The sequence below is a fragment of the Lethenteron reissneri genome, chromosome 19, assembly GCF_015708825.2.
Source record: "Lethenteron reissneri isolate LAM-NWPU_2019-01 chromosome 19, ASM1570882v1, whole genome shotgun sequence".
Taxonomy (NCBI): domain Eukaryota; kingdom Metazoa; phylum Chordata; class Hyperoartia; order Petromyzontiformes; family Petromyzontidae; genus Lethenteron; species Lethenteron reissneri.
In genome coordinates, this window is record NC_083797.1 from 4102183 (window position 1) to 4390540 (window position 288358).

Consider the following 288358-nt stretch of genomic DNA (forward strand, 5'->3'; position numbering starts at 1 on the left):
GTGTGACTAACCCGTGTTGTAGTAATATATAGAGACGCGGAACGGAGTTCTGCTTATATACGCTTTTAATCGAATGACAACCGCGTCTACTTTAATATCGTATGCTTGTTGAACTTCTTTCGCACCGTACGTAGCCAACCATGCTCATCGGAGGTGTGGGGGGAAGGACAAAAAACTGAACACAAAAAACTGTTTATGTAACAATTATATAATATAACAATGATAAATAATAAAAATAAAACATAAGCCTACGTGACTTTACCGAAAGAACCAAGAAGATGAATCCCTGCAGTCACGAAAGCTTTAAATCGAAATATAACAATTATACTTTACATACAGGGCGATCAACGTATTTTAAAATAAGAGACAGATATTATAGAGAGAACGACATAAAGCCTCTCCGCGTCTCCCACCAATCACATTGCGCATATTAAATCGTGAACACTCTTCTCTGTTAGGATACGGATATAGCACTGTGCCTACATGCAATCACCTGCCGTTAGCTGATTGCATATATTATATCCAAAAACAACACTTAACACGATCGTCAATAACCCTGCCTTGAAATGAAAGCATTAGGCGACATTGCGTGTGATGTCCCCACTCCCCATAGAACGTAAAGGCAGTGTGTTACGGACCAATGTGTTGTTTATTTGTGGCTGTACACCATTGCCATCGCAACAAATAATTCGTTGTATATGTGTACACAGCGTTATAGCTTCGTACGTGACTCACAAACGACACGTTTAATGCGCATTGCCCGTAATGCGCTCAACTCGCTGCGCATATTTGACCCGTAACTCGTTCGCCCGCTTAATATCGGCTTTAGGGTCATGCGCTTTCAACGAGCACCAGGAATACCGAGTTTTTAGAACTAACGATTTTCTGTTTGTATTCAGCGAACTTAAACCTCTTTAAATACGAACGTCAGTAGGGCTTAGGTTGAAAAGCTCTAAAAAGTAAAAAAAAACGTAACTTCCCCCCCCAACCACAGTTTTCGGGATGACGAAAACCTAACATTTTAATTTTAACATTGATCTAATAATTGTCAACGACTCGATTATATACGTGCCAAATTTCAGCTTTCTATTCCTTCCAGAACATCTTTCAAAATGTACAATAGTCGCTCAGTCCGACACGATGGGTATCACAACTCCGCAAGGAGAGTGGGAGTGGAGTTGTGGCACAGTTGTTAGCGCACTGCACAGCAAACCCCGATCCACCTGCTGATTCAGACTCACAAGCAATGTCAGTGGCCCAATGATACCTGAACGGGTTCGAGGCAAGGCCGTAGCCATGGAGTCAACATTGGGGAGGACTAAATCTTCCAGGGGGTCTGGGGGGTCCGTGTGTCCCCCCCCCCCCCCCCCCCCCAGAAAAAAAAATCTAAATTTGAAAACTCATTTCCTGCCATTTCCTGCCGAAATATTTAAAAATTCACTAACACATGGGATGGACTTTTTTTTCACAATAATGTCTAATAGTGTATTGTATTACATTGCTCTATTTTTTTTATTTTGTACCTTTTCTTGTTTCATCGTATGTAATGGCAAAGATTAGGGATTAATAAAGTACACCCATAACCACAATCATATAAACATAAATCTATTTTATAGCAATATATTTGGGGGGGGGGGGGCATTTTGAGTATATTTATACGGCCTTGGTTCGAGGACACCACGCCGTCCTTTCACGAACCCGCACCCACCCATCAGTGTGGCTATGAAGTATGGTCAATCAACCCCCGTGACCGACCCGACCTGTGGAGGCATTTATCCTTCAAATAGATCGACTAAGGGCTGTAACAAATACAGCTGCTTTGCCTCGCCTGGTCCCCGGTTCGGTTCGTGCGATTTCGCGTACATGCGGCTACCCTCTTTCCACGCAAAATTCGCTACACCGTGCGGGTTTGAATTCACTAGTGTGCGGCTACGCGATCGGACGTTGGACAGCGTTGTGTGTGCACTGTGTGTGTGTACTGTGTGTGTACTGTGTGTGTGTGTACTTTGTGTGTGTACTGTGTGTGTATTTTGTGTGTGTACTGTGTGTGTATTGTGGGTGTACTGTGTGTGTGTACTGTGTGTGTGTACTGTGTGTGTGCTCCCCCCCCCCTTTTTTCTTTTATAACGCATCTACCGCACAAAAGCGAGGGAACACTGTATGCAGAGAGATATGCAGCGTGCGTTACGTAGGAATTTTTACAAATATATATTTTACTATTTTTCTTTTTTCTTTTAATATTTTCAATTTATTATTTTAATTTTATTATTTTTGTTTTCTATCTACGTGATTTACCGAAAGAACCAAGAATACGTCGTAAATCTCTGTGCTTCTCATACCTGTCTGATCCGCAGGCTGCTTTTAATGATAATAAAATGAAAATGTCAGAAATGACCGGCGCTTCCTCGAGTCATCCGAGAAATCAAGCGCAGTGGGACATCAATGACTCCAAACTGCCCCAGGTATCGCTACACAAACAAGATTAACATGCACTTTGAATGACGTCTTCAAATACGTGGCGTGTAATGAGCGCGCGGTGTCTGGATAAGGCTCGGAGCCAATGGAGAGCGGGTAATATGCAATAATTGTTATTGTTGCAACGTTCAAACAAATATATACATGTATGTAAATACCGCATTGTCCGGATTAGAGGTGTGTTCCTGAAAGTAAGATGCATCCCAAAAACGTATGCCCGGGTGTAAAATAAAAGGTGTATACAAAACTGCAGATATGGGATTAGTCATTTCTAATCCCATATCTGAATTTGTCATCAATATGCGAAATTCCTCTTTTGATATGTAAACTCATTTGTCAAGGCGCTCTCCTCCTCCCACCCAGCTTAAAATACGCTGCCAAGCTTAGCAGTCTTCATTAGGACGCTGTCTTTCCGACAGCTCTGTTTCTTCACCTGAGGACGGCTGCTTGCGTTGTGGCCGAAACGTCGTGAGAATTTTATTTAATTATGTTTGATTTTTATTATTTTATTATTTCCCTTCTACGTAACTTTACCGAAAGAACCAATAATATGAATCCCTGCAGTCACGAAAGCGTTAAATCGAAATTTATACAAAACTGGTTACACGAACGCACACAAACCGGATTATAAGACGCACATCCAACTTGTGCTCATGGGCAATAATTGCGTCTTAAAATCCGGGGATTGCGGTATCGATTTATGATCATCGATTGATCTTGCTTTATTCGTGTGCAGTATAGTATGTACACTATCGTACATTGCGCCTGTCGCTCGGAATGCGCCAGACATCGTCAGATCACGGAGCTCTGAGCAGGTGACGAGTCGCCATAGCTGATCGGATTGACGACCTACACGCACGGAGCAGCCGATATTGCCGTGCAGAATTTAATCCTCTGATTACATACGGACATGTAGAGAGAGAGAGCCCTCTTTTTTGCTAACCTACTGTTAGATGAATGCCTCCACGCGCCGGGCTGGTCCGTGGAACTAATTTTGAGCATACTTCACCACGCCGGTCACTGTGGATTTGTGGAGCTGGGCAGCATGGACGTGGGATCAGGGAAGCACCGTTGAGCAATGAATATTTTTTTCTGGATTGCCCTCTGCTGCCCACAACAATAGCCCAGCAATGCATAGTGATCACCCATCCAAGCAGTGCCCAGGCTAAAGGAGATCGTACAATATTGATTTACAAGATCGATTTCGTCATAGGTGTAACATATGAGGGGCGTATACATCTTTATTCTGTTTGCGAGGCCCAGGACCGGTTCAGATGATCGTCACTGGGCGTTGTTGGCCGTGAGCAGGAATCGAACTCGTGCTCACCGGGTTCGTAGCGCAGCGGCTCCGAGCACCACGTTGACCTCCAACCCCACCCACACAGGTGGAGGTGCTGGACTCATTCCAGGAGTGGCCTGACGGATACGCCCGCCTCGTGTACAGCGCGACGGAGCGCAGCGCGCAGAAGCATCAGAGCGGTTGGGCCATGCGCAACACCAACAACCACAACTGCGCCATCCTCAAGAAGTCCTGCCTCGGGGTGGTGCTGTGCGGCCGCTCCTGCACTCTTCCCGACGGCCGCAAGCTCTACCAGCGGCCGGCCATCTGCGAGAAGGCGCGCCAGAAGCAGCAAGGTGGGTGGCGCTTTGCGACGGCGGACGCGTTTGTGAACAAGGCAGCCAGCCAGCAAGCACCGCGTGGGCTAAGACTCATAGACGGAGTTTGAATTCTAGATTTTTTTTTGGTGGTGCGGGCAGGGGTCCGCTTTGTCCCTCACGTTAGGAATCGCTGTTAGATGTCATTTATTTATTTGTGATCTTAATTGTAAAGTATAATTTAAATAAGTTAATTGAGGTGTTCAATTTGTGGGGGCATTGCCCCCCCCGTGCCCCCCCCCCAAACTCTGCCCATGGCTCAGACGTTTCACCCACTACTTAAAAAAAAATATTTCTCCAAAGCAATATAGTATTAAACATAAAAATGGCACTGCATACTAAAACTAAACGATTTTTTCTTATTTATTTTACCAGGTAAGGCCCATTGAGCTATATAGCTCTTTTTCACAAGCGAACTGGTAACAAATAATAGCTCAACAAAGTGACAGCCGAATATTCTAAAAGCGTGTTTCTAAATACGGAGGGGAACCCCCGGAGTACCTGGAGAAACATTCACGCGACTACGGGGAGAGAGAGAAAAAAAACATAAATAAAATTAACAAAAAAAGAGACACGCAAACTCCCAATATGCAGGCATCGGGGTCGGGATCGAACTCACGACTTCCTGTATACCAGGCGAGGTAGTTAACATCTCGCAACCGTATTTAAAACGCACCGCGCCTACAGCGTTAAAATGTTCGAGACCGTGAGCATAACGATGATGTGATTAGGCAAGAAGAGCCTCGATATAGAATAGCCTGGGTGCGACCGTGCGAGACAAATCAAATATTGGGGCCCCATCTGACCGATTGCCGCACCCACCTGAGCTGACAATGTCGTCACTACACCGCTGGAGAGTCACGTGTGGCGAGGCATTGGCGTCCACTTCCCGCTGACTATTGCCGTGCAGGTGCGTACGGCTGGCTCATGCTGGTCAATTTACTCGATTGAAACTGTATAACCCACCCCACCCCCAAACAAACAAAAAACACAGGTATTTACTGCTATAATGAGCCAAGAATGTCTGTGTGTCCCGCGCGTGACGTCACTCCACGTCGACCAGCCCTCATCATTAATAATCATGAACAGGTGACGTCCTCCACATGGACCTCCCCCCTAATTAATAATCATGAGCGGCTGACGTCACTCCACATGGAGAACGCCCCCCCCCCCTCATTAATAATCATGAACAGGTGACGTCCTCCAAATGGACACCCCCCCCCCTCATTCATAATAATTAGCGGCTGACGTCACTCCACATGGGGGGGGCGAGGCGCCTCCTCCCCCCTCCTCGGCGTCAACTCACAACCCTCACTACAAAGGCAGAACCCTCACGTCACGCGATCTCCGTAATGCTGTTGAGACATCAAAGTAAAAAGGACGTCATGATGAACAAAGGATTATAACCTTCACATTAAATAACTCTGTGTCACCGCGGCCTTACAAACTGCACACGAATTGATGCAATGAATATCACGTCGCGGTCTGCTTTTCGCTTGCAAGTTTCAGATTTACTGCAACACACCCGTTTTGGCTGGGCAAAAGGCGAGTAGATAAATGAACCTCCATTCCATACCCCATATACATTTCAACATCCGTTTAGTTTCTCGGCTTTGTTGGTCACGTATTGTGGGCCAGTTTTTTTTGCATCCGTGTCAATGACAAGAGTCTGGGTCGCTCATTGATGTTTGTTTAATGGACGCTGTTGACGAGAGCTGTCCCTTTAAATGACGGAGGCCCTGGCAGCATTACATACATCCAATTGCGCACGTTATAACGCAGCAATGTAGAAAATGCGGCATTGTGTTTGTATTTTTTTAAAAACACCGAGAGCTCTTTATTACACTTACCCAGCTGGGTCCAGGTTTGTCCAATACGAAGATGATTTGTCCATGCCTCACCATGCCGGTCAGTTGCCGGTTGGTGAAGGCAGCAGGAGCATAGAACTACAGCACAATGGTGAATTCTGCTCGCAGTGTAGTCCAGTGCCACCCCCATAGCACCTGGTATACATCAAAGCATAGTCTCGGCTCAATCCTGCTCTAGCCTAGGTCCGTGAGCACGCGCCTGCTGTTGGGGAGACGTTCGACCCATCGCATTGTCACCTTGCCGCCGAAAGGTTCTGCCCGAAGCGGTCTCAGCCAACGAGCAGCGGGTTCAGCTGATGAGAGGCAGCGGCAATGGGGGCAGAGGCTGTGCAATGTGTGTGTCTGTGTTGCCTTCATAGGCGCTCGCTAACAGCGCTCGCCCCAACAGTCTGGAGAGAGGCTTTAAGGGGAATCGTCCGTCTCTGTGCGCAGGCAAAGCGTGCCCCAACTGCGGAGCGGGACTGGAGTTAGTCGCGTGCCGGGGTCACAGTGGATACCCGGTCACCAACTTCTGGCGGCAGGAGGACCAGATGATCTTCTTCCAGGCAAGAGAACTACCCACAGTCTCCGCCGTATGGACGTGATATTTCAGGGCTAGAGTGTTTATTTACACTGAAGGAATCCGATGAGCTATGAAGCTCTTTTTGCACAGATGTCCGGTATATATTTAATCCACACTTGAGATGTTACGCGTGCCTGCACAATGACTACACATACTTTGCATCCCTCAATGAGGAATTGCAAATAACACAATCGCCAAACACCAATGAGCTTACATGGCTATATTGAAATAATTTAAATTACAACTTAGAGCCCTGTGTCAACCAATGCTGGATTAGCAACACTTCCCTACTCCATGATTGAAAATGTTATTTTTTTAGAACTGCTTTCTGTGCTCGGTTTGTTGACCTTCCACCTGCACCTCCGATTAGCACGGTTGGCTACGTATGCTGCAAAAGGTAGCTTAACATACACACACATACAATCATACGTAACAAAGACAAAGATCCCTCATATAGCCTTAACAGACTGTAGGGGCAAGTGCTGTTAGCGAGCACCTATGAAGGCCAGAACGGTACACGAGGGGGTGGGTGACCAGCACCACGCCCGACCGCCTTTGTCTCCCCAGTGGCGATGTTTACACACCGCACCAGGTACTTAGTCGACCTAGGGGAGGCCCAGGACCGGTTCAGATAATCGTCGCTGGTGTTGGCCGTGAGCGAGAATCGAACCCGTGTCGCCGGGTTCATAGCGCAGCACGCTAACCGCTACGCTACCGCTCCCCACAATCACACATACAAAAACAAAGATCCCCCGTATAGCCTTAACAGACTATAGGGGCAAGTGCTGTTAGCGGGTACCTATGAAGGCCGGAACGGTACACGAGAGGGTGGATGGCCAGCACCACGCCCGATCGCCTTTGTCTCCCCACACATACACAACAACAACAACCGCCATTCGCCACTAAGTGGCGGTGACGTCACCACGACGCTTGTGCCAGGCCATGTGCACCTTGAGGCCACGTGAAGTGTCGAACGCCCGCTGGCAGGAGGTCACGGGGCAGACCCAGGTGCCACGGGTCGACTGACCGAGATGACCGAGATGACTGGCTGATGCACCACCTGTGCCCCCTACTGTACCAACTTGCTGTGCCTTAGCCACCCGGTGCTCCGCCCGAGATGGCACATACACACACATACACACATATACAATCCACTGCTCGTCTGGCTTCCGGAGAAAGCTGGGGGCCACCAGAGGCGTCCACAAACAAGCCCCCCGCCCCCCCTCTCGTGTGTGCGTGCAGGCCAAGGGCTTGCACGACCACGCGCGGCCCGAGAGCAAGAGCGAGGCGGACTCTCGTCGCAGCACGGCCAAGAGGCAGGGTCAGCACGTGGAGGGGGGTCCCGTGCGCAAGAAACGCACGGCGGAGGTGAGAGAGGGGGCCGACGCCCTCGACTCCTCCTCCTCACTCCTCACTCACCCAGGGCCGGGTTGAGATTGTGTAGGCCCCCCTGGGTGGAAGGCCCCCCCCCCCTCCAGTAATATTTTCAAAAGGAAAACAAAGTTAAAGAAAATGAAAAAAAATACAAGGCTAACAACAAATAAAATTCAGCATGCACAATTTAAATCACTTTTCACTTCATCTCTGCGGCCCCTAAAGCCCCGTGCCTTAATCCGGCCCTGCACTCACCCAGCGATTGACTCGCTCGCTCACTCACTCACTCGTCAAGGCGCTCGCGACTTTAATTCGCAAACTCACCCACTCACCCTTTCACTCCCTGCCCCACTCACCCTCGGTGCCTTGTCACTTTCCTGCCCCACCCATCATTTAACTCCCTGCCCCACTCAGCCTTTCACTCCCAGCCCCACTCACCCCTGGTACCTTCTCACTCCCTGCCCCACCCATCATTTAACTCCCTGCCCCACTCACCCGTGGCGCCCCCTCTAACAGGACGACAAGGACTCCCTCGCGAGCTTGAGCTCCACCTGCGCCCCGGAGCTCCCCTTCAAGCTGGAGCCGCACGCCTCCCAGCTCGAGCGCAAGGACGAGCGAGCCCACGAGCTGCCCACGAGCGCCGCGTTGGGGGCCGTCTACAGCCTCCCGGGCCTCCCCATCTACCGGCAGCCCTCCTCCTACCCGGGCCCGATGCGAACCCCTCCCGGCGGCGACTACTCCCTGCACGACAAGGGCTGCGCGCTGCCCTACAACCCGGCCGAACACAGCAGGGGCGCTGGGAAGGAACGCGCGGGATTTCCATACCTTGACCACGGGGCTCACCACGGCTCCCAGGACGAGGCTGGGGCCGGAGAGAATTCGGGACATGCGGCCACCCTGGGTGGCGGCAGCGGCGGCGGCGGCGTCGTCCCGTGCCGGATCGTCGGCTCCGCGGGGCCTCCTGGCTCGCCGGCGTCCGTGCAGGCCGTGATCACGACGACCACCAAGGTGGCGTACCACGCGCACTTGCCCTACGGCGACGGCGTGTTCAACGTGCAGCACCCGTGCGCCGACTACTACCCCAAGGTGTACCCCGAGTTCATGTTCTCCAAGGAGCAACCGGCGCCCTTCCTGCACGGATACCCGGCACCCTACGCGGCTGCGGCTGCGGCGGCGGTGCCTGGCGGCGTCGGTACCACCGGGCCGGGCCGGTGCGAGGCTCAGTACGGGAAGGAGCCGTCTCCCTACAAGCCCGTGGAGCCGTTTCGCGCACTCGCACTCGGCCAGCGAGTACCTCTACCCCAATGGGCACTTCTGCCACTTCTGAGCTGCGCGTCCGTTCGCCCGGTCCAATTTGCTCCTCGTTGCCATCTCGGAAATTTACGCTGCGAGATTTGAGACGCGGCGAGGCGTAGAGACGAGATTAGTAGAACGTACGAGAGTTTATTAAAGGCGTAAATGTTGACTGTTTAGAGAGAGAGAGATCAGACAAATGTAGTGGGTTTTTGAGAAGGGCACACCACTGGTGGGGCGGCTGATGGCCGAGTGGGCGAAAATAAAGACGGAAGTGGCAGCCAAGGATTGGAACGGAACGTGTCGGAAAGGACGACCAAGGGGAGAAGATGGAGCGATGGAAGGAGCTCGTGTGCGGGGTGGATCGTTATTGCATCGTGGGTATTGCTGAAGATGGCGTCGGGCTTGGAGAGGTCTTCGTCCAGCAGTGGATTGAGCACGGCTGATTATGACGTCGTCGATGATGATGATGATGATAAAGCGGTGGCGCAGGTGTAGGAGGGGAACGAGTGAACGAGTGGATGCCGCTGGACGTCTTTGGACTGCTTCGCGCGTCATCAAGAATAAACTCTTGCCCGGATATCAAAGGGCTTAACATCTATCCAGCGAAATGTCGCCATTTTCCCGTACGAATTCATCATCAAGATTATCATCACGAAGGATAATTTCTTATGCAAGTCACGTAAAGTCTGCCTCTGATTGACTTATATTTTTCTAATGAGTAATATCTCGTGTAAGAACTGTCGCCGCTGCTGTCTCTACTGAACGACAATAAGCACTGCTTCGGCATTGTCGTCGACACTTTTATAGTTTTCCCTTTGATTTACTTTGATTTTTTTTTAAACTTGACCTCCTACGTGTACGCTGTGTTTCTGTAGCATTCCATTGGATGAGAAGGAACAGTGGAGTGCCTTTCTCTACACGGTATACTATTTTCAGAATCAGAATCTTTATTTATGCCGGAGGAACCAGTTGAGCTATAAAGCTCGCGGATGTCCAGTAGGGGCGGGTCAAAAAGTTACAAAAACAAATTTTAAAAAACGATAGAATCGCAAAGTATAGGAAAGGTAAGCAAATCATCAAAAAAATAGATAAACTGAAACTTTTTTTTCACCAGGTAAAGACCACTGAGCTATTCGTCATTTTTCAGAAGCGACCTTGCCACAAATGAAAGCTCAGCGAAGTGGCTTATCGCGTGAAAATGTACAGCAGCCAAATACCCTAAAAGCGTGTTTGTGCGATCAAATCGCCTGGCATGCCACCCCCATCTCTCTGCCCAGCCAAGCAGGGCTCGGAACCAGTCATCCGGATAGAGCTTCGGATGCGCAACGCTTTCTTTGCACAGCGAGGCGTGTGACATGCGGCTGCTGGGTTACGTGTCGATCAGCTACGGGCATCACAGCAGAGTCCGTTGTTGTACTGCAGTTCTATGCTTCCACGTCTATGCCTTCCCCGCCAACCTCCCACCCGCCTTCGGTGTGGGGCAGAGGTCGCAAGCGGGTTTTGATTCCTTACCCGTACCCTTACTCGGCCGCACCAGGGTCGCAAACGGCTACCCGTACCCAGCCGGGTACGGGTAGCCGGGTATCGGGTAGGGTACGGGTATCGGGTACCCGGTTGCGACCTCTGCCTCCCACCCGCCTTCGGTGTGGGGTCAAATAACCCCAACGACCCGCATGGGCGCCTGTTTTGTATTTATTTCAGGTCACAAACGAAAATGCAAGCGCACTGATTAATTTCCCTCTCTCCTCTTGTTCTTCGCCTTTCGTATAAATGTATTCCTGCTGGCCATGCTGACAAAAGGCACCGCAGCGTTGATAATTATCGATGACGGAAGTACGCGATTAGGGTTATGCACTCTGAATGCATGTACAAATGGATTAAAATAATTGACAGGGTTGTCGCTGTACAGGTACTTGAATATATATAGCCATTATAGACGTGAAGGTTTCTTTAAAAAAATTGGACGCAAACGTAACACGTAGCACTATTTGTAAAAAAAGAATACAACTTAGCATCGAGATAAACTGCCAAATGATTGTAAATGTGCACGAAATATCTAATCTTTAGATAAACGATTGTCCCTTATAAATGATTGCTGGTGATGTCCCCACGTGCGCTGTACGTTTAATAGCCATAAAACTATAAACTGCCGCAGGGCAAAACGTTGCGTACGGCTTGTGAAATGTGTGATTAGTTAGTACTATACTCGGCAGAGCTCCAGGGTGTACGTATCTGGGCGTGTGTGGCGTAATGGTTAGCGCACTACGTTACGAAACCGGCTGTCCGAGTTAGATTCCCGTTCACCGCCACCAACACCAGTGATTATTATCTGAACCGGTCCTGGGCATCCCCTAGGTTGAATCAGCCTCCAATGAGTACCTGGTGCGGTGTGTAAATATCGCCAGGAGGGAGACAAAGGCGGCCGGGCGTGGTGCTGGCCACCCACCCCCTCGTGTACCGTTGCGGCCTTTATAGGTGCTCGCTAACAGCACTTGCCCCTACAGTCTGCTAAGGCTATACGGGGAGTCTTTGTCTTTGTGTGAGTAGCAGCGTTGCGGGTAGCGCAGTATGCGCCACGGCTGGAGAATATCCCAACCTGTACTGTGCCTCTTGTAAGTAGACTCAGCCTTTAAGCGAGTGCCTGGTGCAATGTGTAGACATCAGCTCTGGGGAGACAACGTGAGCTGGTCAAGGTTCTGTGCCACACGACCCAAACAAATCTCTGTTCATCTACAAAAAGGGGGATCTTTGTCTTTTGTACGACGCAGAGAGAACACAGCGCATTCTACGCATATTCCCGCACGGTTGACCGCAAAGTCGGCAGTCGCTCTCCATTCCTTGACTCTGTCCTGACTGATGCAGTTGGGGACTTGTGCCATGTGGTTGAAGTCGCTTTACCAGTCCGTACCGTGAGTTATAATAGCAGTAATAATGTATGTTGAATTTCTTTCGCACCGTACGTAGCCAATCGTGCTAGTCGGAGGCGCACGGGATGGACAACAAACTCAAACACAAAAAGCAGTTCTTAAGAAATTAGTTATAAATTCAGATTTTGAAGTGCATAGCTCCAGTGGCTTCCGAAAATCGTAAGGAAGAGCGTTCCAGACGGCCGCAGAAGCACATCTGAACCCGCTCGATGCGGTGACCGTCTTTGTTCGATGGCCAGTCAAGAACCGCTGCGAGGAGGACTGGAGTTCTCGTGATTGTTGATGCTCCTTAACGAGATCAGCAAGGTATGACCTGCATTTACCCAGGAAAGCCTCACTGAGACTCTAGAATATCTTTAAGGAAGGTCCTGCAAGTGGGATGTTCGGCATATGGGATGAAACTGGAGTGCCAGGAGAGAGAAAAAAACACTCAAAGCTCCGCACGGATTGATTTAAAAAGCCATTGGTCTACTGCCAGCATTTGGCCAACCTGAAGCCTTCAACATTGGTGAGCACCAGCAAATCTCTCATCCAAATAACTAACCAGACACATGCTTGCTTAGCTTCTGAGATATGATATGGTTCAGGGCATCCAATGTGATTTAGTCTTAGATGATAATTAGGGTCTTAACCGCAGTCGAAAACCGCACAAACCACGCGTATCATGACCTACAATCTTCATCGTTGCAGACACTTCCCTCCCTGCCATGAAAACGAGGAATTTCCACCGCTGGTTCAAGGTCGCCTGCGCTGGTTTTTGTTCCCGCGCCACGAAAGTTGTTTGAGCAGGGGAGGAGAGAGACCATTTTTGAAATAAAAATGCTACTGTGACTCTGTGATAAAAAAAAACCATGACCAGATGGCCATCATCCAGCAGTGGATGTATAGAGGGCTGTACATCGTTCTTGGTTGTATTGACGCTCTACGGCACTGTTGTTTTGTGATTCATCGCTGGATACCGCGAAATGAAATATCCCAATAAATCTATATGACACAACACGTAGGCTATAATCATTGGGGCTCTCCGGGCGCCGTCTTTCCACCAACCCCGTGTCGTCGTGGCTTTCAAAGGTTTGCGAGTGAGAGTCGCAGAAGGAATCCGGGGGGGACAGACAAACTTGAGCACAATCGCGCTGCTGTGAGCGCCTTCGTGACGGATGATAACATCGGGGCACCGGCAATGAATCACACGCGCGCGCACACACGCACATCAGTGGAATCTTTCACGCGCGCGTCTACATGTTGATGAGTCGTCAATTGCCAACATCAAGTTTATATTGGGCAACAGTCGTACGAATACGCTGGCGCGTGTAGGGTCCTGTCCGTTGGCACTGACGTGTATTTAAAAAATCGTCTTTTTATTTATCTCCCCCCGTCGGCTTAGACATTGATTTCAGACAAGATAGGCAGCGTCCGTCGAACACGGGCAGATAAGGGGTCTCGATATACGTGACTGGCGCATGATGCAACACCCCTCCCCCCAGTACAAGATCTCCTTGTACACGCTCGCTACTGGGCATGTCCTACTGGCTGTCACGCGCACGCGCGTGCAGGTGCAGACGCAGCGATGATTGATCGCTGATTTTTGTTGATTTCTCGAGATACGTGTTGTTGGCGTTCTGCGTATAGCTCGTGAACTAACTAAACAAGTGCAAGGGATGGGAAGTGCACTATGTAAGTGTGCCGGACTTCTTTCGCACCGTACGTAGCCAACCGTGCTAATCGGAGGTGCGTGTGGAAGGACAACACACTCAACACAAACAGCGGTTCTAAAGAAATTAGTTTTCAATCTAAATTATTTTAAAACGCACAACTCCAGTGGCGTCCTAATATCGTGAGGAAGAGCGTTCCAGACGGCCGCAGAAGCGCATTTGACAGCGCGCGATGCGGTGACCGCCGCCTTAGTCCGATGGCTGAGCCAAAAGCCGCTGCTGTTTGCGAAGATGACCGTAAATACACCAACGTGTTGATAAACACATTCCCCTTTCTTAATGTAGGGTGGGGGGGGGGGGGTGTTGTTGTTGACAGGGCCACAATCCAGAATCAGAATCAGACCGAGCATAAATCCGACCCCGGGAGCCCGGGTATAAACGTTTCGTGTGAAAGAGCTCGGAGCTCACCGCCTCACTGCCATCTGCGAGACGAGAAGCCATATTGAGGGAGTACCAAACTGCCCTGCAGCAGTTGCTTGTGTGGACAAAGCGAAGCGAGGAATCGTGGTGATTGCACGCCATCCAAAGTCCACCCGTCCATCGTAAACAAACGACTGCGGGTACAGGCGATCTGAGTTTGATTGCGGGCTGCAGCTAAAATCAGTGGCGATGTGTATCTGAACAGATCATGTCTCCTCATCCCCACCCTCTCTGTCTCACAAAAAACAGACAAATATCCCCCTAATAGCCTGTTGGGGCAAACGCCGTAAGCGAGTAGCACCCCCCGTGAAGGCCAGCAACGGCACGCGAGTGGCGACGATGTTTACACACCGCACCAGCTACTCATTTGAGGCTGACACGACCTAGGGGAGGCCCAGGAGCAGTTCAGCCGTGAACGGTGAACCGAACTCTGTGGTGCCGGGTTCGTAGCGAGTCTTCACACGCACCACTCACTCCCCCCAAGGCTTCCAGGGGACAAAATTAACTACCACGAGGTGAGATGTTAACTGCCTCGCCTGGTTTGCAGGAGGACGTGGGTTCGATCCCGACCCTGACGCCTGTCTTTTTTGTAGTTTGCGTGTCTCTCTCCCCGTGGTCGCGTGGATTTTTCTCCGGGTCCTCCGGGTTTTCCCCTCCACATTTAGAATCAACATGCGTTCAGGGTGTTTGGCTGCTATATATGTGTGCTCGTGATAAGCCACTTTGTTGAGCTATTATTGGTGGCCACATCAACTTTTGGAAAATAGCTCTATAGCTCAGTGGGCCTTAACTGGTAAAAATAGAAAAAAAAATCTTATATATTACATCTTGAGCGGTGCTGTTTGTTGCTGGTCGCTTGGCATCATTGGGGATTTTGGGCCTGTGCTCATTTAAGCAACGGTGATTTTTTTGTTTGTTTGTTTAAACACTGTTCAGGCTAAAACCTTTTTCACTTGCGACATCCGACGAAATCGGACACATTACGGGTGATTTGATCACAGGCTATGCTAGACATTGATGATATGCAAATGTCGGTGTGTGCGTGTGTCTGTGTATATGTGGTGAGCGGTAGCGCGGCTGCGCTACGAACCTGACGACCCGGGTTCGATTCCCGCTCACGGCCAGCACCCAGTGACGAATATCTTAAGTGGTCCTAGGCCTCCCCTAGGTCGACTCAGCGTCAAATGAGTATCTGGGCGAGGTAATGGCCACACCACCCCCTCGTGTGCCGTGCCGGCCTTCATAGGTGCTTGGTAAACAGCACTTGCCCCAACAGTCTGTTCAGACTATACGGGGGGGGGGGGGGGGATCTTCGTCTGGGCATATAAATGTTGACCGAGCAGCGCACGTGAATTTACATAGGTATAGAGGGTTACCAGCTTGAAGGGCCCGTATACACTGGTCTTATGTTTCAGACATGTACCTGTGCCCATAGGTAAGGGGCCGTCCATAAATGACGTCACGCACCTAGGGGGGGGGGGGGTCAGACATTTGTGACGATGTGTGACGAGGGAGGGGGGTTTGAGAAATGTGACGTCGCATCAAAATGCGCAACTTTAAATAAATATAGAATTGTTATAACAACACTAATCGTTATAACAACACTCCTACAACATCAGAGTGCAGCGCCACATTAAATACGCACTACAATGGCAATAGTTCAAGCGATTTGAAGCATGTTTTATTTTCAAAATGGAAATATGGTTTTGGGGGGGGGGGGCAGAGCTTTGTGACGTCATATTTGAGGGGGGTCTGACTTTTTGTGACGCCGTGTGACGAGGGCGGGGGGGGAGGGTCAAAAATCGTCCAAAATCGCGTGACGTCATTTATGGACGGCCCCTTACGTGTTGAGGTTGCCCGACACGAGGAGTGTAGCGGTTGGCACGAACCCGGCGACCCGAGTTCGAATTCGGTTTAAAAAAATAAAAAAAACCCGCTTCGATATTTCAAGGGCCGCAATGCGATGCGATCAACGCCACGAACCCGTCCTTAGAGAGGGAGGCACGTGACTGATCCGGCGTGGGGAGGAGACCTTCGCCCATTAGCGGACTGCTCAACGAGGAATGCGCGCTAATTTTATTCGCATTGAAACCTCGCTCACATTGTGACTTTTGTTGTGCATGCGCATGATTCGTTGAGAGCAATGTTTATCCGACGCGAGTCGTCACGTGAGTTCCGACATCGGTACAAAAAAAAAGACAAAAAACGACCCGTCTGCTCCCCGTGTCATGTGCCGAATTATCCGGATTACAAAACGTCCCCCCCCCCGCCCCGACTTGATTTTCAAAATAAAAGTTGGAGTGCGCGTCTTACAATTCGTGGACGCACGCGCGCGCGTGACCACTTCTTTTCCGTGACCCGATTGACACTTGGCACGCACGTCTGGCGTGGCGTCTGACTTGCCGGAGCGTCTCGCGATGCAGAGGACGCGGTGAACGCGTCGCCAATCTCATCTCGAACCCCGCGGTGCCACTCTCATCTCCCGCGGGACACGGACGCACGTGGGTGGGGAGTGTGGGGTGGGGGGGAAGGTGGGGGGGGTAAAGGTGGGTGGGGGGGACGGTGGGTGGGGGGAGGGATGGTGGGTGTGGGGGGAAAGGTAGGTGTGGGGGGAAATGTGGGTGGGTGGGGGGAGAAGGGGGGGAGGGGAAGGTGGGTGGGAAAGGAGGGTGGGGAGGAAGGTGGGGGGGGGAAAGGTGAGTGGAAGGAGGAAAGTGGTTGCGGGGAAAAGGTGGGTGGGGGGGGGAAAGGTGGGTGGGGAAAGTGGGTGGGGGGTAAAGGTGGGGGGGGAACGGTGGGTGGGGGGAGGGAAGGTGGGTGGGGGAGGAAAGGTCGGTGTGGGGGAAAATGTGGGTGGGTGGGGGGGAAAGGTGGGTGGGGGGGAAAGGTGGGTGGGGGGGAAAGGTGGGTGGGGGGGAAAGGTGGGTGGGGGGGAAAGGTGGGTGGGGGGGGAAAGGTGGGTGGGGGGGAAAGGTGGGTGGGGGGGAAAGGTGGGCTGGGGGGGGAAGGTGGGGGGTGGGGGGAAGGTGGGTGGGGGGGGAAGGGGGTGGGGGGAAAGGTGGGTGGGGGGGGGGACATGGGGTGGGGTTGGGAAAGTGGGCTGGGGGGGTAAAGGTGGGTGGGGGTGGAAAGGGGTGGGGGGGGAAAGGTGGGTGGGGGGTGGGGAAAGGTGGGTGGGGGGGGGGAAAGGTGGGGTTGGGGGGGGGAAAGGTGGGTGGGGGGGGGGAAAGGTGGTGGGGGGGGGAAGGTGGTTGGGGGGGAAAGCTTGGGTGGGGTGGGAAAGGTGGGTGGTGGCGGGAAAGGTGGGTGGGGGGGGGGAAGGTGGGTGGGGGGGGAAAGGTTGGGGGGGGGGGAACGGGGGGTGGGGGGGAACGGTGGGTGGGGGGGAAAGGTGGGTGGGGGGGAAAGGTGGCGTGGGGGGGAAAGGTGGTGGGGGGAAAGGGTGGGTGGGGGGAAAGGTGGGTGGGTGGGAATTGAAAGTGGCGTGTGGGGGGGAAAGTTGGGGTGGGGGGGGAAAGGTGGGTGTGGGGGGGGAAGGTGGGTGGGGGGGAAAGGTGGGTGGGTGGAGCTTAAACCCTGCAGCCGTGTGTAGCGAAACGGAAGTCGTGGCATCGGTTGTTGTTGCTGGCTGTTGGCCGGCAGCGTCCTTGAGCTTGACTTTGAAATCTGATCGCTCGTTTATCTTCACGACTCGCTCGCTGTGTCCCGTGGTGTACGAGCGCGTCTCGTGCCTCCTTCATCCGGTTCCGACAATGGCACCAAATGACCCCCATGCCGCACCGGGGGTTGAGTCTCCCGCCGCTCTCCGCGGTACAATCGCGGCGCGATTGATTTATTGAAAGGTGTTTTGATTGATTCTGGTTTAATTATCATTCGTATCGCCCGTTCCGCGAATAACTCGACAAACCAAATATAGCAAACAATGTTAAACGAAAGAACCAAGAAGAAGAATGTTAAGCGATTTACCCCAACCAAAACAATAAATTGGGCAAGATTTATTTTCTCTAAATTGCAAGTTTTGTTTGTTTGGTTGTTGTTGGAGAGCGTGGCCTGATCTCGAGAGCGAGCAAAACGAAATTTTGACTGGAGTCGTAGCTCGGTTGTGAGTTCACGCGAGATGCTGCTCACTGCGAACCGGCTGGGTCGGACCCTGAAGCCGTTCGGATATAACTCGTCGACTGACATTAGCCGCGACCGGGAATAAAACTCAAATCCAGCCGCGCGTGCGTTACGGCAGCCAGAACGCTAACCGTGTGTGTGTCTATTGACATATCGGTGCTTGTTACAGGCGCGATGTTAACGATTCCATGAAACGCAATCAAACCGAGATATACATTCATAGGGAATGGAACTTGGCGACAAAGAAATTCTCGTTCATCGCGCGACTTAATCGCCAGCAACTCGCTTTGTCCACATCTGAGTGAATGGTTGCGCAACAGGGAATTTAAACCGGATTCCAACGATCGCGATGAATGCAGCACGCCACTACAAACAGCTTAGAAGCAGACGTCTGCGCGAGCACACCGGCTTGCTGAGAAATCCACGTGTGAGACATTCAGTTGCATGCAACCGAGTTGCTCGCGACTGATTGCTCAGGCGTGGACGCAACCTGACCAACTGCGCCACCGCTGCACAACCCCGACAGACCCAGTCGGCTAAGTTTTACCCAATCCTGGCCAAGCTGGATAAAAAAAACACTGAATGTTAACTACCTCGCCTGGTATACAGGAGGTTGTGGGTTCGATCCCGACCCTGACGATGCCTGCTGCTGTATAGTTGGAGTTTGCGTGTCTCTCTCATCATCATCATCATCACGGTGGATAGATGTTAACTACATCGCCTGGTATACAGGAGGTCGTGGGTTCCATCCCGACCCTGACGATGCCTGCTGCTGTATATATTTGGAGTTTGCGTGTCTCTCTCTCTCCCCATGGTCTCCGAGTGCTTCGGGTTTTTTCCCCCCACATTTATCAACACACGTTTAGAGTATTTGACTGCTATACATGTCCACACGATAAGCCCACTTCGTTGAGCTTATCATCTGTGGCCAGGTCGCTTCTGACAAAAAAAAGAGTTACATAGCTCAGTGGGCCTTACATGGTACAGTATAAATAGTTAGGTCATATTTAAATAGTTAATAAACAAACAAACTCAGCCCACACGCACATGCACTCGCGATTGGCTACGTACGGCGTGAAAGACGTTCAACATGCAGCACGTACTAGCGGCCTCCCAACTCGTGTCCATGGTTCCTCGACGATTGTGAGATGCAATTTGTATGAACCATGCGATCTAACACGAAAAAATGAACATCACATTGATCTTTTTTGGAAGCTAACAATTGGCACCAACGTGTTCATACTTTTCGGATTCTATATCGCAATACTAAACAAAAAACACAAAATCATCGCGCAATCTATGTTTCTCTTTATGCTCAGACCTATTTAAAATAAATTTGCTAATTTGTCTACGATATATTTTAGTACAGGAATAACGCTGCCCGTTATATAAAAAAACGCGTCCAAAAAGCACAGAGCACCTGAGCATTATGCACAAAGCATCAGAGCAGTTCCTGCAGACGTGCACTGTAGGCCTCTAGTCTTAGGTCACCATAAAAACATACATTTATATATACAGGTGTGTGTGTGTGTGAGCGAATGTGACCGGCTCACTGACACCAGGAGTTCTAACAATCACCGCAAATGAACCGCCAACTCCCGCAAATCTATCACAAAAACTACCACATGTTTAACCCCATAGTACCGCCAATTTCCGCAAATTGACCCGGCCGACGAATTATGGAAAATTTGTGAAAATTTACTATAAAGGCTCCCCCCCCCCATCACACTCCCCACCCCAAGCAGCCCCCTCCGTCGTGCCCACACCCGTGCCCCCCACCCGTGCCCCCCCCCCCACCCGTGCCCCCCCTCGCCCCCCCACATGCCCCCACCCCGTCGTGCCGAGACCCCGAGCACCCCCCGGTCCCCTCCCCACCAGTCCCCCCCCCCGACCCGTGACACCCCCTCCCCCCACGTACCCCCACCCCCACGTGCCGAGCGCGGAGGGGGGAGGGGGGAGCACGAGAGGTTTTGCGACGGGGGGGCACGGGTGGGGTGGGAGGCGGAGAGGCCGGCCCTACCGGTGGGGGCATGCGGGGTGCTTCGGGCGGGGTTGGGGGGTGGAGGGATTCTGTAAGATCGAGACTTTGTGGTGATGAGTAGGAAGCGGGCAGAGGTTGTGATACACAAAGTCAATTTTTGTCCTCATTGGGACTCATCAGCACGGGTTGGTCGCTAATGCTCACTCTTGCTGTCCCTGATCAGCTTGCAGGTGCCCCTCTTAGCGTATTGGTTTCAACGATCTCTTAATAATAATAATCATCATCATCATACGCAATTCATTGCTGGATGAAGGCATCCACATGCTGCGTCGACCACGTGGGTTGCTTGACCATGCTTCTTTCTTCACGGAGCTGGCGAGTGTGCGCGGATGGTGAATTGGGGAGACTCGGGGCAGTTCTAGAAATGCGTATGTCCACCCACCGCGAGAACGTATTTGCTCAACACAGATGCGTGCCACGCAGCATATTGTATACGAAGAACAATCAGCTACAGATGCTGTGGGTTTGATCGGTGGCGCGCAAGTGCACAGCGCGCTTTGTTATGAGCTCGACTCCCTGATTCAGTGGCGTGGCGACTACATTGTCAGCGTTGGGTCAGGCGGAGCCCCAATATTTGATTTGTCTCGCACGGTCCAACCTCGAGGCGGTTCAATATCTACGGCTCTTCTATGCCTGAACGCAATCGTCGTTACGCTCACGGTCTCCAACGTTTAACGCTGCATGGGGCGCTCCGTCTTAGCAAAATGCAATGCAGACACTCCAGCTCCCTACTGCATCTTAGCGACATTACGTTACTGCTCAAATGGAATTAAAACAAAACGTGGAACGTAAATGAAAACATTTTGCATTTAACAAAAATAAATCTAAACGGCGTTTTAAATACGTTTTTTGTTCTTTTACACTGTTGTTGAAAAACATATCTTCTGGTTGTTGCCAAGAGGGGCCCAAACTCGTAGCTCTGGCCGCTGGGGGCTGGGGGAAAGGTGGCAAAGGCAGTGGCAGATTATTATCCTAGTATCACAAGTAGCTTCATATGTAGTAGCTACTACACATGTAGTATGCCTAAACGCAACCGGCACTTGGCAAAGGCACATACATATGTAGCTGCTACATATGTAGTAGCTACGGGCCCCGCACTTTCAAGGGCTCCGCGCTAAATGCTTTCAAGCTATCAACTCCGGTTCATTTATTCTGCACTTGCTCTATTACTATAGTACTATACCGCCTTCAACTTGCATGAACGACTGGATGTTTAAGGTTAGCGATGTGTCGTATTATCTGGCTGTATAGCAAATGAAAAAATGCAATTACTTTACTTTGCAAGTTAAAAAAAGTATATTTTAATATTTATATATATTTTAGGGCCCCTTTATAACAAATGCTACAGGCCCCGCACTAGCTTAATCCGGCACTTGGCAAAGGCACCCCCTGCCCCCACGCTCGTTACGCTCCTGCCCCCAGGTATCATACCCGGCCATGGGCACCATCATTGGCGTGTGAGTTCTGAACCGCTCTTGGGCCCTGTCCGTCACCAAACTCCGCGCTGAATGCCCAGCGTGCTGAGAGCGTGGACGTCAACCAACAGCCTTCATCAACTCACTCCTGGCCTTCGGCCTTGGTCCAGGAATGGGCTGATAAATGACCGACATGCGAGTTGCTTTACTTATTTATTACTTAACAGATCGTGACCGACGTGAAAACGACTGTGTCGCGAAACTGACACCGTCCGTCCATTCCGTCGGTTTGTAAAATGGACTTTAAACGCCCCCCAAATATGCATCGTCTCGGATTAAATAACGCCACTACTTTGTTTCGTGTCATACAACACCACGCGGTCAGGCCCATCCTTTCAGCGTCAAAGTGAGATGTTTTAAAAACAACACAAAAAGTGCTGAGACGGGGGGGCGGGGGGGGGGCGTGAGAGGCGGGGAACGGAGGCAATTCGTGTGGAACGACGGCAATCGAACGTGTTCGCGAGCATCGGTTGCCTTCTCAGTTGTGCTCTATCACTTGACCCGAACCCAAGCGGCCGAATGGAAACCTCTAGAACGTCGTCCGTAAGGGCACGTCACTCGTGGTCCCGTCTCCCTCCGTCGTGCAACTTGAAGATAGATCCCCGTTGACACCCCCCCCCCCCCCGCCTTTGTCGTTGTGTGCTGTTTGCTTCGGGAGCTTGTAAGCGAGTGCAAGTTTCCCCCCGCTCCCTCTAACTCTCTCCCTCTCTCTCTCTCTCCTTGGTTGGTGTCTTGTGTGCAAGTTATAAGCAGACACGAACGGTCACTTGATACAGCAAATCTGGCTGTGACGGTCCCACCTGATGACGGAGACTTGCGTTGCCTCCGAAACGTCGTGATTTTTATTATTTTATTTGTATTAATTTTAATTTCATTTTTTTTACCTACGTGACTTCACCGAAAAAACTGAGAGTATGAATCCTTGCAGTCACGAAAGCTTCAAATCTATAACGAACGGTCAGGTTTATGAAGTTTTAAGTAAAATAACGTTCACCAGCCGTGTCCCACCGGCAGATATCTTCAATTCGAGAACACAGGCGAGCTAGACTGAGTGACAGGACAACCACGTGGCTTAGGACAGGGGTCGGTAACCAAAATAAACAGCTTTTCGTGTTAAGTTTGTTGTCCTTCCCCCGCACATCCGATTAGCGCGGTTGGCTTAAGTACGCCGCGAAAGAAGTTCAACAAACATGCAGCGAGAAGAGCCATTTTTGGTTTCAAAAACTCAAAAAAATGTCAAGAGCCGCGATGCATACGAGACGGCGAGTCCTAATTAGAGAACGCCACGAAGCAGTTCCTGAAAGAGCCGCTGGCTACCAATCGTTTGGTTGCGGGAAACGGCTTTAAATAATACTCTTAGGTTTTTTCGGTAAAGTCACGTAGGTAAAAATAATAAATAATAAAAATAATAGAAGAAATAATAGAAATAAAATAATAAATCACGACGTTTCGGAGGCAACACAAGCTTCCGTCTTCAGGTGGAACCATCACAGAACGATTGCTGTATCAAGCAAAGAGAGGCTTCAAATTAGACACACCGCATTAAATGTGTACGAAGCCAGTGGCCTTGAGCAGAACGGCTCACTGGAAGGCATAAGGGCCGGTGGTTGAGATTAGGGATGGAGTGGCTGCCAAAGGAGGGAAGAGGTCAGAAAGGCCACCGTGGACATGGGGCAATGAAATAGTTCGTGTGCAGGAGCCTGGGCAATTGCTACATCGCAAGATAGCGAGAGGGTATGATGCGCTGGAGAGGACTTCATGCAGCAGTGGAAAGATCACGGCTGCTATTATTGATAATAATTGTATTAGAAAAAATAATAGCATTCTTTGTCGATCTACTGCTGGATGGAGGCCTACCCATGCCGTATGGGGGGGTGACTATTGAAAGCAATCGGGGAGATTTGAAGAAAAAAAAGTTGATTTAAGAAATTTAATTATGAATAACTAAAATCTCCCAGAAAAGCTTCAGTCAGAATTGGCAACCCTGATTGTGCATCGGAGAGAGAGAGCGACAAAAATGACCCTATCCTCAAGACGACCTGGTCTACACGCTTATTGACAAATTAACTATAAAATAAAATTTTATTTTAGATTTGAAGCTTTCGTGACTGCAATGATTCATACTCTTAGGTTTGTTCGGTAAAGTCACGTAGGTAAAAAAAAAATTACTCAAAGTAATAATACAAATAAAATACTAAATCGTGAGCTGTGACGGTCCCACCTGATGCCGGAGACTTGTGTTGCCTCCGAAACGTCGTGATTTATTGTTTTATTTCTATTATTACTTTTGAGTAATTTCTTATTTATTTTTTTTAGTTTTTTACCTACGTGACTTTACCCAAAAAACCTAAGAATAATAAAATAAAATATGACTCGCGCGTTTCAGACGACGCCTGAAACCCGACAAACGGCGCCGAGTAAGCCGTCACCTCGTGCTTTAACCGCGGACGTGGGTTTGTGTGCAAGGGTCCTCACGACCTCACCCTCGTCCCTGTTGCCCTCAGTGACCGCGCTTGCTCGGGTCACTTACCCTTGACCTCCCCCCCCCCCCCCCCCCGTCACCTGGCACGAGAATGGAGCCGTGACCTCCCCGGCGCGTCTCGAGGCACGGGGTCAACTCTTCACCCTCTCAAGGCTGCGGCTTTGTTGAGATGATTCATTTCTCTTGGAGTATTTGGCCGCTCTGCGCGTCCGCGTGATGAGCCACTTCGTTGAAGCATCATTTGTGGCCAGATGGCTTCTGAGAAAGCTAATAGCCTAGCGGGCCTAACATGGTTGAGATCAAAAAATAAATGTGTTTGGTTTTAATTGTAGATTTTTGTTGAGTGATTTGCTTACGTTTCCAATACGCTGCACTCTAAGCGTGTTTTTATATTGCTTGTTGTTGTAACGTTCTGAGCTGGACATATGTAACAAACAAAAAAAGCTCTGATGCGTGCATTGCCTTTGTACTGTCGCCTTTTGACGTTCTCTGGTCTAACGAGAGGGTGGGTTGTCAACACCACGCACGGCCGCCTTTGTCTCACCCCCCCCCCCCAGTGCTTATAGTCACGCACCGCACTGTGTACTCTTTTTAAGGCTGAGTCGACCTAGGTGAGGTTTTGAGGTGTACAAGACTGGCTCAAATATTCGCCACTCGTCCTGGTCGTGAGAAGGGGTTCGTTCGCTGCTTTCGTAACGCAGTGCGCTCACCACTACACTACCGCTGCCTTCAATAACAAAGTCAAAGATAAAGATCCCCCGTATAGCCTTACCACACTGGAGGGGCAAGTGCTGTTAGCGAGCACCTATAAAGGCCGGCACGGCACACGAGGGGGTGGGTGGCCAGCAACACCCCTGACCGCCTTTGTCTCCCTAGTGGCGATATTTACACATCGCACCAGGTGCTCGTTTGAGGCTGAGTCGACCTAGGGGAGGCCCAGGACCGGTTCAGATGATCATCACTTGGTGTTGGCCGTGAGCGGGAATCGAACTCGGGTCGCCACGTTCGTCGTTCAGCGTAGCGCTAACCACTACACTACCGCTGCCTTCGACAAGAGACCACACATCCTCACCAACACGACAGCACATTCACGATATCATCCACGGCGTGTGAACTCTGACTCAGTTGTACTTCGCCGGTAGCCACAGAGAGACGCGGAACGACTTCTTTAGGGCAGCGTCACGCATGCGGACATTGAAACCCCCCCAAGGTGACCCCGAGGCAGATCGTGTTCTGGTGGTTCTCTGTCTTGAGCCGGCACGGGTGGTGATGATGATAATAGCGACGATGATTGTGAGGATGATGACGACGACGATGATGATGATGACGACAAAAACAACGATGATGAGGATGACGATGATGACGATAACAACGATGATTATGGGGATAATGACGATGATGATGATGATAACAACGACGATGATTATGATGATGATAACAACGACGATAATGGTGATGGCGGCGGCGGCGGTGGCGAGGAGGATGACGCTGAGTGTGAATAATGAACTAGCACACCGGGACACGGACCTGTACGCGCTGTTATTTTAAATATAGTCTGGGTCGCGACCTCGGGGAAGTGAGCCCGAACGCACGTATACAGCGCTCTTATCTGTCAACCACCCTGGCTCGCATCAAAGCTGGGAATGTGAGCAGGACTTGCCAACAACACAGTTTAGATCCCTATCACGTTGTACATGGGCTGGTTTTGGGTTTTTTTTGTGTCTCTCACAGATGTAAGACTGAACAGGAACGTGGTAGTCGAGAGTAAAACATGAAAGGGATAAAGGTGCAGCCCTGCAATTGCTTGCCCACGCTATTAGCTGACCCGTCTCTACTGGATATCTATGAAGAAGAGCTTCATAGCTCATGGGATTCCTCCGGTATAAATACACATTCTGATCTTGATTCTGAGAGCCATCTTTCGTGAAGGGTATTTTGCCTACTCTTCCGCTATGGCTTGGTACATCGTGGGACAAATTGTTGCACCCACACTTTACCCTACCACACGTGAACTGCCGATCGCACGCAACGTACGTATGTTGAACTTCTTTCGCACCGTACGTAGCCAACCGCGCCGATCGACGACTGCGATACGGACAGAAGCGAAGTCCGACGCGCTACACCACCAACACCACCACCACCAACACCACCACTCATGGCAGCGGCATCAGTCAGAAGAGTGTGCGCGCAGTGGGGGAGCGGTGGCGCAGTGGTTAGCGCTACGCTGCGCTACGAACACGACCCACCCAAGTTCGATTCTCGCTCACGGCCACCAACGCCCAGTGACGTTGGTTATCTGAACCGATCCTGGGCCTCCCCCTAGGTCGACTCAGCCTCAAATGAGCACCCGGTGCGGTGTGTAAACATTGCCAATAGGGAGACAAAGGCGGCCGGGCGTGGTGCTGACCCACACACTCCCCTCGTGTTCAGAGGTGCTCGCTTACAGCACTTTCCCAAACAGCCTTTTTTTATTTTGTATAACCAATATTGATAGGACGACAGGAAATGTCCATATCTTGAATAAGATTCGTAGCACATCGTGAAAAACGTAACAAATAACAAGTCTGTATTATAAATAACAAGTCTCTTAAATACATTTTAAAGAAATACATCATTTAGTCAATCAACTCTCATAATGACCCTCAAACCCAGCAGCATTTTATTTTTATTTCAGCAGCAGCAGCAGCCAAACCTGTCAAGAACATTGGGCCCTATTTTGTTTGAACGTGGCCAGACAGACTCCTGTCTGGCCACGTGATTACCAATGACCCGCGACGTTTTGTGTAAGGATAATGACGCTGATTGGGTGGGGGGGGGCCGTCATTCATAGGCGTACGGGTCGCGCGATTACATTGGGGGGGGGGGCAATTATGTTCACGACAATTGTCACTCGGCGCCGCGGTTGTGATCGAATCGCGGCAAAACGCCACAACCGGTCGGGCGAGTCGCTGTTATTATGAAGTCGCGTTTTAAACAGTCAAATATTCAGTGGCACACAGATGACGGCGGGGCAGGAAATGTAAATATCTCAAAACCTCGCCTACTATTGCGTAAATCAACGACGGACATTTCTGATTTCTCAGAATGTCTACAGCGTGCATTAGCAGTGGCGTGTGGTGGTAGCGGCTATGGGGTGCGCAGGCGGTGCAACTGCATCGGGGTCCACGGGCCGGAGGGGTGGGGGTAGGTAAGGGGGGTGGGAGGAATTGGCACGGGGCCACTCATTTCATTCTTGGACCAGGTCACATGCCAACCACGTTAAGCTACTGTAAGTATCTTCTTGGTTCTTTCGGTAAAGTCACGTAGAAGGGAAATAATAAAATAATAAAAATTAACGTAATAAAATACAATTCTCACGACGTTTCGGCCACAACGCAAGCAGCCGTCCTCAGGTGAAGAACAGGTGTGTCGGAAAGATGAAACGTCGTGAGAATTGTATTTCATTATGTTTTATTTTATTATTTTATTTATTTCCCTTCTACGTGACTTTACCGAAAGAACCAAGATGATGAATCCCTGCAGTCACGAAAGCTTTAAATCGAAATTTACTGTAAGTTCACGGTGGTCCAGATGTCTCGTGACCCCCCCCCCCCCCCCCACTATTCAATTCTGTAAAACGTAATATATATTTTAAAGTAATGTTTATTTAAAACAGACGTGAAGATTTGAATTAAAATAGGGGTCAATTAATTGTGGGTCCATATTCTTGGGTCTTTCGGTAAAGTCACGTAGATAGGTTCAAATAAAATAACAAAAAATAACAAAACAACTTTACCGAAAAACCCAAGAATATGAATCCCTGCAGTCACGAAAGCTTTAAGTCAAGATTTAATTATGGGTCACACGACATCTGTACCACCTTGGACGTGAACAAACGAATTAAATACCTTTAAACCCCGAGGCAAATTATATCGGAAGTCGTTGAGTGGTATTATCGTAAAAGTACAATATTTGAGGCTAGTAGCAACAAGAATAACAATAACTCTGACTTGCAGTGGGGGATTGCCCACTTTATGCTAACTTGAGTTGACACGCTGGTCCAAAAAAAGTACCCACGAAAACTGAGGTACCGAAAAAAATCTGGTATCAGATTTGGACTGAGTAGACGAAACTTCCAGATGCATATCTTGGTAGTCATGGATTTAATATCAACAAAAACATTGGTGAGAAAATTAGATGTTTGTGTGCGTTTTGGATTTTTTCAAATCTGGTTTTGAATTCGCATACTCAAAAATCTAACTCGATTACATTTTTTTTTTAAGATCAAAATGTTCCTCATTTGTGTGCATCCCAAATTATACTAATAATTCCACAGTCATAACAATTAAAAATCATTAAGAACGTGGCGCAAGGCGATCGCGAAGGCCCTCGTTCTACAGAGAGGCTCGCAGTGGCCTCACCACTGAGGGTGCCACGGTGGCAAGGAGATGCGACCGCTCCACCGCTCGACACTGTCACCATCCAAAGCAAATTGTTGATCGGATGTAAAACTGCAAACAGTTAAATTTCGATTTAAAGCTTTCGTGACTGCAGGGATTCATCTTCTTGGTTCTTTCGGTAAAGTCACGGAGAGGGGAAATAATAAAATAATAAAAATAAAACATAATAATTCTCACGACGTTTTGACCACAACGCAAGCAGCCGTCCTCAGGTAGAGAGCAGGTCTGTCTTCTCGCTGCTTGCGTTGTGGCCGAAACGTCGTGAGAATGATTTAATAATGTTTTATTTTTATTATTTTATTATTTCCATTCTACGTGACTTTACCGAAAGAACCAAGAAGCTGCAAACAGTGTTTTGTTAACTGCTCACCCCGACCAATAAATGCTCTGACAGTGTGCATTGTCTTTGTACTGTCGCCTTTTGACGTTCTCTGGTCTGACACCGCTGGTGAGACTAAGCCGTAAAGAAGGCTGTCTTTGGTGTAGGCCAATCAGTTTCAAAGACATTGCCATATATTCTAGATTTGAAGCTTTCGTGACTGCAAGGATTCATATTCTTAGGTTTTTTTCGTTAAAGTCACGTAGAGTAAAAAAAATGAAAATTATTATTACTTTTATTAATTTAACTTTTATTTAAAAAAAATTATCTACGTGACTTTACCGAAAAAACCTAAGAATAATAATGCCATATATTGTCAGAGCGTGTTTGTATGCATGTTCACCACAAGTAAGTGTGGTTAATGCAGACTTGATTCCTTGCAAAAGGTTTTTATGTGGTGTTTGAACATCTGAACACCTGTTTATAGCCAGAACGTGTAAAACCTCTTCTTATTTTTTCATCTTTTTTACTTTTACCAGGTAAGGCCCACTGAGCTATGTAGCTCTTTTTTCAGAAGCGACTTGGCAACAATTGATAGCCCAACGAAGTGGCTTATCACTGTGGAAATGTACAGCAGCCAAATATTCTAAATCCATGTCTCTAAATGTGGAGGGAAAAACCAGAGGACCCGGAGAAAAATACTCACGACCGCCGGGAGAACAATCAAACTCTAAATATACTGCAGCAGGCGTCGTCAGGGTCGGAATCGAACCCACGACCTCCTGTACACCAGGCGAGGTAGTCAACATCGAGACAGCGTGGCACCCTGATGTATTCTCGTTTATCCGGCTTTTTCTCTCGACTCGATTTGTGCCAAATGTTCAGACTGTTGGCCGTTCTAGAACACCCTTAGAATTCCACGTACACATTGATAACGATTGCCTTTGCGTATGTACCCTACTGGATGTGTATGCGGCGCACTTGAGTGACTTCGCAGGGCCACATCAAGCCGACCAATTGTGTCTTGCGCCCCCTCGTGGCTCCAAGTGAAACTGTGCGCGGGTCCACAGCAAAGTCGCAACAATAGCCAATCGCCGAACCGGCATTGGTCACGATCTATCCACTGCTGAAGGTAGAATCTCTCAAACGTCGCCACGAGTTGATCCCCAATGGCTCCGACTCAGCAGTGGAACGTCCATCTCCTTTGGCTGCAACTTCATCGCGCGTCTCGAACGACCGACTGGTCCATCATCCCTGCGAGCGACGCGTCGCCGACTTCCCTTGGCAGTCAATGGGACGTCTTTGATTTGCATTCGTGACCTGGTCTTTGTTTTCCTCTCTTCCTTGTCTGGGCTAAACGCGCACCCTTTGCGCGTTTCGCTGCGTTCTGTTTACGTTTTCGTTATTCAGGCTGCTCGTTCCCCAAAAACCGCGTCGTGGCTTGAGCAGCAATGTTGCAGTGTTTTAACAATGATGGTGGCATTAAGAATAAACTCAGTTTCATGAAGCGCCTTTCACATTGGTAATCTCATCAAAGCGCTGTACATCAGAGGTATAAACATAGTTTATTTAATTATTTCCGTAATAATAAAACACTGACACACCAGTGAAGATACAATCAGAATAACACGAAAGATAAGACCAAAAATAGAAACGTAAGCAACTATCGGTGAAACCCGTGGAAGCGACAAAATACATTTTAAATGTGGTTTAAAATATAACTTTAAACCTTGATTCTTCTGACATGTTGCGACGTTCCTTTTTTCATCGTCACATTTTTATTTTATTTTTCCCAAACAGCGCTCCACCCCTGCACTCGGGTCGACTCAACATTCCCACCGTTGACATCCCAAGTTGCCCCCCTTTGACAATTGGTCAATCCGCACAGTCGGAGTGGGGAGGGAGCGGGTAACTGGCACCCTGTTCGCTGTCTTCCTGCCCTTGTCATCCCTCCAGTGATCATTTCGCTATCCTCAGCGACGGCTCGTTTTCCCCCCAAGATTGATCTCTAGCCCCCCACCCCCTCCCCCCCCCTACATAGCAGCCTTCTCTCTGTTCAGTCCTTCAGACGTTTCCTAGAGCTCATTTTACCCATGCCCGTTACAATGAGCAACTCGGCGTTGAGCCAACATTGGCATGTGGTTTGAACCGTTGACTCAACGTTGCATATTTATTTGGATATTCATGAAATAAGAAATCGTGCTTTGTACAGCAGTGGGAATCGTTGCTTGGAATTCAATCGGGCTCTGGCACGGAAGATTAAAAAAAAAACAAGCTTCTTGATGCCTCCTTTGCGAAAATAGTAACACAGCCATTTCCATGACAAATTAGATATTTGTGCCAAGCAAATTAATCGGTTTGCTATGGATATGAATATCTCTGTTAAAAATGATGAAAGGGAACTGTAGAATTGCCTGTCTTACATGATATAACCATTGCCTGGGGTTTTATTCAGTTGAGCTTGATCATGATTTTGTCACACCTGATCAAGATTCACACTCAAGTCAGTCGCGATTGATATTGAAGTATCCAAGCGTTGAGCGGCTAAACTTGTTTCTTTCTGCCGTGATTTATATAATGCATGCATCGTGCGGTCGTTTGCAGATGAGTGGATCATAGTGTGAGAAGAACACAGAAAGTCATTAAATAGAGAAAATAAACGCAGGAGTTAATAGTGAAGGCTACCGACCTCAAGGCAGATTAAGGTAGAGCCATGGAATTAGCTCGTGTGCTGGAACTAGTTCAATGATTGATTGAGATCTTCGACCAGCGGTGTATAGGGTATCTGTGAAACAAAAGCTTCATAGCTCATCAGATTCTTCCAGTATAAATCTTCCAAGAGCATGGCTGCTGGCGAGGAATCGATGCCTCGTTACGATGCCTATATATGCTCTTGGAGCCACACCTCAGCTTGAGTCTGGACTCCACGCAATGCCAAACCGAGTACGTTCAGCCTCGCTCGAGTCACCCTTTTGCGATTTGGAACGCGCGCACAGCAGTGCCGGATTAAGCTAGTGCGGGGCCTGTAGCATTAGTTATAAAAGAGCCCTAAATAAAAAAAACACCAATATTAAAACACCGATTTTTTTTTTACCTGCATAGTAAAGTAATTGCATTTTTTCATTTGCTATACAGCCATATAATACGACACATCGCTAACCTTAAACATCCAGTCGTTCATACAAGTTGAAGGCGGTATAGTACTATAGTAATAGAGCAAGTGCAGAATAACTGAACCGGAATTGATAGCTTGAAAGCATTTAGCGCGGGGCCCTTGAAAGTGCGGGGCCCGTAGCTACTACATATGTAGCTACTTGTGCTGCTAGGATAACAATCCACAGGTTTGTGTGCGCGCGCCGCTGACGGACGTAGGGGAACGGCCACAGCACGGCGACTCTGAACGCGACTTTTCACGGATACATCGCCATGCTCGGCTTGACAAGATACGTTCCCCGCTCTCGCTCCTAAAACCCAGATTTTGGGGGTTTGGTGGCACGCGGTGGCGTGGTTACGCCTCCCAAGATTGTGTTCGGCTGACGGCAGGGGCCGTGTTCTCCAATAGGGCTATAGTAGGCAATGTGCGTAGATCCTACGAAAACTAAAAGGGCCTACGAGAAAAAAATGTTTGACCGTTTTTTTGTTTGTATGCTAAAATTGTTTTAACCAAGATATCGTCTTGAATATATTTATATAGCAAGGATAGGCACGGTGTATATACCGAGGCAGTCGTGTCAATCGTTTTTTTCCCCAAAAGGTGAGAGAAATGAACACCGGAAATGAACTTTTCGACATTTCTTCATTGCAAATTAGCAATATCTTCAAATTGTGCTTTTTTTCGCACAATCTCATTCTCAAGAGAGAGAGTAGCAGTGCAAGAAAAGACAAGCGCTGTTGTTGTCGTCGTTGTTGTTGTTATTGTCCCACGCGTGAAACAAGCGCACGGACAGCTGCAGTAGTAGCGACATGGAGCAAAAGCAGTACCATCTGTAGAAAGTTATCACATAAGTGTTTAAGGCCGACAAGAACTTTAAATCCGGCCCTTGCTGACAGGTGGCGAGAACGAGTTCCCCATTCGTGTTGGCACGTGGTAAAAACTAAATGTCCCTGCTGCTGCTGCTGTGGAATGCGGCGCCTGCTGTCTCCTCGCCGGATCGGAGCACGAGGTATGATGTGGTGCCCTTCACTGTGTGCACCAGAGGTCACTTGAAGGGATACCGTAGAGGTTAGCTCTGTGATATCCACTTCCACGAGCCGTTCTCTAACTCGAAGGGTCGTGCATTTGCCTTGCGAGAGATCTGCATGGATTTTTCATCTCGTGATGAGAGGCTGATAACACACGATAGAGATAACGTGGACTATTAAAACATATTTAAGCCATCCATCTGAAAATATAACAGGTGAGAAAAATGGATGCTCAGCAAACAAAGACTCAACGCATGATTACATTTACAAAGCGCGCGAGTGAGGATTACGTCTCGCCAGTTCTAACTGCACCTCGAACTATTTGCAGCGTTGCCAGTTCGCGGTGGCGTAAAGAGGGACTCGGAGGGAGGTTACACTCAGGAAGCACCGCTCACTGCACCATCAGCATAACCATCAAAACCATCTCTGGCATGTGCACGCACACCCCCCCCCCATACCCCCACACCGTATCGGGGAAAACATTCCTCCACTGAACTTTTTTGTTCGTTCAAAAATTATTATGAAACTCAACTTTTTTGAGTTGTTTAAAGTCGCACGAGCACGTTTGTTAAGATTCAAATCTAAGCTTAAATGTTTTTTTAAACCTCCCCCCCCCCCAATTTTACGAACTTGTGTATGCTCTCGAATCAACGTTTTTGTCTCTACAAAACAAAGCGTGGATCACCTCTCACCCACCACGCGCCTTTGATCACAATTCAACTCGTTCACAATTCAACTCGTTCTACCTCAAGTGGCCATCTCAGAGCTCCTGCAAACATCGCGGCGTTCGACTTCGCAGTGAAATGTGTTAGAAGCACAACAGCCGTAATCACGGTGAGCTTTATTTGGAGAAAAAAACAAAACACGATGAAAAGCAAAACTGCAAGAAAACACATCACGAACTTTGTTCACAAGCATAAAGTCGACGGTGAAAAATACAACACTTCATAAGGGCAGTGACATCTATTTATATCTGAATCGGTTCAAGCCTCCCGGAAAATCACGTGACTTCTGTGGCCACCCCCACACTCCGAGTCCCTCCCTTTCCCCCGCCCCCTGTGAAAACAGACGCCGCTCCGTGCAGCTCACTCCTCCCCTTCTCTCTCCCCCGTTGTCCTCTCAGCATCACCCTCTCATCCCAGACGACTTGGCCCGGTCATTCCTTCCCAACCCCTCTCCCCCTCCCTGCCCATTACTCCTCTCTTCCTACTGCTCACCTTGAGCCATGCCCTCCCTCTTGGTTCGACTCGGGGAACTTCGGTCCCGGCATCCCTTCCCTTCGCCGTTCAATCTTTCTTTATCCATTCATGTAATCCTCGACTCTACAATCCCCCCCATCCCCGCTTCCAGTTACGTGCTATAACACCATGCAGGCAGACAGGTTGACATTTAAAAAAGCTACCGCATCATCAAGCACTTGTCGTATATATTCTTAGTTTTGTGCCCAGTTGCGGTCCCCCATCCGGGCACTAGCCCAGCTCAACCCTGCCTTAGCTTCCAAGATCTGATGAGATGGGGAACATTTTGGTTGAGGGGGGGGGTGTTTCAACACTGGCGAGAAAGGTAAACCCCCTCTTTAAACTGAACGACCCATGGTTATATCTGCCGTGTAGAGAGGGGGGGGGGGGTGCATAGCGAACAAAAAAAAGATGCAAACGAAGCGTGCAATGGTACAGAAATTGGGTGTCGAAGAGCCCAAAAACATCCAACAAGCGCGGCTTCACACTCGCGTTATTCGTTTGTGGGTACAAAAAACACAATCAAGACAATTTAATTCATGTAGACACACTGCCACGGACTGTGCTCTCATATATATATATATATTTTTAGGGGGGCTCACCTTCTTTATACTAACCTGCATATAAACAAGACATCATTCTCACACTTCCCTCCCGCCCATAATCTGTAATACAGACTGCATATCGTATTACTATTAGTAGCTTCTCCCACCCCCTTCACTCCCGAACTGCAGCGGGTGAGCACATCATCAACAACTATGGCGATGACATTTCACGCAAACACTCCATCGACCGCCTCCTATCCCGATACCTCTCCATCCCTTTCACGAACGTCTGAAGTCCAATTGACGCACACACACAAACCCCTCTTTTCGACTCGCACGAGCCGAGCCAGCGCAAGACCCCTCACCGTATCACCGTACCCCGTGGTATGCTGCTGCCTGCTTTGCTGTGGCCTCACAATACACCTGGGGGGGGGGGGGGGGGGACGGGGACCCCCTTAAGCAGGGCCAGCAACAAGTGGCGGTGACCGCACGACCGTCGGGTCGGCACACGCTGCGAGCGAAGGGCGAGGCATCCGCGCGTCGCCCGGGCACGCGAGCACGCGCGTTACGTTGAAACTTCTATGCCGCCGTACACCGCCAACCGCGCCAATTGGAGGAGTCTCGACAAGTTCATCGCGTGACGACGAAGTCGGCACACGGCACGGCTTTCGCAGGGGGGAGGGAACAAAAGCACGAGTCGTTTGCGAGCCGCGTAGGGGGCTTGGCTCGGTTGCGCAGTGGAAAAAGAGACAATGGGGGGAGGGGGCGGGGCAAGGTGGGATGGGGATGTGAATGGCGAGGAGCGCTCCTCCTCAACGCTCAGATGAGGAAGACGATGTCGTCCGACAGCATGACCTGGTTGTCGTCCTCCATGCGGGCGACCGCCGCTCGCACCTCGGCGAGCGAGAAGGCGGTGTCGCCGCTGCCCAGAGCCTCCATGATGGCGGGGATGGCCACGGACTGCGAGTGCGACTTGCGGAAGACGTCCAGCAGAGCCGCCTTGAACTCCTTGAGCCTGTGGGTGGGCGGGAGGGGGGGAGAAGCGGCGTGAAATTCAAACGCAAATCGCGATGACGCTCGCGTGGAACCAAAAGAACGCGCGTGCGCACGGGGTAAACGCTTCACGGCAAGTGTTCCTCGCTAATATTTAGAGGGGGATCCACTTTCGCCGTTAACGCATCATTCAGCGCGAGGGCCGCCACACGTTTGAAACCATTGGGGTTTGACAGCAGCAGCACGATGAGGTGTTGTCACGTGTTGATTATTGTCAGGGGCTGCACGTCAGGGGCCGCACTAAAGGCTACTAGAGGGGCCACCAGTGCTATTCATTGCTTTACAACATCCGATTGCCTTCACAAGTATTTCATTGGGAGTGTGAAAGTTGACAGGTTACCCGTCAGCAAAATGCATTTGCGTATCAGAAAATGGTCCGTTTTGCTGTGGTTCGGCACCGCACGCCTGGAGTCCAGCACCGTGCGAGGAGGCAGCCAGGGTTGGTGGATCGGACTAATGACGAAACGTTGCAAGACTCCCTTCCCGTGGGCACCGAGGCTGCCGTACCCTGGCTCGCCGGCAGAATATCACCGATCTCTTCCGTGTGGGATAAGAGTGTCGCACCCTCGCATTCTTGGGTTTTTCTCCAGGTGCTCTGGTTCCCTCCCGCATGTACGAATATTCATTGGCCGAAAGCTTCTTTAATATGCAGAGAACTGCAGAGCAATTGTTGGTGCCGGCTCACCGCCTGGCAGCAGCCTTCCGGCTCGGTCTGCGGTTCCCCGGCGATTGCCAGAGCTGCGACTTTGCACGAACGGCGGTGGCATCAAATTAAACCGAATTTCATTAACGATTACATCGACAATCAACGATAGATTAAAAAAACACACAACCGATAACAATGGTCAACAAAAAAAAAACATTTTTTTCTGGCCTGGACTTTTGCAGCTGTTTTAGACTCATTTCAGGGTGCTGATTCCAAATCTGATCTCAGATTTTCTCTATCACATCTCATTTTTATGCTATCGGCATACCCCATTTTCATTGATTTTACCCGAAATTAACTCTTGTCACTTATGATTGCAAGTTGTTGCAAGTCAGTGACTGCTTTAGTGTTAAAATATGGTGCTGTATTTTTAGGATAGTGTGTTTATAATATAATTTTATGTAGATATTTTTTTTCTGCAGTTTTTATTGAAAATGCAATATTTGATATCTCAAAAACCTGATGTGATAGACAAAAACCGATGCCAGATTTGGAATCTGCATTCCAAAATTACCTTACGACCGTTGGAATACCTTACGCCAGACAAAGTGTGTTGACCAGTGTAATAGATTAACGAGCCCAAACTCCACCGCCGCGCGAGCGGCTTCGGGACGGGCAAAGCTCGCGTGCGCACGGAACGGCACCTGTCGTCCGTCAGCGAGAGCTTCTTCGCCGGTTCCGGTGCCGGTGCCTCGCTCGTGTCCATCGCCTCCTCGTCGCCCGCGGCCTGCGGCGTCTTGGGCGTCCGCGGGACTGCGACGATCGAGCGAAACGACAATATCGACGGTTTAGAGCCCGGGTGGCGATGTACGGTGTGCGAAAGGAGACCAGCATGCATGCGTACATCGAGTCACCGCAACGCCAGACGAAGATGGATGGGAGGCGGGGTGAGGGGGTGGAGGAGGTGGGGGGAGGGATGGAGGTGGGGGGAGGGATGGAGGTGGTGGGGATGACCCGTGAACGTAGGGGACAGATGCCGATTATCGCGAGCCACGTGGATTTAAGTGCACTGGTGGCACGTTGCGCAGCGCGACAACGCATCGATTAGAATGAATTCTCACGATAAACGCGTGAAATACTGCGCGCAAAAATTTACTATTTTTAACGTCATCATTATCTTCTTGGTTCTTTTGGTAAAGTCACGTAGAAGGGAAATAATAAAAATAAAACATAATAAAATACAATTCTCATGACGTTTCGGCCACAACGCAAGCAGCCGTCCTCAGGTGAAGAACAGGTCTGTCGGCAAGACAGCATCTGAATGAACACCACCAAGCTTGGCAGCGTATATTTAAGCTGGGTTAGGGGAGGAAGGGCGCCTTGACAAAAGAAAGAACCAAGAAGATGAATCCTTGCAGTCACGAAAGCTTTAAATTGAAAGTCATCATTATCATTTATGAAACGAAAACTTAACAAGACGCGCGCTTTCCCAATATCGATGAGACAGTAAAAACAAGAGGGTAAAACAGATGCGGTTCTAGCGAGATGTTAACTACCTCGCCTGGTATGCAGGTGGTCGTGGGTTCGATCCTGACGCCTGCTGTATATTTGGAGTTGGCATGTTCTCACCGTGTTTGCGTGGATCTTTCCTCGGGTCCTCCAGTTTTTCCCTCCATATTTAGAATCAACATGCATTTAGAATATTCGGCTGCTTTAAATTTAAACATAAGTCACTTAGTAATAGGTTTTTACCCTTTCAACTGGTACAAAAACTGACACCTTTATACAAGGGATCATTTTTGCAATAACCACAACACAAGCAGTCAAAATGCAAACAACAAGAATCAACTCGTTGTTTCTTGTTGTTTCTTTTTGTTTGCATTTTGACTGCTTGTGTTGTGGTTATTGCAAACATGATCCCTTGTATAAAGGTGTCACTTTTTGTACCATTTAAAAGGGTAAAAACCTATTACTATATTTTGCCACTGGTAAAGGAGGTCTCATAGTATAAGTCACTTAGTTGAGAAAGAGATAAAGTAGCTCAGTGGGCCTTACCTCGTCAAATAAACATAGTATAGCTTAGTTTTCCATTTTCCAAGACGCCCGATAGCGAGCGAATAGCGACGGGGCAGAAGGTGTACACAGAGGCGGAGCGGAGCGGACGGCCTCTCACTTTCTGGGATCGCCTCCTCCCCGTCGCTGAAGTCGTAGGGGTCTTCTCCGCCCGTTTGTTCCTTCCTGCTCGCGCGACTCGTTCCATCCGGGTGCCTCCTGGAGACACACCACCATGGGTACGGGCAGCAAGCGCCGTCTCGTATTCAATCGGAATCGGACTCTCTATTTATCCCGGGGAAATCTGACGAGCTACAAAGCTCTATTTCACAGATGTCCCAGTAGACACGACGACGGCCCGTCAGCCGCGCTCGATTCGTCCAATGCGCTCGATGTGGAAGCAATTACCAAAACGTGGGGGGTCAAGTGCGGCCGCCTACGCTGAATGTGCAATGACGAAGCATCAGCGGTCACGGTAAGAAATACGCTCGTGACAAATCACCCAAAATTGCGCACAAACTCGTCGGATCTCCGTAAATTAAGGGTTGGGACCTTCTATACCTTTTCCTGTTTCCTGTTTCGAGACGTCTGCAAGTTGCAGGGTGGGTCTCATTCACCGCTGAATCTCGGAATGGACAAGCAGTTCAGCGTTAAATGTATTGAGAGAGGCGAAAGCGCCGTTGTACTTAAAGACATCGTACTCACCGCGGATAGGACCGCACTCTACGATAGCTGCCACCAAACTGTGCCACATGCCCTCTCGCATGGCCTTGTGGGGAGCCTCGGTATCGATTACATTCGTTTCCTTAAATTGTTTTGTTCCAGTTCCATTTCAATGACGTACATGTTCGCCAGAGCTTCTCGCAGGCGGTAGGACGTGGGAGCTACGAGGTCTGGCCAGGAGATACTGTGGAAGTGCCGCGTGTCACCACTGGTATGTGTGGTGGCTTTTCTCTGGCTGCCGATTTCATCCCACACGAAGCCAAAACATACGTCCAATCGAATATGGCCAAACAATCCCAATGCAGAGGACGCGATATTACATTTTTCCAAGGTAAATAACTGCCTCGGGATTACATTAAAACGCCTAGCATGAAAAATGGGGCAAAAACTAATAATAACTTTTCAAAGTAAATTTTTGTGTGAACATTTTAACACACCGAGGTCGCCGTTGATTTGGCCGTCGCTTGCCCACAAACCAACCCTCCCCCCCCCCCAAGCTGCTATTGCGCCGTACCGTTTCCTGCGGGCACTCTGCTTCTGGCTCGTCCCGTTGAGCCCCTCGCCATCGCTCGCGTCGCCACCTTCCTCGTCGTCAATCTCCTCCTCCTCGTGCCGCTTCTTCTTCCGCTGCTTCTCCAGCACCTTACAGGGGAGAGAGGGGAGGGGGGTGGGAGCGCAGCGACGCGTCAGCACCCTCGATGACGAGTTCACATCCATCACGGTTGTTGTGCGCAAGGCCCAAAAAAGCCCGAAACGCCAAGGGGCCAGCAAAAGAGATTGCACCGTGTACGTGTGTATACGTACAAAGTGGGCACCACGGTGACTAAGAGATGTTAACTACCTCGCCTGGTACACAGGAGGTCGTGGGTTCGATCACGACCCTGTTTTGAGTTTGTGTGTTCTGCCCGTGGTCGCGTGGATTTTTCTCCGGGTCCTCCGGTTTTTCCCTCCAACATTTATGAACGTGCGTTTAGAGTATTTGGCTGCAATACATTTGCAGGTGATGAGCCACTTCGTTGAGGTTTCCATTTGTGGCCAGGTCGCTTATGAAAAAGAGCTACATAGCTCAGTGGAGTCTTACATGGTAAAAAAAAAAAAATCTAGATTTGAAGCTTTCGTGACTGCAGGAATCCATACTCTTTGGTTCTTTTGGCAAAGTCACGTAAGTAGAAAAATAATAGATCACGACGTTTTGATCGCGGTGGTTCTCTGCAGTCGGTGCACGTGCGAGCGCATGCGCACCGACTGCAGAGAACGCGTGCGAGCGACCGCGTGTGAGCTCATGTCCGCAAGTGGCACCTTCTTGAAGTAGGCGTACTGGATGAGCTCCACGGCCGCCTCCGCGTCCTGCAGGGTGATGGTCTTGCTCATGCGCGCCTTTGCGTGCGCCGTCGACAGCCGGATCATCGTCTCCAACGTGCGAGCCGTCACCGGCATCGTCTGCGCATGGCAGCAAAAGCGGCAACGTCAGCCTTTACAAACCGGGTCCTCCGGTTTTACCCCTCCACATTTTATAAACGTGCGTTTACAGTATTTGGCTGCTATACATTTACACGTGATGAAGCCACTTCATTGTAGGCAGATCACTTCTGATCATTTGTGGCCAGATTGCTCAGTGGGCCTTACCTGAAACAATAAAAGTGCTTTAGTTGTTAGCTACGTTAGGGTAAGAGGCAAACGTAGGAGAGAGAGACAGGGTGGCCACGGCACAACCAACAGTGCTTGGGCACCCGGAGAGTAATGCAATGCAGTGGGCGATATTTGGCCCCAAGAGCTAATGACTCACACTATGCACGTGTGTATGTTGAACTTCTTTAGCACCGTACGTAGCCAACCATGCTAATCGGAAGTGCGGGGGTAAGGACAACAAACTAAAGTCAAAAATCTGTTCTAGATTTGAAGCTTTCGTGACTGCAAGGATTCATATTCTTAGGTTTTTTTTTTGGTAAAGTCACGTAGGTAAAAAATTAAAATTAATAAAAGTAAAATAAAAATAAAATCACGACGTTTCGGAGGCAACACAAGCCTCCGTCTTCAGGTGGAACCGTCACAGCACGATAGCTGTATCAAGTACATTTCATTTTAATTTTTTACCTACGTGACTTTACCGAAAAAAAACCTAAGAATATCAAAAATCTGTTCTAAAAGAATTGAGTTATGAATCTAATTAAAAAGTGCACAGCTTCAGTTGCATTCCTAATACGAGCGTTCCAGACGGCCGCAGAAGCGCATCTGAAAGCGAAATCCACAAAGCATCGCCACCACCGCTTCAACATTCACACCGCAGCGCCCAGGCCAACGCGGCCAGCAGCCGCACGGGCGGGCTGCTGGCGGGGCCCGCGGCACCGGCGGTGGCACCCACCCTGGCCACGTCGGCGCTCATCTGGTCGAGGCTGCGCAGCTTGGAGTACTCTTCGGCGATGAAGTCGGCCGATTCTCGCGTGAGCACGGGCTTGATGATCTTGGCCAGGTGGATGTACTTGCGCATGAACTGCATGCTCACGATCTTCTCCCTGCGCACGGGTGACACGCGTTGGGGGGGGTGCCGACGCGGCCGTCGCTCGTCATTTGGCATCGGCAACACCGCCGCAGTTTAACCGCTTGTCCTGCTGGAGTCAAACTAGGATGAACTGCACCACAGTACAGGCGACCCCCGACTTACGATGGCTTGACTTGCGACCCCCTCGCACCCCCTGCAACGACCTTTCTCATAGTCGGTAAGACACCCAAAGTAACGACCAAAACTCGTATCTACGACTCCCTAACGACTGCTACCGACGCAGAGTCTGCGCATATCGTTACGGGTAATCCAGTCCATCTTCTTGTTTCTTTCGGTAAAGTCACGTAGAAGGGAAGTAATAAAATAATAAAAATAAAACATAATAAAACAATTCTCACGACGTTTCGGCTACAACGCAAGCAGCCGTCTTCAGGTGAAGAATGGTAGTGTCTCATTCTTCACCTGAAGACGGCTGCTTGCGTTGTAGCCGAAACGTCGTGAGAATTGTTTTATTATGTTTTATTTTTATTATTTTATTACTTCCCTTCTACGTGACTTTACCGAAAGAAACAAGAAGATGAATCCCTGCAGTCACGAAAGCTTTAAATCGAGGGTAATCCAGTATTAATACAGAGTTTTTGTCAGAAGGATAATTGGATTACTAGTTTTTAGCACACGCCGGTCGATTGCTCGGCCATACAACGCTCGCATTGAAGCTGTATTTGTCACACGGATGATGGTCCCCAAGTCTCCCGTGAGGCACGAGCAAAGCAGCAGCAACCGCAACAACGCGACAACGTCGATATTGCAGAGAACGAGTACAGGGTCCCGTGAGGAATATCGCACGGCTGACGAACCACGCGTGGGGGGGGGGGGGGATAAAAGGGGAAGGAAAAGAACAGCGCAAATAAATATAATGAGAGCAAGAGGCGTCAAGGGGGACAAAAAAGGTACATTATGAGGCCTCCTTTGCAGGATCAAAATATACTAAGAGGGTTTTTCTCCTTTTTTCTGGCAACAAAACTGACACTTTTTGCAAGGAATCATGTTAACATTAAGCACAATACTTGCAGTCAAATGCAAACAAAAAACAATACTCTGAAACTGATTGATCCACATCAGAGACAGCTTTTCTTAGAGCCTAGTCTCATATGACTGCAAGTATTGTGGTTAATGTTAACATGGTTCCTTGCAAAAGGTGTCAGTTTTGTTGACAGAAAAAAAGGGGAAAAACCCTATTAGTAAAAAGTTACAGTTTCAATTAAAAAGTTAGGGACAGGCGCAAGTAAGCTGTGTGTTGTAATTTAACAGGGAAATAAAGAGAGAGGGAGTGAAGGAGGGAACCAAGCTACAGATGAGCGGCAAGGGAAGTCGGGAAGCGTGGAGCGGCAACGCGGAGAACACTTTTGACCCAAGGAAGGCTCGGCCCAAAAAAATTAACCCGTAAAAACAAAATTTTTCACTATAAATCCTTTATATGCGTGGCGGCTAGAGTCCTCTCGTCCTCTGGCTTGAGATGGCTGCCACCTATGGGTCAGATGATTGCCTGCCACCATTAAGCAATTGGTAATTAAATATAATTTTTTTTTTCCTAAAAGTGGAAAATTTTGGAAAATTTTTTCACGAAAATAGATTGTCACGCACAATGAGTCTGTGTGCAAAATGTCAGCTCGATTGGATCACGGGAAGTGGGTTAAAAAACGGACCGAAAGATTTGCACGGTCGTAAGCGCGCAAGCAAGGAAGCAAGCGAACTTAATATAAAAGATTTAAAATTTGACGCAAAGGTGCAACGCACTTGCGGCGGCTGGGCCCGTGCAGCAGGTTGTCGTGCTTCTCGTAGACCTGCATGCTCCGCTCCTCCTCCTCCACCGCGTCCGGGTCCTCCGTCGCCAGGATGTCCACCGTGCTCCCCAGCGGCATCGCTGCGCACAATGTGAGCACGCGTCAACGTGCGTTGTTGTATGTGCGTTGTGTGTGTGCGTTGTGTATGTGCGTTGTGTATGTGCGTTGTGTATGTGCGCGTGCGTATGCAAATGTCATATGTAGCCCATGTTTTACGCGTATATGGCCCATTCGTCTCGAAGCGATAAATAGATTAATTCGATTTTAATGTTAAGCTCAGTCTGGGCGCATTGCAGCATTATTATTGGATAAACACGCAGCTGTGTGCGTGTTAACGATTAGCATGGTTGGCTACGTACGATGCGAAAGAAATTCAACATACGTAGAAGATAAATGTTCATATAGCGGTTAGCTGGCTGCTCTACGAACCCGGCGACCAGAGTTCGAATCCTGCTCATGCCCAACACCATTGACGATGATCTGAACCGGTCCAGGGCCTCACCTAGGTCGACTCAGCCTCAAGCGAGTAACTGGTGTGATGTTTAAACATCGGCAGTCGGGGAAAAAAAAGGCTCGCCACCCACCCCCTCGTGCGCAGTGCCGGCCTTCGGAGGTGCTACACGGGGGTTCTTTGTCACGTGTGGCCAACACTTGGTACGCATAGCCGGAGCGCGCGCGTGCTCTCACCGTCGCCGTCCTGCTCCCCGACCGCGCGGTAGCGGTGCATGCGCAGCACGTGGTCGCTGATCTCGCGGTCGTACTCGGGGTCGGTCTGGTCGAGCACGATGAAGAGGAGGTCAAAGCGAGAGAGCAGCGAGTCCTGCAGCCCGATGTTCTCCATGGGCGTCTTGTACTGGTCGTACTGCACGCGCCGACAATGACGAGCACACACCACGCGCTCAGCGCGACGGGACGGCGCGGCGCCACGCGGCTTGGGTGTGCTGCGGTGCCGGGGGTTGTGCGGTGCGGGACTGGGACGCGCGTCTCACCCGCCCGTAGATGGGGTTGGCCGCGGCGAGCACGCTGCAGCGCGCGTTGAGGCGAGCGTGGATGCCGGCCTTGGCGATGGTGACGCGGCCTTGCTCCATCACCTCGTGGATCGCCGTGCGGTCCATGTCCGTCATCTTGTCGAACTCGTCGATGCAAACGACGCCGCGGTCGGCCAGCACCATGGCGCCCGCCTCCAGGCGGCGCTCGCCTGGTGCACGGCAAGTACAAGCGTCAGTACAAGCGCGAGTACAAGCGTGCGTACACACACGAGTACTAGTGCGTACACACAAGTACTAGTGTGATTACAAGCGCGAGTACACACACACCCATTGCCCATTCCCTTCTTCCCTCCACTCGCCCCTCCACTTCGTCTCGTCCCTCCCCTACCCTTTCGTGATCCCCACGTCACCTCCATCGCGGGTCACTCAGTCCTCAGACCTTGCTCGACAAGCTCAAGTGGGGAGTGGTGGTGGTGGGGGGAGCAGTGGTGGTGGGGGGAGCGGCGGTGGTGGTGGGGGGAGCGGCGGTGGTGGTGGTGGGGAGCAGTGGTGGTGGTGGGGGGAGCGGCGGTGGTGGTGGTGGGGAGCAGTGGTGGCGGTGGGGGGAGCGGCGGTGGTGGTGGTGGGGAGCAGTGGTGGTGGTGTGGGGAGCGTGATGGTGGGGGGGAGCAGTGGTGGTGGTGGGGGGAGCGGTGGTGGTGGTGGGGGGAGCGGTGGTGGGAGCTGTGGTGGTGGGGAGAGCGGTGGTGGTGGTGGTGGGAGCTGTGGTGGTGGGGAGAGCGGTGGTGGTGGTGGGGGGAGCGGTGGTGGTGGTGGGGGGAGCGGTGGTGGGAGCTGTGGTGGTGGGGAGAGCGGTGGTGGTGGTGGTGGGAGCTGTGGTGGTGGGGAGAGCGGTGGTGGTGGTGGGGGGAGCGGTGGTGGTGGTGGGAGCTGTGGTGGTGGGGAGAGCGGTGGTGGTGGTGGGGAGAGCGGTGGTGGTGGGGGGAGTGGTGGTGGTGGTGGTGGGGGGAGCGAGCGTCGCCTACCGGTCTCCTGGTCGGTGGTGACGGCGGCGGTGAGGCCGACGCCGGAGGAGCCGCGGCCCGTGGTGGGGATGGCGCGCGGCGCCGTGTGCAGCACGTAGCGCAGCATCTGGGACTTGGCCACCGACGGGTCGCCTGGGGTCGCATAGGGCGACAAAGTGACCACTCCGAGACAAAGACAAGACCCCCCCCTGCCTCCCCCCGCATTGGGGCCAGCGCCGTTAGCGAGCACCGATGAAGGCCAACACGGCACACGGGAACACAAGGTTGAGAGCTATTTATTTCGACCTTTAATTAAGGCGTGACCTGCAATTAAGGTGCGATTGTCATACTTGCCAGGAAATAAAATACCCAACGTAATATGCCGCTGCGGTATTCGCGATAAGTTTTGCAAAAATGAAGATGCGACCTCGTATTGCACAACATTTAAACCAAAGTAAAACTGGCCACAAATGAAAGCTCAGCGAAGTGGCTTATCACGTGGAAATTTACAGCAGCCAAACACTCGAAATGCATGCCGATTCTAAATGTGGAGGGAAAAACCGGAGTCCCCGGAGAAAAATCCACGCGACCACGGGGATAACATGCAAACTCCAAATATAGAGGCGTTGGGATATAACCTACGACCTCCTGCATACCAGGCGAGGTAGTTAACATGTCGTCACCGTAACGCCCATATCGGAGTATCGCAGCAGCTCTGATTAACGCAGAGCCTCGAGCATCCACCGGGCTCATTACCGATGAGCAGCACGTTGATGTCCCCTCGGATTCGAGAGCCGTTGTCCAGGATCTTCTCCGTGCCTCCCAGGAGCAGACAGAGCACGGCCTTCTTGATGTACTCGTGGCCGTGGATGCTCGGAGCGAGGGACTTGGACAGCTGGTCAAAGATGTTCTGTAACGGTACGAGAGCAAACGTCGCATTGGTGTGCGCAGGGGAGCGCAACAAAGACATAAATCCACTCCCACCCCCCCTCTCCCCGTGTAGCCTTTAACAGACTGTATGGGCCAAGTGCTGATTAAATGCTATAGGCATTGTCTTTGGGCATTCAACGTATACATCTCAATAAAAGCTTTGATTCTGATATTCTGTCACCAATCCTACGCCGGGGGCCTGACCTTTGAGTGAGTCTTGCTGAACGTTTTGATCTTGTTGACATCTTCCCCGGAGAAGGTAGGGACCACCTCCTTGTTCATCTGCTTCACGTTGTTACCGATCAAAATGGTCCTGGGTGGAACGAAAGCGGAGCGGAGCGGGCGGGAAACGACAGAAAAACCGTTATGCGTCAAGGGAAATAAATAAATAAATAACAAGCCACAAGTAAAAGACACGCGGCGCATCGCAGCGAGCATCATGACGAACATCATGGGCAGTGTAGATGCAGAGCTACAACTACGATTTCACATTGAAGTGGGTCAAGCCAAACAACCTCATCAGGAGAGGCAGAGTGGATCGCCGCGATGTCTCCTTCGTATTTGTGGATCGGGGCATTGCGGCGATATAAATTTTCAATTTGTGCATCAAGTATCCACATCTGCAATAGTTCGTGCAGTGGATGCGGTTTAGGGTGGACCATGAGCTTCGTGGAACATCAAACCCAGGGTTCGTCTGCGTTGGGGTCTTTCACAAAGTGCATGTCATCAGGGAGGTATTTTGAACTCCATTCAACCTCTCCAAGCTTCATCGGGGTTTAACTTTGCACCGCTGAAAGTTAAACGCAAACCACCGCGAGTTGAACCCCGAAAGACCTCACAAATCGGACGGCTATTGCGGCGGCATCAGCAACGCGAATCGTCAGATCACCAATCTCCCCCTGGACCGGGGGGTCACTCACCGGAAAGTGCCCGACGTGTATCCGGCCTTCTTGCCGGGCAGGCAGCGGAAGGTGCCGATGACCTGCACGCGGTCGCCGGGCTTGCAGCGGTCCACCAGGTCGTCGTCCAGCACCACGTCGGCCGAGCGGGGCAGCTGTCCCGCGGGGGCCTTCTCGGGCATCTCCTGCAGGCTGATGGTCTGGTGGTCGCGGTAGACGGAGAGGCCGTACTCCGTCTCCAGCGGGTTGCTCTCCTCGTCCTGCCGGTGAGGTGGGGGGGGAGGAGTGGGGTTGGCGGGGATCAGATGGAGAGGTGAAGGTGGAGGAAATCGTTCGACAACACTCGGGTTTAACCACGCACAGGTATTCATTTGCTCTCAAGAGAGTATGATTCAGAGGTGCGGGAAACCATAGAAAAGCAAAAAGGCACTAGATTCGGTGGCAAACCATTGCCCGAAATCCGTGGCCCTATATGTTTGGCCAAATAAGCTCAGAAAAGTCATGCATATTCTTGGTGATGCACATGCGTTTGTCCATGAAAGAATTCAATGAGCAGTACGGCAGATGACCTGTAATGGTCAGGGCAAATGCGTTTGTGTATGTCCGACGGGTAGTTTTGCGTTGGCATTTTGCGAAGGGTCCTTTTTGCTGTGGATTTTTGTCTGAAGAACACTTTGATCAATTTGTTGCGCTTTCAACAGGGCGAGTCTCTGACAGCCGCACAACTTTATGCCGAAGCTTTGTTCACGTTGAACGATCTTCACAAGAGTTGCAGAGACGGCCGTCAATGGTAATGAAACGGCCGTTGTTTTGGTAGGACGGCAAGCTGGCGATGAGTGAGAGACTAAGACACCGATTGATTTATGACCAGAACAGATGGGCGCTCACCTTGGTGGGGTAGGCGGCGCTGCTGGGGAAGGCATCGAGAGAGGTGAGGTCGCTGTACTTCCTCTCGATGGTTTTCTGGGTGGCGGGGCAGTAGTGAACACTGCGCACCACCTTGGGACGCACCAAGGAGCCTGGCCCACAACAAAACGTACAGCCAAGTGAGCAACAACGAAGACAAATCGTGCACATACATGGACTCCGTAACAACAATCCCACGAGTTTGTTGTCGGAAGTTCCAGTAGACTCACGATTATCCACGTGCGGTTTATCCGATTTTCGGATTAACCGCGCACCTGAGATTTTGACATAAATAACTCATGGATTTTCCCTTAAGCCCAAAATAATAATCTAAACACAGTTATACAATGTTACTCTTGGAAATGTTCATTACAAGTGACGTGTTTAAACCGGATGAATATGTGCACCGGTTAATCTGAAATCCACATAATCGCCTCTACAGTACAATACTGTAGTTGCATATCTTTACAACAGTGGGTGGATTTTGATTGATGTTGATTGGCGTGGTTCCGCTATCCCGCTTGGTGGGCTGAGTCTTCTGTGCGGGAGCAGGAAAGTGTTATCAACGAGCACGTGCAACACTACGTGTTAGTATTCATTACCAATCGAAAGAGTAACAATCACAATCGTAAGTTGTGCTTCAAAAACCACTCATTTATACGTAAATTAGTGGTTTTTTGGATAGAGATCCACAGAAAATTAATACTTTTTAATTATTTTAATTATCCGCGTACATTCTCCCCGTCATTAGAGTGGACAATCGAGTCTACTGTATTAAATGTGCAGTAGGAAAGCCGACGGGTATCGTTTTATAGCAATATGAACATCTTTCTTTACCTGTTAAGATTTCAAGCAAAACGTTCAAAATGAACCACGGGCACATTTGGGATTGTGAAATGTTTCACAAATAAAAAAAGATAATTTGTGATTTCCGTTTCCTTGCTTAATCAGGTTTGTGGAGCGTAGCAATAGCGCTGTGGGTGAGCGCACTGCGGTCCAAACGCCGGCGACCCAAGTTCAATTCCAGGCCACTGACCGGCATGTTATTGCAAGTCTGGTCAAAGAAACACCCATTCCTGTGGAAGCCTTCACCCGGCACTGAAACGACCACTTTCCGATAACGACGACGACTCGTTGCGGGCGGGCGGTCGCGGACTCACACTTGGTGACGATGCCCTCCACGCACACCATGTTGCCGAGGAAGCGCGAGGTGAGGGTGCGCGGCGACAGGTGTCGGGCGCCGAAGCTGCCCTCGAGCCCCACGTAGAACGTTTCGAACTGCTTGGCGTACGTCCCGTCCACGTGCCCCACGAGCTCCTTGAGCGCCTGCTGGAAGGCCAGCAGCTCCTCGAACGAGCTGTTCAGCAGCCTGAGGCACGGGGGGACACGGGACAGCGTCGCAAGCGGCGTTCAGAAGAGGCAGAAAATACAATTTCGATTTAAAGCTTTCGTGACTGCAGGGATTCATCTTCTTGGTTCTTTCGGTAAAGTCACGTAGAAGGAAAATAATAAAATAATAATGAAGTCACGTAGAAGGGAAATAATAAAATAATCATTTTTTTCAAGTACTTTCATTACTTTATTATTTCCCTTTTACGTGACTTTACCGAAAGAACCAAGAAGAGGCAGGAAATTATCGGCAACCACTAGCCCCCCCGCCACCCCCACCCCCCCCCCCCCGTTTCCATCGCTGTGGGGGGGGTCGTGGAGGGTTATTTGACCATATTTCACCAAGTGCCGAGTTGAGTTTGCTCACTGAAGTAATTTACTTGTTTATCCAGGAAGCCACACAATGAGTCCGAGGACTCTTTTGCAGGAGGGTCCTGCGTCGGGATTTCACTTTGAAGAAGTGCGCTCAGTCAATTGACGACGAGCACGTGGGAGAAAACCCACGCGTACGAAAGTAGGAAACGCTCCGTACAGACGGAAGCAGGTGGCGATTAGTCCACTTCTCCCGACGAACCAGGGTATGGACTCCTCAACACCCACGGGAAGGGAGTTTCACAACATTTGTGCGATACGCCAACCCTCGCTGCCTCCACGGAGCCGGATGAGAGGCGTGTGTCACCGCTGCTCAGAGGTCGCAACCGGGTACCCGATACCCGTACCCTACCCGATACCCGGCTACCCGTACCCGGCCGGGTACGACCCTGGTGTGGCCGGGTACGGGTAGGCCGTGAGTCACTGGTGAGTCACCGTTTGTCACTCATTTCGAGTAGGGTACGGGTAGGGAACATCTTTCTTTACCTGTACCCGTACCTTGGTCCGGCCGGGTACGGGTACGGGTAAGGAATCAAAACCCGTTTGCGACCTCTGCCGCTGCTTGGCTGAGGAGGCATAGACACAGTACAATACAACAGTGGATTTTCTATACTGCCCTCTGCTGTCCATTGCACAGGCCTGCAGTCTATAGCCTTTACAGCCCGTCAGGCACGGTGGTTGCCCATCCAATAACTGTCCAATCTCAACCCTTGCTTAGCAACGTCTGAGGCCTGATGATATCGGTCATCGGCTTCACTTAAGTAGGGAGCCATTTATTTTTACTTTTGAACCATGCAATAAGCAGAACTCGTTTTTATTTTTTATTTTACCACGTAAGGACCACAAAGCCATATAGCTCTTTTCAGACGCGACTTGGCCACAATTGATATCCCAACGAAGAGGCTTATCACGTGGGAATTTAAAGCAGCCAAATACTCAAACGCATTTTCATTCTAAACGTGGAGGGGTTAAAAAACCAGGGGACCTGGAGAGAGAGACACGCAAACTCCAAATATACGGGCGTCAAGGTCGGGATCGAACCCAAGTCCTCCCACATAACAGGCGAGGTAGTTCACATCATTCTCGTTTTTACGACGCAATATCTTTCCCATCGTTATTCAATAACTCATAAGTGTCCAGCGAACTGGACTGGTGGTCTCTGCTGGCAGGCAAAGCCCCGGTGTAGGAGGTGTGCACAGGAGCAGGCGGGGGGGGGTGTGAGATCTCACAGACTGGCCCTCTTCTCATTCTTGCGCCGCAGATCGTTGATGTTGACGACGAGGCGACACTGGTTGTCGTTAACCATGTCGCGCACTTTGCCATAGTACACCCCCTGGTCTTCCTGCGAACGCGGACAAAGGGGGAGGAGGTTACACGCGCCAGTCAAATGCAGCCTCGCCCGCACCGCACCGCGGCGCTGTTTAAAATAACGCGCTCGCAAATCGGGCAAGACCATGCAATGTCCACAGCCTGCAAACAACAGCGCGTTTAGTTAACTCCACCACCCACCTCCTTCCTGCCTTTGCTCAGTGTCGATCATATTGACGTAAACAAATCGACCACATCGATAACGTGTTGACATTTTTCGCACGTCTCTGCCTTTCTTGAGTGCCAATCATTGCTTGGTTCATCACTAGATGAACTCCACTATAAGCAATCTAACACTTCCCTCCACGGCTGAGCAATAACAACACACAGCACTGGTTCAAATGATATGTGCACTACAGTACATTATTACGTCTCGCTTTCACAGCGTCGCATATGCACCCGCCCCAACTGGCCATCCGTGTAAAAAAAAGAGCTTTATAGATCATCGGATTCCTCCACTATAAATATTCTGATTGTGAACTACCCACACCCAGTGGAACATTTTGTTGATTGTGTAACCCGTATCGGATCTAACCACGTGTGAAGACACAACACAGCTGGACGCTAAATTTAAACATCGAGTTAAATACGCGCACCGTTTAAGAGTACCTATTAAAGTCGCATGCACGGTACACGAGGGGGGGGGGTGGCCAGCACCACGCCCGGCCGCCTTTGTCTCCCTAAGTGGCGATGTGTAGACATCGCCACTTAGGGAGACAGGTGCTCATTTGAGGCCGAGTCGACCTAGGGGAGGCCCAGGACCGGTTCTGATAATCGCCACTGATGGTGTTGGTGGCCGTGAGCGGGAATCGAACTCAAATGGTCGGATTCGTCGCACAGAGCACTAACCACTGCACCACCGCTCCCCACCAACAAAGACAAAGGTCCCCCATATAGCCTTAACACACACACACACACACAGGCCCGTACACCTGACTTAATACAAAACCAGCTCATTCGTTGCGTTGTGTCCTACTTGAGTAAACGTATCCGCCACGGCCGAACATTAGCACACGGTATCAAATAACTTCACAGCTGGCTATCAAACAAGCGGTTGTTTCGTAAGATGAACGTCGAAAACGCAACTTCAGCGCAGCAGCAACTACAACAATACAAACAATGGAGTGTCAGCCCATGGTCATCATCACGATCCAGGGGCAGATAGCCATGTAGGTGTGCACTGCACGTTGTGTCGTTTGTTTCAACTTGCCACTCTCTCTCGTGTCAATATGCTCAAGTAGCGCCACATCTTCGTAAAGCCATTCTCTCCGTTAGCTCGTCCTCTCTTTCCGAACAACAACACTTTTACTTGTACAAGTCCATCCTACTACTACAACACGTGTCCAAATGGTGGCCAGTTGACTTCTCATCGCCACCGTCTGCATCTTGGTCATCATCGTCAAGTCGTCTTCCTCGATGTGGTCACTCTTTTGGGTCCAGTTTAGACGCAGCAGCGCTAATCCGTCTGCAGCAGCGATACATTTCCAGTGCCAATATCTCATCTCTGTCAGTCAGTCGGTTTTTTTTTAACATGTCCAAGTCTCGCAGGCATGCAACGCTGTACCGATCACGCATTGTTCTTAAGATGTCGTTTAATCCGCCAATTTACACTAACGCGTTGTTGTCCACCCCCTACCCGCACCTCCCATCATCACGGTTGGCTACGTACGGTGCAAAAGAAGTTCAACATACATTTAGTCAGAGACGAATATTGGGCCTCTCCAATGGACGCAAGTGCACACGAGGCAAGGCAACTTGCACTGCGCGTATTACTCAACACACACGAGGATGCACACTCCCCTACACCATGTCGCTGCTGTTCTCTGTCTGAAGCCGTCTGTGGGAGTTCGTTAATAAGACAAAGCACACGCGCTCGTATTGAATGAAGTACGGGTTTCTTTGCATAAAACGGCAGACTGACAGAGAGCGAGAGAGTAAAAAAAATGAACCCGGGGCGCGATCCTACATCATCGTCCAGAAAGTCCAGGTAGGCTCGCTTGGCTTCCCTCAGCTCCTGGTTCTCCACGTCTTCCATCTTCGCGAGAGGAAGGGTTGAGACTTTAAAGCACCGCGGAGCTCAAGAAACAACAACAGAGGAACGGGGCCGAGATGACTTGCAGCGGCAATGGACGCGGCGCGGGCCAGTGGCGGGAAAGGAAAAAAAGACGTTTCCCGCCAAATCTAGAACACGTGGACAATGACGCGCGAGGCGAGTTGCTTCTGTCTGCGTACAAGTACACAAGTGTTTGTTTCTATCTCGGCCCGGAACCGCCGTCCACCTTAGTGGAGGGAGGGGTGGGGCTGTTTAAGCCTGGGTCGAGTAAGACCACGTCAGTGGCCAAGGGCCACGTTTAAAGTACTGTACCTACAGATGACGTGCAACGCGTCACGTGTGATGTGCGGTGCTGAACAAGGAGCTGTCCGAGGCTGATCTCCGGAAAATATTTCCCTGCACATGCCCCGCCCCGGGGGGAGGAGAGTGACGTAGTGGTGGGCAGGTGGGGGATGGGGCTTTAAATATTCTGGGTGAAATTAACCCCAGCAGAGTGAGTATTGCACATGGAGGTCCAGATGTCTTGTGACCCCTCCCAAATAATTGACTCCGAACATATTTTGTGTTTCCTTTGTAAATTACATGTTTTTTTTATAAACCTTACTTTTTTTTAAACTGTTAAGTTTTAGATCATTAAATGGGAGGGGGGGGGGGTCACGTCACAGTTGGACCACTCTGTAGAACGTGTAATAAATAGTACTTTGCAAGATGCCCTGGATGTAATGGGTGATGTTTATCCTAACATTGAATCATGTTCAACCCTTCACCAGCCCATTTCTGAATCGAAGGCCTCCGAATACTGAGTCGGGCATGCTCGTTGTTTGACCATACTTCACCCTAAATCATAAGCGTCGCGGAGAACAATAAATTACAATAATATATCTTATATCTTCCCCCTCCACATAAAAACATTCTTATTTACACAACCCCATCCATCGGTCCCACGGCTTCCTGGGAATGCATCATTTTAGCAGCATTTGTTCAATACAAGCAAACGTGGGACCGGTTTTCACACCGTGTCTCATCAGCAGTCAGACTTGCTTGAAAACAATGCTGGTGACCTCGTCACGTTATATGTAAAGGTATTTTTATTTTTGAACGTGTGGGGTTCCTGGTTGCACGCAAGCATAAATCATGCAGAATAAAGTACAACACAATCAGCCCGCTAATCAGGGCGGGTTTGTGAAGTTGGCAACGTCTGGACTGGTTCCGATAACGCCACAGACGTTTGTCACGATCGGAAACCGTCACACAAGGCACCAATGCTTGATTACAATTCACTGAAAGGACACGAGCTCAACAATGATGTGTGTAACGAGCGCTGTATTTGACATTAAAACGCCAAATAGAGATCAGAGGACAGGGGCCGTCCATAAATGACGTCACGCACCTAAGGGGGGGGTGGGGGTCAGACATTTGTGACGATGTGTGACGAGGGGGCGGGGGGGTTGAGAAATGTGACGTTACATAAAAATGCGCAAATTTAAATAAATATAGACAACACGTTCTACTTAATGAAATAGACTTTTTAATAAATGTTTTCTCCTACAACATCAGAGTGCAGCGCCACATTAAATACGCACTACAATGACAATAGTTTAAAGTGATTTGAAGCATGTTTTACATTTTTTTGGGGGGGGGGGGGGGCAAATCTTTGTGACGTCATATTTGAGGGGGGGGTCTGACTTTTTGTGATGTCGTGTGACGAAGGGGGAGGGGGGGTCAAAAATCGTCCAAAATCGCGTGACGTCATTTATGGACGGCCCCACAGTCGCCGGCACCGTTGAGCTGTTGACTTTGAACCTGGGGTTTCAATTTTAGGTGATGATCTACACCGGGTGGATGGTTTGAGCATTGTCATCAGTAACTGCACAAGCATTCTGTGATGCAAAATGTAGCTTTTTCATAATAATATTGTCGTGTTGCTTCTTGCGGCGTGGTCAGACATGATGCCAACCATCACCCATCCAGAAATGCAGATATGCACAAAATATAAAAGATGTGGTCTTTAAAGTTATCATATTGTGATAGCACCACCATCTGTTAACCATAAATAATAATAAAAAAAAAGTCAAATATATTTTTAGCAAACTTTCTGATTGAGAGAAAACAAAACTTACGTGCCAGTAAAAGTCTCATTTGTCAAAAACGTAGTTTGGGATGATGACATGTTCAACACATTCTGCATTGTTGCATTGTGAGAGGTGGGTGCCTTCATCCAACAGTGGTTAGAACATGGCTGCTGATGACGACGGCGATGACACATTGTGTAAGATTATTATTTTTTTGGGAAGAACAAAAAAAAATTCTCGGAAAAATTAGGCTTTTTTTTGGAGGACTTTGCAATGCATTGTGGAACTTTAACCACACGGGCGCGCAGGACACACAGCGGTGCCAGTCACAACCGTCAGGAGCAAAGTGACACCGGGCAGCAGGTGACCACCGCCACTACTACAGGGGCGGACAGATCAAGGTATCGTGGTAATCTTAATTTGCTCTCGGTGATCGTCAAATGTTGGTGAGTCTCTTTCTCTACGGGCAATGTGTCACTTGATTTTGTGCGGATGTTCAACTGAGGGGCCATTCAACAACATGGGCTCAGACCTGTTGTTTCTGTCTTGTGCCACAACTTTGTTCTGCTAGGGGAGAGGTCTTTAACTACTTATTCTGACAACGTGTTGTTTATGAGAATTGGTTTTACCCTTTCTGGCAACAAAACAGGCGTTTAGATGTAAAAACACCAAACAGAAACCTTTTTTGCGAGGAATCATGTCTGCATTAAGCAATCAGTTTCAAAGACAAAGCATATATTACCAGAACATACTCTTTGGTTCTTTCGGTAAAGTCACGTAGGTAGAAAATAATAGATCACGACGTTTCGATCGCAACACAAGCACTCGTCATCAGGTGGGACAACCACAGCAAGAAAAAACTGCTGAATACCAGAGCATGTTTTTGTGTGCATGTTCACCACACGTATGTGTGGTTAATGCAGACATGATTCCGGCGTTTTAACATCTTAACACCTGTTTTGTTGCCAGACAGGGTAAAATAAATTATTATATTTTGATACTGGCCAGAAATGTCCCATAGCGTGCTGCTTCAGCGAGAGGATGATTTTGGCCAGTGTATCAGTAATAGACCTTCCCTTTGTGGAAACTCCAACCGTGATGCACATCAGCTGATAAGACAATGATAACAATAAAACAGTTGGTTGAACTGATAATTGTTAGATTTAATACTTTAACACGTACTTGCATTCATAGCGAGCCATGAATTATAATTATCAGTCGTTGTGGGTGGTGGGGCGGCGGGGGAGTGGGAGGATGGTCAAAACATGGGAAATGCATACCATGTAAATTAGCCGATAGAAAGATATGTATTGTTTACCTATGAAGGCGGAGAGTGTGTCCGACTGCGGCCACATGGGTTACTGATCAGCGACGAGTGAGGGAGGAGCGGTTACTAATTAAAGTAGCGCACTGTTAATGAATGCAGCGCACGGCGGCATGGTGGAAGGGCCACCCCCTTTGAACTCGTTTTCAGCTGGTGGTCTAAACGAATTATACGGCTACACGTTCAAGCTCTGCTTTGAGCTGGTGGTCTAGACAAGGCTGAGAGCACTTGCACGCTCAATGTGGTGTGGTCACATGACATACAAGCGAGGCGTGTTTGAGAGTCGTGCCTTCCTGCTGTTTGTGAGCAGCAGTGCACCTTTGGGTCCCGTTATTATCCATACGTTTCCAGCTTGCGCACATTTCCCTCTGTTGATGGGTTTTCTCATAAATTGCAGAAATGTGTGGGATTGGAACACGTGCACTTAATACTCCCACGGGATACCGAGAAAACTCTAATCCGGAAAGCGGACTTGTTGTGCAAGATGGTCCTGGCTTCTTATTGAGCGTTCCATCTGAAGAATTGTCCCTTTTCCAACACTGATTAAACACATTTTCCCCATCATCTCTTTTGGAAGTTTGGCTCGTGATATTTAGCCGTCAGCCCCGTTGCGCGTGTGTGTGTGTGTGTGTGTTGCCAACAGTGTATGATGAACCACGTTGGTTAACCTGACCTTGATTTAAATGTTTGTGACAAGCTTTTTACACACACCACGCAATTCGTGCCTGCTTGCGCAATAGCGTTTAGAGAGTGGAATGCTGGCTCCCACAGTGTGTGCTGCAACATAGGCACTGCTGCAAACTATACAGCTTTCCGGAAATCATGACAGTACGGTGAAGCATTTGCAAATGATGTTCATAATTGTCGGACACATGCTAACAAATAGTACAGTACTAATAATAATTATGTCGAGGAAAGTCTCACTTAAGTCTAAACACTTTTCAGGCCGAAACTGCATTGCGATGTCTGAGGCTTGCGTACATTTTCTCAACGGTTTCGCATGTTTACGTAATTTCTCTTTGTTTAGTTTCACTTGTCAAGTGTGTTTACATCCGGTTGCAATCGAGAATTCGCTTTGACCACTGCGGAACTCTGCAACGCAAACTCTCTGTGCGCATAAGCCCGAGGCGCGTGCAAGCACGTGTCTTGCGCAGCTCAGCCTGGGAGAGCTCGTGACTTGAAGAGAAGACGCTCGTTTTGGTCAGACGCAGGTAAGCGCGCAGTCGTGTTGTGTTTCGGTCCCGCGGTCAGGCAGGGATGCTGCTGCTGCTGCTGCTGTGGTTGTATCGTTTGGCACACTGGACTAGCTATCCAGAGGAGGTCGCCGGTTCAATCTCCTGGCGCGGAGCGGTTGACTGTGAAGCGGTGTTTTGAGCCTCGTCTCAAATGGTGTCCTCTGGTCTAACACCGTTTTGAGACGAGGCTCAAGTCTCTGGTGTGGACCAATCAGTTTCAAGGATAATGCATATATTATCATTGTATGTTTTTTGTTTGCATTCTGACCACAAGTATTGTGGTTCATGCAGACATCATTCCTCGTAAAAAGGTTTCAGTTTTGTTGCCAGAAAAAAGTGGGAAAACCTATTCTTATATTTTGTACTGGCAAAGGAGGTCCCATGATGTTAAGCGGTGGTTTCTTCTTCACGTGGGGTTGCATGCTGTACCCCCTGGGGGTGAGAGATGCCCTTTCTGGGGGTGCGAGACATGGCCAGGTTTTTTTTTAGAAGCACTAGCATGTAAGTACAACTTACTTTTTCACTTAAAACTTTCGTGACTGCAGGAATTCATCTTCTTGGTTCTTTCGGTAAAGTCACGTAGATATAAAATAATAAAATAAAATATATAACGTCGTGGGCTTTTTTGCTTAAATTTATATTTTATTATTTTTATTTTATTTTCTATCTACGTGATTTACCGAAAAAAACAAGAATACAACTACTTTGTTTCATCAAACCTACGTATTTATTAACATTATATAAACACGTTTACGACTGAGAATCAAAGGGTTGCAAGGCTGCAGTAAAGGTCAAGAACGTGGCGCGTTTCTTCAATGCACCCTCCTGTCACCCAGCGATATCAATGGGCAAACCACAGGTGATCGGTAGGAAACGTGTGGTGGGGATACTTCCAAGACGTCTGGCCAGCGTGGAAGAGTAGGCCAAATACCCACGAGAGAGAGAGGCTCTCTTTGAATTCCCTCTGGTGGAGGCCCTTCTGCCAGCAGTGGCGTGAACAAGCGATTGCAAGGCTGCGCCTTCACCTTTTCTTCAATAAGACATACAGTCTTCTAGGTTCTTTTGGTAAAGTCACGTAGAAGGGAAGTAATAAAATAATAAAAATAAAACATAATAAAATAATTTTATTATATTATTATATTATTTTATTCTTATATTATTTTATTATGTTTCATTTTTATTATTTTATTACTTCCCTTCTACGTGACTTTACCGAAAGAACCAAGAAGATGAATCCCTGCAGTCACGAAAGCTTTAAATCGAGACATACAACACCACGAATGGGCCGTTTAATGGTTTAAAGGTCTGCACATGTGGGAGGTGTTTAAAAAATACATTCAACTAAATATTTGACTGTGCACTCGTGCGATTAATCGGGACGGGGTTTATGTTACAATCCTTTTAGAGAGTTTATTCCAAGATTGTTTACTCTGTGCCTGTGAATGGATATCACTAAAGGCCTCTTTAAGCATGTGTTCTGGGCCCTATGTTTCAAGCTTCTTGTCAGCATGCATTGTGTTTGGCGTATGCGGTTCCAGTTCTTAAGACAGAACACTAAAACAAGAATCAAACCAACTCAACATTGTGAAGCTAGTACTATAAGTATGGCTGGCATTTTTAACATATCGATGCTGAAATGTATTTATTTTTATAACTAAGGCGTTTTCCCTGCAAAGCCTCGTTGAGTCTCAGTGCACTTTCAGGAGGGTCCTGTGTTGGGATTTTTTCCCCCAATTCCATCAGTGAGTGTTGTGCTTGTGGGATGAAACCGGAATACCGAGATTTAAAAAAAACCCTTGCAATACGAGGATATAACTCAAACAGTTCACTGCTGTACCCCCATCTGTCAACCTCGCAGCCCTAACCGAGCACGTCTGCGATTCCCTGGCAGTCTCCCATCCAAGTGCTAGCCAGCCTTAAAGCGGCAGAGCTTCTGAGATCTCAAGGAGATCGGACGCATTCAGGGTGACTTCGTTGTCGGCTTACTGTCATTTAATGTATGTACGGATGTTGAACTTATTTCGCGACCGTACGTAGCCGACCTTGCTGATCGGAGAAGGTACAACAGACTGGACACAAAACAAGTTTTAAAGAAATCAGTTCTCAATCGAGACGAGTTTAGTATAGACACTACACGTGTTTACCGTTCAACATTAAATATTTTATAATAGAGGTTTTTTTGGGTGAGATCGCGTAAATATATAAATGTGTCGTTAAACCCGTCACCACCCGGCACAGCGAATTAGTAAGGTTTGTCACGTAAACAGAACGTGCTAATTCGTCACTAGTATAGCACACCGGTGTGTTGGAGAGCCAAGCCACAACATTTACAATCCGAGTTCGACGTTTCGCCAATAATTACAACTAGCTTCATCAGGCGACAGCCATATTTGTGGAGAGATGATATTGGTCGCGAAAGCGTACGTATTAAATCTTCATTCTCTTCATGTTTTATGAGCATTTTGAACGCTGTTTTTTGTGTTTACTTAAGGCTGCAATTAATTGAACCTCAAATACAAAGTATCTCTCTCTCTCTGCTGCTAAGTGAATACAGTCACGTTCAGGTCTCGCCGTTTTGACCTGCGCCTTTGGCATTCTCTCTTCGCTTCCGCAGCTGCGTTCGTAGTCGCCGTCCGTTCTGCTCACTGGCTGGATGATGAATGGTGTGCAATCCCCCAGTCGCTCTCTCACTCTCACTCTCTCTTCTTCACCTTGTCCAAAAGCATTCGCTGTTGTGCACTCTTCGGCAATCACTCGAGATCGATGGGTTCGCGACCGGCACGTGGCGTTGTAGGAGTTCCTGCCGAGGTCGTGGTGTGGTTCGATGCGTTAAATGGTTTGGCCCGATCTCCGGGGTTAGGTGACACCCTGTCGTACAAAATAACCGTGTCAACGTGGTAAAGGAAATAATTGCAGATGTTTTGTGTGTGTGTGTGCGTGTCAATTGTTGCATCCTCGTACGACTACTACTACCACTGTTGGTTCTTGAGTTGTAGATAGAATGACGAATACATGTCTCATTACATTGAGAGTTGTAAGATAATTGGGAGTGCCAAGAGCGATACAATACAACGTAGATTTATGCTACGTCTGAATGTGATCACATCTCAAAATTCTGTACAAAAACACTTGGAATATGAAACTATGAAAACATGTTTTTTGTAAACTATCTTTCTTATACCAGGTAAGGTCCATTGAGATATGTAGTTGTTTTTGCAGCAGCGACTTGGCCACAAATGATAGTTCAACGAAGTAGCTTATCATGTTTAAATTGAAAGCAGCCACATACTATAAACGCATGTTTCTAAATGTGGAGAGGAAAAACTGGTGGACCCGGATAAAAATCCACGCGACCACGGAGAGAGAGAGAAATGCAAACTCCAAATATCAAGGCATCAGGGTTAGGATCGAACCCACGACCTCCTGTATACCAGGCGAAGTAGTTAACATCTTACCACTGCGGAGCCCATACTTATTTTGTGGAGAGAGGTAGTCAGTCATAAGCACATGATATAAAGGAAGACCATGAGTCTGGACTTGAACAGGGGCAGTTAGTCAAGAGCATGGCTTGAGGAATAGGCGTTCCAGACTATGGGGGACAGTGGAGCAATACAAGTTGACAAAGGGCTTCAACTGAAAGCCGTCATATCAATTCTAAAGCTCCCAATATGTACATAGAAGAACGTGTACTGTTTGGCATAGTATGTTGTTTGTAATTGGCTCGTGCGACCTCCTCTGGCCACTAGTGACTGCTACAGAATATTGTCTCGTGTTACGACATGTTTAACATTTTGCGGTGTGCGCAGACAAATAATGTATTTTACAGACCACTTTGAAGGAATATTTAGCAGTTTCATATGTTTTATTCCAAACGTGAACACATGTAATGTTCACATTCCCATACATTCTTCACCCACAGAAAAATACAGTTGACCCATCGTGGGTGGCACTGCCATTCTGAATTTTTGCCCTTGAATTAATTTTAAACGAATGTTGTAGTTGTTTGTTTTAATCTCCACATGTTAACAGCGAGAGTGAAGTACTTTCACACACGTTATTGTACACACGCCGAAAGGATTCTGAAACGTGCAAATTAACATTTATCTCTGTACACGAGCAACACATTACACACTTGTTTTTTTTTGGACCGCTGTTGCAGGAAGTGGGTTTTGAGGGTGACTTATCACGCTGATGAACATGGCAGAGAACTGCCACGCTGCTGGTGGCACGTACGGAGAATTAGAATTCGTCATCAACAAAAAATGAAATCATTTTTTTTTATCAAACAACCACCCCGGCCACTGACTGGGCCTCGGTTCTGATAAAGCACGCAGGGCGCTCTGCCACAGCATCAGTCGCTAAAGAAAACAGCAACAGCGGGGATCTGAGGTAGGTGGCACCGTTTTGCTATTTCTCGATTGAGTGGCACAGTTGGCGAGCCAAGGCAGTGTTGCTGCTGAGGGGCAATGGACGCATTGCACCATGCTCGTGTTCTATAAAACTTTTCGTCAGAATATGTGTTCGTACTGCAGGAGGAATCCGATGAGCTGTAAAGCTCTTGTTCGCAGATGTCCAGGCGGGGCGGGTCAGAACGTTACAACAACAAACAAGAAAATGTACGATAGGAGTGCACAGTGTAGGATCGGTAAGCACATCACTAAAAAATAAACACAAGTAAAACGAAACGATTTTTTTTATTTTACCAGGAAAAGCACACTGAGCTATTAGCTTCCATTTTCAGAAACGACCTGGCCACAAATGATAGCTCAACGAAGTGGCTTATCATCTCGTAGAAATGTATTGTAGCCAAACTAAATAATCTAACCTTCTTGGTTCTTTTGGTAAAGTCAAGTAGAAGGGAAGTAATAAAATAATAAAATAAAACATAATAAAATAATTCTCACGACGTTTCGGCCACAACGCAAGCAGCCGTCCTCAGGTGAAGACCAGGTCTGTCGGGGAGACAGCGTCTGAGAATTATTTTATTATGTTTTATTTTTATTATTTCATTACTTCCCTTCTACGTGACTTTACCGAAAGAACCAAGAAGATAAATCCCTGCAGTCACGAAAGCTTTAAATCGAAATTTTAATAATCTAAACTTTGCGACGCTCAAAACTGGCATGCTGTGATGATCGTTCCAATTGTGGCTCCATGATGTGACTGCGTGTGCCGTGCCACATGCAGCCCCTTGTCAGCATCCACTGCTGGATGAGAGCTTCTCCATACCGTAGTTGGTGGTCGTGAGGGTGATATGACCGCGTTTGGTCAGTGCTCATTGGTTAAGGCGAAGGAGCATAGAAGTATAATACAACTCTGGATTATACTCCACTGCCCGGCTGCTGCGCACAATGTAACCTCGAAATCTGGCATTTGTAGTATCTAATAACTATCCAGGCTCCAGCCTGCTTAGCTGCATGAGGCTCCATGTATTTACGAATACTTATCAGTACTGTACTGCGGTGTAATGCATATGGGCACCATTTGTTTAAAAAGTGTGGAAGTTATGTGCGGCATATTTACACAAACTGGCGTGCATAAACTGTTACTGCACTGAAATTGACAGTCACTTCTTAAAGTATTCATTACATTAGTTTCCTGAAGTTTGTGACATTTTTATTGGAGTCTCGTAATATTAAAAACATGATCCAGACACTCAACAATTACTTAATTCATATATTTGCCCCTCCGATTAGCAAAAGAAGTTCAACATACATACTATACTTACTCTGCATTACACTGCACAAGAGTAATGTAGTAGTAATAGAGAACATTTGTATTGTGATTGAACATATTAACGTACTTGGAATCTTACATAATTACGAAAACTTCCAGTCCATTCTCAATCCACTGTTGGACGAAGGCCTGGCCACGCTGGATCGGTCACGCGGGGGTCGTTTAGCCATACTTCACCGCACCGGTCGTTAGGGGTTCATGAAGGCAGGAGGATCATGACGACCGGATCAGATATTTTCACGAACGCGGGCCGCAGCCAGGAATTGAAGACAGGCAGACGACTTTGCGGGGTTCATGGCGCAATGCGCTAACCACTGTGCCAACACTTCACTCACTTTCCAATCTTTAAATGTACACGTAAAGTTCATTATTTTTCAACAAACAAATGGTATTAATGCGCAATAGACGAGGTACAGAGATGCCAAATGTAGTTATTACACCCCCCAAAACAGACAGTTAAGAATACTTAGCCTCATTCGAAATACGTTCCTTTCGAAATGTAGGGAAAATGAAACGCATGACCCAACAGCGAATGTGACGAATCTTTCCTGTGAAGAACAAAAAAATATATATGTCAGCATGGGAAAAAAAACACGCCTTGCACGGGGGAAGTGGTTTCTCGACGAAAGCCCTTCCTTTCTTGTTTCATCCGTTTGGAAATGAGGCTGCCTTTAACACTCAGCACTGTATTTATTAAAACGCCGTTGATATTTTTTTCTTCACCCTTCACATGTTGAGAGTTGATGTGGCTGATGTAAAGTGGATTCTAGGCAGTGTGCCTGGACACTTTTGACTTCAGTTATAATCATCATTATTATTATTACGACCATGTCTGAATCGAACTCGCCGGCACAGTGCAGCGGTAATTGTTAATGCTACGGCTCGAGTGAAATGAAAAACGTGAGTTTTTGAGTTGTTTTCATCTCTCTTTAGCCTGCTCATTTCCCCGTGTTCACTGAAATGGCCACGACCATCGCTTCTCTGTCGCAGCAGCTCGCAGCAATCCGAAAGCTTCGCCCTCTCCTCTCGTTTCAGTACTTTGGCGTCGGTGTGGAACTTTGTTTTTGTCAGACTCTGAAGACTTTTCTGTCTGCCAATTCATTCTCCCTCGCCTCCGAATGTCCTATTGGAGACCAATGCGTGTGCGTAACAAATTGCAATTCATAAAGTGACGAATTCACCTTTCTCAGACAGCAACGTCGGTAATACAATGAGAAACGTGTGCACGTTACCTCTGTACGTATTACGCAGTCAATGAACCCTTCTTGGGCTCTGTTAGCCACCACGCGTTTAAACTGTTTCGCGAAGAGACGTGTGACTAAACACATCCTCGTACCTTACGGGGTATGCGCGTTGTCACATTTGTTTTAAGTGTTAACAGCACAGTTTTCAAGATGCAAAGTGCGTGTCGCTAAGTAGCCTCCGACTGATCTCAGCCAGAAATGAGACGCAGATCCCTGCAGGTGAAAGTCCGCATCGAACCGAACCCCCAGCAAGGCCATCTACTTAACGACGAGAGAAAATTCACACGAAATGTCGTTTTCAATGAAGTCTTCCAGACGTAAAATGATATAAGCTTTTAATGAAGAAATACAATTTTCTAATTCAAAACATAATACCATTCAAAGATGTTTCATTTTAAAGCTTCAAAACGGAGCATCGGGTGCTTGCGTGAATGCGTCGTTCGTGTGCAATTTTTTTCGTGATTTTCCTGACTTGTGAGGTGCGTCTGCGAACAACCTCTAGTAATTGGCATAGTCTACCTAAAAGAAAATAAAGCATTCTCCAGAATTCATAAATGCAAATTTAAATAAGTTCAGTTCATTTAGTAAATCTGCTAGAAAATTAAGTTGACGTAACAAATTGTCTTTTGGATCTGCCAGTGTCCATGACCGTTCATGATTGAGCTACCTGGGACTATCTGGGACTGCGTTCTGGACAGCAGGGGCAGCAAGAGATGTACTGTTGTCCTCTACTATACAATGCTTTCTATGCTCCCACGTATATGCACCCCGTCTTCACCAATCCACACTAAAACCGGCATTGTGAAGTACGCTCAAATAAACCTCCAAAATCCCACACAACCTGGGCAGGCCCTCGTCCAACAGTGTTTTGACAACTGAGCTGGATGCAATAATTAACAGGGACTCGCCCTTATATTTCATGTATATATTATGTTTTTTTCTATTTTTACAGGTAAGGTCCACTGAACTATATAGCTCTTTTTTAGAAGCGACCTGGCCACAAATCATAGCTCAACGAAGTGGCTTATCACTCGGAAATGTACAGCAGTCGCCAAATACTCTAAACGCGTGATGTTGATTCTAAACGTGGAGGGAAAAACCGGAGGACCCGGAGAAAAATCTGCGCGAGGGAGAGTATGTAAACTCCAAATATACACCAAGCGTCAGCGTGGGGATCGAACCTATGACATCCTGTATACCAGGCGAGGTAGTTAACATCTCCTAGCCACCGTGATGATGATGAGAGAGACACGCAAACTCCAAATACACAGCAGGCATCATCAGGGTCGGGATCGAATCCACGCACTCCTGTATACCAGGCGAGGTAGTTAACATCTCCTAGCTACCGTGATGATGATGAGAGAGAGAGAGACACGCAAACTCCAAATACACAGCAGGCATCATCAGGGTCGGGATCGAACCCACGCACTCCTGTATACCAGGCGAGGTAGTTAACATCTCCTAGCCACCGTGATGATGATGAGAGAGAGAGAGAGAGACACAAACTCCAAATACACAGCAGGCATCATCAGGGTCGGGATCGAACCCACGACCTCCTGTATACCAGGCGAGGTAGTTAACATCTCCTAGCCACCGTGACGCCCATTCCACAGTCACATGCCAGGCTAGGCCACAGTCCCGTTCTGCTAAATCACAGGCTCTCCAAAATACGCACTTCCCCATCGCCCTGCAGCGATCTGCACCCAGGTATGGCCTCACTCACTTACCAGGTGGTGTCTGTTGGGGCCGTACACACCAATTCACACCCCCGCCCCCCTCATCACTCTGAAGCCTTCTATGAAATCAATGAATAGCCATCCGCGCCGTTTAACACCTGTGGCCATTTTACGACCGCCTTTGAAATTAACATTTCAGTTTGTTGATGGGCCCAGCGCGATTGAAATCTCGACAGCCGCACGGAGAGCGCGATTTCTCGTCGGCTCACGGTCGCGGGCTGGGTTGTTACTGGGCGATACAAAGCAATGCAATGCACCCCTAAGTCGTGACTTGCTTTGTCATGTCCTGGTGTTGATTGTCTTGCGGTGAGACCCCGGTGAGTCATTTTATATATTTTTTTCTCCAAAAAAAGGGTTACATATTTGAAATCTCCATTCTGTCTCCTGGATTTTGTCCCCCCACAAAATGTACTACGGTAATTCGCTTGACAGCATTTGTAGGTCCCAAACCAGGCGTTTTTTGTAGTTATTGTTGGGAACATCACCTTTGGGAAGTAAATTAAGGGCAGCTGCAGCCACACACGCGGTCGGTGAAGTTGTTCGCTTGGGGTTGGCAGCGATGCAATAAACCCACCCCAAGCATCGTCGTCAGCCACTCAACTTATTGACCAATTCCTCTCGCGATGGCTTCCCATGCTGAGTCCGGTTCACTACTCCAAGTCATGCCACCAACACTTCCCTATTTGTCTTCCTCTTGACCTTTAACCTTCGATCTCCACCCGCAGAGGAAGTAGGGCCGGCCCGGACTGCATGTCCACCACGTCTTCTTTCTGTCACTTCATCTTTCAACGAAAATAGCAGTTGCAAAAAAAATTACTCGTCAAATTACTCAATCTTAATTTTGGAGCTTTCGTGACTGCAGGAATTATTTTTTGGTTCTTTCGGTTAAGAACACATGTGCCGATATGTGTTCTCTCTCTGTGTGTCCTTGTGATGTCTGTCTGCTTGTATGTCTGTCTATAGTTTTCTAGTTAGATTTTTGTTGCTATTTCTTTTATGCCTGATGATGATTGCTTGTGTTGCAATCGAAACGTCGTAATATGCTATTATTTAATTTATTATTTTATCTTTAGACGTGACTTAACCGAAAGAACCAAAGTCAAATTACTCGTCAAGCACTGTACTGTTTCAAGTTCAAGTTCATGTATTAGGTATAGCCCTGTGAGCCATTCGGCTCTTGAATCGGGTGCAACCGCAACAAACAAAAAACAATAACATGAACAAGAAAACATCTTAAAGTGAATATGTGACTAAGTGCAAACAGAAAATCCAAGAAAAGACAGCAAAATATTCCAGAAAAAGCACTGTACACCAACGCTGTGTGCAAAAATCCCAGTGGGATGCAAGTCAAAAACAACAACAACAACCACAAGACAACTTAGATTAAGGCCATCAGTCTTACTTCGTACTACAACAAACAAACATGGCCAAACCAAAAAACGTTTCGAAATCACCAAAATAAAGCAATGAAAGCAATGAAACAGTGATGGTTAATGCGCCGAGTGATAAATACCTGTACTCTTTGGTTCTTTCGGTTAAAAACCAAAGAGTATGGATTCCTGCAGTCACGAAAGCTTCAAATCAAGATAAATACCAGGTTCAAATGTTATTGGCAGTGTTTGACGTTTACTGGTGGACGCAGACTGCCTTTCTCAACCCCACTAAACGGCCGTCTTTAATACTTACCCATTGCAAAAATAGGGGTTTGGGCATGTGGAAACACTGTACGTCTGCCAGGGCTGATGTTCAGCATTTTCAGTGTTTGTCTTAATCCGCCATGTGGTTGAGTTTAGAGACATCTGCTGAGCAGAAGGCTGGCCCTCTGTTTTGGGGCTGTGGTGTTTACAAAAGCACGCAAGCACACGGCCAAATCACCTTAAATGCACCCAGTCCCGTGAGATGTGAAAAACGAAGCGTGGTTATGCTCGAATGGATGCCCACTGGGGGATTTCCAGGTGCTGTAGGCGTGGGGCTGTGATATGGCCAGGAGATGGCCACGTCATTGCTTCAGATATCTCTCGCTTTCCCTCCACATGGAGCCAAACATTATAGTATAGAAATCAACCAAACATCCCAAATGCCGGACTCCCGTAGAACATACCCTTGAGATCCAGCCAGGCTTTCTTGGGTAAATGTATGCACAGTATGGATGTTGAACTTCCTTTCGCACCGTACGTAGCCAACCGTGCTAGTCGGAGGTCCGGGGGAAGGACAACAAAACCATGAATGGCGTTGCCATTGTAACAGAGGTCGCAAACAGGTTTTGGTTCCTTACCCGTACCCATACCCGGCCTGCACCAGGGTCGCAAACGGGTACCCGTACCCGATACCCGGCCGGGTACGGGTAGCCGGGTATCGGGTAGGCTACGGGTATTGGGTACCCAATTGCAACCTCTGGGATGAAGCCATGTTGCAGGCGCGGGTGGGTTGATTCTAGGAACTTGAATTGTGAGAAGAGACAAGACGTTGGGAAATGAGTGACAAACGGTGACTCACCAGTGACTCACGGTCCTACCCGTACCCGTACCCGGCCGCACCAGGGTCGCAAACGGGTACCTGTACCCATACCCGGCCGGGTACGGGTAGCCGAGTATCGGGTAGGGTACGGGTATCGGGTACCCGGTTGCGACCTCTGCATTGTAAGCGAAGAGGATAGCAGTCAATCGCAGTCTGGTGCATTGAGACACAAAACTTGACTTATTGTTGCTTCCCATAAATGTGTGGCCACCAAACTTCCCGCTCTGGCCAGGACAGTCTTGGTTTTAGAGAAAAACGTGTTTGTGCGTTCTTGCGTTCGGCGTTTTGTCCCCGGTTTAACATTTCCTAACCTGACGCCCAACTCATGGTATGGGCGAAGATCGAGCATGGATGGGTCGGCGTAGGTTGTAGGTAGGGCTTATGGGGCAGTGGGTAAGGGCCATCAGCAGGAAGAGCAAAGTCGCTCACCCTGTAGGCGTGGCTATGCGAGTTATTTGTTATAGCCCTGTGAGCCATTCGGCTCTTGAATCGGGTGCAACCGCAACAAACAAAAAACAAAAACATGAACAAAAAACATCTTAAAGTGACTATGTGACTAAGTGCAAACAGAAAATCCAAGAAAAGACAGCAAAATATTGCAGAAAAAACACCGTACACCAACGCTGTGTGCAAAAATCCCAGTGGGATGCAAGTCAAACAACAACAACCACAAGACAACTTAAATTAAGGCCATCAGTCTAACTCTGTACTACAACAAACAAACATGTCTAAACCAATACACTGGGGCGTGACTGACATTGAGAGGGGGCTTCCAACGATCATTTGTGTCCCGGTTGAGGCCGCTAGAAACCTGGTGGCCTTAGCCCAAGTGCCCAATTGTTAATTTGACATTCAGGCTTTAGCGACTAATATTATCCATAATAGAGGGGTTTTTTTGGTAAGATCGCGTAAATATAGATGTGGGGGTTTAACAACGCATTTGTATTTACGCAATCGAACCCAAAAAAGTATTTTATGCCGAATTGTTTCTTGTTTTCCAGTTAGCTTGGAGCACTGCTCCACATGGCCATCTATCTGACAGTGGCCGTACTTACCGCATGTGTGGAAATTGCCTCTAGAATGTTAAGGCCAAGCCCTTTGAGAACGTGTGATTGTCGTCAAACCTGTGGGACAATGTCCCACGTGCATAATTGTTGGAATTCAGAGACTGTGTCAAAATATTTAGGGCTGGAACAATGCATTGATTAATTGATTAAAACCAAAATAAAATTAAGCTCACAATACACACGCATCAAAGCGCCTGGTCAGCGTGTTGCGTTCCTCATGTAATCTACGCAGTGAGTTCATGCCACCCCCTGCAGCCACTGACATTCATTGCAACGTAAAACACACGCAAATAATTCTTCAGAATCAGAATCTGTAATTATCCTGTAGAAATACGATGAGCTATGAAGCTCTTTCTTTTTTTTACTGATCTGCAGTTAAAGTGAATAGAATCGCGAACATGATTCGTTACAATTCATCAAATCACCGGAGAGAGAGAGGGGGGGGAGCAAGACAGTGGGCGGCGGGCGTTGGGGGTGAAATTCTTCGACCCCATACAGACTCAGGAATGCTGGCAGGAAAGTGAATGAATTGGCAACGCTTAATCGCTATCCCAGGGGGGTGGTTAGAGAGCTGCGATCCGAGCCCAGCGACCTGCCTTCAAATCCTGACCACGGCGAAAATGTATTTTTAAATACATTTTACGAGGTAAGGCCCACTGAACTAAATAGCTATTTTTCAGAAGCGACCTGGCCACAAATGATGGCTCAACGAAGTTGCTTATGAGAATAGGTGTTCCCCTTTTATCTGGCAACAAAACAGTTGTGCTGAGATGTTTAAACACCAAACTGAAACCTTTTACAAGGAATCATGTCTGCGTTAACCACGATGCTTGTGGTCAGAATGCAAACAAAAAACATACTCTGATAATAGATGCATTGTCTTTGAAACTGATTGGTCCACACCAAAGACAGCTTTCTTTTGAGCCTCGTCTCAAAACGATGTAAAGAAAATGCATTTATTATCAAAGTATTGTGGTTAATGCAGACATGAATCCTTGTTAAAGGTTTCAGTTTGGTGTTTTAACATCTCATCACCTGTTTTGTTGCCAGAAAAAGGGGAAAACCTATTCTTAGATTTTGGTACTGGCAAAGGAGGTCCCATGATGAAGTTGCTCATCATATGGGAATTTATAGCAGCCAAATACTCTAAACGCATCCTGGTTCTACATGTGGAGGGAAAAACCGGAGGACCTGGAGAAAAATCCACACGGCCACGGTGAGACCACGGGGAGAACACGCAAACTCCAAATATAGAGGAATCATGGTCGGTATCAAACTCACGACCTCCCTGCATACCAGGCGAGGGAGTCAACATCTCACCACCGTTGTGACCCATCAGTGGTGAGTGACCTCTGAACCGATCCTGGGCCCCCCCCACCCCCGTTTCCCCACGACTTATTTTATCAAACCACATTGACGCTATATGGAAAAAAAGTGCATTATCATAAACAGTTAAAGAACCCCCAGTGTATAAATAGATTTAAGATATGGAAGGCAATATAAATGTTAACTTCCACTAAAATGGAGGGGGGGATGCACATTCTTGTTTACACAGCCACAAGACAAAGATCCCCCGTATAGCCTTTAACATACTGTTGGGGCAAGTGCTGTTTGCGAGTATGGACTCCATTGGAATTGTGACCCTTTGCTCGCGGTCACCTCAATTAAAGAACCCTCGCTCCTTCCTCTGGGGGTCTCGTGGGACCGGGCATCAGGGCCAGTTGTAAAAGCTTACAGGGCGGCGGTGGGGTGGAGTACAAAACTAAAATAAAGTAATCTCAATCTTGGGCCCAAATCAACAACGTCAATGAATGAGATTTGTTGAGTGTGTTGTGTGTGTGTGTGCGTATGATGTTTGCAGCTGTGATGTTAACATTGCAATACGTTTTCATGAAATCATTACTGTTTATTTTAAAAGTGTGCACCATGCAAACGGGTAATAAAACGAAGTAATTTAGAAGTAAAAGTACGTGTATATAGTTTGTAGTATTGTTCCTCAACGTTTAGGTACTTAAATCAAAAGTCAATCATAATAATCATTTATAGCCCCTTCTATATCCACTGCTGGATGAATGCCTCACCATATCGTATAAGCTATAGGGGGGGTGGTCTTACTATAAAGTGTTTTACCGTGGTTGTCAGTGCAGGTTTAATATATGCGAAGAGCATAAACGTTGGAGCATAGGGGTACAAGAAAACATTTAAAGAGATGAAATAAAACTTCCACCATATTAAAAAAAAATCCTGCGGAATACCAGGGTTAAATGTTTACACTTCATCAATAATTGTATTGCAATAATTGATATAAGACGCGTAATTTGAGCGAAAGTAATTTTGACTGTTTTCTAATAAAGGTTGAAACCGTTAATGCAGGGGTCGGCAACCTACGGCTCCGGAGCCGCATGCGGCTCTTTACGGGCTGCTTCTTGACGATGAGTACGTATGTACTCAGATGCATTGCGGCTCTTGAAATACTGAATTTTGTACCGAATTGGAAAGAAATGGCTCTTCTTGTTATTTTGGTTGCCGACCCCTGCGTTAATGCAAAGTTTACCCCCCCAAACTGCCCACGTTTAGCAATTTACTCTTTCCCCTTCAAATACTGAACAAATTAACTCCGTTCCACGCTGCACCAGCCCGATGATTGTTAACCACGTTGACCACATCCCACGTGACGCACTAAGCAATCAACGGCGGTCCCCACCACCCGGATCACGTGTGCACGCGCGCACGCACGCACGCGCAAACACGAACACCGAGATCTCAATCTTGCATTTAAATCGAGCGGAGTTTGGTAAACCCCTGCGGGAACACATTCCTGCGGAGGGAGCTGGTAGGAACGTTGGGTTGCTCGGTCAATGGCCAGGGTCAACGGCGGCGTGGTGTATTCCGCAAATATGGCCGACTGTGAGGGTGGGCACAAGCCGGCGTGAGTAGGTTAAACGTTGAGTTTTATAAGGGCACCACGGGGTGACCAGCCCCTCCCCACCCATCCCCACCCACCCAGCCCCTCCCCACCCTCACCACCCAGCCCCTCCCCACCCAGCCCCTCCCTCCCCACCCAGCCCCTCCCTGCACGACGGACGGACACAATAATCCCTGTGGGCTGGTGTAACCAGGAGGTTCCAACCAGTATAACGATGCATTAGGTCTGCTCGTCTGCCAGTCTGTAGCAGGGCGTGAGTCCACACTTAACTAAAACTATCTTTTATTTTAGCAGGTAAGGCCCACTAAGCTAGATAGCTACTTTTCAGAAGCGACCTGGCCACAAATGATAGCTCAACGAAGTGGCTTATCACGTAGAAATGTTTACCAGCCAAATACTCTAAACCCATTATGGGACCTTTCTTAGCAGTGTTAAAATTGGTGTTATCCTTTCTGGCAATTAAAGAGGTGTTACGATGTTAAAACACCAAACAGAAAGATTTTTTAAGGAGGCATGTTACTGCATTAGCCACAACAAAAACCAACATGCTCTGGTAATATAGGGGCCGTCCATAAATGACGTCACGCACCTGGGGAGGGGGGGTCAGACATTTGTGACGATGTGTGACGAGGGGGGGGGGGGTGTGAGGAATGTGACGTCACATCAAAATGCGCAACTTTAAATAAATATAGACAACACGTTCTACTTAATTAAATAGACTTTTTAATAAATGTTTTCTCCTACAACATCAGAGTGCAGCGCCACATTAAATAGGCACTTCAATGACAATAGTTTAAAGCGATTTGAAGCAAGTTTTATTTGGAGGGGGGGGGGCAGAGCTTTGGGACGTCAGATTTGAGGGGGAGTCTGACTTTTTGTGACGCCGTGTGACGATGGGGCGGGGGGGTCAAAAATCGTCCAAAATCGCGTAACGTCATTTATGGACGGCCCCATATGCATTCTCTTTGAAACGGATCACACCGGCTGAGACAGCCCGAAAACCCGGAGAGAGAAATCAAAGTCCACGCGACCACGACGAGAGAGACCAAATATACAGCAGCAGCAGCAGGCATCATCGTCAGGGTCGGGATCGAACCCACGACCTCCTGTATACCAGACGAAGTAGTTATATATATTATTTTGTTGTGTTAAACATCTCGCCACGGAGTCGCGCACTCCGTGTAACAGTAGTCACTTTAAGCGGCAGACAGATGATGTCTTGAGACGTTCCGCTTCGCGTTCGAGAACCGGGCAAACACAATCGACGCGTGGACACCCCCAGGCAAGCCACGCCAGGTGGCGGCACACTCTCACCGACCCAGCAGTTGTTTTTGTCCCCCGACCAGAGCCGCGCAATCGCTGCTGGATGTATTTGCCCATTGCAATATACCGCATTGCTCCTGGTGAGTATAGTGTTGGTCGAAAGGGGCATTCAGAAAGCCGCGAGTTTCGCTGCCTCCATTGCCGACGTTGTTCCCACTGCTGCCAAAATCAGCACCACGTGCGGGGAACTCAACGCGGAGTTTCATGCGCGGCGATTCGTCGTCTCGGGCATTTGTGGAGGTGTTTGTTGTTGTTTCTTTTTAGGTTTGTACGTAGCTTGAACACCGTAAGTAGCAGACCGTGGTCATCGGAGGTGCGTGGGAAGGACAACCAAACTGAACGCAAGAAGCGGTTCTTAAAGAAGTGCGTTTCCAAATCGTGATTTAAAAGTCCGTGGCTCTCGGTGGCTTCTTAATATCGGAAGAGCGTTCCAGACGGCCACAGAAGCGCATATGATCGAACGTGGAAGTACGGGGGGGGGGGGGAATCACACCATCAGTGCGAATGCACGAAGACCAAATTAACATAAATAAGCTTGCAAATTCCAGAAGAATAAGAAGCAGAAAATTGCACGTAAAGTCACCTACCAGTTGTTTAAACATTCTCTTTGGGTTTTTTCGGTAAAGTCACGTAGGTAAAACAATCAATAAAATAAAATAAATGAAAACAACTAAATTAAATCACGACGTTTCAGGGGCAACACAAGCTTCCTTCATCAGGTGTAAAAAAGGCACAGCGAAATACCTGATGAAGGAAGCTTGTGTTGCCTCCGAAACGTCGTGATTTAATTTATTTGTTTTCATTTATTTGATTTTATTGATTGTTTTACCTACGTGACTTTACCGAAAAAAACCAAGAAGTATGAATCATTGCAGTCACGAAAGCTTAAAATCTAGAACAGTTGTTTAAACTTAATTTGGAGCTTTCGTGACTGCAGGAATTACTCTTTGGCTCTTTCATTCTCAGGAAGAACGTAATCAACCAGGTAGGGTGTTGACTGTTATGTTATCCGACTCCCTGTTGTATTACATTACATTTCTAAGTATACTAGATTTGTGTTTCTATTTCATTTATACCTGATGATGATTGCTTGTGTTGCAATCGAAACGTCGTATGCTAGTATTTAATTTATTATTTTCTCTTTATACGTCACTTTACCAGTTGTTTAAACTTTGACTATTTCGGTTTGATCGATCGCTGCTGTGACCTGTGCCCGTGGTTCGAAGGCTTCCGCAGCCAATGAGACTCCGCTTTGTATTGGTCACATTCAACATCGATACAAGCTGCATCCCCCACTCACAGCTTCACTTTACCCCTTTGATGAGACCTCTGCGATGCTGAATGGTGTCTCTCGGGGCGAGTTCACGATCGGTCGGTTCGTCGACTAAGGAAGCCGTCGCTTTGCTCAGAGCGTCTGACGTGGCAACCGGTTCACATTGGACGCTTGTGCAACAACAACATGGACTGGAACCTTCTGTCGTCACTCCAGACCCACCTCTCTCTCTTCATGACCTGGTGCATGCACCCCTCTGGCCCGTGAGCCCCCCTAACCATCCACCGGCGCGCATAAATTTCGATTTAAACCTTTCGTGACTGCAGGGATTCATCTTCTTGGTTCTTTCGGTAAAGTCACGTAGAAGGGAAATAATACAATAATAAAAATAAAACATAATTAAAATAATTCTCACGACGTTTCGGCCACAACGCAAGCAGCCGTCCTCAGGTGAAGAACAGGTCTGTCGGAAAGACAGCGTCTGAATGAAACACCCCAGGCTTGGAGCGTATATTTAAGCTGGGTTGGAGGGGGAAGAGAGCCGCGCAGTTGCACCGCCTGCACACTCGACAAACCCCAACGGCGGCTGAGTGTTGCAGAGCGCACGTGCTGTCGAGCTAAAGCAAACGGGAAACCTCCAATTGCCGATGTTGCTGACACACAACCGCATTGGCACATGCCTGCATCGCTCGGGGCGGGACGGGTCCGAGGTGATTATTATTATTTGTTTGATTTACTAATTCCCAGCAGCGTTTACGTTGCTTTGGCAGGTCGTTGGCTTGACCTCGGGCAACCTCTCCCCCCCCGTGCCACGTGGTGAGAACACACGGGTGCCATTATGCCACAGTGCTCAGCGTTCGTAAGGGAATTCGTGCCGGGCCATTTTTATGTTTCATTTCATTTCAGTATTTCATTTATTTGGTATGGCCCTGTGAGCTATTCGGCTCTTGAATCGGGTGCAACCGCAACGAACAAAAAACTAAAGCATGAACAAGAAAACATCTTAAAGTGACTATGTGACTAAGTGCAAACAGAAAATCCAGGAAAAGACAGCAAAATATTGCAAAAAAAGCACCGTGCACCAACGCTGTGTGCAAAAATCCCAGTGGGATGCAAGTCAAACAACAACAATCACAAGACAACTTAGATTAAGGCCATCAGTCTAAGTCCGTACTACAACAAACTAACTTTTTTTCGAAATCACCAAAATAAAGACATAAAAGCAATGTAACAGTGATCACAGGAACTGTGACCGAATTTTCACAATAAACGACATTAACAACATGTACCACCAAACCCTGCAGCCATAGCTGGCTGCATGTAGAGCTTCTTTCGCGCCGTACGTAGTCGACCGAGCTAATCGGAGGTGCGGGGTAAGGACAATAAACTTAACACGAAAAGCAGTTCTAAAGAATTGAGTTTTCCCATTTAGATTTAAAAGTGCATCGCTCCCAGTGGCGTTCTAGTATCGGAAGGAAGAGCGTTCCAGACGGCCGCAGAAGCGCACCTGAAAGCGCGCGATGCGGTAACCGTCCTTGTTCGATTGCGAATATGTTTTTGTCATTTGCATATTAATTTCTGTCTTAAATAAGCTTAACTTTAAAATGTTACGTTTTAGAGAATTTAATGTAGGGTCACAAGACATCTGAACCACCCAGTACAATAACAACAAAGTTACAGAAGCATTAAACAGATAGAAGGTGACCTGTAATTAATATGTAACCAGAAAAGAAAAAATGTCAAATGGAAGCAGCAGAGCAGGCCCTGGAGAGATGTCGATTGAAGTGGTGAGCTCTGGTGTCTAGCCAAATGTGGAGTGGCCAATGAGAGATGGGCATGGATGAGATGTCTATTTTCTCGACTGGCTTATATGGTTTTTTTTCTAAGCTAAAGCCATACAATGAATACAGCAGAGTTGCGTTAAACTGATGCCACTGTACGGTGACGCGTGATATTTATGACGACAGATCTGGTGCATTGCCACATTTAGTCTGGAAATCGTCAGGCTTTTTTTTATTAATTCCACCATGTTGACTTGGCTCACTGGATGTGCTCTAAAAGTAGCCGTCTGGCTTCAGACACGTCTGCTAATTCTAAATTTGTACCGATGATTGATGATCCGTTCCCAGCAAGTGTGTACACATTCTGATAGTGTAAAAAAAAATTTCTTAAGCCTCGGCAGTTGTGCTTGATTATGAACCGCAACTGTTTTGCAGAAAAAAATAGTAAAATATGGAAATCAAAAAGACAATGATAGGGTGCAACAACAACAACAAAAAACCATGTCTGCAATGTCTAAATTGCGTCTTGCCTTTTTTCATTGTTGGGGCGTACTGAGGCTAATCTGAGAAGCTAAGAACGGCTAAGCCGGGATGGGTGACCATCGTGGGCCAAACGGGTCCCGTAGGCTGCTCACGGCTATGATGTGAACCGGTCCTGGGCCTCCCCTAGGTTGACTCGGCCTCAAATGAGAACGTGGTGCGGTGTGTAAAAACATCGCCACTCGGGAGACAAAGGCGGCCTGGCATGGTGCTGGCCACCCACCCCCTCGTGTGCCGTTCCGGCCTTCATAAGTGCTCGCTAACAGCACTTGCCCCAACAGTCGGTTAAGGCTATATGGGGGATCTTTGTCTTTGGGGAGCGGTGTCGCAGCCGTCAGTGGTGCACTGCGCTATGAACCCGGCGACCCGGGTTGGATTCCCGCTCACGGTCGACACCAATGACGATGATCTGAATCGGTTCTGGGCCTCCCCTAGGTCTACTCGGCCTCAAATGAGTACCTGGTGCGGTGCGTAAAAACATCGCCACTCGGGAGACAAAGGCGGCCGGGGGTGGTGCTCGTGAGCAGTCTTTTATACAAGGCGAACAAAATCACTCGTTGACGCTTTACCAACTCAAGTTGAACGGGTGTATGCATTGATTGTCCGGTTATCTCTCCCTCCTTCCTAGGGGGATGGTGGTCACGATGATCGTAAAGATGTTCCAATTAGCATGCTCGATTAGCACGGTTGGCTACACACGGTGCGAAAGAAGTTTAAAGTACGTGGTCGTCAAGCGCCGTCTCCAATCTTATTGTCCACTGCATCTCTCAGTTTATGCGCTACGATGAAGGGCCACTGCCTGTAACGTCGCCGATTATATATATTCCCCCCCCCCTCCCTTCGGCCACAATATTTGCTGACGAGTGTGTCGAGTCGAGATGTGCATCTGTAATCAAACCACAAACCATTTGCGAGCAGAACGTTGTGCCCCTGCTCCCAAAGAGTGTGTGACTGCGCACCGGATTTCATAGAATTTTTTTTTAGATTTGTATTTTTCCACCCGCTCATGAAATGTAAAATTAGAAACGGTTACATTTTGACTTAAAACTTTCGTGACTGCAGGAATTCATATTCTTGGTTCTTTCGGTAAAGTAACGTAGGTAGAAAATAAAATATAAAAATTAAGTAAAATTGAAAATAATACATTGAAAATAATAAAAGCAAAGAACCCACGACGCTTCGATCGCAACACGCCGTTGGTCATCAGAAGACCGCTCGTGTTGCGATCGAAACGTCGTGGGTTTTTTACTTTTATTATTTTCAATTAATTATTTATAATTTTTATTTTACTTAATTTTATTATTTTTTATTTTATTTTCAATCGACGTGACTTTACCGAAAGAACCAAGGATTAGAAACAGTTGTTAATGTCGACGCGTGTATCACATTGCGGATACAGCTCGTATATGATCTCTGGTTGTGGCTTCATCGGTGCTGCTCGCTAACAGCACTTGCCCTAAGAGTGTAGCTCCTTCGTGTTGTTTGGCACGGCGTGTTGACGTTTCGCTCCACGTGTTGGGATGGGTGGGGGCAGTTTGTTCGGGAATTGAACCGAACTGGGTTTAATGTTGACTCAGAGCTTTCGTGACGGCAGGAATTCATACTCTTTGGGTCTTTGGGTAAAGTCACGTGGATAGAAAAAAATATAAAATAATAATAAAAATCACGACGTTTCGAGCAATCGTCTTCAGGTGAAAAAATACAGCAGGCGGACTGCTTGAGGCAGGAAGAAATGTAGCGAGAGAGCTACTGCAGCCAAATGTTGTATCGGTTTGAGAGGGTACAACCCAAGGGTAAGTGGGCGGGGCTAGAGATGTAATTCGCAAGTAAATGTAAGATCGCAGAGTCTGGTATATCTCGGCTAATCATGTCTGCATTAACCACGAAACTTGTGGTCGGAATGCAAACAAAAATACAGGCGATCGGCATTACCTTGGTGTCGCGGCAAAGTGATTGGTGTGGTGGCCTTTGTGCATTTCATCCGGGCATACTGCCAGGCGAGCCACACCCTGCCTACGCATCGTGTCACTGGAGCACAGACAGCGAACCGCAAGCGAATATACAGCACCGCAACTCCTATCTTGATTTTTATTTTATACCTCCGTGACTTTATCGAAAGAACCAAAGAGTACCGTAACTCCATTCGTTAAACACCGCGCACATTTATTTTTGGCGAATTAATGCGGTGTTCTACCCATACATTGGCAGTGATCATATTTATGAGACTTCGTCAAATTTTTTTATTGTATATGTTGTGGCTTTGCTCTCCAACATACCGTTGTGCTGCACTAGTAACGAATTGGCATGTTCTGTTTATGTGCCATACCTTACTAATTGGCTGTGTCGGATGGTGGCGGGTTTAACGACACATTTATATATTTACGCGCTCTAACCCAAAAAGCCTGTATTATGGATAATGTGAATCATCTCCATCAGATTAACAGAGATTCACGGTTATACATGTACATTCAAATGTCGGCTTACAATATTTACTATATATACTGAATGATACATATGTATGTATGCATTGGATGATCTAATATCAACGTTTTAAGTTTATTTGTTTAGCCGGGATGAGTCTCATTTGCAAGAGTGCATGATGTGGGATGTAAAAATTACATAAGCGAGTCAAAAACAAAAGTACACGGCAGCGAAGCAAATCAGAATCAGGGTGAAAACAACCATGTTACATGAGACATCGAAAATGCCGCAAACATCTACATAATTAATAACGCTTAGACAGTTTTCTGTATTGTAAGCGATTGTAAAATGGCACAGACGAATGACTTTGATCGTGCCCTATTTGCATATTCGTACACAGAGGGGGGGGGGACCCCTGCGAGTCACAAGACACCTTTCCAGGAGGGTGTTCTCTTGGCTTGTTTGGCCAATCGCACGACCGAGTGTTTGACTTCGTGCGAAAGGCGACTGGAGCACCTGGATGAATCCCCCACGCGATGCGAGGGGATGACACCGAAAGCTCGGCACGTGGTGGGTTCCGTCGACTTTGCTGTGTTGCCGCCGTCTGCCGGTCACCTCGCAGCTCGGCCAGGGGTCTGTGAGAGCTTCAGTTTCGATTTAAAGCTTCTTTCGTGACTGCAGGGATTCATCTTCTTGGTTCTTTCGGTAAAGTCACGTAGAAGGGAAGTAATAAAATAATAAAAATAGAACATAATAAAACAATTCTCACAAAAAAAACATAATAAAACAATTCTCACAAATTGAGACTTGTTCTATTATGTTTTATTTTTATTATTTTATTACTTCCCTTCTACGTGACTTTACCGAAAGAACCAAGAAGAAGAGCTTCAGTTGTTTGTGCGATCCACGTGTCCTTACCTCCGGAGCGCTGCATCAAGGGAGTCGCGTCACGACTCCCATTCTTGAGCCTGACCAGTAGATTTTTTTTGTTCGATCGGGGCCAGGAATTCCAGCGCCCCAATTTGTCGATGCCTCAACAAGCTCAACGTTCATAACGTCTCGTTCGCGTCTCTGCGCGTGCATTCAAGAGCTTGCCGCACACACCTCTCCGCTGTGTTTCCCGTTTCGTACCGCGTGTTTTTGGTTCGGCGTGATATCCGACGTTTCGCTGCTCGTGCTGGAAGTTATTTCAGGAACTGAATCGCACCACCCACATCATTCGTTACACGTTGGCCGTATTGGCTGCTCGCTACCGGCTATTGCCGCAGCAGTCCACAAAGCTAAGCGGGGGATTAATCTTAATTTTGGAGCTTTCGTGACTGCAGGAATTATTCTTTGGTTCTTTCGGTAAAGTCACGTATAAAGATAAAATACAAATTAAATAATAGCATACTACGACGTTTAATAGCATACTACGACGTTTACGTGTCCTCTCTCTGTGTATCTTTATGATGTCTGTCTGCTTATATGTCTGTCTATAGTTTTCTGGTTAGATTTTTGTTGCTATTTCTTTTATATCTGATGATGATTGCTTGTGTTGCAATCGAAACGTCGTAGTATGCTATTATTTAATTTATTATTTTATCTTTATACGTGACTTTACCGAAAGAACCAAAGAATAAGCGGGGGATCTTTATCCGTGTCTTTTCTTTCTTTGCGACAAGAGACGCATTGGGTATAAACCGTTCAGTCGAGGCATTTGTAGCAGCTCTGATTGTTCCACATTTGTCACGCACTTGCTCCTTCTCAAACCCCTCCTCTCGAAGGTCTGGTGGCATTCCCTGGGTCCCGTCGAGTGAGTCAAGAGGGAGCCGGGTGTTAAACTCGACACTTCGCAGAGGCGAGCAAAGCCGTGTCAGTGAACTCACTGGATTGACCGCTGGCATTCGCTGGATATAATTAAGCCAGGTGTCTGATTTCGTTGCTGTGTTGTAGATGCCGCTCCCCCTTTCACTGGCCCTCTTTTTTTTTGTTCGGTTAACCTCTTCGTATCTGCTTTGCATTTCCCGCGTGTCGTTGTGCTACTGCACCACGACGTGAGCCCAGCCACCCGGGTTCGATGCCTAAATGGCATCAGGATCGGGATCGAACCCACGACCTCCTGTGTACTAGACGAGGTAGTTAACATCTCAACCTCCGTGAAATAATGGAGCAAGTTTTTTGTTTATCAAATTGCCCCCCGCATCTGTCCACCCAGTAGCATAAACGAGTACCAGTTAGTTGTTCGGCAGATTGTATGTGGTGGGGTAAAGTGTGAGTACCGCCCCACACCCCCACCTCTTCCAAGACGTCTGGCCAGCGAGGAAGATTAGGCCAAATACACTCTCTTATGGGAGCTCTCTAGAGCTCCCTTTCGTGGTGGCCCTTACGGCAGCAGTGGCTGGGGCTTGGAATTGCAGGCCTCTATCTGTGGCCACTCTAGACACGATGAAGAAGGGTCATCGCCTGAAACGTCACCTAAACATTTTTTTCTTCCTTTTTTCGGCAGGACATCACAAACAAATTCACTTGATACAGTAAATTTAGCTGTGACGGTCCCACCTGAAGACGGAGACTTGTGTTGCCTCCGAAACGTCGTGATTTAATTGATGTATTTTCATTTATTATTATTTAATTTTAATATCTTTTTACCTATGTGACTTTACCGAAAAAAACCTATGAGTATGAAACAAATTCACATCACCGACATCAGGACGACCGCTTGTGTTGCGATCGAAACGTCGTGGTTATTTTTTATTTTATTTGTATGATAATTCTTTTTATTCTACGTGACTTTACCGAAAAAACCAAAGAATATGTTTTTATACCGTACTAGGTTACCATATGGATTTACATTGTATCGTGGTTATTTCATATTTGCATATTCATATACGATTATTCACCAACGACTCTTCGCGTACGATATAATTTCACACGTTTATAAATCACATCACGTACCCCCCCTGGGACATTGCCACGTACCCCCGGTTAAGAACCGCTGCCCGAGACCTTCTTGTCTTGACATCAGTGGCGGAGTGCTTCACGCACTCAACCTGATTACCCCATTTCCAGACACGACTGACGAGTGGCATCTGAATGGAACCTGGGCTCCACCCCCCCCCCCATCTCTCCCCTCAACTCCTTCACTAGCCCGCACACATCACCGACATGGCACGGGAAGGCACTCACCTAGCAGTGGATTGGCAAAGGGCTGTAAATTCGGACTCCTTATTTATTTAATGCCAATGTACTGCCATCTCCTTGCCATCTCTGCGGGCCAAAAAAAAACACCTTCCCAGGCATTTTTGTTGTTTAGTTTTAACCATCCCGTGTATCGTACTCTTCTCCGGGCCTGCTTAGCCGATATATTGACGAGATGTGCGTTGATAATTGTTTTTTTTACCCTTCTATCTGGCAACAAAACTGACACCTTTTTTACAAGGAGTCATGTTTACATAGACCACAATACCTGCAGTCATAATGCAAACAAAAAACATAACTCTGATAATGTATGCACCGTCCCTGAGGTTGATTGGTCCACACCCGAGACAGCTTTCCTTAGAGCCTAGTCTCACATGGGTTGGACCAGATGACGCCAAAAGGCGCACAACTCAAAGACAATGCACCATCAGAGTATGAGAGCTCGGGGTAAGCATTTACACCATTAGAACCTCATTTGCCAGTAAAAATTATAATTGTTTTTTTTACCCTTCTATCTGGCAACTAAACTGGCACCTTTTTTTACAAGGAGTCATGTTTACATAGACCACAATACCTGCAACCATAATGCATTCTCGGAGTTGGGGTTGCTTTTGTTTTGGAGGCCCTCGTCAGCTGTTGCGCTCCGTTTTCGTCCGCAGGTCCCGCCATGGCTCCGTTGCTTCTGGACTCTGCGAGCGCCGTGACCCTCCCCGTGTGGCCGCTCGTCCTGATTGTGGCCGCTGCCTCCTTGTCGTTGGTGCTGCTGATCGCGCTGTGTGCCCGCTGCAATCGGTAAGGCCGCGACGTTGCCGTCGACTTCACCCGTTGCATTCGCCAGGGCCCTCGTTGTGGACTCGGTCGACCGGACCGACCGATTTGTCTCGCCTGTGCTGCCCTCAGCCACCGCCAGGCAGGTCGACATTCTTCCTCGCAACTGTTTAACTTTGGAATTCCCTCCCGTCGTATTTCTTTCCAAATTCCTATAACCTATAAATTCCTATAATTTCCTATTCCTATATAAAAAAAAGTGTTAACTCTCACCTTAAACACCTTTAATAGTGCTGGATGTTGCTGACCGCTTAGGGTTTTGGGCCTGCGCTCAGCAAACGTGATGGAGAAAAAAAGCTCCACTTTGTGCCACAAACGTCAATTCTTATTTGCAAAGCCATCAGCTCTTTCACGAACTCGATATGTGCCAGAGTGGCCAAGTTGTTACTTCTGGTTGTTGACAATTGTATGGGCCACCTGCATATCTTGCACAAATGCACACAAAAGACAAAAATCCCCCGTAAAGTATTAACAGACTGTTGGGGCAAGTGCTGTTCGTGAGCACCTATGAAGGCCAGTACGGCGCTACCAGGTGGTGGGTGGCCAGCACCACTACCCGGCCGCCTTTGTCTCCCTAGTCGCAATTATTTTACACATCGCACCAGGTACTCAATTGAGGCACACACACACACCCACTCTCTCCCAGACGCGCTCGCACAACACGTTGGGCAAATCTGCGTGGCGAATGAATTCTCAAGCGAACTTCGCCGAGATTAAAATCCATCAGAGGCAGCGCAGTGTGGTTTTGTGGTGCAGTTATTTATACAAAACACGATCAAAGCAGATGGCCGGGTGCTCAATCCCACGCTACCGAGTCACCGATAGAATTATCCGTCAGCCAGACGTTTGTGTGCGTGGCAGGGCAAGCCACGACAGGCTCGGAAGCCGACCAAATGCCCACTAATGTTCGGCTGATAGAAGCAGCAGCACCGGTGCTGTGTCGAATTGTCACGGTCGCATCTGCACAGCTCCCCCCATCTGTGTCCCCGCGTGCTCTGATCGTAGTCACGTCGAGCTATCATCTGTGGCCACGTCGCTTCTGAAAAACACCTCGGCGGGCTTTGCCTGGTAGGGTGGGGATGATCTTCTTGGTTCTTTCGGTAAAGTCACGTAGAAGGGAAGTAATAAAATAATAATAAAACATAATAAAATAATATAATGAGAATTATTTTATTATGTTTTATTTTTATTATTTTATTACTTCCCTTCTACGTGACTTTACCGAAAGAACCAAGAAGATGAATCCCTGCAGTCACGAAAGCTTTAAATCGAAAGGGTGGGGATGGTTTAGCTTCATTTGTACGCGTATGGGTGATGTGGTCACCTTTCTCGTACTTTTCACGACCATCGTGTTTTTTTTTTGTGTCGTTTGTTGTTGCAACGTCCTTACCCGCCCCGAGCTTGACGTCTGTGAAAACGTGCTTTATAGCTCATCGGATTTCTCCGGAATAAATACGTCTTCTGATTCTGACGTCCAATGTTTCACTCCGCGTGTTGGGAGCGCCTTGGAATGAATTTTCTGGAACAAAACGTCGGACATCGGTTCCCGAAAAAAAATAAAACACGTACAGCAGTACGACCCGAAAACGCTTCGGAGAGCTGCAAAAGCAACCCCACATTGGGCGAAGCGAAATGGGCAAAATTAAAACACGTACAAAAGTATACATATGTGTGCGTGTGTTTTTGCTGCCCCGGGGCGAGATGTATATGCGGGTGGTTGTGACAGCGGGTTGACGCCTGGCGTGTTTGGGCATTGTCCCTAAGAGGAGGTCGCTTAACCGGGTCCATAATTTGTGGCGTTTATATGAAATGTACGCAATGCGTGACTTAATTTCACACCGCGTGCAATCATTTCTTTCTTTTTTAAATCGTTCTATTGTGTGTGCTCATACATCATGTGGTCGGAATGGCCCCGCTGATGGGTTTTCATTTTTCGACCGCTTCCTTGGAGTTCTTACAAAAGTTATTTTGTTGTGCAGGAGGTGAGGGAAAGGTCGATCCTGTTTTTTTAGATCACCGCAAGAGAGAGAGCGAGCATGCTGCACATGTGCCCGCTGTAACCCGACGCTCCTGCACACACTAGGTTTCACTGAGCACGAGTTCAGGAGCCACTGCAACACGTAGGCTTTCGCGACCGGTATCATCCATAATTTTGTTGTTGTTGTTGTGTTAGATCGCGTAAATATACCACTACAGGAGGACTTGTTCACGATTCTGGCTAATCGCCTGGCTAAGCTGCTCGTTGTCTCTTTCTGCTATGCACACATTGCCCATCATTCTGTCTGCACAGAGATTGTCTCCCCCCCCCCCCCCCCACATTTCTACTGCTGTCTCAGTGCTTGACGGTGAGAGGTTTCGGGATGTCCTGCGTCAAACAGGACTGCTGCCCTGTCACTGTTGCAAGCCTACGAACGTGAAATCACAACGTTCTCTTTTTCAGGGGTTCTGCCAAAAAATTGAACGCGAGATGCAAAAGCACTAAAAAACTACGCAGAAATTTGGTCGACATTGTCCGCAAATGCATCGGTGCATTTCGTGGGGTGGTAATTTAAAAAAAGGTAACGTTTTCTTGGTTCTTTCGGTAAAATCACGTAGAAGGGAAACGCTGTCTTCCCGACAGACCTGTTCTTCACCTGAGGACGGCTGCTTGCGTTGTGGCCGAAACGTCGTGCGAATTATTTTATTGCGTTTTATTTTATTATTTTATTATTTCCCTTCTACGTGACTTTACCGAAAGAACCAAGAAGATGAATCCCTGCAGTCACGAAAGCTTTAAATCGAAATGTAAAGTTAACGTTATTTACGGAATCTGCACCGTGAAGTGACGGTGTGGTGCTATGCTCAACTGGCATTGACTTGGCAACAAAAATGTTTGTGCCTGTAGTGATGCACAGGGATACCCGACACAGTGGGAACACTGTGACGAGGTTTCAGTGCAGCCGCTGACACACAGGTGGGCCAAACTTAATCGTGACGCAATCATGAAACAAAACGTGAATTGCAATCGTTCATTGACAATGCAACGCTATCTTCTCTGTCAGATGTTTACAAAACCGCAGGTGTACAGCAGCTCAAACGAAAACACATTCCTGCGGAGGGAGCTGGTAGGAACGTTAGGTTGCTCGGTCAATGGCCAGGGTCAACGGCGACGTGGTGTATTCCGCAAATATACCCGACTGTGAGGGCGGGCACAAGCCGGCGTGAGTAGGTTTAACGTTGAGTTTTATAAGGGCACCACGGGGTGACCAGCCCCTCCCCACCCAGCCCCTCCCCACCCAGTCCCTCCCCACCCAGCCCCTCCCTCCCCACCCAGTCCCTCCCCACCCAGCCCCTCCCCACCCTCCCCTCCCTCCTCACCCAGCCCCTCCCTGCACGACGGACACAATAATCCCCTGTGGGCTGGTGTAACCAGGAGGTTCCTACCAGTAAAACACTTGCAATAATTCCTTCACCGAAAGCGTCTCAACCAATGTGCCTTGCTTTTGTTCTGTTGTCTTCCAGGGCAGAGGATTGTAAAGAAAATGGCGTGAACGTGGTACTCACCAACGCGGTGAGTCCCGTCCCAAATATAATGCAAGTCCCTTGGTACTCCAAAAATAACGTGGACAGTGCGCCCTCGTTATTCGCGAGGGTTACGTTCCGGATTTGCTCGTGGATAGCACATGTTGGGGGTGATCCTGGCCTGCGAATATCGCACGCGCAACATCTGCAGATGCTTCCAGAGCTTCAAGAAGTCGTCTCTATCTCGCGTCTCGCATCTCTTTATCTCATCACTTTATTTATATCTCTCTCTCTCTCTTCGTCTCGAGATGGACGCAGTCGTGCAGAATTCCAGATGCGATTCACAGATAACCAACATCGCGGACGGCGCGTTCGTGAACGAGGGAATGCTGCGCGTTGTTTCGTTTGTTACCGAGCGAGAGCTCGTTGAGAGAAGAACACGTCCCCCTTTTGCAAGAGAAAAGCCTCAGGGGGGAGGGGAAGGGGAATTTACAGTCCGCGCGCCGCTGCTATGAACCCAGTGAACCGAGTTTCATTTTCGAAGCCTTCGCTCTCATCGGTGGCGAGTGATATCGGGACAGATCCTGGACTTCCCCCTCCACCAACCCGCACTGACCGGCGTGCGGTGAAGTATGGGTGAAACTAAAAAATAATCCCTCCCCCCCCATAAATGACGTGGCCAACGGCAGACCTACATCCAACGGTGGATTGGCAAGGGCTGGAATTCGTTGTTATTCCGTATGATTTGTAAAAAAAACAACAGCACTCGAAGTGGTGCAAAAATATAATCGCAGGCAGTGTGTGCAAAAGCAAGGCGTGAAAAACACAAACCTCAGCCGCGCCATGTAAACAAACGCATTGATATTGAGAAGTGAAATATCACGCGTACATTATTTACGAATGTGAGTTCGCACATATATACACAAGGGCATAGAAATGCACACTTCGTCACAAAACGCCGTGCAGGCATTTTGAAGCTCATCACAGGGGCCACACCGAGTGGTACATGCATTTTGTTTGAAATCAAGGTGCAGTTGGTATATAACGTATGATGCGATTAGATTTTTTTTAATTGATAAAAAATAAAAGGCAGTTCTTGAGCCTGGACTGGAAGAAGCGGTAAATTCGCGTGCGGCACTTCCTTGACCCAACGCAGGAACCAACACCTTAATTGCTCTTCGACTTCGGTTCTGGGTCCCTGGCTGGCAGTGCATGGAATAATTGATGGGCCGTTTGTGTTGTCACTCTCCCGACTTGAGAATTCGTCCATTTTCCCAGCCGTCTCCCATGACCGGTTTAATGATAATGGGATCGTTGGGGGCACCGTTTTGGCAGCTCTGGATGTGATCTCCCTTCACCTCGGCCGCTTTCACAATCTCATAGATCGGCTGCTTGTGGTCTAAGCGCATCCAGTTTGCGATATTTCGACTCCCCAAGTCTTCCTTGTGAACCCTTAGTTTTCTAGTCAACTCAATGGATTTAATTTTCGATTTAAAGCTTTCGTGACTGCAGGGATTCGTCTTCTTCTCAATGGATGTTTTGTTTGATGATAGTTTGCCAAATCTATTATTCATGTGCCTAAACAGCTGCAAATTCTGTAATCCCATTAACAGTGGCAAAGAACCCATCCTTTCCACCCGTATTGGGTGGCGTCCGTGCTTCTCGCTTATTCGTTAATTCAGTGCGGTAGGCACCGAAATAAACCATGGTTGCACGCATTCTCCGCGTGCGCCCAAAACACACGCGCCGTTAAAAGACAACCGCGAAGATTTAAGAAATTAGGACGTCACGAGAAGAGGTACGTCTTTCTTTTTTCTTGATCCAAAGCCTCACTGAAATCCACCCCCCCGGTGTAACTTTGCGTTCATGAGCACAGAAACATCGCCTCTCATTGCAGGGTGGGTCACGCTGCCAGCCATCCGTGCAACGGATCGACGCTCCATGTACTGGACGCCTGTGAGCTTCATAGCTCATCGGATTTATCCAGTCTCAATACTGAATGTTGTTATCGTTGTTGTGTTAGCACTGGTTGTGATTCTGCATTTCAATCGCATGGATAATTCTTGCTTCGTAAAATTTCGCTCGAGCCTACCGTTGTTTGCGAGACTCCCATATTCACACGCTTTTCGTTCAACGTAAATATTGAAATGTAACAAAAAAAGCGAAGCAAAGCCTTGGTCTAACATGCACCGCCCAGCGGTATTGAAGTATGGTCGTGTGTGACAGTAGCGGATCCAAACAAACGGGCCGTACGTGTACACGTGCAACATTTAAAAATTATAAATATTCCCCAGCGCGAGTGGAACGGCACAACGCCCCCCCCCCCACGCCCTCGTTCACAAAACGGAATAACAGTTTCAGTTTCATTTATTAGGTATAGCCCTGTAAGCCATTCGGCTCTTGAATCTGGTGCAAAAATGGAAGTCCAGTTCACCATGGAAGTCCAGTTCACCATGGAAGTCCAGTTCACCATGGAAGTCCAGTTCAACATTTTTTTCAGTTTTTTTTCAATTTCATTTATTTGGTATAGCCCTGTGAGCCATTCGGCTCTTGAATCGGGTGCAACCGCAACAAACAAAAAACAAAAACATGAACAAGAAAACATCCTAAACTGACTATGCGCAAACAGAAAAATCCAGGAAAAAACTGCAAAGTCTTCCGGAAAAAAAAGCATCGTACACCAACACTGTGTGCAAAAATCCCAGTGGGATGCAAGTCAAACAACAACAACAATAACCAGAAGACAACTTAGATTAAAGCCATCAACTCCGTACTACAACAAACAAACATGGCCAAACAAAGAAACGTTTTCGACATCACCAAAATAAAGCCATGAAAGCAATGTAAGAGACGCAAATAATTAAATAAATGCGCCCCCCCTCCCCCACAGCAAAGGTGGCGGCACGAGGGTCACGGCGACCCTCAGAGGGTGCCACGCGGGTTGAGCCCCCACACCCCTTCCCCGCATTGAGCCGTGGAGCGTTCCATCAAGCCGCTGGCCCAGCAGCAGCTCTTTCTCTCATCGCGTCCCTCTTGACACTCGCCCAGGGGGGGGGGGGGTGTTGTTACGGGGGGGGGGGCTGTTTCGTGGCGTGATGGTGCGTGTGCGTATTCAAGTGCATTGCGGCTCTTGATATATTGAGCGAGGGGTTTGTTTGTGTGCGTGTGTTGGTACCGAATTCGGAACAAACACAATAAATGTCTCTTCTTGATATTTTCTTTTGGTTGCCGACCCCCCCCCCCCCCCCCGATGTAGCTCCTTTGGTCCAAGGCGCTTTACAACAATTATAAAGGTTTTTTTTGGAGGTGGGGTTTAGATCGCGTAAATATAATGTGTCGTTAAACCCGCCACCACCCGACACAGCCAATTATTAAAGTTTGTCACGTAAACAGAACGTGCCAATTCGTTACTAGCACAGCACTAACCGGTGTGTTGGGAGATAATTGCAAATGTTGTGGATTTACAACATTTGCAATGGAGGAAGGGAAGCAGGTGAGTGACGGTGATTGTTTGTCTGCGCAGTGTGAGTTTGCTCCCACTGCCCAAGAGCGTGGAGGGGAGTAGAGTGAGATGAGTCCTGGGAGAGTGCGTGGAAGGGAGTAGAGTGAGATGATAGGGGAGAGGTAGGAGAGAGCGTGGAGGGGAGTAGAGTGAGATGAGAGGGGAGAGGTGGGAGAACGCGTGGAGGGGAGTAGAGTGAGATGAGTGGGGAGAGGTAGGAGAGCGCGTGGAGGGGAGTAGAGTGAGATGATAGGGGAGAGGTAGGAGAGAGCGTGGAGGGGAGTAGAGTGAGATGAGAGGGGAGAGGCAGGAGAGTGCGTGGAGGGGAGTAGAGTGAGATGAGAGGGGAGAGGTAGGAGAGCACATGGAGGGGAGTAGAGTGAGATGAGAGGGGAGATGTAGGAGAGTGCGTGAAGGGGAGTAGAGTGAGATGAGAGGGGAGAGGCAGGAGAGTGCGTGGAGGGGAGTAGAGTGAGATGAGAGGGGAGAGGTGGGAGAACGCGTGGAGGGGAGTAGAGTGAGATGAGTGGGGAGAGGTAGGAGAGCGCGTGGAGGGGAGTAGAGTGAGATGATAGGGGAGAGGTAGGAGAGAGCGTGGAGGGGAGTAGAGTGAGATGAGAGGGGAGAGGCAGGAGAGTGCGTGGAAGGGAGTAGAGTGAGATGAGAGGGGAGAGGTAGGAGAGTGCGTGGAGGGGAGTAGAGTGAGATGAGAGGAGAGAGGTAGGAGAGAGCGTGAAGGGGAGTAGAGTGAGATGAGAGGGGAGAGGTAGGAGAGCGTGTGGAGGGGAGTGGAGTGAGATGAGAGGGGAGAGGTAGGAGAGTGCGTGAAGGGGAGTCGAGTGAGATGAGAGGAGAGAGGTAGGAGAGTGCGTGGAGGGGAGTGGAGTGAGATGAGAGGAGAGAGGTAGGAGAGAGCGTGAAGGGGAGTAGAGTGAGATGAGAGGGGAGAGGTAGGAGAGTGCGTGGAGGGGAGGAGAGTGAGATGAGAGGGGAGAGGTGGGAGAGCGTGTGGAGGGGAGTGGAGTGAGATGAGAGGGGAGAGGTAGGAGAGTGCGTGGAGGGGAGTAGAGTGAGATGAGAGGGGAGAGGTAGGAGATTGCTTGGAGGGGAGTAGAGTGAGATGAGAGGGGAGAGCTAGGAGAGCGCGTGGAGGGGAGTGGAGTGAGATGAGAGGGGAGAGGTAGGAGAGTGCGTGGAGGGGAGTAGAGTGAGATGAGTGGGGAGAGGTAGGAGATTGCGTGGAGGGGAGTGGAGTGAGATGAGAGGGGAGAGGTAGGAGAGCGCGTGGAGGGGAGTGGAGTGAGATGAGAGGGGAGAGGTAGGAGAGTGCGTGGAGGGGAGTAGAGTGAGATGAGAGGGGAGAGGTAGGAGAGAGCGTGGAGGGGAGAAGAGTGAGATAAGAGGGGAGAGGTAGGAGAGCACATGGAGGGGGGTAGAGTGAGATGAGAGGGGAGATGTAGGAGAGTGTGTGGAGGCGAGTAGAGTGAGATGAGCGGGGAGAGGTAGGAGAGCGCGTGGAGGAGAGTAGAGTGAGATGAGAGGGGAGAGGTAGGAGAGTGCGTGGAGGGGAGGGGAGTGAGATGAGAGGGGAGAGGTAGGAGAGCGCGTGGAGGGGAGGGGAGTGAGATGAGAGGGGAGAGGTAGGAGAGTGCGTGGAGGGGAGTGAGATGAGAGGGGAGAGGTGGGAGAGTGCGTGGAGGGGAGTAGAGTGAGATGAGAGGGGAGAGGTAGGAGATGTGCGTGGAGGGAGGGGAGTGAGATGAGAGGGGAGAGGTAGGAGAGCGCGTGGAGGAGAGTAGAGTGAGATGAAAGGGGAGAGGTAGGAGAGTGCGTGGAGGGAGGGGAGTGAGATGAGAGGGGAGAGGTGGGAGAGTGCGTGGAGGGGAGTAAAGTGAGATGAGAGGGGAGAGGTAGGAGAGTGCGTGGAGGGGAGGGGAGTGAGATGAGAGGGAGAGGTAGGAGACTGCGTGGAGGGGAGTAAAGTGAGATGAGAGGGGAGAGGTAGGAGAGTGCGTGGAGGGGAGGGGAGTGAGATGAGAGGGGAGAGGTGGGAGAGTGCGTGGAGGGGAGGGGAGTGAGATGAGAGGTAGGAGAGTGCGTGGAGGGGAGTAGAGTGAGATGAGAGGGGAGAGGTAGGAGAGTGCGTGGAGGGGAGTAGAGTGAGATGAGAGGGGAGAGGTAGGTGAGCGCGTGGAGGGGAGTAGAGTGATATGAGTGGGGAGAGGCAGGAGAGTGCGTGGAGGGGAGTAGTGTGAGATGAGAGGTAGGCAGGGACAAGTGCATGGAGAATTGTGAAGATGTCGAGTGCGCCACTGACGTTGATGCAGCCTTGCATTGGGAGGACGTGGGGAGATGTGGTCCCGTGTACGGTTGACCAGTCTGACAATCACACGTTTGATCACCTGGAGATTAAAAGTGAGGAACATGGAGAGGGCACAAATGGGAGAGTTGCAGTGGTCGGTTTGGGGGGTGATGAAGGCCACGATGGGCGTCTCATCGCCAGCCGGGGTAAGGAAGTGACACACGAGGGAGACGTCGCGCGCGTGTAGCTTTGGTGTCCTGCAGAATTGCGATAAAGTGGGACGAGAACGAGGCCTCTTTGCTCAGCGCGATGTCGGAATTTAAACGGCGGACGCTCAAACTGGAGCCTCTGCTGAGAGCGGACTTTGCTTTGTCAGTGAGCTTCGGTGTTGTTGCTGCTGCTGCTGTTGCTGCAACGTTTATCTGGGGCACGGCGCGAGTGGCCTCAACGATTCGTAATTTGATTTGCAGGTCCACGGTGAAAGAGTCCAGCAAGGGCACCTGCTTGGCGCAGACGAGGAGACCAACGGAGAAGTGACGAATGGCACCGGTGAGTTTTCGTCGGTTTTCATCGCGGCGATGAGGCCACCGCACTTATTGCATCTACTGGCGCGGCCGTCATCGCTTTCACGCGCTATTCAACGTGTGAAGGTACGGGCTGATTCCATTCGTAGACAACCCCCCCCCCCCACCACCGATGTCTAATGACCCTCCTGGTGGCTTCTCAGCGGGCGAGGGCAAACGGTGGCTCCGCATCTTGCAACGGGAGAGGGCCTCAAGGGAGATTTGATACGCGCGTTGAGATTGGTGGGAGCCATGTGGAGGGTTGGACATTATACATTTCGTTTACTCTCTAGAATTTCATAATATAATTTCTCGCTATTATTTGAACGAGGTGGGGTGGGGGGTAGTGGGTGTATCTAGAGCACGCATACAAAGACAAAGATCCCCCGTATAGTATTAACAGACTGTTGGGGCAAGTGCTGTTATCGAGCACCTATGAAGGCCGGAACGGTACACGAGAGTGTGGGTGGCCAGCACCACACCCGACCGCCTTTGTCTCCCCAGTGGCGATGTTAACACACCGCACCAGGAACTCATTTCAGGCTGAGTAGACCTAGGTGATGCCCAGGACTGCTTCAGATAATCGTCACCGGTGTTGGCCGTGAGCAGGAATCGAACTCGGGTCGCCAGGTTCGTAGCGCAGAGTAGCGCTAACCGCTACACTACCGCTGTTCCAAGTGAGGGTGGGGGGGTGAGCACCCATTGCAGTGCAGCATTCACGGTGCCACACGATTGGATCGCGTCGCATTTGCCCCCTTACCTACTTGGAATCCGGTCCAAACGTCAAATCGTGTGCGGCAATGCGAGAGGCCAACATGGGCCACGATGGATCGCGGCCCGCGCCTGAAAAAAAAGACACGCGCACGAAAAAAACCGTCCGGGAGCAGCTCACCACGGTGGCTAGGAGATGTGAACTCCCTTGCCCGATATGCACGAGTTCGTGGGTTCGATCCCGACTGAGACGCCTGTTGTATATTTGTAGTTTGCTTGTTTCACTCCCCCGTGGCCACGTGGATTTTTCTCCGGGTCCTCCCGATTTTTTTTCCCCCTCCACATTTAGAATCAACAACATCCATGCGTTTAGGCTATATTGGCTGCGATAAATTTCCACGCGATAAGCCACTTCCGTTGAGCCTTTCATTTGTGATAGCCAGGTCGCTCCTGAAAAAGAGCTGTAGAGGTCGGTGGGCCTTACCTGGTAAAATAAAAAATTAAAGTTTATAGTAATAGGTGCAACAACGTGTCTGATGGAACGGGGTCGTGTTGACGCGTGTCTCCGAATGTGTGTCACACCGCCCCCCATCACTGGCTGCCCGTGTCCCTTCCCCCAGGGCTTGGCCGAGGGCGTTTGCCAAAGAATATTCTCTGTTTATTTTTAGAGCACGCGCGCGAGAGACAGAAGCGGTGGCGGAGGGGGGGATGCAATTTGCCTCGCGCTAAGAAAGTCTCCGACGCTTGCAAGCCATCGCACGGAGTCGATTTTTCTTTGCAGCAAATTAAACTTTTGGCGTCGACTTTCGCCGACTCTCTCCTACGAGCCGCTCTGCCAGGGGCACCGGGCCAAGTTCTTTTGCTGTGTAAAGTTGTGCACGCTCGGCAGGGCCCCACGCTACAACGAGCTGGACTTTTCTTTTTTACGGGACCTCCGTGTTGTATTAACCACGGTGTACAATTATTTTAATAAGGAGGATGAACCTCCGGAAAGGATCTCGTACTTGGTGATGAGACGAAGCACCGGTGGATAAAATGCCTGGAAAAGAAGCGATTGAGGTGGTGTGAAGCTGTAATTATTGGCTAAAAATAAAGCGAACCACGGTGGAAATGCGTCCAGTCACATCGTAGCTAATGGGCTGACGGATACAATGCATTGTACGAATCGTAAATTAGAGCCCTCTTGTTATTTCACTGCTGGGTAATAACAATAATTTACACTTCGAAAGCGCCCTTTACCCAGGGGTCACACACACACACGCAGGCTCACACCAATAAAATGGAACCCCCAAAACAAAGGATGAAAGCTTCACCGTGCTATGTTAGTTACAGGGGGTTTGTTTGTCACATTTCACCTCGCTGGTCAGTGCGGGAGGGGGAGGGAGGGATGGGTAAAAGGCCGAGCCCAGGGACTAGTTCAGGCATCACTCGCCACTGATGGGTGCCCCACAAATGTGTTGATCATTAAGGCCGCGTGTGGTAGGATAAAGTGCGGCTGCGTCCCACGTCTTCCGAGACGTCTCTGGCCAGCGTCAAAGTGTAGACCAAAATACAATTTTGGCTCATCGCCTGATGAAGCTGGTAGTTTTTTAATCATCGGCGAAACGCCGTAGTCGAATTGTAAATGTCGCGGGTTTACTCTCCAACACGCAACCGGTGTGCTGAAGTGGTAACTAATCGGCACGTCTTGTTTACGCGACAAACCTTGCCAATTCGCTGTGTTGGGCACATTTATATTACGGACACATTAATATTTACGCGATCTGACCCCAAAAAACCCCCTTTATTATAAAAAAAATTCCAGATTCAAGCCCACTAGAGCCCTCTCGAGTGGAGACCCTTTGGCCAGCAGTGGCATGGGCAAGCACGGGATTCATCTTGATCTTATTACCCTTACGCATTCATCACGATTATGACAAAACACACTTAGCCAAAGAACCTCAATAAAGAAACACTCAACGCATTCGTTAATAACGTTGCGTGGCCTTAAAAAAAAGAGGAAAAATATCATAGGCAACGACCCTTCTTCATGGCACACAAATGTAAACACAAATGACCGCCGCACCTACGATCAGCACGGTTGGTCACGTGCGGTGCAAAAGGTCAACGTTCATGCAATACATACGAGTGGATGCGAATATATACGCCAACCAAAGGGCAATTGAAGGGAGAATATAACTCATCGCGTAATTCAGCCAAGACCGCTGCAGTCATCGCGCGCGGTGTTTGGAGGGGGGGCGGTGGGCGCTGATTGTGTCGCGCGGTTGGGTGATGTTGGGTCCGATGAAGACAAAAAAAGTCACGTCGTCAAAAAAACCCCGCCCAACCAGTTACACGGGGTTGCTGCTGCTGCCGCCGCCGCCGCTGCTGCTTCTAAAGAAATGAAGTGTTCAATCTAGATGCGTACGTGCATGGCTCCGGCGGCTACCCAATATCGGAAGAGTGTTTCCAGACGACCAGCACAAGCGCATCCGAAAGCGTGCGCCGGCTGCGGTGACCGTCTTTGTTCGACGGCCGAGCCGAAAGTCGCCGTTGCGAGGATGATCGGAGTCCGCGTGATGGTTTATGCCAACAACGGATCGAGCACACGGTCAAAGTCATTCGTTTGGTGCAGTGGTTGAGTCATTCGTCGTTTGGATCGGGGCACATCAGAATCAACGCGCGTGAGAAACGTATTTTTATTTTTGTCGTGCGCTGGTGGCTACTATGCACGCCTGTAATCCAGCACTGTGGGGGCGAGGGACACACAATGTTGTGAAACTCCCTTCCCGTGGCCGTCAAGGTGCCCTTACCTGGCTTGCCGGGAGAATGCAGTACAGCAAATGTGGACTCCACCTGTTCCATCTGTACGGAAAAATGTTTCCCCCCCCCCCCCCTTGCATGGCTGGGTTTTGCTGGGTGCTCCGGTTTCTTCACCACGTGCGAACGCTCACGAATTGCCCGACAACGCCTTAAAATCCAGGGTGCTTCACAACAATGTGAACACTTCTGAGAATTTGCAACACCACAAGCAATGTGCCTCCGGGCTCTGGAGACCACCTGGAAAAAGATTCCAGGCACGCGTTGGCAATGATGGTGAACAAGTTGGAGACTTCTAGATTTGAAGTTTTCGTGACTGCAAGGATCCATACTCTGGGTTCTTTCAGTAAAGTCACGTAAGTAAAAAAAAGAATAAATAAAATAAAAATAAAAGATAAATTAAATTAAATCACGACGTTTCGATTGCAACACAAGCAATCATCATCAGGTGTGAACACCACAGCAAGAACATTTTTACTAAGTATAATTTATTTTTATTCTATTTATTAGTTTCTTTACCTGCGTGACTTTACCGAAAGAACCAAGAGTATAAGTGGAAGAATCTTTGACTTTTTGAAGCTATTTAAACATACATTTATTATCATGTTACAGTGTAGTATTACACTGGTCAACACACTTTTTCTGGCATAAGGTATTCCAACGATTTTAAGGCAATTTTTGGGTGCTGATTCCAAATCTGGCATCAGTTTTTGTCTATCACATCAGGTTTTTGAGATATCAAATATAGCATTTTCAATAAAAACTGCAGAAGAAAAATATTAAATAAATGTGGATATCTACATAAAATGATATTATAAACACACTATCCTAAAAATACAGCACCATATTTTAACACTAAAGCAGTCACTGACTCGCAACAACTTGCAATCATAAGTGACAGAGTTAATTTCGGGTAAAATCAATGAAAATGGGATATGCCGATAACATAAAAATGAGATGTGATAGAGCAAATCTGAGATCAGATTAGGAATCAGCACCCTGAAATTAATCTAAAACAGCTGCAAAAGTCCAGGCCAGAAAAAAAAAAAAAATTTTGTTGACCAGTTTTATCCGTTCATTTTTCCATTAAAAACGATAGCCCCATCCATATAAGTGTTAACATTTTTTTGACGCACCCTGTATAGAGGACCGCAGAGTCTGGGTAGTATTTGTTGGCGCCAGGTAACCGCGTGGTTACCTGTCCGCGGTTCCTCGTACCTCTGAGCCGCCCCCCCCCCCCTCTCTCTCTCTTGAAGCGTGAGTGGATACTGTGCGTGTTACAAGTTGAAGATAACTTTGACTTAAAACTTTCGTGACCGCAGGAATTCATATTCTTGGTTTTCACCGAAGGAAGATGAATGTGAAGATAATTATTTTCCTTTGCTTTGGCACCAGGGGCTCAAAGCCAACTGTTTGAAGGCAGGGGCGGGTGACTTGAACGGGGGCCCGTCCATAAATGACGTCACGCACCTAGGGGGGGGGGGTCAGACATTTGTGACGATGTGTGACGAGGGGGGGGGGGGGGTGAGACATGTGAGGTCACATCAAAATGCGCAACTTTAAATAAATATAGACAACACGTTCTACTTAATGAAATAGACTTTTTAATAAATGTTTACTCCTACAACATCAGAGTGCAGCGCCACATTAAATACGCACTACAATGACAATAGTTTAAAGCGATTTGAAGCATGTTTTATTTTGGGGGGGGGGGCAAACATTTGTGACGTCATATTTTAGGGGGGGGGTCTGACTTTCTGTGACGCCGTGTGACGAGGGGGGGGGTCAAAAATCGTACAAAATCGCGTGACGTCATTTATGGACGGCCCCTTAACACAAACCTCAGGCCACTGTTGCCACCAACAAGAGGGGCTTTGTTGTGACAAAAGTGACAATAGCGAGCAGGTGATGAAATTAGAAACAGTGTCGCCATGTCCAACATATGCGGGCAGTGTTGTCCTCTTGTGTGGCCGTGCGCCGCATGAAGTCAAAAATCAAGTCGCCGCCGCCGCCTGTATCTGCGTCCATAAGCTCTCCGCCGCCTTGTTGTGAGGGATTCCACTCCGTACTTTTGACACTGCACTCGTTATCCTTGCCCAGAACCGCCCAATTCACTCAGCCGACACCACCACATGCTGCAAAATGTCGAATGTCCATGTGCTGTTTTTTGGCATTTATGCATTTGGCTCAGGGTGTGTGTACTTGTGAAGACACTGCTGCTGCTGCTGTTGAGTCGAGCGATCGTATGGTGTGTGTGTGTGTAGGGGGGGGGGGGCTTCACGTTAACACGGTGGCGAGATGTTAACTACCTTGCCTGATATGCAAGAGGTCGTGGGTTCGATCCCGACACCTGTATATTTGGAGTTTGCGTGTCTCCCTCGCCGTGGTCGTGTGGATTTTGCTCCGGCTCCTCCGGGTTTTCCCCTCCACATTTAGAAACAACAACACGCGTTTAGAGTATTGGGCTGCTATAAATTGCCACGCGATAAGCCACTTCGTTGAGCTATCATGTGCGGCCAGGTCGCTTAGACAAAAAGGAGCGATTTAGCTCAGTGAGCCTGCTATAAATTTCCACGTGAATAAGCCGACTTCGTTGCGCTATCGTTTGTGATCGCCAGGTCGCTTCTGAAAAAGAGCTGTCTAGCTTAGTGGGCGTTACCTGGTAAAATCGAAATTGTTTAGTTTAAATATTGTTTTGAATAGACGTCTTAAACCGCCCAATTGCACAAACATTGTATGTTTTTTTTGCACGTTCACCACAAGTATGTGTGCTTAATGCAAACATGATTCCTTGAACAAGCTCTCTGTTTGGTGTTTTAGCATTTTAACACCTCTTTTATTGCCAGAAAGGATAACACCAATTTTAACACTGCTAAGATGGGTTTAGAATATTTGGCTACAATACATTTCTCCGTGATAAGCTCGCTTCGTTGAGCTATCATTTGTGGCCAGATCGCTTCTAATAAAACCGAGCTATCTATAGCTCAGTGGGCCTTACCTGGTAAAATAAAATAAAAAACGTAATAGTTTACAGTTGCTACGTTCGCTTCGCCAGAACGTACAAACTGGGTGCCTTTCTCAATTCAACCGGAGACGTCTCCCCCGGCTCACGCCTTGCGAGTTTCCGTGCGACGACGATAATTCACAATGTAACACAATTTTTGTCCCTGGGTAGGAAGTGTTATTTTCTAAATGCGTATGCCCCAAAAGTATAGAACATGGCTATTATTCCCGACAAACTTTGCGTTTGTGACCAGGACTTTACGTGAAAGGAATGACACAAATGCACACATTTTCTCATTGACAATAGTTACATTTCAAAATATCACTGTCCTGGTCACAAAAGCAAAGTTTGTGGGGAATAATAGCCATGTTCATTACTTTTGAGCCATAAGCAATTGTAAAATAACACTTACTACCCAGGACCAAAAAATGTTTTGTTACAGTGTTATTAATGGAGTGGATAATTAACTTTGCGTTTGTGACCAGGACTTTACGTGAAAGGAATGACACAAATGCACACCACGTTTTCTCATTGAAAATAGGTACATTTCAAAATATCACTGCCCTGGTCACAAAAGCAAAGTTTGTGGGGAATAATAGCCATGTTCTTTACTTTTGAGCCATAAGCAATTGTAAAATAACACTTACTACCCAGGACCAAAACAAAAATTGTTACAGTGTTATTAATGGAGTGGATTATTAACTTTGCATTTGTGTCCTGGTGATGTTTGTGGCGGGGGTGGTGGGTTGCGATTGGCCGGTGTCGGTGCGGTCTCGTGTCGAGCGAAAAGCTTCGAGGCCGTTCGCCAATGGCGCTTGCCAAGGTGGGGGGGAGGGTGCTGGGTGGGGTTGTGACGGGGAACGAAAAGTAGGTCACAGAAGCCATCAATCCTGGGCTCTGTATAAAACAAAACAGAAATGACAGTCTGGCCCACCCCGAGGGGAAAACAGCTGATCAAAAGCAGGTTGTTGGCGGAGTTTTTTTCTCTCTCTCTCTTCCGGGGCGGTGTGAGGCTCGGTTTTTGTTGTTTGGCCAACATCAGTAGCGAGTTTTTTTCGCTCAGCTATTACCACCACCACCATCACCACCCCCCGAGAGACCTGTTGGAAAAATCCCACAGGGAACTGGCCGTGTGCTCCATCAGACCAATAAAGCTCTCCCACACGTCCTCTCGGCAGAGAGACGAAACGTTGCAACGTCGGTGTGTGTGTGTGGTGGCGCTTGTGTGGCCTCTGCCGATTCCGTTTCACTCAAAGCAGCCCCCTGTTCAAGTTATCGCAAGGGTTACGGATGACCCTGTGTGTTACGCGAGAATACAGGTGCCCGCATCGTCCTGCACATTTTGCGGGCTGGTGATATCTGCCACGACATCGGAAAGTTCAGGGGCAAGTTTATTTCACTTTCCTAATTCGTCTCCTTCCTACGAATACGATGATGCTCTCCGGCACAGCGCCATGTTTCGATCATTTCTGTAGCAACATGGAATGCGTCCTTGCAATCGTTCCTCCATGCAGGCACTCCTGTTCTTCTCCCTGGCATTTACCCCCCCCCCCCTCCTTCATAGCCCTGGTTTCACCACTTGAAGCAGCTCTTTCTTTATAGCAAGGACGTAATTATAATATATATTAAAACATGCTCAAAATGTCCCCCCCAAAATATTACTATAAAATAGATTTCTGTTTTTGAATGTGGTTATGGTTGTACTTTATTAATCCCTAATCTCTGCCATTACAATGAAACAAGAAAAGGTAAAAAAAACAGAGCAATGTAATACAATACACTATTAGACATTATTGTAAAAAAAAGTTCATCCTATGTGTTTGTGAATTTTTTTCTATTTTAGGCAGGAAATTATTTTCAAATTTAGATTATTATTTTTTTTACTGGGTTGGGACCCCCAGACCCCCTGGAAGATTTGACCTCCCCCAATGTTGACTCCATGGCTACGGCCTTGCTTTATAGGCCTGCCTCTGTGTTTCCACATTCAACAACCGTTCATCCAAGTTTGTGTTCATCTCTCTCGTTGCGAACATGTCCTCTCCACGCAGGCACTAGAGCTATTGCCACGTATTCCCAGGCTGTTCTCTCACATAATCCATTGCAATATGGTGCGAGTCTAAACTAAAACGAAAAACAATTTTTTTTATTTTACCAGGTAAAGACCCACTGAACAATGTAGCTCTTTTTCAGAAGCGATCTGGCCACAAATGATAGCTCAACAAAGTGGCTTGTCACGTGAAAATTTATATGGAGGGGAAAACCGGAGGACCAAAATCTACTCGACCACGAGGAGAGAGACACGCAAACTCAAAATATACAGGCGTCAGGGTTTGGGATCGAACCCATACCCTCCTGTATACCAGGCGAGGCAGGGCACATCGGTACAATGCCCTGATGCAAGGAATGAAACGGGGAGGCCCTGTCCAATTCTGTCCATTTTTGTAGCCCAGTGCCTGAGGCCCTCTCTGGCCTGTGGGCCCCGATGGAGTTGCAGCAACATGCACACTCAATATCTCTTGGCACCGGTGCCGGTCTTGTCCTGCTGTAAATATCTTAAACCCCCACTCACTTTCCACGCCCGGTGCCATGACTTCCGGCACACGCCCTGGCATTGCTGCTCCTCTCGAAAGCTCGACCGGTGGAGCAACGCCGTGCAAACCTGCGGAGCGCCCGCCTCACTTTCCCATCCACCGAAATCCGTGCGAATGCGAGTCGTCCGAGGCCAGGCACGGACCTTTTCCAATCCGCCCCACGGTATGAAGGTCTCCCCACACCCGGTGTGCTTCGTGGGAGTTATTTTCTTCTCCAAGTTGGGCGGTGCGTCTTGGTGGAGGCGAGGAGCCATTTCCATAACGTAGGACACGTGTTCACACGAGGGTTGCCACGTCTGAGGTCTGAGGGACAACAAAAAACCTGGACATATCATGGGGAAAAACAATGTCTCGCAATAGTGGAAGAGCGGAGAACTACTGTACGTGTACACGCATTGCCTTGAGCGGTGTGTTGTTATTACAGTTCTATTAGCGGCTACTGACAAAACAACTTAACTTTTAACGTCCCAGGGAAAAAAGATGACATATTCTAGGACAGCTACAACAAAAAGAGAACGATCCTGGGAAAACCAGGACAGGTGGCAGCCGCATTTCACACTGCGGCAAATGAGCAATGTCAGCATGGGGCAGTCAAACGGCTTGGCTGCTCTGAGTTTTTGAGAACTGGAAAATAAAAAGTGAAATAAAACAGTGGTTTTATCTGTAGGAAATAATCTGGCAGCAGCTACATAAGTTGTGTTATTGTGAATAAGCCCCCCCCCCCTCTACCCCCCCCCCCTCATGATCTGCCAAATCCCAGCTGCTTCCATTGGAATAACTAGCCTGATGGCTTTGGCACTCGTGTAATGCAAACATACAATAACATCGGTTTGTCTTTAAGGTAGGACAGCAGCTGCCTGGGTTCCCGTCCTGCCAACAACGGTTGCACTGCGAAAAAAAAACTAAAAATGTATAAATCTCGCTCGTTCCGGACAGGCGCAGCACAGGAGCAGGAGGACCCGAGCCCGGGCAGCGCCACGGAACGGCAGGACGACGAGAGTGCGGATCCGGTCGCTGGCGACGACAATCCGGACAAGGCGGCGGACGAACCCCCGTCGCCCAAGGCCACCTTGTGTTGCCCGAGACGACAGCGGCGGTGGGGCCGGAAGGGAGAGGGCCGCGACGCCGCGACGGTGGCGCGGAGAGACTCGGGGGCGGACGAAAATCTCTACGAGGACGTGGAAGACTCCGTCAGGGGATTGGTTCAGGAGGAGGGGACCCAGCCGACCCCGGCGCCGCAACTCCCCGAGTCGCGGGGTCAGGTGGCCCCGCAGGCCGAGCCCTGCTACGCGGAGGTCCGGAAGAAGACCAAGGAGGGCGGCGCCGTGAAATCGACCGTGGGTGCCGCTTGCGGAGAACCGCGAATCGCGACGCGTGTGACTGAGCTGTGCGACGAATGCGTCGCCCTGTATGCGCACGCACAGCCGCCTTTGTTAGTGCACCGCAGGGCGAAGGCCTCCTCCAAGCCGTGTGTGCCGGCCATGGCGGTTGTTTGACTGTACCTCGCGACGGTTACAATAACCTCACCACCGTTACGATGATAATGATGATGCTAATTACGGACGAACTACCCCCATGACTGACACAGGCACGGGGAGGCTTTCATCCAGCAGTGGATTGACATGCGGGAGGTAAATCATTTTGTAATGTAACTAGCAGCCCGCATGTGACCGTCCGTCCATCCGGCCCTCCCTCCGGACGTGAAAGCCAACCAGCCAGCAAACCTTTTTCTGATATAGTGTAATAATATGATGAACAGCTCCGTAATTACATAGATTGCATTTTTTCTAATAGAACTTGGCCGTGCATTTGCTCGGGATGCACAGCTGGGCGGGATGAAGGGTGGGGGGCGGGACGTCACGTGCACACCACTTGCCTGCCCGTGCGACATTTAGCCAGGCAGCTAGCTAGCCAGCCAGCCAGCAAAACGTATTTCTAATACGAGTATGAAGACATTGCCTATGACCAAAATCACGCAGAATGCGCCCGATCTCTTCACAGCACGAGTCTGGATAGTATTTGGATGGGTGACTACCAGCATGCCCAAATAGGTCATCATAGCAGGGGCAGTGCAGCTAAAATGCATTGTTGTCTTGCACTTCTATGCTCCCAAGTCAATGCTCCCATGCCTTTGCCACCAACCCGCAGTGTGGTCAAATAAACCCAATGATCTGCACGGGGGAGTGGGGAGGCCCTCGTCCAGCAGTAGATTGACACAACCGCCGTATGTGTACAACAACAAGGGCTTGCTATTAACATTGCCATCAACGGGTTGCGTGTGACATACAAAGACAGCACGAGCCAACCGGCTGCACTGCCATCGGTCTTTCGGACCGCTCTTCCATGTGCCCATCGCACCCCACGTGTTCATGCACGTACGTGTGTTGAACTTCATCCACACCGTGCGTAGCCAATCGGCCATAACCCAGTGTGTTGTTTTCTTTTCGCTCTGGTGCAACAGCCGAGGGAAAACAAAAAGATGGTGGCGTTCAAGGACGGCGAGTGCCACGGGGATGGTGAAGAGCTGGCGCCTCCGCCGCCGGAGAAGACCTGGGCGCAGGGGGAGAAGAATCAGCAGCGGGCACAGGAGGGGGGGAACGCCCCTGCCAGCGCCAGCAATCCGACTGCAAGCGGCAGCGGTGGACAGGTGAAAAGTAGTCATTTGGTTTTGCCGTTTGCGCTTTTGTGGACCAACGAGGGCTGCTCTCGACGGACCCTTATAAACAGTTATAATACTGGTTCCTACCAGGTTCCTACCAGTATTATTATTTAAGATCGAGTCTCTTACATTTCTGGTGGTGTTGATGCAATTGGGCTTCGCCCATCCCCAAACCCTTATAAACAGTTTGCGATCTAACTCACAAAAAAGAAACCCTTCATTATTGATCATTAATGGAATTGGTCAAACGTCTCAACATAGCTGGGACCCTCCTGAAACATGGACTTGAGACTCGGTGAGGCATTCCTAGGCAAATAATTTGGCATTTTACAACATAAAACAATTGACATTATTTAAAATGGCTGCGATGTCTTCACCGTGTTTGTGCCAGGCTAGGTGCACCCACCGTGAGGTCGCAGGGAGGGTTGAAAGTTTTCTAACAGATTATAGGACGAACCCAAGTATTTTGGGTTAACCAGGCTGACTACCACGAGATGCATCTATCGCATAGTTGGAATTTGAAAAAAGTAAACAGTACATATTAATACAATTGTGTTCTTCTTTAAAAAAAAGTCAGACGTTGCCAGAGACACGTAGTGCTGAAGAAAAAAAAACTATGGTTGTTGTTGTTGAACTTTGTAGGTAAATTTACCACACCATAATATGTTGGCTCTATGCCAACAGCTCACTTTATGCTCGTGAATATGTGTGTGCTTGCGAAGTTGGAGAGAATCTGTCTCTTCATACAGCCTTCTTATCCGTGTAAACAAGCCAGATTATAAGTATCTGATCGTGGCTGACACTGGCGTTGTTTACACACGCAGCCTTCTGTGGCCTTGACATTTCATGTGGGCCCTCGTGTTTTGAGTCCTTTAGTTTTTACATCGCAGCGCATGATTTGGGTCAAATAAAGGTGATTGGTGAAATACAAAGAGGCATTGTGCCGCGCTATGCCCCAGCGTATATGCTCCCTGCCTTGCACCAACCCGCATGACAAGCGTGGCTACGTTATGATCAATAACCCCTACAACCTGCGTGGCCTGGGTAGGCCCTCATCCAAGCAGTTGATTGACAGAAGCGCTGGTCACGTGCGCGTGGTAAACATCGTACCTATACGAGGAATTATAAATGTTCCCAATTAAGAGTTACGTGTGAACGCGGCTTCCTGTGTGCCTACACATCGGACCTGCAGCACACATCCACCGCTCCACAGTGACAGCAGAGTGGCAGTCACCCACAAGTGGACTCCACCAAAAGCCAATTTACAAGGCAGTTGGATTTTGGAACGGGCACCTGTAACTGGTAACAGAGTGGCTGCCAGGACACGAGCTCATAAACCGTGAACGTGACAAACAAGACCATAATATGGGTCATCTAGCTCACTTCCAGCACAACAAAAAAAACCGGTGTGGCTTTTGGTAAATCTATTGGCGATGGTTGGCAGCAACGTGTTTTCCCGAGCACCTTTTTTTGACCGAGCGGACAGACGTACCGTGTTGAATTATTTACCGAGGACGTCGGGCGAAGGGTATTGCATTTGAGATTAGGCCACAGCTCAATTACCGTGAATCAGGAGGCACGGGTGTGCAATCCAGAGATGTCACCTGAAATATTTATGGATTTATTTTTCAAACTCCGCACGGTAATTTTTTGCTCAGCGTTCGGAATACGCGGAAACAAAATCGAGGGAGGATTTTTTTCCCTCCCTTCCCCTGAGAAACAATGCTATTATATACGATAGCAAAAATGCTCAAACAAAAAAACAATCCAGGGGTTCATTTGGTATGTTTATGCATGACGAATGGCCGCACACAGCTAAATATTTGTGAAGTCGTAAATTGTTTTACAAAGTCAGAAATATGTTTTCCAAACTTTTTTTTCATCTCAGAATTAACAACCGTGACCGCATTAACGTTCAGTGTACAACTCGCATGAGCTCTGGGTTGGACGGCACAATGCTCTGTCTGACCTTAAACCAGCTTCAACAAATCATTTGGCGATGCTGCGTTGGCATTGCTGCACAAACACAAAACACTCTTTAACACACGCTCAAACACCACTTTAAACGACAAAAACCCTATCTGGCGACGTTTCAGGCAATGCTCCTTCATCATTGCGCATTTGACCTAGTTAACGCAACACATTCAACTCAGCTCGGTTCAATTGCCGACAAAACTGCCCCCACCCACCCCGTCACGCACGAGCGAAATGTCAACACGCGCAGCAAAGACAAAGGTCCCCCGTGTAGCCTGTGAACGCACTGTTGGGGCAAGTGCTGTTAGCGAGTTAGCACCTATGAAGGCCGGCACGGTACACAAGTTGGGGGGGTGGGGGTGGTGGCCAGCACCACGCCCGACCGCCTTTGTCTCCCCAGTGGCGATGTTTACTACGCACCGCACCGGGTATTCGATTGAGTCTGGTGGTCGTGATCGGGAATCGAACCCGTGCATGGGATAGGGGGTGTACCCCCCCCACCACCACCACCCCACCACCACCACCCCACCACGTGCGTGAATTGGAGACACGGAGGGCAGCTGTTTGTACAACGCGCTTGTCGAGTGTCAATGCGAGTTGACTGTGTGTTGACTGACCGTGTGTGTGTGTTGTTGACTGTGTGTGTGTGTTGTTGACTGTGTGTGTGTTGTTGACTGTGTGTGTGCTATGTGAATGCGTGTTGACCGTGTGTGTTGTTGACTGTGTGTGCGCTATGTGAGTGTTGTTGACTGTGTGTTGTTGTGTGTGTGTTGTTGACTGTGTGTGTGTTGACTGTGTGTGTGTTGTTGACTGTGTGTTGTTGACTATGTATTGTTGTGTGTGTGTGTGTTGTTGACTGTGTGTGTGTGTTGACTGTGTGTGTGTTGTTGACTGTGTGTTGTTGACTGTGTGTTGTTGACTGTGTGTGTTGTTGACCGTGTGTGTTGTTGACCGTGTGTGTTGTTGACGGTGTGTTGTTGACTCTGTGTTGTTGACCGTGTGTGTGTGTTGACCGTGCGTGTGTTGACCGTGCGTGTGTTGACCGTGTGTGTGTTGACCGTGTGTGTTGACTGTGTGTGTGTTGACTGTGTGTGTTGACTGTGTGTGTTGACCGTGTGTGTGTTGACCGTGTGTGTGTTGACTGTGTGTGTTGACTGTGTGTGTGTTGACTGTGTGTGTGTTGACTGTGTGTGTTGACTGTGCGTGTGTTGACTGTGTGTGTTGACTGTGCGTGTGTTGACTGTCCGTGTGTGTTGACTGTGTGTGTTGACTGTGTGTGTGTTGACTGTGTGTGTGTTGACTGCCCGTGTGTGTAAGTGCTATGTGAACTTGCGAGCAAAGACTCCATGCAACCGACTTACAAACGCAATGCAATGCAGATAAACACACCGCTTGGTTTGCGCGGTGTGTGCACAACCACCACCACCACCCTCCTCCCCCCAAAAAAACCTCACGAGCCATTTCCTGTCGATACGCATTGTACCTCGAACCCGAGCGGTGGCTGGATCTAGCCGGTTCTGGCCACCCACTCACCCACCACCACCACCATCTAACTACAACCCTGCATGCACCCAGACGCCATGTGTGGCTGTTTGCAGGACCAAATCATATTTCATGTCGAGCTTATTTCATTATTTATCACTCCTACTCAACCACCACAACCACCCCCCCCGCCTGCTGGCTATCACGTTTGCTAATAAATGCTAAGTTTTTTTTGCTCTCTCTTCCTCCGCCTACTCGCCCCTGTTCTGAAATCCACGCTTGTGTCCGTGCCAATGTGCGCTGGAAGTGCCCCTGTATTTGAAGCTATTATAAATAACTGACTCCGCAAATAAATAACTCCCAAACATGTCCTGGGTTTTTTTTACTCTCCAAAACATTGTTTTTTTAGCTTCACTGCCAAAGTATCCCGAGCCTGCGTCGTCGTTTAATATGATGTTGTCAATACAGTGCCGGCAGTATTGTATTTAAGAACTTGCATCCTGGAATCCCTGCCTCACTTGATACAGCAAATCTGGCTGTGACGGTCCCACCTGATGACGGAGACTTGTGTTGCCTCCGAAACGTCGTGATTTTTTTATTAATTTTAATTTCATTTTTTTACCTACGTGACTTTACTGAAAAAACTAAGTGTATGAATCCTTGCAGTCACGAAAGCTTCAAATCTAGAAGTATTGCTGGATTCTATGCGAAGCACGCGCTCGACTTTGGAATTCCCTGCCGTCATTTGTCATCCCAAGTTCTTATGTACAGGGTGTCCCATAAGTCTGTAATCGTAGGTGAAAATAATACCAAAAAGGCAATGGTAACCTCTTTATTCACAGAAAGTGATCAATGTGTCAGTTTCAGTTTCATTTATTTGGTATAGCCCTGTGAGCCATTCGGCTCTTGAGTCGGGTGCAACCGCAACAAACAAAAACATGAACAAGAAACATCTTAAAGTGTCCACCGTTGCTCCTGATACACAACTCCAGACGAGATACCCTGGCCAGCAAGCACACGGTAAATGGTATCAGGGGCGATAGTGTTACACGCGTCAATAATGCGAAGACGCAAATGTTCAACACTCTGAAATTTCTCCACGTTGACCAGCACTTTCAAATGACCCCAGAGATTTTTTAAAAAAATCCAGCGGTGTGAGATGATCGGTGCTTCTTGAGGGCCATTCCACAGGCACCGCAGAAACAAAAAAAATACGAATTCGGTGTTTTTCCCTATGATTCCAGACTTATGGGACACTGTATATAACGTTGCTGAATTCGAGTGTGTTAACTCAAAACTGTTGCACCTTCAATGGCGCTGTTTGTCGCTGGAAATTTGTTTTATGGGCCCGCAAAATATGGATAAAAAAAACATTTTAAACTCAATTTGAATACGTTACGGTACTGTATACGCAGACTCACCACTGCTCTCAAAGGAGCTGGGGGGGGGGGGTTAGGGAGTATTTGATGAAACATCACCTGAAATGTTTTTTTTGCTGCTTTTATAGTTGTGTTATGAACTAATGTGTTGAGTTTTTTTCTTAGTTCTACTTAGGCACCACTGTCATTGCACTTATGCACCATAAATCATGTACAGTATTGCATGTCTGGCTTGCCACTTAATTCAGTTAAAAACACGTGTTTCAATACCCACACACTTTTATTTGCACTCAAAGGTAGAAAATAAATTAGTTTGACCCCAGAATGAATCATATAAAAGGGGATGGCTTCCTTTCGATATGTTTCATTTTCTCTATGCAAGCCACCCACTTTCATTCGGCACATCAAATTTGATTAATTCAAAATAATGTATCTTCAACTTTTGAGTGCAAATGAAAGTGTGTGCATTGAAAAACTTGTTTTTAACCTCATGTATTCGTATTTGTACTGTCTTTGTACTTATGCGACAAAAGAACATGGACTGCATGTCTGGTTTTCCACTTAATTCAGCTGAGCCCAAACAATGCTCTCCGTTACAAATGCCGCGTATCACGCTATTGACAAGCAGCGAACAAGTGCCTTCTGGTGTTTGGCTTAAGAGGCCTTTTGAAGTCTCTTCAATAGAGGAGATGTTACGACACTGGACTAATTTAACGCACAAATAAGCACGCACCCAGTCGCTGTATGTAAACAATGGCTTGTGATTATTTTAACTTTTTCTCACCATACGTAGGCAACGCTGCTAATCGGAGGTGCGGGGGGGGGGATACGAAACTAAACACAATAAGCAATGCTCAAGAAATACGTTGTCAATTGAGATTTAAAAGTGCATAGCTCCCATAGGTTAGACGACTTGGGTCACATTTAAAACTGGTCGTGTGTTTTTTGTTTGCATTCCGACTGCAGGTATTGTGGTCTATGTAAACACGACTCCTTGTAAAATAAGGTGTCAGTTTTGTTGCCAGATAAAAGGGTAAAAAACAATTATCATATTTTTCTACTGGCAAATGAGGTTCCAATGGTGGTCGTGTGTAATTTATCCTGGGTGACAAATGTCAGAAAAAGTACTGGCTGCTTGGCGATATTGTACAAAAAAAAAGTTAATGAATAGTTTAAAAATATTCATTTTAATGTAATGACTCGGTTTTTTTTGTGTTTGTTTAAAACTGTTTGGCAGTTCCAGCACTGCCACACGAGTTTTGCCCACTGCGCCTAATCAGCCTTGGACAATGGCCTTCACCTGAAGGCCTCAGCGGCAGATCGAGGAGTGGGTGGGGGGCATGTGGACATGTGCCCCCCCCCACCCCTGACGACCCAACATATCATTGCTATTTTATTGATATTTACCAGTGACAATACATTGATCGTATGATTAGGATTGATTTATGGTCATTTTTAAAACAGCTTTACATTATGGGACCACCCCCCTTTCCACACAACATTTAAGCCTCGATGATGGTCTAAACTATTCAAAACTATAAACTCAACTATAGATTTTATTTTACCAGGTAAGGCCCACTGAGTTGTGTAGCTTTTTTTTCGGAAGCGGCCTGGCCACACATGATAGCGTAACGAAGTGGCTTATCACGTGGAATTGTACAGCAGCCAAACACTATAAACGCATGATGTTGATTATAAATGTGGAGAGAAAAACTGGAGGACCCGGAGATAAATCCACGCGAACCACAGGGAGAACACGCAGACTCCGAATATACTGGCTTCAGGGTCAGGATCGAACCCACATACTCCTGTATGGCAATCAAAGTAGTTAACATCTCACCACCGTGGCCTCGTGGGTCATTGGCCTTGAATTCAACACTGCCCCATTCCACCCATTTTGGGCACCATGGCCCTTGGGCTTCCATCATCTCCTGGTGTGCCACTAATCCATCTGGCTGTTGCTAGAAATAGGGCTTAAGTGAAATTAGCTCCACTGACAAACAAACGTATCCCACTACAGCTTTGGTCATGCCCTTCTCTTTTTTTAACTGGTTTTAAGCGAGACGTAAAACGCCTAGATCTTTCATGAGCAATACTATTGAAAATGAGCCTGGCTAATCATTAAAAAAAGGAATGAAAAAATACGTAAAACAACTCCACGTCACACCAGTGTACCTCTTGTTCTAGCTGTGGTGGCTACTATTCACTTGACTCTTCCCAGTCTATGAGCGACCTGGCAAACATTCAGTGAGAAATGAAGCCCTGGCCACGGTTGTAGTTTCGGATTTTTACAAAAGTGACGATTCTAGGCCCAAACAAAGTCAACAAACCTTCGTGCCCCGAGTAAAAAAAAATAGTGCACCACATATCAGCTTGAATTATAACCCTAATAAATATAAAAGCTCATTAATCTCTCTCATCTCAACGTTGTCTGCATCTCTCATCTCACTTACATCTCTGTCTCTTGTGAACATTTCTCCCTTTAACCTCACTCAAGAGTTCATGAAAATCCACAGAGTTAGGGGCGAGGAGGGCCCCAAACATAATTTCCGCTTATTGATCCCCAGGTGGTCCGGCACCAGCGCCGCATGTGTCGGTGTCAACCCGTGGGCGAGCGAGCGAGCGAGCGGGGTAGACGAACGGTGCGACGTTCCGTCGGCCGGCGAGGGCTGACGTGTGTTTCCGGCAGGCGCCGCCGAGGGAAGCCGAGGTCCTGTACGCCACGTTGGAGGAGGTGGGAGCTGGAGGAGAGGTGGCGGTGGCGAACGCGAGCGATCGGGCGCCGCCACCCCAGAGGCCACCGTCTGTGCAGCGGCCCATGTCCCTGCCGCGGAACAACGAGACGGTACCAGCTCTCATGCGGACCCCTGCGCGCACAGCACACCATGTACAGGAGCACCGGGTACTGGGTCGTACGTTTGTGTGCACGTTGAACTTCTTTCGCACCCACCGCAGGTAGCCGACCGTGCTGATCAGAGGTGCGAGGGGAAGGACAACAAACTAAACACAAAAAAGCAGTTCTGAAGAAATTAGGTTTAAAAGTTCATAGCTATAGTGGTCTTCCTAATGTTGAAATGAAGAGCGTTCCAGACGACCGCAGAAGCGCATCTGAAAGTGCGGTGACCGTCTTTGTTCGATGGCCAGCCAAAAGCCACTGTGAGGATGACCGGAGTTCGCGTGATGATGCTTTATGCTCCTCGACGAAATCAGCAAGGTATTGTGGTTCACTTGTGGCAAGCACTTTGTGTGTAATGTGTGCGACCTTATAATGTATTCGTTCGGCAACCGGAAGCCAATGCAGCTCAGCGAGAGTCAGTGAGGCTGAGGCGATCTGGGGGAGGCCCAGGACCAGTTCATCACTGCCAAATGGTTGTCTCACCTGATGACGGTTGCTTGTGTTGCGATCAAAACGTCGTGATCTCTTAATTTTCTATCTACGTGACTTTACCGAAAGAGCCAAAGAGTATCCTATGATACGTTTTACGCTAGAAGGTCCGCGATAATCATATCGTCTGCTCTGCAAAATTTTGTCATCAATAGGGAGCACAGACATAGCATAGAACTACGGTACAACAAAGGTGTATGCCTACAAGATAAGTGCCGTTTGGGTTTTTTGTTGGCTGCCTCTCCCTTTAAGAACGCTCACAGAGGGATTTTCTCAATCAGCTGACTGCAGTGTTGCTAATTATAGAACACAATATCAAACCCATTGACACATCTAACTGCCAAACTCATAATTTTCATTGCAGAACGTGTGCGTCACCGTGAACGGATCACCTTATACACGAGGGGGAGGGGCCTGTGGCCCATGACTTAATTTCACTCGGCCCAAGGCCACATGAGGCCTCCCCCTTTCCAAACAGGCTGCAAACGATAGTTAACCCTTCACTGCAAGCATCTTAGCCGTCCCTACTGGTCAGGTACTCGAGGCAAACATTGTCGATCTGGATACACCGCGTTTCTAATTTTAGCGCACTCGGTTAACTGTACAAATCAGACACAATTATTAACATCATCTGGTCATCTGGTCGTCATCTGGTCGAACACCAAATGAGACTAGGCTCTAAAGAAAGCTGTCTCTGGTGTGGACCAATCAGTTTCAAAGACAATGCATAAATTATCAGAGTATTGTTTTTTGTTTACATTTGACTGCAAGTATTGTGGTTAATATAAGCATGATTCCTTGCAAAAGGTGTCAGTTTTGTTGCCAGAAAAAAGGGGAAACCCCTATTAGTATATTTTGGTACTGGCAAAGGAGGTCCCATGATGATAAAGACGCAATTATTGTTTGCGTTATTACTGGATAAATACCGAGGTGTGTTCGTGTGTGGTCCTATTAGGCTCTCAGTGATGATGACTGCTCTCAGGAGGTTCCTCACCCCCTGATATACAGAATATATATAGTGCGTATGACTGTGTGAGCAGCAACATCGTTAAAGTGTCGAGTGTGAACAGGAAACACGCCTTCAACCTGTGTGCGCCCCTTTAATCCCTGTGTGTCTCCGTCTGTGCCTCAACACAATTCCAAGCGTTGTGCCGCCTCTCGTTTTGTTTCATCGCTCACGTCAATATTTGTGATCCGCGTGCCATGCCCACAGGTACACCATTAGCGCATTATGCATCCATTCAACGCGTCATTCCACGGGCACATGAATACGTTACTATTCAATCTTGATTTGAAGCTTTCGTGACTGCAGGAATCCATACTCTTTGGTTTTTCGGTAAAGTCACGTGACTTTGCCGAAAGAACAAAAGAGTACGTTACTATTCATTGTCATTAACTTCAACTTTAGGAGGTATAACGGTAGAGTATGAAACACATTCCTGCGGAGGGAGCTGGTAGGAACGTTGGGTTGCTCGGTCAATGGCCTGCAGGGTCAACGGCGGCGTGGTGTATTCCGCAAATATGGCCGACTGTGAGGGCGGGCACAAGCCGGCGTGAGTAGGTCAAACGTTGAGTTTTATAAGGGCACCACGGGGTGACCAGCCCCTCTCCACCCAGCCCCACCCCTCCCACCCCCCACCCAGCCCCGCCCTCCCCACCCAGCCCCTCCCCACCATCCCCTCCCCACCCAGCCCCTCCCCACCCTCCCCACCCAGCCCCTCCCCACCCTCTCCTCTCCACCCAGCCCCACCCCTCCCATTTTGGATGCACAACGGACGGACGGACACAATAATCACCTGTGGGCTGGTGGAACCAGGAGGCTCCTTCCAGTATAATACAAATAGTGAGATAGCAGCGGCTTGAGGAGGCCCTCATCCAGCAGTAGATCGATCATGGCTGCTGCTGCAGATGATGCTCTATTGTACTGCATCGTCTCTGTGCTTTATTTATCATTTTGACACTCCGACGAAAGAACGCTGAACAATGGCGCCGGACAAATTTTGGAAACATTTTTACAATTGGGACATCAATTAGTCACCCGCGCCGAGGCAGGTGCATGAAGGCCAACAAAGAAAAGTGGACACATTGTATGGCTCTCAAGTTAAACAGACGTGGCGCTGTTTACCCAATGTGACTGCGGACGTGGTAAGAGAGAGGGGATCTTTAAGACATTTTCTGATTTACGACTCATGGATAATCAACAGGCTCGCAACATTGTGGGAAAGGACAGATGCTTACACTTTGTGCATGGCTGGGTGAATAGCAACTGATATACAAGTCTGTGTCCAGATAAGTTCGCCATGAAATGCCTCCGTTGAATCTGTAGAGCTGGAGATGAGCAGTTTGGTTATTTGTGAATTTCTGGCTCACGAAAAGCCCGTAACTGGCTCTCAACGCAATTGCACACAATTATCAGCCATTGCGGTGGCGTTTCGTCGGCTCTCATGTCTGCCCATGATGCACTCAGTAGCCACCTCTTCTGTGAACGATGAATAATCCTACGTGTGTAACCATTAGTGTACTTGACCGCATGGTGCGATTTAACACGAAGGCTTTGGCGACGAGTGTTATCCATCACCCTACTCCGTTTGAGACCGGATACCAGAAAGCTTCACAATTCAGGAAAATCGCCTGAGGAAGCTGGTTTTTTTTTTTGTTACACACTTTCTATTAACTCACTCTGTCTATTGTTGTTGTTGTATCCTCAAATCTCGTAACTAAATTTTAACCCACTTCCCAATGTGGTATCGACTGCAAACTTGGTATACTTATGTCATACTGATGACAATACTATATTCTATCATAGCAAAATTATTTTTTTAAACATAATTTTTTATATGTTATGTTTCGGCTTGGGTCTAATTGTCCATGGTCAACTTACGTTGGCTGTAATTGGCCACGGTCCCTTACGTTATGGAAAGCTTCGGGGCCACTTACTGGAGTCTTAGAGTTTTGCCATTACTAGTATGGTACATTTCATAAAAGCGTGTTTTTTTTAAAGTTTTTTTTTTTCATTTTACTTATTTGTAATCGCCAGCGAAACGTCGCAGTACTCAAATTGTAAACGTTGTGGGTTTACTGTCCAACACACAAGCGGTGTGCTGAAGTAGTCACTAATTGGCAAGTTTTGTTCACGTGACAAACCTTACTAATTGGCTATGTAAGATTGAAGTGGGTTTACCACACGTTTATATTGACGCGATCTAACCCAAACAACTTCATTATGCAGAAGAGTGCACCGTACATGAAACCATTTCCGAGTTTGATTTTAAACAAAGTTGAAAATGGGCCGATAAATTAAAACCTATTCAACGTGAATATGTATGCGTGTGTATGTTGAACTTCTTTCACACCGTACATAGCCAACCACTCTCATCGGAGGTGCGGTGATCCAGATCACAATTATCGCCTTTATGAACCCCATAATTCAGCAATCATATAATTATACGTAGCAAAGTGCATTGTAGTGATACATAAGCACGAATCACACATTTACAACAACAAAAATAACATAATTTGTATGAAAATGAACACGACCCTTAGGGGCCGTCCATAAATGACGTCACGCACCTAGGGGGGTAAGGGGGTCAGACATTTGTGACGATGTGTGACGAGGGGAGGGGGGATTTGAGAAATGTGACGTCACATCAAAATGCGCAAATTTAAATAAATATAGACAACACGTTCTACTTAATTAAATAGACTTTTTAATAAATGTTTTCTCCTACAACATCAGAGTGCAGCGCCACATTAAATACGCACTACAATGACAATAGTTTAAAGCGATTTGAAGCATGTTTTATTTTAAAAATGGAAATATGGTTTTTTGGGGGGGGGGGGCAGAGCTTTGTGACGTCATATTTGAGGGGGGGTCTGACTTTTTGTGACGAGGGGGGGGGGGGGTAAAAAATCGTCCAAAATCGCGTGACGTCATTTATGGACGGCCCCATTCTCACACAGCGTGTGCTCTGATCGGGCGCCGTTCGTTGCCTGTAACCTCGACCTGCTGTGTCACTTTCATGGCGGGTGCGTTCGAATGTTTTTTGGGTCGGTGGAGAAAGTCCATCATCCCTTTGCAGTTGTTGAAGTGCCACCAAGTTGGAGTGGCCCAGCGGGCGACCACGTCTGCCGAGCGTTTTTATTTTTGTTTCGTGGAAAAAAAAATTTAGTGGACGCAACCGATTGTCATAACTTTGCTGTTTTTTTGCACGGGGCAACAGCAGAGTATCCCAGGCATTCTTGAGCGTGTGCAATCGTTGCAATGCAAACATAATATTTAGCAGATGTGCATACTGTGTGTGTATATATTCACGCAGAGCGTAAAATGCAACAATGAGAAATTGCCATTGGTCTACAAGTCTGTGAAATATACAGGGTGAGCTCTGCATTATAAGGTCCACGAAAACCATTTTGTCTGTTTGGCAAATTAAAGTTATAAGGGGCTGTCCATAAATGACGTCACGCACCTAGGGGGGGGTCAGATATTTGTGACGATGTGTGACGAGGTGGGAGGATTTCATAAATGTGACGTCACATCAAAATGCGAAACTTTAAATAAATATAGACAACACGTTCTACTTAATTAAATAGACTTTTAAAGCATGTTTTATTTTTGGGGGGGGGGGGGGGCACAGCTTTGTGACGTCATATTTGAGGGGGGGGGGTCTGACTTTTTGTGACGCCGTGTGACGAAGGGGGGGGGGGGGTGTCAAAAATCGTCCAAAATCGCGTGACGTTATTTATGGACGGCCCCATACCGTGACATACAATGGCTCGGACCACACGAGCTACAATGCACGTGGGTACCTCTTAGCCCAGCTACGCACTGCACAGACATCCCGACTCACTCTCTCTGCGGGCTGTTGATGCACCTGAGCCCCCCCCCCCCCAATGCCATATTTGTGTCGACGTGGAAGGCAGAAGCAGACGGCGCATCACCACCATCACCACCACCATCACCACCACCATCACCACCATCATCACCACCACCATCACCACCACCACCATCATCATCTATCGCAGCGCCCTGTGACATCGCTTCTGCGATGCCGCGCTCTTTCACGACGCGTGCGAACGAGCAGGGAGTCTAGGTTCAAAGTTCATTCATTAGGTGTAGCCCTGTGAGCCATTCGGCTCTTGAATCGAGTGCAACCGCAACAAACAAAAAACAAAAACATGAACAAGAAAACATCTTAAAGTGACTATGTGCAAACAGAAAATCCAAGAAAAGACAGGTGGCAGTGGTGAGCCGTCTCTGCAACAGCTGTCACCGTTTCGGCCAGCTCAGCAATGTTTGCCTGCATGTCCGCTGACTCGGCTGGTTTGCCGGAGTTGTCCCGGGGGGCATCATCAATGCGAATCCGACATCCCCGATGCGTACCCTTTGGTTCTATCGGTAAAGTCACGGAGGTATAATTTTTTTTTTTATAAAATAACAATCGTTTTATTTTATACCAACGTGAGAATTTAATTGTTTTATTTTTCTTATTTTATTGTTATTTTTTCCCTTCTACGTGACTTTACCAAAAGATATGATAATTGGTTTTTTACCCTTTTATCTGGCAACAAAACTGACACCTTTTTTTACGAGGAGTCATGTTTGGCGTCATCTGGTCCAACACCATGTGAGACTAGGCTCTAAGGAAAGCTGCCTCGGGAGTGGACCAATCAACTTCAAGGACAGTGCATACATTATCAGAGTTATGTTTTTTGTTTGCATTATGACTGCAGGTATTGTGGTCTATGCAAACATGACTCCTCGTAAAAAAAGGTGTCAGTTTTGTTGCCAGATAAAATGGTAAAAAACCAATTATCATATTTTTTACTGGCAAATGAGGTTCCAATGGTTTACCAAAAGAATCAAGAATATGAACCCCTGCAGTCACGAAAGCCTCAAATCCCTTGATGGCCACTTTTCTCGTCGTACGCCAGAGGCGATCGGAAATCATTGTATAAGAAGAGGTTTTAGCCTTTCTGGCAACATCTTAACAGGTGTTAAGATTTCGATTTAAAGCTTTCGTGACTGCAGGGATTCATATTCTTGCTTCTTTCGGTAAAGTCACGTAGAAGGGAAAAAAACACGATAAAATAATAAAAATAAAACAATAAAATTTTCACGACGTTTCGATAGCAACACAAGCAATCACAATCAGGTGTGAAAACCACATCAATATTTTTTTCCCCTTCTACGTGACTTTACCGAAAGAACCAAAAATAGGTGTTAAGATGTTCAGACCCAAACAGAAACCTTTTTGCAAGGAACCGTGTCTGCAATTAACCACACATGTGGTGAAGATGCAAACAAAAAAACATGTTCTGGTAATATATGCTTTGTCTTTGAAACTGTTTGGTCTAGACCAGAGACAGCCTTCTTTGTAACAAAGTACAGAGGATCACAGAGGATTATACTTTGCCTAGTCTCAAGCAGTGTTAGACCACAAGGCGAACAGCACAATGATAATGCACATAGAATTCGCACAGAGAGCCATATACTCACACGGAGACCCATAGACTCACATAGAGACCCATATGATGAGAATCTGTATTCATACTGGAGAAATCCGATGAGATATGAAGCTCTTTTTCACAGATGTCTGGGAAGGGTGGGTCAGAAAGTGACCACACCAATACAAAAAAAAACACACAGAGACCCATAGACTCACACATAGACGCATACTCTTACGGAGACCGACAGATTCACAGAGACCCACAGATGCACACAGAGACATAGACACGCAGAGGCCCATGAACATAGACAAAACATATTTATTCTGCCCGTATTGAAAACGGCTGTATGCCGTATGGACCTGAAAACTAAATTTCCCTGCACAAGAATACGGGGTAAACCGTATGGGTTGACAGGTATATATAGGGTGTTTAAAAAAGATCGACCCAATTTCAAAGCAGTATATTTCACGATGGCAACATGTTACAATTACACAAAAAGTCACAAACGGTATAATGAGTTATCAAGTTTTACTAACCATTTTATAAATGCTCTATGTGCCCTCCACCTGCTGTACAGACAACATCGAGACGATAGTTGAATTCGTCCTAAACGCCTCTCAAAGTGTCTTCCACTGAAGTCACCACTGCCGTGATTCTGTTTTTGAGGTCATCCAGATTAGTCGCAAATGGTGGCACAAAAACACGGTCTTTGACGTATCCCCACAAGAAAAAGTCGCAGGGTGTGATGTCTGGGGATCTTGGGGGCCAAGAGTGTAGCGCCAAGTCTTGGGGTCCCGTGCGACCTATCCAATGTGTCTTGCAAATGATTGAGGCTAGGGGCTGTTTGTGCGTTGGGAGAGGCATCGAGTGGTAATAATTTGAAACTCTATGCCCCGCCCCCTCTATGCCCCGCCCCTTCTATGCCCCGCCCTTTCAAGTGGTAAGAGTTTCATTCATGGGCGGTTCGTGGTTGCAGAGATATAGCGATTTCAAATCGGGTCCATCTTTCTAAAACACCATCCCTTTGTGAATTGGCCTTCTGCACTGCAATCGACAACGAGCTATACAGTATTTCCTCCCTAGTTGTGCACAGCAATAACACGTGTGCGCAGGCCTCTTTTTCTCACCGGATATTTTCCCGGTCACCGCTAGATTGAGCAACGCGGTGCGTGACTTGGAGCCGCAGCCAAAGATCTGTTGTTTTTGTTGTTTGACTTGCATCCCACTAGGATGTTTGCACACAGCGTTGGTGTACGGTGTTTTTTCTGCAATATTTTGCTGTCTTTTCTTGGATTTTCTGTTTGCACTTAGTCACATATTCACTTTAAGATGTTTTTTGTTCATGTTTTTGTTTTTTGTTTGTTGCGGTTGCACCCGATTCAAGAGCCGAATGGCTCACAGGGCTCTACCTAATAAATGAACTTGAACTTGGCTGACATTAAGCCCCTAAATGTAAGTCGATGAACCGGCTACATCGTTACGATGGTTAAACTGTACTGCCAAGAGTATCATTGATAATGTTCACTCAATATAGTGTGCACCCCCCCCCCCCTCCGCGCGTAATACATTTACCATCGTAGTTTACAACACTTTGTTAATCTATTGCTATAAAATGAAGATCTTTCCACGCTGTGTGAGTAATGGGTTTTGTTTCTACCATATATTTCACGACAATGTTCAGTGTGGGCTGGTGAAGGGAGCGAGTTGGTTGTGTGGTTCAAATATTTCTCGCCACTAATTTTAGCCGTGGCCGGAAATCGAATGTGGGTCGCGAGGTTTGTAACGCTAACCCCAGGGTCGCCACCACTGCGCCATTATTAGCTTGCACTGTTGTAGAATAATAATAGTATTAATAACGGTGTAATGTATAACATGTGCAGCATGTGCTTTTAATCACTGCTGGGTAAATAGGCGTGTAATGATTCACTGCCACCCGTTGCCACTTGATTTGATGCATTGTTCAAATTCGGGTCCAGGAATTCGATGTAAGTACCTGTATTGACTTTTACTTTGTCCCGTAGCAGACGGTCTCATTTGTATTGTTTCATTTTTTGTTCGGTAAAGTTTGCACAATGTCGTTCACTCCATTAGCCTGTACGTGACATTAACTCAGAATGTGCACACACTTGCAATGAATCGTGTGTGCACAATTTACTGGTGAGTTTATGATAAGAATATATTTTAATCAAATAATGAACCGTCGTATCCCTTGTACATTTCAGTACGATGTTCAAAACATTGTTGGCTTTGTATATAGCGTCTAAATACAACCGTCTCAAGACCGAGCACACGATAGTCACAGTCAGAGAAAGGCATTGCTATATTTGTGAGTAATACATTCACACACCAGGTAGCTCAGCAGTAGAGCGAGTGGATCACAATTCGAAGATTGCGAGTTGAAATCCTGGTTGGGGGTTGACTCAGAACCATCATCTCCTGGGGGTCGATACACGTAGTAGCAGTTTTTTTTTGGGAAAGTCAACATATGCTGTCGTTTGAATATACTGGACCCTGTCATAGGAATGTGGCATTTCTAACACTGGCTCATCAGGGGTGTAAATAGGAGATGTGAGAACCAATATTTTCTTTGACATTGTTACAGAACGAAATAATAAAAAAACACCTTACTAGTTGGCTGTGTCGGGTGGTGGCAGGTTTTAACGACGCATATTTATTTTTCGATTTAAAACTTTCGTGACTGCAGGAATTCATACTGTTTGGTTCTTTCGGTAAAGTCACGTAGGAAGAAAAAATTACATTATTTTTATAGTAAGTCATGCACCGTACGTAATTGCAGTGCTGCACCGACATCACCTCTTGAATTTTGTACGATATTTCGTGGGATATATCGCACAAAATGGTCATATCGCGGCGACCCCAGTTGACACCTCTGTGTAGATATGGGTGGGCGGGGTGGGTCCGCCAGCTGTCCCAGAGATAGAGCTCGGCAAGCCCACGCCACACAATGGACCTCGGCAGGAGAATTCAGCGGAGGCATTGTTGTGCCCTGAGTGAGAACGTCTGCCCGTGGGCCCCTCCTGTCGATGGTGCTCTGGGGGTGTTTGCCCAGCGGGCGGTGGCGCAGTGGTCAGCCCGCCGCGCGTGGGAAAACCCGGCGAACCGAGTTCAATTTCGAACCCCGCTCGCGGCCCACCAACGCCAGCGTCGATTAGTCTCTAAACCGGTAACCGTGGCCCTCCCCTAAGGTCGACTCGGCCTCGAGCGAGTACTACGGCGTCGGCGGGTAAACAACGCCACCACCGTGGGGCGTTGAGACGAAGGCGATCGATCGATCGATCAGGCGTGGTGGTGGCTCACCGCTCGTGTGGACCAAGCGGTCCCTCGCAATGCTCTTCTTGTTGTCGTACGCTTGCCGATGTCGACGCAGAGAGCAGCAACTTCAATTATTTCACATTTCAGGTGGTTCAAGCCCAGATAACCGAGTCAGCAGCAGCGGAGTGTGTGTATCATCCATAATAGAGCTGGTTTTTTGGGGGGGTTAGATCGCGTAAATATAGAAATGTGTCGTTAAAACCCGCCACCACCCGACACAGCCAACTAGTCAGGGTTGTCACGTAAACAGAACGTGGCAATTCGTCACTAGCACAGCACTAACCGGTGTGTTGGAGGGCCAAGCCACAACATTTACAATCCGAGTACTGTGCGTACCATCGCTGCATTCGTAGGGTCGCTCGCTGACGTCCCTTGCCCCAACAGTCTATTCGGGCTATATGGGGGCGCGGAGGGGGACCTTTGTCTTTGTGTGTGTGTTTTGCCCTGACCCTCCGGGTCATGCGCACTGCATGGCCAGGCCATGGCCGAGGTGCGGTCCAGGCTGGGTAGACCACGCCAGGCTGGGTAGGACACGCCGGGCTGGGTAGGAGACGCCAGGCTGGGTAGGACACGCCGGGTTGTGTAGACCACGCCAGGCTGGGTAGAACACGCCGGGCTGGGTAGGACACGCCAGGCCGGGTAGGACACGCCAGGTTGTGTAGACCACGCCAGGCTGGGTAGGACACGCCGGGCTGGGTAGGACACGCCGGGCCGGGTAGGACACGCCGGGCTGGGTAGGACACGCCAGGTTGTGTAGACCACGCCAGGTTGTGTAGACCACGCCAGGCTGGGTAGGACACGCCGGGCTGGGTAGGACATGCCGGGCCGGGTAGGACACGCCGGGCTGGGTAGGACACGCCAGGTTGTGTAGACCACGCCAGGCTGGGTAGGACACGCCGGGCTGGGTAGGACACGCCGGGCCGGGTAGGACACGCCGGGCTGGGTAGGACACGCCAGGTTGTGTAGACCACGCCAGGCTGGGTAGGACACGCCGGGCCGGGTAGGACACGCCGGGCCGGGTAGGACACGCCGGGCTGGGTAGGACACGCCGGGCCGGGTAGGACACGCCGGGCTGGGTAGGACACGCCAGGTTGTGTAGACCACGCCAGGCTGGGTAGGACACGCCGGGCCGGGTAGGACACGCCGGGCCGGGTAGGACACGCCGGGCTGGGTAGGACACGCCGGGCCGGGTAGGACACGCCGGGCTGGGTAGGACACGCCAGGTTGGCTGGCTGCTGCTGCTGCTGCTCGTGGCCGCCCTGCCAAATTGGACGCGAGAAACCCAAACATCCTCGTACCCCCCCCCCCCCCCCCCCCGGCGATATTCCCGGGGTTCCCACAACAGGTAATGTCTGCCGCACGCATGGCAAGCATGGCAAGCAGTGTAAACGTTGAGGTAGGCCGCGGTTTGTGACTTTAGAGAGAAAATAACTATAAATATGTGTTTCAGTCAATTTGCTGATACAGTACTGCTGCTGGCGGGTGGTGCACAATAGAAACAGACTTAATGCACTCGTCTTAAACAACACTTCCTTTTTGTAAAGTAACAAATATATACACAAGAGGCGACGTTTTGGGCAATGACCCTCCTTCATAGCACGTACAATGGCCTATGAAAAAGGTCGATGGGCCGAAGTGTCGCCTATTGTGTTTAGAAATTTGTTTTACTTTTTAAGGCCACGGTGTTGTACGCTGAACTTCTTTCACGCCGTACGTAGCCAAGCGTGCTCATCAGAGGTGCCGACGACTGCGTTGAGTTTGTTTTATATGAGCACGGGGGTGTTCTGTAACTTGCGCCCGTGGCATCGCCAGGCGGCGGTGGTGGCTACGCACGTGGCCTGTGATGCAGCAGGTAGCAGCGAGGAGTGGTGGATCACAAACTCCCTGGTCGTGGGCGTAGAGGAGCTGGCGTACCATAGCTCGCCAGCAGAAAGCAGTACAGCAAGTGGACTAATCGCCATGTTTCTCTAATGACAATAGACCCTGCATGCGGTGCGAGGGGACTAGTGGCCACGGGATGTAATGTCAGGGGAGTCAGCCTACAGTACGAATGCACTAGTGGCCACGGGAAGTAATGGCAGGGGAGTCAGTTGTGAGTGCGAAGGGACTGGTGGCTACGGGAATGTTCTATAAAGGAGCGCGTTCAGTCGACGGAAGAGGACGGTGGAGTCTGCCGGTAGAGCGAGCGTCCAGAGTCAGCGAGAATTATCGAGAAGGGGGGCGTGGCCTCGTAGTGATATAAAAGGGGGAGATGCGCGGGAGACTCGGGGCTGTTGCAGTGGGGGTCTCCGCCTGATTTCAAGTGAACGTGCCTTCAATAAAATGCCATCTCAAGAGAAGTGTGTCAAGGCGTTATTACGTTGCCATGGGGATAGAGTGTTGCCCCCTCGCATGCGTGGAGTTTCTCCGGCTGCTCTGGTTTCCTCCCACACGTAAAATAAACACTTGTCATAAATTGGCCGCAAACACTTTAAAACAAAAACCCAATGCAGAACCCTCCTTAGAGTCATGTGACTCCGTGTGGCTTTCCTGGATAAAAGAAGTCATGAATTATAATGATGCATTTTTTAAAATACAATTATTTCAATTAATTGACGCTGTTGAGTGTGCACGTGGCACAACTGTACCAGGGCCAACACCACAGGGACCGATTCAATAGGGAAGGGGGGGGAGGGCATTTAATTATTTGCACTCAGGCCCATGTGAGCCACCCTACACACCACTGACATTCACAGCAGTTGCATTTAGATGCCGTGTACATTGAAATTGTTGTTTATTCCGTTGATAAAGTGATATGGAATTGTTATTACCCCCCCAACATTTCAGTTGTGCACCAGAATTTTAATATAAGATGCCCTCGGTGGCGTAGCCTGCCTGGCATGTACCCTGCTGCAAGAAATACAATCGCTAAGCCCGCCGTGTCTCCCCTTGTCTTGAATGATAAGATCCGCATCACCGTGTCGCAGTTTTAAATGTGCCCCAAAACTCGACAGGTGCGTTACACGTGCATGCATTGTGTCGAATGTATGTTGGAACCTCTTTCGCACCGTAAGTGGCCAACCGTGGTTTGTGAAGTACATAAGAGTCGTCACGACTAGCGAGAGAGAATAAACAGCTACTAGTCAGCTCAGCTATTTAGAAAAATAAAAACCCACAATACGGCTTACCCATCACCGGCTTCAGCAAGTCTCTTATTTAACTTCACTGCAGTTTCAATATTTACTTAGTGGTCAATGATCAATCTTAAGCCGCCATTCATAAAGCATGTCGATACAGTATAGCCTTGAGCCAAGCTCCCCCGTGTCTATATATAGCCCCGTGTAAAAAAAATAGGGTCCTTTGAATACAGAAAATGTGCTCAGTGCCAGGTCTCTTGATTTATCTCCGCAGGCCAAATGGCCGACGGAGGAATGCTGCCGATAACTTTATGGGTCACTGCAGCATTTTCTTGCCTGTCGGCTGCCACGTAAACAAGACCCAGAGGATGTATTTCCAACTGCTGCCTTACACGTGGGGAAGTGGGCAGAGAAATGTGAAGAGGTATGGCAAAACAAACCCCACCCACGGCCGACTTGGCACGGGGGGAGGGGAGGTCTTCATCCATCCAGTAGTGGATTGGCACATGTTTAGCAATTGCGAATGTTGGCTGTGGCCACTATTCCAGCAGTAACTGGTTTGCTCTGTGTGGTTTGTAAAACGGTGCTGCAGCTGCTGCTGCCGCTGCTTAGAATGCCAACGTGGACTTGTGATGGGTTAGCAGATCGATAGAAACTCGTGTTACATTTTTGGAATAATTTATTTTGCTGATAAAAGGTATAAATTGGCATCGGTGGGATTCTGGGTGGTTGTTACTGGCGAGCCAGCCTGGCTGTAAGCGCGGGCGAGGACTTTTATTCTGTAGAGTTCGGAGAGGGGTGGAGGGCACGAATCCATGAACCCAGTGATCTGTGAGGCGTGTCAGCGTGTGAGCAGGGCACGGAAAAAACAGCACTCTCCCCGTACGGTCGTTTCTCCCTTCATGAGAACGACTAATTTTGATTCCTGGGCATCGTCACCTTCACAAACTCCTTCACCGACCGCGCTCTGAGCAGCGTGGTGAAGCGTGGTGGAACGACTCTCTAAACTAACTCACTATTTTTTACACCACTGGAACCCCCTTTGCCCAGTAGCAAAATATGATCGTTGTTTTTTTTACCCTTTTATCTGGCAACAAAACTGACACCTTTTTTTACAAGGAGTCGTGTTTGCATTGACCACAATACCTGCGGTCGGAATGCAAACACAACTCTGATAATGTATGATAATGTATGCACTGTCCTTGAAATTGATTGGTCCACACCCGAGACAGCTTTTCTTAGAGCCTAGTCTCACATGGTGTTGGACCAGATGACGTCAAAAGGTGCCAATTATCACTATTGTTTGTTATATATTTTTTATTTTACCAGGTAAGGCCCACTGAGCCGTACAGTTCTTTTGCGGAAGCCACAAATGATATGCTCAACGAAGTGGCTTATCAAAGTGGAAATTTATAGCAGCCGAATACTCTACACTATTAAAACTCAACGATTAAACTTTTTACACGATTTTATTTAACTCACTCTGTCTGTTATTGTTGTTGTCGTATCCTCAAATCTTGTAACTCAATTTTAACCCACTTCCCAATGTGGTATCGACTGCAAACTTGGTATACTTATGTCATACTGATGACAATACTATATTCTTTAAAAAAAGTATTTTTAAGCATTAATTTTTACATGTTATGTTTCGCCTTGGGTCTAATTGTCCACGCTCAACTCACGTTGGCTGTATATCACCACGGCCCCTTACGTTGTGGCAAGCTTCGGGGCCACTTCCTGGAGTCGTGGAGTTCTGCCATTACGAGTAGGGTACATTTCATTAAAGCGTGTTTTTTTTTAAGTATTTTTAAATATTACTTATTTTATTTTAGCAGGTAAGGCCCACTGAGCTATGCAGTTCTTTTTCAGAAGCGACTTGGCCACAAATGGGCCACAAATGACAGCTCAACGAAGTGGCTTATCACTGTGGAAATGTATCGCAGCCAAAGACTCTAAACGCGCGATGTTGATTCTAAATGTGGAGGGAAAAACTGGAGGACCCGGAGAAAAATCCACGCAACTGCAGGGAGAGAGAGACACGCAAACTCCCAAATATACAGCAGGCGTGAGCGTCGGGGTTGTATACCAGGCGAGGTAGTTAACATCTCGCCACCGTGACGCAGGCCTTCATTATGTTTTGTATTGGTTAATGGCTGTGATTTATTGAATAATATAAATATCATTGTTATTGTTGTACAGTGAGGCATTGCCATCGATGAGTAAAATACACAAAGGAGAAGTGACCTGGACATATTTGACATGCTTTCTTCAGCAGGTCACAGAATGCAGCAAAACGTGCGAATACCACGCCGGGGTGTTTGAAAAAAATGCAAAGACCAATTTTGGAAAGAATAACATCTGAAACTATGCCAAGCAGTTTTAGTGGCGTAAAAGTATGCTTCCCTTATTTAAAAAAAAGAGAGAAACATTCACAAGCTCCCACAGATTTGTTGTTCCTTTCTTTCTGCCACGTGTGTGCTCAAGCCACAATTTACTGCTGCCCGTTTCCAGTGTTTGGTGCTGGCACATCGAAAGGGCTCTTCTGTGCGTTCTCCTAAAGCCGACATGCTCTCTGCCTTCCGTTAACCCCCCGCGGTGAAGTATGGTCAATTAATCCCCGCACAACCCTGAACGGTGGATTGACAAAAGGGGCTGCAGCATGTACGGTACTTAAACGGAGTAAAGAACCGTTAAATAGCAAACAAAATACCGGGGTATAAAGACTTTAGCTCCACAACCTGTTGTACGTGGTGGTCGCCCATCCAAGCAGTGCCAGATTAAGCTAGTTGCGGGCCTGTAGCATATGTTATAAAGGGGCCCTAAATTAAAAAAACACGCAAATATTAAAACACCTAAATGTTTAACTTGCATGGTAAAGTAACTGTATTTTTTCATTTGCTATACAGCCAGATAATACGACAAATCGCTAACCTTAAACACCCAGTCGTTCTTAAAAGTTGAAGGCAGTCTAGTACTATAGTAATAGAGCAAGTGCAGAAGCACTGAACCGGAATTGATAGCCAGAAAGCATTTAGTGCGGGGCCCTTGTAGTGCGGGGCCCGTAGCATATGTAGCTACTTTTGCTACTAGGATCATCCGGCACTGCATCCAAGCTTCTGAGATCTGACAAGATTGGGCGACTTCTGGATGACTTGGCGTGGGCAAGCATTGCACATTGCTCCCATCAATGCTGCCGCCCTCATCCGCTACCTCCAGCACAGACAGACCTGGACCCCCCTTGACCCATCTATATTAGCTCACTGCATCGCAAGCACGAATTCGGACTTGCAGTAATCCATCCGTCCGATCTGCAGGTCAGCAAAAAACAGCAGCAGCAGCAACATCAACGGCGGAAGTCTACGACAATAACAACAACAATCCAGAGACCTTAAATCACAACCGGAAAGGAATTGGTTAAAGCTCTCTCCCCCCCTCCCACTCTCTTCCACTACAGCACTTAACTGAGCAGCAAGAAAACTTGTACACAAACACACGTCGTGTCATTAAGAAACATTATGGGTAACCCGCCCAATAAATAAACATACATTCGTTCTGCGTCTCCAAGTACACATAAAATGTGTTTTAGTCAAAGGCCTATTGGCTCATATTGCTTTGGAAAGGCGATAGGCCGATGAATGAAAACCCGAGCCCTTGAGTGCTTTGACACTGCAGGGGACACGGCGCAACAGGTGATAAGCCACTAAATCCAGACACTTGTTGATATGAGCAAGAGGCTTGGTGATGCAAGTGATCGAGTCATGGTGTTATGTTGTTGACTGCACACACACACGCACAGGCCATGCTGCTTGTGTGAGTATAACGTTTGGGAAGCGGTAGTTTATAGCGGTGAGCACACCGCGCTACGAACCCGGCGACCGGAGTTCGACTCTCACTCACGACCAACACCGGTGACAATTATTTGAACCAGTCCTGGGCTTCCCCTAGGTCGACTGAGCCTCAAAATTTGTACTTGGTGCGGTGTGTAAACATCGCCACTAAGGAGACAAAGGTGGCCGGGGCGTGGTGCTGGCCACCCACCCCCTCGGGTGCCGTGCCGACCTTCATAGGTGCTCGCTAACCCCACTTGCCCCAACAGCATGTTAAGACTATACGGGGGATCTTTGTCTTTGTAGCACGTGTCACTATGCATGGTGTTTATATTTGTGTTGTGTTTTTCAGAAAGCCTTAATTAGTTTCGTGTGAATTTGTGCATGGGTTGCAATACCGGTACAGGGAGATTATCTGTGAATGAAACAGATTTATCGTCATCATCATTAGGGCTGCCAATAGGGGGCACCAGGGCCCGGAGAAAACGCCACTGTGTGGGCCCCCCAAAGCACGGGGACCAGGGCAGTCGCGCCAATTCGCCATAACCTGGGGACGGTTCTGGTCAAAATCGTCAGCGATGCTCAATCCACTGCTCGCTCAATCTCTCGCATTCCTGCGACATGGAATGCCATAGAGTACCCGCACGTGAGTTGACTTAACCCCTCCATCTGCCGCGGTGGATGTGCTCTCGGCCGCGGTCTCTCCTCGGCGAGTCGCCGGTTTTAACCGTAGATGAAGCGCGAAATCAGCTCGTGCGCAAAGGCGCTGGGTGGATGGTTCCATTACAGGATCACGATCTTGCTTTGTTCCAGCAGCGGATCGCTTATCATGACCAACTGACGACGATGTTGATAATGACAAACGAATGTCACGATGAATCAAACACTGAATTCATAAACACAAACACATTCCTGCGGAGGGAACTGGTAGGAACGTTGGGTTGCTCGGTCAATGGCCAGGGTCAACGGCGGCGTGGTGTATTCCGCAAATATGGCCGACTGTGAGGGCGGGCACGACGGACACAATAATCCCCTGTGGGCTGGTGTAACCAGGAGGTTCCTACCAGTATTAGTTACTACTTCAGCACACTGGTCTGTTGGAGAGTCAACCCGCAACATTTACAAGTCGAGTACTGTGACGTTTCGCTGGTGATTACAACCAGCTTCATCAGGCGATCAACCGGAATTAAAATGGACGCGATCTAACGCCCCCCCCCCCCTCAAAAAAACCCTTTATTATGGATAACATTGGTCGCGAAGGCCAACGCGTTCAACAAATGCTGAGTTGCCCAATTGTCGCCTTTCGCAGACGCACATCACGTACGCCGAGGTGAGGCTGCAGCCGGCGAAGAGCGAGGATCCGCAGCGGAGGAGCAGCTCGGAGGTTCACTACGCCACCATCATCGGCACCGTCAGCGGTGACAGCGAGTGCTTGTACTCCACCGTGCAGCAGGCCATGCCTGCCTCGAGGAAATAAGTGGCATAGCCCCCCGCCCCCGCCCCCCCACGCCTGACTGCCGATTGTTATTTTTTTTATATATATAAATTTTCGTTAAAAAACCACGTGCCGATTATGACCCCAACACTTCATAATCAAACACGGTCTTAACCCTTTCACGTTCCGAAAGACGGTCTGCAAGCTGCAGGGTGGGTGTCCCGTTCACCGCCGAATCTCGGAACACGCGAGCGGTTTGCGTGAATTTTATTTAGAGAGGCTTTGCGCCGTTGTTCTTAAAGTCTCGTCGCAGAGAACCGTAGCGACACGACCCGCGCTCTACGATAGCTGGCGACAAACTGTGCCCCCACGCATGGCCTTGTGGGAGCCGTGGTACGTCTTCCGTGCCGAAGACGTACCGCCTAAAGGTATTTTGTTTTCGAACGGCAAAGGGGTTAACTCGCCAGGCAATGCAATCGACCTGCCCACCCCGTTTCGCACAAGGCATAATTTCTTACGATATATTTAGAAAACAAATCGATAATCCAGCATGCTGACACAAGCACGTGCAACCCTGTCACAATAGACGATCGATTGAACTCTGAGTCCATAGGGCGATAAGCACGGACAATTACGTACGTCCGAAATCATCACCACGATGCAGCAAAGCGCGTTGATGAATTCAGGTGCGCCTCCTAGGTCAGGTCGTGATACGAGCAGACAAGGTGGGCCGTCGTGCAGCGGCTATGCTTCGCGTGCGCACAATCAACGATAAGCACTTCGTCTTTTCACATCGGGCTCGGAGTCAAGCCGACTAAACTTTCAGGGGTTCCTTGTTGTTGTTGTTGTCGTTTTCTATTCCATGACGACTTTATTTATGAGACTACGGCATGGGCGATGAGAAACAAAACTGCATGGCCGCAATGAGTTTGGCACACGGGAGGCATTCGACATAACACGTCTGTGTATTTGTACGATGTATATTTGTACGATGTATATTTGTACGATGTATATTTGTACGATGTATGTTTCGTCCAGACATCTCCCCATAGACCGCTCCACCAGTTTCCAGGAACGAGAAGTACAATTTTAAGTTGATATCATATGCAGTTTAATGTGAACAATGTCAATAATTGTGAACGATTCGACCCCTTTACCGAGTCAATTGGATGATAATTGGCCCTGGAGCTGCTAATTCAGTCTATCATTTCCGATGATCTCGGTGCAAAACTGGAGCTGCATCTCAATATCATACAATGGATAGGCATGCACGCAGTTTCATGTCCTCCCCCCCACCACATCTCCAATTTGTACGGCGCGAAAGAGGTTCTACATATGTACACGCACCCTGCCGAGCAATGTGTGCCAGAGCCGGTGAATCTTATCGGACTTTCCGCTCGACTGATATATCCAGATCTGGGTCAGTTTGGGGCCAAAATAGAGTGCAAAACTGCACGCGTAAGGCATTGTGATTCGAATCTCATTATTCACGGCATGCGTGTAACGGTTTTTCAAGTCATCAAGTAAATTCTAGTCATATTCTCACGGTACAAGCATCGATTCATACCATCCCACAGTCGGCGAATGATTTCTGCGTTATACGTGAATGATACGCTCGCATTGTTCCACGTAAACGCCACAGCGACAAACAGAAAACTGGAGGAACAAGACGGCGACGATCGGAGAACGATACAAAAGTGAAGACGCAACACACAACTGTTGTGTCAAGTCGAGAGCCGGAATCGTGACAATCCATAGAATTGCTGTGGTTGGTGACTCTCTGCGTGCCCACTGCCAATGTTTGGATATCGCTCATCAATGGATGTTAGCCGTGGCTGATAATGGAGCTCGGTTCACAGAGTTCAGAGGGAACTCTGCCAACAACTGCACCACTGCAAAGACAAAGATCCCCCGTATAGCCTGTAGTAGACTGTCTGTGCAAGTGCCGTTAGCGAGCAGCACCTATGAAGGCCGGCACGGCACACGTGGAGGTGCGGGGGTCAGCTCTACTCCCGGCCGCCTTTGTCTCCCCAAGTGGCGATGTTTACACATCACAAAACCAGGTACTCGCTTTTGAGGCCGAGTCGACCTTAGGGGAGGCCAGGGACCGATTCAGATGATCGCTACTGCTGTTGGCCGGGAGCGGGAATCAAACTCGGTTGGCCGGGTTCGTTAGTGCACCCCAACCAATTGCTCCGCCACGCATACAAGATGCATGATGAGTACATGGTACTGAGGATACAAACCTCTATCGTTTTTTTTTTACCGCTCAGTGTTTCTGGATGTCAGACGTTTCGCTGACACGTCGTTCACGAACCGAGTCGGAACAGCTCACGTTGAAGTTGGAGCAATCCAGGACGCGCAGCGAAACGTCGAAAGTCCGGCGGAAAGCGTAAAAAGAACACGCGCGCTGTACAACTCGCACACCGATATCGGGAGAGCTTTTAAAATGCATGCGTTTGAACAAAGGCACGTCACGTGTTTTCGGGTAGAGAGGAGAGAGTGGAAGGAGAGAACGCAGCGATTCCTGAAGAGATAACACCCGCAATTATGACGGCACCCTCCGGATCAAATGTCTTTGCTGGTTGGCTTCTTCATAGAGTGGAAGAGTTTGGGGGTCCAAACCACCCCCCACTCTGCCCCGCTAAGTAATCAGACCAGGTGTGTAGAGCCGTCACACGGGCATTCCCGTTTTGGATAGCGTACCGTCTGGATGGTGCGGTATATGTACTACGTTCTCCAGATTCGAGACCTCCGGAAAGTGAAAGTGAAGCTCTAGAACAGACGAACGTAGCTTCGTTTGCAAGAGTGATTTTGGGGTGGGGTGGTGACGATGGGTATATGTGTAATCCCAATCGAGTAATTTTCGAATTTGGAAAAATTTGGACCGTGTAAGACAGGGGTCGGCAACCAAAATAACAAGAAGAGCCATTTCTTTCCAATTCGGTACAAAATTCAGTATTTCAAGAGCCGCAATGCATCTGAGTACATACTGTACATACGTACATATCGTCAAGAAGCAGCCCGTAAAGAGCCGCATGCGGCTCCGGAGCCGTAGGTTGCCGACCCCTGGTGTAAGACGAACCCCAAAACGATCTCCCGGTGTCAATACGCCTACAGTTATACAAATATGGACACACACTCTGAATCGGATTATAAGACGCACCACCCCATGATCATTTCATATGCAGAGGGATTAAGTGCATCTTGTAATGTACGGTGAGAAGAATCTTAGAACACGGTGGTGATGTGAAGCATGGGGTGACATCATTACCCGTCAACGCTCGCTCATGTTGAACGTTTGTGCCATGACGTCTTTTATTTTAAATTTCAGTGTGTACGCTTTGGTGTCATCTGTTACGCTTGCTATATTTTTTATATCTTTTTAATTTCAATAAGTTTATTGTAATGTTTATTTGTCGATGTTCTAGGTACGTCATCAATTTATTATGACATGGTTTATAGAGTATATGCAGTTGTGTTGTGCCAGAATGTATTTTCAGTTAGAATATTTTAAATATAAAGTTTTAATTTGTGTATTTCTTTGTTAAGTGTAATCTTTTCACATATGTATGCACACACACGCGCGCAACGTACATACACTTTTTAAAAATATATAAGCAAAACTCCATTCTGTCTCCCACTTTCAACAACACCTTGCAGATCAATGTCATCCAGCAGCGTTAGATTCACCAAGAAAATGTCGTAATCGGTTTCAACCTTCTGGGTCTCATCGTCAGAGTCACTTAAACAGCAGCTGCTGGGTTTCCAGATTTTATGAGTCAGAGCACAAACTATGGGCCCCCTGTGAAACGCAATAACGAAATACTTTATTGTGCCCGATAAATGCATTATAAGCAGAGCATTATACACAGCTCACCAAAATACTAACTATTCTCTTTGGGTTTTTCGGTAAAGTCACGTAGGTAAAAAATAAAATAAAAATAAATTAAATCACGAAGTTTGGGAGGCAACACAAGCTTCCGTCTTCAGGTGGCACCGTCACAGCAAAATTACTGTATCAAACGTCGTGACTTAATTTATTTAATTTTTTACCTACGTGACTTTTCCGAAAAAACCAAAGAGTATGGACCCTTGCAGTCACGAAAACTTCAAGTCTAGAAATACTAACTATTTTTGGAATTTCACCAGGTAAATATTACTTATTTTATTTTACCAGGAAAGTCCCACTGAGCTATGTAATTCTTTTTCGGAAGCAACCTGGCCACAAATGATAGCTCAACGAAGTAGCCTATCAATGTGGATATTTATAGCAGACAAATACTCTACACGCGTGCCGATTCTAAATGTGGAGGGGAAAACCGGAGCACCCGGACAAAAATCCACGCGACCACGGGGAGAAAGATACAAACTCCAAATATACAGGCACCAGGGTTGGGATCGAACCCACGTCCTTCTGTATCCCAGTTATTTGGGTATCAACATCAACACTCACCCGGTAACATTAGAGCCTCCCCCGAGGATTTGAATGTCAGTGGAATTTAATGAGGTGCTTGGTTACTTTACAATGATAATTACTATTGGAAAAACTGCGCGGTCATGCCGAATACCCCTAATTACAACTCGACTTTACACATTGTGATATTTCAATGAAACCCACGTGTCTATGTTATGCATAATAAGCGAGGTCGTCGTAAACACTGCAGCAGGATACGATAATTTGGAGACTAAACATGAAATAAAGTAACAATAAATTAATTGCACATCATAACAACCTGGGTTTTTTTTTAGGTTTAACACGCGCCAAGGGAATGTTTTGTTATTTTAATGCTGCCGTGGTGTAATTGTGAGCGCACTGGACTTCAAATCCTGACGGAGGTGCTCTTGGTGCGATCTCCTGGCCCGGCATCTCAAACATTTTGGGCAAGTTTTGTTTGTTTGTTTGTTTTTTTTTGAGCTGCTCGCCTCTGTCCACCACCAGTGTAAATGGGTACACCCATTAAACATGCAAAGTACTATTGTCATGGTGGGGAAATAGCCACACAGTACGTATATATTATCTTTATGATTTCATGTATATTTTATCCAGAAAGTATAAAATGCATTATCTTTGACGTTACGATAGAACGATATCATCTTCTTGGTTCTTTCGGTAAAGTCACGTAGAAGGAAATAATAAAATAAAACAATAAAATAATTCTCACGACGTTTCGGCCACAACGCAAGCAGCCGTCCTCAGGTGAAGAACAGGTCTGTCGGAAAGACAGACAACGCAAGCAGCCGTCCTCATGTGAAGAACAGGTCTGTCTTTCCGACAGACCTGTTCTTCACCTGAGGACGGCTGCTTGCGTTGTGGCCGAAACGTCGTGAGAATTACTTTATTATGTTTTATTTTTATTATTTCTTTATTTCCCTTCTACGTGACTTTGCCGAAAGAACCAAGAAGATGAATCCCTGCAGTCACGAAAGCTTTAAATCGAAAGATAGAACGATATTTTACAAAACACGCCACGAAAGTAATCATCTCATTCGCATGCTGCCGGCGTTGTTAATGGTTCACACAGTGGCCTCAATGCGGATCTCCCGGTGGGCGATTCGATCTCCTGGCCCAGCAGTTGAAACAAACGAGGACGTTTATTTAAAAAAAGCACACACACAAATCTCCCCACACCCCTCCACCCAGCAGTACACGGTACAGTATACAGCACTGTCGATCGGCAGGAGGGGGTAAAGAGTGGGTAACTCCCTCCAGCATGGTAGAGGGGAATTCTTCCTTCCGTCGGCAGTGGCATGAGCAAACAATTGCAGTGTTGCGCCTTTACCGTTTAAGCAATGCACGTTGGGTGGGGCGGGTCCCATTCCGCGCCAAGGTTAACATTGCTGGCGATTGATATCTGAACCGGTCCTGGTCAACACTAACCCGTACCGACCGGCGTGGTGAAGTATGGTCAAAAGCCGCACCCCATAACCAACACAGCGCGCGGGGTAGCTGTCATCCAGCAATGGATTGACATTCCATTAAAATTCGTAAAATAACTGTAAGATACACGAGGCAATGAGAGCTTAAACATTACATTACTTAATGAAAAATACATTACGCATCGGTAACAATTTAGCTTTTTTTTCTTTCGTACTCAAGAAGAGCCTTGCATGTTGTTGCCAGCCATTACTTTCGAATGTATAAACATCTCTGAATGAATCGGCTCCTGAAAACAAATTAGCCTCCACTCAAGGAACGCTATAACAAGAACAACAACAACAACAACATTGATTGCGCAATGACCCAATAACAAACGGATCTCGGTGCCGCCCGCCGTGGTAACCGCAGGGGTTAAGTCGGAAGGGCGCCCGCAGCTTGAACTCTGCATGCCCCAGCGAGGCAATTAGAATGGGAATGAGTGACCTCTTACTGCTCCCAGTGGGAATGCTGCCGTGGTGCAATGGTTATAGCACTACTGGACTAGCAATGATGAAGGCTGAACGATTAATCGATTTCAAATCGAAATCGTAATTTTGAAAACAATGCGATTAGCGAATCGCAAAGGCTGCGATTTTACTTTCTTATTGGAATTGTTTTATTATTTATTATTATAACTTTATTTAACTTAACAATGGTTCTATGTTTGATCGTTCTATTTCAATATTTTTTTATAAATACATGGTGGAAGCAATTCATATATTTTAACTTATCATCCTTGCATGAGAATATATAGAGCAGTTCATATTTTGATGGTATCGTGTGGTAATGCTCCATCATGTTTTAAACCTATTACGCAGTGAATATTGAACTGGAGCTTGACTTTAACAAATTTCATCGCAAATCGCAATCAATCAGAAAAATCGCAATTAGATATTTTCCCCAAATTCGTTCAGCCCTATGTATGATGCCCCCCCCCCGCTCTTTCCACCCAGCAAAATAAATAGGCACATGACAGTTGATGGGCGCGCCTCGGTGGCGAGATGTTAACTACCTCGCCTGGTATACAGGAGGTCGTGGGTTCGTAACCGAACCTCACGACGCCTGTTGTGTATTTGGAGTTTGCGTGTCTCTCTCCTCGTGGTCGCGTGGATTTTTCTCCGAGTCAACCGATTTTTACCTCCACATTTAGAATCAACGCGCATTTTGGAGTATTTGGCTGCTATACATTTCCACACGAGACGCCACTTGATAATAGGGTTGTTTTCCCCTTTCTGCCAACAAAACAGGTGTTAAGATGTTAAAACACCAAACTGAAACCTTTTCAAGGAATCATGTCTGCTTTAACCACAATACTTGTTTTGCAAACCGCACGAGGTTATGTTACTGCACTACAGGCATCCACGCTTGGCCAGTGCGTGTTGGTGAACGCGGCACGCACAGACGAAGGAAAACTCACAAGTGTGGGACAACAGTCGGTTTTTTTTTTCTTCTTCTTCTGCGCTGCCCTGCCCTCTGCTGCCCACCAAGGAGCGCCGCAGCCTATAACACCTGTTTTTTTTTGTTTAACACTTTTTTCTTTGTTTAACACTTTATTTTTGGTTTAACACATTTTCTTTTTTAACACTTTTTTTGTTTAACACGTTTTTTTGTTTAACACGTTAGCTTTCGCAACCAATATCATCTATAAGTGTTTTTTTTTCGGGGGGGGGGGGGGTTGTTAGATCGCGTAAATATAAAATGTTTCGTTAAAACCCGCCACCACCCGACACAGCCAAATCGTAAGGGTTGTCACGTAAACAGAACGTGCCCAATTCGTCACGAGTACAGCACCAGCGGTGTGTTGGAGAGCCAAGCCACAACATTTACAATCCGAGTACAACGATGCGCCAGTAATTACAACTAGCTGCATCAGGCGACAGCCAGATTTGTGGAGAAGTCCACCTGTTTCGTTCCTTACATAGAGGCGTAGATGTGGTGACCACGCTTCTGCGCTCTTGCGCAAAGTTAATCTATGTACATCACGGGTGCCCATCCAAGCACTCTCTAGTGCTGAAGCTCGCGATAAGCCTGCCGAGATGGGGCGCACGGCGGATGATTCGGTCACCTGATTTGAATGAACAAATTGATGCCGTCACTCGCCGCTTTGACGATTTGTTAAACAGGTCGTGCGCGCAACGCGGATTGCAGCCTCATTATATCCCACACGACCACATCAAAGGTTCCCCATGTAGCCTTTAAACAGACTGTTGGGGTAAGTGCTGTTTGAAGGCCTTGCACGGTACGGCACACGAGGGGAGATGGGTTGGCCAAAACCACGCCCAGCCGCCTTTGTCTCCCCAGTGGCGATGTTCACGCACCGCACCGGGGTACTCAGTTGGTGCTGAGTTGAAACTACGGGAGACCCCGTGTAACAGGCTAAAATAACCCCTGTCCCGATTAAACCCGGGTATAGTTTGGCCCAGGCCAGAGTATAACCGGGGGGATAAAGTGTCCTATGGTAAACTACACCCTCGGGGGTTTAAACTCGAACTGGGCCAGACCATACCACCCCTCTAGGCCAGAATATGCCCCTTGTGAAAGTTTAAACGAACTTCAATCGATATCTAAAAAGCGTATTAATGGAAGTAAGAATCTCAATTTGATCAATTGAGGAATTTTTAGGGTTATAGATAGGGTTAGGGTTATTATTAAAAAAATTCTGTTTGAAGCAAAGTCTATGTGTTTACAGTTTTAAATAAAATGTTGGAAAAATTTAGTAATTCATGTCTATATCGCTCAACACTATTACTATCATGGGGGTATGATTTGGCCTAGAGGGGTATAATTTGACCTAGGCCATAATATACCCCAGAGTATAATCGAGCCTAGACCGTTTTAACCCCGGATATACGACGGCCTGGGGGTATACCTACGGCCTGTTACACCGGGACAGGTTCAGACAATCGTCACTGGTGTTGGCCCGCACGCGCGCACACACACGCGCACGTACACAAAAACACCCCCGTCCGTTTGCTTCCCACTGAGATTCTAATGACTCATGCCAAAGCGCACGTCGACCACGTGCCAAACGCGTGCGCACACGCACACAACTCTCATGCCGTCACACTTCTGGGGTTGGGGTGTGCGCTCTTGTCACAGCAGAGGAGGCGGGCGGTGGGGGGGTTGGTGGGCTGCTGTGTAAAGTTTCATGTTGATGTGCTGGGGATGTGATCATGCTGGGGGTGTGTGCAGTGCGTGCGTGCGCGCGTGTGCCTATGGGCAGGTAGTATAGCAGGTAGCGCTGCTGTGCTACGAACCTCTGGCGACCCATGTTCGATTCCCGCTCACGGCCGACACCAGTGACGATTATATGAACCGGTTCTGGGCCTCCCCTAGGTCGACTCAGCCTCAAATGAATACCTGTTGTGTAAATATCACCACTGGGGAGACAAAGGCGGCCGGGTGTGGTGTTGGCCACCCACCCCCTCGTGTGCCGTGCCGGCCTTCATAGGTGCCCGCTAATAGAACTTGCTCCTGCAGTCTGTTAAGGCTATACGGGGGATCTTTGTCTTTGGGGAGCGGTGTCGCAGTGGTCAGTGGTGCACTGCGCTATGAACCCGGCGACCCGGGTTGGATTCCCGCTCACGGTCGACACCAATGACGATGATCTGAACCGGTCCTGGACCTCCCCTAGGTCGACTCAGCCTCAAACGAGTACCTGGTGCGGTGCGTAAAAACATCGCTACTCGGGAGACAAAGGCGGCTGGCCAACCCGCCCCCTTACGGTCTTCATAGGTGCTCGCTCACAGCACTTGCCCCAACAGTCCGTGCAGGCTGTACGGGGGGGGGGGGGAATCTTTGTCTGTGGGCTCGTACGCGTTTCGTTAAAACACTTTCACTGGAGCCAAAGAGGGAATTCGAAATTTTAAAATAAAAGTTCGCTTTCGAGTTGATGGCTTCTAACGCGTGGTGGGCCGCGTTGCTGATTTTGTGCGCAAAGAATGGTGATGTCACCTTGGCATGCAAGGCATGCTGCGATTCCTGTTGCGTTTGCAGTTGAATACCTATTCTTCTTTGCAGATACAGTACTCGTGTATTATAATTACCGGACTTGGTGTGCATTGTACTATGAATCTGGCCGTCTTAGATCGATTCTAGGCCACGGCTAACATCAGTAGGGCGAGTTTTACATGAACCGGTCCAATCGCTCTTCACAGACCCACACTCACCAGAGTGGGGAAGTATGGTCACGGGGGGGGGGGCTTCATCCAGCAGTGTATTCACAGAGGGAGGGCTGCAATTGATGTGATTTAAACGATGAGTTTTTGGAGACTGTTCAATTGAGTTAGTTGCGTAATGTGTACATGGGAAGTGATCACTTGGTGGATTGGTTATTCGCGTGCAGTATGATCAAGTGCCTGCAATGCGTTGTTGTTGTTACTGTAGCAATGCGATCATAGCTGCACGCTGTTTGGTATTATATGGCGTCCGATGATTTGTCCAAATCATTTTCACAGTGGCAATTGTATGCGCGACAAAGCCTCGAGACTACTGCATCGATGAGCGTTGTTTGGCTTAGCGTCGGTGGAAAACCTGGAGAAAACCCCACCAGGCACACGAGGGTTTTGTAGAACGACTCAGCACCGCACGGGTAGACTGGATAACACATTCCTGCAGAGGGAGCTGGTAGAAACGTTGGGTTGCTCGGTCAATGGCCAGGGTCAACGGCGGCGTGGTGTATTCCGCAAATATGGCCGACTGTGAGGGCGGGCACAAGCCGGCGTGAGTAGGTTAAGCGTTGAGTTTTATAAGGGCACCACGGGGTGACCAGCCCCTCCCCACCCAGCCCCACCCCTCCCACCCTCCCCACCCAGCCCCTCCCTCCCCACCCAGCCCCTCCCTGCACGAGGGACGAACACAATCATCCCCTTGTGAACTGGTGTAACCAGGAGGTTCCTACCAGTATACATCGTTGTTTTGGCATCACCTGGCCGCCTCGCAGATCCACACCTAACAACGTCTGGCGTGCAAGCTCCGGTGGGTACCACTACCTCGCCTGGTATACAAGGAGGTCGTGGGTTCCATCACGACCCTGACGCCTGCTGTGTATATTTGGAGTTTGCACGTGGATTTTTCCTCCAGGTCCTCGTGTTTTTTGTCCCCGTCCACATTTAGAATCAACATGCGTTTAGAGTGATTGGTTGCTATTAAAGTTTCACGTTGATATGCCACTACGATTAGCTATCAGCTATATATAGCTGAGTGGGCCTTACCTGGTAAAATTATTGTTTTATAAATAGTATCATCCCCTGGCCTCTTCACAGCTTCACGCCTACAACGTCTGGCATGCCACCTCTTGTGGTCATCCAACTACGAACTCTGCTCAACAACTCCTCCTGCTATAAGGTCTACCGCTGTGTTGTTACGCGTCGGGGCTGAGCACATCGGCTGCCGTCAAGTGAGGCCTCTGGGGTGTTACGGTTTTGGCGGTGTGGGTTCATGCGTTCTGCACTTGGGTGTTGGGGGCCGTCCATAAATGACGTCACGCGATTTTTCACCCCCCTTCGTCACACGGCGTCACAAAAAGTCAGACCCCCCCTCCTCAAATATGACGTCACAAAGCTCTGCCCCCCACCCCAAAACCATATTTCCATTTTGAAAATAAAACATGCTTCAAATCGCTTTAAACTACTGTCATTGTAGTGCGTATTTAATGTGGCGCTGCACTCTGATGTTGTAGGAGAAAACATTTATTAAAAAGTATATTTAATTAAGTAGAACGTGTTGTCTATATTTATTTAAAGTTGCGCATTGTGATGTGACGTCACATTTCTCACCCCACCCCCTCGTCACACATCGTCACAAATGTCTGACCCCCCCCCCCCTCTAGGTGCGTGACGTCATTTATGGACGACCCCTTGTACATTGTGGTGAGCGGCTAACAACTGCGCCCTCCGAACCACCAGAGTTCGTTCCATGCCAAGCTCACGGCCAACGTCAGTGACGAATATCTGAATCGATACCCTGGGCCTCCAGATTATTTTACATGAAATTTGGCTGCTGTACATTTTTTTGTCACGTGATAAGCCACTTCGCTGAGCTGTCATTTGTGGCCAGGTCAAGTTTTCAAGTTTTCAAGTTCATTTATTAGGTATAGCCCTGTGAGCCAATCGGCTCTTGAATCGGGTGCAACCGCAACAAACAAAAAAACTAAAACATGAACAAGAAAACATCTTAAAGTGACTATGTGCAAACAGAAAATCCAAGAAAAGACAGCAAAATATTGCAGAAAAAGCACCGTACACCAACACTCGCTTCTGAATAAGAAGTTAATAGCGAAGTGGGCCTCTACCTGATGAAATAAAACAAAAGTTGTTTTAGTGATTTTCTTACATTTCCTATACTATTGTCTTTTTGTATTGTTTGTTACTGTAACATTCTGACAAAGATTTGTGAAAAAGAGCTTCATAGCTCATCTGATTACATCAGTATAAATAAATATTCTGATTCTGACTCGGTCTCAAATGAGTATTCTCCCTGGTACGGTGTGTAAACATCGCCACTGGGGAGACAAAGGCGGCCGGCCGTGATGCTGGCCACCAACCCACTTGCCCCAAAAGTACGTTAAGGCTATACAGGGGGGGGGGGGTCTTTGTAAATGAATATGAAGCTGAGAGTTTTGGATGGATTGTGGCGAGTCGGTGCAGAAGTGCAGCGTGGGTGGCGGAAAGTCCACCCCGTTCCGCCAACCCCGTCCCACAATTATCCCCCCGTCCCTGAGCTCATCCGGCCCATGGGCCCCAAATGCAGCAGTTGCACCGCCTGCACACTCGATAGCTACGCCATTGGTGGGTGGTGGTGGTGGTGGGTGGGTGGTGGTAGGTGGTGGGTGGGTGGTGGTAGGTGGTGGTGGGTGGGTGGGTGGGTGGTGGTGGGTGGGTGGATGGTGGTGGGTTGGTGGTGGGTGGGTTTCGGTGGTGGTGGTGGGTGGGTGGTGGTGGTGGGTGAGTGGGTGGTGGTGGTGGGTGGGTGGGTGATGGTGGTGGTGGTGGTGGGTGGGTGATGGTGGTGGTAGGTGGGTGGGTGGTGGTGGGTGGGTGGATGGTGGTGGTGGGTGGTGGGTGGTGGTGGATGGTGGTGGGTGGGTGGTGGGTGGACGCACGCTATTCTTGCACTCGTGTGCTGTACTGTCCTGTATCACGTTCAAGTTCAAATTCATTTATTAGGTATAGCCATGTGAGCCATTTGGCTCTTGAATCGGGTGCAACCGCAACAAACAAAAAACAAAAACATGAACAAAAAACATCTTAAAGTGAATATGTGACTAATTGCAAACAGAAAATCCAAGAAAAGACAGTGGGTGCACGCTGTTGCACTTGCATAAAAATTTCAAGGCAAAGGCAAGCTGGGTGAGTGGCTGTGATAGGGATTTGGGGTGGGGATGGGGGTATGTGTGTGTAGTGGTAGGGAGTGGGAGGGTTGGTTTGTGGTTGTATAGCGCGCGGTGGTGACGGCTGGATGCACGCTGTTGCAATTGTGTGTTATGGTGGTAAAGTGATTGTGGCCCGGCCTATGCGTGTGTGTACATAGTGGTAGGGGTAAGACTGTGTGTGTGTAGTGGTAGGGGTAAGACTGTGTGTGTGTAGTGGTAAGACTGTGTGTGTGGTGGTGGTAGGGGTAAGACTGTGTGTGAGTAGTGGTAGGGGTAAGACTGTGTGTGTAGTGGTAGGGGTAAGACTGTGTGTGTGTGGTGGTAGGGGTAAGACTGTGTGTGTGTGGTGGTAGGGGTAAGACTGTGTTTGTGTGTGTAGTGGTAGGGGTAAGACTGTGTGTGTGTAGTGACAGGGGTAAGACTGTGTCTTTGTGTGTGTAGTGGTAGGGGTAAGTCTGTGTGTGTGTAGTGGTAGGGGTAAGACTGTGTGTGTAGTGGCAGGAGTAAGACTGTGTGTGTGTAGTGGTAGGGGTAAGACAGTGTGTGTGTAGTGGCAGGGGTAAGACTGTGTGTGTGTAGTGGTAGGGGTAATACTGTGTGTGTGTAGTGGTAGGGGTAAGACTGTGTGTGTGTAGTGGTAGGGGTAATACTGTGTGTGTGTAGTGGTAAGTCTGTGTGTGTGGTGGTAGGGGTAAGACTGTGTGTGTGTGTGGTGGTAGGGGTAAGACTGTGTGTGTGTGGTGGTAGGGGTAAGACTGTGTGTGTGTAGTGGTAGGGGTAAGTCTGTGTGTGTGTGGTGGTAGGGGTAAGACTGTGTGTGTGTGTGGTGGTAGGGGTAAGACTGTGTGTGTGTAGTGGTAGGGGTAAGACTGTGTGTGTGTGGTGGTAGGGGTAAGACTGTGTGTGTGTGGTGGTAGGGGTAAGACTGTGTTTGTGTGTGTAGTGGTAGGGGTAAGACTGTGTGTGTGTGTGTAGTGACATGGGTAAGACTGTGTCTGTGTGTGTGTAGTGGTAGGGGTAAGTCTGTGTGTGTGTAGTGGCAGGGGTAAGACTGTGTGTGTGTAGTGGCAGGGGTAAGACTGTGTGTGTGTAGTGGTAGGGGTAAGACTGTGTGTGTGTAGTGGTAGGGGTAAGACTGTGTGTGTGTAGTGGTAGGGGTAAGACTGTGTGTGTGTAGTGACAGGGGTAAGACTGTGTGTGTGTAGTGGTAGGCGTAAGACTGTGTGTGTGTGGTGGTAGGGGTAAGACTGTCTGTGTGTAGTGGTAGGGGTAAGACTGTGTGTGTGTAGTGGTAGGGGTAAGACTGTGTGTGTGTGTGGTGGTAGGGGTAAGACTGTGTGTGTGTAGTGGTAGGGGTAAGACTGTGTGTGTGTAGTGGCAGGGGTAAGTCTGTGTGTGTGTAGTGGTAGGGGTAAGACTGTGTGTGTGTAGTGGTATGGGTAATACTGTGTGTGTGTAGTGGTAAGTCTGTGTGTGTGGTGGTAGGGGTAAGACTGTGTGTGTGTGTGGTGGTAGGGGTAAGACTGTGTGTGTGTAGTGGTAGGGGTAAGACTGTGTGTGTGTAGTGGTAGGGGTAAGACTGTGTGTGTGTAGTGGTAGGGGTAAGTCTGTGTGTGTGTGGTGGTAGGGGTAAGACTGTGTGTGTGTGTGGTGGTAGGGGTAAGACTGTGTGTGTGTAGTGGTAGGGGTAAGATTGTGTGTGTGTAGTGGTAGGGGTAAGTCTGTGTGTGTGTGGTGGTAGGGGTAAGACTGTGTGTGTGTGGTGGTAGGGGTAAGACTGTGTGTGTGGTGGTAGGGGTAAGACTGTGTTTGTGTGTGTAGTGGTAGGGGTAAGACTGTGTGTGTGTGTAGTGACATGGGTAAGACTGTGTCTGTGTGTGTGTAGTGGTAGGGGTAAGTCTGTGTGTGTGTAGTGGCAGGGGTAAGACTGTGTGTGTGTAGTGGCAGGGGTAAGACTGTGTGTGTGTAGTGGTAGGGGTAAGACTGTGTGTGTGTAGTGGTAGGGGTAAGACTGTGTGTGTGTAGTGGTAGGGGTAAGACTGTGTGTGTGTAGTGACAGGGGTAAGACTGTGTGTGTGTAGTGGTAGGCGTAAGACTGTGTGTGTGTGGTGGTAGGGGTAAGACTGTCTGTGTGTAGTGGTAGGGGTAAGACTGTGTGTGTGTAGTGGTAGGGGTAAGACTGTGTGTGTGTGGTGGTAGGGGTAAGACTGTGTGTGTGTAGTGGTAGGGGTAAGACTGTGTGTGTGTAGTGGTAGGGGTAAGACTGTGTGTGTGTGGTGGTAGGGGTAAGACTGTGTTTGTGTGTGTAGTGGTAGGGGTAAGACTGTGTGTGTGTGTAGTGACAGGGGTAAGACTGTGTCTGTATGTGTGTAGTGGTAGGGGTAAGTCTGTGTGTGTGTGGTGGTAGGGGTAAGACTGTCTGTGTGTGGTGGTAGGGGTAAGACTGTGTGTGTAGTGGTAGGGGTAAGACTGTGTGTGTAGTGGTAGGGGTGAGACTGTGTGTGTGTAGTGGTAGGGGTAAGTCTGTGTGTGTGTAGTGGTAGGGGTAAGTCTGTGTGTGTGTAGTGGCAGGGGTAAGACTGTGTGTGTAGTGGTAGGGGTGAGACTGTGTGTGTGTAGTGGTAGGGGTAAGACTGTGTGTATGTAGTGGTAGGGGTAAGTCTGTGTGTGTGTAGTGGTAGGGATAGACTGTGTGTGTGTAGTGGTAGGGGTAAGACTGTGTGTATGTAGTGGTAGGGGTAAGTCTGTGTGTGTGTAGTGGTAGGGGTGAGACTGTGTGTGTGTAGTAGTAGGGGTAAGACTGTGTGTGTGTAGTGGTAGGGGTAGACTGTGTGTGTGGTGGTAGGGGTAAGACTGTGTGTGTGTGGTGGTAGGGGTAAGACTGTGTGTGTGTAGTGGTAGGGGTAAGTCTGTGTGTGTGTAGTGGTAGGGGTAAGACTGTGTGTGTGTAGTGGTAGGGGTAAGACTGTGTGTGTAGTGGTAGGGGTAAGACTGTGTGTGTGTGGTGGTAGGGGTAAGACTGTGTGTGTAGTAGTAGGGGTAAGACTGTGTGTGTGTGGTGGTAGGGGTAAGACTGTGTGTGTGGTGGTAGGGGTAAGACTGTGTGTGTGTAGTGGTAGGGGTGAGACTGTGTGTGTGTAGTGGTAGGGGTAAGACTGTGTGTGTGTAGTGGTAGGGGTAAGACTGTGTGTGTGTAGTGGTAGGGGTAAGACTGTGTGTGTGTAGTGGTAGGGGTAAGTCTGTGTGTGTGTAGTGGTAAGTCTGTGTGTGTAGTGGTAGGGGTAAGACTGTGTGTGTGTAGTGGTAGGGGTAAGACTGTGTGTGTGTAGTGGTAGGGGTAAGACTGTGTGTGTGTAGTGGTAGGGGTAAGACTGTGTATGTGTAGTGGTAGGGGTAAGACTGTGTGTGTGTAGTGGTAGTGGTAAGTCTGTGTGTGTAGTGGTAGGGGTAATACTGTGTGTGTGTAGTGGTAGGGGTAAGACTGTGTGTGTGTGTGTGGTGGTAGGGGTAAGACTGTGTGTGTGTAGTGGTAGGGGTAAGACTGTGTGTGTGTAGTGGTAGGGGTAAGTATGTGTGTGTGTAGTGGTAAGACTGTGTGTGTGTAGTGGTAGGGGTAAGACTGTCTGTGTGTAGTGGTAGGGGTAAGACTGTGTGTGTGTGTGTGGTGGTAGGGGTAAGTCTGTGTGTGTGTAGTGGTAGGGGTAAGACTGTGTGTGTGTAGTGGTAGGGGTAAGTATGTGTGTGTAGTGGTAGGGGTAAGACTGTGTGTGTGGTGGTAGGGGTAAGACTGTGTGTGTGTAGTGGTAGGGGTAAGACTGTCTGTGTGTAGTGGTAGGGGTAAGACTGTGTGTGTAGAGTGGTAGGGGTAAGACTGTGTGTGTAGTGGTAGGGGTAAGACTGTCTGTGTGTAGGGTAGGGTAAGACTGTGTGTGTGTATGGTAGGGGTAAGACTGTCTGTGTGTAGTGGTAGGGGTAAGACGTGTGTGTAGTGGTAGGGGTAGTCTGTGTGTGTAGTGGTAGGGGTAAGACTGTGTGTGTGGTGGTAGGGGTAAGACTGTGTGTGTGTAGTGGTAGGGGTAAGACTGTGTGTGTGTAGTGGTAGGGGTAAGACTGTGTGTGTGTATTCTAGATTTGAAGCTTTCGTGACTGTAAGGATTCATACTTTTAGGTTTTTTCGGTAAAGTCACGTAGGGAAAAAAAAATAAAAGATAATTTTTTTCAATAATATAATTTCAATTATTTATTATTTATTTTTACCTACGTGACTTTACCGAAACAACCTAAGAGTATGTGTGTGTAGTGGCAGGGGTAAGACTGTGTGTGTCCTGCTCGATGTGTTTGGTGGTGGGGGTGGTGGTGGGGGTCGTGTGGGTGGTGGTGGTGGGTGGTAGTGGGTGGTGGTGGTGGGTGGTGGTGGGGGTGGTGGTAGTGGTGGGGGCTGGCAGGGCGCGAAGCGGCGATTGGCTCGCGTGACAACAACTCGCGGGGGCCAATGGCGAGGCGCGTTCGGGACACTACGCCCTATTTCTGCACGACACGCCGGGCCTTTAATACAACAACAACACCACCACCACCACGAAAACCTCCCCCACCCATCCACCCCCCAGACCACCACCTCCACCACTACCGGCGAGCTCAAGGCGGGATCCAATGGCAAGCCGCCTTGCTGCTGCCCTCACCGGCACATTGCCAGGGCGAATGGGGAGAGGCGTTCTTTGACAAAACAACAAAAAAGGTGGTGGTGGTGGTGGCGGGAGAGGAGGAGGAGGGTGAGTGCCGAACGCCTCCCCGCGTGTTTACATCGCGGGCAAAACGCCGGCTCGCGGCTTGGCGCGGCGCAAAGCGCGGAGCGGATCGACGGAAGCGTGAAAGTGGAACTGGACTACTTCCCAGTAGCGGCGTCTTTCCACTTCTTACACCACCGGCGTGTTCCACCTCCTCTACCTCCCTCGTTCCACCTCCACACGTTTCTCGTCGTCGCGTAGAACGGTACGTGCACTGGCTCGGGGGGGGAGACGCTTCGTGCGGGTTTAGACGAGGAATGCGTTCGGGAGAGATGAGAGAGATGGGAGAGAGATGAGAGATGGGGCGGTGCGGCGTGGAAGGCCGCCGGGTTTTTGCGGATCCGCGGATTGCCGCGCCGGGTTTCGCGATCCGCATTTTCGGTGAAGGAGTGGTGATGGTTGTGGGTTGTTGTTGATGGTTGTGGATTGTTGTTGATGGTGGTGGTTGTTGTGGGTGGTGGTTGTTGTGGGTGGTGTGTGTGGGGGGGGTTTGCTTCGGGTTCGCGATGAAAACAACGCGGCTTTGCAGTTTTAGCGGCAGCGATAACAAACAGGGCCCCCTCCTCCCCAACCCGAACACTTTAAACGGAGATACTCGCGACGACGACGACTCGAGAGAGAGATAAAAGTACTTGTGCGTGCGTATCGATAACTCATCTAATAGGGACACTTTGCAAGGGGGTAGTGGTGGTGGTTTTGGGGGTGGTGGTAGTGGTGGGTTAGGGGGTTGGTGACGCCGGTTGTGTTTTTTTTGTATCAATCTGCGGCACAAGCGACGACTTTTTAAGTTGTGTTCGTGTGTGTGGTGTACACCGGCGGTGCACGCCGCGTGGACTGTAAGGAAGCCGGGTTCTTAGTCTTCGTTTTTAGCGGGAGGAGGAGGGGGGTGGTGTTGTTGTGTGGGGAAGAGCCCCCCCCCACCTCATTTAGTATAAAATATATTTTATTTTATTTGCCTTCGGGCAACAATTTTTTTTAAAAATACCAGCAAAAAGGTACGAGATCAACAACAACAACAACCTATAGGAACACCAGCTACAAGTAAGCTAAATAGATAACAAATTCCTCGCCCGCAATCAAAATTTGTTTTAAATTTTAGTCCGCCCACGACCACCACCACCACCACGACCACCACCACCACGACCATCACCACAACCATCACCACCACCATCACCACGACCACAACCACCACGACCACCACCATGAGCTCGGCACGACACGGCAGGGCCCCGTCTCACCCGGGCGCAGTCGGCATCGCCGGGCCCGGCGGTGGCCGCCCTCCTCCCTGTGGCCCCGTCGGGGTCAAGGTCGAGGTCAAGGTCGAGGTCAGGTCACGAGGAGTCGACGATCCGGGCTGGGAGCCTCCGGGCCGTGGTGACGGCTGCCGCAACGGAGATTCCGGCTTCCCAGGCCGGCACAAGGTATGGGAACGAGGTTATGTTGGTTTGGGGGGGGTCCTTGGTTGCATTGAATGCTGCCTGGGGGGTTTTCCATGTCCACAGAGTGCGGTGGTTACAACCAAACCACGAGAAGCTAAGCGGGTGTTGAGCCTGGCTAGTAGGGGGATGTGTGCGAACACCGGCGCAGTTATCGCTGCTGTTGTTGTTGTTGCTGCTGTTGTTGTTGTTGTAGGTTGCTTCCGTGGCTTGTATTGTGAGCGAGGGTGGTATGGCAAACACCCCACGTGTCGTTCCCCCTACGCAGTTGCAGGAGGCTTGACCCGCCCTTACCGACCCGGCACTGACCAGCGAGGTGAAGTATGGTCAAACGAGCCACGCCGTTGGTGGGGGGAGGCCTTTAATGTGTACGGGCAGCGAGTTGATGGTGTCCATGAACGCATGCGCTGCGTTTACCCGATTGCTAAGTGATGATTACGCGTTTATACACGGTACTTACTGTATGGCATATTGCATGCATCTTGGTGCGAGTGCAGTAGTTTGTTTTGAAATGTGTGCGTGTGTATGCAATTGTATGTAATGCAGGTTGGTTTAAGTGTTCCGTGGGGGTAATACGTAAGTGATTTAGACGTGCACGCATAGGCGGTCCAACGCACATCGCGATGCCGCTCTGCAATGTACGTGCCGACACTTTCACGTGGCCTCGAAGTGCACCTAGCCTGGCACGAGCGCTGCTCGGTGGCAAATGGCGAGTTTTGTTGTTCGAACTGAATGTTAGACCGAGCATCGCAATACGAGAGAGTAGCCAAGCATGGGCTGTTGTTCATCCTCGTGCATTCTCAATCCACCGTTGGATGAATCCCGCGAGAGCAGTGGCTACAATGTCCGCGATCTTGCGACGATGCAACCACCTGCACCCGAGCAGATTCCATCGGACGCGTTAGGTGCCTCCTTCCCTTGGCTGTCGCCTCTACCGTCATTATACTTCACCACCGGCCATCAACCATCAAGAGCCCTTCCGGCCATGACGTGCCCGGTTCCCAATATTCGCTTCCTTTCCTTTTCCACCGGTCAGATTGACGCTTCTGAATCTCTCGTCCGGGTGTGCCTCGTTCTCCGTCTCGGTTTGGAATTCCGTTGGGTGTTTTGTTGTTTTGTAGTGGAGGAGCCATTGGTTTGAGTAGTGCCGCATTTGCAAAACATAACAAACCAAAGCATTTGCAAACCATAATATGGGGAAGGGGGAGGGACACGTGTAAAACTGGGTTAGGAGATTAGCCAAGGACTGTGTTGTTGGAAGTGTTGGTTGTTGGTTGTTGAGATGCAGTTATTGTCGAGGTTCCGAAGCTCATACCATTAAGCAGTTATTTATTTCCCAACTCTTGTTTGCCAAGAGGCCAGCCTCCTAGACCTTTGCCTGTGTTAGCATTTACGTGCGTGTGTGCTATGGCACACACGTGCCCACCTGCGTTGTTACAACACGTAGGCTGTTATGAGCTTTTATTTTTTGTGACCCTTAAGTGCTTTCTATCGGCTGTGTGGCGACACACTCCACGGGAGGCGAAATGCTTGGTTGGCTGATGACGAAGATCGTGTAATTTGTACTTAGCACCAGAGTTAATTTGCGTAACTTTAGGATGACCCTACCTAGGGTGCAAATTTGAAAATTTGGATCGTGGAGGTTTTTAGGGTTATGGATAATATTGGTCGTGAAAGCTCGAAAATTTCGGTCTACCCAGTTTTGTGAGCGTAGGCTCTGCTATGTGCCAAATGTCAGCTTCCGAGCACATCTAGAAATTCTTAAGAATTTACATTTATAAGGATGGTATACTGTATGTATGCTATGTGATTGATGCCAATTATTTACTCACGGAGTATTTTTTTACCGGTAAAAGCCTCACCGAGTCTCAAGACTTATTTCAGGAGGGTCCTGCTCCATCGGAATGTTTGGCCAATTTAGTGCATGTGGGAAGGTAACTCAATTACCTGGAGAGAACCAACCACACATGACCTTGTCAGCTCATTCACGATGATGGGACCGAATTAATCTCTGCTATAGTTATCCTTGGACAGCAATTACCGCTTTCTGCAATCTCAAATCCTTTTCCATATATTTTACCATTGTGTCTGTCCACCCAGTTTTTTTCTTCTAATTTCTGTACTTAGCCACATACTCGGGGCAAACATTAAAAGTTACACACGGGTGGTGGGTGGGTTCTCCAGCTCAGTTGCTCCACATGCTACCTCTTGGACATGTCGCCGCCCAGTTGGTTTTGGGATTTCGCAAATCGCGAAATGATCTCACTATTCCTTGCTGCCAAAACTTGGCTGGAACGCAGGCGTGCACCACAAGCCAAGTGAAACTGCGTGAAAGTTCACTTGGGTTTTTGCGTTGCTACGCAGACCAGTGTGCACTCGTGCAAGACAGTGAGATATTACTCGAGGTGTTTGTTGCAAGTGACTCCAGGACCCGTATTGAGAGAACGTGCCTGAGAGTTCGTTCACTGTGGAGAGATGGAACTAGGAATCGGTTCGTGTGCAGGAACTGGTGACGGTTTGAAGGAGGCCTTCATCCAGCAGTGGCTTGATCATGGCCCAGCACCTCCGATGAGCATGGTTGGCTACGTTATGGTGCAAAAGAAGTTCAAAACAAATACGTACATTTTCTCTTTTTGATTCTTTCGGTAAAGTCACGTAGAAGAGAAATAATAAAAATAAAACATAATAAAATACAATTCTCACTACGTTTCGGCCACAACGCAAGCAGCCATCCTTAGGTGAAGAACAGGGCTGTTGGAAAGACAGCGTCTGAATGAACACCACCAAGCTTGGCAGCGTATATTTAAGCTAGGTTAGAAGAGGAGGGAGCCTTGACAAATGATGATGACGCCTATCAAACCACAGTGGAGAAGGGACAGTTTTATTTTAAGCATCTACATTTATATTTATACCTGTCCTCAATTGTGATAAAGATATCTGCGTAGATCAGGAATATGTCCTTTTTAAGAGCTCCATTGCAACGTGATATTTGCACAGCACATGGTTGATACCACACCGGAGGATTCTCTCACACGAGACATTTAATAGTCATGATGATAACAATATTTAAATTCGCCCTTGTAAGCAAACTCTGTGAAGATGATAATTAGGGCTTATGAAGTGAGTGAGTTAAACATGAAATAAAAGAAAGCAAGGCATATATTTGGCAGATGTCTTTGGCAATGACACACAAGCAATAAACTAATCTCCACGTTTGTCACTTGCACTGCCAGATAACGGCAAAACGCGTTATCAACTTTCGCTTGTCCAGGTGCAATACATATGTACACGAGGCAATACAAACATGTGTTCACCTATATGTATGAGGGGGGTAAAGCCTTAAAATATGACGTCTGTTTTAATTGCTTCTCAACGAAATCGGTTTGGATGCCGACATGTTTACGGTCACATTGCCACCGAGTTTCTGACCCTCGTGAGTGAGACGCAGTCATAATTATATGGGTGCATAGATGTTGGAGATCACGCTACATATACATGAATGTCTTAACCTTTAAAGAAAGCTATCATGTACACAGTTTTATCAAATCAATACCAAAAAAACGTAAAATTTTGCGTACAGAGGATTTTGCCAACATCAGTTTAAAACTGTTTTGAAGTGTACTACTATACGGCAGCCACACTGTAGAGTGCAATGTCCAACTGTAAGTGGGTCAAACCATGCTCTGAAGAATGGCCATTGCTTATAATGTTCACTCATTTATTTTCGAAGGCAACTCAAAGACGCACGTGGTGACGTTTTTTTTAATAAACAGGGTTCGTCTAAACCAGGGGTCGGCAACCAAAACAACAACAACAACAAAGTTGTATTTTTTTCTAATTAATTAATTTAAAAAAAAATATTTCAAGAGCCACCAATGCATGTGAATACAAGACGGGTGGTCCTGAACAAATAACGTCACGAAGCTACCATTAAAGAGCCGCAGTGTAGTCATCGAAAAGAAGCCGCAGGTTGCAGACCCCTGGTCTAAACCCATTGATTAACATTCACCAAAACATTGCCATTGCTGCAAGTGAAGGCAGCGCGATTGTGCAATTCCGCATGTTTTAAAGTGGGCACACCGCCAAGCGATGCCAGCCGCTAGATGAGAAAATGGAACGCAGCACGAGGAAGCGTCACATGGTGATTGGATGGGCTCGGGGAAGTAATGTTTCTACTTCCAGAAGCCACTTACAATGCATTTAGATCCGTATAGTATGTAAACGGAACCACTGTACAGATACAGTGGGCGTATTTTATAGAGGCAGCCTGTTACAGAGAGGAAAACATGGTCTTGTGTCTAGACTCGAGTCAACAGTGTGGATGGCTGGGATATGGAGCTCCAAATTATGAAGACATCAGAAGAGAATGTGACATCCTACTGAGAGCAGGTTGACTGGGGACAAAGACTTGGTTGCAAATTGCTGGCCTTATGATAGCTGGGTTGTAGAAATTCAGATGAGTTTTTAGTTGGCCCATCCCCTCCCCCCAATCATAGGATTGTGGAATTGCCATTGCACTTCTGTCAACACAAAAACACCGTTCGGTATTTGAGGGTTAGGTGTGTAATGGTGAATCGGTTGGTCGATTTTTAAAAAATAGATGTTTAAGGCCGCTGATGCATGCATCTAATCCGGCACATGAGAATTGATTTGTTTAACGTAAACGCATATTATTTAGTCGCGTTACATTTGGCCCAGCAGGGCAAATAACACCGTAAAAAATTATACACAAAACTTGGAAATGACTCAAAAGAGATGGTCAAAATGAGAATTCTCTAATAGAATCGTGACTTTTAATTATTTTGCTGGTGGGAGGCGTGGGAGGGGGTGTACTGCTATACTCCTTGGCATTTCTTTCACCGTGAGTGCGCCAAGTGTAATAATGGTAAAGTTTGTGAAGCTTCCTTTGTTCCATGTTTATATTTAAACGTGACATTTCAATCGCAATACACGTACTACACTCACATTGACACCCTTATGCCGTGTATATGTAACATCACAGGGGTGTAACAATGCATCGATAAGTCCGTTGTGAAGTTCATGATGCATGTGTTGAATTGGCATGCATGGCATTGGGCATGTTGCAGTTCCTACGATGTGTGCAATGGGTTCTCGACTATTCTTGAGTAGAATCGTGGCCAATCGCAACAAGTCATTGAGTCGTGAAATGTTAACTACCTCGCCGGGTATGCAGGAGGTCGTGGATTCGATTCCGACCCTGACGCCTGTATATGCGTTTACAGTATTTGGCTGCGAGACATTTCCACGTGATAAGCCGCTTCATTGAGCTGTCATGTATCACCAGGTCGCTTCTGAAAAAGAGCAATATAGCTAAGTGGGCCTTACCTGGTAAAGTAAAAAAAGTTTGAATAATAGTCTATTGTAGTTTAAACGAGTCAACACGTTGTGTGCATTACCGACTTGCAACACGAATACCAGTTGTGTGGGCACCACCACCGCCCATATCTGTCTCTGGCTTCGCAAACGTTATCCTTTTTTTATGTTTCACACCCGCTGATCCAGGCGCTGGCGAGGGTCGTCTTTATGTGAAGCGTCACTTCGAGAATCACGCGGGGGCACAGGCTGTTATGTAGATGTATGTCGAATTTCTTTCGCATTTTACGTAGCAAACCGTGCTAATCGAAGGTGCCAACCGTACGTAGATAGGATAACCTCCATCGTTTGGCGTAAATTATTTTGGCAAGGTTTGTGCAATTGTGCGGTTTAAGACGTGTATTAAAACAATATTTAAACTAAACAATTTCGATTTTACCAGGTAAGGCCCACTCGGCTATATAGCTCTTTTGCAGAAGCGACCTGGCCACAAATGATAGCTCAACGAAGTGGCGCATCACGTGTAAATGTATAGCAGTATTGCCGAGTGGCAGCAGATTTTATTTTTAAGTCTCGGAGGCTCGGGTTTGTTTCTCCACACTATAAAGCATCGTGTAACAGTTGTTCACTTTGCTTAACCCTCACGACTCTACGTCGGAGCACATTCGACTCTGCAGGGCTGTGACGCAGACCTGATTTTTCAACGCGGCCATTGCCGCTCGTCTTTTCAGGCAGAGTGCCATGTGTACATTGCACTCGATCTATAAATTTGCATTGCGATGCCCACAGTATTGCCTCGACACAAAACAATACTTTTTTTGATTAAGTTGAAGTCTGTTGGTCGTCTCGTCCCTGACGAAATTGGGAAACGCAGCAGGCTCCTCTGCGGCGTTCGTAAGCCGTTGCACAGAAACAACAATTTCTGAACTGCACAAGTTTGTCTGAGATGCGTCATTTGCTGCTCGTGTATTATATTCTTTTTTGCGCCGGCAAAAATCGCATGGCCATTTGCGCAGATGCACTCCCCTGGCGTGCGAATAAACCGAGCACTTGTCGTGCCCCGTCCAGATCTCCCTGCTGAACGGCTTCGATTCGCCCGAGCTCATGGAGACGAGGGAGAGCCCTCGTGGCAAGGACGACGCAAGCAGCGTGGACGCCGCCGAACCGATCGCCGACGGCCAGCCGCCCACGAAGCCAAGCCTGGGAGCGGACGGATGGGGGAGAGCCGTGTCCTCCAGCATCGATGTCCCCAAGTCCAGGTAGAGAGCTTGTGCTGGTGCGCGGCACCGTGCGTTTTTTTTTTTTGTTAAAGCTGAAACGGGAGGATTGAAATGTTACGCCGCAGCACGCAAACGTTTCGCGTGTCGGTCAAAATGGTTTGTGCCACCCCTCCTCCCCCCTGCTACCGCGGTGTGGGTTAAATGCTTGGTTCGTCACGTTATGTCAGCTGCTAGTTCTAGTGATGGCAAGACCCCCCCCCCCCCCGCTCGGGCACGTTGAATGTGTTGTATTGCTTTGTGCGGTATCAGAGTCATTTGCGTCGTGCGGTGTGGCAGTTGTTATATTTTTTTTCAAGAGTTATTTTTACGCTTAGTGGTTTGCTGCTATGTCTTGTGCGGCGCTGCGAGATCCTCGATGAATGTCACGATAGACTTTAAATTGGGCAGCCTTCGTACAAAAAGCAACTTGCGCGGACGTCACAAAGTTGTTAGCGGTATTCTTGCAGAAGCGAGCAGGTGTGGATGCTGCACTCAGAGATGCGATGTTGTACCACGTCGGAGCGTGTTGGGACATGCGGGTGCACACAGTTTGGCCAGCAATGGATTTATTTTTTGTTATCTCACCCACAATCGCATTTGACAAAATATATTTATCCAATGAAATGCACGCGGTAAGAATGCATTTTCGAACAATAAAATATGCAGCCAGGCTGGACTTGATGCTCAATCGGAGTAATGTTTCAATGTGTGCTGATGAAAAATTCAGTGTTTATCCGAAAAACTGACAACTCCTACCGAGCATAAACTAAATTAATCTATCGTAACGGGGCAGCACAGAAGGCATCCGTTTTTGCTGGCATTCTGGATTCTTGAATAAACATCTACCCTGCCAAGGTTGCTGTAAGAAATGGGGGCCCAGTGTTCAAAGAGTGATTGGTTTACAAAGTCTGTATGTGATTAGTTTGATCTTGACACATTTTGTTTGGACCAGTCTTTGCAATTCATATTGGATCTATAAAATAACGCAATTCAAAAACACCTTGAGGATAAAGATTGTTTAAGTCGATAGCTATGTTTTACAGTGTACGCTTGCCATTTTTATCAAATGTGCAGCATACTAATTACACTAATTGTGCATGCTCAAGTTTTAACTGAACAGGCTATGGCTCCCGTAATTTTGATTTGGAATAATTTGAAGTCGTTAGCTCAATGCACTGAGTGACAACTGGACTAGTTGTGAGTCCCCCAACCTAATGAGCAACACTGCTTCGGGAGGTCTCCATCCAGTAGTGGATTAAAAAATCATCTGCAGCCATGATTATTCGACTGCTGGATGAACGCCTCCCCAAACTGTTACCATCTCATCATTTTTATTTCCTAATTATTGGCTTCATGGAGCGATGCATTCCTCAACGTAATTGGCTAAATGCTCTGGAATAACAAAAACAGAAGTCGTGCAACAGTTTTGTTTTTTGGGGAGAAATTGATTTTCAACCGCAGGAAATCTGTCGCTGCGTAGACAGCCTTGTTCGATGCCGTGCTTGTCCCACTAAAACGATGACTGCCAGTCAAAAGTTATTGAGCAGAGAGTGATTGGGTTTGCATGGGCTTGCCGAGGCCAGTCCGAGCTGTACAGCATTTTCCACACTTTGGATAGAACTCTGGAGAGAGAGAGAGATAGTGTGCGTGTGTATATTTCTAAATTATTAAATGCAGACATCAACTCTGTCAGGGTGCATATCTCTGCGATTAGTTCTTTGGACACGAGTCTTACGTTGCTTCTTCAGTCGGGTGTTTTTGCCGCGGTCTCTTGTCATTAGTTTCATTCGTGTTGTGTGTTTGGATTCAACAAGTCGCTACACAATCCTGTATCGATACACGCCATGTACCGCCTGCGGTCTTTCGTCACCCAATATTTAATTATATATGTTTTATATAGTGACATCATAATATGCAACTGCGTCGAACAGCAGTGCTCAATCTGCAAACACAGAGGCGCATAGACATATATATACACACACATACATGTAAAGATGGTTTCAGCCTATGAATGAGTATACACGTACGAAGAAACGGGAGCATGCGTAGAAAACTTGCAATTTTAAATGAAAAGGCCCACAACTTGTAACTGTTAATGCTCGTTTGTGATCACAAGCGGTGGTTCCCCCCCCCCCCCGCCACATCATGCTAAATACCATGCCATTTTCAACTTCCGTATTCAAAGTTTGGTGTAGCGAAGCAGTCGAGCACAATGTAGGTGTGACCGTGCCAGGATTTGAACTGCGTGACCTCTCGCATTAAAGCCGCCCTCCATTCCATGTGGTTGGCTTCTGCTGGAATGACCTCGCTTCTGTCGTGGCAGATAATCACTTGAGCGTTTTGCCTCGCGCTCACAGGAAACACTTTTAAGAGGAAACTTTACCGCGTCAACTTGTATCGCAAGGCAGCTCGATTTGCGAGGGTAACATGCAATTATGACCTTGGCCGTTTTAAACGAATGCAGGCGTGCGATATGCTTGCGTGCCGATTTCCCCAGCAGTGTGTGAAACAGTAGCAGGGATAATTGAAAAAGACAGAAATTAAAAACTGTAAAACTAATTAACCCAGTATGCAATTTCATAATGTGCGTGTTTTTTACCCTTTTACTTTCAGAAGCTCACACAATTGATAGTTATTTCAATAAAACAAACTTAAGGAGAGGGTTCATACTCTTAGGTTTTTTCGGTAAAGTCACGTAAGTAATAAAATGATAAAATAAAATAATAATAAATCACGACGTTTCGGAGGCAACACAAGTCTCCGTCTTCAGGTGGGACCGTCACAGCTAGATTTACTTGATACAGTAACGAAACGTCGTGATTTATTATTATTTATTTATTATTATTTTTTACCTACGTGACTTTACCGAAAAAACCTAAGAGTATGAATCCTTGCAGTCACGAAAGCTTTGAATCTAGAATTAGGAAGAGGGTATCTTTATTTTCCTTTTGGCTGTCCGATTTGGCCATTTTTACATTTCCCACGAGTGCTTGAGCCCTATTAGAGATTACCGCCGTGTGACATCGGTTGAGCTCGATTTTTAAAATGCAGTTGTGTCCATCACATAAATGATTAAGCCTGGCTCTCTGGCTGTGTGTTTGGTGTGGGAATCCGTGAAGACAGGGTAAATGAACCCAGTGACCTGGATTCGATCCCCGGCTCTCAGTGGCTACAAAAATAGTAAATGCAACCTGGCCTGTGCCCTCCTCTAGGTCGAGTTGACTTTAAACGAGACTATGGTGGCCTTGCGTGGTGGTGACCACACCAACATCGAGTTTGCTATGGTGGCCTTGGGTGGTGCTGAGCACACCAACATCGAGTTTGCTGTACCAGCCTCGGAGTTTGAGCCTTATTCTGTGTAAAACATTGACTGTGAAAACACATGCTTGACCTCGTGCAGGATATTATTTTGTGGTATATTCTGGTGGTAGTTTGTACAAGAGCACGAGCGCTAACTTTGCCGACTTCTGCTCAAAGTAATTAATTTTCACAACTAATATTTGGCTCGCCAAAAATGCCCAAAGTCGTCCGTGAAACTTTCCAATTTTATTGCGCTGTAATAATTCTCTCCGTTGCATTTGGCCTCTGCAATTAATGAGCCCTTGTACTATGCTTCGCGACATAATGCCGCCACACCAAAATAATCTCCATGCAGAGTTCAATTCAGCGCTTGCAGTAATCCTTGGTGTCACTTTCTGGCCAAAAATATCTTTATATGCCCTATGAAATGTAACCATAGCAGTTTTGAAATATTGGCAGCTAATTTTACATGTTTATCCTAAGGCCATTGAATTTGTTTAAATAGTAATTACCTACTATAATCACCCAGAAATGTCTGTCTGTCCCGTGCGTGACGTCACTCCATGAGGCCCACCCCCCCGCATGACGTCACTGCAAAAGAGGCCCACCCCCTCATTAATATTCATGCCCGCATGGAAATTTACACTAACGCACAAGAAGGTCGCTCACTCCACATGCCGCACCCCTCCACAATCACCATGAGGGAGTGACGTCACTCCACATGCCGCACCCCTCCCCAATAACCATTCGCTGGTGACGTCACTCCACATGGGGAAACCCCCCCCTCATTAATAATCATGAGCTGAACAATTTTTCTCTTGAATATTTCAGATTTACTGCAATATACACCCGTCCTTGGACGGGCAAAAGAGCTAGTAAGTACTGTATATATTTATCCACGGTAACCTCAAAAAACCAGAGAGGGAGGGAGGATGGGGGTCATCCCAGGGATGTGTGGCCAATTCTGTTTGAGTGCTGCTGTTGTGCCGTTTTTGGCATTGGCACAGACAGGCGCGTGTGACGCATGCCAACGTGCACTTGATTTATTCGCGTGAAGCTCTCCGAAGCCTGCTATTGCCTGCGAGCGATGTCGGGATTGTCGCGATATGGCGATACCGCATTGTAACGTACAATGCAAGGTCCACTGTAATTGTTTTGTCCATTTAGCAAAATATCACGTTGCGATTATCGTTACCCGCGTTGATAAAAATGCGGATTTCATTTCCTGCAAAAATATGAAACGGCACCCGATTTCTTTTGAAGTTTAAAGTTATTATCCCTTAAATGCCTACGAGCTAAATGAGTGTTTTTGGAGTGATTTGATGGCATAGCAATTAAGACGTAATAATTTTTGTCATTTCCTCTCATTGTATCTTGTATAACTTGACAGCGTGTGCATTAGACGGTAAAAGTACAGTGATTAGAAGACTTACTGCAGGCTTTTTTTTTAGCGAATTGCAGTTTAAAACTCTTTGTGTACAGTCATCCTGTACATCAAATGAAAAAAACAATGAAATAAGTGCTAAATACAATTTCTAAGTTTCGGATAAAGTAATATCTGTTCAGCGGGTGGGTTATTCTGATTTCCGAGATTGTATCTGTGACTTCCTGGATCTTGTCCTGATATTTAACGTAGTTCCAAATGAAACGTCTATCTTATCGCTAAAATGCGGTTGCCGGAATCGTTATTCAACTTTAACGGTGAGCCGAAACTAATAATTAATTTGGCGGAGTTAAATTCATCAATACGAGAAAACTTGTTTTGACCATGTCGGGTGGCGGAGGGTCTTAACGACACGATTTTTTTTTTCATATCACTGGCGGGTGACAGCCAGAACCACAAGCCATTCCCGTGTCACTCTGACCCTGTGGAGGGGGTTGTGTGTGTGTGTGTGACTGGGCGGCACGTGGCGCGTCTGGGGGTGGGCCCTGTCAGTCCATCACGTTGGCAGCCCACTGTTGTTGTTTGTCTGCTTCCCGTTAAAAAAAAGAAAAGCGGCACCATTTGGCTCGGTTAAATATTCACGCTCGTAGCTTTGCGTGCGATTTTTAAATACAGCCATGAAGTTAAATCATTGGCCTACTTGTACAGAGTTAGCCGTACGCACGGTCGCGTTGTATGCAGTTCGCTGTTCGTAAACACTTGCGCATAATGGAACAGGGCTCAACTCGTGCTGTATTAGACCATATTTCAACGTATGCATAATCGGTCTTGGGGACAAATAGAGACATGTGAGTTAATTAATACGATAATGACCTATATAATCTAGCCTATCATGGGACTTTTTTGCCAGTATCAAAGTATGATCTCAGCAGTGAAGCACAGCCTCGAGTCTGATTAGCATGTGGATGGAGATTGCCTTTAAATACCAGGTGGTGCATGCTTGGGCCGCGCGGTGGAAAGGAGAAGGCAGTGCAGCAGTAGATTCTTGACTTTGTGTGTGGGAGTTTTGTCCAACCTTCGTGTGCGTCCGTTTTCTCCAGGTATTCTGTTTCCTCCTGCAAGCCAAAATGGTCATTCATAGAATTGACCAAAAATAAAATTGCAAGCCCCACCCCACCCCAAAAAAAAGTCTCAATCGATCAGGTCTACCCATTGATACTTCACTTCTCTTGACACTTCATTTCGCTCGTTGGAGCCAGTGCGGTGCGATAAAGGCCTGGCGTGAGAAACTGACACCAAATGACTGTAAAGGCAATTGCACAACAACATTTAAACGTGTCCGAGCTCATCGGAACAATTGACACGGGCACTATCAAAATACAATCTAAAAATGGCGTTTTACGGAGTGACGCGCGCATCGGAGCAATGACGATGATGCTCAACTCGGCGAGGCTCTTCCCATGTGGGGTAAGTAGTAGTCGTGGTAAATAAGCAGAATAAGAAGGGGCATTGTGGATTGCACGCTGCCCTATGAACTCGGCAACTTGCGTTCAATTGCTGGTCAGTAGTGAGTAGTCTCTAAACTAGCCCTGACCCTCCACTCACCCCCTCCCCCACCCACTCACCCCCTGCTCCCTTGACATTCCTCCAACCTGCTCCAACCACCGAGGTTGAATGAAGTTTTGTCTTATAACCGCCACGCTCAGGAAGAAATTAATCTAGTAGCAGATGCTGAATATGATTACACTCATGTGGAGTAAGTCCAGCCGTGTTTATATCAAAAGAAGTGTGCTAAAATTAGCAGTTGTCCTTTTGCCTTTCCTTCATCCCTTTGAGTGACCTCTTATCCACACAAGAGGGTGCTACGATCTCCTGGTTTAAAGCAGTCAAGTGATATTCGTAGGGATAACCATCACGTGGCAGTCAAACAAAGGATGTAATTTGCAGAGCTGGAAAGTTTACTATTATTCCTGACAGAATTAAGTAAATTGTATGCAGTAATTGGTGAACTGGGTGAGAACATCAACTCTTTGGACCTCCGTGTCTAGTTTATTAATGGGTGCCTGAGACGCAGTTTTGAATCCATGGTCTTGGTGGTGCCAGTTCAATGACTCCGACTCTCAGCTGCCCACCTTTGACTCGTTTTATATCAAGCGGAAGGCAATGTGTCTCTATGCTCAAATGATCAATTGCGTGGCCCAGAGCCACACTAGATATGATGAAACTATTAACTTTTTATTTTTTTCAGGTAAGGCTCATTGAGCTATGTAGCTCTTTTTCAGAAGTGACCTGGGCAAAAATGATAGCTCAACGAAGTGGCTTATCACGTGGAAATGTTTAGCAGCCAAATACTGTAAACACATTTTGATTCTAAATGTGGAGGGGAAAAACCGGAGGACCCAAGAAAAAAATCCATGCGACTACAGAGAGAGCATGCAACCTCCAAATATACAGGAGTCGGGGTCGGGATCGAACCCGCTACCTCCTGTATGGCAGGCGAAGGAGTTAACATCTCGTCACAGTGGCAGTGGTGTGCTGTCGTAATCGTCTCACTGCGCTTTTAATTCGGTACGCTGCGCATAGCTAACATTTACCAGTGGCAAGTGATATCTGAACCGGTTGCAAAGCACTTCACATTCACCTTCCTGCACCGACCAGCCTGGTGAAGCAAAAAACCCTCGTTATTGACGAGGCACAAGGAAGGCCTTCATCGGCGAAGATGTGTGGAGCTGCTACGTGCGAGACGGCTCCTCGTAAATTTGCAGAAGTTGTAACCAGCGACAACGTGGCATGTTGGGTAATTTTATAATACGGTTACGTTCATGTTGTCCCCAAATGACGTTTGTTTTTATCGGTGCTCTGGTCTTTGTCAGGCAGTGTACTTGAGAAACACATCCTCTTATCAAAAAAAAACCCGATGGGAGTTGTGTGGGAAATTGTGGCTTTGGCAAGTAAACTGATTTTCCTGGGCCAGGCCAACAAAAGCACCCTTATTATCGACCATTTTTAACTATTGTGCTTTGTGTAATTACCCGATGACCATCTAATTTTAGGACCTTATAAGGAAGTACGGTTGATAGATGTAAATCTGTAAATATTCTTTCTTTTAGAAACACTTCTCCAAATGTCTGTGCGTGTTTTGTTTTTTCACCCAATCTGACCATGCACATGAGAGCGTGTGCTGGAGACTGGAGTATTGGAATGATGCTGACTTGTGCCGGCTGCTGTTCCCGACCTGCATTTGGCCTATTGCGTGACCCGTGCATGGTACGGCAACTCGGGCGACGGTAAGTTTTTTTTTTTTTGGGGGGGGGGAGGTCGCGCGCGGCTCGTCGCTTCCCCTTGGCTGACCTTGCCCGCTGGGAATTCTGCGCTAGAAAACCTTGCGGCTGGACGGGGGGGGGGGGGGGGGGGGGCAGAGGGGGGGGTCGTAGCTCTCCCTCCTGGTTGCGTTGGATCGACTGTCACTGTCGAGACTCGGGGATAGGCAGGGCGCTCGCTTTGGGGGGGGTGGGGGGTGGCTTTGCCAGGAGGAAATCTTAGGAAGTTGGGGGGGGGGGGCTTGCTCAGAGACACTAACAGCAGAAGGGGGGGGGGCCCAGGGGTTGGATTCTGCTGCACACTCCTCTCCCTGTATAAGGCTTTTCCGAGGATCGTGCAGCGCCGATGTTGTTTGCTTTGGGTCGTCTTGAAGGGATTGTGTCCAGGATAATTGTGTGTGGAATGGATGAATCCTTGTCGATGTCTGCGTGTGCTATGCAAGTGTTGGCACCCTTTGGGCCAAGTGGCATGTCTGACCTGGCCCAGTGGTTTGTGTGTAGTAGCTACATCTAAGCTCTACATCTAAACTAAACTATTTTGTATTTTACCAGGTAAGGCCCACTGAAATGATAGCTCTTTTTCATAAGCTTCCTGGTCACAAATGATCGCTCAACGAAGTGGCCTGTCAACGTGGAACTTTATAGCAGCCAAATACTCTGAATGCGTGTCGATTGGAAATGTGGGGGGGGGAAAACCGGAGGACCTGGAGAAAAATCCCCGGGGAAGACATCCAGGTGTTAGGGTTGGAATCACACCCCTACGACCTCCTGTATACCAGGCGAGGCAGTTAACACCTCGCCACTGTTGTGTTCTCATCCGATCTCAATCGTAACCCTGCTCCATTGCCGCAGAGTTCAGCTTCTGCATTTCTGAGCCAAGAGCCAAATCTGCACGCGCCTGTCTGTTCGGCTGTGCCCGATGGTTGGGAGCGGTTTGTGTGAGTGCGGAGAGCAGCAGTGTAGTAGTTCGCACAATGCGCTTACAACTCGGTGACCCGAGTTCGATTCTCACTCAAGGATAACATTGCTGAGGAATATTTGAAACTGGGTTCGGGTCCTTAGGTTGACTTGGCCTTCAATGACTACTGTAAATGTTGGCACGAAGAAGACAAAGGCAGTCGGGCATGGTCCTAGCCACATGACCACCCCCTCGTGCACTGTGCCGCCCCATCGTAGGTCCATACTGTGTGCCAAAGTGTTCTCTGTACATCTTAGTGAGTACTAACTCTTTTCCCACTGTACAAAAAGCCTTGCCAGGGGCCATGCCAAGTCGGCCTGGTGTGACTGGAGGTGCTGCGTTGTTTTTCCCAAGGCAGATGACGAGCTGCGCCGGTGACATCGCCAAACGAACGCGTCGAGACTTGCGCAGAACGATGCTGCGATGTGGTGTTCACGGTGACAATCGATATGTCAATGAGCCCTGCAATTGACCCTGCTTGCTTCCCCCAAACCAGGTTCGGATGTTTCAAGGCCGGTGTGGCGTGCTTTGGTTCTGGCTCGGCACCGTAAATGGCTAGTGGGAAAAACCAGCCTCGCCTTGAGGGCGCCACGCTGCCTCGACTCTGTGGAAAAGGGATCGTGTGCAGGTCTGTCGAGGCGGGCGATAGTGTATGTTGGATTTCTTTCGCACCGTACCTAGCCAACCGTGGTAAATTGAGGTGCGGGGAAGGACAACAAACTATGAACAATGGGGTGCAGAGACGGAAGGCTGGCCGGTGTGGCGTTGTTGGTTGATGGGCATGGTTTGTCGTTTTTTTTTGTGTCTCATTGCGACGCGGCTTTTTGCTGCTTACGCGTGGGCTTGTGATCTTCGCTCAGTCCCGTGACGTGAAACATCTGCGTCGACGGTGACGCTCTTGCGCTGCTTGCGTGGCTCTTAACTGTCTTCGCGTGCCCCTCGGAGTGGAACAAGGCACACCACGCGTTCGTGCGGTTTATTATTTTGCAGGCAAGTAAACCATCTTCGATCATGAAATGGCACTTTAATAGGAGTTTTCAATGCTTGGAAGAAAGATAAATAAACAAAGCAACTTGTAAAAGTAATGCAGTGACAGGTTTAGCAACACAAGTTGGTAGATAATACATTGGTGAGTTTTTTTTTGTTTTCAATTCTGGAAGTTGCATTTAAATAGTGTTTTATCAAGTGAATTATTCCAATTTGGTGCCTTGCTATTTTTAGGGAGCGGATATTGCGTTTTTTCCCCCCACATTTGCAACCTTATTTCCCATCCATTCAGAAATTACGACGGCTTCCAAAAACACCAAACCAACTTTAACCGGTTATTCTGAGGGCAGGGCAGGGGGGGTAACACAAATCTTTCACCTGCCACCCTTTTTTTTCAACAAAGCACCACAAAATCAGGGACGTCGTGAGCTTGCCGACAGTTGCCCCCCCCCCCCCCCCCCCGTACGTTCACGCTGCGGCCCCACGGTTTTTCTCGACAACGTACTTTCGCCCGCCGACCCCATCGTCATCCGCCTGCTCACGTTCGCAAGGCGGCGCCGAAATGGCCGATCCGCTCTCCTTTTTGGCCGCGCCGGCCGCGCCGGCCTGTGGGAGGGAGGGGAGGGTGCGTTCCAGGCGGGCGTTACGTTACAGGGTACGCGAGGACACGGCATGCGTGTGCACGAGAGCCTTGGCAGCGGCAGCGGAGGAAGACGATGCCTGCTCCCCCTCCCACTCCCACCGCGCTTTTCCCGCGCGCTCATCTGCCTGCCGAGGAATTGCAGCAAGCGGCGCAGATAAGAATCGCATCGCAGCGCAGATCTGCCTTTTGGGAATTAGCAAATCGTCTTGTGTTGCTTGCTTTTTCGATGCGACCTTGCCGGTTTTTTTCACAAGATCCACATTTACTTGTAAGGTGTGTTTCGCTTGGGGATGTGCGTGTCGCGGTGGGAGTGCGTCGCTCAGTCCACTTTCCCGGCGCTTGACTTTTTGGAGGTTGCGCCTCGTGTCGGCAGTCATCATTTGTCTACCGCGGTAAATATTAGAAGCCCACTGCGACAGTAATGCTGTAATTACGGTGCTTTGGGGTAAACAATATGCGAGCAGTCCCCGGGCAGAATGGCCTTGATGTCATTAATCGTGCGTTTTATGCAATTTGGGAGGCGGGGAAAAAATGTGAAATGGACCTACATCATTTTTCACGCTGCTGTAAAAAAAAGTGGGGGGGGGGGTGGATGTGTAAACAGTGAGTTGTGTGCAACTGGCTTGCAGTGGTGTCAGCTGCTGCTACGGTTCTTATCCCCTCGTTGTGTGGGACGGCTGCAGTGATTTTGTTGTTGTTGCGGTGAGGCGCATGTTACAAGTTTTGTCCCTCGCTTTGCATAAATCAGAATATTTGTTTATAGTGGAGGATTCGATGAGCTATGAAGCTCTTTTTCCACAGATGTCCAGTAGTTTTCACATGTCCAGCTGGAGGGACGGGGGGAGCAAGAGCTACAAACGGAGCAGTTGGTGAACCGCGCTCCAAGCCCAGCGACCTGCGTTTTGTTTCTTGGACCTCGGCTAATATCACCAGCGAGTGGTTTTATTTCAACGAATGTCAAGTTTTACCCCCCCCCCCCCTTCCAACCTGCATTGATCAGTGCGGTGAAGTATGGTTAAATTACCCCGTTGAGCAATGTGGCATGGGGGAGGCCCTATGTATAATTTAATATGGATTTACATGGCGTCTCAATGCATCCGAATCTTGATGTTGTACAGAAACGGTGGCAATGTTTGTTTTTGGAGAGAGAGAGGCAGTTGTGTATGCGTTCAACTTTTTTCACACCGTACGTAGCCAATGGTGAGAATCGGAGATGCGGGGGAAGGATAACAAACTAAACACACAAAGCAGGCACTTCTTGAACCTAGACTTCAGAAAAGGGCTATAAATAATTTTTCTATCATTAAAATCGCAGGATTTTGTTCTCTATGTGCAGCATTCGTAAACCAAACTGATAATCCAGCACAGGCTTTATTACGATTCGTATTTTTTTTTTGGGGTCGGATTGCGTAAATAAAATGTGAAGTTAAACCCCCTCCTCTATCCGACACAACCAATCGGCAAAGTCGTCACGTGATGAACACACGTGCCATTTCATTACCGCTTCAGTAGTACTTACCGGTGAGTTGAACAGTTAAATGTTAAGAGATTGCTAAATGTTGCGAAGTTGTGCTCCCAACACACCCCTGTGTGCCGGAGCAGCAATACATTAGAACGTTTGTTCACACGGAAACTTTTATAACTCAATCGGAATCTTTATTTATTCCTGGAGAAATCCGATGAGCTATGAAGCGCTTTTTGTAACACATGTCCAGTAGGGGCGGGTCAGGAAGTTACAACAACACACAATAAAAAAACGATAGCATGCCTGTCAACCCCTTATCAGTGCCTACCTTATTTCAATTCAGACCTTATTGGTCACCCCGTGCCTCTTATTAAGCTCAACGTTCATCCTACAAAGTCCCATCACAAGGGAGAAACAACAAACAAATAGACATTTTTTTGACCGTATTAGCGCGGTTGGCTACGTACGGTGCGAAAGAAGTTCAACATGCACACGTCCATAAAAATAACTAAAAATAAATACATCAAATAGATAAAGTATATAAGTTCAAATTGCATAAGTACACCAATGTCCAAGTTTGGGCAAGGCAGCAAAACAACAGCAAAACAGTTCCAGACCCCTCCTCCATGATCCCTCAATAAAAATTGCACAGTAAAATATTACAATCGATACACGGGTGTGTCAAGTGGAGGGGGGTGTATGACACACACACATTGGCATTTAATTCACACGACGATCTGACCCAAAAACGTCTATTATTAATCAACCAGACATCCAGTTTTGCAGCTTGTAACCGAAACGTCTCGGTGCGGTGCTTCCTGATGGCGTCGCAAGTGTATTGTTTGCAATGACAGAATTATTTGCCAAACAGAAGAGACCCCCACTCCGTTGCATCACGAGTGAAAATTAGGCGGTTTGGCTTTCGTGACGCATCCAACGTTGAGCCTTCTCTTTAAATAAGCCTCGGGGTCGTCGAATGGTCTGCCAAAAAGCGTATCGTGCTTGGGCTGACACCAAATGACCCCGGACAAAGTGATGCTGTAACTGAACTCGGCTACTTATGGACGAATGGTAGTAGTAGTAGTAGAAACAGTGAAAACAACAACAACAACACCACCACCATTGATTTATCCAGGAGAGTCTCGAGAGCCCTTTTTGGGGGACTTCCTGCGGTCGGAATGTTTGTCCATTACCATTTAACGAGTGTTCGGCTTCACGTGGGAGGCAGTGAGAGTTTGGCGTCAGGAGAGATTCTCGGCCCCGAACGCGCAAGACGCACTTTCCTCGCGGCCTCGCACTTACAACGTCTGGTGGTCGCCATCTCGAGCACCAACCGGGTTCCAACACCTTACTTGGATTCCGCGTCCGCCGGTCATTGTTCTTGTTCCTGGGCATAACAAAAAAGTGGTGCCAACAACAACGCCGAGGCACGCTGCGCCATTCAAAGCCACGTTGGTGCCAGCAAGCCGAGCGCGGTGGCGTTTACAATCACAGGTGGAGGTTCAGTGTTGGGCGGGAGCGGGGCCGCGGGGGGGGGTCTTTCCACGACGCTGCTTTTGAAACGCCTACAGCGAAGCTGCTGCCTGCCCTCGCCTACCAAGACGTGCCGACACACCGCACAGTCGCGCACGCGGGTTAATTCGTTCAGTGTTCACCCTGTTGGGGAATTAGTGGGGTGGTTTTTTTTAACCACTCCGGGTGTTTTTGTTTCTAATTAAAGCTTTGGTAGAAGCGGGGAGGGGGGGATGTGGGGAGTGGATAGACGCAGCACAGCGGGTACTGTGATAGTTGAGAGCGGCTTCGTAAATAAGTAGTCTCCGCTTTCACGGCGGCTGAGTTTAGGCACAGAACTTCCGTCGGTAGCTCACTGAGATGAATCGAAAATGACCAATATTTATCGATAATAGAAGTTTTTGGGTGAGATTGTGTAAATATAAATGTGTCGTTAAACCCGCCTCTACCCGACACAGCCAATTTGTAAGGTTTGTCACGTAAACAGAACATGCCAATTCCTATAACGCTGTACAATTGTAAATGTTGTGGATTTACTGCCCAACCCACCGGTGTGCTATTCCAGTAACGAATTGGCAAACCTTACTAATTGGCTGTGTCGGGTGGTGGCGGGTTTAACGACAAATTTATATTTACGCGATCTAACCACAATGAACCTCCATTTAGGATATATTATAAACAAAAGAAGTAATTGCAACAAATAAATTGATCGCATGCTGTATATCAAGAGGGTGGGGGGGTGGGGGCATGCAAAGAGGCTGTGGATGAGCAGGCCGCCTTCATAGGAGACTTGTGGGCCCAGCGCTCGGCTCTGCTTCTGTTTTTGCAGGAAATGGTGCGACCCTTAATTTTTCTTCTTGGCCGTGTGAGAAAAAAAAAACCTTTTTGACCAATTACTCAGAGGGGTCACGGCCGCGTGGTCCAAAGTGGAACAGTGTAAAAATACAGCAAAATGCATTGTGTGGGAAATGTACATTTTAAAGAACTTACAAAGTGCTCTCTCTCTGTTCCACGTGTTTTGTTCCTTTGGCTCTACTCTTTATTCTATTGGCCCAGGTCGGACTCTTTTGCATGCTCTGACTTTACCAGGCATTAAATAGGAGGGGTTCAGACCATCACGCCTCCACCCGGCAAATTGTTACCCACCCCCCGCCTATGTAATGGAGTTTTGTGTTGGGTTCAACGTGACCATGGTGGCTTGGAGATGTTAACTACCTCGCCTGGTATACAGGAGGCCGTGGTTTCGATCGCGATTCTGACACCTGCTGTGCATATTTGGAGTTTGCGTGTCCTTCACGTGGTCCCGTGGATTTTCTCCAAGGTCCTCCGGTTTTTCCCTCCACATTTAAAAAAACGTGCGTTTAGAGTATTTGGCTGCTATAAATACCCACATGATCAGCCACTAAGTTGATCGATTCATTTGTGGGCAGGTCGCTTTTGAAAAAGAGCTTACAGAGCTCAGTGGGGCTTACCTGGTAAAATATTTTTTTTGTTTTAATTGGTGACCTAATAGGTTGCTGGGTGTGCTAGATGTTTCTATGCACCCTCTTACAGAGATGTTTTGTTGGCAGTAAAACAAATTATTTTATCGTAAGTATTTTATCTAGACATATTTACCACCCTGAGAGAATGTGGACGTTTTTATCATACTGGTATTTTGGTGCATTCATTGGTGAGTCGGCCTAAATAATCAACTTGCTACACTCGAACCTGGTTTAACCCTGGTTGGCTGCCTTGAATCAACATTATGACCGTTTATGAGTTATAGAAGACACCCTTTTACATTGTCGCTTTTAAAGTATTATTATTAAAGACTCAATTTTTTTACATGCCAGAAAAACGTGGGGAGAGTGCTGTGGTGAAAGCACCACAGTGGTGGTGAAAGCACCACAGTGGTGGTGCACGGAAAGCGAGCGATTGGCTCTGACGACGACGACGCGTCGAGCAGCAGCGAGCCGGCGCGTGCACGTTCTACGACGCCCAACACGTGACTGACGGCCAAACCATACAATAGTAGGTTAAATGAAATGCCTTTCAAACTGGTGCGTTTTTATGATCCGTCAGTTCTGGCAAGTTGCCCAAGTTGCGCCCAGAACACGTGCCACGATTCTTAACATTCGGTTCAAATTCCAAAAAGGCTCCAAAATCAAAAACTGAAGCGTCTGGTCGGCGATCATGACATGAGCGAGAGGAACCTCCCAATCCGTTCTGATAACTCACTTATTTGAAGAGAATCGTAAATAAAAACGTATTTTTTACTTGTTGCATACAAATTTGCAGCGCGCAGAGTTTTCAATCGATTCTGGAGGCGCGGGGAACCACAAAGTGGGAAGGCAGCCAGAGCTGGTGGTATCAACTTTTTCCCCGAGCTCCTCTGGTCCTATGCATTGGAATGTTTTAGTCAACTCCCATTAATGCCTCTGGCTGACATGCAGATGGCTACATTAGGTTTATAAATCTCTCCACTGTCATTGTTTGTAATATAATACAAAAACCCGTTCTTGCGTGAAAATCTTGTTTTTTACGTACCGTATCGTATGCACCTAGAGTTGGGCGGAGGGGGAATGGTGGTTAGCGCACTGCGCTACAAGTCCAGCAATCGTTGGGATTTCATTTCCCAGCTGCGGCCAACATTAGTGGCGACGCGACATCTTTCACCGTAGTGGTAAATGTTGCAAAATCCGAATATGTATTTATTCTGGAAGAATCCGATGGGCTATAACGTTCTTTTGCACAGAAGCACGCAGCGGCTGCAGGCAACGGGTTAAGACTTTTTTACAAACGCGTGCAACGATGTCACTTCTCGTCCACGAGATTCGGTGAACTTAGAGACGATTTTTAGATCGCTAAATCGTCACACTCCCCATCCCCACTGCGCGGCACACGTGTGCGCGGTGGGCAGTGAGCGTGCTCGTCGCCGTGTAAACTGACCACACGAGAGCACTTGTGGACTGAAGAGGCCATGTCTTTACGTTGAACTCATCCCCCCCCTGCCCCGCCACCCAATTGGCTCGAATCCAAAATCTCCACCACACCGGCCCAGTGGTGTCGCGACGACGCGCAGGAGAGGCTCGGAGCCGCGCAGACACTCCCCGAACGCAATGCTAATCGGGTTAAAGGGGTGCTGCAGCGCTGCGGTTGCTTGCTCATGCCACTGCTGGCGGAAGGGTAATCCACGAGAGGGATCTTCAGGGATCCCCCCTCTGCCAACGAGTCAAAATCGTACTAGAGCATCGAATGACCAAGTCAATCGCAGCCACGCTAGCATGCAGACGCCTGATGCTTTGTTCGCACTTACCAAGGGTCATCCTCGCAGCGGCTTTTGGCTGGCCGTCGAGCAAAGGCGGTCACCGCATTGCGCGCTTTCAGATGCGCTTCAGTGGCCGTCTGGAATGCTCTTCCGATATTAGGAAGCCACTGGAGCTATGCACTTTTAAACCGTCTATATTGAAAACTAATTTCTTTAGAACTGCTTTTTGTGTTTAGTTTCTTGTCCTTGCCTCGCACCTCCGATTAGCATGGTTGGTTATGTACGGTGCAAAAGAGGTTCTACATACATACATACAAGGGCATACACCACCTTCACACCGCCATTATGATGTTATTTTCAACGGAGCTCTCGACAGCCCCTTCTCCCCCCCCCCCCCCCCAACAGTATTATTTGGCCTACTCTTCCACGCTGGCCAGATGTAAATACTCTCATTGCATTTTTATTCTAAATGTGCAGAGAAAAATGAGAGAACCTAGAGAAAAATCTACGTGACCACGGGGAGACCATGCAAACTCTAAATATACAGCAGGCGTCGGGGTCGGGATCGAACCCGCGACCTCCTGTATACCAGGCGAGGTAGTTAATATCTCGACCACTGGATTGCAAGTCCAGTGTGTGGTACACCACCGCAGCATTCAAAGTCTAGTTATTTTTATTAGGGTGTAATATTCCCTGCCTTTCTCTGCCTCTCCCATGGCAACTGGATGATTAGTCGCAATTCGGGTGGGGGGGGGGGGTCGACGTTCGATTGTAAATTTTATTTTACATTATTTTTATCGTGTTATTGTTTGCACAAAAAAAAAAATGTACTTCGATTGTAGCGATCTATTAAATCCGTAAGCACAGCTTTCAAAAGAGTCGTCCAAAAAAATTAATCATATACACAATTCCACCTGTGTATTGTGAATGTCAGTATAATAATTTGTGCTTGGGTGATGTGTTTATTATTTGCCTACCTGCACACACACACCCTCTTTTGAAGAGCGCTCCCAATTCCTGTTGGAATTCACCTGTTGATAGCCGTCCACGAGAAAAGTTTTTATTGCGGTGTTGTAAAAACTATATCTGTCAACAATTAGAATTTCCGTATGTTGTAACTAAACTGAATTTGGTGAAAAGTCATGCATATGCGTGTATAATGTAACGCCTTCCAACATGAGTGATGTCGTCGACAGGATCTCGCTCGCAGGACAGAATGCTGACGGGGTGGTGGTCAGGGCAAAATTCATTTGCCTGGTTGAAAATAGTCCTTTTTGCTCTAGTTTGTGTGTGCACGTGTGTGCCAAGTGTTGGGCAACCCCTTGCTCAATTTGCCTGGTTTTTCAATACCAATGTAACCTAACGGCAACACAAGTTGACACTCAACATTTTCTCATACCAGATCGTGCTCCATGAGAGTTACGATGCGCCTCCCTGCCACGGATTGACGGACAGAGCCGACTCGTAAACGCTTTCAACCTTGGAAAAAGCAAACAAAAAATGTCCATTCAATAAGCTAGTAAAATTTGAGCTGTGTTTGTTTGATTTGTGCAGTTTATCCCAACTCTGAACAGGTATGTTAAACTTATTTTTGGTTCTTAACCGAAAGAACCAAGAAAATGAATCCCTGTAGTCACGAAAGCTTTAAATCGATATGTTAAACTTCTTTCACATCGTACTTAGCCAACCGTGCTGATTGGTGGTGTGCGGGAAGGGCAACGAACTGCTGACCCAACGGACAACCTCTCCCGCACGAGCACTCCTTGCACCAGAGCACACGTGAAACCACGCTACACCGCTGACATTTGCAGTTGCATTCAAACGCTGTGTACATTGAAATTGTTGTTTTATTCAGTTGGTAAAGTGATATCAAATCGTTACGAAAACAATTATTTCAGTTGTGCACCCAAATTGTAATGTAAGATGCCCTCGGTGGCGTAGCGTGGCTGGCATGGGCCCTGCCACAATAAAAAGCCCGGCACCTGAGCCCCTTCGGCCCGTGGACGCGCGATGCAGTTGCACCGCCTGCACTATCAATAAGCTAAGGCCACTGCTCTTGCATTCTAAGATCCAGACAACAAACACAGCTGAGTAGAGCGGGAATGCGCCGCTTCCTGGCTTCCAATTGGCTCTCTTTCTCGTTGGCCCAGGCCCGAATGCTGCCCGAGCGGGAATGTGTTTTCCCCTCTCCGCATTGACTAGTTTCAGCAGCAACGCCTAGCGGTTCTGCACAGTCTGTGTATTACCATCTCGGGCACTCTCTGCGCAGAGGCGGGGTTTTTATTATTTTGGCCACAAATCCAAAGTGTGTGTGAAATTCTCCGCGAAGCATAAACGACAAATAAGGGGAAAGGAGAATTGCACATTTTGTTTACAAAAACAAAAGCGCTAAATTGCACGATTCTGAAACTTAAATTGTTCATTCTGGTTGGCTTCTCATTTTTTTGCGTGTTCAACGTACGTAGCCCCACTGCACCCAGATTGTTGTCTCGGCCGACTTGCTCGAACACGTCGCAGAGATGCGTGGGCGTGTGGATTCCAGCACCGTGAATAACACCGATGGCAAATGCTATCTTAAAAAAAAAAACCTCGCTCCGCACCTCTCCTCCTCCTAGGGCTGCTGACCATTGCTAAAGTTTGAGTCTGTGCGACACCTTTGGGGTCGGCACCGGCACTCTGTGAGGCGACTGCGACCGGGCAGCTGTTTACACTATTTACACTATCGCGTGCGACAACGCTTCGACTCGTTGATGTGAAATGGATGGTTTAAGCTCGCAAAATTGCAAGTTTCGTCAGAAGGAAATATCAGATTTTTTTTATTTGACTGCTCCCATAGTAGTTTGTGCAATGTGTGGTGACCCCTGCGATTAACGTTCATTTGCCGTCCCAGTTAACGCCGGGTGACGAGTGACATTCTAAACCGGTCCTAGGGTCTCCCCCGTCAGTCACCTTTTCACCAGTCCACACTCAATAGTGTGGTGAAGTATGGTGAAACACGTTGTTATGCAACTTGGAGGACTTTGTCTAGGAGTGGATTGACAAATGATTGTAAATTATGTATATCTTTATCTATACATAGAAAAGGGAAATTTGTGAATATGTGTGTCTGTTCAAAATGTTTCGCATACTTCCCAACATGCAACACACTTGAAATTTGGCATGTGGGTAACTTCCAGACTGTACACAATGCAAAAAGTATAAAAATAGACTTTTGTATTTTGTGGGGGGGGGGGGGCAATAATGGATATATTTTGCACGGCAAGTAAGCGGTGACGTCACAACTGTGATGTCACCCGCATGCGGCAGCGTCACGCAGTGTGCCAGCTGACGTCACGCAGTGTGCCAGCTGACGTCACGCAGTGTGCCAGCTGACGTCACGCAGTGTCCTGCTGACGTCACGCAGTGTGCCTGTTGACGTCACGCAGTGTGCCAGCTGACCTCACGCAGTGTCCTGCTGACGTCACGCAGTGTGCCTGCTGACGTCACGCAGTGTGCCAGCTGACGTCACGCAGTGTGCCTGGTGACGTCACGCAGTGTGCCTGCTGACGTCACGCAGTGTGCCTGATGACGTCACGCATTCCCCCCCCACACCCTCCGCGTAGGCCGTGTATTAATCCACGACAAGAATCCAAGTCCCGAGCGAAGCCGGGTAGTAAAGCTCGTGATACAATATAATACAGTGCAGCACAGCATATCCAACTCACTGGGTACCGAAGTATAGACAATAATGTGTAGTTCTGGTTGGTATCTTTCTATAGGAAATAACGGTTACGCCAATTTTGCGCAAACAGGTTTCAGGACTAAAATAAAGCGCAAATTGCTTTAAACGCACCTCCCATTAGCACGGTTGTTTACGTACGGTGCTAAAGAAGTTCAACATACGTACAAACATGGTATAAACATGCTTTCCTCTACTTTAGAAGCTCTGTAATCGAATGTATGCGAGGTTAAGAACACCTTGCGTGTGAAAAGGTGTGATTGGTAAACATCTATAGAATTGAGAACTTTGTGCGTGGGACTGGGGATTGCTGGGTGGGTGGCCGGTCGGCTTGGATTTGGTGACGTCGAGCATGCGGCGCTGTACTGTATGTGACTTGTTCACCGGCGTTAAAGAGAATGCGCTTGGTGCACAAAATCAAATCTCGACTCCTCTTAAATGGCCGGAGAGAATGTTGCACGCCTAGTTGTTACAATCTCATCGTGGCATGCCGAGTGCAACATGTGCTCGCTAACACGGGTCCCGCGGGTCTCTGCGACCTAAGGCATGTGTGCGCTCTCAATCTCGCCGCAAGATGCATGCGTCGGCTTTGCGTCACCTAACGGTTTACCTGGATAACATCTGCTTTACTTCCTTGAGCTGTGCCGAGAGCTGCCCATCAAGTTGCGGAACGCCCCGTGGCTGGGCGATGCTCACAAGGAAGCGGTGTGTTTTGCACAGTGGTGCCGTGTTTTTTTACTCTCCGTGCGCACCGCAGCGACGAAGGGATGCCGTACAAGAAGCAGACGTATCCGCGCGTACGTCGTTCCGACTCAAGAGTAAATTCCCCCTCGGCCTCTGCTTGCGTGTTGTTGACGGGGAGAGTTGGCAGGGACACTTGACTTAATTTTGCAAAAAATGTTGTTCAAATATAGAGGGGGCCCTTTGTGTAAGTGTGCTGGCAGCGAGGAAAAGGGCTTCATCCGTTTTTTATTAAAGCCAAGATTCAAAATGTATGGCCAGGCTTGATGGCGAAATTGAGCAGGCCGTCGAGTTTGGGATTCTGGATCGGTGGATTGCGGCAAGATGATAGGGCGTCCAAATCATGCGGAACTGTGATTCGGATGCTGGATATAAGCATAATAAGAATACTTATTTCGACTGGAGGAATCCGATGAGCTGTGAAGCACTTTTTCACAGGTGCCCAGCAGTGTCCAGTTTTTCACAGATCTCCAGTGAGCACAGTTTTCATAGACGCAACACATCCTTACGTTGCACTTGTGGGGGAGGAAGCCAAGTGCAACTTCTGATACAAGTACACTACTTCACGTACGGAGTGCTGCTTGTGTAATGACAGTCGAGTCAACCTCCGGTGCGAATGGACTACTGGCCACGGGAGGTAATGACAGGGGAGTTGGCTTGCAGTGTGAATGGACTAGTGGCCACGGGAGGTAATGACAGGGGAGTCGGCCTGCAGTGCGAATGGACTAGTGGGCCACGGGAATGATCGATAATATGGTCATGGCCAGTTGACGTAGGACCGTGGAAGAGCGAGTGGTCTCGGGCCAGCGAGAAGGTTCGGGAATATGGGCGTGGCCACTCACCGTATATCAGGAAAATGGGCGGGCGACTCGTGGCTGTTGCAGTGGGGGTCTCCGCCTGTCCACGTGGCCCCTTAATAAAGAAACAATCTCAAGACAAGTGCGTCCAAGTCGTCATTACACTTGTATATAACTTCTACTGTAACGTTGAACTCGTGACGCTTGCATTCAATCGCACGTGTAAATCGACGCATCTGCCACGATGTTTAAAAATATATATTAATTATGAACCATTGAAGAATATGAGCGTTTAAAAAAAAAGCCGTTGTGAATCTTGTTCCCGGCATTGCTCCGCTCATCTAAACTGGCGCTTGTTTGGCCTGCGGACCATCCCCTCTGTGCCAAAATGTAAGATGCATTATAATGATATACTTCAAAGACCTGGCGAACAGAGAAGGGGACCCCATTCAACTCCTTGCATTGCAGCAGCAGCTACATAATAACAATACTTGAGGTTGCAAAAGAGTACAAATTGTTGGCTAACGGTAGTAATTAAAGTGAAAACAAAAGCGTTTGTTGTCGTCGCGTTGAATCTCGCGGCATCGATACCAGTTGCGTGGGCATGGTGGTGGGTAGGGGGCCTTAATTCGATCCCAGTTTAGAATCTCAGCAACCTGTCATCACTCGGGCATCAAAAACATTATACACGGGCATAAAATCCAGGCGAATGTCCGATCAAGTAGAAAACGGCAATGTTTCATATACGCGACCAGGATGTATGTATGTTGAACTTCTTTCATACCATACGCAGCAGGGGACCAGAAGGTGGCCTTTTGTGGGAAGTCGGGCTGTGAGCTCCCGAGAGGCAGACGTGTGGCGGCATCCTTACCGAGGGCCGAATAAGAGTTTCGTACATTAACTCGCAAACTTCGGTCCACTGGTGTCACTGCAAGAGGCCTTGCTGGTCGTGGCAGTGCACTAAAATTAGAAAGTGTTCGCCAGGTTGAAAATATTCCCCTCGAGTAACCGATTTTAGTGTGGGCTCAAATACTTGCATCGATGAAGAAATATCCTTTGCCAGCTGTTGTTAATTTGTAGGCCTCGTGTGCCCGTGGACCAGATAAAAATTTAAGTCGCGGACCGTATTTTGGCGGGCCGTGTGTTCTGGCCCCCACCATGGGAACGTGGAGTTGTCACCGAATCGGGGCGTGCTGAAAGAAAGACTCAAACTGTTGCCCCCGTTGATTCGTTTGAGGCAAGGAGGTGACTTGAGTTAACTGCACTGTTTTGCCATCGTTACATAGTTGAATTCGTGTGTAATAGTTTCCCTTCTTTTACGACTTTCCCCGTCGGGCGTTCACTGTGCTCGCATTGCTTGTCGTGTTTTAAGTTGCCGCTGTGTGTTTTCTATCCCCTCTGTTCAGTAACGCGCGTGCTCAGTGTTCTTGCCAGTACCGCATGTGTGTGTGCGTCGTGCAGCTTTGTATTGCGTGTGGCGTTTTGCTCAGTCGTCTGGGTGTGTGACGCACTATTTACTACCGTGGCAAGCGGTAGTGTAGCGGTTAGCGCACTACGCTACGAACCCGGCGGCACGAGTTCGATTTGATCTGAATCGGTTGTGGGTTCCCCTAGGTTGACTCGGCCCTTAAATGAGTATCTAGTGCGATTGTGTAACCATTGCCACTGGAGAGACAAAGGCGGCTGGGCGTGGTGCTGGCCACCAATCCACTCGTGTGCCGTGCCGGCCTTCATGGGATAGGTGCTACTCGCTAACAACACTTGCCCCAACAGTCTGTTAAGACTATACTGGGGGATCTTTGTCTTTGTTTGCTGTGCTGTGCCGCTTTGCTCGGTACTCTGGGTGTGTGATGCGCTATTTAGTACTGCGTACGTGTGACGCACCGCACGGTCTTGTTAGTTTTCTGTGGCCTTGGCACAAAGCAAGGCACAGTGGGAGCGGTTCCAAGCATTCATGGAGCAGGGATTGGATGCAGCCCAGCATGAGGTGCCATTGCTCCGCGAGTTGAGGGAAAACAACATTTGGAGTCGTGCTTTGCCAACAGTTTAAGTTGTGAAGTGGTAAAGTAAAGGTGCAGCCCTGCAATAGCTTGCGCTCATGCCCCTGCTGGTGAGTGGCCTCCATGAGAGGGGGAGCTGAAGAGAGCCCACCGAGAGGGTATTTTGCCTACTCTTTCACGCTGGCCAGACATCTCGGAAGAGGTCTGTCTACCCATATTTTACCCTACCACAAATTATGGGTGGACAGATGCAGGGCGATTTTTTTGTTGTTATGTTTAAGGAACTTGCCCTTATAGTTTCAACTGCCTTGCCCGAAAATCGAACTTGTGACCTCAGATCTGCAAAGTCCAGGGTGCTAACTATTGCAACCAAGGCAGCATCCCTTGTTCGCTTCAGAAAAAGTCCATACGGTGCACCGTGTGTGTGCGGTGTTTCAACACTTCATCTGGTGCACCAAAACAAGCCTTCAATAGGCCCCGCTGACAACAGATAGCCACTTGGAAATTGTTCCCATGGGCTTCAAGCCTTCCACTGTACTACTCTATATTCTTTGTTAACTTAACTTTTGCCCCTTAACTTTAAAAAAGCTAAACATCTGCCGTTAATTGCACTTATTTTGTTTTCCTGCTTATGCGAAGCAAAGAATGGAACGAGTTATTCCAAAATTTAAGTGACAGAAAAATGAACACATTGGATGTGGGATTTCCCAAAGAAGAATGCAGTGCGTGAGTTATTACTCCCAGAGGGATTCCTGATGGAAAATGCACTCCGTTGGGTAGAAATGTATATTTTTTTAAAGTGCTGTGCTCCTTTTAAAATTGCAAATTAAATCGGTCCAAATGTTTCAAATCTCGTCGGGTATTTTTTAAGCTAAGCATATTTCGAGCCTGGTTGGTACATTGATGGAAGACTGCCTTGATACCAAGTGTTGTTTTGGGCTACGAGGTGGCCACAATTCACTGCAGGATGACGGCCTTCTCTCCCCCCACCCCCCAGCCGCTGTGTGGATCGTGGGAGTTATTTGACCATACTTCACCGCAGTAGTCGGTGTGTATTTCACGGCAAGGGGGGTACAGAGTACAACCAGTGGATTTTTCCTGCACTGCCCTCTGCTGCAAACATGGCTCAAGGAGATTGCAGTATGTTCATGGGTTCTTGAATCAATCTGTGCAGAGCTCTTGAGTGTTGCCCCCCCCCCCTCTCCTCCATTGGACTGGTGCTACTCCAGTTACCTCTCACATGTAAATACTCATCGACTCAATTTCCCCAAACATCCCACTGCAGGATCCATTTTTTTAGGCGAGTCTTAAGACTCATTGAGGCTTAGAGTAATAAAGCGTATCGTCATTATTGCTGTTGTTCATGAGATTCATGCCTAGGACTTTCCGTTGTGTTAAAATGAAAGCGTAGGGATTGCTTACCGGGCGCGCCACTCTGCCTATGACCACCAAATCGTCCACAATGTGATCAATCTCGGTCAGAGCTCAGGAGGCTAAGCAGGCTTGAGTCCTGGAAAGTAATGAAAGTGATGCGTGCAGTTGATGGCAGTGCAGCACAATCCATTGTCCCTGTACTTCTATACCACCCCCTACCACGCCTGCAACCAGCACTGACTGGCGTGGTGAAGTATGGTCACCTAACCCACACTCCTTGGTAGCATGGTATGTCTTGTGCCCCCCCCCCACCAACCACGGGCAGATTGTATGTACGTTTCGCACCGTACGTAGCCAACCGTGCTAATCAGAGGTGCGGGGCAAGGACAACAAACTAAACACAAAAATCAGTTTTCCACCGCATGGGGCGATCACTGCCCAGCGAGACCTCTGGATGAACACTCGGTCTTATGATACAAATCATCTCTTGAGATGGCCAGCTGGCTCAGATCTGAGTGCTGAGAATCCTGTGGTTAAAAAAATGACTGCTCAATAATAATAATAGAAGGAATAAAACAACCCCGCGATTAATTTTGGATGAGTTTCAGCACTTTGAGTCTCAAAAATGTTTACTCGAATGGAAGTTAGCGAAACACATCTGCTGGTGGCGGGGTGGGAAGGTGCTGCTGTCAACTGTGGAGCAGTGGTCACTGGACAGGGTCTCAGAAGGAGTGCTGTGATATCTGCTTCTGTGAGTCATTCCGTTGTGAAGGGATGCGCCGCTATTTTGTAGTTCCGATGGATACTTAGTCCTGTAACGCCACACCGATAGCACAGTGGGAATAACATCAGGGCGGAAGTATAAATAAATAACTAAATAAAGAAACGCCACTGAGGACAAATTCTGGCACGATCACCTCCATTGTGCTCAATTGCTTGTGCTGCCTGGAACTCTTTAACACGGGCTCTTACTACGGCACTGGATTTCGTGAGAGATTGTAACCGAGGCGTGCGTCTCAACTCAAACAAGCTTGAAACCATTCGTGTTTTTAAACCGTTTACACCTCGGCAAATTCGACTAGTGACACGGCGCGAGACATATTAGCGCGCAATCGACTAAAATAGGGAGTGGCGCGGGTGGGGGGCTGGGGCGCGGGTGGGGGGGCAGGGTGAACTTTTATCTGCAAAAAAAAAAACCCTCTAATTTTAATTCAGACGATAAAAGATTGGAGCGCCCGTGGCGTGGCACGCAGGCCGCCGCACTGTCGAACGACGAGGCCGGTCTCCGCAGGCGCCCGAGTCAACCGAGGTGAACCGCGCTCGGGCTGCCGAGGAAGGGACCGGTGCCAAAAACGCACTCCTCGGTTCCGCCAGCGGCAAAATGTGGCCGGGGAGAAAATAAAATAAGAAGTCAATGCAGTAACTTTTAACAGCGCACATGAATGGGAAGCGGTGACATTTACGAGACCATAATTAAAGTTGGGTTTTCTTAAAAAGATGCTTGTTCCATGTAAGTGAACGCTATTAACCAACCTTAGGCCAATATTACTTAACTTTTGTCGGTTTCATAAGCTTATATTGTGCAAGTTGCAGTTTGTAAAACGAGCAGGTGTCGATAGTTTAGCCCCCTCATACTGTGAACTTACAACTCAACATTCACCATAGCAGATGGTACGAAATAAGGATAATAATATTTAAATTGTTATAAATAAATAATAGTTGCAGCCCCACTGTCAAATTCGCTGCCGGATGAAAGTCTCCGTGCGCCAAATCGGTCATGGGGTTGTTGTTTTTTTAACCATACTTCACCGCTCTTGGTCAGTGTCAATTGGTGAAGAGGAGGAGCCCAGGGCCAGTTCAGATGTTCCTCGCCAATGGTGTCGGCAATGGCTGATGATTGAGCTCCGGCTATCAGGGTTATAGGGCAGTGCGCTGACCACAGAGTGCCACCCAATCCCTCCCAATTGAAATGTATAAATTGTCTGCACGATCAGAATATCTGAAGATGCTGTACGAGATGACCGTGTAACCGTGAACAGTACATGTATACAAACATTATTTTAACTAATGTTGTTGTCGGCCTGTCATTTCCCCGCTGATGGGTAAAGGACTTCCCGATTTTCTTCCATTCCTTTCCTTAGTTGGTCCTGTCCAGTCGTGGCCTCAACTTTTTTATTCCATCTAATTGCCATATATCAGAATCTTTACTTGTCTTGGAGGAATTTGATAAGCTATAAAGCTCCATTTTTATAGGCTCTTCCTCTGCTTATTTTACCGTCTCTTTCTGTCAACTCCACAGTTAATTTAATCTCTAATCGCTCATCTGTCGTTCTGTTGATGTGGCCTTCCCATCACCACTTGATTTCCCTTTTTGCTTAAACATACTAATCGTAGCCAGTGCGTTCAAACTTTGAACTGGACGAACACAAAGCACTGAAAAATGTTAAAGGGACACATTTAATCGTGTATCTATCTGTAACCTCCATTAAAATGCTTTTGAGTTTGTTAACTTGATGAAATTAAACAAAAATACCACGATCGTTTCAATGTGTCTGCAAGTGAGGCTTGCCAAAAAACATTTCGCCATAAAATGTCTGCGGTTTTTTTGGCACGCGTGGTGAATGAAGCCCCCTGTAACACAACCGTGTAGAGGCACCAGGGTTGCGGTGAAGCCCTCTTTGGTGAGACGATATTACATTTCATGATATGAAGATTGTTATTACGATTTCAGTTTCCTGTAACTTTGTAATTCGCATTTTTCGGTGTATTGTCTTTTTGCTCATCTGTACTTCCAGTTAAAATACGGATGATTTAAACATTATTCAACTGCATAATCCATAACAACTTATCACGCGTGTGCTATCAATTACCCTAACCATAACCAAACAATTCACGAAATGAACTATTCAAATTATGACATTTACTCAAACATGTTTTCAAGCATTAAATTGATTGATGGCACTTAGCCCCAGGTGATGAATTGTCTAATATATCTCTGGCACTGATAAATAGTCAGAATAATTTTTTTCAGGAAGACGACATGAGCTACGATGACAATATACAGTGGTGTTTTGCAAAACGGACGGAACCATTATATTATCACGGGAACTTGTACCGTGTGATATCGCATTTTATCAAAATCAGAATATTTACACTGGAGGAATCCGATGAGCTACAAAGCTCTTGTTCACAGATGTGCAGTCGGGGGCACGGGGTCAGAACGTTACATTGCCATTTCATGGCGACCCAAGCAGGCCCACGAGGAGTGCCACGCGACAAATCGCCAGCGTGGATCATTTTGTGCTTGGGGATCGAGCGTGCTCTCCGCGGTGTCTGTGTGCATGACAGTAGCTGGCGCAAATACTTAATGTGGACTTCGTGCTGTATTTGAAAGTCAAGGGCAGTCTCGCTCACGCGCGCACCGCACCGTGTAACTTTATTGAAATGCCCGCGCGTGCACACTCGCTGAAAACGATGGGCTCGTCCGTACAAGGCGAGATTGTCGCCACGTGAATGTAATTGAGACGAGGGAAGGTAAGTTACAGAATGTGTGTGTGTGTGATGCTATTGTTTACTTTAAAAATAGTCTCGTCTGGCTCCATTTGTACGTGTGTGTAGATGCTATTGCTGTGTTGACACTGTGATATATGGAACCACTGTTAATGATGAACCACAGCTTCGTGTGTGTGTGCGTGCTTCAAAGCAACAATTATTTGTGTTCAATGCCCAAGGCTTCTTGTTGTTGTTGTCACAAGTAGGCAACAAATCTGTTTTATATTTATGTTAATAATTGACCAATTCACCTGGGGTATGTATGCACGTATGTTGAACATCTTTTCGCAGCGTACGTAGCCAACAGTGCGAATCGGGAGTGCACCTGATCTTGGAGGCGAAGCAGCGTTGACCCTGGATAGTGCTTGGATGGGCAACCACTATGCGTGGCAGGTTATTGTAGGCTATGGACCGTGGCAGTCCACTGTAGAAGGCAAGCGGTTGCAGTAGGACAGCAACGTCCATTGTTGTTGTCCAGTACGATTCTTCCATAATATAGGTTTTTGGGTCAGATCGCGTTGTTTATAAATGTGTCGTAACCCTCCACCACCCGACATGGCCAAATAGTAAAAAATGTGTCACGTTTTTCAAAGGACAAAATAATTCACTTCTTTAGCCCACTGGTGTGTTGAAGAGAGAATCAACAGCATTTTAAAATTTGAGTACGACGTTTCGCTGGTAATTACAATCAGCTTCATCGGGCAAGAATGGTGAAGCTTTCCTGTTGCTCCCGGTCTTAAATAGAGCAGCAGCAGGGTGACGTCATCGTTTAATTCAATCTGGTGCAGTGATTCGAGGCAAAGAGGGGGATGGTATTGTAATTATATAGATTAGTAATCATTCAATTGTTATTCATGAGTATTTGTTTCCCTTATAGGGAATTGTAATTGTATTTATTTAATAATACGCTTCCAGGCCGCACTAAGCCTGTAGCTGCCAGAGCGATTGAAGTTATTTCTGTTTCTCTCAACTTCAATGGATTCTCTGATTGGTCTTGGCCAGTAATAATTAGTTTTACACAACACTTCAACGTTATCAAAATCAATTGAGTGTCCTTGTTGACAAGCATGCTCTGCCACTGCCGACAGTTGTGTTTGGGATAATTTAATATTTCTTTGGTGTTACACTGACTATTCTTCCAGCCTTCACTGACCAGCATGGCCAAAGTACGGCGATGACACGAGAAGGCCTTCATTCAGCATCGGAGTGGAACATGGCTGATGATGATTGACGATGACGATGATATTTAGTGGCCGTGTGTTTTTAGAAATGTTCACACCGCTGAGCAATGCCAAGCTCGCACTCGCGTGTCACCGACGCTCCGCTGGATCTCTTCTCACGTCTGTTTTGCGGCCGTAAAAAGCACGCCGGTGCTGGACCCAACCTATCTGCGCTTGCTGCCTTTTGCAATTCCCCCCCCCCATTGGCAGTGTTCTTCTGCCGATTTTATGAAGGGCTACCGGAATTTAAAATGAAGGGTTCGGGATTGTCAGAAGTGTGGCATCTGCCGTAAAGTGCAATTAAAGCCGCGCCATCTGTTACAATTCTGACCTTGGGAGTGTCCACGTGACACTATTCACGAGCGAAGGTTGCTGGGGTCATAACCCCAAGCCAACATTTGAGAAAATGTAAATAGCGTATAACGGTCATGTGCACATTGGGTGAAATAACCGTGAAGATATAGTCACGCTTGGTTCACGCTAATTTATGAGCATGCAATCGCACGTAACAGCCAGGTCTGTCGATTTGAAATGCGCAGAGTTGGGGTAGAGCTGTGGGCGGTGTGGGGCAGTGGTTTGCCCACGGCGCTGTAAGCCGTCCGTGATCTCTGCACGGGTGAACACTCATTAAGCGACACTGACCAATGCATGCTGAAGTCCACTCAAACCACCGCCAAAACTTTTTTGGAGAAGCCTTCATCCAGCAGTGGATTTACAAAAGCCTGTAAATTATCATTAGTTACTAAGTTCAGTTTTATGCCTCCTACTTCTGAACGAACTTGATGATGATATGTCAGAATGAGACGTAGGCTACGGTTGAAATGCATTAACATTATCATTGTCCAAACAAACCAATAGACGATTAAACAAAAAAAAGCTTTAGGGCCCAAAGAAACCCAAGGGGCCCACATGAATGAAAAATAGGAATTCATCAAATATGGACTCGTTCAGATCCTAATAAACATGAACAAAAATAAAATTTACATAATCAATTAATGAATCTCTCATCTCAGTCGTGTCTAGAGCTAAGTTGGACATGTGTATGTTGATTCGGAGGTGCCGGGGAAAACAATGACCCATACCAAATACGTGCACGTGGTATGCTGATGTGAAGCTCGTCATCGTGCCAGCTACCTCTGGATTGCAAGTCCAGCACGATTACCATGAGACCACAGTCGCATCCCATTGCCGTAGAGAAGGGGGGCCCGAATTATTTGTCGAGTTCTCATTGAGTAACACCAAGGTGTGTTGACGTGTGGTGAAAAGAGAGTTGGGGTGGGAACAGAAGTGGACTTCTGCCTAGGGTTGCCAATGGGCTGCATCACCACAGCCGATGATGATGATGATGATAACGACGGTGCTCTTAGTTGCTTGTTGTTGTAACTGTTGTCACTGTCTGACACGCGCTACGGGGACATCTGCGGAAAAAAGAGCTTCATAGCTCATCGGATTCCTCAAGTCCTAAAATAAAGGTTCGCCCGTTCGCTCACTCAACGTTTATTTTTTTTTTGCAAATGCGAGCAGAACCGGGTGGAATGAGCCCAAGATGGACCACGTGATGGCCGCGATGGTGCTGACCAGCCTGTCCTCCAGCTGCCCTAGCGCGTCACCTGGGTCCCTCACCATGCCGGCCTTCAACACCCCGGACGCACCCCTCCCCTCGGAGCCAGCTCCCAAGTGTGAGTAACCCCAACTGCTCTTTGACCTTCCGCCGGACACTGACTTTTCTCCGGGTTGAGGAAGTTCGCAAGGAATTTGGGGGTCTCTCTCTCGGGGGGTCAGCCGTGCAATGCAAAACCAAAGCGGAGGGGTGTTGTGTACACAGGGTCGGGGGCTGTGGGGGGTTGTGCCAGGACAAGAGCCGAAATAATGCAGAGTATTTTCCGCTCCGCAGCATCGCTAAGTCATTGAGCAGACTGTGGTTTCTGCAACCATTCACAGCGCCGCTCCTCCGGGGGCATATCCTGGCAGTAGTGCAGTTCAAACAACACGTACGTTAGATCCATACGGGTAAACTCGATTCACCCGTTTGTGGATTATCCCGTGTCGCCGATGTTAACCGTGGTTGTTGTGAAAAAAATTAATGAAAAGGTCTTTGCCTTACACGCTCGTTTAGTTTGTAGCTGCTCCTCACTCGCCGCGGGTCGGTGACTCGGTACCAGCGTGACTGAAAAACATGCCGGCATGTAATACTTGGGGTTTTTATAGCCAATTGTAAGTTTTTTTTGCATGATCCTCGTTTTGGTATTATCCAGCCCATCCCTCACCCCACCTCCCGATTGTTGCCGCCGTGTAATCGAGAGTTGACCGCATTTGAAATGATCGGCATTGCCTGGCAGTGTTGGCTGTCAGCTGCTAACCCGTTCACAGTAAAAAAAAAAACTCAACCCGTTCATCAATAACGCTGCCTTGAAAAGGGAAACAAATCTATAATAGGTGACATTTTCGAACAATGGTCCTTCTTTATAGCACGAAAATAGATGCTGGAAAGATAGCGTGGGTAAGAGTTGGAGACCTGCAGCTTTTGCGAATTAAATTTAGCGGGACAGCCAGGCACCGCATTTCAGAGCGGTAAAATTTTGATGCATGAATGTTTGTAAGTGGCAGTTGTAATTTTCCACCAATATTAGCAGTTGTAAAAAAGCTTCGCACTCATAAGGCCGTGAATGAAAAGTAGTAGTGTCCTTGATCCGTTTATACATTTGTTTTTCGAATGTACGATAGAATAATGGAATCCAGTACGCATTTAGTCACGCTCAAACTGACTTGGCACGAGTGAACGTTTCAAAACCGCACGGCGGCACGTTCGATTGCGAGTTTGGTCGAGCGGCAAGCTGTCGTAAGGCAACAGTGGGCAGGGCCCATCAGTTGCAGTGTGGTACCTTCCAACAAAGACAAACATTCACCCTCCCCCCATATAGCGTCAATAACAGGCTGTTGGGGCAACTGCCGTTAGCGAGCACCTAATGAAGGCCAGCACGGCACACGACGGGGTGGGTGGCCAGCACCACGCACAACCACCTTTGTCTCCCCAGTTGCGACGTTTGCACACCCACACAAGGTACCCGCTTGGCTGTGAGCGGGAATCAACGTTCCACACCACAGGGCCGGACTTTTATTTTTATTGTTAGATATTTCATTATGTGCAGCAAAATCAATAATGTATTTTTTAAAAAACGTACATGCGATTGTCAACGCAACAAAAAAATCTAACTTAATCACATTGATAAGTGCACCGATGTCCAGGATTTAATGTGCAGTGGCATGTCGAGTAATTCTGGGTTGCGCTGACGTTGCGTTTATTTTGTTTGGGGTGAGGTCAGGTCTTCTTCATACGGCCCAGTTGGCTTCATGCGCCAGTTCTTCCGTCTCGCCCAGTGCGCGATTTAAATGCCGTCCCAACGAAAGTTGGGGAAAATGAGAAATGACTGCGCTTAATTGAGTAAAACTGTCTCAGCTGATGAAATCCACATTTGATACTTTCTTCTTACTAATGTAAACACAGTTTGCCGTCCATCATTTACCTCTACTTTGCGATCTCGTGTTTCACCATCACATGTTAGTCCAATATTGCTAGGATTCATACACACATGTGTTTACTAGCATCCACACACTTTTTTTGTTTTTCAAAAAATTCTCCCAACATTTCAAAAGTTATAAGAATGTAGTCCAAATTGCATGCACATGTGTTGCTAGACTGTGTATCATAAAGGCTTTGTTGGGTGGTGTGTTATTGCAGTTAGTGTTTTGAGCCTTTATGGCAATAGGGGTCATGTGAATGTGTCGTATTTAAATTCAATTTCTCAGGTCCATAATTCCATGCACGTGTCGTGAGCGTAAACATCGATTTTCTTATTTTTTATCTGTATCATTACATCCACCGTAGGTTGTGTTCATCCGATTTTCGTCAGCCTCGACATTAACTCGCTTCTGCTCAATTATTCTCAACTTTTCCACAAGAGCATTAAACAACGGACACTTACAATTAAACTCTTGTCCGCGTGCCTCCTCTACGTCCAAGTAATCGCTCGATGCGAACGCACGTTCGGGATGCATCCCCCGCGACAATTAGCGTGGATTGTCGTGACTCCCGCCGTTGTAGCGATGCCAGCTAGTGACGCGCGATGCCAGATCGTGACGTGCACCGCCTGCGCAATTAACCTGGCACGGCACGGTCCGCTCTGCACGTGCGTGTGTGTGCAGTCTTCTGTGCCAGCTCCTGGCCCGAGCACGACGCCACGTCTGTGAGCTGCGGCGGCAGTGACGACGGCAGAGGTGGCGGCGCTTCCCGCGTGGCCGAGTGCGGTTGGGACGCGGCCAGCACCGACCGCCGCTCCCAGCCGTCCACGCCATCGCCCAAGCCGCTGGCTCATGATGCAATCCTGCCCTTCCGTTTCGAGTCCGGGTCCTCCGAGCAGCGCGGAGATGACGACCTGACCACCGGGCGGCAGCAGCAGCAGCAGCAACCGCAGCAACAAACGCAGCAGCAACCGCAGCAGCAACTGCAGCAGCAACCGCAGCGGCAGCAGCAGCCTCCGCAGCAACAGCGCCAGCGTGTGAAACACGAGGCTGATATGGCTGGCAGGTGCCGTAACCAGCCGCAGCCGCCACCGCCGCCACCGTCATTTCTCGCCACGTCTGGCGCGACGGGGAAATGTGCGGCGCACGGAGCCGTGGTCGCTTCGTTCGCTCGGCCGGCGCTGAAAGCAAAGGAGCCCAAGGCCGCGTCCAAAACGTTCTTCAACGGCTCGCAGGCGCGCGGCATCAGCGGCACGCTCCCCGCGCGCTTGCCTCCGTCGAGCGAGCACGCACCGCCGCCGCTGCCCGTGCGCCAGCCCGACAGCACGTGGGAAGCTCGGGGCGCTGGCGGCACCGCCGCCACCGTCGGTGGGGGGCAGCCCCCCCCCGTGTTCCTGTGCGGCGCTGCAAGGGGGGGCGGCGCCGACGGCGCCGGCTTCAGAGTGGCGAACGTGAGGATGAGCGAGGACGGAGACATGGAGGGGGGCTCGTTTTTGGACGAGCCGTCGCCCAGGAAGAGAAAGGTACGCGCACGAGCCAAATGTCGTCCTGGTGGTCGGCTTGGCATGAGTTGTGCACGTCAAGAGAGGTTACTGGGCGGCCAGAGCGGGGGCGCGTCGCGGGCAGGGATGACGGAGGAGGCCGGTTTGTTGAGGGTTGCATTGGAGTGGCAGCCAATGGAGGGAATGCGCCAGAGTGGACGGCCCATCACGGAGGTGGACTGATTTGCGAAGTCGACTCCTGTGCAGGTGCTAAGTGAGTTGTGGCAGATGGTGACGGCTTCGGGAGACCTTCAGCCAGCAGTGCATTGATAATGGCTGATGATGAGTGTTCATTTGTTGGCAGCAGTCGTGAATTGTACGAGCCACCAAGGCAAGTCGTTTGGCCACTCTGTGCTGAGCTGTCTGACTTTGTTGCTAGGTGTTAATTAGAGGACATGAAAAGGCACTAATTGCACAAAACTGACCTGGCAATGAGCATGTTGGAGTAATTCACTTTTAGTAGGGCCACAGTGGTGCGACTGTAAAATCCAGCGCGCAGGTCTCGTATCCTAGAGACGCGAGGTTTCATTCCAGGTTAACGTGTTTATAGGCATCTGGGATAAGTTCCTCAATTCATCATTGTCTTTGCCCACTTTGCGGTACATGACGGTGAGACAGTTGCTGCATTAAGGGGGGCGCTGGTGGGGTGAAGTGTGGGTAACGTTCACAAAATAATGTGAAACATTTGAATGGATTTTGCACAAAGGGGAATGTGATCCTCGCATACCAATTCCACTTTCTCGCCACTTGTTGCATCGTACTGGGCATTTGTGACAGAGCTTCAAACCTCAACGGATTTCTCCGGGATAAATGAAGGTTCTGATTCTGTCGCAAGTCAGGGTCGTGACTCGAGATTCGCTCGCTTTCACATTTTAAATGAAACGTTGCAGTTTCTAGTGGGGTCACGCAAACCTCTTGCAACGAATACGAAATATAAAGGCATCGATTCTTACACATGCGACGTGGTGCAAGTATCAGTTCTGCAGTTTAAAGTTCATTTCGCGTAGCTAAAAAACAAAGACATCATGACTGGCATTGGTCAAACGTCCGAAAGCTGATAAATTAACGGCAAGTTACTCAATTGGAATTATAAATAGCAAGCATCGTCCCATCCTGTAAAAACTTGATGACCCTCCCTGAAAAAGCATCTTGAAACCCAATGATGCTTTCCCGGGTAAACAAGTGTAATAATAAAACATGTGTCATAATAAATCGTGAGCTTAAGAATTGACATTAATCCATGCGGTTCATCGGTATGGCACTGCAGCACCCATGCTGTGCAGGGCTGACCTCTTGCGTTGGTTGCATCTTCATTGCCGCTTCATTGAACGCGTCGCGCATTGCTCGTGCTGCGTTGTGTTTTTGTTTGCTGCCGAGCGAACGCAGAACTCGTTGAAGGTGATGTTCCAGTGCATGTGGCCCAACTGCGAGAAAGTCCTGAGCACCGCGTCGGGGATGCAGAGACACATTCGCCGACTGCATCTTGGGTGAGCTGGCTGCTGCAGCTGCTGCTGCCGCCGCCGCCGCCGATCCAGCAAAGGAGTACTTAATTCTCGAAAGCATGAGTGACGGACGCTTTTCCTTACCGAGGGCCAACTAAGACGTCGGGATATCTTTTTTCTTTCGTATGGCTGATGTAGACGCAAAACAACGGCTGCAATTTCACATTCAGGTTGTCCAAGTCAGATAGTCGCTTCAGGAGCAGCAGAGTGTGTACCCGCGGCGATGTCTCCTTCGCATTTGTGGAAGGAGACAGTACAGGGATACACTCCGCCCGCTGCTGCTGCTGACGTTGGGATATTGATGGCGTGATGCGTTAACGCGTCCACCTTCGCCGCTTTTGTCACTACCGCAAGAGGCCCTTGTGGTGACCGGGCGATATAGTCGCTTCTGGGGGTGGGGGGAGGGGGTGAAAATACTCTCCCTCTAGAACCGGATTAGTGCTGTTACAGTAACTTGCGGTAAAGAATACATTTGTCATCTGGTAAATTATTACCTATGATTGCCTGTCTGAGGCAAGTTTGACCTGCTTGGTGCTTCCTTTGGTGGGGGGGAGGGGAAGCTCTTCAAATGAACTTCCATGTGCGTCGCGTTGGCACCCGGCAACTTGGTAACAAGTGCGGCAGACGCTACACCGTTCCCCAAAGTAAAGATTCCCTGTGTCTTTAGAAACTGACGCAGATTGTCTTCGTAGGTGTCTGCTAGGTGAAAGCTATTTGGTTTGAGGTTACGTTTTCCCTCTGTGGGATGTAGACCAATAAACTAGAATGGAGTGTAAATTAGTAAACCACGATGGTATTTAAAATGTTATAAACGATTGCATCCTCATAGAAACCCTTTGCTGGCTTGCGACGTTTCTCTTAAAGCGTTATGGGAAATGTGCAGCGCCCTCTGGTGTCTGGGTAAAGCAATTTTTAAGTTGCATATCCTCTAACTTGGGACATCCTCCAGTGAGTGCATAGGGGTGTGTGTGTGCGCTACTCTGCCCCACTCCGTATCGGTCTATTCTAGGCTAACATTAACCAGCAGCAATTTGTCTAAAGCATAAACTCTGTGGACTCATTTAATCTGGTTTTTCAGATGTTATTGGCAATGGCTGTGCATCTCCACCGCACTTACCAGCATGGTGAAGTATGCTGAAGTAACCATCGCAAGCTGCGTGGGGCGGGGAGACCGTCATTCAGCAGTAGATTGACGAAAAGGCCATAAATTATTATTTTGGTAGTAATGGGCCACCACAGTGGCGGTTCAATATCTTGTCAAGATGAGGAATCAGCGATTTGTGCGGACGTGAGTCATTGACAAAAAGGCTGCCCACGTGTGCGGTGCAAACAAAAATGCTTTGCAAATCTCTGCCCCCCCCCCTACCCCCAACATCCCTCGTCAGCCGCAACAGTGACTCGGACCTGAGCGACGGCGAGGAGGACTTCTACTACTCGGAGATGGAGGTGAACATGGACTCGCTGACGGACGGACTCAGCAGCCTGGCGCCCGTGTCCCCCACGGCGGTGATAGCGCCGCCCGTCTTCCCTGCGCCGTCGTCGCCGCCGCCGCCGTCGTCGCTGCACCCGTCGGGGGTGTGCCGCTCGCACAGCATGGCCGGCAAGAGGGAGCCGCACCCTCCCACGCAGCTCAGCCGCTCGGCGCCCACCAGCTTCTGGCACCCGGTGCACACGGACCACGCGTACCAGGTAGGCGATCGCCACTGGCCGCACGCACGCACGCGGGTGGGTGGGTGGTGGGCTTTACCTGGTAAGATAGAAATGGTTTTTCGTTTTATTTGTGTTTATTTTTTTGAATTTAGGATTGAAGCTTTCGTGACTGCAGGAATTACTATACTCATTGGTTCTTTCGGTGTTCATACTCTTAGGTTGTTTCGGTAAAGTCACGTAGGTAAAAAAATAATAAAAATAATAATAGAAATAAAATTATTAATCACGACGTTTCGGAGGCAACACAAGTCTCCGTCATCAGGTGGGACCGCCACAGCTAAATTTACTGTATCAAGTGAGGTTGTGTTGCCTCCGAAACGTCGTGATTTATTATTTTATTTCTATTATTATTTTTATTTTTACCTACGTGACTTTACCGAAAAAACCTAAGAGTATGAATCCTTGCAGTCACAAAAGCTTCAAATCTTTCGGTGTTGTTGGCCGACTGGGTTGCATCGCATTATATTTCTAAGGTTTGCCGAGTTCCCGTCTCCCATCATCTTGCTGTATTTGCCTCCGTGCAGTTTGCCGTTTGCGGTGTGCTCTGTGTGCGATGCCCCTCTGTGTGTTCCCTCACTGTGTGGTTTACTCCATTTTCACCGGAGGTCGAGCGCTTGTGTTGCATTCGAAACGTCGTGATTTATTTTAATTTTATTTCTACATACGTGACTTTACCGAAAGAACCAATGAGTATTTTTTTTTAGTTATTGGTTTACCTTTCCTATACGTTGCACTCCTGTCGTGTTTGTACGTTGTGTTTGTTGTTGTAACTTTCAGACCCCGTGCCTCTCCTGGACATCTGTGAAGAGCTTAGTAGCTCATCGGATTCCTCCAGGATAAATCAATATTCTGATGACGCATGTAACTATTCACCCTGCTTGTCAATTGATGCATTGAATCGGTTTGGTAAAACTAATTTCCACCCTAAGTGATAGATGTGAAGTGATTTTTTTCAATGTTCAAGTTCTTTCGCACCGCACGTAGCCAACCGTGCTCATCGGAGGTGCAAGCTATTAAGATGTGTACGGCGTATTGTACACCGTATTGAGATGTGTTCGCATTTGGACACTATAAATTGGCCCCGCGATTCTATCCGGGTGTAGATTATTACTGTTTTACATTGCAATGTGTATTTGTAGAGCCTTCCGTGGCTGCAGGAGTTGCGTAAACTAATTGCATGCAACACGTAGTTATCAAAAATAATTTTTACTCACATGTGATCATAGCATTTATCGTGAGCATAAGAATCAATACTAATCCATGAAGGTATCATTAAGCCTCTTGCCCGTAACAGTCTGCTGTTCCGATTCAAAGTGGTTTTCTGCTAATTTCTTCTTTACTGCCCCTGAGTCTGTGGAAATTCCACAGTCCTATGGCAGGGCCTGAGTCTGCAGAGACAACCACAATAGGCAGGTGTAGGCAGTAGCAGTGGGTGAGACAAAATCTATTATTATAACAAATAATATATAATGTATGGTAAAGCACAGTCCGCGATGACACTGAGATGCGTACGCAGGCCGAAGAAAGACTGAGGCGCGTGGGTAGCATCTAGAAGCATCCAGCAGCATCCCAGTGCCTTGCGTGACGCTACGCCGAGGCAGCCGCACAACCGCTTGTTCCTACTCGCGTCGCGCGACCTAGCTCCGTTCACTCGATGGCATTATATCAAATTCGCGTTCGCGTTCTAACAAAAATGTGTTCCCTAATATATTCATCGCGTTATATATCCAATTCGCGTTCTGAAAACACGCGTTATAGGAGAACAGACTGCACCTGCAAATGACTCATTTGGGATGACACACACAGCAGTGAGATTGCCCCTTCCTGCTAAAACTTGGCAGGACCCTCCTCGAAACAGTCTCGAGACTCTGAGCTGTTCCCTGGGTAAACAAGCGTAAACAAAACGCAACGAATCTGGCAGCGCTAATGGTGAGCGAGTGAGTGAGGTGTGCTTGGCAACAGCGCATGCCTGCAGTGGGCAAAAGGGTGGACGTGCACTTGCGCACGCACTCAGGCACTCACTCACAGCCTGTGTTGATGTTTCCCAACACCAGCCCCCAGGAATGGGCAAATTGTGGTTCTCATACAGGTATGTAATAAAAATGTGGGTTTTTTTCTAAACATAAATATAACTGATTTTATAAAAATGTTGAACATTGGCTTGGGAATGCTTCATATGCGTTAAGTACAAACGCCGCATTTGCAGGCGTGTTAAATTAACATGTTGGCAATGATGCACTTTTTTACGTGCCAAAACAAAAGTAGAGATTATGACTTGGCAGAATACAGTAGTAGGTCACATAAGACAGAAAACAGGATCTGGCTGGCATATGCCTCGTATAAACGGATAGGTTATATTTGTTGGGTTAACGTAGTGGCAAGGACCACACGATCGTCCATTGCTGTTTTCGTCAATAGCGTGCGTTGTGTAACGCGACAAAAAAGCCCTTCTGTGCACAAACATGTAAACTACTTCCATCGCTGCCAGATGAGAAAGCACCAACCTTTTTTTATGTTTGACTTGCGGCTCGCGTAAATATTCCCTTGGTATTTATTACTCTCATACTGCCAAATCGGGGGGGATAGAAGCAGCACTGCTTGGCATGGCAGCAGTTGATGCCCATGCGCCGCTTCTAAATCGTTAGCCTCTTTGAATGTTTTCCTCTCTCTCCGTTACTCTTCTGTTGGTTGGTTGATTGTGAGTACGCCTGCGGTGAGGACGTGCACAGGCAATGTGGCGTACAGAATATCATTTGTTTTGGTGTAATTCGCACACCGTATCGTGCCGTTTACTGGGCATAAGCTGCGGGGTAGATTTTACGTCTGTTTTGTAGAGTCCATTCATTTTTGATTTGGCAACACTTAGCACTCGCATCGGCCATTTAAAAACTACACTGCAAGATCGTATTAAAATCATGATATTGGTGTGCGCACAAACGTCGTGTGCCTCTGCCCATATGTAAACACTTGGCTCTGTCTCTGTAACCCATCGGAGCCCACTTCAAAATGTTCTTATGCACCTAACCTGGTACATGCACCGGTGCCAGGTGTCGCCGCCATTGGGTTATGGCATTCGCTGTACTGTAGTGCCCAAGGGCTTAATTCAGCCGGGGTCTGAAGTCTGCAGACTTGGAAAGTATTTCCGTACCCAGAAAACTGCATTTAATACTTCTAGATTTGAAGCTTTCGTGACTGCAAGGATTCATATTCTTAGGTTTTTTCGGTAAAGTCACGTAGGTAAAAAATTAAAATTAATAAAAGTAAAATAAAAATAAAATCACGACGTTTCGGAAGCAACACAAGCTTCCGTCTTCAGGTGGAACCGTCACAGCACGATAGCTATATCAAGTGAGAGGTGTCCAATAAAGTTTGAATTGGTCTGTAATAAAGTAGGGCACCGATAAGGGGTTGACAGGTCTGAGCTTGTATGAAAACATTGTTTGGGTATCGCCAGCAAAATGAGTTTCACATGAACATTGTTCCCACATTTCTGCCAGCGAGCTTAAAAAAATATATCAGTTTTTCCAGTTTGTTTTTAAAATCTCTTAATATTGTCAGCAATTATTCTTTGTTTTTTTTCGGTAAAGTCACGTATAAAAATAAAATAATAAATTAAATAATAGCATACGACGTTTCGATTGCAACACAAGCAATCATCATCAGGTATAATGAAATAGCGGCATAGAATATAACCAGAAAACTATAGACAGACATATAAGCAGACAGATATCACCAGAATACATAGAGATTGTCAGCAATATTTAGTTTTTTTTTCTAATGTAAAATTAATCGCACGCCTAACGTTGCCTCGACGGTGCCCGGTTAACTGTCCGCGGCACGCGAGAACCGCACGTGCGCTCGGTGGCCTGTGTTGTACCGTGGTGCGTCACGTGCTGCGTCACGTGCCGCGTCCCCCACGTTGCTCTCGTGTCAAATTGTAACTTGGGCACCGCCTCCACCCCCAGCTGATGCTGCTGCTGTTGTTGGTTTGACGCCGGGATGTGCGATCTGCAGACGCTTGCTGCCCTCTCCTGGCTTCCAGTTGCCGTGGAGACTTGGGCAATAAATTGTTTGGAATGTTATTGCGGTCGGAAAGGCTTTGAGTTGTTGTTGAAATCCTGGTTGCGGGGTTCGCTTGGGGTATCATTCCCTTCAGGGTTAATCAAATGAGGACAGCTTCACAAGTGGTGGGGGGGGGAGAGTGGAGCGGTTGTGTATGGATGGACTTGGTCCTGTCATACGGATGTGGAACTTTCACCAGAGTCTTAGGGCTGTAATGAGAAAATGGGCACTACCTCAAGTCTCATTTAAACAATAAATTTTGATTTGCTTGTTTTGGTCAAATCGGGATATCAAGCACCGTGCCATGCCTTGGCTTTATTCATTCAGCCGTTAGTCGCATAAGTGAACGCTCCCGTATGTTCAGATAACTGCTGCTGGGATCGGATCTTGTATTTGCATATTTAATGCAAGTGTGTGTGTTTTTTAAAATTGTATCGCAAGTGGTCTGCATGTGTGCATGATGCACCTTTGTGATTTTTTTCTTGTATGTAGATCAGGGGTAGGTAACTACTATGCCGAGGGCCAAATAGGACATTCAAGTACACTTTGAAACAATCACACATGAACACCACACCCTGGCGTTATTAACGCAAACAATAACGTGCGTGTCCACCGAGTATGGAGGAGAGACCCTTGCAGAAACAGGAGTGGACTGCGGCCGCTCAGGAACTAACTGAAATCGGTGATCACTTTCACGAGTGGTCACCGACACACTTCGCAATAGAGACATTGGAACGCCATTCCAGTGTCCGGCACTCCCGAACACTTTTTTGTCAGCTCGGTGAAGTAATGACTAGCGGGTGAGGTTTTTTTTTTTAGCGATGCGGCCCTTTAAATTCGAGCAGGTGGTTTGTAAACACGTTGGGAAGCTAGCCCATAGCGTGTCTTTAAAGTTAGCAGGCGTGTTTGCTGAGCGACCTTTTTTATCAATTATATCTGCGACCACTATAAATTATCGTAAAAAAAACATTTGGCGCCAGTTTGAAAATATTCCTCCTGCTAAATAGTAAATTAGTGTGCTGTGTGCTTTTAAATGATGCTTCACACCGACGGGTAAACATCACGGCCGGCCTCGCGTGGCCACGAGCCGTAGGAAATCAAGTTGCGGGGGTCGTGTTTAGCCCACGTGCCGTCCTGTAATCCACCGATGCTGGTTTCTTTTTACCAGAGCCCGGTAGTAGGTGTTGACTTGAACGTTGCCCGACTTAGCTGCCGTTTTAGCCGTTGATGATGGAGGCGGTGGGGGGGTAGTCCCCAGGGGAGGGGGGGAGGTGGTCCCTGGCACTGGGGCCCATGCAACCTCTCGACCCCACTGTTGTATGCCTAAATATTTACTGAAGTAAATAGTTGAGATTTCTGCTGCTGCCACGTTCCGCTCACTGCCGTTCCCACTGCGTCCCCCCCCACCTCCCCCCACTGTTCGTGCCATCCTAGGCTTGCGGGCCACTCCTTGACACCATGTCTCCGCCAGGCGCCGGTACCATATTTGGAACGTTGAGGCTGCAGCTGGAAGGTGGTGCCACGGCTGCGTGCGACGCGTCGGTGAGCTCTCGTCGTCGCAGCTTGTCAAGCCATTGCGGCGTGCAGGCATACTCGCCCAGCAGTGGAACGGCGCACGACTCGTGGATGACGAATTTTCTTGACGGCGATTAATTATGGCCACGGAAAAGTCTCGGGGAATTTTTTGAACCGTACACACAGAAGCTCAGGTGTACTGTACATCCAAACTTAATTGGAGTGTTTTACTCACGTCCAGCTCTGATGCCACCGCAGCTGGGAAAAGTGGCAGAATAACTCAGTGTGGCCTATGACCTAATCACCTGGAATTCGCCCAATCAAAATACAGTAAAACCCTTGGTAATTCGACACATATGGGCCTCTGGCCTTGCCGAATTAGCCCATATTCTGAGTTGTGTACAATGGTACTCCCCAGTGTGTCCTGCTCCAATAAATGTTTTTTTATGTGTTTTTCTAAACTCTTCACAAACCATACGCATTGCACACACCTTTATCAATTGTATCCAAAACTTTGCATTTGTCTCGCAGACTAAGGGGTTTTATACTTCGGTCCCTTTCTATTGCTTCTTGATTCCTGCGAGGGGTGGCTTGCACAGAGTGCATCAACAAGGTAAAGTCCAAAGCGACAGGTCTGCACTGACGCTCACCACGTGCGCTGCTACCAGAATGAGTCGTCGTTTTGGTCGTGGTGCGCGGCGTCGCTCCACATGTATGCCGAAATTGGACCATTCGGTACGGCAATGCTTCTCATGGAGAATTACCAACACACCATATATACGCCGAAAGAGCAGCCGCGCCGAATTAGCCCCTATTACGAATGATCAAATACGGAAATAACGAGGTTTTACTGTGTCTCAGAAGCCAAGTAGGATATTGAGCCGTGTGTGTGCTTGGGATGGGACGCCACCTGGCAATACCAAGTGTAGGAGGCTCATGGGGGTGCGAGGTGACGACAGGTCCAGCAATGGAGTCTTGCATATCGCTGTGCAAAAGTTTTGAGCATTACCCTGCTTGTATACCCGTGGCTTTTCTGCAGCTACTTTGCTATCCTCCCAGTTTCCGTCGATCGGTATTTAATTCTAAAAGGCACAATTCGCAAGATGATCAAAACGCCTTGAGAACTGCTCCTTACAATCCGCATGCGTGTCGCAGATTCTCCAATTACACCGCCGCGTGGCCCAACATGTCCAACGCTGCGGAGAAATCCCGGAGAACCAAGATTCGTGTGTGTGGAACTTCTTTTGGTACCGTACGTAGCCAACCGTGCCAATCGGAGATGCGAGATGATAGGAACGGCTCTTCCGATCTCTCGCGACCAGGAGATCGTTCATAACCCACGCCAGAGCTGTCTTGGTACGATGCCTCTAATGAAAATCTGATTGGAGAAGATTTTTTACCTGCCATCCCCCTCCTGCCGCCCCTTCCCCTCTGCCTCAACAAGGCCCCCTTGGGAAGCTGCACCAACCCAGAGAGCAGGAACTGCAGATCCCCCCGCCCGCGTCGTTTTCACCGTGTATATGCGTTGTCTGTCGTGATTTGTTGCGATGGGTTCAATAAAACAAAAGCCAAAACATTTGATGGGAGAAGCTTTGTTGGAAGTATCGTGATTAATAAGATCCTCCAGTTGTAGTGCAACCACTTTCTCATTAACCTTTGCCTGCAAAGGAGAAGCTCGTCAGCTCTAGTTGGCAGGAAGGGCCTCGCCAAAAGTAAGTCCCTTAATCCTTTCCCGTTCCAAGACGGTCTGCAAGGTGCAGAGTGGGGGGTCCCGTTCACCGCTGAATCTCGGATCGCGCAAGCGATTCGGCGTGAATTTTATTTACTCGCGCTGCTGTTTTTAAAGACATTGGACTGTACGTACCGCAGAGAACCGTAGCGACACGACCCACACTCTACGATAGCTGGTGCCAAACTGTGCCACACACCCTCCCGCATGGTCTCTTGCTTCCCATTCCATTCTGAATCGATTCGTTGACGAGTATAAATTATTATCAATATTATTTCCTTATGTTTCCGTGCACGTTTAGTTTTGTATTTGTAGTGTACGGACACTCACTGCTTACACAGCTCTGCAGTGTCCAGATGTTAAATACCTCCCCTGGTATACAGTAGTTCATGGGATCGATCACGACCCTGATCATGTCTGTATGTTTGGAGTTTGCGTGTTCTCCCCGTGGTCACTTCGATTTTTAGAATCAACGTGCGTTTAGAGTTTGGTTTATCCGCACCTCCGATTAGCACGGTTGGCTACGTACGGTGGCAAAGAAGTTCAACACACATGCTATAAATTTCCACGTGATAAGCCACTTCGTTGGGCTATCATTTGTGATAGCCAGGTTGCTTCTGAAAAAGAGCTACACAGTTCAGTGTGCCTTACCTGGAACAATAAAAAGTTAAATTTGAGTATAACATTAATCCCGAGTTCCATTCGAAGCCACGGCTCACATCGGTGGAAAATTTTATCTGAATTGGTGCCTACCTGGTTGTTTCCCCTTCACCTACCCACTCTGACGATCCTAGTAGATGCAAGTTTATCGAAAGGACGGTATTCGTACCATTCTTATATCGCGAGGCTCGGGCAAAGGTGTTGTGTTTTGCAGTCGAAGTCTGCATTGGCGGAAGAGCATTTCTGGCCAGACAACCCTCATGACCACCAACACGTTGTCCTAATCGAGCAGCGGTGACGGGCAGGAGGGCTGTAATAATATCTATTTATCCCATATGTCCGTTAGTGGCATGGGGGTCAAAGCTTTACTCCACAATACAAAAAAAACACGTATAGGAAATCTAAGCAAATCACACACCAAAAGTTCAAATGATACTGAGCAACTTTTTTTTTGAACCAGGTGTAAATCCCACTGAGCTCTTAGATTGATTATTTGTCAGAAGCGACCTGGCCACAAATGACGGCTCAACGAAGCGGCTTATCGTGTGGATAAGGGCGGGTGCCACCAGGGTAGGTGCGGGGGGGGGGAGCTGCGTTTGCGATGTTGAATGTTGTTTTGTTTACGTCGGTTCCCCCCCCCCACTGTGCACGTTGCGTCTGCAGGGGTTCCCGATGCGCGTCCGCACGCTCAGCAGTTCGGAGCACCGGCCCCCCGGCACCCCTGGCGCTGCCGCCTGCCGTCTGCACGCGTCGCTCTCGCCATCGCCCAAGTCACTCGCCCCCGGCCGGTGGGTCAGAGCTCGCGGGGCCGTCTCTCTGTTGGGGCCCCCCCCCCTCTCTCTCCCTGCCGCCCCCCCCCCGCCCCTCGCCCTCAAAGCACGTGCAGTCGTGGCGGAAACGTGGCGTCACCGCATCGATTTTTTTATGTCGCTTCTTATAGGGTCGCGATGCACATCCTCAGGTGAAGAAACAGAGCTGTTGGAAAGACAGCGCTTCGCATTGGACAGCGCTCCGCATTGGAGCGCTGTCTTTCAGACAGCTCTGTCTTCACCTGAGGACGGCTGCTTGCGTTGTGGCCGAAACGTCGTGAGAATTTTATTTTATTATGTTTTATTTTTATTATTTTATTATTTCCCTTCTACGTGACTTTACCGAAAGAACCAAGAAGAGGTAGTTTTTAATTTTGGCAAATTTGGACCATGACGCTGGCACACAACGGCCTACTCTTTTTTTTGTAATGGCGTCGGTGGGATCATGAATGTCCGCCGAGTCACACGGCGCGTAGTATTATTATTTATTGCGCCCGCAGTATTAATCGGTGTGGCCGATTGGATTTGAATCGCAGAGCTCTACGACAAGCGGTGAACGCGAGCTACCGCTGGGCCACGTCACTTCCCAAATTGTGAGAGTTAACTGTGACGGCCTTATTCAGATTTCCCTTACCCCTGGTGTAGAGAGAGCACTGAGATCTCACAGCACAAGGCTCTAACACGCTCTGTTGAGACCTGGGCTCAATCACAATTTGTCACCCGTAACGAATTGCAATGTAATTGTATGTTTCGGCTAACGTCGCTGTGGTAATTACCGCTCGGGTCTGGCTCTGACGTATGTATCGATGTAGAACTTCTTTCGCACCGTATGTATCAAAGCGTCCTAATCGCAGGTGCGGGGGAAGGACACCAAACGCAAAAAGAAGTTTTAAAAGAAATGAGTTTTCCATCGAAATTATTTCAAAGTGCATAGCTCCAGTTGGCTTTCTAATATCGGCAGGAAGATCGTTCCAGACGGCCACAGAAGCGCGTGACGCGGGTGGCCGTCTCGGTCCGACGGCCAGCCACAAGTCCAACGCCGACCGATTCCCCCTCGCTTTTTTTATTGCAGGAAAAGCCGCGGGGAGGCCAAGAAGTGCCGCAAGGTGTACGGCATGGAGAACAAGGACATGTGGTGCACCGCGTGTCGCTGGAAGAAAGCCTGCCAGCGGTTCAATGACTGAGCTCCGAAAGCCTCTTCCTTCCAACACTTTACCACCCACCATAACCCCACCCCCCACCACATACTCCAGGCGTTCGGTTCGGTGTGTTTCGATCGGTCGCAGGTTTTACCGAGACTCTCGTTTTTGCCCCGGCATTATTACGATCGTCCCGCGTTGGTCTGCGTCCACCCTTTTGCACTATGGGACGCTTGAGGTGGTGAGGTGGGAGAATGAAACTTAAAAAAAAAACAATGCTGGCGACACTTTTCTGCGGTAGAGCTCGGGTGCGCGTGCTGTGGTTGGGTTTTTTTTTTTGTAATTCACGGAATCGGATGGAGGGTTTGTACTGGAACGACGCGACTCGCTCCCGACACAGTTGCCACTCGAAACCTCCAGCAAAAGTACACGACGTCAATTTTTGCCCCTTTTTTCAAATTTTCCTTTGAAAAGTGGTCAACGTGGCTGCCAAAGCGTGGCACGCGACCGCCACCGGAAATTCTCGGCCCCGTTTGCCGAGGACGATAGCCTACAGCTCCCCCCGCCTCCCCTCTCGCTCCATCTTCCATCTTCGTTGTGAGCCTCTGCGGCCGAGGCTCGTGTTGGGTTTGCCATGCCGGTAGTTTTACGAGGAGAGAAAACGTTATTCTCCACTGCCTCTTCTCTTGGCGCCAACCCTGCAACGTCTTCGCTGTGCAAGAGAATATACGCGAGCCCGCGCCCTTGTTGGGCACCTGAATGTACGCTTGCGACAAACGTCGAAGGGCGCGTAGCGGAGTGGAATCCAGGAACCCCCCGGTAGGGCTTTTGAAGAATTGTTAACTTTCTCAAGTTTTAATTGCGCGGGGATTATTATTTTTGTTCCCATTCCTTGCGACTCCAGCAGAGGCGCTCGGTAACGAATCGTCGTGTGTCTTGCCGTACAGAAGCGTTCGTGCGCCACGGACAAAACCTCGATCCGATTTTCTGGGCAGCCTGTATCACGCGTTCGTCAAGCGCACATTGGCGCAAGAGCTTGGTGCTTACATCGGTCACACTTGTTTTGTGCTTGCCCAATTGGCCTTTTGGAGACGGCAGGGATATCATGAAGTCAAAGCAAGGTCAACTTGCATGGGGTTATAATTTTTTTGTCGCTGCAGCTGGCTTTGTTCGTAGGCTGCTTCCGCAGGCTCTCCGGGAAGAGAGACGACTCCGTCGAACTCGTCTGCCTTCGGGTTCGTGTGAGCGGTTGTCGTTCGGCGCCGTGGTTTTCGACGTGCGGAGAAGCGCGTCGCGTTGCCGCCGCCGGCCGCCTGTCGCGTCGATGGAAGTCGGCGAGGAAGAGAAGAAAAATATGCAAACGTTGTACAAGCGCTTAACGCGGCTCCTCGCATTCGTTTGGCAGCGCGTGCCCGTAATTGTCTTTTCAATGCCAGGACCTCTTACAGAGCAGGAATGTTAAAACGGTGATACAGAATGAATGTAATCGTGACGATGGATGGGTGGTAGCGTGCCCCCCCCTCCCACCAAGCCGTGTGCCCCCGCTGCTGCTGCTGCTGCTCCCCTTTCCCTCCCTGGAGCAACGTATCCCTGACGTCGGCGTCCCGAGGTTGGGGCGAGCGGGGACCCCTCGGCCACGCGGCAGCGCCCAGCTGTCGGCTGCTTTGTGTAGATCGCCGGGCACGTTCAAGAGACATTTCATCCTTTTTGCCTTTTTCTTTCCTGTGACCAAAAAAACCACGGGTCTCTCATTTTGTAAGAAAATGTACAAGCACGACTCTTTAAAACAAAAACAAGACCTCATTTCGAGCATTTGTTCACGAAGGAACATTTCTAACAACTTCTCAAAAACGTGTGATGGTTATTGTTATTTTTCTCTCTCTACCACCGCCGCCGTCAACGTGTTTTAGTTACCTGCAGCTTTCTCTCGGGGACCCTCTGCAATGTCTTTGGAGTAGTCGTTAGCGGCGATAATTTTAGGCTCGGACACGGCGCTCTTCCCCTGCCCGTCGGCTTGTATAACAACGCAACGGCTACGCATTCAACAAATACAAATGCTTTAAACTGTAGAACAAGCCGGCGCCCTTTCTGTAACGAGCCAGTGTGCGTGCGTGTGCGTTTCCATGGGAAGATGCTCGTCAATGCGGGTGAAAATAGCAGGTCCGTGATGGTAAATGTTTAAAGCTGGTGCGCACGCGTAACTGTTGATGATGTTCTCTTTTGTAATACTTGGCAGGGGTTTAAAGAGGATTTTTCTACACTCGGATCTGCCACGGAAGAGCACAGACTTGTGTGACCGCGCATCGCTTAGCCGGGCTGCACAATGGGCTGTAAAGAATGTAGGGGGTTTTTATGCGAGGCTGTGAATTCATTTGTTTGAGTCAGTTTGGCAAGCCACGTTCACCGTTTGCTGCGGCGGCAGTGTCCAAAATGTGTGTTTGTACGGAGTGGCGTAAAAAAATATATATATCCGGGGTGTCATGATTCGTCAACACAGCTCTTATAAAAGTAATTGCACATTTGTGTGTATTGAAGCGTAAGGATGTATTAGCAACAGCAGCAACGGTAGTAGTAGTCGTAGTGGTGAATAGTTATTGAATAGTATTAATAGATACAATATATATACGTAAGATGAACGTCTTCTTCAAGCAGCATTTTTGAGAAGAGGCCAAGAACTGTGTCCACCGTCGACGTTTTGGGTAATAACTGGTGTAACGATGTGCCTGCACTTGTAGTCTCGGGACGCCGTCTCTGCTATGGGCTAGCGGTGTGGTCCGCATGGTGCGAGGCGGAGGGAGCCGGGCGCTTGGCTGATGTAAAGGTGCATGGCATTGGATGCCTAGTTTCAACGATGTCTTCCCCCCCCACCCCAACCTCCGATTACAATGCCGCATTGGCCACGCGTGGGGTCCTGAACTGCCGAGAATGGCACCGCGTTTAAGTGTTTAAAGTGGTGTCTGAAACCATCAAGCCACCGCAGTTTCAAAAGTTCTCCCTGCTGTCGTGTGAGCGGCCTGTCCTCCCTCCCCTACTGCTTTCCACCCCTTAACCGTTATTAGATACGCAACGGTACGGCGATCGGGAGTGAAAGTGGCGTCCGACACTAAGCACTTATGTAACGGAACCTGACTGTGGATGTACATAGATGGGGCGGTGTGTGTGTGTGCGTGTCGTGGTGCTGGCCACCCATCCCTCTCGTGTGCCGTGCCGGCCTTCATGGGTGCTCGCCTAACAGCACTTACACCCCCGAGAGTCTGTTAAGGCTCATCCGGGGCGGGTGGTGGTCTTTGTCTTTGCGTGCCCCGTGAGCGTGTCCCGTAGAGAGGGGGGCGCGAGCCACTCCGGGTTGGGTGGCGACGATCCCCCCTTTTTGCCAGCCCACACACGGGGGGGTGGGAATGTGCCTTAGTCTGTCTGTGCATCACCAGCACAACCTTTCGAAGACCAAATTGCCAAAACCTGCTCGAAGTTGATACGCATTTATTTCTCTTTCTCCTTGCTAGATCGGGATAAGCTATAGATTTGTAAACAAACAATATATATAAAATCGAGTCCAGTACCATCGTTTTTACTTTCTAGTATTTTTTTTTCAGTCGTCCGTATGCACCCACCCCGAGGACAACTCCAGACGGTGGTGGTATGGGCGGCTTCTCATTGTGTTCACCGTGTCTTTAGGTTTTGCCTAGTTTGTGTGTTTGTGTGTGTGCGCGCGCGATGAGTATTTAGGCCATGATGCAGTCGGGCAAATTGTAGGGAGCGGTGGCGTTAGCGGTCAGCGCGCTGCGCTATGAACCCGGTGACCCGAGTTCGATTCCCGCTCACGGCCAACACCGGTGAACCGGTCATGGGGCCTCCTCCTCGGTCGACTCGGCCTCAATTGAGTACCTGGTGCGATTGTGTAAACATCCATGGGGAGACAAAGGCGGGCGAGCGTGGTGTTGGCCACCCACCACCCCCTCGTGTGCCGTGCCAGCCTTCGTAGGCGCTCGCCAACAACACTTGCCCCAACGGTCTGTTCAGGCTACACGGAGGAGGGGAATCTTTGTCTTTGATGGGTATTTAGGGCCACGATGGAAGTCGGGGCGAGCATTGCTCTCATTCACCTCCGACGGCGATGGCTTCAGTTTCTTTGATTGTGTGTTAAGGAAAAGCAAAAGCATGCGGTGTAATCAGTCGTTGCCAAAATCTTAATGAAATGCTGAATTTTTCTGCCAACTCCTAAGTGGGCAACTGAGATGGCGTCTGCCGGTCAAGTGACGGGAGGTCAAGACTGCGCCAAGGTTCGCGTGCTCGGCTGAGACCGATTCGTTAAATAAAATTAATATTTCGAGAAATGTTTGTTTTAATTGGGCTCGACAGCTGCGCTGCTCGCTGGCACGTTCAAGTCTCGAATCCGGACGAAACGATCTCGCGCCCCCCGCGCTCCCTCCTGGTGGCCGTCACCAATGACGGCTTCTGTCATCTGATCACGGAGGGTGGTAACGTGAATAGCCCACGGCGGTGCGCCCTGTAGACCGACCGACCGACCGTCCAATTCCACTTTGATCCCCATTTGCCGCAGTGGCTCGTGTCGTCACTGTCGCCGATGCTGCCAGCGACTTTCCCCCACTCACCACCCCCCCCCCCCCTACAAGTTTGCCCTCGTGTATCTTGGCATTTAACTTTCCGATGCTTGGCAGGACGTGTGGTGTTTACGAGTGTGTGTGTGCCCGTGGGGGTGGGCGGTGTAGTGGGGAACGGTGGTGTAGCGGTCAGTGCGCTGCGCTACGAACCCGGGTTCGATTCCCGCTCACGGCCAACACCGGTGACGATTATCTGGAACCGGTCCCTGGCCTCAAATGAGTACCCGGTGCGATGCGTAAACGTCGCCACTGGGGAGACAAAGACGGCCGGGGGTGATGCTGGCCACACCCACCCCCTCGTGTGCATTGTCGGCCTTCATAGGTGCTCGCTAACAGCACTTGCCCAAACGGCCCGATAAGGGTATACGGGGGATCTTTGGCTTTGTGTGTGGGGGGGGGTATGGGCCACGTGGTCGCAGGCGCGTGCGCTGTTGGATTGCCGGTCGTGTGCTGGGTGAGCCGTCTCGAAGCCAAAAAAAATAACTCAAAATGCTGCTATTGCGACAACACTGCTAGCATTCCTTTTCCACGTGTCATGCAAAAAAACCATATTACGTCTCGGTGGACGGCAGTATTACTGATCTATTTTTTTACTGTACACGGTGGAATTTCTTTTTCGTTTTTGTTAAGTTATAAAACAAATTAGAACTTTAGTTGAAAACTATTTCAGTTTCGGATACAATTTTTTTTTGCCGCAAAAGGAATTGTTCAACAGTGGATATACCATCTCGTAACGTTGTTTTTTGTTCGTTGTTTCATGAAAGTGGATTGTAACTAACGTGTGGCCGTGTTCATATGTCGGTGATGGAGGGGCGGCGGGCATGGTGGTGTGGGTGGGTGGCCCAGCCAGTGGCACTGGCGCGCAATATGTGACCCCGCTCGACCGATAAGCATTGCGCCAACATCATCCCACGCTCCCTTCAGTTCATTTCTACAAGGCGGCATTGGGTTGGAGCCGGGTTGCCACTGCGTTCGCCACCCACCGCCTCCTCTCCGCAAATTATTTAAATCGTGGCATCGTGTTCCCTCGCCCACACCCGGTGGGAAGCGACGATGCACGCAGAGCAGCGTGGAACGTACCTATCTTTTTTTTTTGCGTGGAGGGGTTGAAGTGTTAGATTGCGCAAGGATCTATTGGATGGAGAGAATGTTGTATCTGAATGTAGCCTCCCCCCCCCACACACACATACACCCCCCCCCCCAATCGAATGTGGGATTAAAGTCTTGTCTTCTATAATTGACTCCTTTCGTGTATGATTAACACTGTGAATGCAAGTCCAACAAAGTGAAGCCGAAAATAGTTTCTATAATAATACTACGAAAAAAATATATGAAAAAAATATGTCGCTTGGATTGTGATCTGCGCGCTCATTACTCTATGCGCCTCTTTGTAAATCTCTACACTGACGTTTTCTACTGTAATACTTTTTTTTTGTACATACACAAGTTTGACGCGAGGACAAAAAACGGACGGCACTTTGTGAATGGACCCCTGTGTTTGTGAACGGCGCGCTCTGGATGCAGACATTGACGGGTGGCCTTTTATTGTGTGGCTGGTGGTATGGAACGTGGCCAGCGTGTGTCGAATGGCCCCCTGTCTGTGGACGGCTTTGCTCCGTTTTGACTGTTTATTCGTTCATTATTGTATGTCCGACGTCTGAATTTACTGTGTAAACCTGCCCGCTTAATCCAAATAAAGGCAAATGCTTCGATTATCCACTGGTTCTGTGTGTGTATTTTGCTGCGTCAACAATTGTACGCTCTTCCTTCCGTCATTCGGAAGCCACTGGAGCTACGGCACTGTCAAATCTAAATTGAAAACCCCATTACTTTAGAACTGCTTTGTGTGCGTGTTTAGTTTGTTGTCCTTATCCCGCACCTCCGCTTAGCACGGTCGGCTACGTACGGTGCGAAAGAAGTTCAACGTACACCTGGGTAAGCCTGGAGGCGCACGCTTGATCTCGCACAGGAGGCGGCTTTGGTGGATCGTACAAAAGTTGTGAAACATCCATTCCCGTGGGAGTCGAGGAGGTGCCATTCCCCTGTCTTACCAGGAGATGGCGGTACAGCAACAATGTCGACCCTCTCCCAACATGTATGGACATTGAATTGGGCGGTATACCACCTTGAATGTAATAAAGGACCGCAGAGCTTGGAGGGGGAGGGGTTAATTTGCCACCGGCTCACCGCGTGGCTGCAGTCTCCGCTTGATTTGTGGTTCCCACCCCCCCGAGTCGTTCTCTGTCTTGCAGAATGAGCGAATTCGGTGCGGTGCGTCGCGAGGTGGAGTTATGATCGCGTAACAAGGTGGCATGGAGATGCCAGCAACCTTCATTGTGTCAGCCCGTCATCGGTCACCAATATGGTGAATATTTAGCATTGTCAAGCCATCTGGTTTAATTCTTGTTCGTCTCTGAGATGAAAGTGAACTAATACAAATTACCAAATGTACAAATTGGCACGTTCTGTTTACGTGACGACCCTTACTATGCAACTCATTTACGTGATCTAACCCAAAACTATCTCATGGATTATAAATGTACACTTGTGCGAAACAGAATCCGATCTCTGCGTTTGAATGAATGAACGCTTTTTCAAGTTGTGTATGCATGCGGGAAGTGCAGCAGCGATTGTAGGAACGTGTCTCCAACGCGTCCCGTGCCTTTCCACAAAGAGAACTTGTCAATAGTCACGGACAAACCGACCCAAGTTCACATCCTTTCGTGTGCCAAGGCGTGGCAGTCACACGAGTCGGCTTGGTCACTGTTTTTTTTTTCATTAGCGCAGCACAATCGAACACGCGGGAAAGAATGAACCTGGAACGTCGGGCTCGCGATTCGTCGGCAGGTGCAAAGAGCGAGCGAGAGACGAAGCCGCATCTGGGCTCGCGATCGCCCCGAAATGATCGATGTCCCTTTCCTGTGATGCGTGGGGTGGCACGGGTCATTACGGATCTTAGAATCGGGAACTTTTCATCCGCAGGTAACATTGTGGCGAGGTTTTGTCTCGGGTTTAATATATTGCTGCTTGCGTTCGGACATCCGCCTGTCCAGTGGTTTTATCGGTAGCACACCGGCTGGGCACATGCTTTCCACCCATCTTATCGAGGCATTGTATCTCTAGATAACAAATGTGGATGATGGCAAGCCTCACCCCGGTAGCTTATTACGAGAAAGGTATTGTTAGAGGGCGGTTATCGGAGTAGAATAAAATTAAAGGCTTCGCTCTTTCCGGCAATGAATACCGGGGAGGTGTTAAGACGTTCTAACGCCAACTAGACGCCCATTGAAGGGCATCGTGTCCGTGAATCGCACAGACGAAGTATTTAAACTAGCAAACAAACACGCATTGGCCTTGAAACTGATTGTCATACAACCGAGACCGCCTCTTTCCATGGCTTTGTCTCAACGGGGCTATGGAGCGAACGGTACAGGGACGGTGCAAACTCCAAAGCATGAACAGCTCGGGTTAAGCTGTTGAATTTGTTGGGCCATTTATTTTTTTGCCAGTGGAAAAATATTTATTTGAGACTGGCGAAAAAAATGGGTCCTACAGATGCACCGAAATTTGTTTCACGGGGAACCTCGAAATGGAAAAGCAAAACAACGTGACCGGCAATATGCATGCAATGTGAAAATGAATGTTACGCATGTCTATGTAACAGACTGCTGTGTATATATATGTGTGCACACCTACATTGCCAGCTGCTCGTGGTGGTGGGTACTGACCATCAGTGCCGGATTATCCTAGTAGCAAAAGTAGCTACATATGTAGTAGCTACGGGCCCCACACTTTCAAGGACCCCGCGCTAAATGCTTTCAAGCTATCAACTCCGGTTCAGTGATTGTGCACTTGCTCTATTACTATAGTACTATGCTGCCTTCAACTTTTATGAACGACTGTGTGTTTAAGGTTAGCGATTTGTCGTATTATCTGTCTGTGTATAGCAAGTGAAAAAAAAACAATTACTTTACTACGCAAGTTAAACATTTGTGTTTTAATATTTTTTTTTTATTTAGGGCCCCTTTATAACATCATGCTACAGGCCACGCACGAGCTTGTCCGCCACTGCTGATCATGGTGGATACTCGCCGCATTTGCCACCCCAGGTGGCAGCAACCAAAACCCTTCGCTCGCGTGCTGATTGAGATCGAGAGTCTGGAGAAATCCATAAATAAAAATGATCAGTAACGTGTATTCAGCAACGTGTATCCAGCAAAGTGTATTCAGCAACGCCGAGTGTATCGCAATTTACAGGAGGGTGCTAGATTTAAGTGAGGCCAATGTTTTGTTTTTGTTAATGTTTTATTCATATGACTTTTTGTATCTGGGATGAAACTGGAGTTTACCTAAAGAAAATCGAAGCGCCTATGCACGATGGGGGGGGGGGGGGCAGACATATATATTCGCACAGATGGTTTCACGAATCCATTAGCTCTACTGCCATCTCTCGACCACCACGCATTCCAGGGGAGGTTCAGGAATACTTCACGAATCTCCACCTTGTGCACGAAGCCTCGCGTCCAAGCGCCCCGGATCAGAGGCACGCACCACCGCAAAAAAAAACCTCTCCAAAAGCTTGCGGGCGATGGGAAGGTGAAGGCGCACGCTGACATCAAGGTGGTTTGCTGCGTCTCTTACTCCCGTGCCCGGACAACAGCACCTCCGATTAGCACGGTTGGCTACGTACGGCGCGAAAGAAGTTCAACATGCATAACGTACGACACGCGTATTGGACACTGATTAGAGTGCGTAATAGAGGGGGGGGGCGGCGGGTTGGGTTAGATCGCGTAAATATATAAATGTGTCGTTAAAACCCGCCACCACCCGACACAGCCACAACATTTACAATCTGTGTACGACGTTTTGTAATTGTCGTGGCTTTGCTCTCCAACACACCGGTGGTGCTGTACTAGTGACGAATTGGCCACGTTCTGTTTACGTGACAACCCTTACTGTCTGTGTCGGGTGGTGGCGGGTTTAACGACACATTTATAAATTTACGCGATCTAACCCAAACAAATCTCTACGGATGATATTGGTCGCGAAAGCTTGCGTGATGAACCGATTAGAGTGACTCGGCTTTTAAAGCACGCCTTCTCAACAAGCTCGTGCGTTTCACGACTTTGAGCCCAGCCGACGCCAAGGGTGATTCGTTCATAGACCAGCCCGTTGACATTCACAGAGCGAGATTACGGGGAGGAAAACTACGTTGTCATTTCACAACCCCTGTAGATGTGTCCCACCGCCAGTTTTCAAATACATTCGAGGTATTCCATCGTTTAAAAAAACAACGATATCCGTCTAATTCAGGGGTGGGGAACGTCCGGCCCGCGGGCCGTATAAAGCCCGCAAAATCATTTGGTGTGGCCCTGCCAAGGCAACCGCAGGCGGGACTCGAAATTCAATAAATCTAGGAGCAAACCTGGAAAAGCAGTTGCGAGTAGCAGCAACATCAATACCAGCTAACATCATCACACGCCTCGCCAAAGAGAAGCAGTTCCAGCCATCGCATTAGGGGTGAGTTAATTAAATGTTTGACCAAATATAAACGGGCGAATTTTTTAGTTGATAATTTTGTATGGCCCGCGAATGATGTTATAAATATCCAAATGGCCCTTGGCAGAAAAAACGTTCCCCACCCCTGATCTCATGTATGGGACCATCCCATTCGCACGATATTAGAGATGGGGCGGGGTGTCTATGGATGGATCGCCCTGGATCAGTTGCCCTCCTCGTTCGGGCTACGTGCGCGTCGAGAGTGCGCGTCGTGACTCTCTTGAGCCGTGTCCAAACCCGAGCCATCAAGTTGCAGCAACTTCGTTGCCTGCAACCGAATCGGCTTACGCGCGGACCGTCTCTGCGGGGCAGTTGTGCAACCGGTTGCTTGCTACCGGTTGCTTGCTACCGACTCCAAATCGCAAGCGTCGATCGATGTGATCTGCATCACGCGCTTGCGCGTCCGCGAACCGCGAGCTGCAAGTTTTGCAGATCCCGAATGCCCCGTTTCAATTAGCCCGTGGCGCAGCTGCTCGCTCGGACGTGGACAAAGCAGTTGCAAAGGCGATGACGTATTAAGTTGCGCGGTTTCGAGAGCGATTCGTTGCGTACTCGGCCAAACACAAGAAGCAGTTGATGGTAGGCGGGGCAGGGGGGGAGGTTGCATTTAGAACCTCATAAAGCAGAATGCGGAGAGGAATGAACGGGAACCGCTGATTAGCAGGTGCGATGCAAGGAATGGGGGGCGGGTGTCATGCGGCTTGAATACTTAGGGGGTCACGGCTACAGCGGCCCCCCCATAATCCCTCGACTGTCCGTCATCCGAACGGATGGACACGCCGAAGAGTCGGCGCATGAAGCCCTCGTTCGTCTTGAGCTCGGCCTCTGGCCACGGCCGACCGACCCTCCTCATGAATCCGCCGTAGCGCTTGCGCAAGCCGTGCTGCTGCTGCAGCTGCTGCAGCTGCTGCTGCCACTGGCCAGGCGACGATTCGCCTTGCGGCACCAGCAGCCGCCTTCCCCTCATCCGCTCCATGAACCCGCCGTAGCGCTTGGGCCGGAGTCCGTCCGCGCCGGACTCCCAAAGCCTGGCGTCCCGGAGCGAACTTCCCACGGCGGTCGCCTTCGCGTCTCCGAAGACGGAAGCGCCGAGGTCGCGTGGGGCCTCAGCCTCCTCCTCCTCAGCCTCCTCCTCCTCAGCCTCGTCCTGCTCCTGGGAGAAGCCGCGCGCCCCGCGCACAGCGCTCTGCGCCAGTGGCAGGCAGAGGCCGCACCACCCTCGTTCCGTCCCGGGTGCCGAGTCGGCGTCCCTCGGTGTCCCCGCGGCGTTCGCATCGGCCGGCACCACCCCTCGTTCCTCATCCCGGCACTCGATGGAGCAGATCTGTTTAACGGAACGCCGAAAAGAGAGAGCACCCCCCCCCACCCCGTGCAGCGTTCGGTAAGCACGCGATTCGGACTCGCATGTCGCGGAGATTTCAGTGGGAATTGAATTCGATGGAGAGGGGGGGGGGAGGTTGAGTGTGTGTGTGTCCGCATTCGCCGGCGGCTGAACCCGCCATCATCTCGATGCGCTCGAATAGAATCGAATCGGGACTCATCGTGGAGGGATGGGGGGTGGGGGATGAAATCCACGTTTCGAACCCTACGTTGTGAACGGCGCAAGCTCAGCGCTCAAGTTTCAAGTTTCATGTATTAGGTGTAGCCCTGTGAGCCATTCGGCTCTTGAATCGGGTGCAACCGCAACAAACAAAAAACAAAAACATCAACAAGAAAACATCTTAAAGTGACTATGTGACTATGTGCAAACAGAAAATCCAAGAAAAGACAGCAAAATATTACAGAAAAAGCACCGTACACCAACCCTGTGCAAATATCCCAGTGGGATGCAAGTCAAACAACAACAACAACCACAAGACAACTTAAATTAAAGCCATCAGTCTAACTCTGTACTACAACAAACAAACATGGCCAAACCGAAAAACTTTTCAAAAATCACCAAAATAAAGCCATAAAAGCTGCGACGCCGCATCTGCGAACGTCCCGAGCCGATGAGCAAAGTCGTCCGGGAATGCGCTCGAGTCCCCGTCACATCTCGATCAAGCTAAGCAGGGGTTTAATCCTGGCTAGCGCCTGGTTGGGCGCGACCAGCGTTGCACAAACAGAGAGGGTGTCACGGGGCTGGGATGCAACTGGGCGGAGGGCAGAGAGCAGTCTAGCAGAGTCGATCATTGTACTGTACTTCTAAGACACAGCCATGCTCCCCGCCCTCACCAACACCGTCAACCCCCAAGACCCGCGCAGGTTTCGGGAGGCGATCATCCAGCAGTGGATCGGCTTAAAAGGGGCGGTGTTGAAATGATTGCCGTGCATTGGCCAACCAACTCGGTTTAATCGCGGGTGGCTGAAATGCGCGTTTCGAACACACGATCTAAACACGATCTAAGCACTGCCAGTTCCATGCTCTGAAACTGCCATCGTGCACCCAAAATAATACCTGTCATGAATCTAGAGTTGAAGTTTTCGTGACTGCAGGGATCCATACTCTTTGGTTCTTTCGGTAAAGTCACGTAGGTAGAAAATAAATTAAATCACGCCGTTTCGGGCGCAACACAAGCGTCCGTCATCAGGTGGGACAACCAGAGCAAGAAACAATTTCTGAAGTGGGCAAAGGGGGCTGCTGTAACAAGAGGCTATATCGGGAAGAGACGGGGCGGGAGGGGGTGATGACGGACGCTTGTGTTGCGCCCGAAACGTCGTGATTTAATTTATGTTATACCTACGTGACTTTACCGAAAGAACCAAAGAGTATGGATTCCTGCAGCCACGAAAGCTTCAAATCAATTATATAACTACATTATAGATTTGAAGCTTTCGTGACTGCAAGGATTCATACTCTTAGGTTTTTTCGGTAAAGTCACGTAGGGAAAAATGAATAATAATCATGATAATCATCATCATTATTTCCATCCCTTTTCTACCGATCCACTGCTGGATGACGATCATCCCACGCCGTCCTTCACGACCAGGATTGTAACCGGGGTGTGCGAGAACCACAGAACCGCGGTGCAGCGCGCTGACCGCCTGCCTGCACCGCCGCTTCGCTCCTCGTCCACCTCATCACCTCGGAAATAGATTCATTATTTAGTGATGATGCTGCTGCTGCTGCGTTGGCAGTAGGCTCACAAGCGAAAAACAAAACGTCAACGCATTCCTCAATAACACTGTGACCCTTAAAAGGAACAATATATAACGAGTGACGTTTCAGGCAACGATCCGTAACACTATGAAGATGGGCCTGCCAGTGTGATTCACGAATGTTGATTTTATGTTTTTTTGCCCATCGCTGCTGCTAATACTCATCAAAGACAAAGATCCCCCGTATAGCCTTTAACGGACTGTCGGGGCAAGTGCTGTCAGCTATGACTACCTATGAAGGCCGACCACCGGCACACGAGGGGGGTGGGTGGCCAGCACCACGCCCGACCGCCTTTGTCTCCCAAATGCCGATGTTTACACAATCGCACCGGGTACTCATTTGAGGCTGAGTCGAACTCGGGTAGGGCCCAGCACCGGGCTCAAATCATCGTCACCGGTGTCAGCCGTGAGCGGGAAATCTAACTCGGGGTAGTGCCGTGGCTTAGCAGCGCACTGCGCAACACCGCTCCCCCCACGACGCTCATCGCACACAAACGCGGCGCCGAGTTGCGGTGTCTCTCTCACCAGCACCGCCAACGGCTCCACGGGTCTCGCAGCCCGACCGAGGGAGTCGTGGCAGCTGACGCGGCAGTTGCGGTGGCCGAGTGCGACGCCCCGTATCGCACTCGGCGAGCCAGCGGGCGACGTCGTGGCGTGGAGTGGCACCGGCATCACCATCGCCATCATCGGCAGCAGGATCATCGTCAGCATCGTCGTCGGCTGCGAGCTGGCACGCATTGGGTCTCCTGCACGCGCGGCCTGGACCCCACACAGCGGCGAATTCACGTGGGCGAGTTAAACGCTGCATGATGACCGCGCCACAACCTGGCTCTGCCCGTGTGACTTCGGGTTGCAACGGCGTGCTGTTCGGTATTAGGTCCGACGTTTCGCTCCGCATGCTTGGGAGTTTCTTGGGGAAGTGGTGGTGGTGATGACGATGAGCTTACTTTCATCATTTGTTGTAAAATGTGCTTACGATGCTGCATCTATGCGCGGAAAGTTGGCATTGCGCTCAGAATCCGATAACGACAACATTCTGAATGTAAACTTGATTTGGAGTAATTCTGAATGTCACTGTTTTATTTGGTCAGGTAAAGCGCACTAAGCTATTAGCTCTTAATTAGAGGTGACTTGGCTCACTCATGACAACTCATCGAAGTTGCTTTCATCATCATCATCATTATCATCATCATAAGTGAACATTCATAGTCGCAGCCAAATCATCTGAACGCGCTGCTGTTTCTAAATTCGGAGCGCAAAAACGGAAGTCCCGGAGAAAACTCAACGCGACCATCCACGAGAGAGAGAGAGAAGAGGCGGACTTCAAATAGACAACAGGCATCGTCAGGGTCCGGAACAGATCCCACGTGCTCCTGCGTGCGATGCGATGGAGATAACAACTCCCTCGCAAACAAATAGAGTCTAGGTATCGTGCGGAAAAAACGGACTTATACCATGAACAATTCAAAAATGATTTGCTTGAAAAGTAAGAGGGACTTCATCTTCATTGGTTCTTTCGGTAAAGTCACGTGACTTTACCGAAAGAACCAAGAAGATGAATCCCTGCAGTCACGAAAGCTTTAAATCAAAATTTAAGAGGGACTTGTCTTCCCCGGTGAACACGTGACAAGGGTTCGTCTCACGCCGTGTTCAGCAAAGGTGTCTTTATAAGATGACGAACAGGTAACGTCCCCGGGCCAGGTAACACACCACGCTTCAGCACTCCGCATTCAGAACTCCTCTCAATCTCTCTCGCTCTCCCCTGGCCAACATAACCCCCAGATGATGATTAAATGGCCAGCTGTCCCGAGTAATCGCATTTCTTGTCAGTCTCACTCATTGTTATGGACTTCGGTGCCAGGTTATGATCAGTTCAACGAATGATAGCTCAACGAAGCGGCTTATCATCACTGTGGAAATTTATCGCAGCCCAAATCCTCTAAACGCGTGACGTTAATTCTAAATGCGGAGGGCAAAAAACCGGAGGACCCGGAGAAAAATCCACGCGACCACACGGAGAGAGACACGCAGACTCCAAATATACAGCAGGCATCAGGGTCGAACTCACGACCTCCTGTGTACCAGGCGAGGTAGTTAACATCTCGTCCACTGTGATGATGACAAAGAGAAACACGAAGACTCCAAATATACAGCAGGAATCAGGGACCTCCTGTATACCAGACGAGGTAGTTAACATCTCGCCACTGTGATGATGACAAAGAGAAACACGCAAACTCCAAATATACAGCAGCCATCAGGGTCGAACCTAAGACCTCCTATATATCAGGCGAGGTAGTTAACATCTCCTAGCCACCGTGGCGCCCCAAGATGATTACGCATAGGTAGGTGTACCTTGTCCTCGAGTGATAACCCCCCCCCCCCACCTCTAAGGCAGGCATTGCAGCGTTTCCGAAAACATACCGAGTGAGAAACGAAGCCCTTTGCGTTCCACGTACCTGGCTGGGTCTGTCGAGAATAACGGACGAGAGAAAGAGAGACAGCCCCGGCGTGTTGTTTCTTTCTTTCCTCTTCGTTTCAAGAGAAGCTCATGCTGCTGCTGCTGCTGGTGGTGGAGACTTTGGCACAGACTGGAGGCATCACACGGCCCCTATATACAGGGTGCACGCATCACACGGCTCCACGGCGGCTGATGAATATTCATGCGAAGCGAGCCGGCTCACCGGTATCTCAACACCCTGCCGACACCCTCCCTCTTGAATAATAATAAATAATAAAATTGACGTGTCATATATATGTGACGTGGACTATATATCATATTCCACTAGTCGATACGTATTATGTGGGTCACTCAGTGAGCCCAAGACCACGGGCGGCAGTGCAGAACAATCCGTTGTTGTACTGCACTTATGTATGCTCCCTCGACTTTGCCCGTTACCTTGACACCAAGACGCACTGACCGGCGTAGAGAAATGAACCTCCTTGCCGTGTGGGGAGGCGTTCATCCAGCAGTATATTGACGAACGGGTTGTCTATCCGTGTGCATCCATAGGCTTCTACGTACGACATAAGACACGCTCCATCAATCAATCAAAGTGTATTGGTCGCATACACAGCTCAACTGATGTTATAGCGGGTGCAGAGAAATGTTTGAGCTATCAGATCCACGACATTGCAATAGATATCTAACAAATAATGAAGAAAACTTAGAAAATAAAAAAAATTCACGAAATATCAGAACGAATCCAAATTACAAATCAAATGACACCATAACAATAATCCAAATAAGAATCTGTGCGTATATGCATGGCATGAGTGAACACAAATATATGCAATGAATGATATGTACGAGAATATATATTATAATATCTGAGTAAACTCTTGGAGGGCATGACTACCAATGTATTATAATTGTTGGTGGTGATATTTTTTTTTATTCATTGTGATTATCATCATTATTTATGCCCGTGGGTTAATCTCCCAAGCTCTTTGCTGGAAACGCCGTAACGTTAGCGTAACATCAAGCAAGGCTTGCAGCCAAACACGAAATACATAAATAAATATATATACATCTCCGTTCCTTTCTCCACTTAAATAAAAAAAAATCTAATATATGTGTTTAGTCCGGGTCAGAACCATCGTATTTACAGATTAATTAAAATCAACAACAGGGTTTGTTTTAAGCAGGCAAACTCCGGGCCGGTTTCGACGTTCAGGGTCTCATCGGCAGAGCTGTGATGGTTTAGTGAATGCGGTGCTCTTACTGATGGGTTAAAACCCAACGACAATGGTAATATTATACAATATCGCCCTCTGTCAGTCCACTGCTGGATGAAGGCTCCCCAAGGCGTGCCGGCCACAGGATGTGTTTGACCGTGAACATATATAAAACATTGTGCTAACACGTGTTTTGTGGAAAAGGGTTATTGCACGAAACGTCGCCATTCACATATTTTTTTTCAAAGACAGCGTTGTTGAAACGAGGTTATTGCGTTTTTTTTAGTCTTCTTTTGTCCGTGAACTCTGCTTGTGCACCACTGTCCAACGCAGCGTTGCCGTGACGCGATGTGGTCGCCTTTCGCGAGCAGTATCCAGCTCACAGATGTCCCCCCGAGAGGCTTGGCTTCATGAGATCTGAAGACGTGGAGTGCCACGCTCCGCGATTTCGGCATCGCGCTCTCAATAATCACGACAATAAAACTGCAACGCCCCGACACATTGAGCGTCGTGGCGTCAGAGGCAGTGGGGGGAACTGCTTCGTGACTTTGCCGGCCGCTCACCTGGCCTGGTCGAAGTCAATCACAGCCACGTGGTTTGCGAGCGAGGGGGTTGGATGCTGTGGTAGCGGTTTGGGCATCTCAAGCGTGAAAAAAACACGAATTTAATTTTTTTACAAATTTTATCGGGTTATTGTTTTTTTTTTTACCCAATTTTGTCGATAAAAAAACCACGGTTTTAATCCGGCAAGTCAAGTTGTCGTCAATCGGCTGCCAGAGTTATCGGATTCGCTGTCCTCTTCGATCATCTCGGAGTGAACGAAGGCCGTGGTGGGGATGCTGGACAGCTTGCCATCGGACAGATTCCAAAGAACACAGGATGAGATGTTACTATCCTTTGTGCAAGCACTTCCAAGAGTTCATGAACAGTGAGCCTGGTGAAATTTGGGGAGCGCATCGTCAGTAGTGAACCTTTGGTTCCTAGGGTGTTTCGGCCTTTCATACTATACACCCTCCCCAAAGGCGGCCAGCGACAGGGTGATCAATCCTACGCTTGCGCCCCATTCCCAATTAGTCATAGGAGTTGCCTTGTTGTTGATAGCCAACATCCCATGGGACTATGCATGGCAGGGGCGTCCTCCTCCCTGAGTCAAGCACTGTTGACTGCATACCTCCTGGCCCTCTCACTTTGGGGCCCAGCTGGGGTCTTTCCTCTTCATCCAGAGCCACTGACTGCTGCCTTCTGCCGCCTCCGATACAGCTCTGATTGCCGAACGCTGGCTCTGGCCCTTAATTCCCAGGTCTCTAAGCAGTCTGGTTGTAGATGTTGCCACAAAACCTCTGCAGCCCACCTCCACTGGTCGGACTTCTGTGTTCCAGCCATGATGCCGTGCTTCAGCAGCTAGATCGGCATAGCGCAGATGTTTTCGCTCATAAGCCTCATCTACTGAGTCCTCCCAGGGTACTGTGAGCTCAATGATGAAGACCTTCTTGAGCGAACGGGACCAGAGCACCATGTCAGGTCTTAGGGTGGTGGTTGCGATCTCCGGAGGAAACACAAGTTGCCGGCCAATGTCAGCTAGCATTTTCCAGTCGCGGGCCAAGCGCAGCTGGTCTCGCTCTATTGGTGTAGAGCCGCTCTTCGGTGGTTTAGCCCCTTCGCGGACAAAGGTCGTCCGTAAGGGGTGTGAACGAAGGCCGTGGTGGAGAAGTTCCTCTCGGATGCAGCGCTGGACGTGGCGATGCTGGACAGCTTGCCATCGGACAGCCAAGACTCCATCAGGAGCCTTGCGACTTTTGACCACCAGTTACATGCTAATTTCTCACATTAACATCACTAGCCCCGGCCACTTCTTTATGACCCTTGGGCTACATCCCATTTCAAACCTTTTAAAGCAGTCTGCCTCAGCAGTAGGCCACGCTTTCCCACCTGATGACGGACGCTTGTGTTGCGCCCGAAACGTCGTCATTTATTTATTTTATACCGACGTGACTTTACCGAAATAGCCAAAGAGCATCATCTTGTAGCGGAACGTGTTGTTTGTCTCCTCTTTGTTGGCGGCTATAATTAAAGGGATTATATAAGCAATATCAAACCGAAAAAACCCGGATTTTTGGTCATCTGAGATGATCGGGTTTTTTTTATATAAAAACCATGAAAAACCCGATGGAATAAATCCCGATGCTGCCAGCCTTGGGACATCTCTCGCCGCTTGGCGCGCGACGTTCGCCGCGTCCCGGGACTCGAACTGGTCGGTAGCGCAATGGGAAACAACAACAACAACAACAGCAACAACAGCAACAACAACAACAAAGCCCCCTCGTCGTCAACACCAGCCAGCCACGGTAGCCGCACCATCGCTGCTCGCTCACCCACTACTGGGGGGGGGGGGTTCCCCAGATTTCATTGGCGCAGGAGCACGAACAGAGGGCCCCCCTCGAAAAGTGAAGAATACAATCGCTGAGCTTGAATGAGACCGCGTGCGGCCAGCGAAGGGAGTGGGGGGGGGTTGAGGTGGGGCCACTTTAGAATTGTTGGCACCCCGCTTCAGAAGTGCTTTTCTAGTGGGGCCCTCAAAGATGCTCGCGCGAAGTTGCAGCCCGTGGGATTTGACGGCTCGTGAATTGTCGGGGGGACCACAACACCGTGCGGGGTGGGTGGGTGTGTTGGAGGGGGGGGGAGATCCACGGAGCTGCGTGGTAGTCAACAGTGTGCCGCGGCTCCCCATTTCTACGAATTATGCTGCGGCGGTTGTAGGCGCTGGTGGCCTAGCGATGGGGTGCGACGCGCAGAGTCTCTTCGCAGCCTGGACCGCGCTGATGCTCGTGTCGGGTAAGCGAATGGCGAACTGCCGCGTCGGATAATGTTGATGGCCAGTTGCGCTGCAAGCAAGTATAGGCGCGTCACGGTGGCTAGGAGATGTTAACTACCTCGCCTGGTCTACAGGAGGTCGTGGGTTCGCTCCCAACCCTGATGACGCCTGCTGCTGTATATTTGGAGTTTGCGTGCCTCTCAACCTACGTGGTTGCGTGTTAATTGTGCGCGTGTTGAACTTCTTTGGCACCGTACATAGCCGACCGTGCTAAGCGGAGGTGCACAAACAATGGAAATGTAGATTTTGAATAGATATTTGAGGGGGGGAAACATATTTTAGTTACAAGATGTATCAATTTACACATTTAAAAAAAAGAAATCTCTATTTGACGTGTTGTGATTACCGCGTTTTTGGGCTTCCCTCTCACTCCAGCTCACCCCGTGTCGCAATTACGTTACGTCGCGTAATTCCGTCATCGCATCGCAATTCCGTTACCGTATCGCAATTCCGTTACCGTGCCGCAATTCCGTTACGTGTTGTAATTCTGTTACCGTGCTGTAAGTCTGTTGCCGTGTCGCAATTCCGTTACCGTGCTGTAATTCTGTTACCGTGTCGCAATTCCGTTACCGTGTTGTAATTCTGTCACCGTGCTGTAATTCTGTTACCGTGTTGTAATTCTGTTACCGTGTTGTGATTCTGTTACCGTGCTGTAATTCTGTTACCGTGTCGCAATTCCGTTACCGTGTTGTGCTTTTGTTGTCGTGTTGTAATTCTGTTACCGTGTTGTGATTCTGTTGCCGTGCTGTAATTCTGTTACCGTGTCGCAATTCCGTTACCGTGTTGTAATTCTGTTACCGTGTTGTAATTCTGTTACCGTGGCACAATTCCGTTACCGTTTTGTAATTCTGTTACCGTGTTGTAATTCTGTTAACATGTCACAATTCCGTTACCGTGTCACAATTCCGTTACCGTGTTGTAATTCTGTTACCGTGTTGTAATTCCGTTGCCGTGTTGTGCTTGTGTTGCCTGTTGTAATTCTGTTACCGTGTTGTGATTCTGTTACCGTGCTGTAATTCTGTTACCGTGTCGCAATTCCGTTACCGTGTTGTAATTCTGTTACCGTGTTGTGATTCTGTTACCGTGTCACAATTACGTTACCGTGTTGTGATTCCGTTACCGTGTTGTGCTTCTGTTACCGTGTTGTTATTCTGTTACCGTGTCGCAGTTCCGTTACGTGTTGTAATTCTGTTACCGTGTTGTAATTCCGTTACCGTGTTGTGCTTTTGTTGCCTGTTGTAATTCTGTTACCGTGTTGTGATTCTGTTACCGTGCTGTAATTCTGTTACCGTGTCGCAATTCCGTTACCGTGTTGTAATTCTGTTACCGTGTTGTGATTCTGTTACCGTGTCACAATTACGTTACCGTGTTGTAATTCCGTTACCGTGTTGTGCTTCTGTTACCGTGTTGTTATTCTGTTACCGTGTCGCAGTTCCGTTACGTGTTGTAATTCTGTTACCGTGTTGTAATTCTGTTACCGTGTTGTAATTCTGTTACCGTGTCGCAATTCCGTTACCGTGTCGCGATTCCGTTACCGTGTTGTAATTCTGTTACCGTGTTGTAATTCTGTTACCGTGTTGTAATTGTGTTACCGTGTCGCGGTTCCGTTACCGTGTTGTAATTCTGTTACCGTGTCGCAATTCCGTTACCGTGTTGTAATTCTGTTACCTACTGTATTTCTGTTACCGTGTCGCAATTCCGTTACCGTGTTGTAATTCTGTTACCGTGTTGTAATTCTGTTACCGTGTCGCAATTCCGTTACCGTGTCGCGGTTCCGTTACCGTGTTGTAATTCTGTTACCGTGTTGTAATTCTGTTACCGTGTTGTAATTGTGTTACCGTGTCGCGGTTCCGTTACCGTGTTGTAATTCTGTTACCGTGTCGCAATTCCGTTACCGTGTTGTAATTCTGTTACCTACTGTATTTCTGTTACCGTGTCGCAATTCCGTTACCGTGTTGTAATTCTGTTACCGTGTTGTAATTCCGTTGCCGTGTTGTGCTTGTGTTGCCTGTTGTAATTCTGTTACCGTGTTGTGATTCTGTTACCGTGCTGTAATTCTGTTACCGTGTCGCAGTTCCGTTACGTGTTGTAATTCTGTTACCGTGTTGTAATTCTGTTACCGTGTTGTAATTCTGTTACCGTGTCGCAATTCCGTTACCGTGTCGCGATTCCGTTACCGTGTTGTAATTCTGTTACCGTGTTGTAATTCTGTTACCGTGTTGTAATTGTGTTACCGTGTCGCGGTTCCGTTACCGTGTTGTAATTCTGTTACCGTGTCGCAATTCCGTTACCGTGTTGTAATTCTGTTACCTACTGTATTTCTGTTACCGTGTCGCAATTCCGTTACCGTGTTGTAATTCTGTTACCGTGTTGTAATTCTGTTACCGTGTCGCAATTCCGTTACCGTGTCGCGGTTCCGTTACCGTGTTGTAATTCTGTTACCGTGTTGTAATTCTGTTACCGTGTTGTAATTGTGTTACCGTGTCGCGGTTCCGTTACCGTGTTGTAATTCTGTTACCGTGTCGCAATTCCGTTGCCGTGTTGTGCTTGTGTTGCCTGTTGTAATTCTGTTACCGTGTTGTGATTCTGTTACCGTGCTGTAATTCTGTTACCGTGTCGCAATTCCGTTACCGTGTTGTAATTCTGTTACCGTGTTGTGATTCTGTTACCGTGTCACAATTACGTTACCGTGTTGTGATTCCGTTACCGTGTTGTGCTTCTGTTACCGTGTTGTTATTCTGTTACCGTGTTGTAATTGTGTTACCGTGTCGCGGTTCCGTTACCGTGTTGTAATTCTGTTACCGTGTCGCAATTCCGTTACCGTGTTGTAATTCTGTTACCTACTGTATTTCTGTTACCGTGTCGCAATTCCGTTACCGTGTTGTAATTCTGTTACCGTGTTGTAATTCCGTTGCCGTGTTGTGCTTGTGTTGCCTGTTGTAATTCTGTTACCGTGTTGTGATTCTGTTACCGTGCTGTAATTCTGTTACCGTGTCGCAATTCCGTTACCGTGTTGTAATTCTGTTACCGTGTTGTGATTCTGTTACCGTGTCACAATTACGTTACCGTGTTGTGATTCCGTTACCGTGTTGTGCTTCTGTTACCGTGTTGTTATTCTGTTACCGTGTCGCAATTCCGTTACCGTGTTGTAATTCTGTTACCGTGTTGTAATTCCGTTACCGTGTTGTGCTTGTGTTGCCTGTTGTAATTCTGTTACCGTGTCGCAATTCCGTTACCGTGTCGCGATTCCGTTACCGTGTCGCAATTCCGTTACCGTGCTGTAATTCTGTTACCGTGTCGCAGTTCCGTTACGTGTTGTAATTCTGTTACCGTGTTGTAATTCTGTTACCGTGTTGTAATTGTGTTACCGTGTCGCGGTTCCGTTACCGTGTTGTAATTCTGTTACCGTGTTGTAATTCTGTTACCGTGTTGTAATTGTGTTACCGTGTCGCGGTTCCGTTACCGTGTTGTAATTCTGTTACCGTGTCGCAATTCCGTTGCCGTGTTGTGCTTGTGTTGCCTGTTGTAATTCTGTTACCGTGTTGTGATTCTGTTACCGTGCTGTAATTCTGTTACCGTGTCGCAATTCCGTTACCGTGTTGTAATTCTGTTACCGTGTTGTGATTCTGTTACCGTGTCACAATTACGTTACCGTGTTGTGATTCCGTTACCGTGTTGTGCTTCTGTTACCGTGTTGTTATTCTGTTACCGTGTTGTAATTGTGTTACCGTGTCGCGGTTCCGTTACCGTGTTGTAATTCTGTTACCGTGTCGCAATTCCGTTACCGTGTTGTAATTCTGTTACCTACTGTATTTCTGTTACCGTGTCGCAATTCCGTTACCGTGTTGTAATTCTGTTACCGTGTCGCAATTCCGTTGCCGTGTTGTGCTTGTGTTGCCTGTTGTAATTCTGTTACCGTGTTGTGATTCTGTTACCGTGCTGTAATTCTGTTACCGTGTCGCAATTCCGTTACCGTGTTGTAATTCTGTTACCGTGTTGTGATTCTGTTACCGTGTCACAATTACGTTACCGTGTTGTGATTCCGTTACCGTGTTGTGCTTCTGTTACCGTGTTGTTATTCTGTTACCGTGTTGTAATTGTGTTACCGTGTCGCGGTTCCGTTACCGTGTTGTAATTCTGTTACCGTGTCGCAATTCCGTTACCGTGTTGTAATTCTGTTACCTACTGTATTTCTGTTACCGTGTCGCAATTCCGTTACCGTGTTGTAATTCTGTTACCGTGTTGTAATTCCGTTGCCGTGTTGTGCTTGTGTTGCCTGTTGTAATTCTGTTACCGTGTTGTGATTCTGTTACCGTGCTGTAATTCTGTTACCGTGTCGCAATTCCGTTACCGTGTTGTAATTCTGTTACCGTGTTGTGATTCTGTTACCGTGTCACAATTACGTTACCGTGTTGTGATTCCGTTACCGTGTTGTGCTTCTGTTACCGTGTTGTTATTCTGTTACCGTGTCGCAATTCCGTTACCGTGTTGTAATTCTGTTACCGTGTTGTAATTCCGTTACCGTGTTGTGCTTGTGTTGCCTGTTGTAATTCTGTTACCGTGTCGCAATTCCGTTACCGTGTCGCGATTCCGTTACCGTGTCGCAATTCCGTTACCGTGCTGTAATTCTGTTACCGTGTCGCAGTTCCGTTACGTGTTGTAATTCTGTTACCGTGTTGTAATTCTGTTACCGTGTTGTAATTGTGTTACCGTGTCGCGGTTCCGTTACCGTGTTGTAATTCTGTTACCGTGTTGTAATTCTGTTACCGTGTTGTAATTGTGTTACCGTGTCGCGGTTCCGTTACCGTGTTGTAATTCTGTTACCGTGTCGCAATTCCGTTGCCGTGTTGTGCTTGTGTTGCCTGTTGTAATTCTGTTACCGTGTTGTGATTCTGTTACCGTGCTGTAATTCTGTTACCGTGTCGCAATTCCGTTACCGTGTTGTAATTCTGTTACCGTGTTGTGATTCTGTTACCGTGTCACAATTACGTTACCGTGTTGTGATTCCGTTACCGTGTTGTGCTTCTGTTACCGTGTTGTTATTCTGTTACCGTGTTGTAATTGTGTTACCGTGTCGCGGTTCCGTTACCGTGTTGTAATTCTGTTACCGTGTCGCAATTCCGTTACCGTGTTGTAATTCTGTTACCTACTGTATTTCTGTTACCGTGTCGCAATTCCGTTACCGTGTTGTAATTCTGTTACCGTGTTGTAATTCCGTTGCCGTGTTGTGCTTGTGTTGCCTGTTGTAATTCTGTTACCGTGTTGTGATTCTGTTACCGTGCTGTAATTCTGTTACCGTGTCGCAATTCCGTTACCGTGTTGTAATTCTGTTACCGTGTTGTGATTCTGTTACCGTGTCACAATTACGTTACCGTGTTGTGATTCCGTTACCGTGTTGTGCTTCTGTTACCGTGTTGTTATTCTGTTACCGTGTTGTAATTGTGTTACCGTGTCGCGGTTCCGTTACCGTGTTGTAATTCTGTTACCGTGTCGCAATTCCGTTACCGTGTTGTAATTCTGTTACCTACTGTATTTCTGTTACCGTGTCGCAATTCCGTTACCGTGTTGTAATTCTGTTACCGTGTTGTAATTCCGTTGCCGTGTTGTGCTTGTGTTGCCTGTTGTAATTCTGTTACCGTGTTGTGATTCTGTTACCGTGCTGTAATTCTGTTACCGTGTCGCGATTCCGTTACCGTGTTGTAATTCTGTTACCGTGTTGTGATTCTGTTACCGTGTCACAATTACGTTACCGTGTTGTGATTCCGTTACCGTGTTGTGCTTCTGTTACCGTGTTGTTATTCTGTTACCGTGTCGCAATTCCGTTACCGTGTTGTAATTCTGTTACCGTGTTGTAATTCCGTTACCGTGTTGTGCTTGTGTTGCCTGTTGTAATTCTGTTACCGTGTCGCAATTCCGTTACCGTGTCGCGATTCCGTTACCGTGTCGCAATTCCGTTACCGTGCTGTAATTCTGTTACCGTGTCGCAGTTCCGTTACGTGTTGTAATTCTGTTACCGTGTTGTAATTCTGTTACCGTGTTGTAATTGTGTTACCGTGTCGCGGTTCCGTTACCGTGTTGTAATTCTGTTACCGTGTTGTAATTCTGTTACCGTGTTGTAATTGTGTTACCGTGTCGCGGTTCCGTTACCGTGTTGTAATTCTGTTACCGTGTCGCAATTCCGTTGCCGTGTTGTGCTTGTGTTGCCTGTTGTAATTCTGTTACCGTGTTGTGATTCTGTTACCGTGCTGTAATTCTGTTACCGTGTCGCAATTCCGTTACCGTGTTGTAATTCTGTTACCGTGTTGTGATTCTGTTACCGTGTCACAATTACGTTACCGTGTTGTGATTCCGTTACCGTGTTGTGCTTCTGTTACCGTGTTGTTATTCTGTTACCGTGTTGTAATTGTGTTACCGTGTCGCGGTTCCGTTACCGTGTTGTAATTCTGTTACCGTGTCGCAATTCCGTTACCGTGTTGTAATTCTGTTACCTACTGTATTTCTGTTACCGTGTCGCAATTCCGTTACCGTGTTGTAATTCTGTTACCGTGTTGTAATTCCGTTGCCGTGTTGTGCTTGTGTTGCCTGTTGTAATTCTGTTACCGTGTTGTGATTCTGTTACCGTGCTGTAATTCTGTTACCGTGTCGCAATTCCGTTACCGTGTTGTAATTCTGTTACCGTGTTGTGATTCTGTTACCGTGTCACAATTACGTTACCGTGTTGTGATTCCGTTACCGTGTCGCAATTCCGTTACCGTGCTGTAATTCTGTTACCGTGTCGCAGTTCCGTTACGTGTTGTAATTCTGTTACCGTGTTGTAATTCTGTTACCGTGTTGTAATTCCGTTACCGTGTTGTGCTTGTGTTGCCTGTTGTAATTCTGTTACCGTGTCGCAATTCCGTTACCGTGTCGCGATTCCGTTACCGTGTCGCAATTCCGTTACCGTGCTGTAATTCTGTTACCGTGTCGCAGTTCCGTTACGTGTTGTAATTCTGTTACCGTGTTGTAATTCTGTTACCGTGTTGTAATTGTGTTACCGTGTCGCGGTTCCGTTACCGTGTTGTAATTCTGTTACCGTGTTGTAATTCTGTTACCGTGTTGTAATTGTGTTACCGTGTCGCGGTTCCGTTACCGTGTTGTAATTCTGTTACCGTGTCGCAATTCCGTTGCCGTGTTGTGCTTGTGTTGCCTGTTGTAATTCTGTTACCGTGTTGTGATTCTGTTACCGTGCTGTAATTCTGTTACCGTGTCGCAATTCCGTTACCGTGTTGTAATTCTGTTACCGTGTTGTGATTCTGTTACCGTGCTGTAATTCTGTTACCGTGTCGCAATTCCGTTACCGTGTTGTAATTCTGTTACCGTGTTGTGATTCTGTTACCGTGTCACAATTACGTTACCGTGTTGTGATTCCGTTACCGTGTTGTGCTTCTGTTACCGTGTTGTTATTCTGTTACCGTGTCGCAATTCCGTTACCGTGTTGTAATTCTGTTACCGTGTTGTAATTCCGTTACCGTGTTGTGCTTGTGTTGCCTGTTGTAATTCTGTTACCGTGTCGCAATTCCGTTACCGTGTCGCGATTCCGTTACCGTGTCGCAATTCCGTTACCGTGCTGTAATTCTGTTACCGTGTCGCAGTTCCGTTACGTGTTGTAATTCTGTTACCGTGTTGTAATTCTGTTACCGTGTTGTAATTGTGTTACCGTGTCGCGGTTCCGTTACCGTGTTGTAATTCTGTTACCGTGTTGTAATTCTGTTACCGTGTTGTAATTGTGTTACCGTGTCGCGGTTCCGTTACCGTGTTGTAATTCTGTTACCGTGTCGCAATTCCGTTGCCGTGTTGTGCTTGTGTTGCCTGTTGTAATTCTGTTACCGTGTTGTGATTCTGTTACCGTGCTGTAATTCTGTTACCGTGTCGCAATTCCGTTACCGTGTTGTAATTCTGTTACCGTGTTGTGATTCTGTTACCGTGTCACAATTACGTTACCGTGTTGTGATTCCGTTACCGTGTTGTGCTTCTGTTACCGTGTTGTTATTCTGTTACCGTGTTGTAATTGTGTTACCGTGTCGCGGTTCCGTTACCGTGTTGTAATTCTGTTACCGTGTCGCAATTCCGTTACCGTGTTGTAATTCTGTTACCTACTGTATTTCTGTTACCGTGTCGCAATTCCGTTACCGTGTTGTAATTCTGTTACCGTGTTGTAATTCCGTTGCCGTGTTGTGCTTGTGTTGCCTGTTGTAATTCTGTTACCGTGTTGTGATTCTGTTACCGTGCTGTAATTCTGTTACCGTGTCGCAATTCCGTTACCGTGTTGTCATTCTGTTACCGTGTTGTGATTCTGTTACCGTGTCACAATTACGTTACCGTGTTGTGATTCCGTTACCGTGTCGCAATTCCGTTACCGTGCTGTAATTCTGTTACCGTGTCGCAGTTCCGTTACGTGTTGTAATTCTGTTACCGTGTTGTAATTCTGTTACCGTGTTGTAATTCCGTTACCGTGTTGTGCTTGTGTTGCCTGTTGTAATTCTGTTACCGTGTCGCAATTCCGTTACCGTGTCGCGATTCCGTTACCGTGTCGCAATTCCGTTACCGTGCTGTAATTCTGTTACCGTGTCGCAGTTCCGTTACGTGTTGTAATTCTGTTACCGTGTTGTAATTCTGTTACCGTGTTGTAATTGTGTTACCGTGTCGCGGTTCCGTTACCGTGTTGTAATTCTGTTACCGTGTTGTAATTCTGTTACCGTGTTGTAATTGTGTTACCGTGTCGCGGTTCCGTTACCGTGTTGTAATTCTGTTACCGTGTCGCAATTCCGTTGCCGTGTTGTGCTTGTGTTGCCTGTTGTAATTCTGTTACCGTGTTGTGATTCTGTTACCGTGCTGTAATTCTGTTACCGTGTCGCAATTCCGTTACCGTGTTGTAATTCTGTTACCGTGTTGTGATTCTGTTACCGTGTCACAATTACGTTACCGTGTTGTGATTCCGTTACCGTGTTGTGCTTCTGTTACCGTGTTGTTATTCTGTTACCGTGTTGTAATTGTGTTACCGTGTCGCGGTTCCGTTACCGTGTTGTAATTCTGTTACCGTGTCGCAATTCCGTTACCGTGTTGTAATTCTGTTACCTACTGTATTTCTGTTACCGTGTCGCAATTCCGTTACCGTGTTGTAATTCTGTTACCGTGTTGTAATTCCGTTGCCGTGTTGTGCTTGTGTTGCCTGTTGTAATTCTGTTACCGTGTTGTGATTCTGTTACCGTGCTGTAATTCTGTTACCGTGTCGCAATTCCGTTACCGTGTCGCGATTCCGTTACCGTGTCGCAATTCCGTTACCGTGCTGTAATTCTGTTACCGTGTCGCAGTTCCGTTACGTGTTGTAATTCTGTTACCGTGTTGTAATTCTGTTACCGTGTTGTAATTGTGTTACCGTGTCGCGGTTCCGTTACCGTGTTGTAATTCTGTTACCGTGTTGTAATTCTGTTACCGTGTTGTAATTGTGTTACCGTGTCGCGGTTCCGTTACCGTGTTGTAATTCTGTTACCGTGTCGCAATTCCGTTGCCGTGTTGTGCTTGTGTTGCCTGTTGTAATTCTGTTACCGTGTTGTGATTCTGTTACCGTGCTGTAATTCTGTTACCGTGTCGCAATTCCGTTACCGTGTTGTAATTCTGTTACCGTGTTGTGATTCTGTTACCGTGTCACAATTACGTTACCGTGTTGTGATTCCGTTACCGTGTTGTGCTTCTGTTACCGTGTTGTTATTCTGTTACCGTGTTGTAATTGTGTTACCGTGTCGCGGTTCCGTTACCGTGTTGTAATTCTGTTACCGTGTCGCAATTCCGTTACCGTGTTGTAATTCTGTTACCTACTGTATTTCTGTTACCGTGTCGCAATTCCGTTACCGTGTTGTAATTCTGTTACCGTGTTGTAATTCCGTTGCCGTGTTGTGCTTGTGTTGCCTGTTGTAATTCTGTTACCGTGTTGTGATTCTGTTACCGTGCTGTAATTCTGTTACCGTGTCGCAATTCCGTTACCGTGTTGTAATTCTGTTACCGTGTTGTGATTCTGTTACCGTGTCACAATTACGTTACCGTGTTGTGATTCCGTTACCGTGTTGTGCTTCTGTTACCGTGTTGTTATTCTGTTACCGTGTTGTAATTGTGTTACCGTGTCGCGGTTCCGTTACCGTGTTGTAATTCTGTTACCGTGTCGCAATTCCGTTACCGTGTTGTAATTCTGTTACCTACTGTATTTCTGTTACCGTGTCGCAATTCCGTTACCGTGTTGTAATTCTGTTACCGTGTTGTAATTCCGTTGCCGTGTTGTGCTTGTGTTGCCTGTTGTAATTCTGTTACCGTGTTGTGATTCTGTTACCGTGCTGTAATTCTGTTACCGTGTCGCAATTCCGTTACCGTGTCGCGATTCCGTTACCGTGTCGCAATTCCGTTACCGTGCTGTAATTCTGTTACCGTGTCGCAGTTCCGTTACGTGTTGTAATTCTGTTACCGTGTTGTAATTCTGTTACCCGTGTTGTAATTGTGTTACCGTGTCGCGGTTCCGTTACCGTGTTGTAATTCTGTTACCGTGTTGTAATTCTGTTACCGTGTTGTAATTGTGTTACCGTGTCGCGGTTCCGTTACCGTGTTGTAATTCTGTTACCGTGTCGCAATTCCGTTGCCGTGTTGTGCTTGTGTTGCCTGTTGTAATTCTGTTACCGTGTTGTGATTCTGTTACCGTGCTGTAATTCTGTTACCGTGTCGCAATTCCGTTACCGTGTTGTAATTCTGTTACCGTGTTGTGATTCTGTTACCGTGTCACAATTACGTTACCGTGTTGTGATTCCGTTACCGTGTTGTGCTTCTGTTACCCGTGTTGTTATTCTGTTACCGTGTTGTAATTGTGTTACCGTGTCGCGGTTCCGTTACCGTGTTGTAATTCTGTTACCGTGTCGCAATTCCGTTACCGTGTTGTAATTCTGTTACCTACTGTATTTCTGTTACCGTGTCGCAATTCCGTTACCGTGTTGTAATTCTGTTACCGTGTTGTAATTCCGTTGCCGTGTTGTGCTTGTGTTGCCTGTTGTAATTCTGTTACCGTGTTGTGATTCTGTTACCGTGCTGTAATTCTGTTACCGTGTCGCAATTCCGTTACCGTGTTGTAATTCTGTTACCGTATTGTGATTCTGTTACCGTGTCACAATTACGTTACCGTGTTGTGATTCCGTTACCGTGTTGTGCTTCTGTTACCGTGTTGTTATTCTGTTACCGTGTCGCAATTCCGTTACCGTGTTGTAATTCTGTTACCGTGTTGTAATTCCGTTACCGTGTTGTGCTTGTGTTGCCTGTTGTAATTCTGTTACCGTGTCGCAATTCCGTTACCGTGTCGCGATTCCGTTACCGTGTCGCAATTCCGTTACCGTGCTGTAATTCTGTTACCGTGTCGCAGTTCCGTTACGTGTTGTAATTCTGTTACCGTGTTGTAATTCTGTTACCGTGTTGTAATTGTGTTACCGTGTCGCGGTTCCGTTACCGTGTTGTAATTCTGTTACCGTGTCGCAATTCCGTTACCGTGTTGTAATTCTGTTACCTACTGTATTTCTGTTACCGTGTCGCAATTCCGTTACCGTGTTGTAATTCTGTTACCGTGTTGTAATTCTGTTACCGTGTCGCAATTCCGTTACCGTGTCGCGGTTCCGTTACCGTGTTGTAATTCTGTTACCGTGTTGTAATTCTGTTACCGTGTTGTAATTGTGTTACCGTGTCGCGGTTCCGTTACCGTGTTGTAATTCTGTTACCGTGTCGCAATTCCGTTACCGTGTTGTAATTCTGTTACCGTGTTGTAATTCCGTTGCCGTGTTGTGCTTGTGTTGCCTGTTGTAATTCTGTTACCGTGTTGTGATTCTGTTACCGTGCTGTAATTCTGTTACCGTGTCGCAATTCCGTTACCGTGTTGTAATTCTGTTACCGTGTTGTGATTCTGTTACCGTGTCACAATTACGTTACCGTGTTGTGATTCCGTTACCGTGTTGTGCTTCTGTTACCGTGTTGTTATTCTGTTACCGTGTTGTAATTGTGTTACCGTGTCGCGGTTCCGTTACCGTGTTGTAATTCTGTTACCGTGTCGCAATTCCGTTACCGTGTTGTAATTCTGTTACCTACTGTATTTCTGTTACCGTGTCGCAATTCCGTTACCGTGTTGTAATTCTGTTACCGTGTTGTAATTCCGTTGCCGTGTTGTGCTTGTGTTGCCTGTTGTAATTCTGTTACCGTGTTGTGATTCTGTTACCGTGCTGTAATTCTGTTACCGTGTCGCAATTCCGTTACCGTGTTGTAATTCTGTTACCGTGTTGTGATTCTGTTACCGTGTCGCAATTCCGTTACCGTGTTGTGATTCTGTTACCGTGCTGTAATTCTGTTACCGTGTCGCAATTCCGTTACCGTGTTGTAATTCTGTTACCGTGTTGTAATTCCGTTGCCGTGTTGTGCTTGTGTTGCCTGTTGTAATTCTGTTACCGTGTTGTGATTCTGTTACCGTGCTGTAATTCTGTTACCGTGTCGCAATTCCGTTACCGTGTTGTAATTCTGTTACCGTGTTGTGATTCTGTTACCGTGTCACAATTACGTTACCGTGTTGTAATTCCGTTACCGTGTTGTGCTTCTGTTACCGTGTTGTTATTCTGTTACCGTGTCGCAGTTCCGTTACGTGTTGTAATTCTGTTACCGTGTTGTAATTCTGTTACCGTGCTGTGATTTTGTTAACGTCCTGTAATTATGTAGCCGTGTCGCAATTCCGTTACCGTGTTGTAATTCTGTTACCGTGTTGTAATTCTGTTACCGTGTTGTAATTCTGTTACCGTGTCGCAATTCCGTTACCGTGTCGCGATTCCGTTACCGTGTTGTAATTCTGTTACCGTGTTGTAATTGTGTTACCGTGTCGCGGTTCCGTTACCGTGTTGTAATTCTGTTACCGTGTCGCAATTCCGTTACCGTGTTGTAATTCTGTTACCTACTGTATTTCTGTTACCGTGTCGCAATTCCGTTACTGAGTCGCAATTCCGTTACCGTGTTGTGATTCTGTTACCGTGCTCTAATTCTGTTACCGTGTCGCGACCCCGTTGCCACGTCGTAATTCCGTTGCCGTGGGGAATTTCTCAGCTCCGTAAACTCGCGGGATGATCTTGCCGCAGCCACGTGGGGTAACCCTGCAGCAAATCGTTTGACGACCCGGGCTCTGCTGACGAGACCCAGAATGCGAGAAACCGGCCCAGAGTTTGCTCGCTTTAAACAAACGCCGTTGCTGGATGATGTTGGACCGCAGAAGTTGGCGAAACGTGAATACCTTTTAAGTCGTTTTGCAAATACGTCGTCACTTCATGATTATGAACACCGCTATCCGACTTTCATCACCTCCAGCCCACACTCGCGTCGCTGGCGGCATTCAATGACTCTGTGGCCAGTGCAGTACAATGTAGGCTAAAATCAGAGTGCAATGAGACAATATCAACATGCATCCATGCATCCCTTTGCCAATCCACTGCTGGATATATATTTTTTATTTACCAAACGTTCCTTTCTTTGTGTGCATGTATGTTGAACTTCTTTCGCACCGTACGTAGCCAACTGTGATAATCGTAGGTGCGGGGGAAGGACAACAAACTAACACGCAAAAAGCAATTCGAAAGAAATGGAGTTTCAATCTCGATCATTTAAAAGCGCATCGCTCCCAGTAGCTTCCTAATATCGGACGGGAGAGCGTTCCAGACGGCCGCAGAAGCGCACCTGAAAGCGCCACGCGATGGGGGTGACCGCCGTCTTTGTTGGGATGGACAGCAGCCAAAAGCCGCCGCTGCTGCTGCGAGGATGACCACCGAGGTCCACGTGATGGTTCACGCTCCTTGACGAGGGCAGCAGCAGCAGCTGGGAATTCGCGGTTCGTTTGTGGCAAGCGCTTTGTGTGTGATGAGCGCGCCTTTAAATGAGTGCGACCTTTGAACGTCACAGCGTCGTTATCCACGCACCCACCTGCCACCATCCCATCCTCTCCGTCCCTCCGCACACCTACGATTAGTACGGATAGGCTCCGTAGGGTGCGAAAGAAGTTCAACATTTAAACACACACGCGCACACATCTTTCGGAAAATGTAAAGTGCGTTGTTCAGGAAAAATGCAAGCGATCGTAAAGAGAAGACGAGCTTAAGAGGGAATGGTGTGGCTTTACGACGACAACACAAGAGATTGTTGCCGGGGAGATGTGGCCACTACTTGAGCACATTAGCACGAGGCAGAGGAGGAAAGTGGAAAGAAATTACGAAACGTGGAGTGGACGCCTACGGGCTATCTGCCCGTGGATCGTGATGATGATGCCGCATGCCGCTTTTCTTAACGACCCTAAAACATCTGGTCCAACCCATGTGAGACTAGGCTCTAAGGAAAGCTGTCTCGGGTGTGGACCAATCAACTTCAAGGACAGTGCATACAGAGTTATGTTTTTTGTTTGCGTTATGGCTGCAGATATTGTGGTCTATCCAAACATGACTCCTTGTAAAAAAGGTGTCAGTTTTGTTGCCAGATAGAAGGGTAAAAAGACAATTATCAAACCCCCCCCCCCCCACCGCAAAACGAAATCCGACGGAGCGTGCGTCGTTCACGGCTTTCCCTTCTCCACCACCTCCTCCTCCTCGTCCACCCGCTTCGTCTCGACCCCGTGTGGCGGCGGTTGGCAGCGGCATCGAGCGCAGACCCCGAGGCCCCCGCTGTGTGCGGGGCCACCCTGCTGGAGGTGGAGGGAGAACTCTCCTCCCCGGGCCACCCGGGACCCTACCCGGACCGCGCCGCCTGCCGCTGGAACCTGCCCGCGAGACCCCGCGACCGCACCGCGTTCCGTCTCGTCCACCTCGACATCGAGTACGAGGCGGTGTGCGCCTTCGATCGGCTCACCGTCTCGTTCGGCGAGAGGGGGGCCGCCGGCGGCGGAGGAGGGGGGCCGGCCCCCCACAGAATCTACTGCGGCTCCAACATCAGCCTCCACGTGCAGCCCTTCGTGGGCACGGGAGCCGCCACGGTGCTGTTCCACAGCGACGACTCGGTGACCCGCACCGGGTTCCGGCTTCACTACGAAGGTGGCGCGTGCCTCCCCCCCTACCTGCCCGTACTTCTCCACCCCGCCAACCCCCCCCCCCCCCACCACTGCGCACGTGTGTCTATGTGTGTCTATGTGTGTCTGTGTGTGTCTGTGTGTGTGTCTGTATGTGTCTATGTGTGCCTATGTCTATGTGTGTCTGTGTCAGTTTGTATGTGTCTATGTGTGTCTATGTCTGTGTGTGTCTGTGTGTGTGTGTATGTCTGTGTGTGTCTGTGTGTGTCTATGTGTGTGTGTATCTGTGTGTGTCTGTGTGTCTATGTGTGTCTGTGTGTCTGTGTGCCTGTGTGTGTTTGTCTATGTCTGTGTTTGTCTGTGTGAGTGTGTCTATGTGTGTCTATGTGTGTCTGTGTGTGTCTGTGTGAGTCTGTGTGCGTCTGTGTGTGTAGCGGTCAGCACTGAGCTGCGCTACAAACCTGGCCACCCGAGTTCAATTCCCCCACCGCGGCCAATACCGGTGACGATTATCCGAACCGGTCCTGGGCCTCCCCTAGGTCGACTCAGCCTCAAACGAGTACCTGGTGCGGTGTGTAAACATCGACACTGGGGAGACAAAGGCGGCCGGGCGTGGTGCTGGCCACCCACCCCCTTGTGTGCCGTGCCGGCCTTCATAGGTGCTCGCAGAAAGCACTTGCCCCTACAGTGTGCTCACAGCCTACAAGGGGGACCTTTGTCTTTTGTCTGCGTGGTGATTCGCGCACTGCATGCCAGGTCATTCCATCGCTCCATCTCCACGGGGACGCGAAACCTTCCAGGGCGCGTTTGCTCCGCCTTTGACTGCCACTCCATTGTTACTCTCGGCCCAGCGACCCTCGTCCCTTCTAACGACGTCTCCTGTCCAAGTTCACGTACTTGTCTCCAAGTTCAAGTTCATTTATTAGGTATAGCCCTGTGAGAAATTCGGCTCTTGAATCGGGTGCAACCGCAACAAACAAAAACATGAACTAAGTGCAAACAGAAAATCCAAGAAAAGACAGCAAAATATTGCAGAAAAAAACACCGTGTAGGCATTTGGCCGTCCATAAATGACGTCACGCGATTTTGGACGATGTTTGACCCCACCCCACCTCGTCACACGGCGTCACAAAAAGTCAGACCCCCCCCCCCCCTCAAATATGACGTCACAAAGCTCTGCCCCCCCCCCCAAAATAATGCTTCAAATCGCTTGAAACTATTGTCATTGTAGTGCGTATTTAATGCGCCGCTGCACTCTGATGTTGTAGGAGAAACATTTATTAAAAGTCTATTTAATTAAGTAGAACGTGTTGTCTATATTTGCGCATTTTGATGTGACGTCACATTTCTCACCCCCCCCCCCCTCCTCGTCACACATCGTCACAAATGTCTGACCCCCCCCCCCGAGGTACGTGACGTCATTTATGGACGGCCCCTAACCATGTATGTACGTACGTACGTTGAACTTCTTTCACACCGTATGTAGCCGATCGTGCCAATCGGAGGTGCGGGCGGGGCGGGGGGGGCACAACAAGTGGGAGATGGAGCGTTGACTCTTCAAAGGCGTGGGGGGTTTTCACCGAGTGCTCCAATTTCCTATAAAGGTGTAGAAAATAAAAACCCTCCACCCCCACTCATCAATCAAGGACTTGGACATTCGTCGTTTAGCGCCGGCTCCTCACCACCCTCCTCTGCTTGCCCCCCCCCCTTCTCTCTCGTCTCTGAATCCTCGCGATCCCCTCGAGCAGTTCCCTCTGCCCCCCTCCTGCCCATCTCCCTCCCTCCGAACGGCGAGCGAGCGTACGAAGTGAACGAACGAAGCGAACGAAATATGCCGCGCGCGCCGCGTTGCGTTGCGCGTCGGGAATCATTCGCAATTGTCGCCGCTCTGGTCGACGCGTCCGTGATCATCGGTCGCGATGTTGTTGACCGTGTCGGCAAAATCGCCCGATGACCCCGGCTGATGAGATTGCCGGCGAAAAGTCGCGGTGCTCAGATGGCAAGCGTTGCGGGTTTACTCTCCAGCACACCGACGGGCTGAAGCAGTCGACTAATCGGCGCGTCGTTCACGTGACAAATCCACTTTACTTGATTTGAAGCTTTCGTGACTGCGGGAATCCGTAACGGAGGTAGAAATAAAATAAAACAAATTACGACGTCATTGGAACCTCATTTGCCAGCAAAAAATATGATAATTGTTTTTTTACCCGTCTATCTGGCAACAAAGCTGACACCTTTTTTTTTACAAGGAGTCATGTTTGCATAGACCACAATACCTCCAGTCATAATGCAAAAAAAAAATAACTCTGATAATGTGCACTGTCCTTGAAGTTGATTGGTCCACACCCGAGACAGCTTTCCTTAGAGCCTAGTCTCACATGGGTTGGACCAGATGATGCCAAAAGGCGCACAACTCAAAGACAATGCACCATCAGAGTATGAGAGCTCGGGGTAAGCATTTACACCATTGGAACCTCCTTTTCCAGTAAAAAATATGATAATTGTTTTTTTACCCTTCTATCTGGCAACAAAACTGACACCTTTTTTGCAGTCATAATTCATTATGACTGCAGGTATTGTGGTCTATGCAAACATGACTCCTTGTAAAAAAAATGTGTCAGTTTTGTTGCCAGATAGAAGGGTAAAAAAACAATTATCAAATCGCGACGTTTCGATCGCAATACAAGTGGTCGGCATCAGGCGAAGGGGGTCGCGGGTTTCGTTGCGCCGTTGCCTGATAAAGGTCGCTTGTGTTGCGATCGAAACGTCGTGATTTATTTTATTTTATTTCCAACTACGTGACTTTACGAATCCCTTACTGACTGCGTCGGGTGGTGGAGGGTTACGACGCATTTATACTTACGCAATCACACCCCAAAAACACATTCCTGCGGAGGGAGCTGGTAGGAACGTTGGGTTGCTCGGTCAATGGCCAGGGTCAACGGCGGCGTGGTGCATTCCGCAAATATGCCCGACTGTGAGGGCGGGCACAAGCCGGCGTGAGTGGGTTAAACGTTGAGTTTTATAAAGGCACCACGGGGTGACCAGTCCCTCCTCACCCAGCCCCAACCCTCCCACCCCCCACCCAGCCCCACCCTCCCCACCCAGCCCCTCCCCACCCTCCCCACCCAGCCCCTCTCCACCCTCCCCTTTCCACCCAGCACCACCCCTCCCATTTCTGGATTCAAGACGGACGGACGGACACAATAATCCCCTGTGGGCTGGTGTAACCAGGAGGTTCCTACCAGTAAAAACTTTGTTATGAATAATATTTGGTCGCGAAAGTGTACTACGTGTTAAACTAACATCGTCGTCGTTATTGTCGTTGTTGTTATTGTTGTTATTGTTGTTGTTATTGTTGTTGTGATCATGACAACGACGTCGCAGTGCTGCAGGAGGACCCGCCGTGCGCATCGCAGCCGTGCGGCAACGGGGCGAGCTGCACGAACCGACTGCTCGGCGGCTTCGCGTGCGTCTGCGCCCACGGCTTCCTGGGGGCCACGTGCGAGCAAGGTGAGAGATGTTAACTACCTCGCCTGGTGGACAGAAGGTCGTTTGTTCGATCCCGACCCTGATGATGACTGCTGTATATTTGGAGTTTGTGTGTGTCTCTCTCTCTCTCATCATCATCATCACGGTGGCTAGGAGATGCTAACTACCTCGCCTGGTGTACGGAGGTCGTGGGTTCGATCCCGACCCTGATGATGACTGCTGTATATTTGGAGTTTGTGTGTGTGTCTCTCTCTCTCATCATCATCATCACGGTGGCTAGGAGATGCTAACTACCTCGCCTGGTGTACGGAGGTCGTGGGTTCGATCCCGACCCTGATGATGACTAGCTGTATATTTGGAGTTTGTGTGTGTGTCTCTCTCTCTCTCATCATCATCACGGTGGCTAGGAGATGTTAACTACCTCGCCTGGTGTACATGAGGTCGTGGGTTCGATCCCGACCCTGATGATGACTGCTGTGTATTTGGAGTTTGCGTGTCGCTCTCTCTCATCATCATCATGGTGGCGAGTCGTTAACTACCTCGCCTGGTGTGCAGGAGGTCGTGGGTTCGATCCCGACCCTGATGATGACTGCTGTGTATTTGAAGTTTGCGTGTCTCTCTCTCTCTCTCATCATCACGTTGGCTAGGAGCTAGTGGGTCAGTGGGCCTTACCCTGGTAAAATAAAACAAGACGAAAGTTTTAGTTTAGCTTTCGTTCAGTCTCTCTCTCCCTCCCCCTCTCTCTGTGTGTCTGTGTCTGTCCTCAGAAGTGAACGAGTGCGTGTCCAGCCCGTGCCACGGGAGTGGCGAGTGCGTGGACCTGCCCGGGAGATTCGCGTGCGTGTGTCGCCAAGGGCGCAGCGGGCAACGCTGCGAATTCGGTGAACATTATACTCCTCGGCCCTCTCGCACCACGACCCACGATACTTCTTGCTAGCGACCCGTGAACTCACGGTTGCCGTTGATATGGCGATTTTAATACACACAATGGACAGATAGGACAAGATAAAAGGGCTCGCATAATGCGCATGCATCATGTGCGTTGACTCATTAACCCCCCCCCTTACTTTGCGCAAGAGCTCAGAAGCGTGGTCACCACATCCACGCCTCTATGTAAGGAACAAAACAGGTGGACTTCTCCACAAATCTGGCTGTCGCCTGATGAAGCTGGTTGTAATTACTGGCGAAACGTCGTACTCGGATTGTAAATGTTGTGGCTTGGCTCTCCAACACGCAACCGGTGTGCTGTACCAGTTTACTACACTGCTATACACTACACTATACACTACACACTAGTGCTGTACTAGTATACTACACTATACACTACACTATACACTAGTGCTGTACTAGTGACGAATTGGCACGTTCTGTTTACGTGACAACCCTTACTGGCTGGCTGTGTCGGGTGGTGGCGGGTTTTAACGACACGATTTAACCCAAAAAAAAACCTCTATTATCACGCGAGCTGGATGATTGGTGATCGATGCCTGGTCTCAGTGGCAATAGAGGTTGACAGTCTTTTGAATGTCCAGGTGCAGTCCTATCATCAATGTCGCCAACAACAACAACAATCGCCGTTCGCCACAAAGTGGCGGCGATGTCACCACGGCGCTTGTGTGCCAGGCTAGGTGCACTTTGAGGCTACGTGAAGTATCTAAGGCTCGTTGGCAAGTGGTGACGGGACAGACCCAGCAGGTGCCACGGGTCGACTGACTGAGATGACTGCCAGATGCACCACATGTGCCTCTACTATGCCGATAGTTAAATAAAACAAAGATCCCCCGTATAGCCTTAACGGACTGTTGGGGCAAGTGCTGTTAGCGAGTAGCACCTATGAAGGCAGGAACGGCACACGAGGGGGTGGGTGACCAACACCACGCCCGACCGCCTTTGTCTAATTCATGGCGATATTTACTACACACGATCCAGGCATCCAATTGAGACTGACTCGACCAAGGGTAGACCCAGGACCGATTCAGATAATCGTCTTGAAATGTTAAGGGGGTTTGCGCTTCACATTATGATTTTATTACACTGCAGCGTTTGAATACGTTTTTTTATATTTGCTGGTTTATTCCAGGATGTTTCTGTTGCGCGTCGTCGCTTTAAAATGTTCCGTGTTCATATTTTGTTTGTTGCGGTTGCACCCGACTCAAGAGCCGCACGGCTCACAGGGCTACACCTAATAAATGAAACTTGAAAGCTTAAAACAAATACTCACCGTGTGCCCTGCCCCCCTCCCTCCCTCCCTCTCACCCTCCCGCAAGGCACGGGTCCCAGGGATGACGACGAGTGGGGTCTGTGTCAGCCAAACCCGTGCCACCACGGAGGCACGTGCCAGTCCAGCAGGCGACAATTTCACTGCTTGTGCCCGCGAAACTACACGGGCAGCCTCTGTCAGCACGTGATAGGCAAGTGCTAGTCCACTCACCCCCCCCCAGCAAGCATTTAGTGCAGCGGTTCTGTTCTGTCTCACAGCAGGAGTTTTGCCGCACGGCAGATGGGGGGGGGGGGGGGGGGGGGGGGGTATGTACACAGGAAGTTCCTGTTTTTGATGCTAATTTTGGTCACGTGACCAGGAAGTTACGATTTTAGATTTCCACTGAACCACGCGGGCGGCGGCCATTACACAGATAAGTCAAGATGGCGGCACCCATCGCGTCTCAGTGAAGCCAGACGCAGTTGTCCATCGTGGGACTTTGAGAAGCATTGTCTTTTTACTATCTCGACTAGCGGTGCAACACAGCGCACAGCGAGGCCAAGATAGGTTCTCAATTTAAAAAAATATATATATACTAGCTGTACTACCCGGCTTCGCCCGGGACTTGTATCCACCACGGCCGGCCGCCTTTGTCTCCCCAGTGGCGATGTTAATACGCCACACCAGTTACTCGTTTTGCGGCTGAGTCCCTCCCTCACCACTCTCCCTCCCTCATCACTGTCCCTCCCTCACCACTCTCCCTCCCTCACCACTCTCCCTCCCTCACCACTCTCCCTCCCTCACCACTCACGCACGGCCGCCTTTGTCTCCCCAGTGGCGATGTTAATACGCCACACCAGTTACTCGTTTGAGGCTGAGTCGACCTAGGGGAGGTTCAAATAATCGTCACCGGTGGTGGCCATGAGCGGGAATGGAACTCGGTTCGCCGGGTTTGTAGCGCAGCGTAGCGTTAACCACTACACCCACCGCTCCTCACACACCACACACGTACAGACACACACACAGACACACACACAGACACACAAACAGACACACGCAGACACACAGACAGACACACACACACAGACACACAGACAGCACGCTAACCACTACGCTACCGCTCCCCACACACCACACACACACAGACACACACACAGACACACACACACAGACACACACACACAGACACACACACACAGACACAGACAGCACGCTAAGCACTACACTACCGTTCCCCCTACACAACACACGCGCGCGCGTCCATAGGTACACATACACGCGCTTGCTGCAGACACACACGACTGTCAGGGTGCGTACGGCAGTAAACGACTGAAAAAAGAAAGCGGCAATGCTGCGCGAGGAACGCCTTAGACCTGCAACACATTTGTGTAATGCGAGCGTAAACACACAAACACATACACACACATACACACACATACATACACACACATACACACAAACACATACACACACATACACACACATACATACACACAGACATACACATACACACAAACACACACATACATACACACAAAAACATAGACAATACACACACACATACATGCAGACACACAGACAGACACATAACACACATACATACACACACATACATACACATAAACACATCCACAGACGTACATACACACATACATACAGACACGCAGACATACACATAAACACATACAAAAAAACCCACATACATACACACACACATACACACAAACACATACACACACATACATACACACATGCATACAGACACACAGACATACACAAACATATACACACATACACATGACCTGGCTTCGCCCGGGACTTGGATCCACCACGCCCGGCCGCCTTTGTCTCCCCAGTGCCGATGTTAATACGCCACACCAGTTACTCGTTTGAGGCTGAGTCGACCTAGGGGAGGTTCAAATAATCGTCACCGGTGGTGGCCGTGAGCGGGAATCGAACTCGGTTCGCCGGGTTGGTAGCGCAGCGTAGCGTTAAGCACTACACCCACCGCTCCTCACACACCACACACGCACAGACACACACACAGACACACACACAGACACACGCAGACACACACAGACAGACACAGACAGACACACACACACACAGACACACAGACAGCACGCTAAGCACTACACTACCGCTCCCCACACACCACACACAAACACACACACAGACACACACACACAGACACAGACAGCACGCTAAGCACTACACTACCGTTCCCCCTACACATACACGCGCTTGCTGCAGACACACACGACTTTCAGGGTGCGCACGGCAGTAAACGACTGAAATAATAAAGCGGCAATGCTGCGCGAGGAACGCCTTAGACCTGCAAGACATTTGTGTAATGCGAGCGTAAACACACAAACACATACAAACACATACACACACATACATACACACACATACACACAAACACATACACACACGTACATACACACATACATACAGACACACAGACATAGACATAAACACATAAAAAAAACCCACATACATACACACACAGACATACACACAAACACATACACACACATACATACACACATACATACACAGAGACAAACACATACACACAAACACACACATACATACACACAAACACATACACAATACACACACATACATGCAGACACACAGACACACACATAACACACATACGTACACACGCATACATACACAGAAACACATACACACACATACATACACACACACATACATGCACACAAACACATGCACACACGTACATACACACATACATACAGACATGCAGACATACACATAAAGACATACAAAAAAACCGACATACATACACACACACATACACACAAACACATACACACACATACATACACACATACATAGAGACACACAGACATACACATAAACACATACACACATACACATGACCCGGCTTCGCCCGGGACTTGGATCCACGATGGCCGGCCGCCTTTGTCTCCCCAGTGACGATGTTCACACACGACAGCAGTTACGCGTTTGAGGCTGAGTCGACCTAGGGGAGGCCCAGGTCCGTTTCAAATAATCGTCAGCGGTGGTGGGCGTGAGTTGGAATGGAACTGGGGTCGCTCAACCAGCTTAATGACTATTTGTACAAAGAACATATAAAGAATCGATTATAATAACCAGGCTACAGTCCACATTATAGACTGGCAGTACACGCACTCAGCTTCATAAGCAGGCTAGAGTGTACATGATAGAGTGGCAGTATGCTCACCGAGTTTAATAAGCAGGCTACAGTCTACATGATAGACTGGCAGTACGCTGACCCAGCTTAATGACTATTTGTACAGTGAACATTTAAGTAATCGATTGTTGGCGCGTTGGGTTTAAAAGTAATATAAATTGCACACATTGTGGTGGGGGTGGAGTGAATAGTAGGAAAAACTTTGATGAATTTACCTCAGAGTGGCGTGGTGGGTGTTGAGGCCTAGTAGCATGCAGAGCCTGCGGCCTCGCCAAAATTGTCCAGCCGGCAAAGGCAGGGTACGGGTGGCGTGCCTCCCCCCCCCCCCCCTCAGCGCTCCAACAATACTGTGTAATGGCTATTATTTAATTATTTACGGAGCATATGAAAGTGGCGAAGGCGTGGCTAGCCGTTGGCAGGGGCAACTGCCGTCCAATGAATCTGCAGCCCTTGGCGAAGGCGTCGCTAGCCGTTGCCAGGTCCAATGAAAGCGGCGAAGGCGTCGCTAGCCGTTGCCAGGGGCAACCGCCGTCCAATGAAAGTGCGTATGGTCCGAAATCCACACACACACAGACAGACATGCACGATTTTATATATATAGATGGCAGCCACCCCCATCCTCCCACTACACACCCTCCAATTAAGACCACTGGTCCCAGCACCGTCGTACTCGAATTATAAATGTTTTGGGTTTACTCTCCAACACACAACCGGTGTTGCGTTACTAGTAACGAATTGGCATGTTCTGTTAACGTGACAAACCTTAATTCGTTTGGCTGTGTCGGGTGGTGGCGGGTTTAACGACGCATTTATATTTACGCGATCTAACCTAAACAATAAAAAAAACACTTATGAATAATATTGATCGTGAAAGCCTACGCGTTGAACTAATCCCTCCCCCGCCACCGACATCCACAACAAACGTAACAAACGTTATTAATGAGGCCACATTACCGATATATCAAATGTCCACCATCGTCAATGTCAAGTAAATGCAATTATTGCATGTTGATGTACGCGTGCAGATCTCGTATTCGTCGCTCAGAATCGCGACTTTTTCAATATTGAGCTTTTTTATTTTTCAAACCCATTTCGAAAACAAATGTCTCTTCTTGTTACTTCAGTTGCCCCCCCCTCCCCGCCGTCACAGAGTAACAACATCTCCTACTTCTTAGCGACACACCAGGGGCGGATGGGGAGGGGGGTGGAGGTGTTAAGGCTACATGCTGTTCCCCACGACTCTCCTCCTTCATACCCGATGCTCATTATTATCGACCTGTCGACGCCAGACTCCGCGGGGCTGGCCGCGCTGCTGGCGAGCCTCGCGTTCGCCTTCTGCCTCTCGGCGGCCGCGGTGACCCTCTGTCAGCTGAAGCTGCAGCGGGCGCAAGGCCCAGTGGAACAGCCGCGGACCGGCGAGCCGGCACCGCTCGAGGGCAGGTATGGACGGGGCGAGCCCTCTCGCGATGGAACTGCGATTCAACTGAGACCGTGATTTTTTATTTTACCAGGTAATGCCACACTGAGCTGTGTAGTAGCACTTTTTTTTGGTCAGAAACCACCTCGACATAAATGATAGCTCAACGTGGAAATGTATTGACATTGGGCAAATCTCCGATCGCAGGGCAACTTTATACTGAAATTTCATGAATATCGAGACATCTTTTGAAGAATTATCAAGGCCCCCCCTCCTCCACCACCTCCACTCACTCCAGACAGCCGGACAGGGCGAATGCATAATACATTTTTTAAAACTTATTTAGAAAGAGTTCACGTAAAAACAACAACAACAGCATCGCCTACTGCCAGCTGCATTGATGCAGTGAGGCTCCTGTGAATACGACAGCGTGTCTCACGTGGCTCGTGCTACTTACTTGGCTGTGTTCTCGTGTCTATTAGCACGGTTCGCTACGTGCGGTGCGAAAGAAGTTCAGCATACTACATTGTCTGCTCGATGCTCGTGGGGGGCCTTTGATTCTGGCTGTTAGGGGCACTTTCATTACACCGCTGGCAGGGTAATTAAGGGTGCCGCGGTGGCGAGATGTTAACTATTTCGCCTGGTATGGAGGAAGTCGTGGGTTCTATCCCGACCCTGACGCCTGCTGTGTATTTGGAGTTTGCGTGTCGCTCTCTCATCATCATCACAGTGGCGAGATGTTAACTACCTCGCCTGGTATACAGGAGGTCGTGGGTTCGACCCTGACGCCTGATGTATATTTGGAGTTTTCGTGTCGCTCTCTCATCATCATCACATTGGCTAGATCTTAACTACCTCGCCTGGTATACAGGAGGTCGTGGGTTCGACCCTGACTCCTGCTGTTTATTTGGAGTTTGCGTTACTCTCTCTCATCATCATCACATTGGCTAGATCTTAACTTCCTCGCCTGGTATACAGGAGGTCGTGGGTTCGACCCTGACGCCTGCTGTATATTTAGAGTTTACGTGTCTCTCTCTCCCCGTGGTCGCGTGGAATTTTTTCTCCGGTTTTCCCCTCCACCTTTAAAAAGGTGCGTTTAGAATATTTGGTTGCTAAAAATGTCCACGCGATGAGCCACTTCGTTTAGCTGTCATTTGTGGCCAGGTCGCTTCTGGAAAAGAGCTACATAGCTCAGTGGGCCTTACCAGGTAAATAAAAAAAATAGCTTAGTGTAGTTTTATTGATTACCGATCCATAGGGGGGATCGCAAAAAAGGCTGCTGTGGATCTCGGGACAAACCAGAACAGACACTGACGTATTGCCACAACGTTCCTTATGGCTGATGGCAAATACAAAAAATCCCCGACTAAGAATTCACGCATTCATAATGATAACAAACACCAATAAATGTTGTGGGTTTACTCTCCAACACACCGGTGTGCTGAACTGGTAACGAATTGGCATGTTTTGTTCACGTGACAAACCTTACTTTTAATTGGCTGTGTCGGGTGGTGGTGCCGGCGGCTTTAACGACACATTTATATATTTACGCAATGTAACCCAAAACATTCCTGCGGAGGGAGCTGGAAAGAAAAACGTTGGGTTGCTTGGTCAATGGCCAGGGTCAACGACGGCGTGGTGTATTCCGAACATATGCCCTACTGTGAGGGCGGGCACAAGCCGGCGTGAGTAGGTTAAACGTTGAGTTTTATAAGGGCACCACGGGGTGACCAGCCCCTCCCCACCCAGCCCCACCCAGCCCCACCCTCCCCACCCAGCCCCTCCCTGCACGACGGACGGACACAATAATCCCCTGTGGGCTGGTGTACCCAGAAGGTACCTACCAGTAAAAGCCTCGATTTATGGAGCGTATCAATAGATGGCGACAATTACTTCGTGTCTCCACCCGATGGGGGGCGGCGTTCTTCATTGCAAGGCCCGCGGGCCACAGGGGGCCCTGGTGGACTTTAGTGCGGCAATACGCAGCACGTGACAACACCTCCTCCATCATCATCATCATCATCGTGCTGCTGTCAAAGCGCCGATGGTTTCAAATGGTGCGGCGGCCCCTCACGTCGACGATGTCTTATCGGCGAAAGTAACCGCTGTCGTCCCCCGCCGAAAAGTGAAGGGCACTTTATCTCGAGTGGTGAGTGGTAGTAGTGGAGCCGCTTGAGATACACCAACAGGGATTATCGCAAGAGATCCTCCATTGGCGAATCGGCCACACACCGCTGCTTGATTATGTGGACTCCAGCAGTGCCGCTGTTCCTTAAACACCTCCAACACCACCACCACCGCCTCGCAGCGGTGGCCGTACCCCCCCTCTGAGCGAGCGTGCGGTCCGTCAAACGAACTCACATTAACAAAATAAAGAATTCACACGCGCAGGCGAGGAGGGCACAGGATTCATTCTCCCGACGTCTCGATTGCGCATGCAGCCTGCTCAAGGTTCGTGTTGGATTTAATTTCCCCCCCCCCTGATTGAACACGCAAGCCGAGAAACCGACAGCGCTTCATTTGTGGACACGCAGCGAGGACGTGTGAGGTTTGTTTTGTCGAATAAACGTCGCGCATAAAAAAAAAAAGATTGACGGCTAATACCCCGATTTAAAACTTTCGTGACTGCAGGGATTCATCTTCTTGGTTCTTTCGGTAAAGTCACGTAGAAGGGAAGTAATAAAATAATAAAAATAAACATAATAAAATAATTCTCACGACGTTTCGGCCACAACGCAAGCAGCCGTCTTCAGGTGAAAACCGGGTCTGTCGAGGCGACAGACGGCTGCTTGCGTTGTGGCCGAAACGTCGTGAGAATAATTTTATTATTTTTTTTTTATTATTTTATTACTTCCCTTCTACGTCACTTTACCGAAAGAACCAAGAAGGTTTACGTCGGGGACGCGGATATCGAAACGACGGTAAATCGAAGCGATGTACCGGGTAGCCGTAGCAGGTGGAGGAAGCGGAGGCTGAGAGGCGACGGACAGCGACGTGAGCTTGTGGGTTTGTGGTGACGCAAATTGGTTGGCGGTGTTAATAAAGAATAAAGTGACGGCGTATTCAATTTCGACTTCAAGCTTTCGTAACTGCAGGGATTCATCTTCTTGGTTCTTTCGGTAAAGTCACGTAGAAGGGAAATAATAGAAGAACAGGTCTGTCTTTCCGACAGACTTTCCGGCAGACCTGTTCTTCACTTGAGGACGGCTGCTTGCGTTGTGGCCAAAACGTCGTGAGAATTTTTATTTTATTATGTTTTATTTTTTATTATTTTATTATGTTTTATTTTTTATTATTTTATTATGTTTTATTTTTTATTATTTTATTATTTCCCTTCTACGTGACTTTACCGAAAGAACCAACAAGATGACGGCGTATTTTCGCGAAACGACGTGGAAAGGTGGAGACGTCAATCGGGGTCTTGCTGTGCCATAAAAGTCGCGAACTAATTCACTTTCATCAACAGGCAGTCAACATTGTGCCTCTAATTTGTGCTTTGTTCCCCGATAAAAATGTGTTCATCTTTCTGTCGCTTTGTGCAATTGCAAACACACGTTAGCTGCAAGTGTCCTCTGAACCCTTTTCGGCTTGTGTGTGTTCTGTGTCAGGGTCCACATTTGTGATCGATGCACTGCAGGTGGGCAATGTACAGTGATGGGGAACTATTTTATTTTTCGATTTAAAGCTTCTTTCGTGACTGCAGGGATTCATCTTATTGTTTCTTTCGGTAAAGTCACGTAGAAGGGAAATAATAAAATAATAAAAATAAAACAAAAATAAAAATAATAAAATAATTATGTTTTATTTTTTTATTTTATTTTTCCCTTCTACGTGACTTTACCGAAAGAACCAAGAATATATTTTATTTTTCTCTTCGGGCACATTAGTATGCTGGGTTTTTTTTCTCTCTCTCTCTCATTATCAAAGTAAACGTTCCAAAATCACTCCTGCCCGCCTCTTGAATGTCATTATTTTGATCTGGTGCGAGCGCCTAGGGCCTATAATTAAGGCGTTCGCACTCAAGATGTGCTTTCCAGACCTTGACAGGTTTGTATCCGATGCCAAACTGTGAATTTAGTTTCGCTCACATTTTTTGTGAATTGCCCGTAAGTTGAGGTGTATTTCCTGCCCTCGTTCACCTTGCCATGTATTTTGAAACCTACACAATAACCACGCCAATACTCACGGAGACCTGTACCCCCTCGTTTTGCTACCACTGGCATATTTGAGCCGTGGCCGATGGGAATGACAACAAACTAAACACAAAAAGCAGTTCTAAAGAAATTCGTTTTCAATTTAGATCGAAAAGTGCTGAGCTCCAGTGGTTTTCTAATAAATAAATAAATATTACACACTAATAGGAGCCTCACTGTTCAGGTGGGTTTATGCCAAGCCGAGCCAGATCCAAACCATGCCGCACTGGCCTCACAAGACATCTGATCGTGACTCGGGGCCACGCAGGATCAGGGATGGGGTTGACGACGCGTGTAACATCGTTCAGTGCACTGTGAGGATGCAACGTCACCTCCGATTATGCACGGTTGGCTACGTACGTTGTGAAAGAAGATCACCAAACATACATTGTCTGCTCAATGCTCGTGGTGGGGGGCAGCGTGGGGGGGCTTAATTGTGGCTGCTATGGGCGGACCAGGGAGGGGGGGGGCTTGCATTACGTCGCCAGCGATGACCAATCCATAGGTGGATCGCAAAATGTTTTTGTTGTGGCTGTCAGGACAAACTGGAACATCAGCACAAAACAATTGTCCTCATGGCTAACGGCAGAATAAAAATCCGCGACTAAAATGAATGTGTTCAAAATGATGACTTCAACGTACATACACGCAGACACATACGTCACCGCGTGCACACGCGTCCCGAACGCATTCACTGCGTGTGACGTCAGCGGCACGGCTCTGGTTCTGCAGTGGAAAAAACCGGCGCCTACCGAGCCACAGCATGCTGGCTCGATACGGCACGGCTCGGCTGTGTAGTGGAAAAGCGGGTAATATGTGCTTAACGGTCTCTGTCGTGGCGCGCGTCTTCCTCCCAGACTCTGACTCCTGGAGACCGGGCTCCGTTCTCGACATCAACTCCAACCAAGACCTGCGTCTGGGCCACGGTTCCAACATTCCCCTCCCAGTTGTCTCCCCTGAATACCAGGTGCACCAGCGTCCGGGGTTAAAGTAACGGCGACACATTTGGAATGGTGTCAAATTCAAAGGACAGTGTTTAAAGTGGTTTGTCAAAAGGTTCTGGTATTCACAGACAAAAACGCTCCCAGAAAAACTATTAAGCATAATGTCCACATTAAATTCTACATTATGCATCCAGTACATATGATACGCATTATATACTCCCTAACATTATGCTTGTGCAGGTAATATACATGATATACTACATAACGGTATATTCCGGTGCCTTTCACGTCACTGATACACCTACATTTGGCAGGAAGTGCTGTCACGTGATTTTTATTCATTTGACGGAAGGTCATAACGACCAATGCTTCATTTCTTACGCGGTATGTTTAGCGCCACATATCGCTCCACTTTAAACACTGCCAACAGAATCTCGGTGGTTCAGCAACCCGGCATGATATTGTTTTTACACGCTTTTTTTTTTAACTCACTCTGTTTGTTGTTGTCGTTGTTGTTGTATCCTCAAATCTTGTAACACGATTTTAACCCACTTCCCAATGTGGTATCGACTGCAAACTTGGTATACTTATGTCATACTGATGACAATATTATATTCTATCATAAAAAATAAAAAATGTTTTTAAACATTATTTTTTGTATGTTATGTTTCGGCTTGGGTCTAATCGTCCACGGTCGACTGCCGTTGGCTGTAATTGGCCACGGTCCCTTACGCTGTGGCAAGCTTCGGGGCCACTTTCTGAAGTCGTGGAGTTCTGCCATTACTAGTACGGTACATTTAATAAAATCGTGTTTTTAAAAAGTTTTTTTAAAAATATTACTTATTCGTGTCTCTTTGTGTTTTTTATGCTTTGGTTGGTGACGATAAGATTTCTGGGCGTGTTTTTTTTATTGTTGTTATTGTCGCAAGCAGCAGAGCGCATTGTTTTGTCCTGAGAAATAAATGCGTCAAACTCCACGTGGCCCGCTGAATGTCCGTTGCGTGTTTCAAGTTGCTGTGCAAACACCGCGCGCGCGTCAAATGCACACGCCGAGACTGGCGCGCGATACCACCCGCGACCATTCGCAAGTTTACCACGCGCTGAAGTGAACGCAACGGATGAATGTCCATCCTCAAGATGTAATCTGGCAACAAACCAAAAAGAGAGTCACGTTAACGTTCGAAACAGCTTCCCATTGCCATCTCTGCAGACGATGTTAACGGCTCATCGTGGGTGGACCTATCCGACGGACTGTAGCGAAAGCACCTCGTGGTCATGCGTGACAACACAGCGATGAACGTGTTTTTAGTTGTCAGTTTTTAACGAGTACACATGACATGCCCAATGGGCACGAACTGCATGAAACGTCCAAGGAGCGTAATAAAGAAGGCTGCACAGTTTTGGGCACGGCAAAGGTTGCACGCGCCACAAGTTCGCTCAACAATTGGACACGTCGGTCGGAGGGACGCAACTGAAAAAGGCAGCAGATTATCTGGGACAGCGAGATCTCGGGCCGCTGTTTGACAGCTGAACTCTAGAATGAAAACCCATAAACGCCTGTGAGTCTAGAGAAGAGAGTGTTTAATCAGCGCGCTAATCGGAGGTGCATACTGCCTGCTATGACATACCTGATCAGTAACATGAACGTTGACGATTACATTTTTTAAAAACCCCGTGTGCAAACAAAGGATGGAGAGACGCATGTTCGGAATTCCAACGAGAGAGAGAGAATGGGTAACAATTTAATTGGAAAACATACGCAAGTCTATATACTACAGGGTGTTTGAAAAAGATCGGCCCAATTTCAAAGCAGTATGTTTCACGATGGCAACATGTTACAATTACACAAAAAGTTACAAACGGTTTAATGAGTTATCAAGTTTTACTAAACATTTTATAAATGCTCCACCTGCTGTACGGACAACATTCGAGACGATAATTGAATTCGTCCCAAACGCCTCTCTTCTCACGTTTTCCTCTGAGGTGCGTGGTCGCCCTGTGCTCTTCCCCTGACATCAACAGCCTGCTTCCTCAAATTGTCGGTACAAACGACGAATGCTCTTTGACATTGGCGGATCAATGCCAAAACGCCGTTGAAACGCATGCTGCACCGCAATTACGGATTCGGTCTTACTGAACTGCAGAACGCAAAACGCCCCTTGTGTTACGGGGTCACCATCTTGCGAATGACTGAGGCGAGGGGCTGTTTGTGCGCTGGGAGAGGCGTCTAGCGGTAATCATTTGACACTCTATGTCCCGCCCTCTCTATGCCCCGCCCTCTCTATGCCCCACCCTTTCAAGTGGTAAGAGTTTCATTCATGGGCGGTTCGTGGTTGCAGAGATTTCGCGATCTTAAATCGGGTCCATCTATTTTAAACACCCTGTACATCATATGACTGTTCAGAAAAGTAAGTCAGCTTGGGCAGGAAAGTCCCTGGAAGGAATGATGGCCATTGGTCGAGACTAATGATGGACTAGCAGACAAGGGGCAGGACGTGCCCGGTAGGACGCCTACCCGCGGAGAGGAAGTGACGAAATAAGCTCGTGCGCAGGTGCCGGATGGATTTGCTACAGCACCGCAATGGAATGATGGTTGGCCTGACGAGGCCTTCATACAGCAGAGAATTGATCATTGCTGCTGCTGCTGATGATGATGATGATGGAGTGGATCTGTCGAGCGGTCTGTCATGAATCAGAATCAGAATATTTATTTTAACCGTACGCGGCCACCCGTGTGTGGCTAACGCGAGAAGAGTCCTCATAAAAAAAACACACACGTCTTGGATGTGACTTTTCAGTCACGGATGTGGCCCCGCAAGTTGCCCCGGAGATGCCAAGTGTCAGTTCGCATCCGATAAGACGCCGCACGTTTTCCGAAGGGTCAGCAGAAACATCGCGACCCCGGCAGTCTGACGAGTAGAATTTCACACAAACGAGGCCTTCCACACGCTCGCTGCGAATTGCCCTCTGGGGCGCTGCGACTCCTGTCAATTGGTCTGACGCTGATCGCTCGAGAAAGTTTTGCCGGGGCTTTTGAATTTATTTATTTATGCATTCATTTATCTCCACAAAAAGGTTAAATCGTACTTTTTTTTTTTTTACCACGAATGTCTGTGTCTGTGTTATGACGAAATGTCAAGCGTTGCTTCCAATCGGCCGATGAGATATGCCAAATCTTACCGCTTTGCATGCAATTCTGTTCTTGGAATTTCGATTATGATAAAAAAAAAACTACGTTGTTTAATATTTACGTAGATGGTTGTGAGTGAGGCACATTTGAATGATGTTCAAGAAAGGGGTTGGATCGTTGAACATTGTCGCAGTTATAGTCCAGCTATATGCTTATAACGAGAAAAATCTCATCCGTTTTTCACAACGGCATTTTTTCTAGAATGTTTATGTCGGTGCATCTGATTTCACCGTGTTATTCCTTGCTTCTAGGAATTCGTCTTAATAACGACTACAAGCTTTTATCGATCATACATTTATAAATGATTGCTTTGTTTATTTTTTTAACTAGACGTCTTACATTTTACACCTCCTCAGTCCTCAGTGATGGACATTCATCTCGAGTACATTTTATTTTACGTGAAGTGCTCATAAACGCCATTCGTTGTTGCGAAGTGTGCCGTGTAAATAGATTGATCGATTGAACGTCAAAACAAAATATATAAAATGGGGAAAGTTCGCCACCAATTACTAGAATACAATGCAGGCGTCCGCAGACGTTAATCAAAACCTTACAGTCAGCTGGTCTGACACTAACTTAAAGTGGTGTCTTCAAGTGAGTTTTGGACGTATTCATGAGCCGCTCGTGACTTTTCCAGAAATCAAGATGATCTTTTGCGCGAGGTGGATTTGAAGTGGCTTCGGGGAGTAACGTGTTGCAGAGAGATGTGACATTAGGAGTCGCGGGTGCATACATTTAATTCACTTATTTTTTTATCTGATTTGTAAACTTCTGAAAATATATTTAATACATGTGTCCAGTTTGGGGGGCCTTATGTTTAGAGTCGATAGGATTCGGACTCACGAACACATCGTATTGCTAACAGACCTCAGGAACCTAACTCTTTCATAAGTATAGAGGAGTTCCTTTACGTGTGCATGTTGAACTTTTTTCGCACCGTACGTTAGCCAACCGTGCTAATCGGAGGTGGGTGTACAGCCGTAGGGACTGCTGCCCCGGTCTTTACGATCTCTCAGCTGCACTCATCGCTTCGAAACCCCCCACCCCCACTGCCAGCCTGTGCCACGGCTCCCTCTCATAAATAATAAATGATTCTCTCTAAAGCATACCTTTTTAAATGATTATTTCCACGAAAGTGGCGCAGCATAATAAACTAAACCTGCACGTCAAATATATTAGCACGCACACGAATAAATACGATTACTTTTCAAGTTCTGACATAATGCTGTTCATATTTCGAAAGGCCCCTCTCTCTCTCTCTCAGGGGCGCGTTGAAGAGCCGAGTGCGTTTCATGTCTATATTCACTGGCAGGAGGTGAAGTGTTACTTCTCTTGACACACGAGCAGTTCAGACAAGAGGGGGCATTAATCTTGTGTGGAGTGGAGGCACAAACTGGCCATGACGCAACAGCACTCTGGAGAAATTCGTTGGATGTTTGATGCTTATTATGAGGCTATTGAAACAAATCTTAGGTGGTGCAAACACAATAACAAAAATTAAATTTATTTGAAAACTAAGAAAAGGTTATACACTTTCTGGCAATTAAACAGGTGTTAAGATTACTAATACACGTTTATGGGTTAGATCGCGTTATTTATAAATGTGTCGTAACCCTCGACCACCCGACACGGCCAATCAGTAAAAAATGTGTCACGTTAACAAAAGACAAATAGTTCACTACTTTAGCCCACCGATGTGTTGAAGAGTGAATCCACAACATTTACACTTTTTGAGTAGTACGACGTTTTGCTGGTAATTACATCCAGCATAAATTTCGATTTAAAGCTTTCGTGACTGCAGGGATTCATCTTCCTGGTTCTTTCGGTAATTCCCTTCTACGTGACTTTACCGAAAGAACCAAGAAGATACATCCAGCATCATCGGGCAATTTTCCAGAATGGTGAAGCCCTCCACTTGCGATCTAACCCAAAAATGTTTATTATGAATAATATTGGTCGCGAGGGCCGAAGTGTTAAACAGGTGTTAAGATGTTCGAATATTAAACAGAAACCTTTTGCGAGGAATCATGTCTGCATTAACCACACGTACTTGTCGTGAACATGCAAAATAAAACATGCTCTGGCAATATACGCATTGTCTGATTGGACTACACCAGATACAGCTTTCTTCATGGCCTGGACTCACCAGGTCTCATAGATACAATTGCTTTGGTTTTCATTTCATTCGTTTTCCCACGTATTAAAAAAAAAATCCAAATTGTCAAATACTTATTTCCCTCATTAAAATGCAAATCAATTTATAACATTTTTGACATGCGTTTTTCGGAATGTTGTTGTTGTTATTCTGTCTCTCACTGTTCAAATAAACCTACCATTGAAATGATAGACTGATCATTTCTTTGTCAGTGGGCAAACGTACAAAATCAGCAGGGGATCAAATACTTTTTTCCCTCACTGTAAGGAGCAATGCTCCTTGTACGGCGGTTATACCAACATTTTTTTTTATTCTCAAAGTTCAGGGAAAATTAAGTGCAGAACCAAACTTAATCTGATGGATGTCTGCGTATCCATTAGTGACCTTGACCGAGACCATCAGCTCAGCGCTCTGAAACTCCAAGCCACCCGTCCACCTCGCCATCGTGAAAACAAAAAATCTGTACATTTACCGCATTGTCCAGATTGTGAGACACTCCGGCAAGTAGGACGCACCCCTGGACGTGTGGCTGGGTATCAATAAAAAAAATTAACCCGTAAAAACAAAGTTTTTCACTCTAAATCCTTTATATGCGTGGCGGCTAGAGTCCTCTCGTCCTCTGGCTTGAGATGGCTGCCGCCTATGGGTCAGATGATTGTCTGCCACCATTAAGCAATTGGTAATTAAATATTTAAAATCTTTTTCCTAAACAGTGTAAAATTTAGGAAAAAAATTTTCACGAAAATGTATTGTCACGCACAACGAGTCTGTGTGGAAAATGTCAGCTCGATTGGATCACGGGAAGTGGGTTAAAAAACGACCGAAAGATTTGCACGGTCGTAAGCGCGCAAGCAAGCAAGCAAGTGAACTTAATATAAAGGATTTAAAAATCAATAAAGTTCGAACAAATGTGGTCTCATCTTCTTGGTTATTTCGGTAAAGTCACGTAGAAGGGCAATAAGACAGCTGTCTTCCCGACAGACCTGTTCTTCACCTGAGGACGGCTGCTTGCGTTGTGGCCGAAACGTCGTGAGAATTATTTTATTATGTTTTATTTTTATTATTTTATTATTTCCCTTCTACGTGACTTTACCGAAAGAACCAAGAAGATGAATCCCTGCAGTCACGAAAGAAGCTTTAAATCGAAATGTGGTCTCACACGCGCACACGGCTACGACACGTTTGTGCACAGCCAATGGCAGTTGCTCATGAACACGAGTGGCAATACGGGACGCACGAAACTGCGCCCAACAGGCCACGTGATCTCATCTCAGATGTGTCTGTTTACAAGCGCAGGTCGGAGTGGACCAGCTGCAGAGCTCCGGGGTCGCAGGTGCTCGAGTCAGAAGGAATGAGGATCAAAGCCCTTTCAAGTTGAGAGAGAAAGCAGAGCTCAGCGGAGCCACGCAGCGCTTTCACAGTCGCCGTTGTCATCAAGCGATAACATGGCTTTTTTTAATGTCATGAAGGTGCTAAAATGCATAGCGTATATTCTGGGTTCTTTCGGTAAAGTCACGTAGAAGGGAAATAATAAAATAATGAAATAATGACAATATTAAAACAATAAAATTCTCACTGAGAATTGTATTGTTTTTATTTTTTTATTATTTCCCTTCTACGTGACTTTATCGAAAGAACCAAGAATATGAATCCCTGCAGTCACGAAAGCTTCAAATCAAAATGCATACCGTATATTTAAAGACACTACCTTCGATGTGAGGATTTGGAATCCAGTATTTTAATTTATTATGTATATATTTCAGCGCCAGCAGAACACCGTCAAAAATACCGGCTTGCTTGTGAGAAACGTTTTTTTGGTTTTTGGAGTATCTTTAGCGAGGCTGAACGTGCGTTTGGCGCCGTCTCGCCAGCGCAGCTGCGTCAGAGGTCGCAAACGGGTTTTGATTCCTTACCCGTACCTGTACCCGGCCGCACCAGGGTCGCAAACGGGTACCCATACCCTACCCGATACCCAGCTACCCATACCCGGCCGGGTATCGGGTAGGGTACGGGTACCCGATTGCGACCTCTGGGATGAAGCCATGTTGCAGGCGCGGGTGGGTTGATTCTAGGAACTTGAATTGTGAGAAGAGACAAGACGTTGGGAAATGAGTGACAAACGGTTACTCACCAGTGACTCACGGCCTACCCGTACCCAGCCGCATCAGGGTCGCAAACGGTTACCCGTACCCGGCCGGGTACGGGTAGCCGGGTATCGGGTAGGGTACGGGTATCGGGTACCCGATTGCGACCTCTGAGCTGCGTACATCGAGGAAGGCTTTCGCTTAGGCAGGGCTTCATCCGTGGGCTGCGTTTGGTCAGCAAGGAATAAGGCACGGAGACCATCTCTCACCGCCTCAACAGCAGTGCGATAATCATGATGATGATGATGATCATTCGAAATATTATTGTAATTTTGCCGTCCGTCAATAGGCGTCTCTAGAAAGCAATTACAACCAAGCAATTCCTTAAACGTTGTCGTCCACTCTGCTCAAGAACCCCCCCCCCCCCCCCGATCAACAAAAAACTACTTGAAACATGTTTTCCGGATTTACTTTAGTGTATTGCTCATCTTTACGATAATGTTTGGCTTCTCAATTCAGAAGCACAATTACAAACATTTTTGATGAATTTAAATTACAGCTAAGACGAGAAGTCAATTCAGTTTAATAATCGATGCAAAAGTTACTCTTGTTTTTGTGCTCAACTACCTGAAGGCAACCCCCGATACCACACCCAGCATGACGTGGATGATGATGATGCTGCCAATGATGTCACGTCAAGTGGTAGACACGGGAACAGAAGGGACATTTTTTTTACCAACTATTCACTTGTACGCCAACTAGCAGAGTAGGTAAACCGATCATTATAATCGTCAGGGTAGTCGATGACTTCAGAATCAGAAGATTGATTTATACTGGAAGAATCTGATGAACTATAAAGCTATTATTCTTGGTTCTTTCGGTAAAGTCACGTAAAATAAAAATATAAAAATAATAATAAAAATTACATAATAAGATAAAATTCTCACGAGGACGGCTGCTTGCGTTGTGGCCGAAACGTCGTGAGAATTTTATCTTATTATGTTTTATTTTTATTATTTTATTATTGCCCTTCTACGTGACTTTACAGAAAGAACCAAGAATATGAATCCCTGCAGTCACGAAAGCTTTAAGACAAAATATAAAGCTCTTTTTCCGAGATGTCCAGTGAAATAAATCAATTATCGGATAGCCCAGCTCTAAACATCAAGAGGAGTCTTGATTTGAAGCTTTCCGCCTGAGGACGACCGCTTGTGTTGCTATCGAAACGTCGTGATAAATTATTTTTTGTTATATTTTTATACCTACGTGACTTTACCGAAAGAACCAAAGAGTATCAAGAGTAGTACGATTATGGTTAATTCAGCTGCACGATATCGTCTTCAATGACAATCCTGCGTCTGTTGACAGTCAAAAACACATTGATGGCACGGACACATTTTTCTTGGCAGTTTGGGCCTTGACACTGGTACACGATGCTTTCATCTCGCTGTGGAATTAGGAGGCCTTTTTTATATTTCCAGGACAGCAGGTAGTGCTGTGCATCTTTAAAAGGTGTTTTGGTTTGGCCATGTTTGTTTGTTGTAGTACGGAGTTAGACTGATGGCCTTAATTTAAGTTGTCTTGTGGTTGTTGTGGTTGTTTGACTTGCATCCCACTGGGATTTTTGCACACAGCGTTGGTGCACAGGTGCTTTTTCTGCAATATTTTGCTGTCTTTTCTTGGATTTTCTGTTTGCACATAGTCACTTAGTCACTTTTGTTCATGTTTTAGTTTTTTGTTTGTTGCGGTTGCACCTGATTCAAGAGTCGAATGGCTCACAGGGCTATACCTAATAAATGAAACTGAAACATCCCCTGTGAATGACTGCTCCGTTAGCGATGGCATAGCAGGGGGTCAAACCCATCCCACCCGTGTTGCAGAAGCGTATTCTCTTTTATGCAGCCAAAAAATATTCAAAGAGGCCTAACGCCACCACGCCTGTCTTATTTTAAGTTCATTGTACAAAAATAAAGTCAACGAAATGCCAACCAGCTGGGGTAAATAAAAAAAATCTATAATTGAGCCAACTGACCGGATGATTCCATGAATAAATAAAGCAAAACATTTCAATCGTGTACATATTTTATGGTCTTTGACATTAATATTACTTTGACACTATGGATCGCTTCTCTTTTTTATTACACGCTTTTATTTAACTCACTCTGTTGTTTCGTTGTTGTTGTCGTTGTTGTTGTTGTTGTATCCTCAAATATTGTAAGTCAATTTTAACCCACTTCCCAATGTGGTATCGACTGCAAACTTGGTATACTTTTTGTCATACTGATGACAATACTATATTCTATCATAAAAATAAAAACAAAATATTTACAAACAATCTTTTTTATATGTTATGTATCGGCTTGGGTCTAATTGTCCACGGTAAACTGACGTTACATTTATTGGCTGACGGTCCCTTACGTTATGGCAAGCTTCGGGGCCACTTGCTGGAATCGTGGAGATCTTCCATTACTAGTACGATACATTTCATGAAAGCGTGTTTTTTAAAAAGTTCGTTTTTTAATATTACTTATTTAATCATATTTCTCTCATGGTTAAAAGTGACGAAACGTTTTCCGGCTGGCTCCCTTTGCGCGGCGCTCACGTAGGAAATAGAGAACAACGAGCCGGCCACTACATACTGATGAAACGGTTAAGAAGGGATCGCTGATAGTAACCCGCGCTTCAAAACAGATTCATTTGATTCAATTTGGTAGTTTTCCATTGCGACAAAAAAAACACACACAGCGCCGCATGTTAAATGACGTAAACGCAATGGACATTGGCCATTACCGAGGCGGAACAATTTGTCACTTTGCATGCAAACCTAATTCCTTTGATTGCTCAGAGTGGCAAGGTATGGATGATGGTCTGCTGTTACAAATGTGCTCTAAGTCAAAGGCTGATCCGATCGTGACCCAACAGAGCAAACGCTTATCTTTTGCGGACGCCGGCTGCGTTATAGCAAGATTACTCGTTTGGTCATAACACAAGGATAAATGAGATGTCGCATTTATAGAGAAAACAACAGCAGTACAAACCAAATCACCGTTATTTGTTAATATACAATAATGGGAATGTAAGCGCAAACAAGGGAGGAAATTACAAACGTATCCAGTCGGTGCGTGCGGAGATTTTCCAATGACGGTTGTGAGTGGCTGCTCAGGGTTTATATTTCTACACATTAGGTTTTGAAAAGCGAAATAGGCATCGATGCACGTGTCCACGTTCATTCTAGGAAACGTTCAAGTTTAAACGACGGTAATCTCTATGTAAAAAAGGGAAATTTGTGATTATATGTGTCTGTTCAAAATGTTTAGCGTACTTCCCGACATGCAACAAACTTAAATTTGCAATGTGGGTACTTTCCAGACTGTACACCATGCAAAAATTATAAAAGCACACTTTTGTGTTTTTTTTTAGGGGGGGGGCGGGGCTCAATAATGCATATTTTTGCACGGCAAGTGAGCTGTGACGTCACATCTGTCATGTGACCCGTGTGCGGAAGCATAACGGAGTGTGCCTGCTGATTGCGGGTAAAGTGAAATACAAAAGTGTTGCAGGTCTAAGGCGTTCTTCGTGCAGCATTGCTGCTTTATTATTTCAGTCGTTTACTGCCGTACGCACCCTGAAAGTTGTGTGTGTCTGCAGCAAGCGCGTGTATGTGTACCTATGGTTGGCGCGCTGCGCTACGAACCCGGCGACCCGAGTTCGATTCCCGGTCACGACCACCACCAGTGACGATTATTTGAACCAATCTCCCCTAGGTCGACTCAGCCTCAAACGAGTAATTGGTGTGGTGTGTGAACATCGCCACTTGGGAGACAAAGGCGGCCGGGCGTGGTGAATCCAAGTCCTGGGCGAAGCCGGGTACTTCCTGCTAGTCTATTATATTAAAAAAACCCAGCGTTCAGTGGGTCCGTCATCTGTTTTATAAGATTCTTGCAGAAGGCCTGAATCTAAAAGTTATAGAAGGTGAACCCCCCGCACCCCCTCTCAGATGTGGGGTTAAAAAGTTGATCCAACAGGTTTACAACAATTGTCGACTTAAAGCTATCGTGACTGCAGCAATTAATATTCTTGGGTCTTTCGGTAAAGTTACGTAGATAGGGAGACGACTGCTTGCGTTGCGATCGAAACGTCGTAGGTTTCTGTTATTTTTTATTATTTTCTATGAACCTATCTACGTGACTTTACCGAAAGCACCAAGAATAACAATTTTCGACTCCCCCCCAAAAAATATATTTCTTTTGTAGGCATTTATGCCTACACACCCTACACACAATAGAGTCAGTAGTATATACTACACACCCTACATACAATAGAGTCAGTAGTGTCTACTACACACCTTACACACTATAGAGTCAGTAGATTCTACTACACACCCTACACGGGTACCTGTACCCGGCCGGGTACGGGTACCCGTTCCCTACCCGTTCCCTACCCGTACCCGTACCCTACCCCAAATGAGTGACAAACGGTTACTCACCAGTGATTCACGGCCTACCCGTACCCGTACTCGGCCGTACCAGGGTCGCAAACGGCTACCCGTACCCGGCCGGGTACTTGGTAGCCGGGTATCGGGTAGGGTACGGGTATCGGGTACCCGGTTGCGACCTCTGGCAAGCAGACAGAATATCAACAAAAACAAGGCAGACAATATCGATGGCTCGGGGAATTTCTCCTGCTACTCTGTGGACCTTTGATAGGTTGGTTATTTTTGCTGTTGGAGCCTCTGACATTAACACTGAAAGCTTCAAAATCATAATCACGGTCTCACGCGAATTGGGCAAATTGCAGCGGGCCACGGTTATGAAGCACCGTGGTAGTGAATGTCACACTTTCTTTTGTTTCCTTCAACTCACGATTAGCATTTTTATTCACACCTCTGTGACAGATCTTCACTCCTACTACTCCTACTGCAGTAATTGCAGTGCTGTGTACATAAACTATGACTGAAATTACGTCATTACGGTTGACAGTAATAATTACCACATTTAAATGCAATAGCAAATAACTAATAAGTGTGCAGTCTGAAATTACAACTTTCTGCAGTAATGATTACCATTTGCATTTGACCTGGTTCAAGTGTTTTGTTTTAATTGTAAATTTTCAAAGCGCAATGTTTAATGTTCTAGCAATATTCAATTTCAAAGTGACGCAGCATGTCCAATCGCTCTCTTGTCGACAATAACTGCCTAAATTGTCTCTATTTCTCCAAACTGTTATACTACTTTTGCAAATAAGGTATGCCTCAAATTTCCTGTCTGGCTGCTGGCTGGGCTACTTTCTGTCCCAGAAATACAGCTATGTTGTTAAATCTTGACTTAAAGCTTTCGTGGGCCGCGAGCCGTTGCCATGAAAACTCGCTGGGTAAATGGCTACACAGGATTTTTCCTCGTAACAACTAAATATTGAATTGAAGTGAAACGGCGGAGGAATAAGTTCAGAAGATATTTAATAATAACTAGCAGGAAGTATCCGGCTTTGCCAGGGGGGAAAACATATGTATCAAAACTTGTACTCTCTTAAAACACAAACATAACATATACATACATAAATACTAATACTAAAACAGTGTTTCCTTAGCCCGTGCTGCTGCAGTAACTATGCAATCTTTGGCTTGTCTTGATGCAATCTTTCTCTGGAGTTTCCTTAGCCCGTGCTGCTGCAGGAACTGTGCATTCTCTGGCTTGTCTTGACGCATGTTGATCTCGAGTTTCCTCTGCCTGTGTTGCTGTAAGAACTGTGCATTTCAGGCTTGTCTTGATGCACGCCCTTCAGGAGTTTCTTCAGCGCTTGCTGCTGAGGTGCGTTCGTTTGTTTGCTGTTGAGACGAAATTTTCTTAGTTTACATTGGACTAAGGGCCGAAAAAATATGAAGTGTTCATCCGGGGGCTAAGTTTATTGTAGGGTCTACTTTTTGTAACATTTAAACCCAATAGTTCGTCCGTTAAAAGTGTTGCGGTGAGAATAACGAATACAGATGATTGACAGGTTCATTTAAAATTGCTCTTCACTTTTCAAAGTCATATTAATGTAATTATTTCACCGGAATACTCTTTAACATCTGATAATATATATTTTTTAAATTCACAATACATGTATGATACTCTTTGGTTCTTTCGGTAGTGACGTAGGTATAAAATAAACTAAAATAAATCACGACGTTTCGATCGCAAGACAAGCGGTCGTTCTCAGGCAGAAACAATATAATCCAGCAGTGGAACTGCTGAACACGTATGATAGCGTATTACTTTTAGTGCTCCAAATGCACAATTGTGAGAAGAGTATGAAAATCATAGCTGTTTATTATTTTCTGTTGCAGAGCAAAGAGCAACCCCCCCCCCCTCCAGCGGAGGGGTTGTTAACAATGCATCGAATCGTGTTGATGATATTTATTAAGCCTGGAATTGTGCGGTGTAGGAGTGATGATGGTTTACACTTGCTTGTTGTGTAGTGGGTTCACGTGGCCTATGTAGCCAATAGTGGCCGCTGTATCCACCAGCAATGTCACTACAGTAAGTAACTGTGCGGTTTGGGCAGAGGTCGCAACCGTGTACCCGATACCCGTACCCTACCCGATACCCGGCTACCCGTACCCAGGCCCGGTACGGGTACCCGTTTGCGACCCTGGTGCGGCCGGGTACGGGTACGGGTAGGCCGTGAGTCACTGGTGAGTAACTGTTTGTCACTCATTTCCCAACGTCTTGTCTCTTCTCACAATTCAAGTTCCTAGAATCAACCCACCCGCGCCTGCAACGTGGCTTCATCCCAGAGGTCGCAATCAGGTACCCGAATACCCGATACCCGTACCCTACCCGTACCCGGCCGGGTATAGGTAGGGTACGGGTACGGCCGGGTACGGGTACCCGTTTGCGACCCTGGTGCGGCCGGGTACGAGTAAGGAATCAAAACCCGTTTGCGACCTCTGGGTTTGGGGTATGTGGTGGATAACAGTGAGTGACTCTGGGTTACCACGAAATCATTTTTCACAATACCACTTTTCACAATGTGACGATTACCACGATATCAGTTCCCCTTAACTCTGTAATTGTATTTTCACTTGTTTATCAGCTTGTTATTGTGCTTTCATGGAATTCAAGGTACAAAAAAGATTGCTTAATGTTCTTTAACAGCAGTTCACTCGACGCAAACCTGACATAGGTCGTCTAAACGTTGCAACTTTACAATCTGAAATGCATATAATGCGTATTTTGCAAGAAAATATAACCACCATATCGTTACTTTAAACATATTTGGAAACAGTACAAGCTTTGTTTTAGAATGATTATAATTATGAACATTAATTGTAGCTCTATCCTTCACATGTTATTTGGGTCTTTCGGCAATGCCACGTAGATAGAAAAAATAATTTAAAAATATAACGACGTTTCGACCAGAACACAAGCAATCACCACGATTATTATTTTTTCTATCTACGTGGCTTTACCGAAAGACGCAAAAAAATTAATTCCTGCAGTCACGAAAGCTTTCAATCAAGATTCATCCTTCACATGCTTTAAAACAATATTTTAAACAATTAAATGAGCAATTATAAGCACCATATCAGCGAAATACAGCAATGAAAATGATACGTTTTCGTGGATATCGCAGTGTCGCCGCATCGAGGCAACCCTTATTCGCGACTTGCAAGGCTTTGCCTGTGTCGCTGTTGTCCTATCGTGCCACGGCAATGGTGAGACATCTTGGCAAGAAGCGAGAAGAATATCGTTTGGTGCGTGATGCTACAGCGCAACCATGCGACCCACAGAAGTCGGTGCAGCCAGCGGACCGCGTCTGTCATGTTGAAGCGTGGACCTCTGAGGGTGCTCACAGTGAAAGTAAGGCAGAGACTGGCTTCCGTAACATGTGTGATTTTTCAGTTTCATTTATTTGGTATAGCCCTGTGAGCCATTCGGCTCTTGAATCGGGTGCAACCGCAATGAAACAAAAAACTAAAACATGAACTAAGAAAACATCTTAAAGTGACTATGCGCAAACATGAAAATCCAGGAAAAAACATGTAAAAATATTCCAGAAAAAGCACCGTACACCAACGCTGTGTGCAAAAATCCCAGTGGGATGCAAGTCAAACAACAACAACCACAAGACAACTTTGATTAAAGCCATCAGTCTAACTCCGTACCTACGACAAACAAACATGGCCAAACCAAAAAACTTTTCGAAATCACAAATATAAAGCCATAAAAGCAATGTTCATTATCCCCTGCACATCACATGTATCACGCACCCTGAATAACTGATAATATATGGTTGGTTAATTAAATTAATATGTTTGAGAAAACTCACTTGCTCTTATGGCTGGTTGATGCTCTAATCTAAACTATTAGTAACCGTAATCATAGGGTTTTTTCCCATTTTTTCTGGCAACAAAACTTAAAACCTTTTAACAAGGATTCATGTCTGCATTAATCACAATACTTGCAGTCAAAATGCAAACACAAACACACTGTGATAATATATGCATTGTCCTTGAAACTGATTGGTCCACACCAAGGGACAGCTTTCTTTTGAGCCTCGACCCAATTAGTGTTCGACCAGAGGACGCCAATAGGCGTCACAGCTCAGAGACAACGTCACTATCAAAGTAACTGAGGGCTCGGGGTGAGCATCTACATCATTAGACCTCCTTTGCCAGTACCAACATATAATAATAGGGTTTTCCCCCTTTTTTCTGCCAACAAAACTGAAACCTTTTTACGAGGATTCATGTCTGCAAAAGGGGACAAACCCTATTATTATATTTTGGTACTGGCAACGGAGGTCTAATAATTTAGAACCTCGTCACAATTTGTGCTCCGTTATCAGAACTCACGAAAGGGAATAATGGACAAAGACGTGGGTAAATCAGATGCATACACATGCAACTTAGTACTCAACGAGGGCGGTGATGTGGCCTCCGTCCGAAACACGTTTGCCACTTACTGCCGAGGGTTCGTGGTGCGGATCCAACGGCCGCCCCGGTAATTACCGCGCTGTCTGCTTGAAAGTGGACGGTAAAGATCCTGTGACGTCTTTTGCAAGCGTGGGCCATTACGTTCCACCGGCGTCACGGTTCATTTTTTATTTTGTTGACTAACTTTTGGTTAGGGGCCGTCCATAAATGACGTCACGCGATTTTGGACGATTTTTTACCCCCCCCCCTGTCACACGACGTCACAAAAAGTCAGACCCCCCCCCTCAAATATGACGTCACGAAGCTCTGCCCCCCCCCCCCAAAAAAAAATAAACCATGCTTCAAATTGCTTTAAACTATTGTCATTGTAGTGCATATTTAATGTGGCGCTGCACTCTGATGTTGTAAGAGAAAACATTTATTAAAAAGTCTATTTAATTAAGTAGGTTTCGATTTAAAGCTTTCGTGACTGCAGGGATTCATCTTCTTGGTTCTTTCGGTAAAGTCACGTAGAAGGGAAGTAATAAAATAATAAAAATAAAACATAATAAAATAAATAATAAAATAAAATTATATTATTTTATTTTATTATGTTTTATTTTTATTATTATTAAATAAAATAATATTATTTTATTTTATTATGTTTTATTTTTATTATTTTATTACTTCCCTTCTACGTGACTTTACCGAAAGAACCAAGAAGATAAGTAGAAGGTGTTGTCTATATTTATTTAAAGTTGAGCATTTTGATGTGACGTCACATTTCTCACCCCCCCCCCCCTCGTCACACATCGTCACAAATGTCTGACCTCCCCCCCTAGGTGCGTGACGTCATTTATGGACGGCCCCTTATTCACTCCAGTACAAAGAAATAATGGCTTAATTTACACACAGACACGCCGCATCTGATCGCGTGTTCAACAAGTTCGCTAAACAATTCGAGAAATCTGTCAGAAGCGTTACAACAGCGGACAGAATGTGTGTGTGTACCCAGGAGGGATAATTATTGAAGGCAGGACCTGGATCAAAGTGAATGTTTGAAAAAAGTTATTACACGTGCAGTCCTGTACTTAAACGTTGCCTTTTGACGATTGTTGTATGTTCTAGACCATATTTAAGACATATTACACGCGTGTAAAATTTGAACGTAAACAATTGTTAAACAGCACAGTGTGTTGTGTTGATAATTTCACTCGTGATACATTTCACAAGTTAAGGAAAAGGCAATTCTGCTTGCTGTTGGGTGTTTTCCTGCTGAAATGTTTGACACACGCACACAACCACCCGGCCAACATGGCCAACGTTGATCCGATTTTGCATGTTACTGGGACGTAAAATAAGAACATTAACGATCGTGCATTATGCAATAGCGTGTATACACACACACCAGTACAGCATACAATGTGTGTGTGTGCTTACATTGCCTGGGTTGTGACTACACAAACAGTCTCATAACCAATCTAGATTTGAAGTTTTCGTGACCGCAGGGATCCATACTCTGGTTCTTTCGGTAAAGTCACGTAGGTAGAAAATAAAATAAATTAAATCAATAGTCTCACAACCATCAGCAGCAGCAGCAACAATTATTTGCATCTCCGATTAGCACGGTTGGCTTTCGTACGGTGCTAAAGAAGTTCTAAAAAAAACGCGCATAATCCACTGCAATTGACAGCCATGCACCACCACCACCCCCATCCCCCCGCCACAAGTAAGCATGCCAACGTTGTGGCGACGTTGGCATGTGGTTTGAAACGTTAGACTAACGTTGGCCCAACGTTGAATGTTGACTTATCCCCCCCCCCTCTCTGCCTACCCCCCCCCCCCCCCCACTGAGAGTGTTGACTGATGAGTGAGTCGAGGCTGTAACGTGGCATCGTGAAGGGCACCACATTTACGTGCTTTAAGTGTCGCAATCTTAAACCCCGAATCCTCGTTAAGGGGGCCGTCCATATATGACGTCACGCACCTGGGGGGGGGGGGGTCAGACATTTGTGACGATGTGTGACAAGGGGGGTGGGGGGGGGTTTGAGAAATGTGACGTCACATCAAAATGCACAACTTTAAATAAATATAGACAACACGTTCTACTTAATTAAATAGACTTTTTAATAAATGTTTTCTCCTACAACATCAGAGTGCAGCGCCACATTAAATACGCACTACAATGACAATAGTTTTAAGCGATTTGAAGCATGTGTTTTTTTTTGGGGGGGGGGCAAAGCTTTGTGACGTCATATTTGAGGGTGGGGGTCTGACTTTTTGTGACGTGGTGTGACAAAGAGGGGGGGGGGGGTCAAAAATCGTCCAAAATCGCGTGACGTCATTTATGGACGGCCCTAGGCGTGTTAATAGACGGACGATCTGATTACCGGGATGAACACGCGTGCTGTACTGTGCATTCAAATACAAAAACCCAGTATATCCCCATACAATTCACCCACTTTTTTTTAAACACACATGATATAGTGTGTGGGATATGCACACAGTACACACACACTATACACATATTCGGTCACAGTTTCTATGATCACTGTTACATTGCTTTTATAGCTTTATTTTGGTGATTTCGAAAAAGTTTTTGGGTTTGGCCATGCTTTGTTTGTTGTGGTACGGAGTTAGACTGATGGCCTTAATCTAAGTTGTCTTGTGGTTGTTGTTGTTGTTTGACTTGCATCCCACTGGGATTTTTGCACACAACATTGGTGTATGGTGCTTTTTCTGCAATTTTTTTGCTGTCTTTTCTTGGATTTTCTGTTTGCACATAGTCACATAGTCACTTTAAGATGTTTTCTTGTTCATGTTTTTGTTTTTTGTTTGTTGCGGTTGCACCAGATTGAAGAGCCGAATGGCTCACAGGGCTATACCAAATAAATGAAATACTGAAACATAATATATGTACACACACAGTACACACACACAGACATTACACACGCATGGTTACAAACACACAGACTGCACACATACTGCAAGTATCTAAGTGATTAACACAGACACACAGCGTGTGAGAAGTTGGCACAGGGTATTCACAGACACATTATTATTACATCGTTGTTTATTTGCCGTGGGTGCACAGCCACAGTACACACACAGTACACACACAGTGTACACACAGTACAACCACAGTGTACACACAGTACAACCACAGTGTACACACAGTGTACACACAGTACAACCACAGTGTACACAGAGTGCACACACACACACACAGTACACACAGTGTACACACACAGTACACACACAGTACAACCACAGTGTACACACAGAACACACACAGTACACACACAGTACACACAGTGTACACACAGCACAACCACAGTGTACACATACAGTACACTCAGTGTACACACACAGTACACACAGTGTACACACACAGTACACCCACAGTACACACAGTGTATACCCACAGTACACACACAGTACACAACGTACACACAGTGTACACGCACAGTACACACACACAGTACACACACAGTACACACACACAGTGTACACACAGTACACACAGTGTACACACAGTACACACAGTGTACACACACAGTACACACACAGTACACACAGTGTACACACACAATACACACAGTGTACACCCACAGTGTACACACACAGTACACACAGTGTACACACACAGTGTACACACACAGTACACATAGTGTACACACAGTACACACCCACACACAGTACACACAGTGTACACACACAGTACACAGTGTACACACAGTACACCCCCACACACACAGTACACACAGTGTACACACAATGTACACCCACAGTACACACAGTGTACACACACAGTACACCGTGTACACACAGTACACCCTCACAGTACACACACAGTACACAGTGTACACACAGTACACCCCCACAGTACACACAGTACACACAGTACAACCAGTGTACACACAGTACACACACAGTACACACAGTGTACCCCCACAGTACACCCACAGTGTACACACACAGTACACCCCCACAGTACACAGTGTACACACACAGTACACACAGTGTACAAACAGCACACACACAGTACCCACAGTGTACACCCACAGTACACACACAGTACACACAGTGTACACACACTACACCCACACACACAGTACACACACAGTGTACACACCCAGTACACAGTGTACACACACACACAGTACACACAGTATACACACACAGTACACCCCCACAGTACACACAGTACTCACACAGTACACACAGTACACAACCAGTGTACACACAGTACACCTACAGTGTACATCCACAGTACACCTACAGTACACACAGTGTACACCCACAGTGTACACACAGTACACACACAGTGTACACACAGTACACACAGTGTACACCCACAGTACACACAGTGTACACCCACAGTACACACACACAGTACCCACAGTACACCCCCACAGTACACACAGTACACACAGCACACATCCTGTACAACCCCGTGGTGTCTGGGCAGTGCTTACAGTGGCTCAGCACCCCCCCCCACTTCTCATCACAGTCACCACGGGGCAGTGTCAGGCCACGTAGTACGTGCCCACGGGATGTAGAATAGTCGGGGTGGGGGGGGGGAAGCCACGTCGGGAGTAGACTAAGGAGTAGGAGCAGGAGGAGAAGGAACAACTAACGACAGAGAACGAGAAGAAGCAGCAGCAGAGAGGTGAACGAGACGCAGCAAGGAGTCACCATGCGTGGCACCTGGGCCGAGAGCTTCAGTCTGTGGCTCGGCTCCACCGGGGAACGTCTCGCAGCCGACGCAGGACGACTCCTCGGGACTCACGAAGCCGTCCTCTCGTGGCTGGGCCTGGGCCTCGTCGTCTTCGTCGTCGTCTTCTTCTTCTCCGTCTTTCTCTGCCGCCGAGGTCGGCGAGGGGGAGGCCGTCAAAGGGGCCTCGCCGCCGCCGGGAAAGGCGGCGCCATTCCCGCAGAGCGATCAGGCGAGGTCGGGGATGAGGCGCGGCCTAGTGGCGGGGCCCCGCGGTCTCCGGAAGACGAGGCGAGTGTGAGGAGGAGAAAGGAGCGAGCTGCAGTCAAGGCGAGTGGGTTATGTTATATTTGTGCGTGTGATTTTGTGTGTTAACGTGTAATTATCAGCGGTGGCTATGAGCCGTGGGTCAGCCAACTCCACTGTTGGATGAAGGCCCTCCACACCACGCCGTCGCCATCTCTCGCGTTGTCGCGCGTGTAACTTGGCCACGATCTCATTCCATCGCTCCATCTCCTCGGTTAATGTTTCCCTAAACCATCACCATCACCTCTATCGTTCGCGTTAACCTCCCTGAGCTGCCCCTTGACCATCCTCCATCAGCCCATCCAGACCCGACGTCGTCCTACCCAAGCCCACTTTGATGAACAATTTTCAAACATCGCCTCTTAGCCTGCTTATATAACTACTATAATCTACGTGCCCCCCCTCGTTCTTTAAAACCTTCCAATGTAATGCCAAAGCATGTTGTAGTTGACGTTTCAGGTATCGTGCCGGGAGAAGCCTGAGAGATTAGATTCGCTCGTAATGCCGAAGCTGCCCAAGGTGCATTTGCTAACAGGACCGTCATGATTTGCCAGATGTGTGGTTTTGGGAAGGCCTTCATCCAGCAGTGGATTGACCATTTGCTGCTGCTGATGCTGCTGATGATGATGATGTTGGTATTGTAAAGGTATTGGCACTGCACAGTGACCCAACGTTGACGGTGTGAGGTTGTGGGTCCTTGTTTTTGAGGGTTTTCAGTTTGCCACGTTGTCGATACAACAACGGAACCCCGTGCGAGAGATTTCTTCGTTTTGGTATTTTTTTTTGTGGCGTTCGCAGTGGGGGGTGCACACACGCAAGGAACGATTGGCTGCATATACTCGTGAACAACACCACCATATTAAAATAATATATATAATCGGTGACGTTTCGGGCAATTGACCTTCTTAAGAGCACAAATAGGGACGAGAGAGAGAGTTTAATAAGGGGTAAATACTGAGTTTTACACCACGTGGGACTGGTGTTAATGTAAAAAAACTAATGTTTGCTTATAACCACATTTTTTTATAGGAAGATACATGGTTACCTAATAGTAGCTGTTGAATACCAGACAAACCCCTCAATGTGGTTGTTAGACAAATTATTCACTTTATTCATCGTTATCATCACTGGGTTTTTTTTGTCATGTACAATCTCGTGTGGCCTCGATCATTCGTGGAAACTTCAACACAACCAATTAAGTAATTGTCACTCGCCATGTAATTATCTCAATCATTACTGTATTCGTATTTTCATCGTTTTGACCCACGATAATCGTTATACAAGAGGACTAGTCCCATGAACCACCATTCTTTTCATTCTCGTCATTATCATCACCATCAGTCTTCCTAAATTTTATTGGTATCTTCATTAAACTCATCAACATCATCCGTGTCGTCATCGATCAGCGTGGTGAAGTATGGTCAAATAACAGCCGTGACTCACGTGGCGTGCGGAGGCCACATCAAGCGGCGAATTGACACGTGTACAAGATCGTACAGAACGGTATCATCGTCCCCAAACACTCTCTCATCATCGTCGTTTTCCACAATAGGATCTGTCAAATTAGTGCATTATCACGATTGGGTGGAAACGCTTGGTACGTTAAAGCCAACCAACTGGATGTTGTATTGGGGCACATTTGGTCATGACACAGGAACGTGGAAGTCTTGTCGATGAGCACATTTGACTACGCGCTCGTCACTTAACCGGGACGAGAAATGTCCACGGTTTCCAACATTAAATATTTTCTAATCATCGACCTATCCGATTAATGAATAGTGCAGTCCTGGTGTGTTTGGGTGCGTGCTGGGTGATTTGGATGATCGATCTCGGAAGCTAAGCAGGTTTTAGCCCGGATGATGGGTTACCACCATTCACAAACATTGCCCAGAGGCCTGCGGGTCTATGTGATGGGCTGTAGTGGGCAGTGCAGCGACATTTAATTGTTCTGCACTTGGATGCTGCCACGTTTGTTGTAATCCCCGCAATTTGCCAACCTGCGTCGTGAATTACAGTAACAAAAAAACTTCCATCACCCGAAGAGTATGGGGAGGACCTCGCCTAGCAGTGAATTGACACCAGGACCGTGCACGTCAACTGACGTTGGAACATGCCACGTTTTGACAGCAACGTGCTCTGTGGTGTGTTCACATTAACAAGAAGTCTCCACTTTTTTGTTGTTATTCAACGAGCGATGAGAACGCGGTGACCCCGTTCAATTGAATGGGACACGTGTGCACATTTTGTCCGAGCTTGGGTCGTTGCATGATCCAACGGTGCGTCTTGAATAGGGCATGTTTGTACATAGTCCAGGCATGCTCATTCTGTGATACAGTACCGTGTATTTGCATTTCCGTGCTGGAATTCTTACCCCCCAGTGGCTTTTAACGGTGATAAGCATTTATTGTGCCGACTACACCTGGTGTAGAATTACATGGCCTACTTATTCGGCCTGGCGTGCTCATTGCATCCATGTGCATTTACACAACGTCGCATGTACTCTGGTTGGCCATCGTGCCACCATATGCAGTTTTGAGTTCGAATTCTTTAGTTAAAGTCTGGCCGATGAGATAACGCCAACTTTGAGGAATTGACATCAGAGTCCGTTTCCTTGACCTGTTGTCGTTTAAAAAAAAGGAATGGTTGAACTGGTTGTGCTATTTATACAGCAGCAGGGTTTATATACTGTACAGGAAGTTTGGCATTAAAATATGTTTGAAGAGGTCATGGCTGTTGTGTCATGTATAAGGGCGGTGTCACGTACTAAGTAGTAAACCTAAAATTATTTGTAAATGTAGCAGTGTTTTAATTCATATCTGGGCAGATTTGGCAAATCAAGGTTACTTATATCATCATCATCTTCATGTGTCTTTCCTGTCCTTTCTATGTGTAATGTCATCATTGTTCACATTGTATTTGAACCTGACATGTAAAATTGCAAATTCAAAATATCTTTGCGGGTTGATACGCTCTTCTTTTTTGTGTTTCACAAATGTTGTTATTATTACCGAGAAGCACTTGATGGAGGTTTATATAGAAGCAGTCGAAATATTAAGCACATTCTGACACGGACAGCAGATATGAAATTGCGTGGTTTATTTGATATCGCATTTGGGCACACGTGAAATATTTGTTTTAATATCCTCACGTGGAAATCACAGCATCAGTGCAACACCACTTCCCACCTTTTCTTCTGCCTTCTCGTCCTACATACATCGAATCCTTGCCAGGCAAGGTCACACAGATGAAAGGTCACTGCCGCCGTCTGCTGCCCGCATTCATTGCAACATAACTACAAATAACTTTCAACAATGGTTTACCAATTAAGCCAACCCAGATTTATCCCTACGTTTTGTCGCAATTACAGATGCATTGGCTTGTCGACTGTGCGCATGTCTGAGGTGGGCGGGGGGGGGGGACAACTGTTGTGACCGCTCCTAACGAGAACAGATTTTAATTAGGCGTGTGTGTGTAGCAAGTGACAAAGCAGCAGGTTAATGGGAAGGCGCTGACTCCCCAGTCTGAAAGAGAAGCTGTGGAAAAGAGACGATCATCCCCAGTCTCGGCTGTCAGGAGCCCCGCCTCTCCGTCGCAACTTGAGAAAACGGGAGAAAAGGTAATCCTTTTATTTCGTCTCCAAAGGACCCATTTGTAACCTGGAGCAATGCTCGACTGTCCAAGAGATGCATAATATATGACAATGTAACCAAGCTTATTGAGCAACATATTGTGATCACTAAAAGGCAGTGTTGTTGAACTTAGTCATTACACTTTAAATCAATAAATAGAATGGAAAATGTGCACGTGTCCTTAAGAGGCTTTAACACAAAGTGAACATCTGCACTTAATACAATGGGTTTCTAACAGAGCGGTTTATAGTTCATTGTTAAAAACTAACTTGTTTGTTAGCCCTGTTTATAACAAAAGTTTAAAAAGTACTGCACACTAAGAGTCATGTCAGTGATAAGCTAATGTATTGGAAATTAGAGAGTGCATTAACACAGTTCAGAAACAAAAGTTTCCAGTTTATTTTCTACGGTAAGTCGGGCCTGTGAAATAAAACGTTTTAACATCTGTATTCTTATCTCAAATATGCAGACTCATTGCGGTAACCTTGGCTGGGTTTGCATTTGCGTTGGTATTGTTGGTTTTTTAATGTGGCAGTTATGCCTAGTAGCCGACCTTGACCAGCATACCAACGTCTGAATTTTTTCTCGTTTTTTTTATTACTTCCTGGCACAGACTAAGAAGGCAAAGAAAAAGTCAAAAGCAGAACAGAAGCATTCGTCCGACTTGCAAGACGATGAAACAAGTGAGGGTATGATTCAGTGATGAAATTGTCTGATGCCTATTGTTTCAGTTGTTAGCCATTGTTCACCGATTGAAAAGCAATTTCCCGTATTTCCATTTTAGTTTACCACAGCTGGGAAATTTACATTCAAATTTTTAGTGGAATTGGTTCTTATTTAGGAATATATCAGGAAACACGTGGGTGTAACATTTCTGCTTTTTTTTTTACTGTTGAGCACGAGTTTTTAAATCCGTTAACTGTGAAAGCTGTTATCTGTCATGATTTTTAAAGCTGTTTATGGCATCCTATGCAGGAAATAAAAATTATTAAACAAGTACAGTGCATGCTGGACAACATATTGTACATGTGGAACAGCAAACAATACCACTCGAAACACATCGAAAGAGTCACACGGCACATATGCAGTAGTTTACGAGTATATCACGGTTCTGGAAAACCATTTCCGCCACTGTAATGTGTGTGTTGTTGTTCTCGAGACCAGGAGATCGATGTTCGATGTTCGGTCGCCGCATTAGTAGCTTGCATCCTGATTTCTCACTTAACAGAGTGGCCCATGTGAAGGCTGCCATCTTCCGCGTTCACTAAACATTCCTTGTCGATGGCCCATGTGAAGGCTGCCATCTTCCGCGTTCACTAAACATTCCTTGTCGATACCTTGCAGGCAACTGGGAGACGAAAGTAAGCGTGCGCGAAAAGCGGCAGCAGAAAAAGGAGAAGCGAGGAAAGGAGCAGCCGGGTCAGCTCACCCCACCCGTGCCCACGTCCACTTCTGCCGGCAGTATTCCCGATGGGCCTGCGAAGCCTGCTGCAGCTTCACAGCGAAGCCGCCCATCCAACTCTGCAGGTATCTGAACCGAGAGATGTGAACTTACTGGTGCTCCATTTTTCGATTTAAAGTTTTCGTGACTGCAGGGATTCATGTTCTTGGTTCTTTCGGTAAAGTCACGTAGAAGGGAAATAATAAAATAATAAAAATAAAACATAATAAAATAATTCTCACGACGTTTCGGCCACAACGCAAGCAGCCGTCCTCAGGTGAAGAACAGGTCTGTCGGAAAGACAGCGTCTGAATACTGGTGCTCCCGAACACTAAATAAAATGTCTGACGCTGCTTGTGTATTTGTCCTTGGCTTTGTTTAAATTTAACACTGGTTGGTGTACTTTCTTATGCCATGCATGGGCAAGACATGTCACCAGAAGGGATAACAGCTGATGGTCATGAATAATGATGGAGTAACAGTGCAAGGAGATGGAGCGATAAAATAAACTCTTGTGCTAGATGGTTTATTACATCAGGATCATGAGATATGGTGGCTTGAGAAGGCCTTCATTCAGGATTGGATTACCAGTGGTTGATAATACTGAAAACCTTAGCTCATTAGTGGGTAACGTATGGCGCAAGGATTGGATAAGGCTTGCAACATAATATCACCACCCTTCCTTCTCCCCTTGTTCTCCTCCCCACTCATACTAACGCCTTCCCTGTCCCCAACTCCCCATGGTCACCCATCATCAATCCACTCATCTCATTTCCAACTTTGTTTATTCCATGTATCGTCACCACCGCCTGATTTTACATGTCCCTTCCACTCATCACGTTTCATGTCGCCAAACATCTTGTACCATAGTTGACTGTACAGCGCCTTGGTTAAAGCACTCTATAATGTGTGTGTGTGTACATATATATATGATGAAGCCTACCAATTTGAATTGACCTACAGACAATATTAATTATTGGTCAATTGGAGTGATTGAAATGACTGAAGTGCATGTTTACGTGTGACTCGCCAAAGGTATTTCAAAATATTTTGCCTTCGGCTGGATACGATTTTTAAGTTGTGGTGTTTGCTTAAAGTCAAGCTCTGTAAAATATAGCTGCATTTGCCTTTGTGTCAATAAGCAGCAGTGGGATCAATTTGCAATGGCCTTGTGAAAATGTCAGCCTGTTTTGCACAAATGAAAATGAGACTGCTGAAGATAACACTGCGCATTTAATTCTCCTCTTGGCCGTCCGTGTATATTTATTACGAGTGCTCGTATCTTGTTACTCGTTTGCAGCAGACCACACCCTTCGCCGGGAAGGAAGCCCAAATCCAAAGCCTTCTCCAGTCGCCATAAATGGTATTACTGACGCTCATTATTCTTGTGGTAAAGTTTTTTATGAGCTTGTTTTTTAAATATATACCAATATCTTGTTTTAGTTTAATTTGTAAGGGCTTGTAACGGCAGTTTAAAAAAAAAAATCATAGGATGTGATATTTCATGGTGTTTAATATGGGAAACATGGATTATTTATTTTCAGAGTAATTGTAACCCAATAATATCATTGTAAAGCACACAATATATGTGTTATCTAAATTAAGACAATTATAATACACTGTACATTATAACGCACTTTCTGCATACACCACTTAATGTTGGAATCCACAAATTTTGAATTTACACCTTTACGCAACACATGCAAAACCAATTCTGACACTTTCGTACGCTGTATATTGCAATTCCTCTCGACGCTGCTTCTCTGTAGGTGGTGGCGGCGGCAGCAGCACCCTGGGTTGGGTGCCACCTCAAGCCGGTAGGGTTCCCACTGCTTCTGCTTGGGCAGAACAAGGATGGGCGTCGGGCAGCGGCACCGGCAGTGGCTTGGTTGCCCCCAGCGGAACGCCGTGTGTGGATGCTGAGAGCACCACCGCCACCGCCCGGGCCACTCTGAATGCTTGTGTGCCGGGCTGGGCTGTGGGGAGTGGCGTAGACGGTGGCCCCGCGCTGGCTTCCGTTCCTGCCGCCGCCGCCGTCGCGGCCGTCACGGCCGTCACCGCCTCCACCGCCGCCGTCGTCGCTGCCGTTCCCCCCGGGGGAGCCGTGGAAAAGGGCAGCGGGGTCAACGGCACGGACGATGCCTCGGTGTGGGGCCCCACCCCGGCCGAGGCTAGCGGGGTCCATCGCGAGTGGGCTGGGCCGGGCCCTGTGCCTCCGCCCGCCAGGGTGTGCGGCGAAGACGACGTTTTTGCCAACATGGGTGAGTGGCAAAGTGCGTGGTTTTATTTGTGTTTTTACAATGAGAGCATTGCATATCCGGCCATAAAAAAACCTGCCCGCACCCAGTGTGGTGTTTGTGCTTGGTGTAATTATACATGTCCACATGTCTGACCTTTTTACACGCAGCAGTGTGTTCTTATTCTCATGTACATTTCCTTACTTCCAAAGCAGCTAAGCTTTTCCCATGTTTAAAGCAGTTTGCGTTTTATTCATGTGGTTGTAAGCGTATTTTTTTACAGATGTGCACATATCCAACCTTTTCACATATCCACCTATACCTCAGTCCCCAATGGGTTGGATATTCGACATTATACTGCATTTGCTAAATCACAGGGATTTACACGTTTAACCATTGTATGCATTAGTCTTAGATCTTGAGAATGTAAACTGTCTACGGTACCACCCTCGGTGCCATGTTGTCAATGTGGCCGTCCACATAGGAAAGAATCAGATTCATTTACACTGGGGGAATCCGATGAGCTATTAAGCTCATTTTCACAGATGTCCAGTCGGGTGCAGGGAAATAGGGGCTCATTCTCGAACCGTTTTTATTTCTCAAGATAACCCAAGTTAAAAGTAGAAAGGTTGCAGAAATATTTTACAGTCCATCAATATCGGTATGATAATGATGTTGAAAATAGACCTTGTTTCAGTAAATCAGTTGTGGTTCGATGATTTTCAAATATATCATACTTCCATCCATTAATAGGTGTCTAGAAAGTAATCACAACAAAGCAATTAAATGGGTTTTTTTCACCCTCCAGATGAATTTATGCATTTAGAAAATTTACCAAAAAAAATTGTTTTGGCTTATTGCTCATGCTTTTCCTGGTTTTGGTTCTCAAATTTTAAGCAAAATGACATGGTATTCAATAAATCATTGGTAATGTTTGTACATATTGTGTGCACATTATGAGCGCCCTTTGCCATTGAAATCGCAATTGAATACACTCATTGCTGCTTGGCAGGCACGTGGAATAATGCTGAGCTTGCAGCTGCCCCAAAGCCTCCACACCTGAGCTACAGCGTCATGCCAGCCCAGCTGATCAAAGCGACCATGCCAGGTAGCAGCACCATTATTTGTACTCTCATGTTGTGCACATGACATTCGTCAAATATTGAGCACCTTAAGTAGATCTGCAGGTCATGTATGATAGGATAAAGTGTGCATTCTCCCACCTCTTCACAAACATTTGGTCAGCATGGAAGAGTAGGCCAAATATCCTCTTAAGCTCACTCTTATGGATGCCCTTCCACCAGCAGTGGTATTAGCAAATCTAATTGCAGGGCTGCACCTTAACCTATTCCAAACAAAGAAAGTCATAAGTATCGGAAAGATTTTGAGATTTATTGGAGAGAAAAAATGTGTTCATAATGTTTGACGTTTCTTGAAAATGAGTTTTCGAGCAGGACATGATGCGTGCCTTTTAATTCTAGATTTAAAATGAAGTTATTTTAGAACTGCTTTTTGAATTAAGTTTGTTCTCCTTCTCCCGCACCTCTGTTTAGCACGGTTGGTTGTGTATGGTACGAAAGAAGTTCAACATCCTTACATACATAGAGTAAAACCTTGGATTGCGATTAACTTGGTCTGCGAGTGTTTTGCAAGACCAGCAACATTTCTAAATAAATATTAATTTGATAAACGAGCGAGGTCTTGCAATACGAGTAGCACGC

At 47.8% G+C, this 288358-nt stretch overlaps 6 protein-coding genes and 1 long non-coding RNA gene across 15 annotated transcripts in view; 5 read left to right on the forward strand and 2 right to left on the reverse strand.

Moving 5' to 3' along the window:
* Positions 1–12994, forward strand: part of LOC133344179 (chorion-specific transcription factor GCMb-like) — a 15097-nt gene extending 2103 nt beyond the window's left edge. The window contains exons 3-7 of the mRNA XM_061554196.1: positions 2355–2462; positions 3861–4110; positions 6432–6544; positions 7804–7929; positions 8452–12994. Coding sequence (XP_061410180.1) covers positions 2376–2462; positions 3861–4110; positions 6432–6544; positions 7804–7929; positions 8452–9333 — 1458 coding nt within the window. The 5' untranslated portion in view covers positions 2355–2375 and the 3' untranslated portion in view covers positions 9334–12994. The remainder of the gene's footprint in view (positions 1–2354; positions 2463–3860; positions 4111–6431; positions 6545–7803; positions 7930–8451) is intronic.
* A 21181-nt stretch (positions 12995–34175) lies between these two features.
* Positions 34176–53974, reverse strand: MCM3 (minichromosome maintenance complex component 3). The gene is made up of 17 exons (XM_061554197.1): positions 53772–53974; positions 51667–51779; positions 49837–50045; positions 48659–48789; positions 47792–48030; positions 47076–47184; positions 46698–46851; positions 45963–46094; positions 44938–45146; positions 44636–44810; positions 43902–44028; positions 41967–42117; positions 40904–41044; positions 40119–40246; positions 39003–39100; positions 37534–37642; positions 34176–36145 (listed from the first exon to the last, which is right to left on the reverse strand). Exons 1-17 carry the CDS (start codon positions 53838–53840, stop codon positions 35950–35952), a joined length of 2490 nt encoding a protein of 829 aa, XP_061410181.1. The 5' UTR covers positions 53841–53974; the 3' UTR covers positions 34176–35949.
* A 4406-nt stretch (positions 53975–58380) lies between these two features.
* LOC133344183 (uncharacterized) lies at positions 58381–136604 on the forward strand. Its single transcript, XM_061554202.1, has 8 exons — positions 58381–58465; positions 84893–85025; positions 88563–88611; positions 94837–94915; positions 104971–105371; positions 106496–106681; positions 114218–114373; positions 132946–136604. Exons 2-8 carry the CDS (start codon positions 84901–84903, stop codon positions 133111–133113), a joined length of 1164 nt encoding a protein of 387 aa, XP_061410186.1. The 5' UTR covers positions 58381–58465; positions 84893–84900; the 3' UTR covers positions 133114–136604.
* Positions 136605–151041: 14437 nt separating this feature from the next.
* On the forward strand, positions 151042–213920 carry LOC133344181 (zinc finger protein 704-like). Of its 4 annotated transcripts, none has more exons than XM_061554200.1 (9): positions 151042–151352; positions 158986–159176; positions 190922–191076; positions 193601–194439; positions 195844–195944; positions 197345–197648; positions 203166–203273; positions 206299–206423; positions 207517–213920. In XM_061554200.1, the coding sequence occupies exons 2-9, from the start codon at positions 159022–159024 to the stop codon at positions 207626–207628; spliced, it is 1899 nt and encodes a 632-aa protein (XP_061410184.1). In that variant the 5' UTR covers positions 151042–151352; positions 158986–159021; the 3' UTR covers positions 207629–213920. The 4 variants fall into 4 exon arrangements, with proteins under 4 accessions (XP_061410184.1, XP_061410183.1, XP_061410182.1 ...); XM_061554198.1 differs by lacking the exon at positions 151042–151352 and adding an exon at positions 151379–152568; XM_061554199.1 differs by lacking the exons at positions 151042–151352; positions 203166–203273 and adding an exon at positions 151378–152568.
* A 1095-nt stretch (positions 213921–215015) lies between these two features.
* Positions 215016–223561, reverse strand: LOC133344051 (proenkephalin-B-like). 2 transcript variants are annotated; one of them, XR_009755305.1, is made up of 4 exons: positions 223359–223561; positions 221428–221661; positions 217331–219088; positions 215016–216262 (listed from the first exon to the last, which is right to left on the reverse strand). XR_009755305.1 is itself a non-coding variant. In XM_061553998.1 (3 exons), exons 2-3 carry the CDS (start codon positions 221638–221640, stop codon positions 218474–218476), a joined length of 828 nt encoding a protein of 275 aa, XP_061409982.1. In that variant the 5' UTR covers positions 221641–221661; positions 223359–223561; the 3' UTR covers positions 215016–218473. The 2 variants fall into 2 exon arrangements, 1 of the variants encoding a protein (XP_061409982.1); XM_061553998.1 differs by having other exon boundaries at positions 215016–219088.
* A 22316-nt stretch (positions 223562–245877) lies between these two features.
* Positions 245878–248396, forward strand: LOC133344052 (uncharacterized). Its single transcript, XR_009755306.1, has 3 exons — positions 245878–246041; positions 246788–246901; positions 248288–248396. It is a non-coding gene; the product is annotated as an uncharacterized LOC133344052 (long non-coding RNA).
* A 30402-nt stretch (positions 248397–278798) lies between these two features.
* MTDH (metadherin) overlaps positions 278799–288358 on the forward strand; it is a 20644-nt gene continuing 11084 nt past the window's right edge. Inside the window, exons 1-7 of one of the 5 annotated variants that reach the window (XM_061554205.1) lie at positions 278799–279354; positions 282806–282946; positions 283573–283648; positions 284304–284486; positions 285704–285763; positions 286170–286661; positions 287650–287745. In XM_061554205.1, coding sequence (XP_061410189.1) covers positions 279007–279354; positions 282806–282946; positions 283573–283648; positions 284304–284486; positions 285704–285763; positions 286170–286661; positions 287650–287745 — 1396 coding nt within the window. In that variant the 5' untranslated portion in view covers positions 278799–279006. Of the gene's footprint in view, positions 279355–282805; positions 282947–283572; positions 283649–284303; positions 284487–285700; positions 285764–286169; positions 286662–287649; positions 287746–288358 lie in introns of all 5 variants that reach the window. The other 4 variants (XM_061554207.1, XM_061554204.1, XM_061554206.1 and 1 more) reach the window with 4 other exon arrangements.

Bases quoted from the DNA above. Each gene is read 5' to 3' on its own strand.
- LOC133344181 (XM_061554198.1), top strand. From the start codon at position 152,350: ATGAGCTCGGCACGACACGGCAGGGCCCCGTCTCACCCGGGCGCAGTC. The intron at 152,569-158,985 runs GTATGGGAACGA...TGCCCCGTCCAG, and splicing joins GCTTCCCAGGCCGGCACAAG to ATCTCCCTGCTGAACGGCTT. The intron at 197,649-203,165 runs GTAGGCGATCGC...GTGCCATCCTAG, and splicing joins ACACGGACCACGCGTACCAG to GCTTGCGGGCCACTCCTTGA.
- LOC133344183 (XM_061554202.1), top strand. From the start codon at position 84,901: ATGGCTCCGTTGCTTCTGGACTCTGCGAGCGCCGTGACCCTCCCCGTG. The intron at 85,026-88,562 runs GTAAGGCCGCGA...GTTGTCTTCCAG, and splicing joins CTGTGTGCCCGCTGCAATCG to GGCAGAGGATTGTAAAGAAA. The intron at 88,612-94,836 runs GTGAGTCCCGTC...TTTGATTTGCAG, and splicing joins ACGTGGTACTCACCAACGCG to GTCCACGGTGAAAGAGTCCA.
- MCM3 (XM_061554197.1), bottom strand. From the start codon at position 53,840: ATGGAAGACGTGGAGAACCAGGAGCTGAGGGAAGCCAAGCGAGCCTAC. The intron at 50,046-51,666 runs GTGAGATCTCAC...CCCGTGCCTCAG, and splicing joins AATGAGAAGAGGGCCAGTCT to GCTGCTGAACAGCTCGTTCG. The intron at 46,852-47,075 runs GTCAGGCCCCCG...GTACCGTTACAG, and splicing joins TCAGCAAGACTCACTCAAAG to AACATCTTTGACCAGCTGTC.
- LOC133344051 (XM_061553998.1), bottom strand. From the start codon at position 221,640: ATGCGTGCCAGCTCGCAGCCGACGACGATGCTGACGATGATCCTGCTG. The intron at 219,089-221,427 runs GTGAGAGAGACA...TCCGTTAAACAG, and splicing joins TGGAGCCGTTGGCGGTGCTG to ATCTGCTCCATCGAGTGCCG.